The following is a 288,358-nucleotide window of genomic DNA, read 5'->3' as shown; positions in this document are numbered from 1 at the left end:
TGGCCTCCAGCAGGAGTATTGCTCTGGTTTAATTCAGTGCTATCTTCAACCTGATTACTATTTACTATTTGTGCTGTGATAATATTTCCAAGCTGCAGTAGAGGAGAAGGGCTTCATTGTGTTAGGTGCTGTACAAACACACAACTGAAAGATAACTCTTGCCTTCCACCATGCAACAAAGCAGCTCCTAAGCTGAGCGCTGGCACACAGGGAGGAAAACATCAGCAGCAGGCTGGGCTGAGGGCTTGGGTTTGCTTCCCTTTCCCAACTGTGCAATCTCAAGCAATTGGCTCTCCCCCATCTCATTTAACCTGTGCACTGCTGTACACAAAGCCCGGCTGAAAGACAGTGAAGGGTGGTGGGAAGAGCTTCCTATCTCCCACTTATTTCCTCTTGTGGTACCTGGTATTTAAGCAGATCATCTGCATCTGCCTTCTCCATGTGCCAGTGGGCACATGGGAAGAAAATGCTGAAAAACCTGAAAATTGAACAGTGCCCTGCCTGACAGTCACTCTGCAAAATGTTAAGAAGACGTTCCTGTAACCAGAAAAATCCTTTCCCAGAAATCTTACCAGAGTCCTAAGAACATTTTGTTTGGCAACAAAAGAGTAGCCTCCTGCTCCAACAATGTTTTGAGTGCTTTCTTACTGGTTGAGGGCAGCATCCAAAAGGAAGGGTAATGTTTAGTTTAGTCTCATCATTTACCTCATCAAAGCCTGAGGTCTCAGTGGTCTTGCAGGATGGAGCTTTTTGCCAGAAGAGGTTTGGCTGGGTCAATGTCCACCTGTCTGGGTCTGGCAGGAGTGATCCAATTCTTTCCTCCAAGCTGTTGATTGCAAGACCACCCTCAAGAAATGGACTTTGAGTGGGCTGGTAAAAGTGCTACTTTCTTCTGTGCACTGGAATGAGTCACAGCTCCATAAAGACATTCTCACTTTCCAGTGCATGAACTTAAATTCCAGGAGTCTAAAATAAGTGAACAACCATGCTCAATGTCGACTTCAGGCAAGCCAGGAGAGGGCAAAGTAGAAGGAAGAAGAGAGAAATACTCTTTTCCATCACTGGATTAATTTTCCAGATTTTATGTTAACACTCTCCGTCACTCTTTCAGCAATATTTCAACTCTGTCTAGATTCTGATATTCCTCAAGTAGACATTTACTGAGTCATTCCCAGCTGCACAGCAAGGATGTGCATTAGATGGTGGTGCCAAGGAAATAGGAGTGAAAGAGCAGACAAGGGAGAGCACAGTTCTGCAGGCTCTCCAAGTGGAGCCTGAACTCTTCCATTAAAACGCAGCAGCACCTCACACTTCTTGGACAATTTGCCTGTCTTATGTTAAAAACTACTGCAAATATCCTTGCAAACAATCCTGTGGAAGAAAGAGAGTCTGATGTGACTTGGTACCTTTGCTAACAAACTAATAAAAAATCTGTAATGTGGCACATAAAGTCCATCTTCGCAGTGGCCCACATAATCACTGCTTTAAAAACTCAAGAAAGACTCTTTATAGAGTTTCTTTCTCTAGAAATAAATAGAAATAACTATAAAGCTATTTCTGTTGTTTAAGGGAATGTGTCAAAATGACACCAGTTCTGGAAGATGAGGTGGCAAACCAGCAATTAACATTTGCTTTTTCACTTACCTTACTGTCATTTAAGAAGAGAATACATAGAGTAGACAGGATAATTCTATAATTTCTTTATATAGACCCTAATAATTGACTGTGTCAGTGTTCTCTGAAAGCCCCTGCATGTTTCTTCAGTTCCCTGCTGACTTTGGCTCTGGATTGCAAGCTCTTTTGTCACAGGTAGGTATAGCATGGAGAGGCCTTTTTGTTGTACTTCTGAAGTGGATCACATGTTTTTAGCAGTATTCTAATCTTAATATAAGTATAAAATAATGAAAATAATTGTCTCCTAATAGGACTTTCATAAGTGGCTTATGGCACACCACCCTTCATTGTAGAAGTGTACGTCCTTGTAGATAAGAAAATTCAAGTAAAACTTAACCATTGTTGAGGACAGTTTTATATGCAAATTAAAAAAAAAAATCAGTATATTTCTGGGTTTTGTTGTTTGGGTGTGTTTTTACACACAGACATAAGGGGTAAAGGAAAAGTATTGTGCAGGAACTGAAGCAGCATATTGTATCAGCACAGTAAATAACATCATAATGACTATGTTATCTTATCATAATGGTGCATAGTTTTGTATGCAAATGTTACCTCAAATACAGTCAACTATCTGCAATAAAGAGCATTTATTGAACGAAATAAAATAATTTTAAATTCTTTTGTTATTACAATTGATTTTCAAAACAACATCATAGATTTACACAAATCTAAGTTAATAGACACTTGTTTTCACCAGCTTATTGCTTGCTTTATATCAGATGTCACACGAAGCTTTCTAAAATACGACAGGGAATGTGGGCTGAATGAGATGGAGACACAGTTACACACTTCCTCATGCCAATGTCATGGGCCAGTAATAGAGGGCAAGAGGGACCTCATGCAGCTGCCCTGGTGACATACTTCACAGCTGGATAGTTTTACAATAATTTGATTTCTGGGCCAGCCAGGAAAACACCTTTCTAAGATTGCCACTGTCTTGGGCACTCTGAGAAATTAATTTCTGAATCACAGGAGAACAAAACTGAAAATTATTTTCACAGCCCTTACACTCTAAAAGAAGTAGTATTTGCTCTTAATGTAATCTAAAAAAACTCTACAATTGAATAACTTGTGTGGTAACAGCATGATAGTGTGGCTGAAAATGAATCCTATATTTGTATTGGCCATATACAAGTAAAACGCTTAAATCAAGGAAGAGTTTGCTCTTCCCATCACAATTCCATTTGAAAAAATTACTTCTGTAAATGCGTTCATTTAACAGAACTTCTGCCTGAGATGTGCTGCTTTCCCCCTTTCTGAATTCCTGACACAGCATAAATCAAACGTATTCAAGATAGCAAAGCCGGGAAAATCATTATAATCGCAAAACCATCAAAAAGGTCAACAAGAAGGAGAACAACAATAGGGTTCTGGTAACTGTTTGGGAAGAAACTATTCTTGCTGCAGTGAAACTGACTGTTTTCATAACAACAAATTAAATACCAAGGTAATTCCCTGGAGCCTTCAGCAGCGTGGCTGTGTGGCAGCAGCAGCAGCCGCCACTCGAGCACAATGCACGGTGTTGTCAGGAAAACCCGCTGGCTGCTGAGCCACCGCGCAGCTCCGCGGTGTTTGAACATACACTGGAGTCCAGCCTACCTTTTCAAAGCACTGCATTGTTACTCCTCTCTTCCTCCCATTCCTGTCCGCTTCCCCATTCTCCTCCCTTCCTGTCCCCTGTCAGGCAGACATATTTTAGTAACCATTCATAATTTAATGAGTGTTGTTGGCCTGGTGCAGGTGGCTGGAATGCTGGCTTCAACAGTTGGAAATGAGGGAGTTACAGCTGCACCTCTTTTTCAAGATTTTATTTGCTTATTGGTGCCTTATATGCACCCCAAAAGCGTGTAATTGGTCAAGTGTAAGCTGTTCTCTTGCACTCAAATGTCACAGGAGACGGGTCAGTGAGGCGAGCGCGCTGCAACCATCCATTCTGAAAAAGAGTGACATTTGTATTTGCTTTGACTGTTCAACCTTGGAGAATGAAAAATCAAGACTGGAGTTTCTGAGACTCCTGTTACTCATCTACAAAATGTGATGTTCTATATATCAAAGTGTTTCAATGATGGTTGCCAAGGAACTGCAGGTATCAAAGCAACTATCTTAATACTTTGCACTGGGAAAGCTTAGATTTTCCTGAATAGTGTGCAAAAATGAGTATAATTTATCAATTATGGGGTGAATAGAAGTGTTTCCATTACTATGTCTGTCCTTGTCGGAGCAACAGACAGTAGCATAATTTATAAACATCCAGAGTATAACAAAAAGAAAAAACACATTTACTAAAAATTCCCCTCAATTAAATGTCAGATAAAGAATGTGCTGCTGCAATGCAATCATTGGGGTACTTGGTCCCTGACAGGTTTAAAATAACCATTCTTATGCAATGAATGGCTATAGAAGTTTCACTGGGTAATAAATACCCATGTAACAATAATCATCAACTTTATCCTCCAAACCTGTTCTCCATATAGCCTGAGGCTTGGTTTGTAAGGTCTAAAATATGCGTGTTTGCTGTGTTGTTTCATGACAACGTTTTCAGCTAAATTCCTGCTAGCTTACCTTGCAGACCAGGCCCAGTATCTGCAGTCCTTTCAGTGAGGCACCTGGCTGATGTAATGTCATGATTTTATGAGAATCACAGCACAACGAAATGAAGAGTCAGAGAGGTGGTAAGGGCGAAGTTGTTCCTCCTCCTTTTCTGGACTCATCAGTTTTCTTCTTCCTCACTTTTCCATACTGTAATCTCAGGCTGACTGCCTTTGTCCTGGAGTCAGGCACTGCTGGGGCTCTCTGACCTACAGTTAACTCTTCTGCAAATGAAAAGAAATGGAATCAAGGGGCATTTTACAGAAGATTCTTGTCTTCAAAATAAATTGTCCCACCAACATCAAAATTAGAAATCAAGAACCCTAAAAGAAGAAACTATACTGAAAAACTGAACTTAATCTAGATTAAATTTTAAACCCAGATATCTTGTCTGTCTCCTGTGTACTCAAGTTCCTCCCTCAGATGTAGTAGCTTCTGCATCTAGTCCAGAACTTCTGAGTGAATGAAAATTTTAAATTTTTCTCTGAATTTCCCCAGAGATATCAAGTGATGTATCCAATGCATGAATAATTGTCCACTGAATGAACTGTTAATTACACTTTCTACTTCAAACTGTATTTGAAAAGAGGTGGGAAAAAACCAGTATTTAATTTCCTACCAATGCTTTGCCATTGGAGACCATTATCATGGTCCAACCATAATTTTCTGAGACTGCATCTTTTATTCCTTTCAGTAGTAAAAGAAAGTGTTGCAGACTGAAATATGTCAGATTCAAAAAAGCCTGTTCTGGCTAAATATGTGTCCTATTTCATAGTGTAGACGCTAAAATCCATTTTAGAACAATTCCTTTTTTTCTGGTGATACTTTGAGCTACAATTGCAAACACAAATAAGCATGAGGAAAGACTTCACTCAGTTTCAGAAAGAGAGCTGTGAATGACTGAATATCAAGTTCTCCAAACATTTGTATGCTTCGAATGGCACACACTGGATTTTACTTCTCTTGACATGAAATTGTAGGGTGGAAAAGGCTGGTGAGAATATCACGGAGATAGGGAATGCATTCACTGAAGAAACTTAAAAAACTGCTGGGAACCCTTAGTTTCATTTTGGTTGCCTAGAATGCAATATAATGAAAGAAGCATTCCTGTTAATGAAGCAACTTCTGACCCTACTTTTGCTAAATTCCTACCAAGAGTAACTTTTCTTAGAACGGTGGAGAAATAAACAATGAACCAGAGATGGAAACAGTGGGTATTCTTTGATGTCAACAATAATGTGAATGAAAAGAATCCCCAGACCATTATCTTTACATAAATTAGATGTTAGCCTTTTGGTGCAAGGTATCTTATTTTTCCTAAGTTCTGACACATAGAGGTCTGCTTTCCAGTGGCCAGACCAACAGAGTTACGAAATAACAGTTTGATTTAAAAGGAAAAACAAGTTTGTTCTCTCCAGGAAAACATCCTCCTCCACTTCCAGGGATTTACAACACATTAAGGAGACCATAATCACCAGAACTCTGTTAAAAGCATTTGTCTGAAGTTACCAAAGAGTAGGATGCACAACAGGGCAGAGAGAGGCTTCTGTTTCAGGCAGATCCAGATAGGGGTGGCAGAGGAAAGCAAACCAAATCTGTTCCTGTTTTCATTATTGATAAAGTTGTCTGAAACTCACCTCAACACGGCTGTCAAATGAAATCTGTAGAGAGGACCCAGTGTGAAAATGGAGGGTTGGAAGTCTTGCCCTGTTGAATACAACCATGAGATCATAACAGGCTTTTCTTTTGTCCTTTGTCTTTGCATGTTACACGGGACATTATTAATTCATCTTTCAAATGTCCCTTGACTTTACAGAAAACATTTACACCTGATATTAGTTTTGCTTTGTGGAAGTGAAATGCTAAACTTAGAATCACCATTTAATCATATGTTTCCTGTGCATTCCACCTGAGCATTGTTGAGGCAAGCTTTCCTTCTAATTACAGAGGTGAGCTGAAGAACCAGTGATTAAAATAAGATCAGCTTTTCCTTAAATACCGTTGTACTTCAGGAGAGTGATCAAAGTAGCTGCTTTCAGAGATATGCTAATTTACAGTACACAAAGTTCTTAAATTAAGAAGTGACCCTCTTTTTCTTGCTTAGATTTAGAAAAAAAGAAAAACCCAAACCAAATGGTTCAGTCTACTGAGCAATCCTTCTATTAAAAAAACCTCTGTCTTCCTTTCAGGTTAACAGGGGACTCGGCCCAAATTAGGCTAAAGCATTTGCCAAAAAGCCTCAGGGAAGATCGTGTTCTGTCTATAATTTTGTTGCCACAATAACACCCATTGATTTTTTTTTTCCTTTAATTTTTTTTCTTTTTAAATTTGCTTTTCAGTAAGGAGAAGAAGATTTTTGTTGCTCAATTTGTGGCTCCCAATTAGTGCTTGCAAAGCACTTTCAGATCCCTGGTGAAATAATGTGTGGCATACATGTATACACGGTGCATGTGCACAGGTACGTATGAAGTGTTACAAATAATTATTTTTGTTTCCTCCCAGTTTCTGGTGGCTTGTGAAGCCTGATTACAGCATCTGAAACCGAAACCAAGCCCCAAATAACTTGTCAGATTTATAAAGAGTTCTAGTAACTCTCGGGTAAGAGTTATTGCTGCTTAGGAGAAGCCTGAATGAAGCACAAAGTCCAATGGCTCCTCAGGGCACCTGGACAAGCTGCTGCCTGGGAAGGAGAGGAGTGCACAGCCTATCCTGCCGTGGGCTCTGCTCTGTGTGAATTCTGGAACTGGATCAAAAAAGGCTCCCTCTAAGCATGTCTAACACTTGTGGTAACAGCGGGAAATGGCCACTAGTGAGAGATCTTGTTCTTTATCTAGGAACAGGTATATCTCTGTATCCCTGTACAGGCATATCTCTGTAACTTCGGGATCAGTCACACTAACCCACAGTGGAGCTTTGCTGTGTGCCAACATGAGCACATTTTCATGATAATTGCAAGAGAGGGCAGCAAAACCTTCCTCCAAAGCAGAATGCTGACAGAAAAGCAGCTCATGAAAATATCTGTTAAGCTGTGAGGTATTTAGGCTTCTGATTAAATGTAAAAATATTCAGGGCATGTCTGCCCTGTAGGCCACAGAAGCAGAGTGTCACAGGTTGTTTTTCTTTGGTAATAAGTGATCCTATTGATGATTATTTGGAGGTATCCTGTCATTTAAAATTAGAGCGCCCGGCAAGTGTGTTCAGATCTGAAACAGACTGTTTTAGCTATCCAAAACAAATGGTAGGATGGGCTTGAACCATTTCTTGTGGCCAGGACACTCTGAACTCACTTTGACTCAGTACAGGTGTTGAAATCACTACAGGATTATCCCTGGAGGTGGGTAATCCTTTAAAGGTTCAGAGTTTTGGGTTAGATAAAAATCTAAACATTTGGATGTTTATCTGAAAACTTATCTCAGTCATCTAAGCTCCTGGAGGCTGAACACCCATCAGTTGCACATCTACAAGTAAAAAAGTAGTAGGGTCTCTTGTTTCTACAGACTTATAGCCTGATCCTGACATCTCTGAATAAACAAAACCTCACATTGATATTGATTTGCCTTCGGGCTGGGGTATTGGGAACGGGAAGTTCCCTTCAGCTAAAAGTGACCACAAACGTTATTTGATGGGGGTGGAAGAGGAAGTTTTGGTCACAAAATATAGGATTTGTTGGGGTTTTTTTTCTCATGCAAGTAATTCATAGCATTTTTTTTTTTAAACTGCAAATCTGTACACTTGAAAATTGCTAAAAAAGCTTTGACAATTTTTTATTTTCTCACCCACAAAACCCTCCCCCCCTCAAAAAACCCCCCAAACAAACAACCAACCCAAACCAAACCAAACCAAAACCCAACCCCCCCCCCCAAAAAAAAAACCCCACAACAAAACAACAACCACCAAAACCCAAGAAATAAAAAAAAACCTAAAACCCCCAATACCCCCTTCATAATGAAAATAATGAAGTGCTATGATTTTAAGTCCATCCTGGCATTTTGACTCAGGTCACCTTAACTGAGGCTGTGGTACCTCACAAGAAGCATAAGACTGTGAGTGTGAAACGTGGACACTGCAGTTCACAGCATTGGATTATTGTGCAGAGATATTTTAATTTTCTTCTATGGTACCTCAGATTTTTCCATTTTGCACCAAATATTTTGCTCCTCTCTGTAATTTCAATCAACAAAGCAATTTGGCTAGGTGGAGAAAAATTAACTTATGTCTATTAAAAAGCATGAGAGTATAATATTTTTGAAGAGGGAGGAGGGTAAGGGGAGAGTTTGAGTAATTACTCCTATCCTTTGATGACATTTCCAAGTTATTTTGTTGTGGGATGCATCCCAGGCTGTATCAGAGGTATATGTGTGAAAGAACTGGGCACATCCTGGATATTTAGTGTGCCCAGACCCATTTCACAGACCTAGGACTATTGCTTTTTCCTCAAGGCTTGTTGAAACCAGAAGTGCTGCTAGCTCCCTGCTCCCACACCTACATGGAAAGAAAAGCTGCCACAGAGGAAGAAATGGAGAAATTCAACAGGTGAGATAGTGGCTGGAAACATGGTAGACACAGGTTCAGTTTTCGACTCCCACACAACTTCTCCTCTTCACCTTAGAGGACTCCTTTTGTCTGTGTTTTCCCCGTTGACTGTAGAGGCTAACACTTCTATCTTGAGGGGTATTTCATAGATGAACACTAAGAAACCCACAAAAACCCCACAAAATCTCTCAGTTTGTAACAGTAGCGGGAATTACAGATGCTCAGGGAACAGACAAGAGACTGGACTGCACCACTTTTTGACAAACACAAGCACTTTTTCAAGGCCTGGCCCACTTGTCTATACTGCTGTTCTTAAGCTGAGCCTTTTCCATGCTCCTGACACATTACTATAATAGAGAATTAACATTGTTTTCCAGTATTTTAGAGGTTGGGAAGATAATTCAAACACTTCCCTTTTCCTTTTCCTACTGATATGCCAGTTACAGTCCCAAGTTCACAGGGCAATTCTGCTCATTCCTGTACTTTTGGAGCCATGTGTACAGCTCCACATCACTCTTGTAACAACACTCTCGTTTTGGGAATAAAAAAAAATGCATCTCTTTGTTTGTTTTGGGACTACCAGTATGGTCACAAGACTAATGGCCATTAATTAGAAAGGTATTAGTATGACTCTTCTTTGATACAGCAATTTCAAGTTGATATCTGGAGACAAAGTGCTATTCAGAGTTTCACAGAATAATTATTTTCTCATGTCCATGGCACAGTTGTCTCTTTTTGGCAGTAAAAAGAGCTTGTATGAAAAGGGAGGGAATTATTTACTTTTACTCAAGAGAATCATAATTCTACTTTTGTTGAAGAAAACTATTTTCATTCTCGTGGCATTTTTCAAGCATCATTGTTCTTTGATAACTTATTCTCTGTCAAGCTTCCCTATTTAAGCAACGCACTTGTTTTCCCTGGTTTACTACCTTTTATATGTACAGATGTTGTTCCTCATCAATGTTTTATGCTTCAAATAAAACTGCTAATATAGTTCATGCAGAGAGACACTACTTTTTTTTTTTTTTCTGGGCAGCTGGCTGTCACCAAGATGATTTCAAGTAGGTCAGTAAAATATTTTATTTTATAAAAGACATTTCTTTCTCAGTTCTGTTGCTTGTGAGCATTGCCCTGACAATTCTACCCCTCACAGAGGCTACCCAGAAATCAGGGCCCTTCTTTCAGAGTTGCAGAGAAGAGTTTTTTTGCAGGGGGTGGAGAGGGGAAAAGAATGACACCAGAGAAAATGCATCTCAGTGACTCATGAATCCAAGGCAATCTGCCCACCTGCTCCTCAGTGTGCCCTGGGTTCTCCCAGCAGTGCTGGTGTGCATTGCAGGAGTGGGAGAGGGATGGGGAGCGTGCACCACCCCTCAGAGGCACGCATTCCTCAACTGCAAACACATCTGGGCTCCCTCTCTGCTTCGTTCCCTCGCCCACATCGCTCCGGGGGAAATTCTTGCAGGATGCTTCCTGTTTTTCACTTAATCCTCTCCCATCTTTAATTTCTATTAAAACTGGGCACTATGAAACCTTCCAATGATTTATTAATTGAGACTTTTTTTCATGGAACTACTCGATACTTGCAGCAAGCGTTCTCCAGCCTTGTCAACACCTGAATTTTTTGGCTGAGGTTTCTCAGCACGGTGGTAAGAGGTTCTGGGTCTTGCCCACCTTATGCATCACCACAGAAGCGCTGACTCAGTTCCAGGCAGGTTTTAGCCTCCCAGACCTGTAAAAGTCAGTTGCACTTGCCTCAGTGAAGGTGTCATTTGAAGCTTACAGTCGCCTGCCACACAGCAAGGAGCATGTACCTTGTTACTCTGTCCAGCTCTGAGGCCGGCCCCCAGCTCAAGAACGACATGGATCTGCTGGAACAAGCCCACAGGGGGGCTAAAAGATGCTGAGAAGGCTGGAGCATCTCTGCTATGAAGGCAGACTGAGACAGCTGCTGTTGTTCAAGAGGTTCAGTTTAGATGAGGTATACAAAAGAAATTCTTTGCTTGCAGGATGGTGATGCACTGGAATAGGTGGTCCAGGGAAGCTGTGAATTGCCCCATCCCTGGAAGTGTTCAAAGCCAGGTTGGATAAAGCCCTGAGCAACCCAATCTAGTGGAAGGTGTCCCTGCCTGTTGCAGGGGATTTGGAATTTGCAAGCCAGCCCAAACCATTCTATCATTCTACGGGTAAAAACGGGTTACTCTAGAAGAACGATTCACTAGTAGACAGGTCTTGCTCTGAAATTGTGTGCCGAGCCCTGAGGTGAGGATTTGTGCTCATTTAATATTTTTCTAATTTTTTTGCAGGAGATATCTAGAGAGTGAACTGTGTGAAAATCTCTATAAACCCATATGTTCCCAGAAGCCATTAAGGGTAGATACCATTGTGCTTCAATTTGCTATGGGCTCTCGCACATACACCTCTCACATTCCATATACTAGCAATAAAAATGAAAACTGGAAATGCCAAACATTTGTGGTGCTGCCTTCCACAAACAGTACTACCAACTCAGACACTTCCTAGAGATTATTTAACGATGACATATTTTCCAGTTAACTCAAAAAGAAAGCAACAGCAATTAAATGTCCTGGCTGTTGATATTTCCCTGATAAGACTGTGATAAGAATTGCTCAGCTATGTGCCACAGCAACAAACTGCTTTCTAAGCCTGATAGAAATTCAGATGACCCAGGTATTAAGCAGAGTATTTGCCATAATTTCACAAGTTGTTGAAGATGTACTGCACTCCTAACTTTAGCAACAAAGCTGCTTGTGACATTGTTACATTTTAATGGAGCTTGTTTCTGCTGTCCATGAAGGAAAAAACCCGTTTTATCCCATGGTGGTAAATAAAGAGTAAGTAAAAGATGCATTCCCAGGTAGGAAACGCATCAAACAGAAGACACTGCAGAGGAAATTGGAAGTACAGGGGGCAGGTGGAAAGAACAGAGTGTCAGGGCCAGTATCAGGGAGCTGCCAGTTCGTGTATACAGATATACACACACAGAGCCCATTCTAAATACAGATGAGTTTTCTGCCTTGTGCAACTCATATGGACAGGAATCCCAGCTCAGTGGATGTTATTCAAAGTATTCCACCATCCCCTGAGAAAAAACAGTATGTTTTTTTCTGCTGTGTCAAGACAGGCAAACTGGTTCAAAACACTTAAGCCAGCAAACAAGTCTGCAACAGAGCCCAGCCTAAAGGCAGCAACAGAATAATCATTTAATAAGGCTGCCCCATCAGGCTTAATTTCAGCCCTTAAAATATCTTGCGTGATTTGACCTTTGGGTGAGACACATACATTGTAGAAGTACATTATTTCTTAAGTAGTAAATTCTTTGGGGCAGGATTCCTAAGTTCCTACAGGTCTCTATTTGCAGAGGCCTTGTTCAAGGATGCCTCCACTATTACAGCCTCAGAAGGCACAGTGGTCGGAGTGCATTTCAGTTGTTTAAAGTGCTTTGGTCTTTAAAGATGTAATCTTGCATTTCTTTTACTGACATGGTATCACACACATACAGCAAATGGTACCAGCCAGCGAGCAAGCCCCGACTCAGAAGTGTATACTTCAGTGGTGCCAGCAGCAGCTGACAATAACATACTGTCAGAAACCCGGATTAGCCCTCAGACTAGGTGAAAAGAAAGGATTAAATGAAATCCACTTGAGAATGGGAATGTAGAACAAAACATTGTATACTAACCTAAGAAACTTGATGGAAAATATAAGAAAGTGACAAGACATAGCAGCCTGAAGGAGAACTGCCAAGCATTGTACAGCTCCTGACAGGGAGAGTGGAACAAAATACCTCGTGTACTGTAGAAATGTGGCTCTAACATCTCAAACTCTAATTTTTCTGGTCCAAAATTTATACATATAAACCATGAACAGAGCACCTTTGTTCTAACTCGGTAGATAGCCTGAAACTGCCTGAGACATGTGAGTCTCCTAATAGGGGCAACATACTCTGAACCCCTCAAGGACTTGTAGGTGATCAGGTCTATGAATTACTTTGCTGTTGACTGCATTGGTAGAACCATGCAGCTGCTGCCTTTGTCCCCAAAACCCAGACTACAGCACTGCTCTCAGCTACTCCCTGCGCTGCTCCTACAAAAATCTTCATCATCTCAGCCACGGCTGTTTACAAGGCAACCTGTGGGATGCCAGTTGCAGAGATGGAGGTGCTGCTGGGTTTTGCCACATGAGGGAGGAAGACCTTCTTCTTGGCTGATTTTCCTGCCAAGGCAATGAGCAGACAGGCTACTGGGATTGCAACACTACCTGCAGCCAGTCAGATAAAAAATCCCCCTCCTCTGATTGTGTGATATTTTGTCAGAAAAGCAAGGGACCATAAGCTGGAGGAGCCCCTGGGTGAGGCACAGGCAGCTGCTCAGAGCCACTCTTGCCTTTCCTCTGTGAGTGCCTAGGTCACCCTGTGCGGGTGTTGCTACCAGCTGCCAACCATGATCATGAGCTGTTTGTCTCAGAGCTGTTTTGCCAGTTCAAAAGAGAGGACTCCTGCAGTTGTCATCCCTAGGTAGATCCCTCCTGCTGTCTGCATGAGTCCCAGAAAACTCAGGGCTCACTTCACTGTGAATTAGAAGGGCAAAATATTTTATTTTCTTTTGGATTCCTTGCCACCAGCTATAAAAAACAAACTGCCATTCAGCTCTTATCTGCCAAGCTCTGTATATGTGAATTTTGCTTCCTGTTATTGCAGCAACGGTAGGGATGGAGAAATGCTCTTGATTTCCTTTTTGAGAAGAATTTTCTTTTCTAAACAATTGGTATTAGCCAGAACAAAACAACCAAGAAACAGCATGCTCATTTCACAGATTTCCAGTAATGTTAGAGCTCTGTACATTGTTTCAGCTCTTGCTGAGATGAAGCTTGATTACGTTTATGTTAGCCAGCCATTTAATTCCTTTAACTCAGGGACACTTTCACTACAAGCTTCCTGAACCCTGAGAAACCGGCTCTGCTTGCAATAGCAAGGGTGGGCAAAGAATGACGATAGGGTTTTTGCCTGACTTCTAGGAAAATACCTGTGTATGTTCATAACGTGCCTGTTCACGTGCATTTTCATATGGGTGTGTGGCTGCCAGCAGAGAGTTAGGTGTGTCCTCCACAAGTGGCTTCTGACCAATCTCCACCAGCCTGAAGGAAGGTCATAGGTTACAGGACCAACTAAAGTCTTGCAAATCTAACAGTCAAAAAAAAAAAGAGACACTTCAGCAAAGGGCCACTCAAGGATAAAGTGCTGGGTGAACTTCCCAGAGAAGGCACCTACAGTACAACAAAATTTCATTTGGAAACTGATGCAAAGTAGTCACAAACCAAGGAGCTCGCAGGGAGTTCCCAACAATCCCAGCAGGTTTCCCAATGTGAGCATGCTCTGCTGCAGCCCGGTGGAGCTGAGAAAATCGGTGGTACAGTCAGTATCACCTGCTTGCTCACTTGTCCCTGTGGTCAGGACCTGGTTTACCCAGGAGACCACCTAACCATATAGCCCATACAACATCTGATGTAGGTCCGTATGGAATATTGGTCAAAAACTGTAGGTCTGACTGAGAGACTCGCACTAATTCAAAGGTTCTCTATATCAGCCCTTGTGAAGAAGGTCCTTGTCTTAGATGAATCCATCAGTGCAGGGCACTGGGGGACCATGGGCTACTGGGTGAATGCAGTGCACTCGCTTAAACACAAAAGCTTGAGGGCTTTCCTTTGTCTTGTGAGTTTATTTGTGACAAACAATGTAAGTAGAGCTAGTAAAGAAAACACCACTTCCTTGCACAGTAGACACGTTTTGGGCAAGCCCAGTCTTATGTGTCTCCCAAGACCTTGGGAGGGAGGAGTACAACATCCATGTCTTTCCTATGGTATTCTTATTGCAACTCAGCTTCCTGATGCACATACTGTTACAGGAGTGGAGGATGGAGAAGCAGAGATTAGATAGACAGGACCATTGACATTACTCCCGAAAGACCAGATCCACCCCTCTTGTTCCCTAAAGAAAACTGCATCAGGGTACATGAGTCACTTTCTACAACTACAGGTCAATGAGGGACACAGGCTCTAGAGCCAGGCTGCCCGGCAGCTGCCCAGTCTTTACAGCAGGATGATGAATTATTGGAGACCTAAGTACATTGTGATGAGGTGGCATAACCGTTATCTATTCTACAATGAAACAGCTTGCACTTCTCATGGAAAGCTCATCAGAACTGTAACTTTTCAGTTTAAATCTTATCGTATGTATGAGCAGCTGGTTTATGTTTTGCATTGTCCATTTCAAGGAATTATTCTTCTCAGTTTGTTTCTTAAAAATGAATATCTTGCATCTTGCCTGACTTTGATGGTTTGTTTTACGTTTCAGGAATGCAAAACAATTGCACAATAAATCACTGGAAGAATGTACATGGGGGTTATTTGTCATGGTTATAAATAAATGAACTTTAGCAATAGTTGATAAACAGAAGATTATGGACAATTCGGGCAGGCTCTCAAAAGGATCAGAGCATGACTTTAGCCCTTTAATAACAGGCTTTATTTTATTGTCCCATAACCCACTAGAAGCACTGCATGCAGGGTGGCCAGCTGCTTCTCCAACCTGGCAGCTGATTGCCAGGAATAGGCTATAAAGCCCTATTTGTTCTTCTAAAGTGCGCCTGTGCCACACAGCTCTGCCAGGAGCAGACACCCCGCACCTGTGGAGACTTGACTGTCTGTGAAAATTGTGAAGAAAGTTCTTCCCACAGATGTTTAAGTTTTAGGAACTTAGCTTTAACTGTTAAAATTAAATGAGAATCAAATTTGCGACTTAGGCCCCTTGGAATCAAGCATGAACTCAGTTCATTACAGATGAGATTTCAAACTGCAAATCATAATGTTCTCAAACACCTTAGGACCCTTCACAGAGTAAAGTCTTCTTTGATTTGGCACCACTGAAAATAAATCTCCTGCTGAAAAGAAATAAGATTACCCATTTTTTATAATGTTCCCTGAACCAAGGACACACAGAGAGAGAGAGAGAGAGAGAGAGTACATCCAGCCTTGAACTTGCTAACGAAAGTATTGGATGCTCCAATTTTTATGGACTGAAAAAGAGTCACTGCAGTCCACGTATCTTTGTAGGAACTGGCTACTTCTGTGGCAATCTTAGTGCACCCCAAAACCTAGGCAGACTTAGGATCTCTGTTAACCATAATCCCATTTACTGCTACATTCACTTAGAGAAGTTTAGTTGAATTTTGCTTAAACTTGCACCTCTGAAAGATTTGGTCCAGCTCAGTAACGAAGAGAACAAAAGGTTAAGCTGGGTTTTTACTAGGAAAGCTTATTCCTTAAAAATACATCTCTGAGCATATATGCATCTCTCTGAATACAGGGCCAAAGCCCAAGAATACAGCAATTAATCTTATTTCAACCCCCAATTTGAATACATACACATGTATTTTTGAAATGCAATGATGGAAGGAGCAGTAATTGTAACAGATGTGCCAATCTTTCAGAAGCATATTTCAAAAGGGTAATTACCAGCAGTTACGAAGTAACCACCTTTATGATAATAGGATGTAATTAATTCAGACAGTTCCCTATCCATCAAGGTAAAGTGCAACAGCAAGCAAAGGGTGGGGGAAAAAAAGGCACTTAGGTATGCATGCCTCTGTGTCGGTGGCTTTGCAACTGCAGTCAGACCTAGCGCTGCTCTTCAGACACCATATCCGAATTGCTGCTATCTGCCAAAAACGCTTGTGTGCCGTACGCAGCTCTTATTGTCTATTGTTGTTATCTCTCTAGACATCTATCTTGGGAATAGCTGGAGCGTCCTTTGCTTTTCTGTCTGAGGGCGTGGTGAGGTGGCGAAGCTGGGCCGATACCGAGGCTTGCAGACGCCGTGGGAGGGGGGATACACCCCAGCCCACCTCCCCTCCCTGCTAACTCCTGTTGGCACTGGTGTGCAGCTGACGGGCCAACAATCCACTTCAAGCCAGCAAACCAGCAGGAAACGAACCCCAGGAGTGGGGGAAACAACCCACGGCCAGTCTAGCGGGCTGAGTAAGTCCGTGCAGAGACACACGTGCCGAAGTTGGAGCAGAGAAGGAGTGAGATAGCATTGCTGGGGGGGAGAGAGACGGGCACACCCTCTCTGCGCTGATGCTGAGTGATGTTTGCTTTGCCCTGTTGTCTGACCTCACTTTCAGCTTCTAGGAACAGTGACCTACAGTGTCCTAGGCACGACAGTTTCTGCTTCCAGCCTTTGGGAGACAATCATGTATGGATGTCAGTGTGCTGGAATACAGGGGGTGTACTGTGCCTGGGGAAAGCATCATTATATATGAGCAAAGACAAATTCTGTATGGAAATCTGCTAGAAGACAGGACTACTATAGCTGTGCATCAGCTTCTTTCTTATCCATGTCTCAGCACCTTGGGGCAAACAGAGCTGACAGGAAGTTTCTCAGAAGCAGAGACAGAAGGGGGAAAACTCTATGAAAAGTGTCAAAAGTACTTAGAGTCTGGTAGGCAGAAATCGGTGCCAAAACAAAGATACTTTTGTGTAATCAGAAAGATTAATTTTCTGAATGCGAAGGACATTGGGAGACAAAGGCGCTCCTGAACTGGAGCCACGGTCACTCCTAAAGACCAGCTGGCAGCACCAGCAGGAAGGCACTGCTCCAGGCACAACCCAGGAGCCCCCATACAGGCCTGTGTGCCTGCTCCCCTCAGAAGCTCAGCACGCACACTGGCCTCGGAGAAAGAGTCGCCCTTTCTGCGGGAGAGCTTAGACCAGGCCAAGGTACCGCAGGCACACACAGGTCTTTGGGGAGATGGCCCAGATCCGGGTTTGCTGAGTCCTTGGTGCCAGGGAGTGCGGGGTGGGCAGGGGGGACCCCCATACAGATTCCTGCCCATCTGCATCCCTTGCACAGCCCCAGATGTCCGCCAGATCCCGGGTGAAAGCGGCCAGGAGCACTCCCGTGCTTGTAGAAACTGGAAAATATGAGAACTATCCGCCCAAAGGGGTTTCTGGTGCCATGACAACATACTAAGCATGAAATGCTCCCACCTTTCTCAGGGGGAATTTGCAAGGCAGGAGGCAGGTCGGTGGGGAGGAGGGCACCTAGGTGCTACAGAAATAACATAGGCAGGTGCAGACCATACTACTGCAAAACATCTGGCAATTGTCAAAACTGCAGAAACTAGTCAAGTGGTGTTGATACTTCATTACAGAGCATGTTTTCCCATATGATTATTAAATCTTTAATCCTTTACTGGCACATTTTTTTCTCTTCTTGCATAAAAAGCTTTTGGTTTCCTGGAACAGAGCGAGGCTCCTTCACACAGTCAGCCACAGCCCAGAAGAGCCACGGAGAGGAGACTCATCACTGAGGCATCCTCTTTGCTTTGTTGTTCTGATTTCAACTTGATAGACCTTGAGTTTTCATTACAAGGAGGCTCCAACGGCCTCTATGGACAGAAAGGAAAGAGCCCAGGAGGCAGGGGGAATTCTCAGGGTGGGGTATGGGCTACAGACACCTTCACCCTCCAGCCATCATTAGAGACACGTCACGGTGGGTAACCAGGGCATTCCCTAGAGGAGCATTGCTCAGTGCAAACCCAACCTCCTCCTCGCACTGCCCTTCAGCCAGACTGCACAGGGTTGTTGGGCCCTGCGCATTTTCATGCTCTCCACATATTCATCAGCCTTGGAACCTGCTCTCTCATCGTCAGGGCCTGACTTGGGGCCATGGGACAAACTCGAAGCGATGAGGAAGTAACCCTGTACCTAAGCACCACTGAGGTGACTCTTCTGCTGAGGTTTGGTCGTTGCTTCCCCAGCACCTCACACGCTGCTTCCCCAGCCCGCAGTGCCTTCCCAGCTCAGGCACCTGCAACAAGTCACGTGCTGCAGATTCTGTGTTCTGTTGCTGTGCATATTGTTGCAGCGCACAGATAGCATTCGGCTGTACATACCTTAAGAATATCCCTAAAAGTAGAGCTGAAGGCTCAGCCACTCCTGGATCCAGCCATGAAGGGGTACCTGCGCACAACCATCCATTCCCAATGCATCCATACCCTCTGTTTTCCCACAGTATCATTACACATTTAGAGCCGTTCAGGTTGTTCACATCAGAATAACAGAAACTACAGGAGGAAGGCAAATAGTTTGTGCAAGAGGGAACAGTGAGGGTTTTCTGTGGCAGACTTGTATCACTGGATAAGAACAGAGCAACCATTTCTAGTGCAAACTGTGTCAGACTCTCTGGGTGCATATGAGGTACCTGCTTTGTATCATGCTGGAAAAACAGCGGAGCGTCAAAATGAGACTAAATTACGTTGGTCTCCTACTGCTGTGTGTTTCAAAAACACCAGTAAAACCCCATACATAACATTCTTACTCATGCACTCTGTGTTTAAATGGTCTGCAGGACTCTCCACAGCTCTCTCTGGCTGAAGATGCCAGAAACCAACCAGCTCATCAGTGCAGGTTTCTAGCCTCCTACGTTAGTGTATATCCAGTAAACACAGCTATTTCGCTCTGGCCAAGCCCTTGTGGTTTCTCTATGGAGACTTTGTTGCCTGAAGAGCAAAAGACTTGAAATATGTGACTAATTATGATGTTTTACCCTGTTTGCATGTGCAGGACTAGAAATGCTTTGCTGAACAGACAGGCATCCTCTTTTCTAGTCATGCAAAGCACAAAGCAGGATGGGGAGCTGAGGCAACTCACAGGAGCAGTCAGGAAGGTCAACAGCCACAGCCCAACGGTGGGGCAGTCTAACAAATACTGGCAAGCAAAGCTTACCCAGCCTTAATCTAGAAGGGACTCATGGGTTTGTTTCTGACTGGAAAGCTCAGCAGGTAAGTTTAGATACCCTTGCTTGTTAGCTACTTCATCACTGTGTGAAGACCAATCTTCCTTTGCTCTGTCACACTTTGCATGATATTGTTGCTGATTTCTGGCCATGCAACTCAGTCACCTCAGCTACTGGACTTAGAAAGAAAATTCTTGTAGAATTCAGACTCGAAATGTATTCCCTGCAAACTCAGCAGCCAGCAAAAGTTCTGAAAGCAAGCTTGAAAGAAATACAAGTTGGCTAGAACAGCCTGTCTAAAGTCCAAATTCAAATGAGTACTCATAGAAAATATGTTGTAGTATACACCCAGATTTTATGACACAACAATAATAATTGTAATACCACCTAACTTTCATCTGTAGATCTTGAAGGCAGTCCACAAGGTATTAAGCATCCTTAGAGCAGCTACTTTGAATAGGCACTTTTTCAGCTGCTGACAATATTTAAATTACTGAAACAGATTAAATGATATTAACTAATCACCTGCCAAGCCTTTTTACGTCAAGTTGCTACCTGGAGCAAAGTATTATGCTTAATTTTGGAACAACCGACACCTATGGTTTATCAGGGCAACTGTAAGCATAAACAGTAAACCTAACTGCATAAAGGTTCATTTGCATGGCCTAATTTAGTTTTTGCCAGTTGTATACAGCATTGTTTCAGCCATGCAGATGCTATTCTGCTGAAATCAGTTGACGTCTAAGGGAATACAAGTCACTAGGGGAAAACAAAGCCTTAGCTTTCCAGAGATGATGCAAAGCATATCAGAGTGGATTCCTCCAGGAATCACAAGTATAAACCAACAAGAAGTGAACACCTCAAACCTGGCAGAGCCATCAAGGCTTAAGTGGATCTGCCTGACGGAGGGAGGGGAAAGACTTAGGCCTACTCATGAGATGAGAAGTTATTTTTCTCCTTCCAAACTGCTGTTAAATTTTGTTATTGTGCAATATCAGGCTCTACTAAGTGGTAGATAGTGCATTAGATAGGCACAGTGGGTGGTAGATGTGTATTAAGATATTGCATGAAGCAATAACATTTCCTAAACTTTCTCCGTCTTCTACCCAGCACACAATGCAAAAAAGCAGGAAAACTACCCACAGGTTTGTGGTGGGTAGATTTGAAGGGCCCACAGTGCACTTGAAGATATTTTGACTGTGTTACAAGTAGCCAGTTTCACAGGGTGCAATGATCCTATGAAATTACACAATACCCGTGGAGCTATTTTTCATTAAAACTTGGGATCTGTGTTGTTTGGACAATGCTCTCATACACATGGTGCAATACTTGGGGTTGTCCACTGCAGGGCCAGGAGCTGGAATTGATGATGCTGGTTCCCTTCCATCCGAGAATATTCTATGATGCTATTTTCAAAGTGCTAACTGAACTTCAAAATTAAAGTTGAGAATTTTGCCCTCACAGTGAGGCTCAAAGCCTGAAAATGCAGTCAAAGGGTGTTTTAATGCCTGAGATACTACGACACAAATAACATCTCAAGCTGCACTAAAGAGACAAAATATCATTGCAGCGCTTAGTGTTTTCCATGTAACATACCAACATTTTACTTATCACTATTTGGAACATGAGAAAAGAAAGATTTTGGATTTTCTGAGAAACAGGGGAATGCATACTGGGAACTGAGGTTCCAAGTATGATGATGGGTTAGTCAAGATCCTTTTTTTTTTTTTTTTTTTTTTTTTTTGGGCAGCAGGTAACACCTCAAGTATTGAATCTGGAGAAGGGAAAACAGGTATTCACTAGAAGGAAAAGACCCTGAAAAATGGAGCCTCTAGGCTGCCTGTCTGCCACAAAATACACTTGCATTCAAAATGCTACATGAAGTCAAGTTGATTTATCAGTTTTTAAATTAATTTTGAGATGACTTTAGGTGCCCCAAAATGCAAATATAGGTTATTCCTTGTGAGTGGTAAAAGAAACAGACTTTGCAAAATAGTATAGTGGTCTCCCTCTCTCTCTCTGAAATCTTTCCCTGTGTTATTCCAAAAAGGAGGCAAAAGACAAGACTTTCCTACTCAAGCAGGTCATGTTTTGCCAAAGCTTGCAAAAAGGCAGCAGTACCATTTTCATATGAGCCCATTGCAATGGAATTAGGAATTACTGTATTTTGTCTCATACCTCAGCCAGAGGTGGGGCCTTTGTGTCAGTGCCAGGACAAGTCAAGCAACAATTGTCAGGCAACCTCAGACTGCAATTAAAATGAACTCTGAAAGGAAGGGTTTCTGAACAGAAAGTCGTAAAAGAGAGACGAGCAGAGAAAAGATGTCTGAGATGAGAGCCCCTGGTGAGGGCTCGCTTGGGGTACTGTGTCCAGTTCTGGACTCCTCAGTACAAGGGAGACATGGACCTCCTGGAGCAGGTCCAGTGGAGGTCCAATGGAGGGCAACAAAGATGGCTAAGGGACTGGAGCATCTGTCTTATGAGAAAAAGCTGAGGGAACTGGACTTGCTCAACCTCAATAAGAGGCAATCGGGAGTGCACTTTATCAGCGTCTATCAGTATCTGAAGGGAAGGTGCCGAGAGAACAGATCAAGGCTCTCCTCAGTGGTGCCAAGCAATAGCACAAGAGGCATGGACAGCAACTGATGGGCAGGAAAATCCCCCTGAATGCGAGGAAGAACTTCTCTACTGTGCAGGTGAAGGAGCAATGGAACTAGCTGCTCAAAGAGGTTGTGGAGTGTCCCTTACTGGAGAGACTCCAGAACTGTCTGGATGCAACCCTGTGCTAGGTGCTTCAGGATGACCCTGCTTGAGCAGGGAAGTTGGACCAGATGATCCCTCTGAGGACCCTTCCAACCTGGCCCATCCTGAGATTCTGTGAAAAGTTAAATTGATGGTAGGTACTAGCAATGGTATTTTAACATGAGAATCAAAATCTCACCATGATACTCAGTAAGACAATGATATTCTAGAAGGCAAATTTCAGATTAACTCTGTGGTGAAACATTGGGGGGATTCATTTTTTTAAAGTCATAGTTGAACGAAACAATTTCACCTTGCAATATACTTTAGTCAAACACATTAGTGATAGGGATGGGAAAGAAAAAAATTCCTAATGTTGATTTGATTGAACCAGAGGAAATGTCCGTAGAAAGTGGGAAATGATATCTTTTTATATGGTCTCTGTATCTTAGGGTTTTCTCACAGTCTTCATAGTACACAGAAATCACATCTTTGTTCAGGCAAACCCTGCATTTTCAGCTTAGCAAAAGCCAGGTAACTGTATCAGTTCCCTGTAAATCAGAGCTGACTGTGGTCATTAGCTCCAACATGCAGATGCAGGCCTGTAGACATGCAGGTGAAACCACAAATTGAGCCATGCTATGTACCAGGCTTCCAGCCATCACTTCCATTAGTGGAGCACTGGGATGACTCCCACCTTTACAACTCCCATTCTTGGGTACAGGCCTTGTGTTTCCATCCGTAGCAGAACAACCACCATCATCTCCTCCGTCCCAACCTGTGTCAAGTAACACCCTCTGGTCATAGAAATGCACTACCAACCTTTCTGGTTCCTCAGAAAGAGCATTAGATAGGCACAGTGCATTGGGCAAAGTTTTTGTATACCTAAAAGCTGCTGTGCACAGCCCATCATGGTGCTGTGCAGGGCCAGGAGTGGGACTTGATGATCCTTGTGGGTCCCTTCCAACTCAATATATTCTGTGATGAGAGAGCTGAGCCAGCAGGAGTTGCCTCTGACAGGTTCCACTTTTTAGGCAAAGTTACTGTCTACAAACTTGACCGGTTGGTCTCCTACTCGCAGCCACACTTATCTGAAGAATTACTGTGGGATGGCACGATGTGACTCACCTGGTCTGGGTCTGCTCAGGGCCCACACATGGACTATATTTACTGCTCCATTGTCATTATTTTGCATCTGGAGTTAAGCACGTACCTTGTAATTAACAGCCTACTTAATTGATTTTTACCTTGCCTTCTCCAGAATAGTTTGAACAGATTGCTGGACTCTCTAATGTACTCCTTCTTTGAATTTTACTGGGCTTGTTTGCTTTGTAACTTCTCGGATGGCAGCTTGTTTGAAAGTACTTGTGGGCACTTGAAGTATTTGATATTTAACCATCAAAACATTTTGATCTGAAATATGGGACCAGGTCATCAGCTCAAGTCCTGCCCTCAGATTACTGTATAATCATAATGTCCTTTAGCATTTAGATACCGTCCTCCTCAGCAGATTTCCATGCCATTTCCAGAAGGAGACAGTTTTGTTGTATACATTTTTAAAACAGCACCTGTTTGGTACACAGTAGAATGACTCCCCTTTGTGCTAGGCCAAGAGCAGAGGAAAAAGAACTTTGATTTCCTCTTGCCAAGTCAGTATCCCAGTTACAAGTACCATCTGTTTTTTCTACCTTAAAATTTTGTACATAATTACTTTACTGGTTCCACTTTTCCAGCAAAATCAAGATGGATCACTGATGGCTAGTGCATGGTTACTCACTTAGGATCCACTGATTTTGTGACCTCATCTGCCTGTGAGCCCAGTCTCAGGATGATTACACACCCAGTTCAGATGCATGGAAACAACTGGCTTTTGTGGAAATTGTGGCTTTTCTGGATTGATCCACTTTGCTAAGGAGCCAGCAGGGCTGGGAAGTGACCTGTCCTTCAAATTTGAACCATTTGTATGGTATCTGAAAGAAGAAAAAAATTGAACCCTCAGCAAAGCTCTCCAGTGCACATGGCAGATGCTGCACATGCTTTTCCTGCTGAGCTGTTTTTGCCCCACTGGCTCCACAACTGGAGTTCCTGTGTGCAAAACAAGCTAAGGGGAACAACTAGTGTTGATTGTGGCAGAAATTTTGTCATCAGGTCTGGTTCTACTATAAGTCCTTTTTGGGGATTGCTTTAATGCTTCTATTGATATTTCAGTGTTGTCCTTTTCATAAAAATATCTAAGGGTGACCTCCAAGGGCAGAAACTTCACTGAAAATGTGAGAAGGGAAAGAAGGAAACTCTCTGTGAAAGAAAAATCCTCAGAGATTTCACTTTGATCTTACTCTATTGTTTTGGTTTTGCTTCTTTTCACAAAGTTCAAGTATTCTCTCGCCTGTAGCAATGCTAACAAATGTAACATGCTAACACACCCTCCTGCTTATTGCTGATTACTGTATTAAGATAGGTGTCAGATCAAAAAGCAGATGGAACAACAGAGGTCTAGTTTACAAACTCTATTTAAGCCGCTACATTAACTTAGAAATACCTTGCAGTCTTCTATTGCTTATGTTAATTATTAAAATACACAGACTTATTTTGAATCTGCTACTGGGAGGAGTTGATAGGGCCAGCTCTGAAAAGCTTCGAAGGCTATGCCTGTGTATGGTTTCCAGCACATCTTCCCTGGATAGTCTGGTTTCTTTATGCAGTGAAGATGCCCAGCGTGCAGCACCAAGACAGGCTGCGTATGCCTTTGCACACAAGTGCAACTCAGAGAAAAGCAGATTTCACTGAGAATGTTTCTTGCCCCTGAAATGGCAATTTGCTGGCATAGGCTTTAAATTGAAGCTGTACGAAATCCAAGGAGAATCGCCGCAAGGTGAATGACACAAGGGGGTGTAGGAGTAAATACCATGGCTGGACACATCCAAACGCAGCCCACAGCATTTCCCCCTCTTGCCCCTCCTCCTTCCAGTCGGAGAGTTTAGCCCTCCTGTATGACAAATCACATTCCAAAGAGGTTAATGACTGCAAGCATTCAATGAATTATTAAAAACCATTATAAGCCAGCTATAGCTTCTTTAGGCAAGACCGAGCCCCACACTCTCTCGGTGGTGCCTTCAGTGAGACGGGCCGGCACTGCCCCCGACCAGCTCTCCCTCTCTTTGCTCCAGGGGCCTCTGGGACCACGGCGGGTTCCCGAGGATGGGCTCCTGCAGCGGGGAAGGACCAGTAGAGGGCATTCAAAACACAGTTTCCCAAATGGCTGGCGTCCGTAGCACCCAATAAAAACAATTAACTGGTGTTAGGCGGACACAGTAAGTTGGAGAACACCTACACTTCTGGATTCATGTTTGTTCAAGACCTAATGGAGGTAATATTTGTCCTGACGCTACCACAAATGCTGTTCCTATGTAATTACTGCCAGAATTACACCACAGGAGGCTCAAATCCTATAGTAACAGGTTACTTCGGAGTGTGGAGATTCAGATTGGCATCTCTTGTTTGTTTTGCTTTTTGTTCAGGGTTCCAGTAGACATCAAAGTAAATGGCCCTCACCACCGTTCACATTACTCCTCCACATATGTGTGCAAACATGTTCATCCAATTCTCCTAACGCCAATGTAGCCACTCACAGGCCTTCTTTGTTTGACAAGGTATTATTTAGCAGCCACCTTTTCTTCTGCCACCTTTACCCTGTTATCACTTCTCTCTGCAGTTTGATTACTCAGTTAAAGAGAAGGAGGTTTATTTGGCTTGCCTATTTGTTTGGATAAAGGTTTACATGGTCTTTAATTTTCTTGCTCTTGAGCTGCAGCTGGATTGTTGAGCCTAATTCTCCTAAAACACAGCTTTTATATAAAATAGAAGAGTATCTCACTAACTTAACAAATGTAAGGTTCGGTACACTGCCATCTTTAGATGAAAAGTGAGGCTAACTAAGAACTGGCTGGTAACACGGTTCTGTCAGAAGAGCACACAGTATTTAGTGATGGCCCCATTAAATATAGTCCCTGTATTTAGCAAGGTCAGTTGTGGCAGTGCAGTCATCACCAGGACAGTATTTAAAGTCAGAATCAGTGCTGCAATCATTGGTGGGATCTGCAGTGAGTTCTTTCAGCACACGCTGCCTTCGCTGAGGGAAGGTCTGTGACGGAGAGAGGCTGTGCATTTGTGCCTGTGCCTCCTGCTCACAGCAAGCAGTATTTGCCTGAGTCTTTTAATCACGAAACAGTAATGTCCTGCCACAGATTTGTAAGCCAGAGTCTGAAGGGAAATGCACAACCATTATTTGGACAAATACAGTCTATGGTCATATTCATAGATCTTAAACCCATAGCATTATAATCACACTTTTATTGTGGTGGGATTTCAGCCACTCATTTTTGCATTAGTTGCCTTCTTTGTCTGAGATCAATTATTTTTCCTGGATAGGACTGCTCTTCTCCTCATGGATGAAGAGTTTTCTAGACATTGAGTGTGACAGTTCAAGTGGCTTAGTGTAAGTTTTTAAGGCTATCCAGCCCTCAGAATTAAGTTTTCCAGGAACAGCAAGGTATTTTGTACTCCCTTGTTCTTCAGGATCATAGCTCACTTGCATTATAAGTTTTCCACTTATTTGGCATATTTAAATTTAATATGTGGGAGGGAAAACTAAGAGAAGGAGCTCCATTCCCCTGCTTGCTCTTCAAATTGGAAACTCCCTAAATTCTGCAGCCTTCCTCTGAAAAATAACAATTATTTTCCTGTTTCCTCTGTCTAAACATCCCCATCAGCATTAGCTGTGGAGAAGTAGAGCAAAAAGGAGAGGAAGGAGCAGAGGCTAGAGGGAAATGACACCCCATGGAGAACATGGGTACTTGCTGGAACAAGCAATGGAACGCAATTTGACAACCCTCTTTTGAACTCGCAGGTCACCTGCTCTATAGGCCTGCTGAACACCAGAAGCATGATGTTCATACTTTTGTGATGGGATATTTCAAGAGGTATCATCTTGAGGGAAGATCTGTGACTGAGGAGCAACTTTGTCCTGTGTATCACATTCTCTCCAAGATCAGATGCACCTTGAGCTACTCCCAGTGCAAGGCACAGGCCAAAGCTCTAGAGGCTGGGATTTCAGTACACAAAACTTTTTAATTCTTTGATTTTTGTAATCCATCACAAATTGCCCCTCAAGATGCTAACCTCCATGGGTGCCTCATGTCCCCATCTATAAATGCCAACAGGAAGTCCTTTTTTCTGTCTGTTATTTTTCCTGTGGTCACACTATGAACTGTTTGGAGGATGGACTGTGTCCATGATGGATCCACTGGCCTATAGCAGTAACCAATAGTAACATGGCACCAGGAAAAAGTGTGGTTAATCCAGTAAGTGAAGCTCGAGGAATTAATTCTGAGAACATTTTTTTGGGGTCACTTCCACTGACTGATGCAAATGGACACTGATGGAATCTGCATTCCTTTCAGAGCAGCCTGAACAGCTCATCCTAGTTTTTTAAATTTTCTTTCCCCAAGCATTTGAAGATGTAATTGTGAAGGTCAAGGATTGCTCAGGGTGATATGGTTGGAGCTTTTTAAAGTTCCTGACTTGATTCAACAGAACAAGATTATACTGCAGTGAAAAATCTGGTGCGTGTGCCTAGTTATGTCAGGAACATCTGGACTGTGTAGCAAAATCTCTACTCTAGGCCTCCCATAATATTCTCAGTTAAAAAAAAAAAAAACAAAAACAAAAACAAACAAACAAAAAAAACCTGCCAAGGTTTTCCTATTTTAGTTTTGGTTGTGAAGGCTAATTTGAAGAGAATCACATTGCTTTTGTGTCAGGTGTTTAACTTTTAATAGGGAACTGTCAGTATAGGAATTAGAATGAAGTAATGTCCCTTAATCTTTTACCATAATTAAGATCAGTGAACTTTAGACAAAGCACATCTTGCTACTGACATCCTTGCCCAGCCCTGCTTCTTTTAGTCTGCTCTCCTAATTTCCCCCTGCCCCTCACTCAGAATGGCAAGCCAAAAATATTGCCAACTTTAGCAGCAAGAAAGGGGCTAGATAACAGGGGCAAATGAATTTCAACTATGTTGAAAAAAAAGAATCGCTGACTTTGCACAGGCTATTCTACTTCAGTTTCTCTTTTAATTTCTGCACCATTTAAGGCTTCAGATAGAACAGATGACTATTGGATTTATCTGCTTATTTGAATAACAGCTTCAGCAGCTTGAGATAAATTTTATGTAATCTCAGGGACAAAAGTTCTCTGGTCACTGCTGAGTCAAAACTTCACTGAAGATAATGTTCTTGCTGGGAGAGTCTAAGAATACCAGCAAGATTTGCAGGAGAGGATAATATTTTTATCAAACTAGCTGATACATCTGAAAAAGCAAACAAGTGTCTGGGTACAAAAGTCCTTCTTCAAGTCAAAAATAGAAACTGAAAAGATAGATACAAATTTGGAACTATTGTTCTAATTTTAACCTGATTTTTCTCTTCTCTTAGTCTATGAGAAAGAAAAGACTTTCCCAGCTGGTACCGAGCAAAGCAGGGAGATGAAGGTGCACAATTTGCTCTCAGACAATATTGATACTGAAAATGTTAACTTTGAAACTGGGCCTGCTTTGATCAAGGGACAGGGCAGATGACCTTCAGAGGTCCCTTCCAGCCTCAATTTTTCTTTGGGTTCTGTGATTTTATGCCATCTCTGCCCCTAAATCTTGCCTTTTAAATGACAAACTCTGTTGTTTGAGTAAGAGCAGCAGCCACAGAGCGGGGGATTGGCCAACTCCTTTCTCCCCTTGTGGCGCAGGCACATATGGCCATTTTGCAAGTTTTCATTCAGATGTTGGCTGTCGATGATGAATTCCTGTTGCAGGAGAGGCCAGACCCAAAATGGAAGAAGGAAAAAAAGCAGATACAGGGCAGACAGGAGCAGGGGTCAGCAAGCCGCAGCAAGAGGGGTGCGGGAGGGTGTTCTACAAGTACCCACAAGAATGGTCATGCATACATCCACTGACACATTTGACATTGAGGTCAATCATGTCTTTCAGCTATTTGGAGAGTGACATTGCTGCGGGTTTCGAAAGGATGATCTGCAAGTGCAGCCAAAGCCGTCTCATTAGAGCACCTGCCAGTCTTTATCAGTTGTCAAATAAAGCAGATGGATTTGGTCAGCAAACCTGCAGATAAAACATTAAAGGTTTTGTTGTGCTTTTTTTCTTTACTTTGGGCCCCACTTCAAAGCTACTTTCTGCTTTAAAGTTCTTACTCAGTCCGATAAATAAAAGAAGTCTAGGTTTTCAGTTAACAATGTTTATTACAAAAAACCAACACAGCTGACCCTTGCGATTGTTAGCATAGGCAGACTTCATCTCCATTTTTTGTTATAAAAGGAAGGGAAATGGTTTACCAGAAGTTACTGCAAAGTATTCCTATAAATAAAATAACAAGCATTGATAATAATCATTCAGTAACAAGAATTCTTTACCTCTTATCTTAGCAGCTAAAAACAATTATGCCTCACATAACCTAAAACAGGATGATACAAGAAAAAGGGCATAATTCCCACATGACTGTAAAATTAGGCTGCTTCTCTTAGCATGAGCTGTACAAGAATGGACACAGCAGCAGAAACAGGAGGGCTGCATCTCACCTGTAAGGGCAGTTGCCCAAACTGTCCTCTATACTTCCGAGGAGCCTCAAAGACTCCAAGATTATACATAACTCATTGCTGTAACTTTTCCAGAGCTGGCACTTGCCACAAATGTGGCTGGAAACCCAGTGCCCTCCAGCAGTATATATGGCTGAGGGGCAGATACTTTCCCTGTCTCCTCTTAAGCCTCTTGGGACAGGAGGAGCAATGCTGAGGCTGGTACACCAAGCCTTGGCTTGTGTGGGTACAAAAATCTTTACCACTCGGGTCTTTGTGCAACTTAAACATTAGAAAGAAGCACAGACACCTTCAGAGGGAATTCATTAAGAAAATGCAAATTCACCTCCTCAGCAAGCTGCTCATACTTTCCTTTCAACTCTGATTATTGTTACAGAAAGCACCTCTACATATTCGTTACTTTCCAGCAGCTACTTCCTAATTGATTTCACTGCTGATGGGCTTGGATGCTGTGTCAGAAGTGTTTCTCAAACTGAGATTAAGAGGTGAGCATCTTTCTGGGATTATCGCCAAGGATATAAATCTCAGAGGGATGGAGAGGTGTGAGGGAGGCACTTGGGGGGCAGACCTTTTCTCCCACCAATGATTTCAGGGAGGGAGGGGTGAAGAAATTACAAGCACTTGTCAAAGAATATTTTAATAAGAGAATTGACATAATTCAGCAAGTGCTTTCTAGTGACAGATTAGAAAACACTGTTTCCTTTCTGGCAAAGCCCTCATTTATCACCTGGAAGCAAAACTAATTGAGCGATTCAAATGAGAATTATGAAGCAATGCTGTTAATAATCTCTTCTGTGTAATAATTCTTTGTCATGCAGATATGCAAATGATTTGCAACTCCCAAGAGATTGTGTTTATGATTAATGAGAAGAAAACAGGCCAGATTTTACTTTCGGCAACAAAGCCTACATTCACTGTAAAATCATCAAAGATGTTGGAATAACATATGATTTAATGTGTAATTGAGAGTAAGTCTAGCTTCAGAGTGTATTAGTTTATTGCAATGTGCTTTTCCTGATGCCTTGGGAATGATATTTCTTAAATTTCACGGGGAGAGGTTCTCATCCACTGAGGAGCACCTGGAGCTGATAAGAGTGGCAGACTGGCATCGTTTTAATACTCCAAGCAAATCCGTATGGGTAAAAGCAAACCACAAAGCCTGCAATCTCTGCATTTGGCATTTCAGCTGAACTTACCTGGCAGGGAGGGGAAGGAATGGTAGGAGGGAGAGGGAGGAGCGGCCCTGGCTTTCAGGTGGAATTGTAATAATTCCCTTATGGCAGGGCATTAGCATAGAGCCAGTGCCAGTGAAATTAGCCCACCATTGTACTGGATAAACAGGGCCTCAGTTGAGACAACAAACCTGTTGATCTTATCTGTCAACACCTAGATCATCATCTGGCTTTGACTTATCATCTGCTCTGTCAACAGTTCCCCCATGAAGAAAAGAAATGGCAATAGCCAGAGTAAAAGCAGCCTCCAGTGCACAAGAAGCTTTTTGCTTTAGCAACCTGCCAGGCCACAAAAACGCGCCACTTTAAAGGGAAAGGCACATTGTTACTGGAGAAGATAGCCTCTGGGCAATGCTCAGCAATGGGATTACAGTGAATTCCATCTTGGACAGCAGCTTGATGGTACGGATGGGAAAGAGTTCAGTGTTTGCAATCGAACTTTCACACCAGAAACCTCAGAAGTTCAATGAAACTTTTTTTTGTCTTTAATTTTGCTTGGTTTTCCTTTATGCATTTGTGTCCGTATCTAAATTTAATGGAGAAATACAACAAAACAAACAAACAAAACCCAGCTCACAATGCTTGGAATATTTTGCTTGAAAATTCTGTCGGCGAAACCAGGGGACTTAACACTGCATTTCCCTCCCTTGCGGCTCTTTTTTCATCTTGTGTTTCCCTTTCCTTGCCCATCAAGCTGACATGAGAAGATGGTCTTTCATTATGTGAGCAATGGGAAGTAACCCTGGATGAGCATTAGCCAACATAACCTGCCATTGCATAATATTTACTTGGAGAAATTAATGAAGGAAAGATTTATCAGGGTGCCCAGGTACTGATAGAAAGTGACCTTTCCATTTTACTTTCTTCCTCTGTTTGTATTCCAGTTACTGCTGGCCAAGAGGATGCACAGGAAGAGGCAAAGTAATCCCAAAAATGTGAGGAAAGCCATACCTTGGAGAAGGAAGATCCATTCAGGGGTGACTGCCTAAACATACTCTGGTCTCTGAAACATATTGTAAGGGTTTAAACTCCTGTTAAAAGTATCAGCCTGTCCCTCTTTGAAATGATTTGTGCAAGTGTGAAGCCTGTAACATTCTCATGTCTTTAACAAGGAAAAGAAAAAACTACTTAAATTAAATGGCTTTGGTACAAAGAGGATCTGACAGTGGCCAGTTTTATATTATTAACATTTCCCAGGAGTGATGTTCCGCAGTGGCAGGCTGATGTAATTACCAGAAGTGAAGTTGTAAGTACTATTGAAAAGACCAAGAGATTTGCTAGTGACTTCAAAGAGGTAAAGATTTGCGTGGATTTGCACGGGGATAGAAAATGCAATGGGTTAGAAAATCAGGTCCTCCAGTGTCTTTAATCTTTTGTGGGCTTTATCCAGACATTTTGGTCTACAGGGGATTTAAATTAAGTTGCAAAAGAGACTTCCTAAACTTTCTACCTGAATGTTATATTATGTGGGTTTTATGCTCTTAGCTTAAAAACTGACCTTTTCTAAGCTTTTTGGATTAATGGCTTGTGGACAACTAATGCTGGCATTGGCAGAGAATTTACTTTCATTACGTGGAGACAGAAGATGATCTAATAGTGATTTGCCTTTATCCAGGAAATTATATATATATTAAAAGATGAAAGAAAGGTCTTGGAATGAACGAGTAAATTATCAAAAAATGACAAAGCACACTGGATAAAGTACACTGGAAAATGCATTTGAGAGAACTTGCAGTACAAGATGTTCTACAGAGAGACACTGTGAAAGTATACGATCAGACATTTAGACCTTTTTTGGTCCTATTTTTGTTTGAGGAGTAATGGTTTTAGTGTAATTGTGCAGATTTGTTCTGAATTATTTATAACCAACTGTGTGGCATGTTTTGTGGTTTGATTTTTTTTTTTTTTTTTTTAAATTTTTCTTTCCTCAGTGTAGGTCAGTTTAAAAGTGAAAAAGCAGCCAGCTAAGGGGAAAAAAGACCACTTGTGCTTTAACATAGCCTATTGTCCATATGGATATGGACCAAAGGAATACCTTCTCTCAGACTGTGCACTGTGACAAGATGTCCCAGGGGATTCAGTGTTCTAAGGATCCCCCCTGTTGTGTTGTATCAAAGGTGGGAATGTCACTTCTGTAAGGTAGCAAGACATTTCCAAAACTGCTCAGCCTTGTGAAAATGCTATAAATTGTCTGAAACAAATATTGCTGCAAAGATTCCTACAAAAACAAAAAAGCACCTTTTAAAGGATTCCCATCTTCCAATTAGACCTTTCCACTGGTCAGCTTTTTTTCCCCCTCTGGCCTCTAGAATACAGCATCCTTTGAAAACCCACCATTAAAGGATTTTTATGCAGGTCAAACCTGGAATAAGTTAAGGCATGCTTCACTAGGAAAACAGACATCTATTAAAAGGAATGCTTCCACTGCGCCTCGGTTTCCCTCTGTGTTCAATTGGAATAAAGATGCTTATTCCACTGCAACATTGCATGGTTAAAGCATGCTTGCTTTTTAAAACCTCAGTAGAGCAGCTGGTGGTCTGGGGATGGCTGACTACTCGTCCTTGAGCAGTAGTGAAGGAGTTATAGGCACCTCTTTGAGGATGCTTCCTCAAAAAGGCAGGCAGAGGACTCAGTAGGAGCCGAATGAAGTATATGTTAAACACCAGCTACGGGAGGCGATGTCAATACCCTCGCTGTCTGTCTCCAAGCCCTTTGTTGGACTGTCACTGTGGTCTAGCAGTGCTGTAGCCAAGGCTGAAGTTAACAAACAAGGCCTACGGGATAATCTAGATGGACTATGAATGCAGGAAAAAAGGAAATGTGTGTTCTCTTTCTTCACACCCCAAAAAAGTACTACTTGTGACTTTCCCCCAGCTCAGACAGTTTGAAGATAACACTGTAAAATGAAGATTCTCTTTGATTATTCCTAAAAAGAGATGTACCAACTCTATGACTGTGTCTCTCTTCCTCGTAGGTGTCACATTAGTGTAAGGTATTGGCAAAGAAGAGGGCTGCGGTTGGGCACAGAGTGCATCCCATTCCCTAGGTTAACTTACTCATCGGCACTGGCTGGCTGAGAAAAAGACCGAGCACAAATGAGGCAGAGGGCACAGGAGTCGAGGGAATACCTTTCCCATTATTTACTTGTTCCAACGCAAGATTGCCCCTGCAGGTGGGGGGAGCCTTGTAGGAATGCTATTTTAGCCAACATGGGAGAGGTTCCTTGTAAGCTGGAACCAGTCTGATGGAGAAATGCCTCCTGCTGCACGGTGTGCAGGTCCCCAGCTGCTGTTCTGTCCTGAGTATGTGTAGAGAGGCACTGAACCAAGTCCCAACCTTTAGGCAATGCTTTGCTGCAAGTGCCACCAGTTGATCGACACTCCTTTGAGTGTTTTGCACGTTGTTCATGATGTCTGGATTAAGCCAAATACTTTATTGGGGGCCAAGGAAGACCATGCTAGGAGAGAAATGTTACTTTCTTCTGCAGTGTGTAAGCTATGACCTGCTTCCTAGTCTTTCAGACTTTTAAGTTACACTTTCCTACTACATCGTTGTTTCTGGACATGGGCTTCCCATGGGTCTTCTCCCCTTACATTATTTGCACAGGATCTTGGCCTTTACTGTAGGTCTTAGTTTGTCAGAGGGTATTAGGAAATTATTTTGAAGCCTCTAACAGTCAGTGGCATGTGGAGGTGAAGCTCTAGGGGCCCTGTTGAGATTAAACATTTACTGCTTGACTTGTTTGTGATGACAGGGACCTGGCTGGTCTTGTCATCCTGTGCAAACTGGCAAAGCTCTGCACTTCAGCAGCTGGGAAACCAGCCCTGTCGGCATCACTCCTCCTTTGTAGTGAGGAGCAGCTTAGTCTGAGAGCTCAGAGTCTCAAAGCACTGCTCTCTGTCCTCCAGCAAAAAACTCTTTGATGAACTCTGTTACAGGAGATCCTGGAAATACTAGTGAGGGAATTGCTGAGTACATGTGTTGTCTTTATGGGCCGTGGAATTGGCTTTTAATGAATGTGGGCCCTCCTTCCCTCTCTCTGGAGAGGTAAGAGTTGCATGGGCAGCACAAATAAAAGACGTAAATTTAGGCACTCAGAATAATATCTGTCAAGATGGGAACATACAAATCAGTTGTCAGTCACCACTCCTTCCCCAGCCCTGGTGCATGAGGCACTGGCAGTTTTCAAAGTGAGGACAGACACCATACAAGTCACAAGTGCCACTGCATTAATGCTAATGACAATATTTGTCTCCCTGGCTGGGCACAAGGGTCCCTTCCACCTGCTGTGAATATTTTTGCTGTGCTAAGCTTTCACTGGACCCCCAAACCTAGCTATTCAAGTTTCTAATGCATAACAGTTCATGGAGCTGTCTCGGTTGCTTTTGTAACTTTTCTAACCAACTGTGATTAGCTAGTTGCATCTACCTGGTACTTGACAAGCTATCAACCAGTGTGCTTAGTGCCAGTGATGTCTCTGTGCAAGGAATAATGCTTTTCCAGAGCACAGCACTCACTTCAGCAAAGTTGCCTTTGCTCACCTTTCCAAAACCCCTCAGATGTGGACTCTAACCGGTTGTCGGCTGTTCCTAGGAAAAGAAATTCATCTCAACATATCCAGGCTCCAAAGCACGGTGAAAGAGCAGCTCAGAGGAGGAATTCACGTAAGGAATTAGATTGGACAAGGGACTGTCTGTGATCACCTCTGCTTTACACTATGTTTATAATACATAGGGGTTTGCTTGTTCTTTCACCTGTGAGCCCTAGCATGTATAGATGTGTGTGTGCACACTAACAAATTAACTTCAAGCATCCACCATGCACTCTGCTGATGGGGAAACCACACTGGGAATTTGCAGATCTGAGGGTAGAACTTGGAAAAAAAATCTATGATGTTTCAACCACCGTAAAAGCCTTCCTGAAGAGGTTGTATCTGACACACTACCAGATATTACACCGATTTACCAAGCAGAAGTGTTAAGACAAACAAAAGAATGCATTTCTCTTGCACAAGCGTAACCAAGCTCTAGAGCTCTTTACAACTCTAGAATTTGTGACAGACAAAGGGATAAAGTAACACACACACACACACACACAGCAACAACAACAACAACAAATCCTGCTATGTCACTGTAAGCTGAATTGATTGAAAGCAGGGGTATCCCAGCACTCTTGCCTGGTTCTGCACACTTTCCCTGAGCATTTGCTGCTGGGCACATGAGTGATTTAACTAACTGCACAAGACAAGTTCATGTCCTTATTTTATAGCCATCTTTCAGGTAAAATACAACCCAGAATGGATCCTTGCTGCTTCTTGCTGTTGCTGGTATCTCATTACTTGCACTGAGGGTGATCTATGAGTGAAGTCAGCAGCACTGCAGTGCTATTCAAGGATGTCTTAGGACTGTGTTGGAGCTTAAGCTAAATATTGAATCAACTCAAGCCATCATGTTTTGCCCATATATACCAAGTTTCCCCTAGAAAGCTCAGCTGGAAAAAGTCCTTCCCATTACTCTGTTATGCAGTTAGGCAGTTTAGTTACCACGTCCTGTTCAGCATAAGTCACCTTGTGCAATGATACCGTGTCAAGTCACTGTGTGCAATGACAGGCAGTCAGCTTGTACCCACACGTAATCTGTGTCATTTGGGAAGCAGCACAGAAAAACCCAGAAAATCAGAGACTTTTCCTCATGGGTGTAGGCAAAAAGGCTCACCTCAAATTCGGGTTGTCCCAGCTAATAACATTTGTTCCCATTGCTCTGAAGGTACCTGTGTGCCTTCCTGGATTCAGCTTTCCAAGTGGAACTTGATCAGGGTGACAACAGGGAGGTGGAGGCAAGCAGGGTGATTTCTGCTCCTCCTCAAGGCTATTGCATCATGATTTTGAGTCAATACATTTCAGACCTCCCACAGAGAGCAGAGCTGGCTCTTTACCTGTGCAGGACACAGCATAATAACTGCAGGTAGCTCTCCCCAAGGCAATTTGCTGAGGTCACACATGACAGTCATAAATATTTCCCAGATTACAAAATCATGTGTATTGGACAAAGAATTTAGTTTTTATTTTTTATTTAAATTATTGTAAGGCAAATATTAGCTAAAAAACTAATAAACATACAAATAAATATCATACAAGGTAATACAAATAAAGATTATAAATACAAATGAAAAAAACCATACAAAGTGATGTCTGAATCATTGACTGTGACCTCTTGCTTTAAAAACCAGAAACAGAGAAGAAGAGTCTAACCTTTGCTTCTTCCTTTTTTTTTTTTTTTTTTTTTTTTTTTTTTTCACAATAAGGCTCTTCTTATAACACCAGCTAAGAAAACAGTTTTCTGGGAACCTTCTTGAAATGAGGGAATCCCCAGAGGAGGTGGTGGAAGTTTCTATGTTGTGAGCCTTATGTACCACGGGGAAGAAAGGAGGTGTTGTTGGAAGTGTCAAAATACCTGGGAAAGTAGTAGCAGAGGGCTTGGCTAACTGGTATAGTTTAGAATGGGACTGAGGATACTCAGAGGTGAAACAGAGAACTAGAAAACTTTGACTAGTTCCCTGATTGTATGCATAAGCTATCCACAAGGAAATTGAGGCTGACATTTCTTGGGAGGGACTGTTAGCTGGTGAAAAGTGTCAGTTTCTGGCAAAGTAGCAAAAACCCCCTCAACACATGTTCTGCTTTCTTGCAGAAGACCGCATACAGCAGCTGTTTCAGCCACACAGGTACCAACAAGGTAGCTGAGGTACCTATTGACAGATAACAATTTTCTCAGGAGCAACACAACAGACTAGAATGACAGCAAAGCTCTGACAGTGTGCAAGGCTCTCATATTTGCCATTCACACTGGATAACACTCCCACCACCGCTGGTTAAAACTTGTATCCTTGATCAAGAATGACATTTTGTCATATCTGCAAAAGAGCGAAATTCCTCTGGTGAAGTATTTGAAGTTCAAGCAGAGCCAAAATTGCTCAATGTCATTAATAGGGCCCAGACTGAGCTTTTGTGCTGAAATAGAAACAGTTTAAGGGGAAAAAAATTAGGAAGTTAAAGAAGCAGTCATGAGGCCCCAGAAGGGTGCGAACCACGCAAATCCCCATTCTCCCAATTAGCATCCTGTTTCCATTAGTTCCTTCTCTGCCTCTTTTTTCTTGTGCGTATTTTCTGCAAGGATAAACCTAGCTTGGACACAGGAAGGTGAAAGCATTCTTACAGTGTTTGTGGTGCAGAACACAAGCGGCCTCTGTGAGCGTGGGCCAGGTGTGGGCTTAGCTGATGCTGAAATTCTGCCAGGTTTTCTACAGAGCAGAAATATATACACACAGACTCATATATATATATATATATATATGCGCATATATATACACATATGCAAATAAGTATCTATAAATATATGCAAATGTGTTTATCATGTGTTTGTACTTAGGTACGTGCCCTGTATATCTTCTTGACAGTGCTGGTTTCCACTTCACAGCAGCATTTCAAAAAAGTATAATTGTTTTGGTTTTTTTTTTTTAGTGGAGAATCAGGTCACTGTTGCATAATAAAGGAAATAAACCCAAAACCTATACCTCCTCACTTCCCAAACAAGAAGAATTTTCAGTTTGGGACTCCTGATGGGAGGAAGTTGTTTGGAGTTGTGCTCCCAGCACATTCCAGATCTGTGCTTGGCTGTTCTGACAGTAAGCAGCCTTGCAGTTCCCCCGATTTGCACAGTGATTTTGTCAGCTTCACTTCAGGCAGCAAGAGGCAAGGAAATAGCTGGACCTTCAACCAACCCCAGTGTTTCAGTAGAAACACATCTGGGACATGGTCATCAAAAACATTCTGGAGAAACAGTGAAGAGAAACAGGTCTGAGTCTCCCTTGCCAGGGCCCATACATTTTTGCGGTACCAACCATCTGAGCCAGCTGTGTAGGAACTTGAGGCTGTGTAAGTAAAACTTTATTTTTTTCACCCTGCTAGTGCAGAGCTCTGTCAGTACTCAGTGTGTAAAACTGGAGTGGCATGGGTGTCATGGTTCTGGCATATGACCTTGAATCAGGATTTTATCAATGTAAAAAAAAAATGCTGCTAGGAAAAAGCAGTAGACGTCTTGGTTTGTTAAGCTCAGTAACTACAAGGATACTTTTGCCTTGGTAATTCTTTGCAGTCTGACTTTTTTCCTAGCAATTTCAGGTGAATCAAAACAGTGTATTTCATATTAGAAAAAGAGTTTTCATCTTATTTTTAAAGGACTTTGTTTTTTTTCTTGATCAGTGCATGCCTTTCAGAAATGTAGTAAGTGGCATCAATGAATCCCCTTGCCTGTGAAATGATAGCCCTTGTTGAGCTGTAGACTTGCACTGTAAAAAAGTGATTTTAGTTTTTTGTATCCTACAGTTTTGCTTTGTTTCCCTAGATTTAGAGGTTTGTTAAAGAGTCCATGGGCAAGCTCGTAGTCAAAGAATCCCAGAATGGGTAAGGTTGGAAGGCACCACTGGAGGTCACCTAGACCAACCTCCCTGCTTAGGCAGAGTCTCCTAGAGAATGATATTAAGGATTGTGTCCAGATAGCTTTTGACTATGTTCAGGGAAGGAGACTAGAACTTTTCACCAGTGAAGAGTGTGCTGTTTTCATAAAAACTGATGATCCTTACACAGGAATTTCTGCCTGTACATCCAGAAGAGTCTTCGTTTGGCAAGAAAGTACAAGGAAACCCAGAAGTGGTGCCAGAAATAATTTCCTCACATGATACTATGTCAGGTGCCAGCTGAACTGAGAAAGAGTTAAACTGTTGCCCCAAGAGCTCTTTGTCAGACTATGTAGACTGGATTGATGATCTCAGGCAAGACAGATTTCCTACAGATTACAGAGGCATATCTGAACACTGAGTCAGTTCTTGTAAAAAAATTATGAGTAGCCTGAAGATAATGCCCTTCAGTAGCAGGCAACCTGCCACGGGGCTGCCAAAGGCTGGCCAGATTTTGAGCAGCACCCAGCAGGGCCAGCATTATGTGAGTCGCGGCATTTTGCGACTGGTGTCTGTAAGAGATGGCAGTTTTCCTTCCCAGCTCCTGGTCAGCTTTGCATTTGGTGGGAGCCAGGAGCTGCTGCACACAGGCAGATAGAGCACGGTAGCTGCTACACCTCAGCCTGTGCTGTGTTTGGTGGCATTTTTCCTCCGGATAAGATAGAATCTCCAGCAGCAAATGCAGTGTCACTCGGCATGCCGGACTTCCAGCTGGGAAGGAAATCTAAAGCCCTGAGTATCACTTTGCAGAAGCTGCTCATTTGTGTTCTTATCTGTTATCTCTCTTCATCATTTCCAGATAAAGTCTTGCATAGGCAACATGATTTATATAGCTCAGTGGAATGAAACATAGCAATTAAATGCCCTGTTGTCCTTATTTCTTAATCATGTCTCGCCCCGGTCATTCTTTAAAAGAAGAAATCTTCTAATATGTCTTCAATGATAAGAAAAGGCTCCTTGGTTTCTCTTTGTTGCTCACATAGACACAATTATCTGCCTGTTGCACATTTACATGCTCCTCTCCTCTCTGTCTCTCTGTCTCTCTCTGTCTCTCTCTGTCTCATGTTCTTGCATCCTCCTGGAGGTCCTGCTTTCTTATATGTACATTGGTATACAAAACACAACCAGGATAAAGGACTTGCACATCCTAATTAGCCTGGTTGATTTTTGCTTGGTCTGGGGAGCCTTAAAACCTGAAAAGGCATCGAATATCAACAATGTGGCACTTTATCCAACAAGAGAATATTTGTTTTTATAGGTGAGCTACCCAGTACCAGCAGTCCTGACCTGCCGGGCTATGGGGTGAAGAGATGGAAGAAAACACTCTACTTTCACAAGAATAGGCACAGGTTATCTTTTCTTTAACCTTCCAGTTTGTTTCCCCTACTTGTTTGTTTGGGTTGTTTTACCCTCTACCCATTTGAGGTGTGTTTCTGGTTCAATGCCCCTATAAAGGCCAGAGGAATTAGCACTGTTGAAAGAAATCCAGTACTGAATTGCCCTTGTGTTATCTGGACTTTGTTATGGCTTCAGTTCATTAAAACCAAGGGATGGATAGCTGGAAGAGGGACAGACCAGCTAGAGGGGGACACTTGGGGCTGGACTGTGGTAAGTCTCCTTGAGGGGCCAGAAATGTTTTCTTTTGAAAAGAACACTATGAAAAAGTCACAACTGTGAAATGGCAGGCTGAGTAGGAAATTACATATTCCAGGCAAGCCAGAGAAGGATAGATGCTCTGCGCCCTAATTTTCCCAAGTTCCTCATCTCCGGTTCCCGTCAGTGTTGCAGCTCGATGTGCAGATGGGTGTGTTGCATCCCTGCCTCACTTCTCAGTTCTCTGAGCTCTGTCAATTTATTCCTCCGCACACCTCCCATTCCTCTGATGTCTCCCAGCAGTAAGCTGGTGTGGAAGGCTGCCTGCAGCTCTTGCTGATAGTGGCTGTCCCTGAGGACCCAAGGGCAAGGAATTTCCCTCCATGTGGAATCTCGGTGTGGAATCCAGCTGCCATGTATTTGTTGACTCTGTCCCAAAAGGATGGACAAGGCACAGGAGGAAGGATGCAGTAGGGGAGTAATGTGCCTTCCCAAAGGCTGAAAGAGAGATGCAGCTGAGAAAAAGAGAGAAGCCAGACTGAAGCCTTAGTTTTTCTCATTTTCTCTGAAAAATTGAGTTCTTCAGAAACCTAAGTTTTACATAGGTTTTTCAAATGAAGCTTACCTATTTAGGTAAAATTATCAAGGCAGCCTAAAATAGGAGTAGAGTCCTTGAGGCATGGTAGCAATACAGTGACTTTTTCCTATCAGTTCTCTAAAAACTTGCTGTTGCTCCACCAGTAATTGCAACAAGGGAGATGATAATTGTAACAAGCTGTCCTATTTTTAACAACAAACCAGGAATGAAAATTTTCTCCCTTCTCTGTTCTAACTTTTAATTCCTCTTTTCTTCTCTTCTCCCCATATTTAACCATTTAATTACTGGAAACAAAGAGGAAAGTAAAAATGAGAGAATGTACAGGAAATTAATGACATAGGAGGAGTCTAGGTGGAAAAAGGCCTGTTTCTTCCATTTCATGAAAAAAAAAAAAAAAAAAAAACCACAGAAAAGTGTTTTGAAACCCAAATTTTGAGGCTCTTTTTTTTTTTTTTTTTTTTTTTTTTAAATTAATTTCTTAGAGGATCAAATGCCTAATAAAGTATTTTATTTGAAATTATGCACCAGCTTGGTTAAATAAGCTGGTAAAAATGAATTCTATACCTATTAAATATGTCAATATCTGCTAAACAATATACAACACAAATAAATCAATGTGACTGAATGCCCCTGTATTTGGAGAGAAATATGCATCAATACTCTTTTGAAGTTATTTCTGACTGATGTGTCAGAATTTACTAAGCTGTTTCATAGACTCTCCATCAAAGAACAGCAGAAACCATACAAAATATAATTTAAAAATAGCTACTTATTAGGAAGAACAGATGGTGCATTCATATACCACAAAATTGCAAAATTTTAGCAACTTTGAATATCAAGTTCTTGAGTTGTAATCATTTGCACTGGAAACTTAGTTAGCAAGTCAGAAAAAACACACTCAGAATTCTGCAGAGCTGTAAAAAAGCAAGTGTTGACACATTAAATAAAACATGTCTATTTTTATGTCAAGTCCTGATAACAGTACATTTTTTCATTTTCAAACATAAAGAGGAAAAGAATTCACTTCTTTCCAGACTTGGCCAAGGCACCTGGTTCACAATGGAAAATATTTTTATCTCTTATGTCAGCATTCCTTTGTTCCAAATTAAGGGCTGTGGTACCGAAATCTTTCTTTTATGATAGCGTCCATTTCTCACCACTTCTCTCTTTCCCATATCAGCGCTGCATGTTGGAGATGCAACATAGAGGTGTTTCAGTTCACCCAACTCGCACATCAGTTTTCATTTACATCTGAGTGCAAAAGGACATAGTGAAGCACTTCTTTTGTGACACAACACAGGGAAACCACGGAGGAAGAATGAGAACCTGAAGCCAGATTTTTCAAGCAAATTATTCCAAACCAGATTTTTTGACTGAAATACTACCAGGAAACAAAAAAAACAAACCCCGCATCTAAGGTGTCACTGCAAGTACTTAGGAGCCAAGGCTGAAGACTGAAATCTCCCTTTCAATTTAAACGGCTATTCCTGTCAGTTGTTAGTATCTGAATGGCAAACAGAATGTGTTTGCAGAATTAGATTCTTGAAAGATAATTCAATAAACTTGGAAACAGACATGTATCAACACAGAAAAAATGCTGGCATTACTCAGACAAGTACGCAAGGCTTGGTACCAGCATCTGGAAAAAAGTGACATAAATTCTTAGCAATTTTGCATTTCACTGGGAGCTATGAGCGGTGGGACTGGGTATCTCTAGCTCTTCCCACGGCTTTGTAGCCTAGTTCAATCAATTCTTGAAGGCCATATGAAAAGTCATCTGTGATATTATTTTGTACAGGTCTAAGTCCCATTGATGTCAATTGGGCATGAAAAATACAACAGGGGCAGAAGATTTAGTTCCGTCACCTACTGCCAACATGTACCTCAAGTACCTTGGACTTCCCAGAACACATCTGGAATCACAGTCTGCAACTTCCACACCATCCCTGTCTGCTTTTCTTTTCTGCTCTTTCCCATAGTATTAAATATGGCATAAGTTGGGCTGGTTGGATATGAATGCTGACCGTGTCTTTCATCCCTCTAACCACCTTCTGTTGCTTTTGGTGGTAGTGTCACCACTTACCCAGGACGTGCTAGAAGCTGATGACAGACCAGTAAAGTCACTTCTAGCAAGTTCCATCCTTACTGTCACTCTTCATTCAAGTCCACAGATGCTGCCTCAATGTTTTCAGCAAAAACTACCAACAAGGAGTAGCAGAGTTCCCTATACCTCAGCAGAGCTTTTGGTGCCATTGCAATGCCATGAAACACAAACACAAGTGAACCTGAGAGCACCATCTCTACCAGGTAAACTGCTCATTAAACAAAGAGGAGATAAGCTTGCTCCATCTTTGCAGCTGCATACAGGTCTGTAGATTAAGAGACAAGTCAACAAAAGTCTTTGTGCAGTTGTTTGTGAGGCTGCCAAAGAGATTATTTTCCTTTCCCTTGTTTTCATCTGCAACGAAAGGTCAAAATCAATTTCACACATACCTTGATTATCTTGATCCAGGACAAGAGTGATGAGAAAACAAAATTTCAGCTTACCCAAAGGAACATCTCACATATGATTGGCTGTGAATATTAGAGACCCAAGGAGAACACTGGTCTTGCCATTATAATAAGGTTTTTTTGCATCAGGCAGTACCCTCTGCTATCAAACATTTATGAGAAATCCATGCAAGTCAGGGTAGCGCCATCTCACAACTTCGTTCTCTCTCTTCAGCACAGAAAACCTTTTCATTAGGTTTGACTCAGTACCCACCTGGCTCAAAGACAGCATAGCTATCCACTGATGTCACCTATGGATTTCAGGGTAGAGCACTGTGGGCTGGGACCTGTTCCTTTCTATATGTTTGATATAACATAAAGAAACTTCAGCTGACTCCTCTTGACTTTCTCAGCTGTCAAACTCAAATTGAGAAAAGTCTTAAACCAGCTCTGTCAAGGAACACCAGTGCTGTCTAAATGATCTGGCTTTCTGATGGGAGTCACACATGGAATGCATTCACAATGTTTCCTCAAACTGGGAGTGAGTACAGTGAGAACTGATCTACAGTGAGATCCTGGCATGTACTCCAAAGCTATTGAAACCAATAGCCTCAGTGCTGTTTCTACATCCTTTTCAACTACACTAAAATGACTCTTTTCTGATAATTCTATTCTTGAAATTTGTCCTTGAGTTAGTTTACTCTTCCCTCCCTCTCCCCCCCTTTTTTTTTTTTTTTTTTTTCAGAGGAGATTTCCCAATACAAAATTATCCTGGAAGAGATATAAATAACATCTGGGTGTGAAAAGTTCTCTAAACAGCTGACTAAGTCAGAAAAGAGCATGAAGATTTTTTTTTTTCTTTTCTCAGTATGACAGTCGAAACTGGTAATCTCTTCCTCTTGAGTCAGCCCAGCTATGTGAGGGTGGTAGCCTCATTCATGGGAATCAAATTCTCCTCAGCCTAGCTGCCCTCCTGCTTCATTCTTCCCTCTAACTTGCTACCTCCTCAGGATAACCTAGAATTAATTCATGGTAATTAAGCCTGTCCTAGAAACTCATCTTAAGACGATGAGTTTCTCCTCCCAAGAGCTTCCTTTATGCTATTTTCTTTACCACACCTTCCGTATACTGTATAGCTATCATACAGTGCATCTTATTCCTGCTTGCCTTGAGGAACACACCAGAAGTTTGTTATTTATCTATGGGAAAACAATTGGTAAATAGCTGTCCTGCTATTCTTCTGTGAGGATTTCATATTCTCTTGAGCAAATGAGGTACTGAATAAATTTCCTTCTGCTTAGTATGGTTTCATCCCTCAGATGCTACTCCATAAGGATTGCCAGTAGATATTTCCTGCATATTTTCCTTGCCATCCTATTTCTTATGTCTTCATATCAACCTGTTCTCTTAGCTCACGTCCACCTCTTTTATAATTTTTATGTGGCATGGTGTCTTGGGAACAATCTCATTTCCTTTGAGAAGATCCTCTAGACTTTTGCACTTAACCATTTCTCATAAAATAAGGCTGGCTGTACCTCTCCTTTGCTCTGCCTTTGTTGCATGTTAGTGGATGCTAATCTGAGAATACATCTGCTTCTAAACCCTTTACTCAGCTGGGAAGCATAATGGTAATTTATGCGGAATAGCATCCTGTGAATGAATTGTTCACTATTGAATTGCCACTAAATTAATGCCAGGCTGAGAACTTTGAACTGGTCACCCTGCTCTCCTCATCATGGGGCCTTGCTGTGACCCTTCCTGGCTTGGAAGGCAGTTCTTTGCTGGCAGCTTCGTGGGACCTTCAGTGTCAGAAAGGTGCTTGCCCCAAGCGACTGTACAGACTGAGCCTCCTCCATCTTATTTCACTCTTGCACCATTCTCACCTCCGTCTTGTTCCCTCTTCCAGATGCAGCTCCCATGTCACTCTAAGCGCATGGTGATTAGAGATGTCCTCCAGACCAGGTTTCCTAGCCCTGAGGCCTTGTGGCCAGGAGAAAGGAGTCCCTGTGGATCACCTGCCTGTGACTACAGGCTGAAGGTCTGGAGAACTTCCATGGTTGGTAAGACCGTGAAGAATTTTCCTGAACAAGGGCAGGATTTCACTATACAAGCTGTTTCATTCATTCAGTCACAGCTAGTTAAAGCTAATAATGTCTCAGTTATTCCTTTCTGTAACAGATGCTGTGACCCAGTCCAAGTCTTCCTCAGTCTGGAGGACACCAGAGTAGAATTCCACTCTTGGAAGCACCTCTTCTGCCTGTGGTGAGGACAAGCTTTGGTGACCAGGCCACAGATGGCTTTGGAGTAACCACACTGAGCCTCATAACAAAACCTCGTATTTGTGTACAAGCTTCCAGGGAAAAATAGGAAATGAAGCATCAGCCAACATTTCCCATAGATCCAGCCTTGTGCATATGTTTGGGTAGTGGTGTTTCATTTTTCTGGTTCGTGGTTCTCATCAGAAATGAAAAAGAATCTGCCAAATGGTTGCACAAGAGAAATATGACCTGTGGAGCATCCTGACCTCTCTGTAAAGGAGTCTGTTGTAAAAGCATCAGCACCTGCTCTAATAGCCCAAGGATGAGATTTCATAGGATTCTCCATCATGTGGTGGTCATGACATGCTCTCGCAGAAAAGGTCTAGGACCAAATTCTGTACATGAGATCCTGCCTATAGGGACTATATTTGGGTAAATATTGACTTGTTCCTTCAGGTCAGCAGAGCCAGCTTTGCACTGAACACAACCATAAAGTATAATCATTGCTGAGCACGGTGGACTCCAGCCACTTTTGGCCACACACAGCTGAGGCCATAGCAGAATTCTGTACCCCAGCTCTCTGCTGTGCTGTGATCAGATGGCAGCACGTGAAGAACATGTGTGCTGGCAGTGGGGAGCTGGCAGAGGCAGCATATCCTCAGAAACGGACCAGCTGGGCTCCCTGTAGATGTTGGACACTTGGAACCACAAGCATGATTTCTATTCCACTGCCACCTTTAAGATGCTGCCATTTCCTACCATGCTGCTTATCATACAAAAGTTTCCCACCTTGCCTTTCTGCCCTAGGTTTTAACAATTTATTCTTCCTGGAGAGACCATCCCAAGGGGCTGAGAGTAAGATCTGAGGTCTGTCCTGCTTCCTACTCAGTGTTCATCTAGACTGACCTGCTTCTCAGATGCTCTCCATCTCCCCTTCCCAAGCCTCATTTCTACAGCAACGCTTGATTTTCTCTGGGCAGGGTGCTGGGAAGAGACGGAAATGAGCATTTGCAGACACTTTGAACTGTCATCTGAATAAATGGAAGAAAACTAAAGGATAGCCAGACAGCAGGCATTATTGATTTTATAGCTATTTCAACAGCTTCATCAGTGGTGGCATGTAAAAAGAGCTCATCACTTATAAATTGACTCTTCCAGGGATCAAAGGCTTGTCAGGCAACAATTAGTTCTGGTAATTTATCAGTTGTTTGAGCTTGTCAGGTGGAGAGAGAAGGCTAGTTCTGCATCAGCTCCCTTGCAAAGTTGTGGCTGTAGCCAGGGCCAGGTAGGATGTGCAGGTCACTCATTTGCTAAATATTTCATGTCCTCCAGTGTTCCATCAGTCTTTCCGATACCTGATCCAATTTGGTTAGGCTGTCAGCTGAAAAGGAGACATCTCTTAGCACACTAATGTCACCCCAGCCACAGGTTCTTTGTCTCCTTAACAATGTCCCTGTCAAATCCCTGCTGAGCAGCTAAATGAATTGGAATGCAGCAAAAAGAAGGAAAAAGGAAAAAAGAAAAAAAAAAAAAAAAAGAAAAAAAACCTCAACCAACCAAACAAAAAACACCCCCCAAAATGAAAAACCTACCAAAATCTGTGGTCTGTTTTTAATTAGCCCATAAACCATTCAGAACTTCCAACTGTGCTGTCCATCCAGAGAGTGAAAATAGAGGGCAAATATATTCTCTCCTTGTAGACCTCATGGTAAAAAACAAACAAACAAAAAAAAAAAACCCAAAAAAACCCACCAATCCATGTTAACGGCAAGAGCTGATTTGAACAGATGAGAAGCCCGAGCAAAAGCAACCATTCTGTGTAGCAGTGCCTGGTCTGGGTGCTAAGAGCAGCTGCACACTTTGTAAAGCATCTTTTGCAAGGGAAACTACAGATTTTGGCTATACTGACCAGAACTCTGCTAGTTTAAGTGGGAATAAAAAAGACAGATATCAAGGCAGAGAGCCTCTTGATTCTGGACTTTTCTGACAATGGGGAGTAGATCCAAAACCTGTTGTACAACATGGAAAAGACCTTTATTGCAATATACTACATGCTTACAAGTTCTCATGCCAAGTTGGTAAAATGTCTTGAATTTCCCCTGATGTACCTGATTGTGTACACCTGATATCGTATTTAAAGAATAACATTATTTTTAAGGACAGTACCTTTCTCATTTTCTATGTGGTGGGACTCAATCCTGCACTATACTATGCTGACATCTTCAATTTGTAACGCTTTTTTTTCAATCTACTTTCCATGTATAACCACCAGTTTGGTTAATTTATAATGCGGGCCACCAAAGAATTTCCAGTGGAAGTGCAAACTGTTCCAGGAATTTCACATATGCAGGTTGTTTTAAAGCACTTACCAACTTGCGTCCCATAATCACATTTCATGGTTCTTCAGATGTTCATGGAACACAGGCTGAAAAAACAGCTACTGTCAGAGCTTCATGCATAAGCAGCTCACAAAAGTTGTGTTTGGTCACAAGGAGAGAACAGAAATGCTTGTGTGTAAACAAAAATAAAGGAAAGACTGTAGTTGGCTTGGAAAGTTGAACCCTGTGCATGTATAGACATTTATAGAAACATCTTTGGAGAAAAATAATTGCTCAGCAGAAAGTGGTTAGTTCAAAGAATGAATTTTTACTGTATAGTAATATCTAGCCAACTTTCTGACTTGCCTAAAGGGTCAACACCAGAACCAGCAATCTATAATCTATTGCCAATTCAGGGCGAAGGACGGCACTCATGAACAATTTGCTTTTCAGCCAGGTGAAAGACGTCCTTGTGCTCATGGTGAAGCAGACTAAGGGTAAAGTAAAATTAAATTAACAGCTTTAATGCACATTTGGAAGCCACTGGAAAGCACATAGCTGCAAAGTGTCCAGCTGGATGTGTACCGAGAATGACATAATGGTTAGCAGAGACCCAGAAGGAAAAGCAGCAGGCCAAGTCCTCAGGAAAAGCTATAAGATTTTAGAAAGATAGTGGATTAAAATTTCTGGGAAAACTAAGAAAATATTCTTCTTATTAAAACATGGAAGAAATATAGATGTCTGCTGAGGTGTCTGTAGATTTCATACCTGTAGGCTGTCGGTACATGACTGACACAATAAAACCTTTCAGCTGGTGAAATCAGTAGTGTTCCTCCAAACTCTCCTGAATAATGCCAGTTTGGTCCATCCATAGGGAAGCCGGGACGACTGGACAGCACTGCCAGCTGAGATGCTTTCTCAGAAAAATCTGCTGTAAGGTACTGATAAGATGACTGTGGGGTCATTTTGAGATGGTACTGCGGAAAGAGCAGCTGGCCCGGCAGAGCAGCCCCCACGGTGAACCTGCGGCCACGTGGGACGGGAGGTTCACATTGCCAGAGGACCGATCAGGGCTGCTGGTGTGGCTTGTGACTTGCAGCCCCCCTGTCTCCCGTCCCCCAAAAGGCACGCTGGCAGCAGCACTGAGCGTGGCAGGCTCTGATCAGCCCAGCAATGATCCTTCCTTTCAGCAGCATGGGTTCTTTCATTCCTGCTTGCCTTGCTACATAATTAACCCAACTGCCTGAAGGATGTGCTGGGCAGCCCATGTGCCAGGAAAGAGAGTCTCCTTTGAGGTGACATGAGAGGTACCATCATGAGGGAAAAATCCCCAGGGCACTCTCAAGACACCGCTCCAGCATACAGTGTCATGGCTCTCGTTGTGAGATTGTTAATGCTACTCGAGGGAAACCCTCCCACAGGCAAATACACACCTTAAAGGCCTGCGCATTTCTGATACCAATAAGGCATGCACCACTTGTTCAACTTTTCTGTCCACTTTAGTTTGCTATCTAGTTTGTGGATATCACTGCTTTATAGTCCTGTTAGAAATAAGAGAAGATTAAAATAAGAAACATAAGACAATCTCTTGCAACAATAGGATTGAAAGGAAGATAAGATGACATGAGGAGAAGCTCTTGCCTATGAAAACATTCAATACACATGGCTACCTTTGCGCAGGAAGTCCTTAGAGAACTCCTTTTTTTCTTTTTTTTTCCCATAATGGACACTTCATCAAGTCCTGGGTTGAACTGTGTTTCTGAAAGGAGATGGAGAAAGCAGAGAAAAAATGTAAATCAAACCTATATGACCAAAATACAGTGCTGCTTTCTTCTTGCCAGATTAGAAGTTAGATTTGTTTCTGGTGACTGGCACAAATGTACATTTTTCCTTTAGCTAGGAAAAAAGTTAGTTTTAGGGTTGTTTTTTTTTTTTTACTTTCTTTCCTTGGAGGGAAAAACACAACAACAACAGTGTGGGCTTGAATTACAGCTGATGAACTCAATTTCTGTAGCCCCCAAAATAGCTGGAGAGGTCAATGAAACCACAAACTCCATGGGGCTCATCCCTTTCTGAATACAGCTTTTTTGAGCCAGAGGCAAACTGCCCTATTGCTTACCAAAGTGATATTTATCTAATTTATTACTATCAAATGCTCTCATGGAGGAAAAAAACCCAACCAAACAATAAGAAAACTCCTCCAAACCCAGACCAAGAAACCAAAAGGCACTAAGGGCCTGTGCTAGCATCAGCAAACCAGTGTCTGCTTGTCCCCAGCATGGCGATACCAGAAAGAGGGAAGCCTTTCTGGGTCAAATTCTGCTCTCATTTGCGCTGGCAGAAATGCTGCCTCTAAAGCTGAGGGAATTGTTGGCTGGCTGGCTGGCCCAGTGGACTTCAGGCAGGATTCAGGTCTCCTTGACCTGATCAGAGCAGAGGAGCTTGTCCCAAGCACTAAGACATACCAACTGATTGTCTAACCATATTGAGCAAAATAGGCTTCCCCACCATTTTTCACCTAGCTCAGATTTGATCAGAGATATAAAGAAAGACATGAACACTCATTCTGGCTGCGGTTCTGAACTGTCGTTCGCACGATGTTTACCTCAGGAAAAACGATCTTGCCACTATCTTTGTACTTTATCTGCAGCTTTCTGTCTCTCCACATACTTACACTTAGCACCACAGCTTCCAAGCATTCTCCTCTAATTAATCAGAAAGTCGGTCCTTTTGTTTCCTAGGTCACGAAGGAGGAACAGTACATTAAATAAAGATATTGGCTGAGGATGGAAGCTGGATTTCTACCCAAGGAGCCTAATAATAGTGCCTTGATGCAGGCCAAATAAAATTTGATATGGTTTTATATACACAGAGGCAAACAGTTGAGTGTGAAAAGAATAAACACCAGATAGCATTCAAACAGTGGTTTATCCAGCTCATTCTGTGTTTGTAAATAAAGAAATGTGTTGTGGTGGCTAAATTTATCCTAATGTAAGGAAACGTGAACAAAGAGGCTGGTATTTGGTAACTTCTATAGGCAACGTTAGGACATCCTGCAGGAATTATTTGGGGGCAGTTCATGATAATGTGGTACAGATTAGAGTTGCCATTTATGGAAAAATTAGGTCAGAATTATGTAGATAAGATGGAAAGAATTTCAGTAGCATTGTAGTATTTTCCTGACTTGAAGCCTGACTCACACGTCAAAGCTTTGTTTTATTGTATACCTTGTTTTGATCTATAGTCAAAACAGCCCTTATCCAGAGAAAATGAAAATAAACCAGATGAGAAAGAAAGAATTACAGTCAGCATTGAATAAAAATAAGTACAGCAAGCCTAATTTTGGAGAATAGTTGTCTTTTCCTGTGAAATGTTTTCCAATTCCAGAAATGGCCACACTGAACCCAGGAAAAATCAGAGGAGGGAGGTACACTTTGATAACATCTCAGGAATGGAGATTTTCCTTGCTCTTGGTGTGAGATGGAATTTCAGTCATATGTCAGGTGTATTTTGGGCCACACTGGAAAGTGATGTCCCTCTTCCCTATACACTTCCCTTTATGCTTCTCAAATTTCATCCTGGATTAGAAGAACCTCTCACTTAAAAACAACACAGATCATGTTCATGAAAGGTTCCTTTTTTTCAGAGCAGTGAGATTAGTTCTAGTTAGAAGACCGAGAGCCTTGCTTCTGCAGTCAGCACAATGTTTCCTTTGGCTTCAGGTAGAATATTTTTTCACTCAGGTCGTTCATTATAAGTAAGAATGTACTTTTACACTGCTCTGTGTTCAGTGCCATAAATCCCAGCACATATTATGCCTTTCTTTTCTCACCAGGGGCTCTAGCCTAAGATACTGAATCTCTCTCTCCCACAGAGTTTTGAGAAGGAGCAAACCTCGGGGACAGACCCTGGTACTTGTATGTGAGCCAGAGTTAAGATAAAATGCTTCATGTTCCCTTTTGCTTATTCAATGAGGCAAACAGACTGCTGAATTCTGCTTTTTTGGTCTAGCTCATTAATGCAAACCAGGGTAAGCTGCAGATTATGCTCCAATGCTACAAGGCAAATGGGGAGGGGGGGGTGTGGACAGAGGCATGCAGAAGCAGCAGCACATCCCCTTCCACCCTTGCTGCTCACCAGTGGCTCCCTGAAGCCAGCTGGGCAGCATGAAACAGCTTTTGCCACTCCTCCCAAAGCCTGCAAGCCCCTGCCACCAGGGACATCTTACCTACCTTGCGTTCTTTGCATTGAGGCTCAGGCTCTTTGCACGACCCTGGGGACCACGCCGAACCCACGGCATGACAAAAGCCCATCACCACACAAAGCTGCAGCAGGAGCAAGCAGCAGATGCAGTTTACTGGGAAGGAAAGGAGAATGGAAGCCAGCTTTTGACTCCAGGCATGAACAGAGTAAACTTTAGAAGGAACAGGTTTATTTTTAGGATGGTCTCTCAAGAATCTCTTGAGCAGATAGCCAGGAATTTGGGCTACTAAAGCCCACCCACAGCATCATTTAGGCCGGCCACCTACAGAATCCAGATAACTAGCCTTAATAACAGCACAGACACTGCTGCAATGCTCCCCCACTCCCAGAATTGATCCTCTCTTCACACTCTTTCCTAGGAGAGAAAACAGGAGCAACTGGGGTAGGGATGCTGATGCAGGGCCCCTTCGCTGTCAGGGACATCCCACACCAGCTGCTCACCTGCCACTTTGACTGAGTGAGAGGCAAGCCTCTCAACTACTTGCTTGTTTATTTTCCCTGCCAAAGGCAACCACTGGTAGGGTAAGAAATGGAAAACCAGGGAGCATTAGTGAGGTCTCTTCATGCCTGACAGAGGTCACTGATCCAGGAGCATCCCGAGCAGTCAGTGCCGGTGATGCAGAGATCAAAGGACGGCTCCAGGGGCTGCATCCTGCCCTGCAGAAGTACAGGGGCTCCCAGTTCCTTCCCACTGCTTGGACCAGGCACTCCTGTCAGACCAGGATTGCCAGCAATGTCATTTCCCTACTGAATTACTGCTCCAAAACACAGCAGAGCAGTGTGAAGGAAACATGATATGGGCTTGACTGTCAATATTATGAATATTGACAAGAAATCCAGAACAATTTCAGAAAGTATCAGTGGTGACTACTTCAGTGTTTGGATCACACCACTTGCATTGTGTTTCTTTGTTAAGTTCTGTTTAAAAAAAAAAATCCAAACCACTCAGTTTTATTCTCGGATCAATTATTGTGCTTTTTTTTTTTTTTTTTTTTTTTTTTTTTTTTTTTTTTTTTTTTTTTTTCCCTAGGATCAGGGATTATTAAATCTGTTTATTTGCTTTAAGAATCTAGGTATAAACCATTTATAGCCAGTATTTTGGAAACATGTAAAAAAATTAACTATTGATCTAGATCTTTCCTGAGCTTGGGCCCCATTGAGATCTCCATAGAAGGAGATCTCAATGATCTTTGCATAGAAGGGCTGAAATTTTTAGTATAGCATGGTAGTAAGTTACATTGCCTAGTTCAATACAGCCCCCAAGTTTTCTGGTGTGTGCATTTTCCCCTCTAGTTCATCTATACCCAAATCCCTAATGCCCATATTTTAATGCTGTAGTACATCTACATCAGACACGTGAGAAGACTGCTCCAGGATAAATTCATATGTCCAGTTTAGAGTTTGCCATGAAGATTTGATGAGCTATTTCGCAGCTAGAACAAGTGTCATCTGCTGTCTCACGTCTGGTACTAACTTTGATTGCTGTGATCTGGCTTATCTGACAGAAGGGCAATCATGTGCACACGCTTCACCTGGGTGAGCTTTGTATGAGGGGCAATCTCCCTCCACGATCAGGGAGCCACAGACTAAGGAAAAACAAGCCAATACAGTAATTAAAAATATTTATTTCTGAAGATATTTACCTTGACAGGCATAAAGCATTTCCCAATTTCATACAGAAATACATAAAACATGCATAGACCAATATGGCCTACTTCAATGTGTATTCAACATGGTAAATATAATGAAGAACTTGTGTGAATATAAATACAAGACACAAAAATAAGCACATAAGATTCAACTTGTCCGCAAATTCAACAATGTGAACAAATTCACTGCTATAAACATTCACCCAATATTAGCCTTTTGACTTAATTCAAAACAACCCTTTGTCTCAATGCATTTCCACCAAACAAGGCCCTGAATAAATCTTGCAACAGCCCCTGGTACATCCCCACTTCAGTGCATTTTTGGTAGCATGTAAGACACAACAACCTCTATTATTAGAACTTCAGTTGGCCAAATATCCTTGTTACGGGAAACTCAGTAGTCTCCTCTAACTTTTATTTTATGTTGAAGGGTCCTTTGGTATCCAAAGCCACAGGACTTTGACTACGCAAACAATCAGAGTTCCTAACCCACATTCAGATAACTCTGGTTGTACAAGTAAACTAGACTTCTGAAAAAAGGCAAAGGGTTGCAGCTGATTAGTAAAGGCAATAACAAGGTGTAAAAATACTCTAGCAGGAGTGCAACAAACAGTATGCGAGGTAGACATGTATATATGCAGTAAGTCCTGATTAAAGTAGCACTGTGGCTTTCATTTTTGCATTTTAATCAAAGGTAGAGTTCTTTGAAGTTTGTACACTCAGATCTTGCTTTCTGTCCTTGCTAAGCACATCTGTGAGGTCTTCCTTGCAAGATGCTTTTGATGTAGACCCCAAAAGCTACTCAGTCGATGGGTAACATTCCAGAAGCAGTACTCAAATGTTTCTTCAGACAGATGGCTTTTCATGTATCTTACTGCAGATTTCCCTTCAGCCCTTCTGCCCATCCACCTGAATTCCAAAATAGTATAATCCTTCGTCTTATATCTCCAAATACAGGACTTCCTCAGCATTTTGCTCCGCTGTGTGGACACTTGGGCAGAGGGGCCCTTCATCGTCATGGAATGTTGGAGTCAAGACAGACTTTTCACGATGCTTTGTCAGCAAGCGTTATGGAGAAAGATTCAGGTGATCTTCCCACTAGGATGCTTTCAGGCTTTCCCGGACGCTTTGCCTTTTGTTCGCCCTGTTATGTTCGAGCTTCCGCCCTTTCTGGAGCTCAGCCTTCAGCTTTGCGATACTGAAGGAAGCTTTGATACTGTTACCAATGGCTTCCAGCCTGCAAAAACAAGAAATGTACATTTAGCCTTGTGATAATGAAGATTCATCTCCAGTGTGAAAAAACCTTAGCTTTTGCTTAAATAAACCTCAGTCTAGGTTTCTACCATGGGACCCTAATAAACTGCTGTTTGCTATACCTCTCTCAGAACCAGGATAACTTAAGATATTTGAAATGTTGTATTCATAATTTCAATGCAAGCATTAAATTAAAATATTCACTCAAATATAGATGCCCTAGACTTCCTTAAGTAGCCAGTGAGGAGATCTCCAGTGGTGGTTTTTTTTTGGTTTTTTTTTTTTTTTTTTTTGGTGGTTTTTTTTGTTTTTTTTTTTGTTTTGTTTTTTTGTTTCATCTGTGTTGTTCCTTTTAGGTAAACTTGATCCTACTTCCAGTGAATGGGTGCATTTCTCAAGTAAGCAAGCCAGCCCCACTTTCAAAAAATGATTTAAGACTTCCAGGGCCTAAGTCTGATTCAATATCATCAGGTTGCCTGCTCCTTTAAGTCCTGTTCTGCTTGTGAAAATAGCACTAAAGACTCTTCTTCAGTACAGGCAAACTTCTGTATTCCTTAATTTTCCATGGGAACATGGCTGAGCACTGAATGCAAGTGGAGAACAGTGGGCTGAGCTCAGCACCCCTGTCCTCACAAGCTAAAAACTCGGAGCATGAAGAAAAGCCCTTAAAATATCCTCACTGATTCCTCCATAACTCTCAAGCTGAAACCACCAGCTAAGCCCAGGGTGACCCGAAGGCAGGTGAACTGTGCTCTCTATTGCTGCTCCGGGGAACTACAACAGGACGAGAAGAAACTCACCGCTTCATTTTCTTGCTGTCAACAAGCTGTCGGTTCAAGCATTTGGGTCCAATGCAATTGCCGGCTTTGATGCGGTGCTGTGAGGTTTTCTCCACTGTGGACTGAGCCCTGTTAAAAAGGAAAAGGTGCTGCTGTTAAAAAAAAAAAAATAATAAGCCAAGTCTGCAGTCCACAAGGTGAGGCATCTCATCAACCACTTCTCAAGGCATGTAATAAGCAATCTTTCTGGGCCAAGCCATGGTATGCATCATAGCAGTGTGAGCACTCAGGTAGGAGACGAGGCTTTGGGCTCAGCAAGTGCCAAAATTGAGTAAGTGCACCACAATCCATCCCTTTCACATGCATTGCCTTTTAAAGAGTAGCAACAAGAGACGCACCAGAGATCTTTGCCTGCCTGGCAGAAGTTCAGACATTTCTTGTCCTTCTGGTTGACACATCGGCATCTGCTGCTCGGTTCAGCGAGCATCTCCGGCACCATGTCCTTCAATGATCTTCTGGGCCGAGAAGGGCCTCCGAGACCATATGGAACAGTCTTCCTATGATCAAAGAGACAACATGAAAGTCATTCAAATAATTCTGTGGCTTCAAAACACTGTGGGGTATTTTGGGCGCAGTCCTATCAATGGCATTGATTGCACGAGTAAAGGTTGTGGGATTGGGAATGCCTCCTTAGTCACAACTTCCATGTAAATGCTTCTGATGATCCTGCAACATATTCATTAGCATGGCTACTGACAAGGATAATGACCTTTTAATTGTGATTTCACAAGGCTGTTGTGCCTCCCTGTGCAATAGAAAGCAATAAAACCTCATCTCTTTGAACTTTGGCTACTGCCAACATTGAAAGAAGCAGTAAAAGTGAAGAACAGATCCTCACTCAGAGGAAACACAGCAGCAGAAGAAATCACTGGAGTCAGTGTTTGCGGCCTTAGGTGAGGCTCCAGCTCACTACTTTTTGGTGAGGAGAATGTAGAAATGGACACTGTGCATAATCCTATTAACACGTGGGACGCATTAATTTGGAGCAGAGAGCAGTTAAAAGGCACCTAGAGCCACCTGGTGCCAAAGTATTCCTTCCAACCTCCTAACTTGTCAGAAAGGAAACCGCTCAAATTCAGGCTGGCAAAATCATGCCTTTGGCATTTTGTCTGCTTCTGATTCATAGTGAAAAATATCCTGAAGCCTTTGGACCTAAGGACCCTAAGGAAATACTGCTGCCCAGATTTTAGGAAGGCAGGTGTGTTAGGGCTATTAAGAGCTATCTGCCCGATCTAGGTGGCCAAATCCTGCTTGCTTTCTTCTGGTGAACAGTCTCGTTGCTAAATGTGTCAGAAAAGCAAGAGCAGGAAGGTAATGCAGCAGGAGAAACTAGGCAAACAACTATCCTTTCCCATCTCTGCAGGGGGGTCGTGGTTCTTAATTTTCGCCTTCACACCTCCCTCCCTTTCTTCCTAACCAAAAGAGAACCCGGCCCCGGGGAACTGCCGAAACCCCTCCACTCCACTCACTCGGGGGTGTTGATCCAGATGATGTCGAGGTGGCAGAAGTAGACGCACTCCTCGTCCATCAGCGAGGAGCAGGAGCAGCGCCGGGCGCGGCGGTGCGCGGCGGCGGGGGGCGGCGCGGCGTCCACCTCGGCTCCGGGGGCTGCGGAGGGAGAGCAGAGCTCAGCACCCAAGGCAAGGCAAGGCAAGGCAAGGCAAGGCAAGGCAAGGCAAGGCAAGGCAAGGCAAGGCAAGGCAAGGCACCCGCGCATCCCCTCCCGCCGCATCCCTCGGGCAGCCCTCCCCGCAGCCCGGCGCGGAGCCCGGCTGCGACCCCGCAGCTCCCCGCGGGGGCGGCCCCGGGCGGAGGCGAGCGGCGGCGGAGCGGCACCTACCTGCCGGCAGCAGCCCCGGGCAGAGCACGAAGAGCAGCGAGACGATCATGTGGCAATAATCCATAGCAGGCGGCCGAGGGCGGACGGGAGAAGTGAGGGGAAACAGGGTAAAAAAATCAATAAAAGGCGAGGGAAAAGCGGAGAAAGTGTCTCCGGGCGTGGGGACGGAGCGCCGTGGCGGGTGCCCTGCGTGGCGCGGCTCGGTGCGCCCCGGCGCGTCTGGCTGGCGCGGCGGTCCCCGGCGCCCTTTTATAGCGAACCCCCATGGAGCGGGTAAACAGCCCCGGCGCTATTTTATCCCGAGACAATGTTATTCTCCTATTAGTCACCGCGCGGCAACGTGCGGGCCGAGATAAGGCCGGGGCTGGAAAGGAAATCGCCTGCAAACTTCAAGAGCGGGGGGCGGCGGCGGCGGGAGGGGGGGCCGGGGGCGCCGGGGGGCGGGGAGGGGCGCGCCGAGCGCCGCCAGGGGGCGCACTGCCCGCGCGTCCCACCTGAGGGCGGCTCTGGGCCCCGGGATTCAGGAATTCGGGGGTTCGGGGATTCAGGGATTCAGAAGCTTCAGGGATTCAGGGCTGCGGGGGTTCAGGGCTGCAGGGCTTCAGGGCTGCGGGGCTTCAAGGTTCACCCCTTCAAGGCTTTAGGCCTCGTGGCCATGGGCTCCATCTGCTGCTCTTGCTACTGCCTTGAGGAGAATCCAGCAGCGGGACACGGGGGTCCCTTGTGCGGGATGATGGATGCCTGACTGCGCTGGACCCCGCTCCCCTCAGAGCCTGCCAGGTAGGCTCTGGGGTCTCAGGAGGTTTGGGTTTGGCAGCAGCGGTGGAGCATTGGGGTATAATCTCCCTTTTTCCGCCACGGTAAGGCAAAGTGCCAAACACACGGTGTGTTTTAGGTGTGAGCAGGTGTGTAAAGCCAGGTAGGGAGAGAAGGAGGGAAGATCTGTGCCTACCCTTCGCCTTTGGCTCTCACCGCTAGTTCTGGCCAGGTCTTTTTTTCTGGCGTTTTTGTGTTTTCAGCCTTCTGTCAAGGAGCAGTGTGTAAGCTGGACGATTGAGGAGTGGCTGCAGCAGTGCCATCGCAGATATAGACATACATGGAATCCACTGAGCTCCCAACTGAGGGAGCCAGCCCCCGACTATAAACTTAAGTGAACTCAAAATGCCTGTGATCAGCCGTGGAGCCGTCGTGCTGCAAAGCGTGCCAGTTTCACCTATGATAAATAGATAAGACTCCCTTGGTATTTGTGGTATTTCCGTGCACTGTGCTGTAATAATAGAAATGACCTTGGATATCACAAAGAGCGAGACTGTTAAGTGCAAGTTGCATTGTGGTCTGGCAGGTGAATGGCCAGTTTTTTAAAGTATCAAATGATACTGTGCCACTGTATCATAGCGGACAGACTGTCTGCAGCCGTGCTGAGTCAGAATAAAGCTCCATTTAGCTGGTATCCTCTCTGCCACAATGGCTGTTAGCAGATGGCATGAGAAAGAGTACAAGAAAGGAATGCAAGTGGAGACTAATCCTTTCCTCGGTGTAACCTCCCAGCTTCTAACAGGATGAAATGTAGGGGCTTTCCAAGCAATAATGAACATTTAGACCATTATGCTGAATAAACTGCAGTGGCCCCATCCTGAGATGGTTATATCTATTTATCAAACATATTCTAAAAACTGCCCTGTAAAACATCTGTGAGTGGAGAAAGCTGGTTTATACCTTTTTTTTTTTTTTTTTTTTTTTTTTTTTTTTTTTTTTTTTTTTTTTTTTTTTTTTTTTTCCCCACACACCTTTCCAGTGTGGGAGTCTATTCTCCAGAGAAGGGATTTTATCATCTCGTGTATTATGTCTCCTTGTGTATGTAGGGCAGGACTTACCGGAATGCCAATGTATCCGTTCACATGTGTGTGAATTGCTGTAGTCATGATAAGAATCTGCCAGCAGAGGTCACACAGCTACATACAAAAAGTAATCACAGACCTATAAAGTAATGAACTTTATCGGTGTCCGAAAGTTAGGAAAGAAACTAGGTGACTTTTTTTTTCCTTTCTTGGCATTAAAAAAAAAAAAAAAAAAAAACCAAAACAAACAAACAAACAAAAAAAGAAACAAAAAACAAAAAACAAACAAACAAAAAAAACCAAACAAAAAACCATTAAGCATTTGTGGGTTGAAAGATAGCAATCGTTCTGTATTGAGTACAAATACGCATAGCCTTTCCAGGCCTGTCACTTAAAGACTGTCTTTCATGCCAGTGCTTATTTAGATTTTTTTTTTCCTGAGATTCCCTTTTCTAAGATGTGCACTTGGAGCCAAAATGACTCACATTGGTGTGAGATATTTTCAGCTTTGTCAGAATGCCTTGTTAGAAAGTATTTTGTTAGCTGACAAAAACAGCATGCCTGTTTCCTCTGAGTAACAAGGCACAAACATATCGCAGGACCTTCTGAAGGTGGTGTTCTTTTCTACTTTTTTTTTTTTTTTTTAACAAAAACATCTTCAGCAATTTTTCATAAGAATTCATAAATATTATTGTTGTAAGAGATCCATTTCCTCTGATTCAGCGATTTTTGATAGCTCCACTTTCAGATCTTGAGAGTAACCAGAATCAAGCTATTCCTGTTGCTTTGGTAATGCAAAAACAAATTTATGTTCAGTTTGTTACCAGTGGCCTGGGTGGGTCATTTCAGGCCACTGGGTTTGCCAGGCCAGGAGGTGGGTTTCCCCAGGGAAGGGTAATCCTGACCCTTGCTTGGATACTGGGAGGTACCAGAATGAGCTTTGTGCCACGCAGAAATACCCTTTGGGCATCAAAGAAGGAAAATTTGCTCACTTTAAAGCTGTTTAAATGAGGAGTCTAACAATAGGCATCCCAGTAGGGGCCTTATAAAATCCGCTGAAGAGGACTAAACTTTGGCTAGCACTCAGTGTTTCCTGGATAGAAACACAAAGTCAGGTACTCCACGAGTCATCCCAGTGCACGCCCAGGCAGATCACCACAAGAGCTGGGAAGTTTGCACTGTATTTGCACTGCTGCCCATGTGGACAAGGGTGGAAGCAGGAGCTGAAGCTAGCTGCTCCCTGCAGCAGTCTTTGTCCCTTTCTAGCTGGAGCACCTTGGGCACCCACCTCTGAGGCACAGTGTTACGGGGCAAAAACTCAGCTGGCCAGCCAGGCTGTGGTTGTAACGTTCCAGCTGGAAAGGGCCATGGCACTGACTTTTCTAAAGGACATTTTGTTTAGTGTCAGAAATGTGAAATGCCTGCTTATCAGTAAAACAATAAAAGGAGATTGTAGAACTGTGCCTTTCTGTCTAGGGAGCAAGGGGAGCAACATGCTGTTTTCTGCAGATCTGAAACACTATTCTCAATTAAATGAAAGTTGTATAACTTGTCCCTTTACTTCCCTCACCGCCCCTCTTGCACCTGACTTTCCTCTTAGGGGCCTCCCCATCTGCCCCTGCCCCTTTTTATACTAGATGTCAATTTTTTACATAACATGCAAGTCAAAGAGCTAACTATGCCATCCAGAGGGACCTGGACAGGCTTGGGAGGTGGGTCCATGCAACCCTCATGGAGTTCAGAAGGGCCAAGCACAAGATCCTGCACAGGGGTCATGGCAATCCCAAGCCCAAATACAAGCTGAGAGATGAAAGCATTGAGAGCAGCACTGAGGAGAAGGACTTGGAGTTTTTTTCACCCAGAGGGTGGCTGGCCACTGGAACAGGCTCCCCCAGGGAAGTGGTCACAGAGCCAAGTCTGACAGAGTTCAAGGAGTGTTTGGACAGTGCTCTCAGACGCATGGTGTGACTCTTGGGGTGTCCTGTGCAGGGCCAGGAGCTGGACTTGATGATCCTGATACGTCTCTTCCAGCTCAGCATATCCTGTGATTCTGTGATTCTGTGATTCTGTGATTGTGATTCTGTGACTGGGGTTGTTGGTTGATAAGAAGCTTCACGTGATCTGGCAACATACGCTTCCAGCCCTTAAATTCAACCATATTGTGGGCTGCATCAAAAGCAGTGTGGGCAGCTGGTCAAGGGAGCTGATTCTGCCCCTCTGCTCTGGTGAGAGCTCACCTGGAGTGCTGCACCCAGTTCTGGGATCCCCAGCACAGGAAGGACATAGACCTGTTGGAGCAAATACAGAGGAGACCATGAAAATGTTCAGAGGGCTGGAGCACCTCTCCTGCGAAGACAGGCTGAGAGAGCTCTTCAGCCTGGAGAGGAGGTTTCAGGGAGACCTTAGAACAGCCCTTCAGTACCTCAAGGCGGGGCAAGAAAGCTAGAGAGGGACTTTTTTAAAGCGCATGTAGTGATAAAACAAGGGGGAATGGCTGTGCACTGAAAAGAGGGTGGGTTTAGAAGAGGAAGAAATTCTTTACTGTGAGGATGGTAAGGCACTGAAACAGATTACCCAGGGAAGCTGTGGATGCCCAGTCTCTGGAAGTGTTCAAGGCCAGGTTGGATGGGGCTTTGAGCAACCTCGTCTAGTGGAAGGGGGCTTGGAATTGAATGATCTTAAAGGTCTCTTCCAATCCAACCAAACCCATTCAAGGATTCCATTATAATTTGAGATCTTGGAAATTACCTTATTCTCATCTGTCACTATCCAGCCCTATAATGTACTTAATTCTCCTTACAGCTGTGAGAGTCCTTGAGCAGAAGTCTTACTTCTTGCAAACCAACTTTCTTCATTTCTCTCCATCTCCAGTAAGCGAGGTTTAACAAAGGACAAGGGTGTCTGTCTCACAATACACTTGCGGACTTAAACTGCTGAGGAGAGGAGCAACCACAGCCACTGATCCAGCAATCTCAGCCTTACTTGTTTGTAACATGTGGCCAAACCAATCCTGTCCAATATCACCAATGATAATTTTCTTTCCAAAATTCACTCCACATATGAAATTGCATTTAGACTAGGCAGGAAAGTTGCAGTTATATGATCCCTGATGCAGGAAAGCCTCTACCAGAAAGCTCTTCCAGATCATGCACGTCCTGACACCATGTGGCAGTGACTAGATACCATTTAAAATATAAAAATCAAACTCTGCTTAGAGCTGAAATAGATGAGAAAATCAACTTTACTGAGCAAAGTTCACAGTTTCTCCCAAGACTAAAATTATTACTGCTAGAAAAACAAGTAAGATGGTTTGCAGAGGTTCAGATTTCACAGGATGAAACCTGTAGTGAAACCTTCCTCCCACCAATGCTTTCCACAACAAAGAACTGAAAGCAACAGGAAAATATTTCACTGGAAGTAAAGTCATCTTTAAAATGAGAGAAAAGTCAGGTGGCAAAAGGGAAAGGCTTAAATAGCCTGGGAATAAAGAATCCATGTAGCTTTTAGGTGAGAGTTAACAGGAACTCCTCCCTTACTTCAGCTGTCCATTTCTGCCATGATATTGTGCGAGAAAGAGTGTCCACTTCCCACTGGAGTGAACCACAGGGCCACTGGAGGCACTGGGCTGTCCCCTGTCCCAGCAAGCTGTAGCAGTTCCTCGTGTTTCTGTCTTTTACTCTGCATCTGCTCTTGTGCAGGAGCCACAAACAGAATATCAGGAGCAAGGCAAAAGCTTATGCTGTGTGGGTGGAATACAGGCAAGTGGCCTGAGCCCTCCCACCCAGGCCTTGTGAAGGTGACAGAGGTGCCTGGTACTGCCGAGGGTGTGTCCTACGAAGTGCCAGGGTGACACAGGTGGGAGATCATTTCTGCTGTGGTAGCTCAGGATCCTGCACACAGAGGCCCCGAAGGAATTCAACCCGTAGCTCTTTGGCGTTACAAGCAATTTGTACAGTGGTGTTTAAGTTTGACTTAATTTTTCAATTGACCCAATTCTCATGTTAGTGTCAACATTAGTAGAAGTTAAAAGGCAAAGGCATTACTTTTGGCCCAGAAAACCTTCGATTGGGAAATGTTCCAGAGAAGGAACTCTCTATCTCATGCCTGGTCTCTTGCAGACACATCCACCTTCAGCCATGTCAGACACAAAATGCTGGGTTGGTCCCACAGGACTGTGATATATTCTCATAGCTATGCTTGGACTTTTGATTTTGCTTTGGAAAAAAGAAAAAGAAATATATCTGCATGGTCTTCAGCTCCATTCTGTCACTCAAGTTCAAAATATAAGCAGCATGAACTATGTCTTCTAGAAGCGTGAAAAGATGGTAAAAGGTTACATATATAGATAATCAGCCTCTTAAGAATGAGTTATGCAAGTAAGAGTTTATATAAAGATCGACATAAATAAATACAAGAGATTAGTGCAAGGACTGCAACAGAAGGCTTTAGCAAAGAAAAGGGATACAAAAGAGAAAGCGTCACTTGTAGAAAACCAGATCTAATTTCGTATACAACCTCTTCTGTGAATACAGCAGCATATGACAGAACACTTATTTGCAAATAACAGTTAGTGACAAATGTGCTTTGTCAGGTTTGTTTACTTACTTCTTGGCAAGTCTGGCTTGCAAGGAACTGAAACTCAATGCTTCCAATTAGATCTTCTGAAGGAAATCACTGAGAGCAGTTGCTCTGATGCCTTGCTCCTATCCATAGGGCATTGCAGATTTTCATGTTCTTTAATAATAGTGACTTTCCCATGGCCTTGTCAAAAAATCAGTGATGCCGCTCAAGTGTCCAGAGCTGGAAGTTGAAGCATGGAAGACAATACTTGTGCCATCAGACAGCAGATATGGTTTCTAAATCAGATTAACATCTTAGTTTACCTGGTGTCTGAATCTCCCTCTGGAGGATGGAAAAGGGTCTAAGGTGCTGGCTGTCCTAAATTTAGGCACCATCCTCTTCTTAATGTCTAGAAATAGCTGGGGATGAATCCAAGTTAATGACTTGTCCAGGGTCCTCTCAAAAAATGCTGAGGGAGTGGAGAAATGAACTGAGCTCCTCGTACCCATGTCCTGTGTCCTCCCTGCTACATCATCAGCCTTTCCAGTACATCGAGGTTTGTTTATCAAAATTGACTTTTTTTTTTTTTTTCTGTTTTGATTTGTCCATCACTTGGATTTTGTGTTGCTTTGCTCAGAAAAGGTACTTGTGAGGTCTTCCTGCAGTTTGCTCAGAGATGCTTCTTTGAATTAATTAATACAATTGACTTTTGATGCCTAATTTTTCTACCTGTCATGTGGCCTGCTCCACCTTTGAATGAGTCTCCAAAGACTCCAATCAGTAGATTTCTGAGAGCTGTGTGGCTCTACCCTTTCCTGAGTGCATAAAAGCTTTGCTGAAATGAAGGTAATTAGAAAAATGCATTGTTCCAAGAATGGTGTTGAACATTCTTTACAGCACAGTCCCTTGGCCAAGAACATGTACCCCTCTGCGGCTGCTTTGCCCTCTCTGCTTTGAGCCTGGGGTTTGGTGAGTGGGCTTGCCGGATGCAGTCTTTTCTTTCTGAGAGAAATAAGTACGGGCTAGGAAACACCACAGGTTTACATGAGGCCTGAGCCACCGGTGTGGGTTTGTTTCTCTCCTGTTCCAGGTACTTGCTTTGTTCCCAAACCCCTTAGCACTACACTTCTGTGCATGACTGCCTGGAAGATGGACAGGAAAACAGCCTCACTACAAGCCAGTGCTTCTAGCACTAAAGGTTTGCTTGTCCATTTGGGCATATGCTTGTCTTTTTTTTGTTTTGACCAAAGTATATTTTGCGTGTAGACAAAGTGTTGATCATCTCTCTCCACCTGCAGTTCCTAGTCTTCATCTGCCCTTGTTTCTCCCAGGAGAAGGCTGCTTTGTGAGGAAACATTGCACTAAACATGCTCCAGCTGCTTCTCACACCCGGCCCCAGCTTGAACAAATTACACTGAAAGCTGACAGAGAGAAACTAACTGCAGTTATTAAAAATAATAATAAAAAAAGAAATAAAACTCAGAAACTCTCCTTCTTATTTATAAAGGGACAATTAGAGGGACACCCTCTTCTTTTACATGGGACAGATACACATTAAAATATCTACGTCTGAGGCAAAATATGGACCACACAAATCCAGGGTTTGTTATGGCAATTACTCATTGGTGACACCGACAAGGAGATTTTGTGACCTGTCAAGGCCAAGAAAACAGGAATAGCAGCTTGAGGACAGATGATGCCCCAGCACTGAGCTAAGATTACCTTACAGACTCCACCCCCTGCCTTTAGCTGCAGGAGTGAGCCTGTTCTGAAGTGTGCATGTCACCTGGGGCATTGGCACTGCCCCGGCACACCACCAAGTGCCTGGGAAATGTGTGGGGATGAGGCACCACAGCGAGGGAAGGGGCTATAAATGTCTCTGGATTCCCATGAGCAGCTAAAAAACTAAGATGCCTGACACGGCTCTATGTCGATATTTGACATATCTGACAAATAGCATATAGGAATGAGGCCAGAATTTCTGTCTGCTTTCACTAAGTGTCCTTGAGGCATGTTTCTATTAGGAATTTTTCACCAGCCATTTCCATTTTGACTTCTTGTCAGAGTCTGAGCTGGTGCCTCCGGTAACTCCACTGCAGTCTTGATGCCTGCAGCCAGACCTCTCTGTTCTTACTGTTTCAAGCAGGTTTACTTGCTATGACGAAAAAAGGCACTGCAGTTTCCTCAGTTTTCTCTGAGCATTTAATGTTGTAGTTGTAGGCACGCAGCTGAAATGGAGGAAGCCTCTGCAGGAGGGGTATCCCCTGGGACTTTACTCAGATGGTGTAGCATGGTGAAGAGCAAATGCCAGTCCGTGCTCTGACAAAGTTTGTGGATGGTGAAGACTTTTCTGCCATTGCTACCAGCACTGCATATGCAATGTCCTTTAACTAATCCTGTTCCAATTAACTGAGTTGGAGTTACCCTGTTACCATTGGCATAACTGTATGTGAGCCTTAAGGATTGCTTCCTAGTGTCAATTCTCCCCAACATTTACCATCTCTTCACAGTTTTTAGTAAAGTCTTCTTCTTATTAAAGACAAACATATTCCACCTTTCTTAACAGGATGATGATGTAAAACCGTCGCATTGGTTTCAATTTCAACAGGAACAACCAGCTTCTTACAATGGGTCTGGGATGAATCTTTTGAAAATGGGAACTGTATATATCGCACAATATAGGTCAAACCGTCAGCTGACTGAACAGCTCAGCTTTCTTCAAATTCTTGCAGATATATTCCTTTTTCAAGTGAAAAGCATCTTTCTGAAAAGCTAAGCTGGTTTCACACCATCTAAAACAGAGTGAAAGCAGTTTCATTTTAGTTTTAGAGGGCAGAATAGTAAGGAGGGGTCAAACCTGACTGCAGTGATATTTAGTATTGTATTTACAACACATTTCAGTGATTAGCTATCCATATAGTTTCATTCCTAGTTTTTAAAGGGGCTTTTAAGTCACACTATTCTCTAGGACAATGAAACAAAATTGGGAAGCTATCCAGGCCAAATGCAACAAAGAGAAAGGCCTCCTTTCTCAAGAATTTTGATCCTGACACCAAGTTTTTTAACTTCACTTTAGCCACTGGTTACCAGAACTGTCTCTTTTCCCAGAAGAACTGAAGCTGACAGTACATTCGAAAATGTGTTATTTTGTACAATGGAAAAGAGAAACAAACCCCTTGCTTCCTTTGACAATGCAAAGAGTTTCCCTCTTTGAATTGGGCCATGTGACACAGGTCAAAGCTTTGTCTGTTTCTTTGCAGCTTGCTTGTTTCCCTGGCAAAGTGGAAATCAAAATCATCAAGGCAAAGTGATCCTCTCAAAATCCACTTATCTTGACAGGAAAATGGTTAAAGATCAAGCAAAAAAGAAATCCTCACTTCCCTTTTCTAGAGAAATTATGCCATGCTCAGTAGCAGATGTGTTTCATTTCCATCCATTTACCCTTGTTATAAGAATAGGAAGAAGAAAGGCACCTAAGGTCATTTACCCTTTGCTGCCATTAGTATTCACAATTTTTCCACTCTTTAATTTAATAGAAATATCAGTTGTGACACTTGAATGAAATAGCATCCTGTTTTCCTTGAAGTCTGCTAGGGATTGTATAAGATATTCCTTACAATGTGGAGGTGGGATTTCCAACACTGGTAAAAAAGAGAGACTTTTATTGGAAACAATCACCTTTGCATCTCTGGGGAAACCTTACCATGTGTTTTCATATATAACGGGGGCTTTTAGGAAAGATGGAGAGAGGCTTTTTATGAAGATCTGTAGTGACAGGACCAGGGGCAAGAATTATATACTGCAAGGGCAGAATTAGATTGGACATAAGAAAGAAAATATTTATGATAAGGATGGTGAGGTATTGGAATGGGTTGCCTGGAGAAATGTAGGATGTCCCAGACCTGGAAGAAACAGGGAAGCTGGAAATGGACTGTCTTAAGTGTTCCATTAAACCCCAAACATTCGGTGTTTCCTCATGTTTCTGTGGAAGAAAGCTCAGCTGCAGTAAAGAGGCAGGTTCTTGGACCTTGCAAGTGGCTCTGTGATGTAAGAAATGCTGGGAAATCAGCAAGCAGGGCCAGCACCAGCACTGCCCATCGCCAAAGCTGCAGCCAGGAGGGCCGGGGAGTTGGCCCTGTGGCTGGCTGCAGTGGGAGACCTTCCCAGAAGAGAGCAGTTTGCAGGGTCCGTGGAACTGCAGTTCTGCCTCCTCATCCTCCTCCAGAGGAACACTTACAGCAGGTGAACTGCTGCCTTGGAATAGTAAACCTGCCAGGCATTTCCTTGTAGCAAAGTACACTGTAGCAAGAAGAGGCTCTGATTAGTGCAATAGAAACTGTTCTGCCAAAGCCCTTTTTTTTCCCCGCATTCTTCATTTGTTTGATCTTATCAGCAAGGGCATGGTTTTCTCAAAGGTTATTTGACAGCGTAGAGTCATGAAGCAAACACATTGGCCCACAGCATGAGGAATACAGCTAAGTAATGCGGGAATTACAAAGTGCTGCATCCTCTCTGCAATGTAACGTTAACACCTGAATTAGTCCTAGAGCAAAACAAACCATAAAAGTGGTATGAAAAACAAAAAATTCCAGGGAGTCAAGCCCTAGAAGAGGGCACAAGGAAGAAACACACATTCAGGGAGGGCCACTCAAGAGCCAACAGAAGATCCGTGTAGCTGCTGGAATTGCAGGGTCCCTGCTGCGGTGCTCATTTGAACAGGTAACCTGTGCTCAGTGGTGTAACTGCATGACCAGTTCCACGGGCTCTGAGAATGTCTTTGAGCACGTGCTCCAGTGTGTGCAGCATCAGGGTCAGATGCTTGTCCATTTGTGGGGTGCCAGTACATGACAAAATGCAGGTGGCAGAAGGATTTCAAACATCTCTGGAGGTATTGTATTCTGGGGAATACTGAGAAAGGAAATTTATGTTTCTGAGCTCGCAGGTGCGTATGGTCACCCTGCTGAAGCCACTTAGCTTTTGTGGAGTGTGCCGTTGTCATATAAAGTCTAACCTCGGGAGCTTCATTGAGCAGAAGACATTTCTCCTTTTTTAGGTTTGCTCTTAGTCTGATGGGCTTCAGGAAATATTTTTTCTTTTTTCCATTCAAATCTGTTAGAAGTGTGGATCTCTCACTGCAAGGGTTTAGTGATGTGTTTTGCAAGTCTGAGGATGCTAGAAATATTAGACAGGATGCTGGTTTGGATCTTAAAAGTATCCACTGACATTTCCTTGAAAGTTTCTTCCTGGTCAAGGAGACCAAGTGTAGGAAAACAGCAACTTGGAGGTGCAAATAGATCCAAGTCTTTTCTCCAGTTCCTATTATGGGGAGGTACTTCATTATAATAACGACCTTCAGTGATGCAATAAACTTCATTACACATCCTCCATGGCATAAAACAAACAAACCCACCTCTGTCTTTGTAGACTTAGCATTTATTATTTTTTTTTAAGTTCCTACTTGGGAGGGGCCAGCAACAGGTTTACAGTGGAAAAAGAGGTTGCAAAAACAAACAAACAAACAAACAAACAAAAAAAACACCCAAACCACCACACCCAAACAAACAAACAAAAAACCAATCTGGAAAAAAAAGAAGAAAATGAGAAGGTGGTAGGAAGTTAAGACGTGTGAATCTGTTTTCTGAAGGCCCTAGTTCACCAGTTTCTGAAGAGGTAATTGGAATGCAAGGAGAGGTCAGGGGGTTCAGCACAGGGAATCAATATCACAACTCTATATCAAGTTCCCAAAGGGAGTGACTTCAGAGGAAAAAGAGAAATAGATTTTTTTTTCCCCCCATAGTTCTGGCCTGGAGAGGCTGCTTAGCTATTCGAGACTAATAAACTATGATTCTGCGGATGACCACAACAATCAATTACTGAAATCTGCTTCTGTTTAATAGCTAAAAATCGAGGCTGAGACTTTCGCCAAAAAAGTGCCTAAAACAAGTTACTGGTAAACCGAGCTCATCTTGCCTGGATTACGGAGATACCCCCAATTAAACTGTCCCACAGGATTCTTTTCACTGTGGGCTGAATTTCCCCTCCCAGAACTTTTACCCACGGCTCTCTCTCTCTGAGGGCTTCCCGGCTCGCATTTATTGTCCAAACGAATCAACTTGTTTTGATAAAGCAAGGAACGGGAAAGCGGGAAATGCTGCGGCTCTCCGCTCTAGCGACAGGCGCCGTACCTCAGGGCTGTCGCGGCGGAAGAGCGCCGGAGCCCGCCGCGCTCGCCTCCGCAGCCTTGCCACAGCCCGAGTGCCTGCCTCTAGGTGGTGCCTGGATCTGCCGGGAGCCGGGAGCGGCCGCCTCGGGCCGGGCTGTGCCGGCGGCACCGCGCACCAGGGCCCTCCCGGCGCTGCGGGCAGAGGCTGCAGGGCAGGCCGCCGTCCCTCGGAGGGCTGGGACCGGGAGGGTGCCTCCGCGGCGGTGGGCACGTCCGCAGTGCCTCCAGACCTCGGACACGGGCTTCATCCAGACCTGGCCGAGGCGCCTTCTCTCAAAGCTGCGGCCCAAGGAAAGCCGCGAGTTGTTTTGCTTTGAGGATGTTGAAAAGTCCTGTCTTCTGCAGAATTCGTGTCTATACGGAAATGTAACCGTGTTTATAGCCTTCAGACTGAGTGTTAGCAGAGGAAAAATGAAGTGGGCAGGCTCATGGGTCATCAGCAGGAGCAGGTGCCTAATTCTTTTCTGCTCTGCAGCCTATTTTGCTCGCCTGAGCAGTGTGAAAAGTGTGGTGTATTTGGCAGGAACAACTGTTAGAAACATCTGTGGAGCAAAGGACGCCGTGGACAGTATAGAGCTGTCTCCCATCCTTGACTGTGAGGACATGATTAGGGGCAATATTGTGTGAGGGCAGTATTGAGCACTGGAATTGAAAAGCCCCGCTGAATTTGTTCGGTGTGGAGTGAACGGTTCTTGGTATTTCTCTTTGCATCTTTAAGGTGAGGGACATCCACCACGGAGGTTGACAGCCTTGGGATGGTCACACAGTCCTTCAAAATGCACTACGCAGCTATGAAGCTGAACAAATTCTTAATTGGGAAGACAGGAACTGCCTTGGAAGACTTGCTGTTTTCTTCCCTGATACACCAACCTTTTGAGTGGAGTGACAGTGCCAGTATTTAGTATAGGGACAAAGAATTCACCCTTGGGCTCCCTACTTGTCCCTACAGGTTTCCTTTTTCTTGCAAGTAAGGAGTGAGCAAACCTGGAATAAAGGATGAGGCGGTGTCACAGATGGGTGGGCATCTGAGAAGGGTCATCTCATGAGTTCAGCCAGAGGCAGGACACGCCTCGCTGGAGGAGGGGGTGCATCTTTGACATGCACTGCTCTCCTGAGCAGGCTGAGGGATTAGCCCCTGGATTTGTTTTTCAGATGATCGCATACTAACAGCTTTGGGTGGATTTCGTCTGGCCTCTCCACACTGAGTCCTTTGACCTTTTAATCCTCTTGAAATAACTTATTCCTTCCCTGTCTCTGTCAGCTCCCAACCCCACCAGATTTCCTTTTGTTGTTTTTCTCCTTGGACATGTTTTAGGAGCTTGTTGCAGCTTTCTTAGTGGGCTGGGTAATTAGGTGGCAGCTCTGGCTCCTTCCTCCCACTGGACTGTACCTGTGGCTGTGCTTATTAAAGAGTACTGCTGGACAAGGGTGTTAGATTTCCAATTTGAAAGTTTTTCAGGGATAAATCCAAAGTCTGGCTTTTATGATAAATAAAAATTAATATCTCTGACTTATTTTCCCTTATTTTAACCTCTTTGTCTCTCATTGCAACTGGCAGACCCAAAGGCTTATGCAGTTCTAAAAGAGGAATAAAATAAGCCTGTGGAAAAGAAAAGAAAATTACAGCTGGTATGTGAGGCCAGATATAGCTATGGAGAGAGCTCTGAGAGGAGAGGGCTGCAGAGCTGGTCACATAGGTGAGGTGAAATATTTTAAGGGCCTGGAATGTGGGGGAAGTGCAGAACCTTCTAAAGCCACTGCACACATGGTCACTAAAAGCTGTGTGAGAATGTCATTTACAGGCCCAGATTCAGCTCACATTGTTTTGAGGCTCTGAAAGAAGCAACCCAGCTAATTGCACCTCCATAGGGAGGTTCAGTCAGCTTTAGCCAGAGGATGGGTGCATGCTGTGTTTCTTCCCTAAGATGGATAAGACGCTCTGTCTCCGGCCACGTCTTGCTGTCTCCTTGGCTTTCTCTGCCATCAGTGGCTGAAATAAGAGGATCACAAGAGGCTCTTTGAAAGCATTTCACACTGGTGCAGGAGAGGAATAATTAGTCCGTAGCTGTTCTTCTGGGCTTAGGTCTTTAGGCAGACAGGTCAATACACTTCCTTCTGCTGTTCATCTTCAAATTCATGTGTAGAGGAAATGCAGGGGCTGCTCAGAAAACTGTATGGTGCCCTGCAAGGCTTATATGTATCTGAGGCCCTTGGGAATTAACATTGCCTTTAAAATTATCTATATACTCAAGATTTTCTCTCAACAAAGATGGCTTAGGCATGTTGGAATTGGAAAAGTTCTTTTCCCTCATCAATCATGATTGCCTTGTGCAAAACTGAGTGAGTTCATGGTAGGCTTGCTACTAGGTGGCAAAATATACAGGGGTTTCCTTGGCTCTGGACAAGAAAAAGCAACGTTTTGGGGACTCTTGGCTTTCTCCCCTTCTCTTCCAGGGAGGGTTTATTGGAGAATGAATGCACAGAAAGGAAGCTGGAAAGCTGAAGACAGCAGCTGCTGTCAGTGTCTGATGCTGCAAGAGCCGAATGAAGAGGAGAAGGACAGCAATGCCTGATCCAGCCCAATACAGGGACATCCACCCAGGGAGGAACAGAGTTATCTCAGTAGTCAGCCCACACTCCTGTACAAGGACACCACTGCCAGACTTGAAAAGGCGTGGATATTTCCCCACACAACTTGGCAAGTTTGTTCACTTTCCTTCTACAAATAAAACTCTGCCAGGGTCACAGTTTCTGAACAGTTTACACTCACTTTCCATGTGAGCAAAAGAGGTAACTAGTTCTCACACTCCTTAGCACACCTGTGAAGGATGATGGCATAGATCTATAGGCGTTATATGGCAGACCTGCTGTAAGACCAAGGTTTTGGGCTTAATCATGTGTGATACATAGGGAAACAAATTCCATCTGAATGTACAAGATAAAGGAAGCAGCCTTTTCACACCTGTCATGATGTCCAGTGACATGTTTATTTGAAAAACAAAACAAAGTAGAACATGGAAAAATCTTCACAAAAAGGTCCTAAGGCAAGATGCTTTTTGCATTTTCCAGGCAGTAGCATCAATAGTCAGATTCTTAAGGGGCATCTGTGTATGGAAAAAAATCAGAAACTTCTACAGCCTCTGCACCAAATATTGTTAAAGTAAGCATGGTAAATATAACCATGTGCAGTGCTTGTATTAAAAAAAAAAGAAAAAAACCCAAACCCACAACAACAACAACAACAACAACAACAAAACAAACCAAAAAAACCCCACCAAAACAAACAGAAAAAAACCCCAAACAACAACAACAACAACAAAACCAAATCCAAACCACTGAAATTTGCCAAGTCTTTGAAGTCAAAACACAAGAATGGCTGAGCTACCACAAGGGTCTTCCGTGGGATCTTGGAGAGTTTGTGTCAATCAATGGGTGGAAAACCAGAAAGATACATGAGATTTTGGGTCAATTCCTTCTCTTAGGAATTGTCTCACTTGCTCACCCTCATCCAGGGCCCAGGTGCTACACTGCATCCCCTTCAAATCCCTTGTATATCCATTCAAATCCCTTGTGCATTCTGCATGCCTTGTTATGGGAAGGATACCATGCTGCCACAATCTCTTTCCAGATGCATGGACACCTGTGCTGTGTCAGACCAAAAGTTGCCAGCATTAGTCGGAGGCAGATTCCTAGGAAGGAGTAGGAGACTTGAGAAGGAAATAACGTGAGTCCGTGAGTCACAGAAGGCTTCCTGAGTCAGAGGTGGTGCTTCTGAATGTAGCAGCTCTCCATGGATTCCTATTCCACTTTTTACCTAGTTTATTCCACTAGTTACCTAGTTTTCAGAAAACAGATGAGCTTCATTGTTCACAGCGTCTCACAGCCAATTGCTGTGGATCACTTATATTTGGTGTGAAGAAAATACATCCTTTAGTTAATTTTCATTCTGCTTTATGATCCTTAACTCCTGTCATGGAGGATCCTTGCATCCCTCCCTCTGAAACACGCAAGGTTTTACAGATTCCTGGCATCATCCTGCAATCCTTCCTGCCATACTGGGACTGGTATCCCATTCTCCTGTGCTGGTGCAAGTCAGAAGTAGCGCAGTGAAATCTGTACAGGAGGCTGTACAGGAAGCAGGGAAGAGAATATGTGTGTGTGGTTTCTTAATGCAAACTCCTGTGTACCCCTGCAATTTGGTCCTAAATATAACACAAGAGATTTCCTTGTAATACATCTAAAGCTATTTGGTGCCATTAATAACCGAGCAATAAACCAGTGATATTTTCTCTCCTGTCCAAAGGAAAAAGAAAACAGGGTCTTGGATGCTAAATTCAGTTTTCAGCTTCATCAAGATATTGTTTCTGGTTTGAATGTTTTCCGAGCTTTGGTTTTAGAAGCGTTCAAATTTATATCCCATAAGTCCATGCTCACCCAGAAATTCAGTGAATTCAGGGGAAACAACTGGTCTCTGAACAGCTGTTAGTTGGGTTTTGAGTGCTTCAGAGGATCTTATTGAAATAATAAATTTCCATAGGAACTGCTACTGCAGCATTCTTTTTTTTTTCTTCCCCAAGAGGAAAGTTATGCAAGGCCCTGGATGATATCAGCACATCTGGATGGCTCAGAGACTGTGGAGGTTTAGTGGAAAGAGGAGATAAATGATAAACAGCAAAGAAACTCACGGTTTTCTCAGCTTGGGGCAAGTGGTGGGATCCTCTAGAGAGAACTATAAACTCTGCCAACACCAGGAGGGCCCTGCCTGGCTCTTTGCTTTCCAAAAGGGCTCTGTGTTTGGCAGCCATCACAGACAGCAAACAGCTGCTGATTGCTGCAGTGGGAAGTGCGAGGCCAAGCAAATTCGTTCACGACTCCAGCACGAAATGCTTACTCCATAGCTACGGTTTGTATGTTTGCTCCTGGGGATCTGTGCAGGGAGGGTTTGTTCTTCCTCTTGCCTAAGTAAGAAGTATTGCACAACAGGCAGGTGCTGGATGCCTTGGAGCAACTACAGCTCAGTCCTGCCGATGGGAAAACCATGGGATGTGCATGCAAGTGGAGGGAGCCTGCAGCAGCTCTTACCTCTCACAGCTACCACTGTGCAATTACATCCTTTCAGTTCCTTTCAGATGCAAGCCAAGACAGCAGCTACTTGCATTTTAGCTTAGACACTCGCAGCTCATAACCACAACTCCTACATCAGGTTCATAAGCTTTCAGGACACGACTGATGGTACAGGGGGGGCCCTCTGGCCCCCTGGTAAAAAGAGATCTGCTCATTCAAGAGAAAGTGCGGTGCAGTTAAAAAAAAAAAAAAAAAAGAAAATTGCTTTCATTTAAGTTTCTGCACATATCTTCACAATATAACTGTTTTTCAATAGACCCACCTCTTAAAAACATAATTAGAGGTCAAATATTAATGGACAATCCATGTCTTCAAATGTAATTAAAAGCACTGATACAAAACTGCCTCTGTCCAGAAAGTTCCTGTGCTTGGCTAAACTTCCAGGGGCTGGTCATTACTCTCAGGAGTGGAGTTGCTTAAATCACGTTGATTCATAATCCTCAGCAAGAGAAAAATCAATGCTGGAGTGCTTTGCTTGTGTTACAACATGAGCCTGGAGTGTCTCTTCAATGAGATAATACCAGGCAGTTCAAATATGTAGAGAGAGCCTCCTGAATTAATTATGCATTGATTTTTATCCTTTTAATATTCTTGCTTACAAAGGAGTTCCTGTATAACACATTGGCCTTTTTCTCTGGCAGTTCAGCTCTTTCTTGGCCTTTGGTCTTGTTCCTTGGTGCTCTCCCAGAGCGGGCTGGTGGTGGGAATCACAGCAGGATCAGGCTGTAGATGAGCTCTGCATTAACTGAGCCATATAAATTCAACATTAAAGCATTCACAGACAGAGAGAAGAAGAGAGCAGAAGGAAATTGCTAATAGCCTTTGCAATGACAAAAATAAGAACTTGCTATCAGTCTTTCTCTGTGGCTTCAGGTGGGCTGGCCTGAGTGGATGGGAGCTGGCTTCTCCCACGCCTATGGACATGGCTGTTACAGCTCCTCTGTTGTTTTCCAGACAGCTTTCCAGGGATAAAGTGACTTGACAGGATTTGGTAAAATAAATAATTTCATTTACTACCTGGCTAGACATGAAGAGCTTAGGACTGAGTGATGATAAATCTTGATTTCCCTTCAAAGAGTTAACCACTTGACTTGGGCTGTGACAGCATGTGTCAGGTCTCCTCAGTCTGGACTGTCTCTGGAAAAGAGCACAAGTTTTGGGGGTTTTTGTCTTTTCTCAGCAGGGTAACCTGTACCTGTAGGCTGAGCCCACGCTCTACATCTGTGTCTACCCCAGGTGATTTTTCCAGTGTAGTGGCACCATTCACCAGCCACATCTCCTTGCACATTCTATCCTTCACAAATCCATCAGGAAAAAGACTTTTTTCCTAATAATAGGCCTGACCTCCTGTTCTGCTTTTCTCAGGCCACCGTAACTCTACTCTGCCTCAGCCCAATGAACTGACCAGGGCTTAGGAAGCTTATTCTGCTCAGGTTTTTTTTTTGTTGTTGTTGGTTTTTTCTTTTCTCTTTTCTTTTCTTTTCTTTTCTTTTCTTTTCTTTTCTTTTCTTTTCTTTTCTTTTCTTTTCTTTTCTTTTTTCTTGTCTTGTCTTGTCTTGTCTTGTCTTGTCTTGTCTTTTCTTTTCTTTTCTTTTCTTTTCTTTTCTTTTCTTTTCTTTTCTTTTCTTTTCTTTTCTTTTCTTTTCTTTTCTTTTCTTTTCTTTTCTTTTCTTTTCTTTTTTACAAATTGAGTACATGCTGAAAATTAGTACCTCATGTACACATGGCTTGCATGTGTACTATTGGAGTATGTCTTAGTTTGCTTATTTATAGATGATTAAATACAAAAATAGATTAAAGCATTTGTATGCCAGAAAATATGTTTTGGATGGGGCTGATAAGCATCTTTTCATATGTTATTTTAATAGCAGTAAATATCTAGAGATATGCAAAAAAATCAAGTGTTCCAGTGGAAAATGTTTCAACAACAGATGCTGAACCCTGCTAAAGCAAGTTTTATGCTTAAAACCATAATTAAAATTATTTAAAGCAAAGCTCCTAATATACTGATAAAACCATTATTCTTCTCTGAGACTTACTGATGTTTTAGTGTCACTTGAACTGCAAATGTATCTGTTTATTTGATAAATAATTTGTTGTATTCTCTTCTCCCAGCAGCCCCTTTTTTACATCCAGCCACATCCTCCCTCTCCTTGACCTGGGCTATCATCCTGTAACTTTGCATTTGCTGCACAGAAACCCCCCTTGCCCTGAGCTCTCAGTGCAGCTGAGAGTCCTACCAAAGGCTCTGCTTCTGCTCAGGGGGTGAGCTGCCACAGAGATGCGCATCCGTCAGTGTGCTGTCATAAGCAATGGTGTTAGATAAAGTCTCCAGCTGGAAGGGGAGGAATGCTACTTTTCCCATCAGAAAATGCCTACCCACTCCAGGGGATAAATTGTGTCTGAGGTCTGTTTGTGCTGATGTTTTCTATCATAGCAGTGCTCTCACAGGATGCAGGTGGAGGAAGCACTTTGAGGCTTGGGGCTGCCCTGCACTCACAGGCAATTCTCGGAAACCCCAAACCTTGGAAATTATACATGTGCCCCTCAAAACGTGATGTTTGATCTGGGATCCAGTTGCACAGGAAGCAATGTTCTTCTCTGCAGTTACCCCTAAAGTGAAAGTTATTACTCATGCAAACCTGTCCTTTCCTCAGTCAATTTAATGCAGCAGAAGTGATGACAACTTATGTAAGCAGTCTTCCTGGCACATGGAATTTTTTCTGAGTAGGATATAGAGAAGCATCATTTTAGGGCTCCGACCTTTGGAAACTGCTCATGTACTCCATTCTTAATGAGCAGGCTAGGGAGGTTTTCCCACTTCTATCTTAATATAAAGAAAATGTTTAAACAAGCCTTTTTGTTCTCAGCAATCCATAAAGAAGCATATTGTCAAATTTGTGCCCACGTTAGATTATTTATATCTTTACAATTGGTCTCCCTATAGAATTTGTTAACATGTTGTTGGCTATTTTCATCCTCTACATGAAAATGAATCTACAGGGTATCACAGTGCTCAGTTATTATGAGTTTTTTTGATGAAAGGCTTAAATTGCATCTGAGAAATATGAATTACAGGGTCTAATGTCCCCCTCGAGGTTTAATTTAATACACAAAAGGAGCTGATCACTCCCTACTGAGGTCATTACACGGAAATATTTTTTCTAGCGAACAGAGTAATTGGGACCAGTGGAGATTGTTTCCCCTGCCCCTCTCAAGAAAAAAGGATGGGTCAATTTTGGCTGCCTCCGAAGGTTCATAAGTTTTGTGAGTGATCATGCCTGAGATGAATTTTGTTGCTGTTTCTATAAGGAACAAAGAACTCATGAGAGCCCCTATTCATGCACAGGTATTGCTTGATATGGTGGCCTCTCCTTTCACCTTTACAACACAGCACTGCAGGAAAACACTGAGATCCACGTCCCCAGAAACCTGGGTACCCAAACCTGAGTGCCAGCTCCACCTTCTGTCACCATGAAACCCTCTGGAATGCAAAAGCCCCTCACAAAGTGTAGCGGGACAGTGAGAAGGAGGGTGCTCTCCCCAGAAGTTGCCCATGTCCTGGGTGCCTGAAGGAGTTTGTGGCCAGGGTAGCTGGCGGCCGCTGGACAACGTCGTGGGGCCAATCCCACCCCATCTGCTGTCCCCTTGTGACTGCTCTGTGGATATCTGAACTCAAGGGTTGAGCAGTGTAAGGCAGATCCAGTAAAGTCCCCACATAGCCATTTAATTCCAGGATAAACAAACATGTGCTGAGGTCACCCCCAAGTTATGGCAGCGTGGGAGCCAGAGGGATGTCGGCAGGTCAGGCCGCAGGGTCAGGGAAGATGATCCCACCGCAGTCCCTGGTACAGTACCATTAACCTCAGCAGCTTCTGGGCAGTTAAAATTTAAACCCTTGCATAAGTGGTTTGCTGAACTGGTGCCAGAAAGATCAGTGTCTTGCAGGACTGAGCCCATTAATTCTCATTCTCTCAGAAGTAGCGGAGGGAACAGATGAGCCTGAAAACTAAACAGCTTTGGACTGTTTGATCCAACTAGAAGGCTAAATTCCAAAGTGGAGGAAACCTCACAGGCTTTGTAGAAAAAGACAAAGGGACTTCAGGGTTTTCATGCCACAGCCATGCTTGGGGCTGTAGTTACCATAACTCTGCATGGATGCAGGACATTTCTGCACAGCAAAACAAGACAAGACATTATTCTTCATGCCAATTTCTAGGCACAAATTAAGTGTATCACTGGTGTGAAATTCAGCCTCTTATTTCGAACTTGAGAAAAACTTTCCTAACACTCTTTTTTTTCTCAATCTCTTACTGAAGAACAAAGCACTCCGGAGAACAGGCAGCCAGGAGACACACTCATTCCCTGAGTGCCACTAAACTTCTTTAACGGATGCAGATGATAACAAGTATACCGAAAACAAGAATAAAATTATGACTCAAACAGAAGTAATATACTTCCAAAACAAGGCTCTCAACCACATGGGTTTCTCCCACCGGGGGGAGGCTGTGAGAACAAACAGGTGACGCTTTTTAGTCACGTCACTTTAACTGCACGCCTGGAGAGCACTTGGAGCTGCTGGTGGTAGGGATGATGCCGTAAGATCCTCTGCAGAACATCAACACCGCGCTTCAGTAAAGGCTTTCACAATGGTCTAGATGGAACCATTATTTTTCCCCAGGGTTTTAGGCACTGGATTCTTTCAGGAGCCATTTAATTATTTCGTTTTATTTCTACTCAATCTGTATAGGAAAGCTTAGCAAAAGGACTGCTCATTTTGACAAGATTCCTCAGGGAAACCTCAAGACAAAATAGCAGTAATTTCTTCCACATATAACTCACCAAGAAAAATAGCAGTGGAAATAAAGTGGTAATAACAGAAAGGCGAAGATTATCTTTTAAAAGCAACTGCTTAATACCAATGCACAGTGAATATATATAATGTCATAAACATTGGTTTACTTAGGAAAGACATGAGGAAGTGTCAGGGGCAAAGAAACTATTACAGCTAAAATTGAATTAAAACTGGCAAGTGTAAGAGGAGAAAGGAGGGATGGGGAAAGAGAATCCCACTAGTGGGAGTCCCATGGTCCTGATGAAGACTTGATAGCTGTATCCCAGCTGTATGTTTCCTGCTGGTCGGGATGCCAAAGCACCTGCTAACCTGGTGGCCTTACTGGCTTTCTTTCTCCTTAGAGAGAGACAGCTGAGGCAGAGACCTATAGATAAATACACACATCCGTCCCTGGTGTGAACATGCTTGCAGAGAGGAGACAAGTCATAAAGTCCTGCTCCTCTGAACCTGTGAGGGCTTTATTTCCTCTGCTCTGAAATGTTCAGCATTGCTCATTCCCGGGATATTGATGCAAGAAGCCCAGTCTTTCCTCCCATCCTCTGGCTACAATCCTGACTGATGATACCTTCTTTCTTCCAAGCACAAGGACACAGGCGTTTCAGGGCTCTGCCTGCCACTTGCAGTCTCTTCCTTGCAGGACTGTCCCCAAGCCCCAGCCGAGAGCTTGGTGTTGCTGCCTGGGGAACTTGGCCAGGGCTCCTGCCGAGCCTGGGAGATGCTACCTTCCAGAAGGAAGAGAAAACCCCATCCAGCAGTTATCAGCATCTTTTCTGATCATGGATCTTTCCTCATACCTCCACAACTGAGGTAAAATCTATGTTCTTAAACTAACTGAGAGACCACAGTGCCCAGGCCTGCAAAACAGCACAGTTATTTTCTCACCTATACTTGTTCTGAGCCTTCTGGGCCCTGAATCACTCACTCAACTTTGCAGAATTTTAGTTTAGTAGCAATGAGTTTCCCCTTGGACTCGATATATATCTGATTTTATGGTTTGTGATGGATGCGGTAACCATTCCCCCAGTCGATTTCACTGCTTGCAGTGGTTCAAGCACATAAATCATGGCCGGTTTCAGGCTTGGACTTTAGGATAGAAGCTCTCCCCGGTGTTGAAAATACTCAGCTGGGTCCAGCTCTCAGCTGAGGATATGGTGATACTGAGTGCCTGGAGGGCAGGCATGGCTCAGTGTCCAGCACGTATCCCCACAGGTAGATTAGTCCTTCCCTCACACCAGGCGATCAGCCAGACACTAGCTGTTGAAAGCAAACTCCATTCCCATAAATTCATATGTCTATAAATTTTACAGCCATGGGGAGCATTAGGACTCTCTGCTCTATCTTTTGTTTAATTGGAGCCAAAGAGGCTCATTCAATAAATTCTGTGTGAAGCTCAGAAGTTGTGACTGAGCCATGGAGAAAGTTATTCAAATATTGACATAAGACTGAAAGGAATGGGGAACATCCCATATTAATCTCTTCTCGTATTGGCTATGTATCCTCATTTGCCTTCTATCTTTTTAACAACTCACATGTCTAACTTAAGCTTCTAGCTTCAGGTCTTTGCTGCTTCTTTATTCTTTGCCAGATTGGATAATTTTTTCCTCCTCCTTTCCCTGGGGGAAAAAAAAAAGAAAAAAAGAAAAAAAAGAAAAAAGAAAAAGGCACACCTTGTTTGAGATTTAATAGTTTGGTTTTCCAAGCTACCATCACTTACACTTCTCTCTACTGTTCCATGAACAGGATACCATGTTGTTGCTAAAAGCTGATTTATTTTCTGTTACCTACCATTTTATTTTTGTGTGAGAAGCCCTGGCAAGCTTAACAACAGCCTCTTGAAGGAGAGACAGCAGCCATTCAGACTGAATGGGAACTTTTGTGATGTTTGTTCCTATAGGTGACCCTGGCACAACAGATAGACATGTAGATGTTTACCTCAGCTGAGGCTGTGGTGCTTGGCCACCAAGGCCATGTTTTTGCCACAGTAATAGTGCCTTTGAAGAATTAAATTGCAGAGTTACAATGACTTAGAGCAAATGCTGATCCCAGAGTTATACTGCTCTAATTGGGCTGCTAGACCTGTGTTTGGGCATTCAGGCATTGGGTCCTCTGTATTTGATATTAATTCTCTTCACAGGGTTGTTCTCTCTAATTTTTTAGAAGGCAGAACTCTTGGGAAAGGAAAAAAGGAAAGCAATTATGAGAGAAACATATATTATACAGAAAGAAAAGCCTGGGGCATGATTGCTTTTACATCAGACAGCTGCAGGATCCCATACATAACCAGTAGCAATACAAAGCTCCCTTCCTTGTGGTACAGCAGATGTGGTTGGCAAAGACTTTGAGAAAGACTCAGAAATTTGATGGGTATCAAACAGACCTGGGGATGTTCTTTTACAGTTGTTGTGGCTATATCCCTCAGGCTCACACGGGGTCAAATGCACAAATTTCTGCTGGAGAGAAGAGAGAAAATCAGGTGGAAAGAGAGATAACAGTGAGTGCCTTATACAAACACTATGTGAGAAAGATCCACTTCAAAAGTATAGGAAAATTGATGGGAAATGGGAACAAGGAGGTAAGAAATAGTACTGCCTTAGCTGGAGAGACACCTTGACAAAGAAAATTCAAATCCCAGAGCAGCTGCAATCCTAGGCCTGCCCATTATTGCTTTTCCAAAAATCTTCCCCCATGCACAGACAACTTACCTCTCTGTGAACCCAAACTGAACTGCATTGTCCACTTCCAGTGCTCAAATCACTATCACAAGAATGAGAGGTCTGACTTGATGCTTATGACAAATAGATGCTAAACGTGAGACTGAGTGTAAAGCAAGAAGCTAAAGTCAGTCTGAGCACAAGAATAATTCTTTCTACATGTCATGGCAGAAAAATCTGCTCATGTAAGCCTCTGCCCTGCTCCTTCCTCTGAGAGACCACGGTTCTAATGAAAAATTCATCCATCCAGAGCCAGAAGCTTTTTCTGCTGCCCTCTCTCCCTTCCATAGTCTACCTCTCTGATTAAGAGCTCCTCTCACAACCCACACAAATTTCTGGCTGCTAAGCCCAGTTTATATCCCATTTCCAATCTATGAGTGCTTTCACACTGATGGGCACCTGCTTCAGGCCTCTTGTCTTACCCAGACCCTCAACCCATCAACCTTGGGGCAATTGTTCACCATGCTGTTCACATCTTCTATCAGACCAGGTAACAAAGGTGTTCTCCTTCCCTTATTCTTTATCCTCCCCCTCCCTTTGCATCTACCCTGACATAGCTGACTCCACATGATGCTTCTCAAACTGGAAATCTGGTCTCTTCAGTGTCTGGATTATCCCTGAAATGACTGGGGAAGAGGAGGCTCTACAGACTCCTTTTGGCTTGCAAAAAACAAAAGGACAACTTTCTCTTTTTCCTCCTGCCGATCTTTAAAATAGAGCTATTAGTTTTCTGTATTGTTATTCTGCCTGACTTAATGAGCCATTCTCCTCAAACACTTCACATTAACATGTTTATGTATTTGCTTGCCTGGCTGGGTTCTTTAATAGCATGCCTTTTGGTTCAGGTGATCCCAGCAGTGGCTGCTCTGCCAGGCTGCAGGAAGCCCTCCATTCACTGCAGCTGTGGCCCATAATTATGCCCTGTGACTGCCTGCTTTTGGGGCAATTGCTCAACAGTAATAAGAAGGAATTTGATAAATTTGATATTTTTCTACAGGACCCATTCTCATTGTGCTTTGGAGAGACTGGAATCAGTCACATTCTTAACAGCATTTTTTTTTCCTGCAGTGTTAGCTGAAGGTTCTAGCAGGAGGATTATTTAGGAGTAGAGTCTAGATTAAGATATCCCGCTAACCTACAATGTAGCTAGGAAGGCTGATGCAGGGGGTACCAATAGGTTTGGGGAATAACCCTAAAAGTAAATCCATTTTAATTTTAAACAAAATTGGCAAGCCAATGTCATCCTTGCCAGAAAAGGGATGTCTGACCTGGCTTATTGACTCTGGTGAAGCCTGTTTCCAATATCAGGCTCATTTCTTTGACACCTGTTAGAAGATGACACCTGCAGGGCTTTTCTTCTCTCTTTGGCCCTTGACTTGGGTAAATTTGAGTTTTGACTGATGGAGCAGCCGCAAGAAGGCAGGCAGTGAGAGTAAGCCTATCTGCCATAACTACATGGTTGAAAGCTCCCTGTGAAATTGGATTAGCACCTAAATGTTGTGTGACAGAGCTTTATGTTCTAGGTTTTGTACATGTTCTCAAGGAAAAAGGAAAAAAAAAAATCAGTCCTCAGAGTCTGTATCACTTGGGGACAATTATAGTATTGCCAGATTAATTACAAGTTTCTACAATGCTCTCCTCTGATTCTGCCATTAGAACACAGCAGAAATCAGAGTCTGTTTTGACCTTTATTGAGAGCCTCCTGTTAAAGTGACTTTCACAACAGAACTCAATTTGTCACATTTTATTTGTACTTTAATTTTATTATTAACAGATTAATGAAGCTGGTAATGGGTTTCCCGATGCTCCCTTTGGAAATGTGAACTGTGTCCCTTCCTTACATCAATCTGCTGTCAGCAGATGAAGTGCCTTTGCAAAATGCTATTAACTGTTACCAGAAGCAATTAGTCAAAATAGCAAGTCAGCTTCAAAAGGAGAGATTCCAGATTCTCTCAGTGTGTTAGGAAAAGCGCATTAGTAGGATTTAATCTCTCCAGCAGACACAAGCTTTAGGCCCTGCAGTAGGTGTCTGGGTTAATGACACATAGAAATGTGAATGTATCAGACTTTAATTTGTTTCAAGGAGCAATGTTAGGTTAAAAAAAACAAAGAAAAAAAAAATCACTTTCCGATGTCATTAACAGCAATCCCCATAGTGCCAGAAATGCCCATGCTCTGTTGTAAGATCCTGTCTTTGTGCCAGCCTTAAAAATCCATGAGCGAAATCCTGGCCTTCCCAAAGGCAGTAGGAGACTGCTTGTGACAATGCTGAGGCCAGGCTTTGTCTTTTTTGTCTTAATTTTCTGACCCAAACGAATATTTGAAAAGTACTTCACGTCACCTTCCAGAGCATCAAATTCCAACCCCTTCTCTGACAGCTCTCTTTTTTATGCTGTGCCAGGAAGCCACAAGAAAATGGCTAGTGAGACACGGGCAACATCCAGCTCCACTTCCCCCCTGGGAAGTGATGGTTTGGCATCATCATTAAAGCTCTGACAGCTTTACTGTCTGGTCAGTATTCCACAAGGGGGTAAACCCTGCACATGGCGGCGGGGGGATGGAATGAGGTGATTGTTAAAGTCCCTTCCAACCCAAGGCATCGTATGATTTGATGGGCCTGACAAAATTGCGTTACTGGGCACATACAGAACACAAGGTATGCTCAGAAAATGGTTCCTAGTAGGAGGAGGAAAGACCCTGAACCCTTCTGAGGGACAAGGTAGCACCGGGTAAAAAGCCAGTAGTCCCAAGCTCCCTCACCTCTGCCCCAGATGAACCATCAGGGAGGAATCTGGGGGAGGTGAAGCATCTGGTTTTATGTCCTACATGCTTGGCAATGTTTAAAGCATGTGCTGTGGTATTCCCACTGCTTTCCAGATTGGACATACCAACAGTTGCCCTCCTCCTCTTTCAAATGCTGGAAAACTATGTTATCCATCACTATTTCCAGTGCATTTCTAAGTACATGTGTATTGCATACATGGGTCCAATTAAAGGGGGAAGGTCACAAAAACAACAGAAATTCCACTGATACTGAAAACAAAAAAATATATTATCCCTTTGTCCTCAGGAATGGGCAATGAGGTTCCTGTTTCTATGCAGAAGGTTAATATTTTACATGTCATTTGGCCCTTGTTCCTTCAAACCCAGTCCCACCTGCCTTGGGTGGTTGCAGTGGCCCTGGTGGCTGCCTGAGCTGTATCAAGGGGCAAACTCTGGGCTCGGTTCACATGCCTCTCACTACCCTGCCATATGCTGATACGCCCACATTGGGGTTTTTTTGGAGGCAAAGAACAACTTGGCACCAGACCTTGAGGACATTTTTCCTCAAAGAAAACATAAACAGCTGAACCCCACCCAGAGACTTGGACAAACTACAGTCTGGATAAAAACCACCACCCTTTATTTTGCCAAGACCTCATTGATTAAGAATATGCAGATCTAATGATTTTGCTGAGTGTTTGCAGAGTGTATTCCTGCTGGGTATTATTGCCTCCACTGCCTTCAAGGGAGTATTCACAGTGCATAAGGTTAAAAGGGTTTTTTCCCCCCTCCATGTGCAGAAGGATACAAGAGTTAGAAGTCTAGGACTGAAAAAAAAGCCTGGCACAATCTACTCTAAGATGTAAGAGCGGCACATCCTATCTTCCTTTGATATGAACTTAATGACAGCAAAAGACTGTCCTCAGTCAGCTCTTTCCAATGACTGGAGGAAGAGCTTCTGGAAAAAACACAATGCATTGCTCAAACACTTCCATAAAAATGGCCTTCTGACTATCCAAACACATTGTCTGTCGTCTTAGATCAAGCATGACTCTTACACTTAAACATAAGGATTAATAGGCATCCATTAAAAGGAGAGTAAAAAATTCTAATTTAAAAAAAGCTCAGAAGCTTAAAAGACTAATTATTTGTGTAATCTTCAAGATCAAACGTTGCTGAAAAAAAGACTTTTACTCCTTTTATCAGATAAAACCTGTGTGCAAGATTGCAGGGGGAGAAGAGACTATTAAGATAATCTAGTTTGACCTCATGACCTCAGTTTTGGCATTTCACTGGCACAGGACCCTTTCAGTTGTTCATGTAGCTATATGGAAAACTGAATTAAACCACAAAGGATGCAGCAGACTACATAAACTTGAAAAAACAGACCACAGGTGTTCATGTTCCTTTAATTTTTGTGTTTGTAGGCAAGGCTCAGTGCTTAAAAGAATAGTCCCAAGTCCTCTGCTGATGCAGTTGGTGCAGGTCTTGCTGAAGCTCATGGATGTAATTTTCCATCAGATGAGGATTTAGCCTGAGGAGTTCCCAACTGCAAGGGAGAACTAAATAAGTACAAAAGTGCAAATGCCTAGAAAGGGCAATTTGCAGAAGTCTTTGGGTAAGCTACATTCCCAGTCTCTCTCCTTTTTTTTTTTTTTTTGTCTTTCTACTTTTTATGAAAAGTGCTTAGGACTGTGATCACTGGGCCAGTTTTCAGCAGGACAGGAGGGAGAAGCTGGGACACATTTCTTTGTGTGTGTCTTTTCTAATCTGTTCGAGCTGTCTGATGTCTTCATATCTAATACACTCAGGACCTTTGATCTGAGTTGGAGGATGTCTCGAGGAGTGATGATTCACAAGAAAACAGGATATCCACAGGGGAGCCAGTTGCCCAGTCCAGCAGAATTATCAGCATTAGCTGTGTGAGCTCTTGCTCTGAAACACTGTAAATAAGAAAAGCGCCACAGATCATTATAGGTATGGGAATAAACAAAGAGAGAAACACAATTTAAACCTCTAAGTGTCAAAAATGGTTTCTAAACCACCCACTTGATTTTTTGGTGGAGCAAAACTGTCTGGTGTCCAGATGAAAACATGACTTCTGTTTTGCAAAGAGGCACTGTTTCAACATTTGCTTCTGTTCTGGCACCTAGACTGTTTTTGCAAACCAGGGACACACCTAAAGCTGGGTAAAACAGGTCTGAAATACAAGAGCTGCCTTCCTGTGCCCAAACAGCCCAACAGCCTGGTTACAATACCATGCTCTCCCTGGCTTGCTCTGTCTTTTATCTTTCCCTCTTCTCTCCTGGCCTCATTTCTGCCAGCAAGTGCCTGCAGCTGGCCTGGCCAGAGGACAGGAGCTTGGAGCAGCCTCCTGGGAAGGACATGTAACTAATGGGCCTGCCCTTTCCCCCAGGGACCTGAGGGACGTCACCCCCCTTGCTGTGTAGTTCCTGGCTGATGAGGAGGGAGCTGGTGCTGCACTGGAGGATGGCGACTGCATCTTCCCTGGCACCTCTTGGTGGCAGAGACTGCCACCACTGCGGTGCTGGTAGCTGAGCGTCAAAGAAATAGGCAGCACCATCTCCTCCTCTTCATGTTCCTGTGTTCAGGATGAAGCCCTTGTGACTGGGCTGTACAAAGGGTATGATCACTCTCAACGTAAGAGTTCCTGAAGTATAGTACCTTGTTAGATCCTGTGAAGGACAGGTGGGTGCAAGAAGTGCAGCCGCTCAGGCTGGGAGATATTTGAGCATTAGCAGAATCAGGGGATGTAGTAATTTTCTGTTCAAACAGAACTCTGGCTTCTTGTCAAAATTCCTTCTGATTAGTCAAAAAATATCTGTCAAAAGATGCCTTTTAATCCTTCATTTTGACTTGATTTGCCTTGATGATAAGGGATGGGAAGGGTTAAGTCTCAAGATGATGGCTTTCCACTCAAGTGCTTCAGGTCCTGTTCACAGAATCACGTTTGAGTTGGAAGGGACCTTTTAAAGGTCATCTATTCCAGCCTCCCTGCAATGAAGACAAACTCCTTTTTCACAATGTGCACGAGGCCTAGCACTGAGCAAAATCCCTCCTGGTGCCCTTTGTCCTTGTGCTCCTGGGAGTGCCTTCCACAGGCACTCCATGAAAAGCTCCTCATGAAAGAGGGGCTGCAATGGGGATGAGTCCTGTGCCAACAAGCGGGCTCTGAACTCACTTCTGTACCTGGATCTGGAGCAGGAAGATGAAAGGGCCGTGGCAAATGGTTCTCAGTGGTCAGTGGTTTTAATGGAGAGCTTATTATTCATTATACAAGATGGAACCGTCACCTGAGTCACATGCTCTCTTTCTCAGAAGGAGGAATCCAACCTTAAGGTATTTAGGTACCAACGCCAAAACACCTTAGACCTCAATGGCCTGCAAATGGAACTTCTGAAGCCCAAGGGGATATTCCAACTGCCTAAATTCAACAAAAAGAGGAAATGCTGGGGGCATTTGACTTTACAAACAGCCTTCAGTTGGCCCATTTCCAGCACAAATGCCTCATGAATGGTAATGGATTTCAAATACACTAAAGAGCGAAGCCACAAAACCAAACAAGCCTTAACATTTGACCTTATTGGGGAAAACAAGCCTACAATTACCAAAGAAAACTAAGCATGCCTAGCTAATTGACTCATCTTAGAACTCTAAGTTTTGTTTCCATGACTGAACCATAGGAATGTAAAGCCTTGCCATCTTTCAGCTAGCATGATTTCCTTAGATCTCATGGAATATCTGAAAATCACCAGTCACCTCCTAACATTCTGAGTAGTCTGTTCAGTATAAAGGGGAGAAATGTACAGACAAACATAGATGGCAACAACACTTTTTCTTTTTTTTTTTTTTTTTTTTTTTTTTTTTTTTTTGACGTAACATTCCTGGAACAAAACATGAACATCAAATCAATGAATTACAGGCTGTTACACCCTTTTTGCTGTATGCTCATCCACCCACGGACATTCCATATAAAATTACCTAACAATCAATTTGAAGCACTTTAAAGTAGCTTTTTTTTGTCTTAAGTCAGCAACAGAATCAGCAGTCCAGTGTCTAGACCTAAGACAGGGGTCTTATCCTCTAAGATATAAGCCAGAAATGGTGTTAAGCCTTCAGTGTTTTAGGAATCATTTTAAAAGACCATCTGAGACTCCCTACAGGGAACAGAAATTTCCCCTAAGACATGGGTAGACAATTCTAGCCATGTTTTTTTAGTCATTCTTAATGTAACAATCACAATTAATGACTGGCCAGAAGTCATCTAAGACGGGTGTCACTTCCTGCTCGCATGAAAAACCAGGAAAGCAAGGAAAGGATTCCCTGCTATGACATGGTCATCTGGTCTCAGAGGATCTTTCCAAAGCAACTCAAGCAGTGGCCCATCAGATAAGTCAGCAGAAGGGATCTTGAGTGAGCACTCTCACTTGTGGATTGTTTGGTTTCCATGGCTCTTGGCAAGTCACTCATGCTAAAACTGAGGATTTTTTATTTTGTTTTGATGAAACTGTCCCAATGTTAAGCACATGTTTGAAAGGCAGTTTACAAGTTTAAACTGCAGTGTTTATGAAAGCTTAGTGAGGATTATCTTGCAAAAAAATAGGGACTTCTGGGTAAGTTATATAGTGACAAATTAATTTTATATTCTGTTTAAAAACATGTCAGTAAACTCAAGGCAAGACAAATCTGTTAAGCAACCATACAGAATGTTTAGCTAAGTGTAAAGCTTGATATGTCTGTTTCATGGTACATCTCTGGCTTTGAGGTGGGCCATATTGTGTTCAGCCTATGTAGGTTGTCCGAGATGAAATGCATGTGATGGGCAGTTGAATTTGTATGTAAAACACCGCTGTCAGACTTTCTGGCAGGGGACTGGCTGATATGGACCAACTGTGGGCTGCCCTAGCCTCAGGGCATAATTTACAGCAACCTAAAGCTCAGCAAATTACTTGAGAAAGAAAGGGACAAAGGTGTGTACAGCAGCAGTAACCAAAGCAGGGCAGAGCATCCCTGCCCCTACAAAGTTTGCTTTATTTCAGCTGTGGTCCAGGAGTTGGGAGTTGCATCTGGGGATGTAATGCTACAGGTCAAGAGATCTGAGGCCATGTCTGTCCCTGGTTTAGTGCTTGACCTAAGAAGTTACAGGTAGGCCATGCTGTAGCTTATTAAAGCCCCAACAGGAAACACAGACATTTAACAGAGTTCATGTTCCAAACCCATTGTTATTTTAGGGACATGCTGCCTCCAAAATCAGGTACCCACACCACCAGCAAACATCATGACTTGCAGTGAGAAACCAAGTAAGGTCTAAGTTGAAGAGCTACAGGCCACTGGTCATTCTTCTTCTAGTGAGGGCTTTTGGCAGATCACAGGGAAGCATCCACACGGATCCCACGGAAGCTGACTGTGCCATGTCTGTACTCTAGCTGTATTTGTATCCAGCCTTTAGCTGGCACTTGCTTGCACCCTTCTGATGGAAATAGGTTGAGAGAAGATGCCAGAGTGTGCCTGGGTACACTGAGGAGCAACACTTGTTCTGGCCTTTTAATGTTTAAACAGCTGCGCTGGATTTTCCAAAGGGTGTCTGACAGAGTCCTTAAAAACCGATCCCTGAGTAAACAGCCCAGTGTTATTTACTCCAATTCAGCTGTGATAATTCACACCATCTGAAGAGCAGCCTAATCCTGCACTGGCAGGTCTCTGAGATGTTTGCTACTGCTTTAAACAGAAGGATCCTTGTGTCAAGGGGAATGTGATTTCCCCATCACCGATAACTCTGGACAAGACAATAAAAGCTACAACACAATTTAAATCAAAAGGGATTAATTCAGAATGAAAATGTAATTGCTAACACAGTAGTGCTTGTGCTCATCCAGGACACCTGTGTGTGCTGACATATTTATAGATGTTGATTACAGGCATTAACAGAGGAGAGGTACAGAGTTTATTCTTCTCTCAGGTCTGGTCACACTCCTAGTTTTTTCTTCTTGTTGCGCAAGCTGTAGAGGCAACTCAAGGAATATCCATTTGGAAACATCCTAGAGGGAAGGGAAACAGTGTAATATTCAGGACCACAGTCTTCTAGAAAACTGTGATTTCCTCCAACCTTGATGTGAACATTAGATATATCTGCAACTACCTGCTAATAGTAGAGTTCTTGCTTCAAATGCGGCTTATCTGCTTTGCCTGGGTAAGTGATGATTCAGTATTTGCCCTCAAATCTCTTGACCTGCAGCTTTACATCCCCAGAAGCAACTCCCATCTTCTGGGCCTTACAGATGAATCACTGCCCACTCCCTTTGTCCTTTCTCTCTCTCTACTGTCCTGATGTGAACTTACCAAATGACACGTCTTAACATTCCTCTTTATGACATAGCTGTTGTCATGTCATTCTTACTCTTCAAGATATGCTTCCATCTCTTGCCCTTGATGTCTTCAAAACACCTAGGATAGAAAAGACAGATGTAGATCATCCAATTCACCAGGCTGAATTTTCTGTTAAATTGGAGACTTCCTGGAATTAATCCTGAGCAGAATACAAGTGCATCACAAATTGCTCGACAAGTAAGTATTTAAGATGTGTATACAGTGAATCTCTGGAGTTTAGTAAAATCAGGACTTAGGGGCATGTGCAACGGCAATTCCTTACCCACTGCTGCCTTATAAATCTCAGGGAAATGGTAAGAAGTTGTGATGGCATTCAAAATTTTGGAGATAGTTTTACTTTGCTGTAAAGCTATTTGATTCTGTCATCTTTTTTTGGTCATGCTTTAGACAAATATGCTCAAATTAATTATCATAGTTCTAGTTTGCTGGTAGGTGTCCATTTCAAAGGAGCTAAAAGAAATGCAAAATTTCTTGAGTTCATTAACTGCAAACCGTCACCTGATTCTACTAGAAAAAGCTTCAGGCTCTCAAAGCACATGTAACACAGCAATGTTCTGGTTCTAGCTTTGGCTGGTTGAGTTAATTTCACATAGGTATAAATGACGATGGTACAAGACACGTTGACACCACTACTACACTTATAAAAAGAACATACAAATGCACAGTGACACTTCACACAGGGGCTGCACGTAAGACACAAATTTGAAGTCCGGCATAGCGGGGAGCCGAGGGCCCTCAGCAAGGCTCTGCACATTCATGTCGGAGACAGAAGTAATTTCCCCTTTCTAGTGTGTGTGTTTCTAATTGCTAGATTAGTACAATTGCCTGATAATCACGAGTAATAGAAATGGCTTTCTGGTACTGAAGTGCTCTTTCTGGAAGTTAATAAAGCTCATTCAACATCGCCTACAGTTTTACAACACACTGTAATGGAATAATGTAATGAGTACAATGTAAGTACTGTACAAAAGCCAGTGTAAAGTTAAAAATGGATCTAGGATAGTACTGCTTTGGAATGTGAGCAGTGCAAGGTAGGAATTACTTCCTTGAGATGGATACAGGAGTTAATCTGTGAACAATGCAGCCCAGCTCACATTCAAGTTCATTCCCTCATTCCTTTTTTTTTTTTTGCCACATTTGCTTCCCATACTTTTCTTCCACTTCCAGTTGTTTAATATGTGCTCATCCTTGTTAATTCCATAAAGGTGATCACGCTTTTAATTTACACCTTCCCATTTCCTACTGGAATTTGGCTATTAAAGGTGTTATAAAAACTTCCGTAACAATGTGATAAAAGAACACAGCAGGAAACCAACTCTTCTTAAAAATTACAGCATGAACCCCAAGTCAAATTGAAACTTCTAGGAATGTGTAGCCTTGTAACTTGTCAGACATGTTTCCTGCCATAGTTGGAATGCCTCAACAATTCAGTGATAATTTTACATTGTTTTCACTACGTGCAAACAGAGGAGTGTTAAATTCTGTTATTCCGGGATCCATCCATGTTTTGTATGCCCAGCATGAATAAGACAAAGTTGCATTTAGGGAGAAAATGGCTTTGTTTACCGGTGAATGAAGATCTCCTGAAATGCAGTCTCGTAAGAGGTTGATGGTAATCAGTAATGCCAAATCCTCATTACAGCAGCGGCATTTTCACCAACTGTATGGCGGATTTTGCAATTAACACACAAAGAATTACTCCTTTGTTGTGTAACAACACTTTAATGTCAGTAAAAAGTGGTTTTATAGTTCAAGATTACAAGTAAAAAAATAATTAATCTTAACCCTTTTGTCATTTTTCTTCAGGCAAGCCTTCAAATTTTATTTAGGAAAAAACCACGAGGTGGATGGATACTCGCTCTACGGAAAGCTGAGGGACTCCCTCCCCACTCTGCAATGGCTGGATGTTTTGAAATGGAAGATTTTACTCCAAGTAAAGCCTGATGAGTTACTTTCTCTTCCATGGCAGGTGAAACTACAGGGGCTTTTACCACCACCAGATCCTTTCAAGCTGAACCAGCTGGAAGGACACTGAAAGGAACGAGTCAAGCACCTCTCTAGCTACGGGGCTGCATCAAGAAGGCACAACATAAGCAATGGTAAAGTCAGTAAACAAAATTTTACTGTAATATTTTGTAACACAGATACTGTATTTCTCTTTGAAGTGTAAAGCTACCGTCTTACACAAGAAAGATGGACAGACCCTTTTCCAAGACTAATATGGATACAATAAATATGGAGTTTTACATACTAGATCTGTACACAGAAACTTTGTCCCACAGCCATAAAAATTTACATTTAACAGTGCAACATATAATTTAATCTTTTATTTATCTGACATAGGATGTTTACTTACTAAACACAAGCAACTACCAGGTTTTAATATACATATTTTATATATATATATTTTATATATATATATTCAACAATCTGTACAGGTTTCTAAACATAAAACTCCAAAAAGGCACAATCGTCTATACAACATGTACAAAAATGGCTGGAGCTGACAAGAAACAACAATTATTGGTCAAGAGTTCATGATTGCACGAAGATTAGTAATGGGTTTGTGTCAGAAAAATGTGCTTTAAGGAAAGGAAGGTTTGCAAAGAAACCTGCAAGTGTTATAAAAAAAACCCAAAAAACCCTAAAAATAAAAACACAATGAAAAACAAAAACTAGGTTGCTATTACAAGTCTATCCTCATCGTCACTGCTGCCATCGCTAAACTGCACCGTGTTTTGCCGCTGGGGTGGGGCGGCTGGCCTGGGTACCTGTCTGTCGGGGGTGACAGTTCGGTGGACTGGGGACTTGGTTAACGTGTTGGGATTCACCTTGGAGCGGGGCTCTGCCGGGGCAGCCCTCTTCACCTGGAGGGCAGGGAGGTCACGCTTTGGCTTGCTGGGGTTCACGAGGTCAGTCTTTTCAGGACTGGCTTTCCCGGGACCACTGGGGTTGGTCAGCGGGGTGGGCTCGGGATGGCTCTTCCCGCCGTACCGCTGGCCGCCAGCCACCGCCTGAGGAGAAGCATCCCGGCCGACCTGGCCGACCTCGGCCGCGGGGAAGCCGACAGGAGCTGGCTCCAGCTGGACCTCGCCGGCTTTGGAGCCTGTGGTGGGTGCCTCGGAGGCTCCGTGCCCGTCGGCGCTGGCGGGACTGACCGAGGGGATGAGGGTCGGCAGGGCGATGTTCAGGATCTGCAGGCCAGGAAGGTGTCCCTGCGGGCTGGGATTGCCCTGCGGGGCCGCGCCAGCCGTCAGCACCTGGAGGCCCACGGCGTTGAGGGTAATTCCCGGAGGGCGCATCTGCGGGGCGATGTTGGTGTTTGCCAGGCCCAGGATGTTCACGGTCTCCATGCCCAGTGGTGGCAGGGGCTGCAGGCTGGGCGTGCCGAGCCCCTGAATGCCCGGCACGCTCACCTGGCCGATGGGAATGCACGGCACCACGCTGTTCACCTCGGCGACTCCCACGGGATTCGCGGTGGTGCCGGCGGCCGTGCCGCCTGCCTCGCCAAGGGCGCTGGTAGTTCTGTGAATCACGCTCACGGCTGGGATAGTGAGCTGTACTGGCCCCGCCTGGATGGGAACAAAGGTGGAGTAGGTGGCCAGGCCGGCAGGGACCACCTGGATGCCCCCGACCGGCACCATGCCGTAGGGAGCCTTGGCTTGCCGCTGCGAGTGCAGGGGCAGGTGGCTGAAGAGGTGAGTCTGGGGAGCTGTTGGCTCGGCTGCCGGCTTCTCCTCCGGGATCTCGGTGTAGGGTGACGGCGCCGTTGTCGGCATGCTGCGGTCTGCCGGTGAGGACTGGGAGCTGATGGAGGGCGTGCTCTGGGAGAGAACAACACAGTCATGTTAAAGTGGCAGCCACCGCTATCATTCTGTGACATGAAAACACAAGGGAGCTGGGAGTGCTTCCCATGCCCCCTTTTAAGAAAAAACAACAACAAAATGGTTCATAGTATATAGTGCTCAGCTTAAACAATGGACTGATTTCCCTCCTTTCTTTTTCCACCTCCTTCCTCACCCACTAATTGCATTTTCCTCCCCTAATTACTCTTGCTTAATTTCTCTCAAACACTAGTGCTCAAAAACGTTGCTGAATATCTTTTGCACGTGCGTTTTAAGTGGCGAGAAGGCTTTGCAGAACTGTTTCATGTGGAAATCACCCCAGGCAAGAAGGTTAAATAAGCATAAGATGGCATTTTTGATGCACCGGGTTCCTCTCATGAAGGCATTACAGCCTCTGGCAGGCAGAGGCAGCATCACTGCATATTTGTCATAGGTGCTTCTAATGTGGCAGACGGGGTATGAAGTGACAAGAGATGGCTGACAACTACAGCTCCTGCAGAGGTGGAGGTGACGGCGGGATACTGGAGTGAGATGGGGGACCCACATCCCATTGCTGCCTCAGCTCACTGTGATTTATTTGGTGCACACACCTGGATTGATAACGCTACTTCTATCCTCCCTTTTGTTTTCCTGCCGCCTGTTACTGACGAAGGCTTGCAACTCCTTTCCTAGAACCTCCTGAAATGAGTAGCGTGAAAGTGCAATTGCAATCTCATGGTTATCTTTTCGTTTTAGGCACATTCATCACACTCACTCACATTGGTATAACCTTACTTAGTTTTTACAAAAATTCTCTAGAGCAGGCAAAAAACCCCAAAACTAGACAGAAATGCTTTTGAAATCTGCTGGTAGAAAATGTTATTTGCAAAGGGAGAATATGGTTAACTGGCTATGCAATGCCGACCTGTCTAAATGAGAAGATGGGTGTGAAAAAGAATCCAACATATTTCTCAGAACTAACACCTCACAAGAGATCCTGATAAACTGACACGGATGCTTTCGAAGGAAAGTACAACAGCCTTCCTGAGCTGTGTTGCCTCCTTTTCTCAACTGCAAGAACTGGGATCAACAGCCATTCACAACAGGAACAGACTGTAGATTAACCACTGGAAACACAAGGCTGATACTTCGTTTGGTCTGAGAAAGGGAAAGAAAATCTGGAAAGGAATTACTTCTTTGTATTACTTATATGCCTTCTCTTTTTTTTAAAAATATTAATGTAGACAATTATTAGAGCGATATAATTGAACACCGTTTAACATTTTTAATTGCATGAATATTTAGTTGAGGCTTCAGTGGCTCTATTTAATGAGGGAGTAAACTCGGTTAAATGTCCTTCTGGTATCCATTGGCAACAATGGAACCTAAACTGCAAACACTAGGATCCTACCCATTTTATGGCAGGCATGTACAGTAATCAGAGACCACTTCGTTTTATTCTGTCACACTGCAAACTTGCTCCAATTTACATTTGCCACAGGTACTCACAGATCCTACAAGCAGGGATGAACCTGTGTCAAACAATACAATGCAGCAATCATTTTTACTGTTTCTCCATGTCAATAGTCTGCTATATTAAACTGTGTAAAAAAAAAAAATCCAGCAGTGTAAATTTTCAAAGAAAAATCCAAGCCACTAAGTACTTAAAACAGATGAAATTTTTACTTTTTTATGCTTTTGAAAATTTTCTGCTAATTTTTTCTCAGTTACTGCACACAGTTAGGTTTAGGCTCGGACTAAATAAATTTTTTTCCAACCTAAATGACTATATGGTTCTATGCAATGTTTCTATATATTACATTCATTATGGAGAAGGCAGTTCTTTGATTACCCCTTTAATTAAACTGCAGCTCATTTTTCCAAGCGTTACTCTGAAAAGCTCGAATGCCTTCATGGTCTGTAGCAAGAATTCAAAACTTCCAAAAGGTATCTTTAGGGTCAGTCTAGTAAGTGACTTGTAGTGTCCCCATCATAGTCCACTAAAGCCACTGCTGAATTGAAAAAGGCTCAGCACCTGTCACTTCCCTCTGTGATTTCATGGGCACAGTTTTAAAAAAAAAACAGTTGCCAAAATTACTGAACGCTCCCACAGACCTGCACACAGAACTGACCTCATCTTCCTGCACACTGCTTTCAAAAGCTGTGTCTCTAACACATGCATGGGTAAAATTCATCCTTTTCTGATTAAAATCTTTCAGCTTGGAGAAAAGCTGAGAGCACTGGGAACTCAGGTCTTGGTCCTGTGTTCAGCTCTCCTTTTCTTATTGTGCAAGGGCAATCTCCTAGTTTCGTTGAACATCTGATGCTCTTTTGAATTCTACTATTAAGCATGTTTGGAGGACAAATAAACAAATGCACCTTTTTTATAGCAATAAGACAAAAAACTTTGGGACTAGATTAATTTCCCTTAGGAATTACCAATGATTGCATCATCATATTTCAGAGTGAAATGACTGAATTCTATCACCTTCCCCTGAAAACTTCCTAACCACCACCATATGTTCATTCCACATATTTCCTTCTGATTTGCAATACAATCTACCAGCTCCAAACATCAGCTGAAATGACCATATTACCATTAAACCTTTCAGGAAGAATACAGTCAAATTAAAGAATTCGAAAAGCAATGCTCCTAAAACATCCTTGTGTCTAGAGTCTTACTTATTTGTGCTTGGATTAATTTTAACTCTCCTGAAAGACTCATCACCAAGAATTCTAAGAATGAGGGGAAAGGCAAACATTTTGACCTTTGAAAAATCTCCAAAAAGACCTTTTTAGAAGGAGGACTTAAAATCTCACTCTCTCCCTGGTTTTAGACACTCCTACCTTTGTAAGAGCTGCAGTTGATACTAAGGAGCGGCCCAAGGCTGTGTCTGGATCGGGGTAATCCACAGACATCTGGCGACCTGGAGATGCAGGAGCGATGTCCGTCAGTGCTGCACTGGCACCGCAGGGACCCACTCCTCTCTCCTGGGCTTTGTGCTCATGTGCTTCCTGATGAGTGGACTCTGCTGGCGACCTGGAGGTCCGGCAGACCGACTGCACTGTGCTAAGGACAGTCATCTTGGTCAGCAGCGCTTTGGGGAGACCATCCATCGAGTCCGTGTGAGCCCCAGTGAAGCAGTCTGGAAGCCTGATGTCATCGTCGGTGCTGGTGGCATCCTGCAGGCCATGGCGAGAGGGGTGGTGCTGGGGGCTGGCCGTCACCGAGGGTGTTGTGGATAGCACTGACTCAGCCTGGCTGTCTTCATCATCGTCCTCATTGTCATTTTCATCTTCATCGCCACCATCAGACTCCTCCACGTCATATCCTGACCGGTCATAGCCAAATCTTTGCTTCTCACCTGCAAAAGTGGAAGTAGTAGTTAAGACAATGAAGGCCCTGGACTGACTGGGAAGGAAGTAGGAGAGAACAACTAAAAACACCAAAAAAACACATGACACATGTATTTTCCACTCACACTCCACGGCACCAAAGCAGCAGGGAAGACTTAAATTTTTGTTTTTATTTTCCAGCTTACTTTTTAAAATATACAGCTACAGCTAATATAATCTTTCATCTTCTGCTTCTGTGTTGTTTTCAACCTTCTGGATTTGGCCATTTTCCTTCATACCACTTGTAACCATTTGCTCAAAGTCACCTTTCACTCTTCTGCTTGGGGAGCAGGGAGCAGATTCCCGGTTCATTAGGCTCCCAGTGCCGACACGGGGGGTTGGTCTGCCAACTTTAGCAGTGGGATACTCTCTAGAGCTGGTTCTGACGCGTAAGTGGGTGTCCTCGTACCTAATATGAATCATGGCTACAAAGGTTTTTAAAGGATGCAAACAGAAAGCCTGGAGGCTGTTAGTCAAGAATCTGTCTCGTTAACAGGCAAAAGAGACCAAAATTAGATCTTACTAGATTTCTTCACTTCACTAATGTTTTGAAAGGTTTATTAAAAAATTACCCAAGATGTCCTAGGAACCAGTAAAGCATCAGTCATATCAAAACTTACCTATGAATCTTTGTTTGCATAAAGAAGCCCTCCTGACTTCAAGTCTTAAAGCCAAACCTCTGTCTACGGGTAAATTTCTCTACAAAATACAGTTCTACTGCAGCTGTTCACCTTCTTTTGTATCTAACTTGGAAAGAAAGAGTTGTCTTTAGTAAAGCGACAGAAGATCCCATCTGCTCTGTCTGATTCCAAGCCAGACTGTTTGGGATCATATTTTATAAAAGACAAAATGCTTTGAATACATAAATATTTTGTGTTTCATTATATTTGATCACAAAGGTCTGTCTCTTGAGCTGTCCAAAAAACCGTATCAGCATAAAATTCATTTGACTCTGTAAAACCAAAGATGTCTGATTAGACAAAATCTGAGAGATGCTTTTCTCGGGATATCTACACAGCAACTTACCATCAAAATGATCAATCACAATTCTGAAAAAAACCCTTATAAGAATTTGAATATACTGCCTATACTTTAGGCTGCTAAGTTACCCAAACCAAAACAAACATTTTGAACTCCAGATAAAATAAATAGGTTTAATTGAGCTACCTTTCAGTAAGTTACCCACCATTATAAGCCTTTATGGTTTCAAATGAGCAATGTAATTAGGAACTAATAGCTTCTTTGAAAAAATCCATCTGTAATGACTTTCCCCCTCCTTGCCTACACAATAATTTGTATACTAGCTGAATATGGAAACTAGTTTTCCTACACTTGCTACAGCAAATGTGAACATATCAGACATGTTATTAAAAATAGCCCAAATCCTCCAGGTCATTGGAATGATCCTAACAAAAATATTTATCAGAATTTTAAATAGTCTTAATTTATAATTCTCATCCACAGACAAAGCTGTTCAAAATAGAAAATACATTTCAGTGGAAAAATTAATTCATTAACTTCCATTCCAAAATTATAGTAAGTACAATTGTTAAAGATATTATTAACAATAAGATGTGGACTGACTAAATGATTTTGGAATTTTTTTTCTCTATAATTCTGTCATTTCTATTTTTCATATAAACAGTATTTTTTCATTTCACATTTCAAATCATATGTTTGATTTCTGAATGGAAACAACTACTTCTGCCTTCAGTACCAATGACAGGCTAGGAGGGTCCCAGCGCCCTGAGCTGGAAGACCATGGCTGTGAGAACGATGAACTCCCAGTTGTCTCTGAAGCTGTGTGGGAACTGCTGCTCCAGCTGGATGCCTAAAGTCTAAGGGGCCTGATGGGATTCATCTGAAAATACTCATCGAGCTGCTGATGCCATTGCAAGGCCTCTCGATGATTTTTGAGTGGTTTTGGAGAGGTCCTAGCTGACTGGGAGCTGGTAAATGTTGTCCCAGTTTTCAAGAAGGGCAGGAAAGAGGACCCCAGAAACTACAGACCAGTCAGTCTCATTTCTGCCTGGTAAAGTTACGGAGAGGATTATCCTGGAAGGTATTGAAAAACATTTGGAAGACAACACAGTCATCGGTCACAGCCAGCACGGCTTCATGAGGGGAAAGTCCTGCTTATCAAACAAGATTTCCTTGTATGACAAGTTAACCCATGCAGCTGACCAAGGGAAGCCAGCTGATGGGACCTTTCTGAATTTCAGTAAACCTTTGGATACTGTCTCTCACAGGTTCCTCCTGGACAAACACCCATCGTGTGATGGGTGAACAAATGGCTCACGGGTCGGGCACAAAGGGTTACAGTCAATGGGGTGACATCAGACTGGGGATCTGTCACCAGGGGGGTTCCACAGGGCTCCATCCTCAGCCCTGTGCTCTTCAACATCTTCATAAATGACTTGGATGCAGGACTGGAAGGGTCACTGAGCAAATGATACAGATACAAAAATGATACAAAACTGGGAGGAGCTGTTGACGCAGTTGAAGGCAGAGAGGCCCTTGCTGAGAGACTTTGACAAATCAGAGATGGGCAATAACCAACAGGAAATATCAATGAGGGAAAGTGCTGGATTCTGCGCCTGAGATGGGACAGCCCTGGGTAGATGGACAGACTGGGGAATGAGAGGTTGGAAAGCAGCCCCATGGAAAGGGACCTGGGGGTCCTGGTCAGTGGCAAGTTGATCAGAGTCAGCAGTGCCCTGGCAGCCAGGAGGGTCCTGGGGGCATCAGGCACAGCATGGCCAGGAGGGCAAGGCAGGGGATTGTCCCCTCTGCTCTGCACTGGGGCAGCCTGACCTTGAGTGCTGGGGGCAATTTTGGGTGATACAATATAAAAAGATGTCAAGCTGTTAGAAAGCATCCAAAGAAGGATAGCAAAGATGGTGAAGGGCCTTGAGGGGAAGCCTTACAAGGAGATACTGAGGTCACTTGGTTTGTTCAGCCTGGAGAAGAGGAGACTGAGGAGAGACTTCATTGCAGTTACATGTTCCTCGTGAGGGGAAGAAGGGGAGCAGATGCTCATCTCTTCCCTGTGGTGATAGTGACAGGACCCAAGGAAATGGCCTGAAGCCATGTCAGGGGATGTTTAGGTTATATTAGAAAGAGGTTCTTCACCCAGAGGGTGTTTGGGAACTGGAACAGGCTCCCCAGAGAAGTGGTCACGGCACCAAACCTGAAAGAGCTCAAGAAGCATTTGGACAGTGCTCTCAGACACAAGGTGTGACTCTTGGGGATGGTGCTGTGTAGCGCTAAGAGTTGCTACTTTAATGATTCTTGTGGACCACTTCAACTCAGAATATTCTGTGATTCCCTCAATACACCTGTAATAGATACTGAAGACTTCTTCATATGTCACATCTAAAGGGGGACCTACAGGTTTCCTGCAACTCTTTAAATAATGCAGTCTGGACTCCCTCTTAAATTCAGTCTCTGTACCAGTGTCACATAACTATTCTCTATGACATTCTACTGATTCTTGTCTTTTTTCCCCCTCTCTCCACATGAATAACATTTTTTATGAAAGGTGATGTCAATCATGAATGACTGTTTCTACTGGCAGGAGGAAATACTGGAAGTGATTAGACTGACTTGTCGCATTTGCAAAGCAAGGAAAACATATGTGCAAACACTGATTGAGAAGAAACTATCTTCTTTCAAATCAACATTTAAAAATGCTACCGGATTTACCAGCACATGCTGCTTATACAGGAATTTTCTGCATACATCCCAGCTTTCTAGAACAAAGCCATGGAAAGAGAAAGGGAAACTGTGTGGAACACAGATTCCTTACATGCAGGACTCCATGGGATATCATTTCCCTCTATTGTTTCTCTGTGTACCTCCACCCTTTGTGCATTTGCCAGCTTCTATTTGAGTCTGGTTACCTGGAGCCAGAGCCTGCAGTGTAGGCGAGGTGACAGCGATGAATGTGGTTCCCTTACTCCCACACCACTTTGCAATATCAGATGAGAAAAAATAAGATTCCTGACTTGCTTTTCTGGCAATGCACAAAGGAATGCTTTGCTCTGGCCTTTATACTTGTTTGCTGAAACAAAAAAGCCCAAGCTTTTACAATCAGTATTCCCACTAAGCATCACTGTGGAATTACAAGAGGACCCAATGCTGGAGTTTTAAGCAGCAGAAGACCCAGGCAGGGTCTCCTTTGAAGGAGGCATTGGGCTGAGGCTGTGACCACTCCTCGTGGTGGAAGATTCTTTTCCAAGCAGTGTCTTTTTAACTTAGCAGTATTGACACCAATCCATCCTGGTAACTGTATGCTGCCTACTAAAGTTCCCTAGCAGTTTTAATTGGGGAAAAATTAATTCTTCGCTTCCTATCTTGAACTATGCACAATTATAACCACATGCTTATGTAGCTGATATATATATAAATATATAAATATATAAATACATATAACTAGAACTGACTCAATTTCCAGAGGGAACAAAATTACTTCTGTGTTTAACTTTGTATGAGGTTGTAAAATGGTGTACGGTATTTTCAAATGAAGAATGTATCAAAAATTTAAAGGCTCCCAACATAGGGAGAACTGGCTTTTGGCACGAAAGTTCACAGTTTCTTTTTTAAAAAAGAAAACAGGAAAAAAGTTTCACACTTTTAAGTGAAGGTTTATGAAAGCTACTTCTCTTTCAAATTTGTAACTCAGCTCTCACCATTTTAACAGACAAACTGTTCAAGATAACCTCAATTTTTTACAAAGAGTCTTTTAGGAAGAGTAGGTGATGCCTTTCATCCTCTGTCAACTGCTACAATCTTTTCTTTTAAATCCTTAGAAAGACTCTTTCCTGGACTTCACAGGAGTAAGTGAATTTTACAAACCCGAACTCTGCAGAAATTAGGAACAGCTGGAAATAAAGGCTTAATAGAAACATGGAAAAAACTTTTGATTGGGGATTTTGTTCACATGCCAGCTACAATTATTTTGAAGAAAACTGATTTTTTTATCCTATGTATTGAAGCGTATACAAACCATAGGCAATAGTAACTTAGTCCTTCATTTATTTTGCTGTCGGTCCTCAGTTGGTCAGATCTGTACTGTGTTTATGGTGTTGGTATTGAGCTCGTTGGACAAGGCTCTGATATAGTGACATTTTATCCCAAAGCAGAAAAGAAAAAACTCCAAGCTCTTTAGCACAATAGCATTAGATGGAATTATCATCATCCTAATATGTCCATTTGTGAAGTGCCTGGGGCTGGTAAGCCCACATACTGCTATTTCCAGCTGGAATGCTATGAATTAGGCAACTGAAATATGTCTCCTTATATACTTTCAAGTTTTTAATTTTATTTGAAGTTTTTCCCCATAGGAATCCTTACTGTACATGGTTTTAACAACAGCCATCTAATTATGATTATACTGCAAATTACTAAAACAAAGGTTCTTCAGAACCTGAATGTACAGCTTTTAGTTTTAATTGCAGTATCATTGCCACACGACCTGACTTACGATCTGCTACAGATTCAGCAATTTTTGTACCAAATCCAATGATGAAGTTCAAAAGCTAACAACTTAGTCATATTTAGTTATAGATTAATCATATTTAAGTAGATTGTCACATAAGGAGCAAAATGTTCATTTTCATTCTTTCAAGGCAGGAAGGCAAGAATGGTTTGAAAATAGAAGTCTGGACTGTTCAGTTTTACAGATTCCTAAGGAAATGTGCAGTTATGTAGATAAATATATGACTGCCATTAGCACTACTTATGCAGATTTATTAAGTATCTATTCACTATCTTTTAGCATCTAAATCTAAATTTATTACATTTATTGGCTTTTAGCACCTGAGTCATACAAAGCAGCGTTTATTGTCTCAAGTTCTAGAAGTATCTTCAGTTATGGATTGGCATTTACATAAAAGCATTTAAAAATAAAGCATCTGTTCTATATTCTATATATTCTCCATCAAACTCAAGAAAAAATGTAGACTATGACAAGAAAAGCAGAAGTACTTTTCAGCATGTCATTATATGATCATAAATCAGAAGTGAGGTCTGTATGTCATCAATTAATTCCATTCTTCTAAACAATTACAACTTAGATTTGCTTTTGACTTGTTGTATTAGACTTGCAATAGATCTTTCCACAATCATTCACACAAATTTAAAGAGGGGTAAACAAGATACTGTTAAACAATGCCAGCACCTGTACCCACCCCTCCTGTCCTCCTGTCATTCTAAGCCTGTTCATAGGCTTCAGTTATCTGATTTCAGTCCTGCTTCAGCCACTGTCCACTGATCATCACCCTCTAAAAGGACTCACAGTGACATCTACTGGGTTGAATTCAGACCAGGGCTCCTCAGAAACGAGAAGAAGAAAACATGTGGGCTTTTGACTTTCATTCCTAACACCATAGAAAGTAATGAAGTGAAACTATACCAAAAAGTAAGAGCAACTTCTGCTTAAAGAGATTATTTACACCTAAATCTTCTTAAGTAACACATATATTGTAAATCAAACCTAGCACTAGGTAGTCTGATGTCAGGCTGTGGGTGTAGGGTTTCAGTATGCCTAATGCACATCTAGTTGAAGAATAGATACTAATATTAACAAAAAAAAAATTAAAAAATAATTATTGCAAACTACACAGAACCAGCCTTCCATTCTCTTTGTAAAAGGAGTATATTATTGTAAGGATTTTCTTTTATTTTCACTTCTTAAATGCAGATTCAGCTGCATTCAGTGAAAACACAGACTGAGTCTCGATTAAGCTAATTGAATCGAAGAGCTATGGAAACTCACTTAAAATCTACTGTAAGTAACATATAGCTAATTAACTTACAACTGTGGTAATAATAGTGCAGAAAATAAAGTATCTTTTTAATGTGTGTGTACAGATATCTATAAGTACATATCTGAAACGTACAATTAAGTATTTTTACTGGTAAAATAATGTATTTTGGGATATAATTTCTGCACAGAAACCCCTTAAATATTCTGCCCATCTACTGATTTCATTATTAAGGAATTCTCTTGTGCAAGTTTACTCAGAAATACCATCCCATTCATACATTAGCTTATTACAAGTTTAAAGTTTTTAACTGTTTTAATTTGAACACAAATTATTGTTATTTTTAAGACTGGAAGAAAAATGTTGCATGAGCAGGGCCAAAGAGGATATCCCCAGTTGCAGTCTGTCACACTAAACAGTTCACCTCCCCTGACAATTTAATTCAGATATTAACATTCCTCACATTGTAACCCTGTATTTTGGTGACAAGAACATTCCACAGAGCAGAAGATGAAAGATAAATGGATGAGGGAATAGTTTTGAATACCAAAACCCAGGCCAGAAAGTATTTACTAATACCCAAATGATGACAAGCCCAAATACAAAGAATGTTATGTTAAAAGCTCTGATCACATACAGTCTCAGACAGCTAGAAAGCAACTTTCTTTTTTCCCCAAGACACCACAGCACAACAAAATTTCAGCTTCTCAGATTACTGAAGAAACAGACTCTGTGTGTGTGTGTGTGTGTGTGTGTGTGTGTGTGTGTCTGCCTGTGCTCAGGATTGTGCACAAGTTTGCACTCCTGGTTCGGTTTGCATCCATTTTATCTGTACTGCTGTCAGTCACAGCTGGCTTCTTGTATTAATCAAAAAAATTGTATATTCATAAATAAAAGTCGGTGGCTTTCTTAAATTTCTGGGTAAATTCTCTAATTCAAAGTGGAGTTCTAGTGGAAGACATACAGCTTAGTTATTTTAAGCAAAAGTGCAGACATTTCTATTACCATAAGAAAAATCAGTATTCCAAATGTTCAGATAATGAATTAGGTGGAGCCAGACAGACAGACAGACAGACATTCTACAGGTCAGGAAACAGGCCAATTTTACACAGTCTTCAGGAAGGATTTTTTTTTTTCTGAGGTCATAATTATTTCTTATCAGATTTTCTGCACCTTCCTCTACTGCTTCTCATGTTGCCTTCCAGCTGAGGAAAGTGATGGGAGTAGACAGACCACTCTCTAAGAGACAGAACATTTTTAACAACCAAACCCCAAAAATGTAAGCATTTGAAGACATTATTTTTCAAATCATCTGAAGGATATGTGGCACAACTGTGCCAGCAATGCATGCCAGAGGGAGGAGGGGTGGAAGGGCCAAAGGTGTAACACCACAAGTGCAGCTCAATACCCACGGCCCATCACACTCTCCTTTGTGGGTGACGTGCTGCTGCCAGGGCTGTCCCTGGAGCCCAGACCTGGCACGAGGGGTGCTGACCCCAGTGTGAGCTCTGCCGCTCTGCCCTGGGGAAAGGGTAGCCAAAAAGGTAGTTGAAGCTGATTCAAACGCTGCCTAAAATTAGCATGTTCAGGATTTCGGAGAGGGCAACTCAACCACACTTAAAAAAACTTGTATGCGTATACATCACACTTTTCTTCCCTTCATGATTCTGCCTTAAAAAATAGGCTGACAAGACAGATTCTGAAATATCATTAGAACAACCTTCATGGCTGGCCAGATGAGCAGACAGATGAAATCACATTTTTGAAGTGTAGGGTTGTTCACGGAAATTCTGTGGGTAATTGTAAATGCCCCGTGCTCTGCAGCAGCTGGAGAGACCAGACTGGTTTGGCTGCAGCAAATGCACCTTTATCAGGGGTTTAATTATCCTGATTCCTGGTTAGGTCTCTAGTGCTGAACTTTGTGCTGCACTGCTGGTTTTGCTATGGGTACCTAAGCCAGATCCTTTGGAAGAGGCAGGGTTTTATCACCAAGCATTTTTTTTGGTTTGGGGTTCCAGTTAAAGAAAGAAGTGCTACATCCTCTATTTTGGGGGGAAAAAATAGGCATTGTAGCCATAAAATTAAATTCCATGAAGAATTTCAAGAATTATGTAGCAAATCCTGCAGAATGTCTGTGCTATTTTTTCCAAAATAGAGTATTTCATTTATTAAGTGATTACTGTGCTGAGCAAAGAACATATTTCAGGGAATATATAGTATATTTATACTGTGGTCAAACATGCCTGTACATGATAGGTAAAAAGGGAAAGCCTCTCTCTTTCTTGATCAAATAGTCTTGAAGTCAAAGGAAAGCATTCTTTCAACAAATGTTTGAAGTGGCTTCCTTCAGCCCCATGTTACTGAAAATTCAGTTAACATTTGAAACATTTCCCATTGCATTATAACCACAAATGCAACTTTTAACGCATGAAACTGGGAATATCAATTTATCAATCAAAGAAATGTTTTCAGTCCCTAGTAAATGGAAATATCTCTTCACCTGTAGTTTATGAAACTCCCAAAAATGTCAAATGCTACAGAACACTGCTTTAAAAAGTGACCATTTTTCTGTCATGTGAAGATTGAAAATACTAATAAAAATTGCTCCTCTGTAAGAAAAAGACAGTAATTTGTCCTGCTGCTTATCTTCTGTTTATTTATCTGGTACCTCAGATTGTGAGGGGAGACCTATTTTTTGGTGATGAAAAAGGACTATATTGAAGAAGGCCAAAAAAGGGGAAAATGCAGGTTTCTTTCTACCTAGTGCACTACTGAATCACAGCAGCTGAGTCATATTCCCAGCATTATTTAGAATTAGATTCAAGATGATTCGCTTATTCTGCCAGTGGCTGTCATATGGGAGCAAGTGCATCCATCTTTCTTTCCCGTTACAGTTTAAATAAAGACCCCTACTGCTTTCTTTTCTTTGACCCTCATCCACAATCTAATAAACTATTCCACCAGTGAAAGAAAAATATGCCAAGGTAAGGCAACACGACTCATCTCTCCACAGAGGAATGTGAGGAAGGGAAAAATGCCATCACTGCACAGAGACATGCCAAGATCCTAAACAGACCTAATGCACAATCCTGTTCTCCATCTCACAGGCTCTGGTGCAGGCACACCTTTCTTATCATGCTGAGCAAGTCACTCATGAACCTGGTTTGTCCCTCTTTGACTATCCTTGATCTCATCTCCTCTTCAGCAGAATCTTCTTGGGATGTGGGAAGTGCAGAATTCCAGTTTTCAGCAAATGCATTCATTCTCAAAACATTCTCATCACTTATAAAGAAGTAGAACAGGTCAAGATGAATAATGTTTTTAATTTCTGTATGTTCTCTATCTGCAGATTTATCCTAATTATTTGTGAAGGAGGACAGAATTCTAGGCTGGAAGATGATTAACCTCCTTGCAAAGCACTCAGCAACATATTTATGATTTGTGTGGCACATTAGTGATTTAATTTCTATGAAATATGCATCCCAAAACTTGGACCATTTCATGCACAGCTATTTTCAAAGAAGCACTAAACCTGACTGCATTTTTTCTAGGCAAACAGCTGTTTTTCTGGTATTTTCAATCTTGTCATATTTATCTATGTAAGTGATAAAGTTAAACTGCCTAACACTTTGTGAAAAATTCAGCAGCAATTTATCCTTAGCATATGCTTGTCATTTTTTGCAGTGAAAGTTTTTCCAGTGTTACTGGCTCCCTTGGACTAGCTCTTAAGATTTTTTATCTCTGTATCTTTTCCTGGTACAAAAAATAAAAAGCTTTGGAAAAGAAAGGTTAAGAAGCTGAGATGACAAAATAGACACAGTAATTCAGTTAAGAAAGAAGACTTCATTTCTTACCAAATTCTTCTTCTCCATCCTGGTCATCTATTAATCCTACTGAGACTCCCAAATCCATGCACTTCTTGCTATGTGCCTTTGACTTCATATGCTTCGTTAAATTTCCTTAAGAAAAAATAATAAAAATTATCTGCTCTGTGAGTACACAAATGTCTACAAATATATGCTCTAAATGTCCATCTCTTCTTCAGGTACATTTATAACAACCGTACAATTTGATTTCACACTTGCTAGAACCTTGTCCCTCAATGCAAGCTGTCAAGGGCTGCAGCAGATTCACCATCCTGAATGCTACCAGCTTGCTGGCAACATTTCAGAAAGCTTTTTATTGAGATAAAATAGAAGAGGACGGAAATTCTAAATGATCATGTATTTTGTACTGGTGTAAGAGATGCCTCCTTTGTTTTTGGCGAAGTATAAAAAGGAGTGATTCAGTATTCAAAGTCATGTTGACAGAATACTATCCCATGAAACTGAAGTTCATATCTTGCAGCTCTTGTAGTATTTGATGAATTCTATTTTTAGTGTAAACATTTTCAATGCCAACTTAAGCAAACATGTTAATTCTATTCAAAATCATAGCATGAACATATCTGATTTGAATCTCAAAAGTGAATGTGTAGCTGAGAGGCCCCACAGGCTGCCCTCTTCTTCTTTAAAAAGAAAATATAGTAAATATCATCAAGAAATGGCTGAGTGGCTCAGATCTGTAAATGATGGTATTTATGAAATGCATGTTACTAGAAGAAACTGTCCACCTTAAACTTCACAAAAGTATTTATTTGAGGTATTTAAATAGGAAAAATTAAAGTGTAATGCTGATTCTTCTATGGTTATGGAGTACTTTATTTCTGCTTTGAAATGAAGCTGGTAACTCACCCCAAATGTTGAAATAATTGATGTGAATATATTGACTCACAAATAGCAAATTTTCAAGTTTTTGCACACTTCATGAAGCGGCTGGCTACACTGTCCTGTCATGAAGAGTGGCTTACCAAACATCCAACACCCATCTGTGTGACCATCTGTATGTCAGCAGTAATGGCAAGAGCCAGGCAGAGCAAACACAGAAGAGGATGTGAATACAAGTATCTGCTACAACTGAAACCAGGGAGGACTTCACACAGGCAGAACTTAATTACTTGAACTTGGCCAGCCCACCTCCACTGCAAAAACCACAATGAGGATTTACTGGATTTGCACATCAGCATTTCATCGTAAAGGCAATATGATGACCCACCCAAGTGATGAGTTTTGACACATCTGAAGGCTACTTTGTGCAGCACTGACTTACTACTTGTAAGTTTTCCACCCAACTGCTGAGTAGTGTCAAACCCACTAAAAACACAAATGTTCCTGAGGTTACAGCTGGGGGTGGGGATTGTTGCTAAATGATGCTCAAAGCCAAGAAAAATTTTACTGCTTAGAATTGTTTTTTCTGAAATTATTTTGGCTGTGAATTTCTCCTGTCCGTTTCACTTGAGTCCTGTTTAATATACTGCCTGTATAAAATGGGATGCATTTAAGTATCTAAAGGTCAGGCTTTAAACAGTAGACGCCCAATTCTAGAACTTAGAAGGTCAATAGGAAAGCAAACCTTTGTCCTTCAAGGGTAAAAAAAAAAAAAAAGAATTTCAATTTAGTAATTTCATAGAGGACAATTTCTTTCCTAGAGCAACTGGTTGAGTGCCAATTTGAGTACAATATACGTCCATCTCCTACCTCCAAAAGACACTGTAAGGGACTGTAAAGGACTGTGTACCGTCTCTGTCTAGAATGAAGAGCTAACCAATCACTTGTCTTCACCTAACTTTCATCAGACTCTCATGATTTCCCTCTTCCACTCCAATTTCTCATCCACTGTGATATGCCAGGCAGTTCATTCATATGAAGATGCGATCATATGAATAAATATACAGAAGACGAAGGAAAAGCAGGAAATAAGAAATTACAAATATTTGAAGCATTAGACAATAAAACTCCACAGAAAGGGAACCTCTTTAGCTCATGAACAGCCAACTGTGAGAAGAAAAGAATACTACTTTAAAGCAGAAAGAAAAAGAGGGAAAAATATACCCAATAAAGTTAGCCTTACCTTTAGTTTTGAAGGAAAAGTTGCAGTAATTGCAGTGGTAAGGACGGACATCGGTGTGTGTGCGAATGTGCTTCCTCAGCATGCTGGGCTTCTTGCAACGTATTCCACATTCCTCACAGATATACTTCCCTCTCCCCCTCCCTCTCACATACACATAGTCTTCATTTGACTTGTACCTAGTAACAGTACCATAAGAGTAAGGCAATCAGTTCTAATGGAAAAATAGTCCAGCTAGAAACTCTCATCTACCAAAATTTTTAAAATAATACATTAGATGAACATCAATGATTGACAAAACTAATGACACTCTTCTTCTGCTCACTCGTGCATGTATTTGTTATATTCATATCTATATTTATCACTAGCTAGTCATAGACTTGTTTAAGAATAGAAGCTAATCTTTTTTAATAAAGGTACTGTTGATACTTAGCATTTAAAGATTTCAAATTTCCTCCTAGCTGCACAGGAAGATATCTTTTAAAGGTGTCAGTTCTTGGAAGCAGGTTTGAGCACCATGAGGGAGCTTTAAAAGAGCTTCTTTGAGGCTCTGCCTTGTGCAGAAAAGGAGTAACATTAGTTACAATGATGGGAAAGTCTTTAAAATTCCCTGTCAACGTCCCCTGGACTCTACCTATGGGGACTGTCTCTAGATGGAAAAAGTCAATCAGATTCAATTACGCCCTTCATACTTCCACTCAAGGATGCCAAATGTTGTGTTTAGCTTTTTTGCTCTGGTCCTTGAAACATCTGGATCTGAGCAGAGACACAGCAATATTTTACCTGGGCAGCTGGTAATGATTTAACTGCTGGCCTAGACTAGATTCAAATTGGGAATCAGTAACAAAAGCCCTACCCCTGACCATCGAGACTAATCAAATATGCACTATTCGTGCTACAAAATTTTACAGGTGTCACTGGCACTTTTCTATTTAAAAATCTGTTTTGTAAGATGTTTTACCTAGTGCAACACTGCGGCTAAAGCAACTGTTATTTATATCAGGCATCAGATTTAAAGTATTATGGTGTAGGGAGGAAAGCTCTCAGTAAATATTTCTGTGGCACTTTTCAAATCAGAGCTCTCCAGCCTGCGTATGCCACAGCAAGGTGCCAGACAGAGATGGCACCGCAGCCTGCTGCTTAGCCCTGGACTATTTCCTCTCCAGCTACAGTTATACAACCTTGCTGCAGAACAGGTATTATTTATCATGTGAGAGAAACACAGGAAGAGAATTTACATCTCTGGCTGTATCTAGCTGCCTTTAGCACTGATTAATGCTCATTCCCCGGGAAAAAAAATGAATCGCACTGCCTACTGTTCTTTATTTTATTACCCCTTCTCATAACTCTCACAGCTCTATGCTACTGATGACTCTCCATTTTTCTTGGAAACATAAACCAACATCCACAGACCACAATATGGGAACTGCTGTTTAAAATAAATCAATCAGGAAGCAGCATCTCTGCAAAGTCTAGATTCTAGGAAAAAATATCTTTCCAGTGATATCTAGTATACAAGGTACAATACTTGCCCTCCATCAAATATTTTAACTCTTCTTGGTACAGTTTTGATAAAGGAGTTTTCTTTATCATGCTCAGTGCTTGATTCAGAGTTTTCCTTATTGCTGAATTCAGTTGGAGTCAATTTTTTCCTATTTAATGCTCTCTGAAAGAAAAAGATATGCTTATCATTAAAATTAGTGTCTTTCATATGCTATTCAAACATTCAAATTATGGTGAATAAAATCATCATAAAAGCCACAATTCTAATAATTGGTTTTTAAAACTGTTGCAATACATGAAACAAAAAATATCTTTTGCTAAATTTCTCCTCTACTATGCATTGCCTGTTTGTGGACTGCTAAATCTATACAGAGATTATTGCCCAGTAGGAAACCAGGAATGCTTTGAGTCTGAAGTAGGCTATTCCTTTTCCTTGCTCTGGTTAGATGAAGGTGATGTTTTTTAGTTCACAAATAGCCTTCAGATGTGTACAATCAAACTGAAATGCTTCCTGAACAGCAGCAAGTGGACCAACATGTCTGCTGACTCAGGACAAAGCAATGCCTCACGGCTGGCAGGAGCTGCCTGCTCATGGCACAGAAGAGAGGAGAAGCGGGGGAAGGAGGGGCGTACCTAGGGAGGTTATTCTCAGGTAATGTTTCTGAGTGCTAATATTTTTCAAGAACTACAGATCTTTTGGTCTGGAGACTGACTATTTCCCATCAGGTGAGGTTATTAACAGGGGTTCCAGAACCCTTCCAAAGCAAGACTGTCATTTGCCAGACCAAATTACAAGAAAAAGCATACAGTTGTCTAGCAGCACAAGATTATATTTCTTCATTTTCCCTGATTATTAGTCAAGGAACTTTTTTTTTTGTTTGTTTTAAGAAGGATGAGTTCCCCCAACATTTGCCAATTAAAATCTACTCCTTCCAACTCTACGATATTTACAAAATGGGCAACAATGAAGGAACAATCCAATTAGCCAGCAATTATTATTGCCATATTTATAAACTGTTCTACCCACGTAGCTGGCATATTTACCTCATTTGCTCATATTGATAAGTGAATAAAATGATGAGGAAAAAAGAAGTCTGGCCTTATGTTTTTCACTCATTATAAAATTTAATGCTGTAAGCTTGTGAATTCTTGGCAAGAGGAATGACTTCATTGGCGGGCTTGAAATAACTGACCAGTTATGCTGGTTATTACATACATTGAAGGGTGACATCATTCTGGCACCTGGTCCTTGCCCATTGTCCTTCATGACATTGCCTTCACTTCTAAGTCCCACATGATAAGGTCTAAACACAGATCAGAGGAAAAGCATCTTCCTGTTCAATTGAAAGCCCCAGGATGCTGCACATGCACAAGCACTTCCCCAATCCGTACGCCCTCATGCAGCCCTCTGGATTGATTCAGGTTGCATTTTCAAATGTCTGAGCACTTCTACCAAAACACACATGACAACTCTGCCTGTGTGAAGGAAAAAAGGAATTTCACCCTGCATGTTTTAACAGCACTTATACAAGGTGAAAGGAGATGATGCTCTGGATGAGAAATACCAGAAGTGAAGCCTGCTCCAACAATTGCAACTCAGCCATTCAGCAGTTCCTATACACTACCTGGCACATGAACTGCTTTTGTTTCCACTGCAAACAAAGAGTAACAAGGTGACATTTGTAGCTTAACAGGAAGAGAGCTGTGGAAAATACAAAATACACACAATAAACCAACCACATAAATATTCCCAGCAGGTGAAATAATGCAATCTTTAAGGGCCTGATCTTTCAATACTATATACCAATTATTTTTTTCCAGATTTAATTTTAAGTTGTGAAAAGACAAAGGAAAAAGAAAGTTTACAGAAGTCTTACACCCACGTTTTTATCCAAACTATGATGAAAAAGTTGTATATTCACAAAAGCACTAAGAATGCAAAAACTGTCATGAAACCAAGTATGTCTGATGCTCCTAGTAGCCATGCTTTTTTTAAAAACATGTGTCTATGTATAGATATAAGACAGACCAGCTTATGAGTTAAAATTATTTACCTCCCCAATGTACTTTAGTTTACTGGTTATTTGCTACTTGAGGAAATTTTGTCTTGGACATGCAAAATGCTGATATCAGAGTAACAGAAACATTCAGTTTCTGTCACAGAAATCTACAGAAATGCTCATTGACAATGAAAAAAGCAGCCTGTTTAGCTTTTCCTGAAAAATTTGAAATTGATGATGAAAATGACTTGGGCCCTCTGTACATTTTAAGAAGTAACTAGTCTCTAAAGAGTACAGGTTTCTTGTGTGGAAATCATTTAATGCATCTCACCTGACATCCCCCCTAACTGAAACTGGTGGAAAGGGCAGAAAAACAGCAGTGCTGTAAAATGTTTCCCCCTGTAATTACTTCTACCTTCTGGTTCTAACAGAGAAACTTGTCTCTCTACTCCAATACAGAAAAGGACCATGATTCATTTCTACGTTATTCATTTTGCTCCAATTTCACTCCACTGTCCTCAATTACTAGCATAAAACTGAAAATAAAATTGCTCTTAGGGCTGCCTAGAGACCAGAGTTCAACAGATACTCCTGGTACTTTACAACATCTTTTGGAAAAAAAACATGCTCGCAGCCTTAATCATCAAAGTTATAAATTTCAGATTAGAATATTTATTAAACATTTTTCCCACTGGCACATAGCCACTTGGGGAAAATTTTTTTTATATTTTTAACTTTTACTAGTTTACACATGAAAATCTTCTGCATTTAACTACTTTCCAGTGGTGAGCTGGACTGTTGTGGCATATCATCCAAGAAAGGAAAGCCTTCCACAGTTAGAAGAAACTTTCCATTCTTCAGCCTATCCTTGCTCAAAAATCATCACCCTGGAATATTGCACACACTACTAATTCACTTTAGAGAGAAGAACCAAGATCAATGTGGAGGCTTGAGAAAGAACTTCTGATATAACACCAGTGAATTAAAGTGAGGAAAACTGGTGAAAAGTAGTAATAAATGGAACAATAAAATGAGGAAGGGAGATAAAATAAGCCTTTTCCATGCAGGTGAAACCTGTTACATTTTAACATGCTGCGCTCATTCCAGGAGCTTCTTTCACAATAACATTTTGTGGTTTGTTTTCTGAATCACTGGAACGTGGCAACTTCACCTATTGCCTCTGAGCAGTGAATTGTGAAGAGTAAACAAAGTCCCAGGGTTCCTTTTTGTTTGCATTTTGTTCACATTTTGTTCATGTATATCTTCCTTTCCCATGGTATCTATTGTTGAAAGAACTGCCTTTTTCTGTGACAGTGATTAGTAGCGGTTATGCAGCAGCACAAGGTGTCTGTAAACATGGTTTAGTTCTGGGGACAAACCCAGAACAGTTCAGCAAGTTGCTTTATCTCAGTGAGAAGATCAGCAGTTATAGCCCCACGAGCAGAATACGCCAAATTAGTCTGGAAAGGACTACGGTTCTAAGAGAGGAGGTGAGATGTAACAATACTGCATTATTATTATTATTTGTAAATTGGATTGTGGTAGCACCTAAAGCTCTCTGTCAGATCAAGGTTAAAATGTGTAAACCACTTGAGCAAACACAACCTCCAACACCTGCAATCCAAATAATGATTCCCCAAGGAACTCAGAACCCTGCAAAGCAGGAAATCAACCACTTTTTTTTTTTTTTTTTTTTTTTTAAGAATTAGTTTTTTTTTGTTTGTGGGGTTTTTTTTTGTGGGTGGTTTTTTTTTTTTTTTTTATTTTTTTTTTTTTTTTTTGTTTTGTTTTGTTTTGTTTTGTTTTGGTTTGATTGTTTGTTTATTTTTGTTTTTTTTTCTAATGGAATATTAATTTCCAAAACGAACTCCAATATTTTCCATCCTCAGACTCCGACCAAAAAAAAAAGCCCTAGTGGAATTACTGGACCTGAGCTGAGGAATTCCAGTTTTTGCTTTTTTAAAACATGACTTCTGTGAGGAAGTTTCTGAGTTGGCATCAGCTATTCCATTACCAGGTCTAACTGGAGACTGGTAACACAGAGGAATATTGTAATGGCAGCATCATTCTGGAAAACAGCTGAAATCCTGCTGCCTAAATCGTCAGAAAGGAAAGCAAACTCCAGAAGTATTAGAAAAACCTATCAGGCCTTTGAAATTTTTAACTTCTGCCATGGTACACCTTGCTCATATGATCTGAGGTGCCAATTAAACTTTAATTGGTGCCATTTGCTGCACTTTTTTCCTTAGTAATGGCTCTGAGCAATGGTAAATCAGCCCAAGCAGAGATTAAAAACTCTTAATTTCCATCACGCTCATGTGCTTCATTCAAAACGTCAGCAAGAAAGACTGAAGAAAGATTAGTAACTGTGTTTCTTTTGTAGCAGAAGCACTGTAAATGTACCTGACAGCTGCCTATTACAGCATTTAAGCACTCCTGGAGTGTTTTAAAACGGTGCTGTCAAAATATTTTTTCAAAACATTATTATCCATTATTTGTATTCTAAACAGAATTTGTTTGTACAGAAAATCTGTTTTTCAAGAGGCATACCATTGCTTTGCTATCACAGAATTTCTTCTGTGATAGACTATTCTTCAAAAATAAAACAAACATGACTCAATGACACAAGGATGTGAGACTTGCCTTAGAAAGACTTGCTCAACTATATACAATGAAGAAAGCTAAACATTTGTTTCCTTTTTTTTTTTTTTTTTTTTTTAAATTTAGTACTATTTAAGTGCAACATCCCCAAATGTATGAGGGAGCAGACTGAAAAAAAAAAGGTAGTAGGAGTTTAAACCAAGGCAGCACACCACGCTAACATGGAACCAACAATTAGATTCAACTATAGCACTAAAACAAAATCCGCAGCCTGTATGTATTCTATGCAGGAAACATTATGGATAAAGTTTTGAACTCAAATATAAATGTTAGCAACTCTCCCATTGATTTCAGTAGGACCAGGTTTAACTCCACGGCCCTTTTGGCCTTAAAGGTTTCAGCTATATCTCCACAACTCACTCTGTAATTCTGAAACTACTCCTTTCTATCACACAGTTTCTCATCCTATTGCTTTTCTCTCCACCGACAATGTTGTATCTTAGCAAAACATTTTGCAGACACAAGAAACAGCAGCAGTTCCTGTCCCTCAATACAAATAGGGGTCTTTTCCCAAGGCTGTGGAATGTGTCCTCTAGAGTGACTGTTGGCCTATAGACCCCTGAGTCCCAATGTCTGGCACGTTTTGCTGATGGCAGTAGGATGAGTTACAGTCACTTTCACCCCCTTGCCAAACCATTCCCATGCCCTGAAGGACTGTGGAGAAAGGAAGGTCTGTGGCTTCGCTGATGCCCCATTTTTGCCGATGCCCCGTTTTTGCCAGCTCCAATGTGTTGGGCACCAAGGACACGGCGTATGCAGTGCAGAGCAAGGGAAAGCACAAAACCCTGCTGCAACTTCAGTAGATGGGACAATAAAATCCGCTACTGGGTCCATTACAGAGACACAGATATGTGCTGCCACAATGTGGGGCTGAGCCACCTTCACCCACACACAGCAGTGGTTCAATCGCTAAGGAAAACAAAATCCAGTCTAAACCAAACAGCTTTGGTCCTGTCCATAACAAAACTGTCCAGCAAGTAAAATCTTGATCACATCTGTGAAGCCCCAGAACAGGTAAGGATATAACAAGAGACTATTTTGCTCTGTCACTTTGGAGTCTGGAATGATGTGATTTTTTATGTGGGTCACAACCTTTGCCTAGATTACATTCCTCGGCATAAGATTTAATGTTATCTTTGGAGCCATATCAATTCAAGAAGTTATCAGTGGTTTTATGTTAATTTTGTTTAAACCTTGCTACTTCTGTTATTATTTCACGCCACTGATTAATCTAGGTGGGATAAAGGGGAATGGTATACTGTTCCTCTAACAATTAGATAATCAGTGATGGTGAAAACTGTTTGCATGGTGTATCCATGGACACCTGTTCAAGCTGAGCACTCTTCTGAAGCAGAAAATACCCTTATTGTTATTTCCTAAGCTGACTTTTAAGGCAAAATATGCAATTATGGCCTTAAATTAATTTAAGTTAGAAGTGTTTAAAATAATAATTCAATAATAATAACAGACTTACTTTGTTCTACCCTTTGCATGACAGAAAAAATAGCCAAACACATTCCTGCCACAATAAACACTCAATACACGGATTTAAACCCAGGAACTAATTTCCATTAAAAAATGACAAATCCTTGTGAACGGTTTTCTTAATTGAATTACTTAAGATCTTTTTAGCAGTTTGGTCCAGCATAATTAGAATAATAAATAAGCACATATATGGTATGTGTCAGGCATATTACGCATGATTTTCAAAGCAAATCCTCTGTAAATGATCAGTGTACATCAAACATAGCTTAAGTACCTTGGTCAAGCTGTTCTTCCACTTGCTTGAATAGACCAATACATCAGATCTGGGGTGCGTAGTTCTTGCTAGAGTGTACAGTGGTTTTTCAACTTTTTGTTTGGAATTGAGGAGGGAGAGAGCCACCTTTGTCGACAAACCGAGTGGATTTGGATTGTTGGGACTAATGGTCCATGTAGAATAGGCAGAGATTTTTTGATCATTTTGCAGCAGATGCAATGGTTTCCTCTTCATGAGGTAACACCAGGTAAAATTCGTTGTGGTCTTGAGGCTTGGAAATGACAACCTCTGCATTTCTCCTGCATTGATCACAGCCAGTGTTGCTACAGGCTTTGCTTGGCCCGGGCTGCTGATGTGGGTGCTCTCTTCACTGTTACTCGGGGACCTTCTTTCTTGGCTGCTACCTACAGCCTTGAGAATAGAACTCTGGCTATTCACTGGAGACAGTTCAGAAGATTTCCTAACTACAAACACCGGTGATGTGAAAGCTTTAAGGTCTTCGGATTCTGGTGACTTCTTTAGGGTTTCTGAAACCCCAGTGTCAGATGACTGACGGTCAGGCAGGTCTGAAGTACCGGCCTTGATGCCTTTTTCATGCTGTGTAACAACATCAGGATCCAAGAGGTGATTTTCAAGAGGCTCTGTGGTGCAAACCTGTCTTACCAAAACTGGTTTCTTCTGCTTACTAGTGGTGTCATTAGATCTAACATTGACTGAATGCAATGGTCTAGCATCCGTCATACAAGCAGCTCCACTCTCATCTTTAACACGTTTCTGTTGTTTTTCCATGGCAATATCTAAACTGTTTGCTGGGGAAAGCATTCGTTTACTTGAAGCTGTAACTTCTGGTTGAGGGAAGAGTCCGCTAACTGGCACTTTCTGAATGATGTTCAAAGAGCTTGACAAAGGTGAATTTCTGGTTCCACTTTCTGGTGGTGAATTTTCAAATTCAAATGAATTTGGCGAAGTCCTCTGATGATCTTTGTGAGATTTTGGCAGCTCAGTTTTGCCTTCAAGCGTTGGCACTGTCACAACATTTGTTTTGCTGACAGACTGATTTCCCTGATCCTGCGTCACTAAAATGTGAGGCAGGGGTGTCACAGTTGCGAAGCCATAGGATGGCATACTGCTCTGAATACGGACGGGAACCACAAAAGGAGGAATCTGATGTACCTGACTACTGCAGTTATTAGGAACAATTTCCTTTAGAGGAGGCACAGAGTATGGATTAGACATGTGAGAGAGTTTTGTCTGCACTTCAAAGGAAGATGCATTCTGGTCCACCCCAACTTGACTCAGACCAGTCTGAGTTGATAAAGCATTTTTTAGCAATTTAGAAGAGTATGGCTGACCTATATGTAATGTTTTAACTTTAAGTTGATACTTTGGAGCAAAACAGTCCTTTTTTTCATCAGGCTGACAAGAAAGTGAGTTTGTGCTTGCTTGCTCCCCTTGGGCCGATGTTTTAGTAGATGGCTGGGAAGGCTGATGAGTCAAGGATGGCTGGCCTTGATTATTCAACATGGGATCTAGAGGTTGCTGAGCTGAAGAAGACAGGCTAACAGGATTACAATTTTGAATTGCTGAATGAGGCCTGGAATTAGTCTGTGAATGCTGAGTACTTGAAGGAAACTCCACCGAGGATTTGCCAGAGGTCTGCAGCCTGTGCAATGGCACTGTGGGCACATCTGCAGCATGAGCTGCCTGCAATGAAGAAGTTGATTTCACTTGAGGCGGTTGATTTTCTGGAGTAATATTTAAAGATATTTGTCTTACAAATGGCCCCCTCCTCCTTTCTAGCAGAGGCACATGTCCAGCAGCTCCATTTGCAGATGACACTTTTGGAGTGGCTACCTCTACAAGTGGGAGAGGTTTTGATGGAGACATGCTTCCGCAGTCAAAAGACTTACTCCTGTAGTCCACAGCTTCCATCGAGGGCTGCGTGCAGCTGATTTGCTCTGAGGCAGCACGTCTCATTTCCCGGTAATGAGGTCCAGGCACTGCCAGTGCATGTGAGCCAGCAGGAATCATGAGGAATTCTGAAGACTTACTAACAGGCTCTGCTTTGGAAGGGTTCTCAGCCTTTAAAGTTTCATCTTTATCAAGTGAAGTTGAGAAACTGGAGGCATGAGACAAGCTACTCTCCCGACTTAGGCTTCTGGAAAGTGTGGAGTCAACACTTGATTCAGCAGATGAATGTTCTATTTCAGCCAACCGAATTCTCTTCTTCTTCGGTGGAAGCTTTTCTGTTGGCAATTTTGACAGCGTTTCACTGCGTTGTGGCCAGTTAAACCTTTCTGTCTTTTCTGGGTCAATGCATTGGTTTTCTTGCTCTCTGTCTGGTTCTTCTGTGACCAGTATTTCAGGAACCTGGATGTTATGCTGGCGAACGAGTCTTGATGGCTGAAGTGGTGCACTTCTCTCATTAGAAACTAACTGGCTTCCCTGAACTTCCCCTCTAGGCGGTTCTGATGACAAGGGTTGGTGACGCTGGGGACTGCTTAGATGAGGGAGTCTGTCTTCTTGGATTACAACTGTATTCAAAGAGCGGTGCTTTGCTGCCTTGTTGGGTTCTTGAGAAGAAACTGGTGATACTCTTTCAAACGACTCTGATTTCTCAAATGAGCTATTTCTGCTTAGTGAATTTGTGTGCTGTATTACTGAAATGCCAGTGCCTTGTCTTTTCAACTCCGCCTTTTCTTGCACAGCTGAACTTGCCTGCTTTTCAATGAGTGGAGCCATCTTTGGCTCAGTAGTCTGATCTGTACCACGAGCCACAAGCTGAATTTGGGAATTCTGAAGCAGAAGTTTGCTTGGTTGTTGTGGTCCTACCACGGTTGTGGTGCTGTGTTTTGACAGACTGGAAGAATTTGCTGGCTTGCTTTGGCCTTCTGTGTTCTTTGATGGTATGCTTGTATCATTTTGCTGTGGGTCGTCATCATCACCAACACTTTTCATTTTCCTTCTTTTCCTTATCTGGGATGTCTGCTCCCAGACACCAGTTGAAGTTGTGACTCTGTAGTGTAGAATTTGAGGCTGTGTACTGTTTGGAGCAGTTTTGTGCTCAGGCTCTCGAACTGCTGCTTTAGTTTTAGGTCCATGCAACTCTGAACAATAAAATTTCTTGTGGTTTTCAAAATTTTCCAGTTTTCTATATCTGTTCCTGCAGGTTTCACATTCAAACATTGTTCCTCGCACCTGAGGGGACTTCTTTGCTTTTTCTAAATTTGATCCCTGTGCCAGGGATTTGCTCCTTTGTAATAAGGATTCATTTGACAAATTGCAACCCAGATAACTTTCTTCTACAGATCGCACTGGTCCAAGACCTTGGCTTTCACCAGTAGAAGAATCTTCTATCGCTGCCTGTCGAACCAGGGTCCGAGGATGTCCAGCTTGGTTCAGTGGAATAGCAGGTCCCGATACAAAAACGTCATCGTATAAAGAGCCAATTTTATCATCAAATGACTGGCTTCCTCGAAGAGGATGAGAGGGAGGTATAACATTAGGAGGTACTGCTGAGTAACTGGTTGTAGGCATGGAATTACTTCGTGTTATAGGTAAACAGTCAAGGGATGGTACAGAAAGAAGAAAAACTTGCTTGGATTTCTCAGTGGGTGTGAAAGGAGACTTTGGTATATCGGAACTTGAGCTAGTTCTTCTTCCCATGGGCTTTAAATCAAACTGGAAAGAATCCTTAAATATGTAGGATTTTGGTGAATCTATGCTTCCTCTTCTCGAAAGAGATGTTCTTCTTGGTTTCACACTATCTAACTGTTTGTCATCCACAACAGCTTCATTATCAGAAATCAACTTTGAGATACGCTCCTCAAGAGTTTTCGTTGCCAAGGGAGGTCGCATTTGGCCAGAGAGAATCAGATTTTTTTCGGCACAAACAGTTTGTACCACTGATGCTACCACGCCACTTGCTCGTGGCACACATGGCAGATTTTTATTTGGATCTTTCTCAGAGCTCAACAACCCCCTTACAAAAGGAGCTGGAGGGCTCATTGTTTGATCGGCACTTTCGGAACGAGAGAAATAACCGGAATCAGTACTACCCAAACTTCTAGGGCTCAAAAGACATTTTCCTTGCTGATCTTGAGAACCATCAGTTGCCTGTTGTCTCTGGAGTTGAGCATGCACTGGTCCTCCTGTAGATCCCGGCTGTTCCTCTAACAGGCCTGCTTCTACTTTCTGATGCTGCTTTATGTCATTCTCCTTGAATGAGGCTGTATGTGCTAAATTTGACTGAAGAGTTGTGACTTTAGAATCTCCTTTCTTCTGTGCTGCAGCAAGCTCAGGTGCTGGCTCTGTCACTTTTGGGCTATCAGCCCTCAATGGAGAAACATTTACAGGATGAACTACTACTTTTGGTAAAGCTGCCCTTGCTTGAGGTTCTGCATCATGTAATGAAGTGTCACCTGGTATACAGTCGGGGTTGCTTAATGGAATAGGGCTTCCTTTCTGCAGTGTTTCTGCATTTGAAATGACTTTCACTAACTGTGCAGGTTCCAGTTCTTGATCATCTTGTCTTTCATCTGCAGTGCCTTCATCTTCACTTTCACCGCTTTCTTCCACGTCTGAATGAATACTAAGTGCTTTGTCCGAGTCATGAGATAAGAAGAGGCCACCTGAATCTGGCTGTAAGACAAGTCCAAGTTTGATAGCATGTGCATGAGATTTTTTGTGCTTGTAGAGATTGCTTTTGGTTTTAAATGAAAACCCACATGTCACACAAGGATATGGTCGCTCTCCAGTATGGGATCGGATGTGCTTTTGGAGAACACTGGGCTTGGCACAGGCCCGATTGCAATACTCACACACATATTTCCCTAGCTTTTTAGGCTTCTGGTCTTTCAAGAGGTTACATATTTGTTCTACACCATGGTTTACAACTGATGCTATCTGGGCTGAGTTATACACTGGACCAATAGACAAGTGTGTTGAACTCGATGTGTTAATTGACAACGGTGAAGATGAACTAGCTACTAGTGGGTTTTGAGAAAAAACCTGAGTTACAGTGGAAGATGAGGTGTGAACGACAGACGAAGTTACTGCTATGCTGTAGATCTGCTGGAGCTTGGGGTTTTCTTGACTCTGCTGTTGCACCAGCGACCTAGTTAAACTTGGACACATAACAATCTGGTGATTTTGCTGACTGGTTTTAGTAATAAGGTCTTGTGAATGAGAAACTGATTGGCCTTGTGCTTGTCCAATCTTGGCTGTTGTTGCTACATGCACATTGTTCAACGTACACGGGTAATAGGGAGGTCCAGCTGCAAACTCCTGTTGTGACAAAGCAGACTGATTTTGGACACTTATTGTATTGGATGTGAGACTAGAAGAGGTGCTTACAGTTTTATTTGGTCTCAGTTTCTCTATCTGCATCCCGTAAGGGGGGCACTCTTGTGCTAATGTGTTCAGTTCAGGCTCCATAGCTTTTAGTAAGACATCGAATGCAGTACGCGTACATGGGGATGATGTACTGCAATCAACAAAATTAATACATTCATTACTGTCAGTCTTTGTATTACTTGATGAAGAATTTGAGGGAGGCTTCCTCTCTGCTGAGTTCAGTTGGTTTGCATCAGTATCCCCCACTGCCTGTTTACACAAATCTAAGGACTGATGCGTCAGTGAAAGCTTTGTCTGTATTGATGCCTCAGGTTTGGTTGTTTCAACACTTATCTCACTGCTAAATGCTCCCCCATTTTGTTTGGTACACTGATTTCCATTTTGCACGGGCAGGTGATCCTGTGCTGTGGCATGTTTGGAGGCATCTGGAAGAGCTTTTAGTGGTGAAGAGTCTACATTTTGCTTAACCTTGGCTTCAGCAGGGCTCCTCAAAGGCGATTTTGGTATTTTTTTAAGATGGTTTTCAGACACAATCTTTTTTCTTTTCACACCCTTAATTGCATCTTGGGTTCCTCTAGTACCAGCATCAGTGATTTCTGTTAAAACACAAAGAGAATAAAAAATATTCAGACTGGATTATGCAGTATAGTATTTATACTATTTTACCACCTCTAAGTTTCAACAGTAAGCCCTGGGGCAATAGGACTGTCTGTCTCTGCAGCCTCCAAATACTTTCAGATAAAAGTAAATGTATTTTAGTGAAGATCTACTTTGTTTTCATCTAAAATGAGCAATGCTTTCTAACTGATTCTCGAAGACATTACAAAAGTAATTCACTATAGGAAAAGCTTCAAAGGAAATGTAAGAAAAGGAAGGCTACTGAAGGAATATTTTAGCAATTCCTTTCCAGACAAGTAAAAGAAGCCTCTCTCTTGCACTAATTTAAGAATTCAAATCATTATAGGAGGAAAATGATGAACCAAGACACATATGTCATGTTTGTCACTTTTTCCATCTATATGTTCCTATAGTCAAGGAATAAACACAACTTCCTCATGGTTATATTTGAAAGAAGATTTATCATGGAAATGGCACAACCACCCACACCATCTTTCAAATACTGTATTTCAAAGCTCCAATTTACAATTTCAATAGCATTTCAGATGAGCAACTACTGTGGATGAATAAAATCAGTCACACTTAAATGACTTCCTATTTGTGTATCATGAAACAAAATAAACTAAATTTGAATTATTTAATTACTAGCTACACTTGTTGGTGATTTTAAGAAGATATGCATGCAGAGTTTCAGGGGGTTAGGGAACAGCAAATGAACTGGAGCATTATTCAGCAGAATAATTTTGTAGGAAGCACTTGTATTTGTAGACAGTCCAATTCCCTCTATAATGAAAATCACAAATAGACTGAATTTCAGTGTTGATACATAGAAACCTTTTTTTTAGTGGAAACCCAAGTTACACACCTTTGTCAGCCTCAAATGTATGATAATGTAACAGCTTTTTTTTTTTTTTTTTTTTTTTTTTTTTTTTTTTACTTTTATCCTAATGTAGACTCAGTCACAGCCACTGCCTCCCCTAGCACCACTGGTAGGACAGAAGAAGCTAAATATTAAATGGACGTAAATTAATTTTTTTAGCCTTTAACAACTCCTTCATCATGTTGTTAGTAAAACCCCTACTCGTCTGACTGCCAATATTAAAAGCAAAGAAGGAATCTGACGTGAATGTAGGGCTGATGGCTCTGGGGAGGTTCAGACATACACATTTTGGGAAGCAGCGCCGAGTAACCCCATGCAGTTTTTCCTGCATAAGTAACTCAGGAACAGAGGTTTATGTGCACTTCTAGCTGAAGAACATCCTTATGACAACGTATAAAGGGATGAAATTCTCACAGTCAACTTCACAAGGAGGCAAGTGGAGGCATCTCAGACTTCCCAGTACCCATCAACCCTATGGCCCCTTGGACTGACACAAGGAGTGTCCTCTTGCAGAAACACCAGCTGGATTTCATACTGTGGTGGGAGGAAAGCCAATGCATTGTGTGCATCTGACAAGAGATACTGTATCTGATGAATCCCAAGTGAAATTCCTGTTCTGTGTAGAGGAAATCCAGGCAATGCCTACAGCTTGTCGAGCAGAAGAGAATGCAAAGTGACCAGTAGGGGGAAAAAAGCAAAGAAGTTATATTTTCTCCATGCCAGAGCACAACCCAGCTGGGATGTGTGTCAATGCCAGACACTTAGAATTTCAAAACCTAATTTCTGCTTCTATGCCAACTTAATTATACACATATATTCAGTTAGGGTGAATGGATATTCAGATTACTCTGCAAACTGAAAGATTAAAGATTACATATCACACAATGTGCTGGTTTTGGCTGGGGTAGAGTTAACTTTCTTTACAGTGGGTAGAATGGGAATTATGGAGTCTTGGCTGCTGGCTGGGGTGAAACCACAGCACACATAATTCATTGCAAATGTGGAAGCTCTGCAGAACCTGACCCATTCCTCTCCCAGCCCTACTAAAGAAAGTTTTCCTATGAAGAGTTAGAGTCTCTTCTGCCACATTCAGCAGTCCCATGAAAGAGATGCTTGAATCCCTTTCCAGAACTACTGGCTCCAAATCCTAGTTCTGGTAACTCTCTGCTCCTCTTGGGCATCCAGAAAGAAATTTCTGCAGTAGTTGTTCATTTAACCTTTAAACAAACTTTGGATTTGTTGCTGTATCATCAAAACCTATTCCTATTAGGCTGGATGTAACATATTCAAAGCCAAGCAGTCTTCCATCACAATGTTTTGTACATTCCATTGCTTCACAATTTAGTAGTGACTTACACTAATAAGTTATCATTCATATTATTAAGGGTGAATTCTTTACAATTCATCATCTACTGCAATTGTTTTTTCTTCAATAACAAGAAAAAACACCTTTATACGAATCAAAGAGAAAATAACAAGGTAATTATATAAAAGTGTGCTTTTAGCCATGGTTTGGTGATCTCTCTGAAACATGGCCACGTTAATTGCGCATAAGTGATTTGGTTCCTTTTATGCACACACTGTAGCTTTTGTGCTGTCACAATCACGCCTCCACACCGATCACACTGCCGATGTTTGTACCAGAGCGCTAAGGGAAGAGCTGGGCAGATTACACTGCTAGGAAAGTAAGAGTGCCCTGAATTGCAAGCATCCAAGCAAATGTACACAAAAAAGACTAAATTGTTTCATAGTTCAGCAGTTGAGCAATCAAATGATGTGGTGCTTCCTGATATATTGGAATATTCAAAGCTACTCTTTCTGGGTTTCGACCATACAGTGCCAAAGAACAAGAATACTCAGCCTGCACAATGTACCAGTGAACACAGCTGAAAGATATAATGTGGCTCACAAAAGCCTTAAAAGAAGTAAATATGTAACTCTATCAATCAAGCAATTAAAAAGATTGAATCACTTTGAATAACAAGATCAGAATTTTCCATAATCTCACTGCTTTACTTTTAAAAATGCTGTTCAACACATGCCGAAGTATAAAAATTGTTTGAGAAGTTGAAAAGAAAAGAAAAAAGAATAAAGGCAAGTAATGCATTGCATTACATATAGAAAAAGGGTTTTTTTCAGTCTTCACTATAATTGTGCTGCTTCTATACCAATAAAATTCCAGTCTAAAGAAATCTTGAGAACTAAGATGGAGTCACAGAATTGCTTCAGTGTATCCGTCTATGGAATCTTGTCAATGTACTTACTTGACAATGACTTCACATGGCTTAAAAATTGTTTAAATCCTGTCTTCTACCCTACTCCTGGGTAATTTAGAAATCTTTATTATTATTCTTAATGGAAATATTCACCTTATGTTTGCTAACAACCAAATTTCTGGCATATCTAGAGAAAACAAAAGGGTGTACCAACAACTTTGTTTCATCTATTTTCAGGCTGTCATTCTTTTTGCATAAGTCTTTGCTCCATATTCCCTGTTTATGTTGCAGATATTCCACTGCACGTTTCTTAATCTACAGCTACATGATTGCACAAAGGTCAACTGCACCAATATTTCCAGAGAATCAACAAAACTGGCAGAAAGCATCAGTCCCCAAATGCTAGACTCCTCTGCCTTGCAATTTTCAGGAGTGTGATGACTTGCCAGGGCCATCTGAGTACCCACATCCACAAACTGACACTGAACAAAAAGAATGTAAAAACATCCTCATGTGGAAAAAAATAATTAAGTTGATCTGCTTTTCTTTCTCTCCCTGCCATGCCATGTGTTCTGCTCACCCCCTCGGCAGTCACCCAGCTATTCTCATCATTCAGTGGTAATTCCCCTTTTCCTCTGGTGGTGAAGTGGTATTTTTGAGAACTGCTGTCACCTCAATCAGATGTCTAAAAAGAATTTTTCTCATAAGCTGAATTACATCAAATAGGATTAAGTTACTGTCCTGGTTTAGGGCAAATTTGGGAGAAAACCCCTGAATGGGATCCCTCCTGGGAGCAAACCCAAATGGCCCCACCCTCAAACCGGTCCAGTAAAGAACTTCCTCAGAGAAAATTGGAAAAAACCTATTTTACTTAACAAACAAAGTGCCCACAAGTACCAAGAATGAATAACATGAAACAATAAAAGCTTTTGCTCTGGAGTGAGATGGTAAATTGAGAAAGTTCTTGCCATGGATGTAGCTTGGCTCTCTCAGTCTCTCATCAGTCCCAGTCTCTCAGACGCTGCTGGAAAATGCCGAGGTCCAGACCCCAGTGGGCCACAGGTGCAGCCCCCAGTGCTCCCCTGGCTTTTCAGTCCAGAGCAGGTTTAAACAGTTCCAAGAAAAAAGGGGAAAAAAAACAGTCCAGGGAACTTCTCTGCCCTAACGAGCTGAAATGAACTAAAAGCAAAAAGATCTCTGTCCTGCAGTCTCTCCAAGCCTCTGCCGAACACCCTGTCTGGAGAAGAAGAACGTGAAGGAGTCAGGCAGTTTGTTCTCAAAACAAACTCCGCGCTTCTTCTTGCTCCTTCTTTGCTTCCAGAACCAGTCTTAAAGGCACAGAACTCAATATACAGCACAAACAGAACAGACGACTGGGGATACAAGTATCATAAAGTCACCCTAGGACAGTTACCCCAGCCAGGAGAAGAGGGGACAATGCCACTGTGCTCAGCACCTCACTTTTCACATTCCAGGGACACCAGAGCATCTCTTTTGTGCTTTGCCTGGTTGGCTTTGCTCTGCCTGCTCTCAAGATTCTCCACTAATTCCTTTGCTTCAGCATGAATTCTGCACTCAAAACATGACAAGAAAAAACTGATGTTTCTAAACATGATTATGTTCACCTACAATTTTTCTGATGCACTTCGCTCTATGCACAGGAAATAGAACAAAAGAACAGATGTGATGGTGCAGATAGCAATCTGCAGAGCAACTCACACAGCAAACAAGGGAAGTTATAAGTGATCTGATTTTTTCTTCCAAAGCATTTACTGGTGAACCAGACAGTGTCTTGACAAAATGATCTCAACAGCTTTGTTTAAGTAACTCCCAGAACTGCCTTTCTCAAAGCCTACATGTTATTATAACACCCACTCTCTTTCTCTCCCTTCTAATAGAGCTTTAGGCTTGTACTTAAAGATTAAGAGGGAACCAAGGAAGGGAACCACTCCCTTCTCCCTTACTGCCATCCTGTGAACATAGAGCAAGCAACCACTATCTATCCCTACAGTCCAATGAGCACCATAATTTTCATCTCATGCACTCACTTCACATTTCAGAATTTAAAAAATCTCTATTGGCTCCCATACATATGTCCCATACTTTCAAATTCAAGTGCCTGATCTTTAGTCCCTACTCTGTACTTTGGCTCTCAGGGCACTGCAAGTAAGATAAAGTCTCTTCTGAAAGTCTTCAACTACTAATTATGTCTTAAATGAACAGCTAAGAGGTTACTCTGACACCCAACAATGCTTGTGATCCAAAGATGGAAGGGTTCCCAAAAGAGAGAGACGGTTACTAAGCATCTTATTCTGATTTAAGCGAAGCTTTACATACTCTTTAATTTTGATTTCACCAAATCAAAAGCACCCATGAATGACCTCACTAGATCTGCTTCCATGAATAAGTAAAGAACATGATTACAAAATAAAGAAATAAGTCTTGCTGGCAAATATAAGGCCACCAGAACTTACATTAAATGCAGCAAGGAATAACTAAATGTTCATTTTTAAATAAATTACCTTTTTAGCTTCATACTACTTCCCACATGCTAAGTACAGCCATAAATATTTTTCCCTAAAATTACATTTTTTCCAAACAACAAAACCTTGTTTACATAAACAACCCCCACAACTATGAAAATGTTCACAGCCAAACAAGTCAACACAAAGATTTGAACATGATTAACACAAGTGCCATGCTTAATTTTAAGTACAAATAGAATAGGATTTTAAAGTTAATCACCAACAATTTTAACAGTCTTATTTCAGGTGCCTAATTTCAGAAATTATGAAGTTGCCAGAGGGTGGTTGCTCCCTATCTCAGAGGTCAGGAGGCAAGTGACAGAACTTGGGGCACTTCAAGTCAGCAGTGGTATTTGAAAACCCCAGTCAGCAGGATTAATGTATGTTTACGTACTTTTATTACTGAGAATACCAGTCCAAGCATATCTAGAGCAGACCCTTAAAAACACTGGATTTGTATGCAAAGCACATTTTAACATGGAATAGTTGAAAAGAAAAGTAGAGAAGAACTTTGACATTCAAAGGCTAAAGAAGTATGACAGGGATTGGACCAACAACAGCAGATGATTCCATGGGGCATGGATAAAGTGAATATGGCTTCAGGATTTCACAATGTCTGTAAGCATATGATTATTTTTCTTGGTGTTTTTAACAGACAATGTTGGTATGTGACCCATCCAAGGTATTTTACTGGCTGTCAGGTAGAGGTTCCCCAATCCTCTTTCAAGGGTCATTTCACACCAAATTTTTGTACAGGAATGACTATTTTATCATCATAATTTCTCATTATTAACAAAAAAAACCCAAATATCCTATTAAAACAAGCTCCAGGGAAGGTACACCTTGTAGTATGTAGTACCTGCACCCATTTGAGTAGTGCCACTAACTCTGATGACAGCACACATTTTTGTAAAGTCAAATTAAATTTTAATGCCCCCTACCATCACACCCTGGCAAACCCACAAAATCAGTGTTTCTCAAATTCATATATTAAAAGTAATTGTGGAGAAAAATATATATTGATCTATAGACACCAAGAAATCACATCCGGTACCTCTCCCCTGAGCAAATTTTCCAAACTGAAAATTGGTATTTCATACCATCATGAAACAATTCAAGTGGGAAGGGACTTCATAAAATCTCTAGTCCGGCCTCCTGCTCAAATCAGGGTCAGCTACAGGATCAGACCTGAGTCCTTAGGGCTTTGAACTGTAAAGTATTGGAAACCTCCAAGGAGAGAGTCTACACAGGTTCTGTGAGCAACATCTTCCACTGCTTGACTGTCCTCGTGGGGAACAAGCCAGCCTGCAACACTCTTGTTTCAACTTGTTCCTATTTGCCTCTCATCCTCTCACCGTTCTCTACCATGAAGAATCTTACTCCATGATAACCACCTTTTCTCAAGCCTGAATGAGCCCTGGTCCCTCAGCTTTTCTTCAGAGGGCAAATGCTCCAGCCCTGATGGTTGTGGTGACTCAACACTGAACTCACTCCACGTTTCTGATGTTCCTCCTGCACTGCGGGGAGTGGGGTGCTGCTGGAATAACTGGAGTATCTAAAAGTGGTCTAAGGATAGCTGAGTAGAGGCAGATAATTCCTTCCCCTGATCTGGTAATGCTTTCATCCACACAGCCTAGGATACTATGGTCTCCTCTGCAGCCAGGTGTGCTGCTGCTGGGTGCTCTGCTTGCTGCCCACCACACCCCCAGGGCTCTTTCACAGAGCTGCTGTAGGCCAGTCAGTCCCCAGCCTGGGGCTTCTCCTGCCTGGGTGCAGAGCTTTGCATCTGTACCTGTTGAACTACTCCTCTGGTTGTCCACCTAGCCAGACCTTACCAACCTCACCTGGATATACCAATACTGTGGGAAACAGTGTCCCCTTGTCCCCAACTCTAAAATAGAAGCCATTTCATCATAGTTATCAGAGCTTGCATCAACTTCCATTGTTATGAGACTGGAATAGATAAAGCTGAATATCTGCCAAGTACTTTTGCTCACATTTAGATCCAAGATGCTGTTTGCATGCTTCCACAGGTCTTCATCTTGTTAAGTCATCACGATCAGAATACACACCAATGATACATTCTCTTGCTACACCAGGAACAGCATCCCCAGGAATCCTGTTTTTCTATTTTCCTTTTTGTTTAATTCCTTTCCCCATTTGCAACTTCCATTGTGAAACAAACCCCACCACTAAATTCTGTTCACATTTCATCTTACTAATGGCAAAACTAATGGGCCACCTCAACAAAACCAATGCAATATAAAAACATTCTGCTCATATGGAATTTTGGGGTTTTCAACTACAGACATTCCAAGAAATACCCATATTTCTGACTACCAAAAATAAGCAATTGCTAAGAACTGGCAAATATTTAATAATGTTTAGGATAAATAGTAGAGTTTACACTGCACAATCTACTGTTTCCACTAATTCCATATTTACAGAACACTCCTGTAATTGTGAAGGTATGTTACCTATGAATGAAACATCGAGGAAAGGACGAAGTATTTTTTGCCTTTAATTAATGTTTCCCTGAAATAATAGGCCTGCCTATACTTCTCCTGTGAGGGAGGGAGAAGCTGGTGTGGGAGTGAGCAAGGGGCTCCCAGGTTTCAGGACCACCCTCACCAGTGTTAAAGTTGCAAAGTTACACTGAAGCTGAAAGGGGGTAATAATGTTCTGGACTGATTGAAGCTATGGTGAAGAGATACAGATATGATCCATAAATGGTTCCTCCCCAAGAAACAGGAACACAGATAACCTCCTAAGTGAAACACAGCACCTGACAGGTTTAAAGGTTACAGCCACAAAGGAGTCCTCTGGGCTAGTCCTCGAATATGGTGAAATACCATTTCGAGGGCAGAGGGCAGAGTGGATTAGCTTTATAAATTGTGCAATAGCATTTTAGCATAAGGAAAGGGAGACACCTTCACCCCCAGGCACAAGGCTTGGACTTATCAGGAATCTCTCCCATGATACAGTTTCACCTCAGATGTGAGAGCCTGCCAACCCTTGTTTGGCCTTGGGATAGGTAAAGAGTAAATGATAAGCTGCAGTCTGGGGCTGTCTTCCGGGCAGCACCTTCTCAAGTCATGGCTATTCACATTAAGACAAATTTGCCTTCTGATAAGGTATAAAGGACATAACCGCTACAAGACAAAGAAATACCTTCTTTAGAACAGTTTGGTCTCATTTAGTGCATCTTGCATCTCAAGTGAAGAAAGTAACAACCAGCAGATTTTTAACCATAAAATCAGCATGCTTGATGAGGAAGACCCTGAAGATCAAGCAGCAATAAACATCTGACAACTGAGGTAACACGAGAGCCTCATCTGAGAAATTCCAACGTACACATGCAAATAGGAATCAAATGCAACACTTCAACACATCTGAAAATCTCTGACCAAAGGGAAATAGGATTTTTTTTATCCCCCAAAAGAAGTAATTTCCTGCCCAGCACGACACACATTAAATGAAACATGACATTTGATACTGACCGAGATTTCCCACCATTATGGTGTAAGAAACCAGCAGAGGCTGAACCACTGTGAAACGTCATAGGACTTGGCATTGAAAGAGAGGAAAAGCAACACAAAACCAGCAGACACGGACCGCACAGGCTACAGTTAATGCCTAACTACACACACAAAATGGCAATGTATGAACATTCAGCAAGGGCTGAATAAACATCCTGAATAAAAAATTAAAGTATTTACCATATTAAGTAGCCCTATGGTATTCATGTACTGGCTCTGCATCATAGCCCTTTAACACCTCTATATTCCTAGTCTACACAGAACCCTTCATACTAATCTAGCAAAAGTAATCACATCTTAAGTGCTGTTAAGATAAAGCACATTGACTATGAGTAAGTGGTGAGACAATGCTATGATAACTCACATCACTAGCAATCACAGCCTGAGAAGTTCTCCCTTGCTGGGCACTCCAAAGACAAGCAAAAAGACAGGATGCCTCCCAAAAGGCATATTAATGAGCTCCCAGTCAAAGCCAAAGCAGAAACCAGTTCTACCTAATTATCCATGTAAAAATAAAAGCTGCTTAAATATAAATAGTTAAAGAAAATACACTGCCAGAAATTAACTAAAATAGCTCGGGGACATCCGGAAATTTTCCTTGAGTGTCAGGCAATGTTGTCAACAGTTTCACAACTGAAGTACCTGTTTGTAACTTAAGAATGTCCAGTTGTTACTGGAAAGCTAGGATTTGGCTAGCAAAACGTTCGAACAACTTCCCCCTCTAACACTGCGGAAGAAGAAAGGCCATGAAAACAGAATGATAGACAGGCTCATGACACAGCAGCCAGTTCAAGGGTTTTCAGCAGAGAGCAACTGCTTACGTGGTCAGATGAGACACTGAATACAAAATATCCAAACATGAGTCTGGGGATCAAAAACAGAAATGAAAGGAACAAGATGTTAACTAAACCATCCTTGCACATAATCATGTTCAAACAGAACAAGCTCCTTAGTCACATTCTCTGCATTTCTTTAACATAATCTTCCATTTGAAAAGCAGGGATCAAATGGAGCAATTTCCATACTGCTGTAGCAACTCACTGGAAATGAAGAGTAGGAAAAAGCTCATACCTAACAACCTTATTTAAAGACAGAGAAAGGAATAGGAGGTTTGGCAAAGAAAGTAAGAAAAGCCCCAGCAGGTCTTTCTTTTGGGACTAAATGGTGCTGTGAACACAACAAAAGTAGAGTAAAAGTCCATTTGACTGAAATCTAGATGCAAGGGATGTCCTAACCAAGGAATATCCAGACTGTGCAAACTAGTTTTGTCAAGCTGCAGGTGGGAATGGTGATCTCCAGGGGTAGGTTTGCTTCAGCATCAGTGGGAAGCCCCCAATTCTGAAACCTCCGAGCTACTCAGAGTCCTTCCCCCAGCCTCACCCGCCCTTTATCCACAAATGTACACAGTCTCTCTTTTTGCCCTCTCACACATCCATACATTTGAGGAGATTCCTAGGAAAGGCTCCATCCAGGTCAGCCCATAAGCATACAGTTACCAGAGAGGGGTACATTTTATCCAACTCATCACTCATCATCCATTTATATATTGTATTGTCCCTTCTGAAGCAGACCAAAGGAAACTAACAACTCTCTGAGCTAAAGGAGTATCGGGAAAGTATGAAAAAACCCACTCATTACTCATATGCAAGGCAGACTACAAGGAAGCTAACAAGTAAAAACCTTGCATTTCCACAACTGGCTTGCTCCCAGCTCACATCAGCTAAAATTAGCACCCTATTGAATTTACTACACGCGTGTGCGTAGGTACACTCTCAAATTAGCCAGTTTGTTAGCTCGGCATCCTCCCACCACAAAAATGAGCTTGTTCTGCCCTCAGATTCTATAAAATTGAAAGAAACCCTTCTATTCATTAAAGTAGGACTAAGCTCAAAATGTTGCTGTGTCTGAAAACATAGCCACTGGTTTAACAATGTACTGTACAGTGGATGTGGAATGGATAATTCACATTTACTATCAGAAGGAAGCTTTTCCAATGATTGTTTTGTAACATTAATTTGTAAAATGTCCCTTTGAAAATTATACTTGCAGGTTGGAATCTCTTTTGCTGAACTGTCACTCAGAAAATTTGCCATACTTGTCAGGAGAAGTCAAAATACTATTACTTTAATATCCCATTAATGTTTTAACCAAGTTCTCATAATAGCTCCAAAGGATGAGATTTTCAATTTAAAACTGTAAATCTGTTTGTCTGCCTGTCAAAACAACACCAGCTCTTGCTATGTCTAGCACCAGCAGTGGATATAACAAGCAGATTTCATCTGCTAGTAGTCTAAACTAAATGTACTAACCGACGAAAATTAAAATAGAAATAACAGATACAGAGATTGACTCACAATGCGGGAGGTTTACAGGAGCCAGAAAACTTCCCTGGGTTAAGCCCATATTCTAACATTGTCTCTCTGAGCATAGAACATGAAAACATCTCCATTTTTATTTTTATCAGTTTGCCTCCACTGGCTAGGTGGGAACATTAAAATGTACTTAACCATTGAAGACGAGAAAGAAAAATGAGGTTAAATGATATCAGAGACTATTTCTGTTCCCACACAAGTCAGGAGAGTTTTCTCACTGTTCTTTGTGGGCACAAACCCCTGCATTGAGTGCGCCTGAAGACAGAAAAGACCTTTCAAGTTGTCACTGCTGTTATTAGCAGCACACAATGTTCCTTCAATGGGAAAACATCAGAGATTTTAAGAATAGATGTGACTTTATGAAAACGTGAGATCTTGTATGACATGAGCTATAGACACGAACAGTTCCTGCATTAAGCCAATCACTGATGTTTGAGATGATGTAAATATTTTAGGAAGACATTTCAGTCTTGAATTAAAGCCTTACAGATTGACACATAATTTAAATAAACTACCTCTCAGAGAGATGTATTGACATATTTAAATGCAGATACAAATACTTGATGAAATCAGGTATCAGGAAAATGCACAAGTGAATTGCTTGAAATCTCACCGCTAAGTGGTAGTTTTGAACACTTGGAAAGGAAATGCTAGGTAGTTCTGGTGTATGCAAAAATAAATTAAAAAAGCTAATCCTCTCACCAGCTCTAAGTAACAAACACAACATTACTGTAACTTGCAATTTTTGAAGATTATATACTTCCATTTCGAATGACTGTATTTCTAGCCCATAGGGTTGCTGAAGATAAGGATGAAAAGATAAAAAGAATCAAATGAAACTTTGGATCTTTGTTATGTACCTTGCCCACAAAGTAAGGCAGTTTCCTACAAATACAAAATGGAAAGAAAATATTTTGGACTAATGATAGTACATTGGTACCACACAGCAGCGAAGAATCCAGAGAGCTCCTGTGCCTTCGAACCTCCTGGAAAAATTCAGGGAAACATCTGTGGAGGATGACATCACACTAAGCTAGTAAATCAAAACATTTAAATTGTCTAGCATCACATTTCCAGATTTTTGTTTGCTATCTCCCCTTCTCCTTCCAGTTCCTATTTCCCCCAAGTGAAAGAATACAGTATTGACTGCAGCAGTGGCTGTGTTCAGCACCAGGTTTGATGAGCCTTTGAGCAACCTAGTCTAGTGAAAGGTGGTCCTGCCTATGGCAGGAGGTTTAGAAGAGGCTACAACTAGGTGATCTCTAAGGTCTCTTCCAACCCAAACCATTCTATGATTCTATGGCCTAAGGAGCAGGGTACCTCACCAGCACAGCAGTGCTCCCACCTCCTTTTTTGGAGAGGTGTAGTGGCAGAAGGCAGGAATGCGAGTGCCTGTAAGGAGGGGAGAAGAGGGAAGGGACCTGGCTGCTCCTTTGGGGCCAGATGGTGGGGTCTGTAAGCTGGGACATGACAACATGAAAACAGCAGCCATCTTTAAGGTAAGACATATGCAATGCCTTGTTTATCTAAGCAGAATGCCAGTATATTTATAATAATTTATTTCAAACTCTCTCTGTAATTTTGCCAACAGCATGCCGTAATTTAACAAGAGGGATAAAAAAGTGGGAAGGGTTTGGAAGAACTCTGAAGAGACAAAATATGTCTACCATAAATCTGCAGCAGAACATATATCTGTGAACTAAAGTCTCATGCTCACATTTATAAAGACAAACCTTCTCACTCAAATCTCAGTGCTGTTCAGTTTACGAGAAAAATAACATTCTAGTTAAAAAAACAGCAGATGGGCAAACAAGGTAAAGGGCAGTTAATTTTGGTTTCCTCTCTTCCATGCCAACACACTACTTTGAAGGGACTGCAAGTGTGGGAGGGGAACATATGTGCATGTGGATTGTGCATCTCAGAGAGTATCTGGTGGTGGTGAACTCAGTTTCTCCTTTCTTTTCTCTTTCTTTGCACAAAGGTCTGCTCACTCCATGGGTGGTTCCACACAGCTATACTGGGACTGCAAGAAGCAAATGGAGAGTCATGTTCTGCACATAAGCAATGACTACAGAGCCACTCCACCAAACACTGCTTCAACCTTTCAGCTTCAGAGACAGATCAGCATCCACTGAAAAAGATGATGGAGGTTTCAGGCAGCTCCATGAAGAGGCTGGAAATAAAGGTGTACTTTAAGAGCATCCCAGAAGTTGCTTGGACCTTGCTGGAGTCCAGACCAGGGCTTTGAATGGTTCTGTTGAGGTGGTATCTCAGTGAGCACTGACAGAACCTCCAGCCATTTGAACAATCACTGATCAAGTCAAGCAAAACTCTTGAATGTTCCTCTATCTCAAGATAAATGCGAAGAGGCTCTACTAATATCAAAGCATAAGACCTTGGAAAGGGAACTGATCTGGGCCAAATTCTGATACTGTCTTAGGGACAAACCTGTGGTACCCCTGAAAGGGAATGCTATCATCAAGACACAATTGGCTACAACTGGCCTCTAGAATAAGTGAGAGCAACTTAGAAATTCATCTTCACAGACTAGAAAGTGAACAGCTATGCTGAGGATCTAAAACTGATGAACAGAAGAACGAACAGCTTAGTATTTAAATTTCTGCATCTCCAGCTGAAGGCAAGAAACTGAAAAAGCTCTTTAAGGAATGTGGAAAGGATAAACTACTGCAACTTGACTGATAGGCAAATGACAGACCCAAATAGATGCTAAATAGACTGTAACACAGACCCTTTAACTCAAGTGGGTACTCCAAAATGAGTACTCACTATCAGAACCCTTGCAAACTGCAAGGGACCAACATAACTGATCTAATCTGAACTGATCTGAAACTTAAGTAACAGTTTATTCCTTTCTGCTATTCATGGCGTTGCCTTTTCTGGGAGTGAGACTAGGTATGCTGCAACCAACTGAGCCACCAGAACATGGATCCTCCTCGTTCATGCTATGGAGCACAGATCTTGAAGGAAATGTGATATTCAAGATGTAACTATTCCCATGCTTTGTCTGAATAAAGTCAGCTGCAATTGTTGAGGTGGCATGCAATACAAATCTTCAAATCCATTAGAAAAAAAGAAAAAAAAAAAAAAAAAGGCTTTTCCTTGAAGCTAGACAGAGAGATACCTTTCTGGGAAGAAATCAGGAGAAGAGACTGACAGATGCCTGCATACCCTTAAGAAGGTCTGGAAGTATGAGCTCAGGATGAATTTGTTACACCATGTACAGCCTGCAGAGACAATCAGTAACCTGTTTAAAATTTTACTTGTTGAATAGGTACAGACAGTATACACATCTCCCCCTTTCCTGCATGTGCTCACTATGGCTGGGATGGAGCTCATTTTCACAGAGGCTCATATGAAGCTATGTTTTGGATTTGTGCTGAACACAGGGTTGACAACACAGGGATGTTTTCATTACTCCTGACCAGGGCTTGCACTGTGTCAGGGCCTTTTCTGCTCCTCACATCATACCACTAGCAAGTGGGCTGGGGGTGCTCAAGGAGTTGGGAGGTGACACAGCCAGGACAGCCAACCCCAGCTGACCCAAGGGATATTCCAGACCATATGCCATCATGCTCAGCATAGAAAGCTGGGGGAAGAAGGAAGAAAGGAGGTGGACAGGATGAACTATGTCATTTGTCACTGGACAAATGCCAGTGGACCTCTACTTTCCTGGAGATGGAAGAACACCTGCCTGCTGATAGGAAATGGTAAATGAGTTATTAGTTTTGCTTTGCTTGAGTGCCTTTTGCTTTACCTATTAAATTGTATTTATTTCCATCCAGTTTTCTCACTTTTACTACAGTGATTCTCTCCCCATCCCACTGTGGGGGAATGAGCGAGTGGCTGTGTGGGGTTTAGTTGCCAGCTGGGGTTAAACCTTGATACTGCAGAAAGTCAAAACTTTGTGCCCAAACGAGGGCAGCAGTTTATTCAGAGGGATGAATTCACACCTGACAAACAACCAGGGTAGTCTTCCAGTCTAAACTCCAATGAGGCTGATGAACACACGCATGTCTCCAGCCCATCCCAGACCACCCTACAGTCTGAAGACACAGCAACAGCCATGAATGAGAAGGAGAATGAAGAAATCGATCTTCCATCTTACCCAGAAATTTATCATTGATCCTTCTGGCTGTGATATGGCAAGAAGCAGTTACCTGAAATGATGGAGTCCTAACAGCCCAAGAGACCCCAGGACTGGTAGACAATACAGAGTATACATCAGGCCACGAGGTGGCCCTTTTGGAAATCTTTCACCCACTTTCTGGCAAATCTTGGAACTGCTAGTTTGTCACCAACTTGACTTCCCTGAACATTTTCGAAAGCAGAGAGAGATTTAGGTGGCAGTCACCATTGCTGACACCAAGTATGGAGACAGCCAAGTTAGTTCCACTAGTCCTAAGGAACACAATGATGGTGTTGGTGGTGCTGATGTACTTAGCACCTACAGTGCTGTGACAGGCAAAGAACTGCTGCAATGAAAAAAGCACAAAACAAAAATGCTTTCAGCACTTCAAAGGCTGGACTGTTTCTGAGGATGACCAAATCAGATGCCTCTGTGGTGAACACAATCTGAAAGAAATTGCCTTAGCTTGTCTGGAAGGAAGAAGACAGAGAGACATCCTTGGAATGGCTTTCTTAGGAGGATGGCCATGGGCAGATCAAAGATAAAGCAGTAGCATTCACCTGAAAGCTTTCCAGACCACAATATCCACTGAGTCCTGCACCACAGAAAACTTTCACTGCATTCTCCAGGAGAGACTTTGTGTAGTTCAAGCTCATCATCCCTTCCAGATTTTCAAGAACACCATGTGGAGCAAGACCTTCTCTCTCACGCCAATTAAATCCTGTATATGCGTCAGAGGTTGAAATTCAGCCCCAAAGTAGGGAAACACTCGGTGTAAAAGAGCATTGGGAGATAGCAGCAAAAATAAGGAGAAGCACAGTTTCTCCTCCTGAAAATTCAGAGTAGCAATTGGGCAGCAGAGAGAAAATGAAAAGACATGAGAATTAGCCACCTCACACACTTGCTGAGGAAGCAGCCGAGCACAGCCCCTAATGAACATGCTTCTGTTCTCAAGTGATTATCTGAATCAAGGCCATTTGAATAATTTGTGGACCATCACTTCAAAGAATGAAAAAGCAGCTGCAACTTTACACTAAATAACAAAAGTGCAAACTTGAAAACTATGTTTGCCCATTTGCTGTCTCATCTGTGCTTGAGTCCTACTCCAATTTATTGGATTACTACAGCCAATGGCAAAGTGAGGTGTTAAATACACGTTATTTCTGCAGTAAATTAAATTCAACTTAAATCCCACACATGTATAAAGTTATGACTGATCAGTGCACAATGCTACTCAGCAGAAACTCATCATGGATAGTTATGAAAAACTCCTCCCCACAAATACATTGTGCCACTGACAGCTCCTCTGACAGAGAAGCAGTTAACTTATGATAAACTCCACAAAATGACATTTCTTAATCAATTCAGATAGGAAATAAACAAATCTAAAGTGATCTAGATGAACTGAAAACCAAAATAAATGAGGCAAGAGGAAAAATATACAATCATACTTCACACAAATCTGTATACACTGGATTGTGATTTACAATAACTTATGTGAATATGTGCATTTTTTTGTTTACTTGTTTAGCTCTAAACATATATTCTCTTTTTTCCATCAGCCTTCAGAGTCTAAACCTTCAAATAAATAATTTTGTTTACTGCATATTACCAAGAATGTGATCTATTCAGAAATTTAAGAAACTTAAAAAACCCCACAGTGGCAGAGGACAGTTTTAATTTGAAAAGAGTAACTTTATTACCTCAGTTATTTCTGTATCAGTTTTCAATGTAGAAATTTATTTTTCAATTTCCAGCCTTAAGAATTTAGGCTAGATGGCAAAAATTAAGTCAAATCTCTCTTTGATTCTAATATGCCTGAAAGCTGAGTGCTACCACCACATAAACCTTTGTAACCCCATCCCTTTCAGAGTACATTGCTAAATTTACCCTAGAGAATTTATACTCCTCTATGCAAAGAGGTTACTGGGCCACATGTGAGAACAAACACCTGAAAGAAGAGGTTAGCTTGTCTTTAGCTTGAACAGATCCATCAAAAACAGGTCCAAAAAATCATCCAGAGCATTATTACTTCGGTGAGACCAACAGCAGCAAGAACAGACAGCTATACTTTACGTGCCAAGTTTTCATGTTTGGATGACAATACTGCTTATCTATGATACACTAAATAGAAATACGTAAGAAAGATTTAATAGAAGGTCTAGTTTGTTTAAAAGTCTCTGCAAACATTTGAAGGTCTGCTATCTAGCCACTTATGTTTTATCTCTTCTACCTTTTACAAATACATAGAGAAACATCACAGTCCCGGTACTCATATGAGACAGTTTATATTAAACATCTTGAAATAGGAAACCAGCTACAAGTTTGGAGAGAAGAAAGCTGACCAAAATATAGACAAGATTTATAAAATCATGAAGGCAGAAGGATAAGGTGAGTGTATAACTACTATTTAAGGATTCACAGTGCTTGAGCTAGGACACACCTGTTGAAAATAGAAGAAAAATTAGAAATTGAGGAGAAAAGATAAAATCATGTCTTTTTAATGTCATTGCAAGTGAACTACTGCAGTTTGCTGCCAGAAAATGTTGGGTGCAAACAGCATTTAATCAGCTGTACTCGTAGATAACAGCTCCATGAATGTCTAGATAATAAAGGGAAGAGGAAGACATCCTTAAATTCAATGTGTGTGGACTTCATAAGGGGAGGAGGCTAAAGACAGTGGCCAGGGTTATGTGGTGTCCTTAAACAGTATGTCTGACTCCGTCCATTGGAGGCCAAATGCTGGGCTGGAGAGACTCTGCTGAGACCCACTCAGGTATGTCTTCTGCTCTCTACTCTTAAAAAAGTTTTGAAGTTCATTGTTTTGAAAGATAATAAATGTTCCAGGACAGGGCATCAGCAATTTACAGCACTGTTCACAGATGCGTCACAGGCCAGATGGGCAGCTTACTACCACTGAAAGGTGAATGCCAACCCAGAAAAAGCCAAAGCACTGACACCAGATACTAGAAAATATCTCGTCTGCCAAATCTAGCAGCCCAAGAGAAGTGAGGCTGCTGCTGCTCCAGGCCCCTAGCTCCGACCAGTAGCAAGGCTGAAAATGTTCTCCCAAGAAGGACATATACACAGATCAAACACACACACCCCATACATACGTACATATATATGGCTGGACACATAGATCCTGGACAGACACCCTGAGCACTCTTACCTCATCCTGCTCATTGATCTGCTAAGCAGGGCAAAGGTCCACTAATGGAAATGTATCTATGAATCCAAGGTGGATCTCACCAGCAGCTTAGCTCCCAGTAGCCACCCCTGGATCCCAGATTCCTCAGTTGCTGCACCCGGATATATCAGCCCTCAGAGTTGCAGCCCCATGACCAGTTGCTGGTATACAGTATTACACAATTCCCAAAAGCTTCTCCTCTGCATCCTCCAATGCATCCCACACTTCCAGCTAGCAACACTGTTAGTCCAAAACGTGAGCTGCAGAGCTGTTCCCTGACTGTGCATAGTGATAGTTTCACTCCTGGACACGGGCTGGTGCTCGGCAGGCACAGGCCTGAGAGGAGACTGGGCAGGATCACTCTTTCTCTGAGTTCTTAATTTGGGTTTCTTCCTGCCCCTGTGCTCCTCTAAGCTGTAGAGATGACCTCTCATGCCTCTCCCATGATGGGCCCAGTAGTAACCTGGTAAAGTTCCATTTGGGCTCCCCTCTCTGTGTGTGGGCATCCCCACAGTATGCAGATGAGATTTATCACACAGCCAAACACGTAGCACTGCAGTCAGCTATTCTTGAAATGCAACGACTTTGCACCAGCTTTCTAAGCTCTAACACAAAGATTAAATCTGCCACAGGTTGTCTGTTTCTTAAAATAAGCTGTGATGATCAATCCCCTTCCTCAGCATATGTTGGAAATCATCACATATTGCTAACCATAAACTGAGTACGATTATTAATGATTAAGTAAATCACATAATGAACGAAGGGTTAGCCCAGGCTGTGGTCAGCAATGTGCATGTCCCTGATGCTACAGGGTCAGCGATCTCATCAAGGTCAAGGCAGCCACTTGAGTGGTTAAAACAAAGCCTTGGTGTCTCAGCTGAAGTGGGACATTACAAACATAGCCCCTGATCTGCAGACAGACAGGCCTGGGGCCTCATCCAGTGCCCAGCTCAGCCATGTCTTTTCACTGACACAGGGAGGCTTTGGACCAGCCCCTAGCATCACAATACTTTATTTATTTTCTATTTTATTTGGGGGGAGGTGGTTATTACCTCTCTGTTGGTCTTCTGTTCCATTAAGTTGTTTTTGTGCTTCTTCAATTTTGTCTGCAAGAAAGAGAGGTCACTATTAAAATACATACATAAAAAGGGCAAGATTGTAGTAAGTTACCCAAATCAGTCTTGAAATATCTGTTTCTTTTTAGCAGTGATATCATTCATGTGTAACTATGTGGGACATTATGAGTTATACAACCACATAAAATTTTATCATGTTTTACCAGGGAGGCTATTGACATGTTAAATTACACGGAACCACAGAAAGAAAAGCACTGGCATCAGATCTGCAGTCAACAGCTAATCCCACTGTAGCTTCCTACCATCTATAATAATGTGTGCAGTCAGGGGACTCTTTGGAATAGGTATTATGGTGCATTACAGAGTATTTTAATACATTCTTGAAAAATGCTGTCAGAGCAAGTCAATGTTGCATTAAACACAGCGAGAAGAACAGCAAATGGGATTTGCTAAGTGAAGCAATGGAGCCAATAGTCTCACATGGGAGCAGCAGGGGGTAAGTGGTAGCCCCCACCTTATTCCTCTGTGAAATGACAAGAAATTCCCACAGACACAGAGCAGAAGCAAAAGGAGGCCGAGTCTTCACTCCCAGTCTGTCTTTGCAGTTCACCTGCTGCCCTCAGACACACTGGTGTTACAACAAGGGTTGTGCTCTGCCTGCTGTTGCACAGAAGGTCCAGTGGAAAGGGGGTTCCTTGTTCTGCATGTTTGCACGTGCAGAGCAAGAAGCAAGAAAAAGTGGAACTGGAGTGAATAAAAATTCGAGACCGATTTTCTTTAGCTAGCAAACAGTCCTCTGAGTGCGTTCAGGACAAAAGGTTGTGTTGGTAAGAAGTAGCAGCACTGGCTGAGCTCTCTTGATGTTCTGAGCATCAAAACATGTCCTGACTAAGATCTGAGCTTGGAGCGTGGCTTTCAGATGCAAACGATGATTTTCTAAAATACCTGTGAAAACTTTTTTTCCTTATTTTTTTGTTCTTTTCCCCGGCTTTGGTCAGTTTTTATCAAATTAAATTGAAAGAACAGAATGTAACTGGATTCATCCTAAATCTCTCAGACTCTATTGGTACAACTCAAGAAATGCCAGACTTATGGCTACCATACACAAAATGAGGACAACAGCTCTGCAAAGTCCTCACCTCTTTCTTTACAAGCACGGAGGCTTTACTCAGTCTGAATTTTACTCAGCCTTGCTATACAACACAAGGTTTCAAAAAATGGCTCTTTCTTCAACACAATTCTTAATAAGTGGGTTTAAATGACTTCTCTATTATTTATCAGCTGAATCACTCAAGCATGCTGGAAACATTTGTTCACCGTTGAAGTCTGATATTGTTTCTCAATTATCTCCTCAGTAGAACTAAATAATTATAACCGAATCAAACCCCTCTTGCAGCTTTTAAGACTGAGTTTTGTCGAGTTCACTCTGGTTCTGCATTTCTGTTTTTCAGAACAAGTACCAGGTTTCCTTTCTCATTAAAGTTCAGTAATTTCTCCGTTGTAAATTGTCCCAGAGAATGAACCAGGACATCTCACAAGGGTGCTAACTGAGCAGACTCCCAGAGCTTCTCACGAGAAAGACTACCACTGCAACTTTAAAAGCCAAACCTCTTCCTGCTTCCCCTGGGGTTACTGAGACATTCATACATATTTAAAGGAAAGTTTTATCACATTTCCTTTTGTATTGCCTTACTGGATGCTGAAGACAGACACAACTCAAAAAGAGCACAATCTTTCACCATCTCTTTACTAAGGCAGTTATGCAGGCTTACTTTAAACACAGAAGACTCGGTATTTAATACTTTCCTGGATTAAATACTACAGCTTAAACACTAAATGTGTTAATACATTTTTTTAGTATAGAGAGGGATATAAATAACCATTTCCAACAAAAATAAGAGAAAATGTAAACAAAGCATCTTTTATATACATGTGCTACTAGTACTGTCAGAGGAAAATGTATCTAGCAATCTTACAGGTTTTTCCGCAGACTGTTGCTTTACAGAAAGGTGACAGAATAAGCAACTTGCAAAGTTGCAGGACAGCCGATAAAATATATATGAGCACACAAGGAAAAAAAAAAAAATCAACAAATCACCTATGTAAATGGAGCTGTAAGTTTTACCAAAAGACAACATGAAATCAAACCTATAGTTTGACTATCAAACTCACTTCCCCTATGCTTAGAGATATATTTAATGCACAATATATGGTGTTTCTGCTCTCAGAGTAAATATTTTGTCAACAAAACTTACACCTAAGTACACAGACAACTGTAGTTTTATTACTAAAATAATTATCCGCATAATTCACATAAATGCTACAAGAAATATATGCATTTAAATTCACAACCATCCTACTTTTTAGAGAAAAATTACTTAAGTATTTTGGAATCACGCTACATGAGATTGCCAGATAGATTAAAGGCTTTGATCTCCTGAACTGAATACTCTGTCTCTCTCATTGGAAAAAAAAAAAAAAAATCAGTTCCTATCAGTAATACCCAACCATTTCTTTGTCATCTTTGTTCTTTGTAATCCCAAACAAAGAACCACAGATAACAGAAATAATAGCTAGGTAAACAGGTGCTTGGTACACAGCCAGAAAGTCTCCTACACTTCCTGCCCCTCCTGATACATTTTCCCCAAGGAGTTACATTTGCTGTGTATATTTCTTCATACCTGTGGCGGTATCTCTGTGCATAACAGTTTTGAACATTGTGAACACTGAAAAATCTTGGTGTTGGCGCTGGAAACCAAAAGCAGTGATCTGGACTGTAAATGAGGCACGGGTATTAACAACAGTTCAAGGTTAAATGTTTTGTTAGGGCCTATATCCTCCTAATGTCAAGCATCACACGCTACCTGCCCTGGCTATTGCACCAGGGCGCGTCCAAACCATTGCACAAAATCTGCGGCAGCTGCCTCCCACCCTGCCACATTTTACAGCTACAGATCCTGCACAGGCAACTGCCTGACAAACCGCTGTGGTTCAGGCTGGAGGGAAGAACTGGGTTATCCCTAAGGGCCGTGGAGCAGGTGGCAAGAGTAGGCTTAGAGCCAAGTACCCCAGCAACGCCAAAAGGCAGCCTCCCCAGGTCTTCCGCCAACTCGCACGTACGCCAGCAATAACTTGCTAACTACATCAAATTTATAATATCCTTCTCTTGTGTGCCATTAAATTAGCTGTATGTCAAACATCTTAAAGAAAATTGTTTCAGACAACATACCACATTCTGTCATGATTATATTATAGATGCTCTAACGGTACACACCTTTGAAAATGCTTTATAAGCAAAAATACACCACACAAAAAATCATCGATAAAGCCCAGGTGGAACTGAAAAACAAGAAGTCCTCTATTAATTGCAAATAATATTATCCAATCCAAGAATTGTTTAGTTTAATATTATTTCAGAATTAAACCCGTGATACTGTCTAACCCAAACATTTTACAAAGGAAACATTTCCTTATCACTGGAATATTATCTACTTCTATTAGGATAAGAGAAAGCCATTTAACTAAAGGAAATTTCTAATACATGGTAGATATGGCACACTCTTCATTTCCCCTAAGTGCCACAATAGTACATATCTTGACCACTTTACTCTCGACCACTTTACTCTAAGACCTATCCTAATGGCCCTAACCTTCAGCAGACAGCCTCCTGGAGTAGTACACATCTAGAAGCAAACGACATCGACAGACACACTCTCACTAAAGATGGGACACTTCTCACTAAGCACTTACTAGAGGGGAAAAGGTGGAGGTGCAATGAAAAAGGAAATTATCATATGCATTGCTGTAGAGAATGGAGATTCCATGTGACAGCAGTGCAACAAGCCACAGAGGCAGCTCTTGGTTATCCCAGGCAGGTGCATGCCACAAAAATACAAATCACAAGTACCATCATGTAATAGTTTTATTTATGTATTATATATATAAATTATATATACACACATATATCTACATATGTGTAAAAGAAAATTAAACATGTGCACAATGGCTTTTCTTACTCCAGCACGAAATCTTTTCACATTATTCTCCAACGCAGCCCTCCCAGCAGGTATCTGCTATGTGGAAATACCATCAAATTCCTTGAGGCTTTAAATATACAATGTAACTGTGCTTTTTAGGAATGCAAGGAAGGAGACTGGCATGCAGCAAAAAATATGCTTCTTGTTTTACACACCTCCTGCTGTGGTAGATCATTACAAGGATACCAGCAGTCTGAATGTGGTCTATGGTGGTGCTATGGTGGGGTTTTAAATGAAAAAACAAACCAGACTTTTCAACAGCTTTACAGTCTCTATTTTTAGTCTTCACTGAAAGATATAAGCTCACAGATTTTAATTAATTCACGAATAAAATGTAATTTACTGGTTTTTTTCCAAAGAGATGATTCCATTAATGTGTAAAACCTTGAATATGTCTAGTATTCTATGTATTAGATTTGCACTACAAATTTTCAGAAAGATTTTAAAGGTCTTATTTATACAGTGAGTTAAGGAAAATAAAGGTTTAGGAACTTCAGCGGAGAAAGCAGAAACACTGAAAAGTTTGAGGTTGGCAAAATATAAAACCAGTAACTTCTGACAGCAATTTAAACTGGAGCACAATCTATTTTCTAGTTGAGTGTTTGTGGGTTTTGGTTTGTTTTTTGTTTTTTTTTTCATCTATTTGTCACAAGTGTCCCCAGAGAAGCACAATGAGATGACTTTGTCCTGTTGAACAGGTCACCCCGCCTCATGCAATGACAACACATAGGAATGAAGCCACCGAGGAAGACCTACTTTTAAGCCTCCAGGAAAGCTTACAGGGAAGTGGTCAGTGTGAAAAGTTCATTAAGCTTTTGCAAAACACCTAAACACTGAGTATTTTTCATTACACACATCTGCTTGTGTCTATATCACTGTAAATAGGGGGATTTTTATGGTTTCTTGTTTAAGATGTAGAATTGCTGCTCTAAAACAATAAAAAGTGTTTTGTTGCATTTGGTTTTTTAATCACAAATACTCTGTTTATGTGTAAGTGGAAAATTAGCAGATTTAGACAATTTTGGATGCTGAGAGCAGGCTATGACATCAAAACTTTTAAAAATACAAGCTTATATCTTGCCTGAAAGGCTAAAATTATATATTCAAATATTTAACCAAAAATGATAGGGAGAGAAATATCAGTTTATTTTTCCCCTTCAGTTAAAGACAAGAATAATTCTCAGGCCTTAGGCCTGAGTCATCCTAAAAATACCTCCTACAAAACAGCTTCAGATGGCAGCAGATTTTCTTCTTGCTTTCTCATAAATTGCACTCTCTCTTACCTTACTGCATCAGAAGACATTTGAAAAGTAATTTAGAAAATCACTTTGCATTGGTTTTAAGATGGACGCAAAGAAAAATGTCACTTCAATTATTTTCTCTTGCATTGATCATCTAGATCAGGTGCAGAAAAGAAAATCAAAGTGACAAAATATTCTTCAGCTGAAGTACATTAATGCAATCAGTCTTTATGCACTGTGCAGTAGTACTGAAAACAATTGTCAGTGGGTTTTTATCTAGAGGGGAGAGGGTGTGCACAGCTTAAGAAAACCCCGATGAAACTACAAAATGTTGCATTTTCCACCACTACTTAAATTCAGAGGGCAAATGAAAAGAGGCCGAGTCCCTGCATGGAAATCTCCACCTTCAGACTACTGAAACCTGCTAATGTGCAAGTAACAAAGTGCTTCGCATTTCATTGGATGAGAAGTGTGCCTGAAAGCATTTATTGTTAAATAAATTAAGCAAACAAATTAAAAAAATACCCTGAGCAACAGAGGGGTGGTGCAGAGTGGCACATCTTACGAATCATAAAATAGTTAGGGTTGAAAAGAGCCCTTTGAGATCATTTAACTCCAGCCCCCCAGCCACCGGCAAGGACACTTTTCACTAGACCACTTAAAGCCCCATCCAGCCTGGCCTTGAACATCTCCAGGGCTCAGACTGGACACTCAGAGGACCTGAGCCCAGCCCCACATCCCATGAGAGCCATTTCACACCACCCCCAGAGGGAAGACCCACGCTCCAAGCAGCAGTGCCCATGCAGCGCAAGCAGGGCAGCCGCACGAAGCCAACAAACGACGCAAAGATGATGCAAGCTTGGAGCATTTCCCAGATGGCAGGTTCCCTTGGCACGGGAGGCAGTGTTTAATCCCAAGGCACTCTGCCTGCAGCTGTGGGTACCCACCTGGGACTGAGGAGCATGCAGAAGCGCCCACGCTCCACTGCAAGGGGGCTGTGATGCTTGTCTTTCCCTTTCGCTAGGAGGAGGAAAGGCTCTTTACAACCTGCTAAAACAAGAACGCTGTAGTCCTAATGTGTTTTGGTTAACTGAGATGAATCCCAAGACTTCCTTTACCAACTAATTAAGGGGAAAAAAAGAAGAAAAAAACCCTAACCCAAAACCCCAGAGTCTTGTCTGTACAAGGAGCCCATTAGGTTAATTGGGAGGCGGTGCAGCTGGTGGGATGCTGCCTCTTGCCGTTCCGTTCCTCGGGGAGTGGGGAGGCTCGGCAGGCCCCTGCACGTCCCTACACCTCAGGAGAGCCTCCAAACCTGAAAGCCAACCAGCCAAGCCGGGGTTCCAACTACACCCTGGGCACGGCAGCACTGTCCCTCTATGCTGAAGGAGGGGACCCTGCACCCGGGGTGCAAGGGCTGGCAGACACATGCAGCTGAGAATGCCCTTGACGGCCCCAGTTTCCACCACCGCCCTCCTGCCACAAAGCCAACAGCTTCAGAGCTGGCAGACAGCAGCAAGAAGGCATTTCACAAAACCCACTGGACGAGGCACTCTTCTCACTCAGATTTAAATCTACTTCTAATTAGAAACCACTCTTCTGTCCCCATACAGTTCCTTTTTCCAGTTTAATGAGGAATACTCAAGATTAAAAGGAGGAGATCAGATGAGTAAAGACAGTCTCTCCATCTTTGTAATTTCATACTGTGGGAACTTGACACTTTTCGGCATATGATTTGTTTTGTGGTTTCTCCTTTCCAGCTGGGGCTTAGAGAATCACAGCACCACAGCTTAGTGAGTTGCCTGTGCCTGGTAACTGATAGCGCGGATGTCCCCAGCCTATAAAAAATGCAAGATAAAACAGATTAAATCTCAAGTTTGTCCAGGACTACTGGGTCTGAAGACTGTTTGTACAGCTGTAAGAGAGGGGGTAAAAAAGACCTCTTAAAAATTACGTGAATTCAAAACTCTAAACAACTAGTAGGGTGACACAGCAGCAGTCATCTGTGGGCCTGGTATTTCTGGTCTGGGGGGGTTTGGCCTGCTGGCAGCTGATAATTGTTTCCCAAGGGAAAAGTTCTCAAGAAAGCCTCTTCTCAAAACAATCTTGGCAAAACTATCCTTTCTCAAAACAATCTTTCTCGAGGTGGTGTTTTGCTGTTTCTTTAGTTTCACCAATGGGATTAGAGAGGTGTTGTTACAGACTTAACATGATTGATGAATAGTATTGGAACACCTTATAAAAGGTACTAAGAATTAAACAATAAAGCCTTCTATACTCTTTGCCTTCTGAAATATTTGGAGTCTTTCATCTTTCTTTCGTGTCCTACAGCAAATCATCCTATTAAAAACTATAAACTACTCATTTAAACTTCTAAAATGATATTTTAAACAACTCAAAATGTTCTGCTAGTCATTATAACCTTGACTAATGACCTGTTTGATCAGTTTTTGATCAAAACTTTGATGCATTTTTATTTTAACGTCAACTTTGAATGCTCACCATACTGCCTGCCATATATAGTTATTTGCATTCAAAATTAGAACTCATGACAGATACTTTATATAACCCTGCTGAAAACAGAAAATGAAAATTCTCCTTTTATTATTCATTTTAAGAAAAAAAAAAAGGCTTGTATTTGAAAATACAATCTATAATCTCCAGTTTAAATTCGGATCAGCGATGATCTGCTGTACTGTATATACAATAAAACAGTCAATACAAAGGCTGTATATAAATTAAATATATAATGGCTTTATCCTTGCCATCACATATATTACTCAAATATGGTAAGGGCTCCTGATGAGGTTGGTAAGGTGTATGTGCATAAATTACATAAGCACTTTACATACGAACCCAAACTCTGTCCCTGTGTCATTTATTTGTGATTGGGGAGCTTTCAATCTTGTGTTTATTTATTTGTTTACAGGGTTTGAATTTTTATTATGAGGCTTGTAAACTCATTAAAAACTGAGCACAGGAGGGGGTGGGGAGGAAGAGAATTTCTGGATGACTCTAGCCTTACAGAAGGATATAGCAAACAGCGAGGCTCCTGTGGGGAGAGGCACAGTAGCTGCCAAGAATAAAATTTCAGAAGTGTAGGTGAAGTATCTTCAGAAATACCTCCTGCCTGGCATCTTCTCACCCTGCATAAGCCAACACGCAAGGGTGGCACTTGCCAGGGCTGGTTCCTTTTTCACCTACCCCACAAAGCCAGGTGATCCTGCATCCTGTGTGTGCTTCTGAGAGCACCCAGCTGAGTCGCCAGAGATAATTCCTTTACACATTGTCTCCCTCCGGTACAGAATTACAAACACAGGTACTGATTGCATTCCATTTGCATAGCTCCTAATTAGCCATCTAGCACAATAATTACCCCATCGCTATGCTGATCCTACGGCATTGTTCTGCCCCACTGCCAAATTTCAGCTGCCTACCTAGGACACGGTGATTATTATCACTAAAATCTGCATAATAATTACTTTACAGCCTCTAGGGTATTCACTGTTCTAAGGCTTGGTTTTGGCTTTATGGGTTTTTTCTATACCTAACCCAGTATCAGTGTTGGAAGTTAAAATATTAAAGCCATAAGTTGCTCTAGTTCACCACCTTTTCCAAGCTGCAGCTAGGAGCACTTCATACCTTCTGCACTAAGACAGGTTCCCTCCCTTGGCAGGTTTGCTGGCTTATGATCTGTTGTCCCCAAATTGGAAAAAGGTGTGGCTTTCAATTATTTATATATATATATATGTATGTATGTATGTATGTATGTATTTTTAAGTCTAACATAGAAATTAAATAAATGCCAGTGAAATAACTGAAACCATTAAAAAAAAAAAAAAAAAAAAAAAAAAAGGCAACAAACCAAATTGACAGCTTTTATACTCACTGGAAACATGTCAACATAGTAACATGTGTAGCCCAAAAGATTTCGTTGAATTACGTATTTTCTCAAATACAGATCCTAGACCAAAGCAACAAACAGTGGAGCCAGCCACTCCCCAGCCAAACAGGGGAAAAAGTTTCCATGCATCTTTCTGGTACTCCAAAAGCACTTGCTCTCAGCTGCATGGCTGATGAAGGAGGGCTTGCCCAAGATGAAAAGACACAAAACTGGTTCAACAGGTAAAACAACACCAAGAGTTGGTATTTCATCACCTGAGACAACAGTGCAGAGGCTTTCTGCAAGTTCTCTGAGGGGTCAAACTTCCCTGTAATTTTTTCTTTTATTTCTGGACTCCCTCAAACTATTGAGTTTACATGGCAAACATCAGGTAAGTTGATGCATTCAGCAAGAGGAACCTACAGTGCCTTAAACCTTGTTTAAGCAGAGAATAATTTTCTTAAGCTTAGCATATACCCTAAAAATTATCTTTTTACTGAGATTCTTAAGTGCCTATAGAAATGGTTTAAAATATGACATCTTTAGTAGGACTTTGGATACTGTAGTTCTTATAATAACCTGATATTAATATGGACAATAAATAGTATTGCTAGCTAAGGAAAAAAGGAAGTTTCTGATGACTGACAAAAAACCAAAACAAATTGAAAGTCCACAAGTCAAGCCAAAAGTCCAACCCAACATCTTGCCTCCAACAACAGCTAATACCGTAAGTTGAAGGAACAGCAGAAGAGTAAGCTGCAGATTCTGAAACCAGACAGCTCTGTGATCCTCAGGAGCTGTTCTTGAACTTCACGGGTTCCACATATCATCCCTACATTAGCTTCTCCAAGTATCATTTGAATCCATGAGGGCTTTTCATACTGAATCCATATAAGCTTTTCACATCTTACTTCAAACTTCAAATGGCCTCATCTACTTAAGTCTTTCCTTACACAAAAGCTGTTCAATAGACTTATGACCTCTGCAGCTTTTGCAGCGCTATTTTATCCTCTTTGGAGGTGGAAGTGAAGAAGGGAAAGACAATTAGAAGGAAGACATCAGAATCAATCCCACTGTTAGAGATGAAGGCACAACACAGATGCTACTGTGACGGGTAGGTGTTTCTGTACTAGTGCCATAAATATTCCTAATGCTTTATTTGCTTTTTGACAGCTAGTGAGTATATAGTTGACTTTGCCACATGACCCCCAGATCTCATGCCCAAGTGTTAACAAGCAACTCAATTTAAATGAAAAGTCTGAATAATTTTCCTGTGGACATCACTTCACATTTATCTGCACTGAATTTCATCTGTCATTTTTGCAATTTGGTTGCACGGCAACCTAATGTCATTTTTAAATCCTTTGCAATTTCATTTGCATCTTCATCTTCACCTCCCTTGATAACTTCCATCAAATCAGAAACACTGTCACTCTGCTACTCCTGCTCTATTCCCAGATCACTCAAGTGAATGGGAATCGACAGTGGCACATTTCTATTAAGTGTAAAACAGCAGGCAATGTTTGTCTGCTAAGGAGCAGGTATTGACTGCAAAATGTGTAAATATCAGCCTCTCAGTAAATTTACACACAAGAGATTTTTCTGCTGGGGTATGTTAGGGGGGTTCACTTGATACTGTGTTGCCTTTAAGCCCTTCCCCTTATTTCCAGCCCGTCTCTAAAATCCAGTCTGCCAAAACGCTGTCATCCCTTCATCATGTATAGCCCAAAGTGCCTCTGGGTCACCACCTCCAGCCACTCTGCCCACTCCTTCCTCACCAGCTCATGCCTGTGCTGGAGCATCTTCACGTAATACTGCAATAACTGGACTGACTCTAACACACAGTTTGGTGCTTTTCCACACTGAAGGGCAGCCGCCTTTTTATGCTGTTCGGTAAATCCGCTTCCAACAGGGCTGCAAAATCACACCTTCAAATTCAAAATCACTATTTTGGCATGACTAAACATTAAATGCAAAGTCAAAGTTTTTCATTAACTTGACTAAGGTATCTCATTTTTTGCTTACTTGTTTTTCCAAGAACTTCGTAAGTCTTAATGTCAGTCTAATGTATGAACCATCATAATGGCATCAGTGAGTCTTAGTTCTAAAAACCAAAAAACCCAACAACCTAAAAATCCACAATACACTTACTATACTAGACCTTGCTCTACAGACTTTGTAAGCTTATTTTTCCATAGTGATTTTCTATTTTTGTCCTGACTTTTACATGCCAAATTAAATGTTACTAGCTGCAGCTTTAAAGTGAAAAAACTAGATCAGAAACTGGATTCATAAAATGAAAAACACCTTTGAAAAGCTAGTCACTACAAGCTGATATAGAACTAGGTGTACCTGAAACAGAAAACTTTAACAAAGCCACAAAGATATGACATTTTTCATGTTAACAGTGTGCTGCAGCCACAAACAGGGTCTTAGCCGCTTTAAGAGGCTTACAAACCAAACAGCCCTAGGGAGTTCATGTTCTTTTCTTTGGGCAAATTAGAAACTGGTGGTGATAAATATACATATTAAACCAATACCTCATTTCAGTGATTCATTTTACTGTTTTCCTCTACCTGCTCCCATCCTCCTTCGAGACCTGAGTCAAAAACTAGGTCTAGAGTATCCCAGTGAGCACTTGGGTACTTTCCTGCTGATGTGCTATTCATGACAAAGATGGCAGCAATGAGGATAAACCATCTCTCCAGAAACTGATCATGCTCTACCGGGTTTAGGCAGACCCCAAGCAGAGCAAATTAGCTGTGCAATGATTACCCTACATCTCCAAATTTTCCCAGACACACCCCATGGAATGACTTCAGGAAGGAGGGGACCCATCAGCAGGCTTTCAGTGAGGAAATCAGGCATGCCAGGGAGATGTTCAGTACTGAAAGGACAGTTCACATGATTATGAAGGGATAATTTCTGGTCACAACCACACACCAGCCTGCTGAGGCTGCGCTCAGCTTTAAGTGCCAACCTGGTCACCCTACAAACCATACGAACCATTTTCAAGCTCCCCTCTGCTTCTCAAAGACGAATTTTGCTTGGAGCAGGATTGTGCTGGGTCCCAAAATACTTGTTAAAACCTGTCTCCAGCACAGCCAGCTCTATCTCTCTCTTCTTTCATGCCTGCTCTAGCTGGTCCCAGGAGCCAAGAGGGGAGGTTGGCCCCAGGGCCACCACTGCTGCAGCCTCCCACCTCCTGGTCCCACCCATAGGCACCCTGCCCACCCTGGCTCACCCATATGGACAGCACTGCCCCAGTCCCTGACCACTACAAGAAGTCAAAATTGCTCAGATCATAGAAATCCAGTAAAAGGGAGCAGAGACAAAGAACTGAATTTATACAGAAAGGGAATAGTGAAATCTGTAATCAGTCCTCCAAAGCAGAGTCTCAACCAAAATTGTTTTTCTTTCTCTCACTTCAAGGAGGGCTGGGTGGTTTTAAAATATTTCCTCTAGATGGTAATCAGCATCAAATCTGAAGAAAAACCCTGAAATGCTCTTTCTCTCCCCCTCCAAGAAAGAAAATATATTCTCTCCCAGGAAATAAAAGAAAAGAGGCTGAAGTATCTGGCACTCCTTTTTTTATTACCTCAAAGATACTCTTGGATAACAAATCAGCTCTTGAAAAAAAAATCCTGGAATACTGACACTGCAAATTTAGCTCATTGACTTTTATACAAAAAACCCCTAGTTATTACAAGCAGCTGAGACAGTTTTGTTCAGTAAATAAAGAATAGAAAACAAATATGGCAGTATGCAGATAGTTAAGTGTATTATTAATATGCTATGAAGTGTTTTGAAAGATGAAGAAAAAATTTTATATATCGATTCACATTCACCCCATCGCACAAGGAGTACAGTTTCTATTGCTGTGGAACAGCAAACTACTATGAATTCTTAAAAAAAACCAAAACCAAACCAATAAGTAAAATCTACACTAATCCAAAATCCAGCCCTCTTCCCCCTTCTTTTGCTAGGATCAGTGGTGAAATTTTCTTTCTGTACTTGCAAGCTTAGGAAGATAATTAATGAGCTACTTCTTAAACACCTACAAAGGGATGGCACTCTGCAATGTGAACATCACCCAAGTGTTTTTTCTCTGTTTTATTTAGAATTCACACTCAATTTTGTGCTGTCTGATTGAAGATGAGGGGGCGGTGAGGAACGTGGGGGAGAAAGCCACAGCAAGCTGCCGCACACACCATCCTTATCCTGCATTTGGAAGTGAACAATTCAACCTGGAGGGAGCTTCCTTCAACAATCACGTGCCAAAGTGAGCAGCCAAGGATTTCAAGTCCTCAAAGAAATTTATTTTTTGACCTTTAACATAAAAATTTTACATTAGTCAATTCCATGCCACAACAGAGTAGAAAAAAATTACATCCAACTTTATTAACTAATTTACAGTAAGATTTTTCTTTTATTTTGTTGAAACAATGAGTTCTGGAAAATATGGTGGGTGGGAGAAGAGATGATCAGAATGTGACACTTGACTAAATAAAAATGAAAAGCCAATAGAATGTCCTGAAACTGCTTTTTTTGGTTTTGTTTTTAATAAGTTTGTTCGGACATTTTCTTGGTAGCACTAAAATTAATGATTTAAGAAACAGCTCCAAATTTCCTGAACTATTCAGATTTTAAAGGGCATGTCCTCCCTACCCCTATATTTACTCTAATCTGTTTATTTCAGTTTTAAATGTCATACCTACTTACAGAATTATTTTTTTTTCAACAGCTCAGCTAAAATAAATTCTTGTTTGAAGTTTCCATGTTTCCTGGCAGAGAAAGGCTAACTGAGACCAAAATTGTGCATGGCTAATAGGAAGAAAAGTAACCTTGGAAACTTCACATGCACAAAGAAGGGAAGGAGGACAGAGAACAAGGACAACTGGATGACCTCCCTTTGCTGTCTGATTTCTCTTCTCTGTCTCCTTCTCTTCTCACAGTGCCTAGTAAACCACTGAGTCTCCCAGGCCTAAGCACCTGGAGTTGTGTTGAGGGAAAAGGCTTGGCCAACTTCTCACTAAAGCTTACACCTCGAACATTTCAACCAAGCTAAGAAATCATAGTGATGGCTTGCCAAGGAACAAATGTTGCTTCCCTAAGACTTACTCTTCTCCACTTACACCTTCTCCATATTGACTTTGTTTATTATCACAAATCATCACATGAAACTGCTGGAATGACTGGATTTTCTAGCACAGAAGAAAGAGGAGAAAGGCTGGGCTTGGTGCTCCTCAGCCTCTCTCAGGTTTTTCTCTTGCCAACCCCTCCTCAGCCAAGAATCACATCAGCAAGACCAAGTTCCTCCCGTCTACTGCCACCAGATTCACCTGGTGCTGGTATTTAGGGCTGTGAGTCGTGGGCATCCACCAAATGAACAGATCTGTTATTGCCCAAGGGAACTGCATCAGGTCAAAGGCTCCTGATGGCTCTGACTTGCGGGAGAACTCATTTTCTTCTCTTTCTTTATGATTCTCAAAAGTAGAAATAGTTTGCTCCACATGGAAACTGATGAGAGAAGAAAAGGACACAGGAGAAAAAGGCAACATAAAAGATAGTACAGGGAAAAAAAAAGAAGAAAATGACGAAGTACAATACAAGGCATATAAAAAGTGGCTACACTGTAGAAACGATGCATTGAAATGATTTGCTCCTTTTGGCTTCCTTTTTCCTGAGAAAATGACCGATCAGTTCATATGCTGAGGAATCTACTTAGGAGAAATCACAGCAAGTAGGAAAATACTAAACATATGATTTCCCATTTCTTTTCCCTTTTAAAAAACACTGGACAACATTCTATCAATGACTAAATTTAATTAAAATAAATACTCTTACAGCAGATGAGCTGATGCTTACATATCTTTGGCAGTCTTTCTGCGCAACTTCCTATTTTCTGTAGCTACAATTCATAAATACAAACTAAATAATCTCGGGTTAATCCTGAGACAAGACTAACCAATTTCTCATAGATTGTCAAGTATTTGGCTTTTGGTTTCATGCTGTAGAATAAATTTTAAGCATAAATACTTTCAGAGAAAGAAATAAAAGAATAAATCAACCAACCACATCCAGAAGTCAACAACACACCCCACACCCTTTCTGTTCACATCAAGTTTATGGTTTACGTGTTTAAATACTTCAGTCTTCATTTAACCATTTTAGCAATTACTTCCAACCATATTAAACAGAGACAGTTTTATTTTTAAGAACTTCCAGAAGTTATGCTTTATTCAAATTGAATACTCAACCAGTATTCATTAACATCTCAAGCCAGGATTCAGTAACAGAATCTGACCTTAATTACCAATTATCAACTAGATAACATTTCAAAACTCCTAGTACATGATCTTTAAGATTTTGGTAGCCCTAATTTCATTACCTCATGTGCTACAGCAAACAAAAGATTTGGAAATTATCACTCCAAATTTAGCAGAAAATTAAGAACAAACCCAGTGGAACTCATTAAATACCCCTTGAAAAATAAGGATTTAAATATGGAAAAGCAGACAGAGTTTTAAAATTATTACCAGGATATAGTTCTAAGCATGCAAATAGTTTCATTTCCTGGATTAATTCCCAGCTGAACTACAGGCTGTCATACAGTACCTTGCGAGTAACCTCCTTATAGGACAGCTGGAACAACGCAACATAACCAGCACATCAGCAGCCTAAACTCTGGACAATGGGAAAGTGTTTGTATCTAAAATGCTGTGTTACAACGAGAATGCTAAGGTAAAAAGCCACAATCAAAGCACTGAAATACATAAAGAAAGAAATAGGTCAAATTCCTGTATCTTTTAAACTACTCATAACATTCAATTTATAACCTTTTGGTCTGTGGCGCTGAAGAAGTGACCTGCAGGTCTTGATGACTCTCTGAAAACAACCACACAGCACATAAAGTTCATTCCTGAGCACTTTGCTGGTTTATTTTTTTAATTCTTTGTAGGAAGGGTCAGTCTTTGCAGATAAAATATTAGGCTGCTTCAAGAAAAATACAGACAATACAACTATATCAGACATAAAAAAAGTTCAAAGAGCAAGACAAATACGAGCCTGCAGATGTTTCCCAGTGAGAAGAAAGTCCAAAAGTTTATAGCAGTTTAATTTATAGAGAGGTGAGAAATATTTGAAATAAGAGTATCTTAAACAATAAATGATACAGGGAAGGCCAAACAGCATTAGTGGACTAGAAGTTCAAGCTAGAGCTTTGTAACTCTTCTTACATTATAGGTCTTAGGAGTTGAACTTCTCAACAATTCTGTGTTATCAATTTATCTCAGCTCCCATTTCCTCCCTGCTTTCAGGCAGATATTTAAAATATATGTATTTGAGATTTAGCTTTCCCACTGCAAATGAATTAATTGATCAATTCCGTTTGAGAAATGTTTTTAAACACAATGATGTATGAGTTCCTGGGCTTCTGTCCTGAAGCTGTGTGCTGGGGAATCTCAGTGCTGTCTTTACTAAGAAGGACACACCTTTGTAAAGGGCAAACAGGTAACACTCTCCATGAAGATCAAATGTGACTCTCGGAAGGAACATCACCCAGCTACTAATTGCACTGCCTAAAGATTAAAAAATCCACTAAATGAAACACCATGGTCCACAGCTGGTTTTTGCAAAATTGCCCACTGAACTCCTTGTTACCCTCCCTCAGAAACACTTTGCAGGAGCCACTCTGAGACAGGATCCTGATGAATCACTCCAAATTTGTTTGAAAGAACTGAGGAAAGAGTTAAAAATAATTCTGGTTGCTTTAGAAACTGACATCCTTTGTTTTGCTTGAGATTAAATACCATTACATGCATGCAATACCCTTTAAACTTGCCACTGTTCCAACAATAACTAAAGCTATTCTAAGAAACTACCACCCAAAAGGAGATCCCACAGAACTACAGTAAGTCTGCCACTGCAAAGCTGGAGTATACTCACAACATTACCAAAAATGCTCAGCCAAGCCTAGCTAGGAGTGAACTCAGTGTAACCGCCAAAACACGACAGTGACTGCTGCTCACCAACTTCATCATAACCACAGTGATCAAAAAGCAAAAGGAGCATTTCTATTTTCAACAGCAGCTTGCAGCGAAAGGTATTTTCTGCAAACTTTGAAACTCAACCCAAATAACTAAGATGACATTTCTACACAAGAAAATTAAAATACTGCTAAAATTTAATTACTAAGGTAAACCCATGTGGTTTTACTATGCCTTTTTATGGTTTCATCTCACACAAACTGCAAACTTTCAGACTGATGAATTCACATTCTCTTGTTTGCTGATACAAACACTTCAGTTCTAGTCAGAAACACACCTGATCACTGATCCTTCAGTATTTCTTTTAAACAATACAGACTTTTAAACTTGTAAGCTGTTTCAAGTTGGCACCACTTTATTTTGAACCATCTCAATTAGTATAATTCAAGCATGGAAAGGAATTTTTGTTTTGCCATATTTCAGCTTTCACAATCCTGTTGCCAGTCCCATCCATGCTGTCATCTTCCACATGCTCCCCTCCACCTGACAGCTGCCCATGACCCAGAAGAACACAAACCTCCTGTTCTGACCTCTGTCCCTCCCCAAATGAACCTCAAAGGACCACTCTGAACCAACCCAGCAAAAACCTTTTAAATGATGTTCCACTAATAGCTATGCTTATACAATTTACAATGCTACATGTGACAATATATGTGACATGACTTCTAAGTCTTGATCTGTCTTAACATTTTGGAGATTGTTCTGACTAAAAGTAAAAACATTGACAGGCAAAATGAAGCTCAATATTTTGCAAACTAAGCTGCCATCTCTCCCTGTACATATGCCTATGAATGTACACATTTTTAAGAATGCATAATTAACTGTAAGAAAATAGTTCTCAGAAACCAGAAAGCTAAAGTATTTATATCAAAAGCTGAATCTTTCTCACTCTATCTGCACAAATAAACCCACTGAAGTTGCCAGCTTTGTCAAAGTGAGCAAGATTAGGTTCTAAACATAAATCAATTTAAGCAGTCAGAAACCTGCAAGTACTAAAATTGCTTTCAAATTCCTTGCAGTTTTTTGCAAAATAAACGTCATTGACACAGTCTCTGGAAACAAAGTTAGTATTTTCTAAGACAGCATTGCTACCACATTTCTATTAGGGAGATTTAAAAACTGACTACAAAGCTGGTATTTCCAAACAGTATTGCAAGGGTGGTTTATGGATGGAGAGCGGGGAGGTGGTGGTGGCAAAAGGGGATAGTGATCCCAAGCAGCCATCCACACTGGTCAGTCAGATTTGCAATGTTCTGATTTGGTTTAATTTTGTTGGGTTTGTTTTGGTGGGGTTTTTGTTTGTTTGTTTTTGATTGTTTTTTGGGTTTTTCTCCCTGGTTGCTCTTTTTTGCTTCCAAATTTTGCTATTTATAACCATATAATTTTCCATATTTATAACCACAGGAGTCAGTAAAGTGACTTGATTTGTGAGAGGCACTACAATCAGACAGACCTAAGATAAAAATAAAACTCATTATCTATAAGGTTGCTCTCAAAAGTCAACTATTTCACAAGAATTTCACAAGAAATTAATTCAGAAGTATATTTTTGACAAGCACAGGTTTTTTCTCAGAAAGGTCATTTTTCTAAATTAAGCTAAATATTAAATATCTTTGCTGTTCTGTCACATATCTCAAACTTAACTCCTGAAATGTTTTCACAGTAAAATCAAAATACATTTGAAATAAACATATGAAATAAAGTTTCACATGCATTTAAATTTGACATTTGTACCATATGCAATGTAAGCAAACACTAAGTCCTGTTTGTACATTTTATAAACTACATTAATGGAAGATGTGCTAACTTGGTAAATACAGTATAGCCTAGTTTTGCCCAGAAGTGTCCTTGTTTCAGAACTCCCCTAAACACACACTGTTAAGCATGAGAGGTAGACCTGGAAATCACTTCTGTTCATATCACAGTCTGCTAGTGAAGGATTAGGACGATATTTACTGAGCATGTACCAGAATCATAAAATAGTTTGGGTTGGAAGGGACCTTCAAAGGTCATCTATCCAATCCCCTGCAATGAGCAGGGACATCTTAACAAGACCAGCTTGCTCAGAGCCCCATCCAACCCGATCTTGACTGTTTCCAGGGATGAGGCACCTAACACCTCTCTGGGTAACCTGTTTCAGTGTCTCACCATCCCCACAGTAAAGATTTTCTTCCCTATATCTAATCTAAACTCACTCTCTTTTGGTTTAAAGTCATTACCCCTTGTCCTATCTCTAATGCCCTTGTATAAAGTCCCTCCCCATCTGTGTGGGCTTTCCTTACTGAACAGGAAACCCAGACCGATACCTTGCACACCGTGTGCTGCTGCATACCACCTCTACATCCTCCCGTATCTTTTCCCTCTCTCATCAAACAATGCTGGAATGGAATCCACCAGAGCTGCTGCCCAGGACTTTGCTTCTGACTCCCACCCCATCTCCAGAAGGTGCTTGGCTGGGCTCTTTCAACCAGCAGGGGCGAAGCCCTGTGATGAACTATGGAAAATACCCATCCCTCCCCTTCCGCATTAGGAAAGAAAACCTACCCGCAGCACTGACAAGAAAAAGCAGCTCCACAGGATAAAAAACGGGAATCCTCTGGTGCCAAGCACACATGCCAAAGACAACTTCTCTGTGAATAAATACAGCACAAAGAACAAAGGTTCTCCTCCCCTTTTGCACCTACTGGAGTTCCTCTGCGATGAGTGGATTTTCTGCAGCGCCTGCCTTCCTGGCAGGCGAGGGTTACAGGAGTGTCTTCACTTATGTAAGTGCGTTTCTTGAGTACACAATTACCCAACACACCCAAGGCACTCCAAGGCGCTTTTTTTTTTTTTTTAATTCAGTTCCTTTCCAGCTGGAACATTTTTTTTTTCCAAACCCAGGTCTGTAAGCAAAGCCACAGAAGCGCTCTGAATGTGGTGCACCAAGACCCTCAGTATCCCAGTAAAGGAGACATTAATTTCTTGGCAGTGCAACTCTCTCCCTATGTACTGGAACGTAGGCTGAGTTCCAGACTTGCAAGAGACCTCGACATTCACAAGAACCTCCTCCATTTTCACCTGTGCACCTTTTTTCCTCCTACAGAAGGTCATCAAGTATCTGCTGAACATTCCTTCCAAAGCCACAGAAGACACCCACACCAGCAAGCCCCACCACCAGGAACAAACAGCCCTTCTGCCATCTCACAGCACAAAATATTTGACTGTGTTCTTCCTAAATGAAACACTTCAACTCATTTTGAAAGAGAAAGAGAAAGAGCAGGGTATGAACAAATAAGGGAGTATTTGCTCAGGAAAAGGCAATGAGGCCTTCCGTGGGGGGATACCTGCAATTGTTCAGCCACAGTAACATGTAGAAAAATTAACCCTGCATTTGAAAGGCCATCAGTGAAATCAAAAACAGATCTGTCAGGCAGCACTGCATAGAACACAAGAGCCTTATTACGAGGATTCGTATCTACCACAGTTTCCTTAAAATACCTTCTCCCTCCTGAACAAGTCTTCAGCTAAAAGGCCATTCAAAAACCGTGGAAAGCTTCCCTTTGGGCACATATTCAGGAAAAGACATAGCAGGAACATTCTGTGTAGGTACCAGTCACATCCATCATCACTATGTTTGTGCCAGGAAGAGTGCGACCGAAATTTCTTATCACATGTTGGTAGGCGTTTTTTACTGACAACCTGAATACTTGAAAGCTGAAGGAATCTAAATCATTCCAGTGTTGATAAAAGATTTTAATCACACACGTAAGGTTTTTAATCACACAGGTCTGAAGGAGACATGGGGAAATCACTGGTGTTCATATCACAGTCTGCTAGTGAAGGATTAGGACCATATTTACTGAGCAGTGCGCCCAACACATATAAAAGGAAAAAAATACTTAGTCCCTTTCTCCCAAGAAGTTTAACTTATCCATACTCTTGAAAAGTACCGTTCCTATTTCACAAGCATTACATATTCCCAAAACCTGTATCTCTGCTCAAGGCACTACACATCCTGGCAAAGTCGCTGTGTCTGTTCAGGTGACGCTCATTCTTTCCCGCAAACACTATTTTTCATCATTTTATCCAAAGCAAAATGCTGGAACTCCACAACTATACCAGGTTTGGAAGTACTTTAGAATTTGCATGCTTCGTTCCTATTGTTACACCTGATGGCAGTTCAGAGGTCTGGAACAATAGAAAGGAAGATGTGAAACATACCCAACCTGCAGCCTGCACTTTGCCACGCTCCCACAGTGAGCCAGGGCTTTGGGAGAGTGCATTAGTAAGGTGAGCTCCCCAGGTGGCCCTCCGGGTTGGGGGTGATGCCCAGGCAGCTGCATATCACCACCAGAACTGCTGCAGAGATGGGCATTCCCACATCTGTCCACCATCTTGGCTACAGGAAGGGCCAGAAACATTTTTCCAGACCCCCGAGATACTGATGGAGCCGTGAATCCACCAAGCTGAAAGGATGTTGACAAATATTTGTCCTTGCCATTATCTAAGCAGAAGAAAAAGGTTAAGCTGTTCGAGAGAAATTAAATGTTTTAATAAAGATAAGGACAAATATGAAGTTGTCAGGACGTAAAAAGGCAACCTCCATAAAACTGTTCATGTTTTAATCTATGCAACCAATAAAGATACAGTAAAAATAACCATGCTACACTCTGCTTGAATGCTGTTGACATAAGATCTATGGGAGAGAAAATAAGAAGTAAATAACCAATCAGTCTGCTGTTACACTGCTGATTGCTTAAGATACACAGCAGGAAATTATACCTTCTGTCTCATACAGTTCAACAAGACATAGAGCAAACCAAAATTTTATTTGTAGTATTTCATTTCTAGCTCAGATTTGAGATGGCTGGCCATGTTAATTTCCAAATTTTTGCTTTATATCACATCTAATTTATATTTAAGAAGTAAAATTTGAAAACAAACAATGCAACAGTAAAGCTTCCTCAACGCATAATGCCAAGGAAAACCTGAAAGCTGCATTTAACCACACTAGCAAACTGTCCTGGTTTAGGGCAAATTTGGGAGAAAACCCTTGAATAGGGTCCCTCCGGGGAGCAAACCCAAATGGCCCCTCCCTTGAACCGATCCAGTAAAGAACTTCCTCAGAGAAAAGTGGAAAAAAACTATTTTACTTAACAAACAAAGTGCCCACAAGTACCAAGAATGAATAACATGAAACAATAAAAGCTTTCGCTCTGGAGTGAGATGGCAAATTGAGAAAGTCCTTGCCGTGGGTGGAGCTCGGCTCTCTCTCAGTCTCTCATCAGTCCCAGTCTCTCCGGCGCTGCTGGAAAATGCCGAGGTCCAGACCCCGGTGGGCCGCAGGTGCAGCCCCCAGAGCTCCCCTGGGTTTTCAGTCCAGAGCAGGTTTAAACAGTTCCAAGAAAAAGGGAAAAAAACAGTCCAGGGAACTTCTCTGCCCTTAGCTAGCTGAAACGAACTAAAAGGAAAAAGATCTCTGTCCTGCAGTCTCTCCAAGCCTCTGCTGAACACCCAGTCTGGAGAAAAAGAAGAACGTGGAGGAGTCAGGCAGTTTTCTCAAAACAAACTCTGCGCTTCTTCTTGCTCCTCCTTTGCTTCCAGAACCAGTCTTAAAGGCACAGAACTCAATATACAGCACAAACACAACAGATGACTGGGGATACAAGTATCATAAAGTCACCCTAGGACACAAACACATTTTGGGAATACCTTGTACAGGCCAATAAGAAACTCTGTGCTGTATTATCAAAGGGGCTTTATTAAGTAATATACTGGAAATCCTGTGTAACAAGAAGCAGATCAAATATATCAATCCATACACTCTCATCTAAAATTCCCCCTATAAAAACTAGGTTTTAAGAAAACAGCTTGACAATAAATGTCAACTGGAGACTAAAATGCATTATATGGTACATTATCCTCACATTTATCTCCAAACCAAGTAATGTATATCCATAAAATCAGAGCAAAATAAATTGAAACACCTCATGGTTGGAAATGCACTGTTAAGGCAGTTGGAGACTTCCTAAATCCAGAGTCAATACTGGGACTCTTATTAAGATATTCCAGCATTCTGAAATCCTAAATTCAATTTTCTTTAGTGATTTACTGGCCATTTCTCGTGTTCTAATACTACCACAGGACATATTGTTTGGCTATAGTATACGGTGGTTGGCACCTATCTTTCCCTAAAACTGTAAGCTTGCATGGAGATGACAAAAAAGGTGCTGCCAGAGAGTATATGACCAAAAAAAAAAAAAAAAAAAAAATCTGACACAAAATTCACTATCAAAATCTAAGGTATTTGTGGAAAAGATGAGCTTCAGAAAGTTTTACACTACAAAATATTTTCTGGAATGAACGGTTTCATCTTTCCTAAACAAACACAACAAAAACAACTTCAAAATACATTTGTCCAAGCTTTCTTTCAAGTTTTTTATTAATTTAAACTAGGAGCCATGCAGACATTGAAAATTCAAATTCAGTACAGAGTCTTTAAAATTTGTAACAATGAATCCCTCACTTAATGCACAAAATTTCAGAATAACCGAAAAACTCTAGAAATATGGTAAGTTTTGAGTTTTCTAACATTTTAGGTTTTGTTGGTTTTCTCCCATTAAAGACAAGTTATAAAGGAAAACAAAGTCCACTTCTAAAAATAATGTCAACACTCTCCTGTGAATCTAATTTCAATAAGCCTTAATTGTAGATGTTTGAGTATAGAAAAAATCTGGTCTCAAGGTCATCTGACAAACCCACAAGGAATGGCTTGGCACACACTTATTACCAGTGGATTTAAAATCTATTGCTTATTCCAATCTGTGAACAAATTTACTACTGTTCAGGGGACTCCTTCTGAAAATACACCTGGTTTTAAGCAATTTCAATAGGGATATGTTTTGTTTTTTGCCCTAACAACATCGCAGCCATTGTGAAGCGACATTTATGGATGTCGAAATGCAGGGCTTTTACATTGTTATGTATCCATCTGTCCCTTGCAGCAGTATGCAGGCACACACACAGGAGAGTACCTCACACGGAATAATTAGATGAAGCTGAAATGCCTTCCCCAACCCCATGCTCGGGGCTCAGGTGAGCATTTGACTCTTCACCAAAATTCAGACAGTGCTCAGGCTGACTATAAAGTTCCCAAGGACTTTAAGAGAAGCTGAAATTCATCTTCCAATTTTATTAGGAAACCAAAACTTCCTGGCACAACCCCACAACATCCACCTATCTGTGGGAACTCCCTTGTTATTACTTCCATTCCCCTGTGGCAAGAGACTGCAAACCAGCCAAATCTCACACAAAGGTTCACTTCTCCATCGCACCTGTGGAATCCCAGGGCGCAGATGAAAGTGAGGACTGACTGTCTTGGAAAATGTCCAAGCACAGAGCAGTAAAACCAGCAGGCAGCAAGCCACCTACCAGAAGCTCAAAATTCCCTCCTTTAAGGCCAGAGTGAAAAGAGAAGGGGATTCTTGTTTTTGACCACATAGTTCAGTGATGGGAAAGAAGAAGAGAATGTATGGGACAATGATGGAGAGGTGAGAGAATTTCTTAGTGAAGGGAAGTCTGGTCCCTGGGTTTATGAACTTGTCATGGGATATGTGAGTTTGGTACTAATGCCCAACACAACCTTACTGTGTACTTTATAGCTCCAGTCCATTTTCCATGCTCCAAGAATTTATTGGAAAGATAATTATAACCCTAAGTGCCTACACACATGAAGTCTTATAGAGATATTTAGATATTTTACTGCCAACCACTTACATAGAGATACTCCAGAGTTAACCCCTTGCCTGCTCTCCTGGGAATATTATTCTCATTTACCAGTGCTCTTTCCAATGACACACAAAAATTTAATGGCAGCTTTTTTTGCTATTTCATAGAATCAGGAAATGTTCTAGGCTGGAAGGGACCTCAAAAATCATTTAATTCCAATGCCCCTGCAATGGGCAGGGACACCTTTCACTAGACTAGGCTGCTCAAAGCCTCATCCAACCTCATCTTGAACACTTCCAGAGACGGGGCATCCACAGCTTCTCCAGGAAACCTGTGCCAGAGTCTCATCACATACTATTATTGCATCCAAGGGTGGCCAAAAATTCCTCCTGCCCTTACACATTCTAACAGATAATACTAACTAGTGAGACCAGAGACTCCCAAAAGAGCTAAAGAGTCAAAGTGCCGAACCACAGTTCTCTTAAACCAGCCTGGTTTTCAGCAAGGGGTTTTCTGAAAATCAGACCCTATTAGATTGGCTCAGAGTGAGCCCACACAAAGCTATTCCTAAAACCCTTTTGCAAAAACACAACTGGCTTTTGTATGTGTCTCCTAAATACAGTGTAAACTAATTACTGTACAGACAATGCAAAATTGGGGTGCTTAGAAAGTAGCCTCTTCTTCCAACTTGTAGTACTTAATTTCAAAATCAACAATCTTCATAATACAGTTTAGAATTTTCGAAAGGCCTTCATGGTGGGTTTTAATCAATTCATTTTCCCACAGAAACTGGTAATCTCCTGCCAATTAAAATAGCATTAATCTAACTCAACTCTCAGGTGCTCCCAACAATCACACTCATAACTCCTAGGTGAGGTAACAACCCATTTCAATCTTTTAGAAAATGATCTTTAAAGATAAAACTTATTATTAAGTCATAAAGTCCTGATATTTATCTTGCAATGATGATAAAGACTTATAATAAAGCACGGATGTTCAACCAGAATGAATACTGTGTTCAGTATGAAGTGGTTTACAACCATATATTTTGTAATATACAAAACCCAAACAAATAAAGACCAAAAAAGTACGTTAAACTGTAGAGGGTCTCAAATGGACACTTAGACCACACCAAAAGAAACCCACGTGGTTCTTTAAAGACAGCTCTGCTTCCCACCTGACACTTCCCCTCTGGCTGAGCTAGCTTCATTAAGATTCAAAAGCCTTATCTCTGCTTCTCAATCTTTCTGTACTACCCATTTTTCTGAATGAAAGAAAACTTGCAAATGTTTAGGATCACTTCTGGTAACACAAACTACAAAACCGTGCACCATCAGGTTTAATACCACAAAAAAACTTGCAAATATGGGAAGATTTATGCTTGGTGTTCTTCTGGAATCTCCCTCTAAATAAATTCCATGGTTGAGCTACACGCACATTCTAAATGTCTTTTCATAACATAAGTAGGACTGGATGAACGAACATTAACACCGATCCTCCAGTATGTGCCGTGTCCTGTCATCCATCATCTCCAGAGCCATCAGCACTGCGGGGGTTTGTAATCAAATCATTGTCCATAACAGACAAACGAGCAAAAATTCTTCTTAATTTAAAATGTCATTAATTCCATTAAAACTATATTGACTGTAGTAAGGGTCTGCCATTTTTTAACAGTGTACAAACATGTAATTCCCTGTGACAAGCACACATATACCAAAATAAAGATACAGAGATGGACTAGGTCCATGTCAGGGAAGTGAAAATACCTGAAAGACTTACCTACACAACATTGATTAACACAAGTCATAAATCCAGGGAATTTCATAAAGGCTGCATAAGTGAAACAGATGACATGGCACGTCTCACTTCCTTCAAGGAGGAATTACTTACTGAAACCCTACACTGTCAAAGGCAGCAGCAAAAGCAGCACCAATTAACGCTCTCGGCTGCATTTGCCCAGCCTATCCGAAATAATTTTATGGCTAGGCTTCATCCATCTTAATTTGTTTATAATTTTGCCAAGGTAACTGCGATTAACTTATCAAGTTTCAGCCTGAACTACTTTGGGGTCAGGGGAGATGGGAGGAAAAGAAAGGCTAATGCCAAGTCATGTGTTTCCCTCAGACACCTAAATAAACAACTGCTGGTGATGCAGAACAACACTGCATTTAAAATAATCAGGAGTCAAATCCTATAGCTGAAACAACCAAAACACAAAGTTACTTTATCTTTTGGAAAGTAGCTGCCAGTATGAACAGTCATACGCAAAAAACCAGCTGAATTACACATAAAACCTTTTCCTGTACTCTTTTACTTCTAGAAATGCAGCAGAAGCAGTATTTCCAGTTCCTGAAAAGTCAAGGTATAAGCTAGTTTGGGGGCAACCGATGATGTCTAAATGCAAGCAAAGTTCTCATATCCAAACACTTCCAGTTCTCTGAGCAAACAACAATTGTTCATGCCCAGAGAGCACAGAGACAATTCTGCAGGCTGCTCCAACAGGTACCAGGCCTGCTTTCCTAAATAAACACTCCAGCAACAAAACTATCTAGCAAATTCCCCACGGGAAGTTTCAAAACCAGAAGGCACCAGAAATGGCTGCAGGCGCACCTTCCGCCCTCCAGGCACCCCTGCTTCCCAGCCAGGGAGCTCAGAAATTGCTTCTCAGCTCCTTCCTGCACCACCTGGAGTGAGCTGAACTGCTGCATAACCCTGCTGCAATAGATCCCAGCTTCTGGCTCCCCATGCCGCCCCTGTGCTCCCACAATTCAGTACAGCTTTAAGATTTGGCTTTTTGTGATGGCAGCTCTGACTTCTACTTTTTTAGAATATCAGCATGCGTGCACACAGGTAGCAGGCAGGCTTTGCTTACTAAAGCAATGATGCTCTACTCAAATGTCTTCATGTAATAAATGCTTAGCTTCAGGAAAACTGGTTTGGTTGAGATTTTGTTGGTTTCCAAGTACAACTGGGTGGTAAAGGCCTTATTAGAGTTGTAAAACCCAGTGGTAAAGCTTTGCCTATTTATACAGCAACGTCCTCACTTCAATGATGCAGAGTTCTCATAGTCCATTTCTGTTTTTTTCATAGAAATAATATCTGCAAAAGTGAAACGCCTTTTTCTCTATAATGGCCTTGAAGCTAATAACTGTTTTGAGCAATTCCAGTACAGTCGGAAGCTGTTATTGGCTGTTTATGTAACAGTGAATTAACCCCCACCGACACCTTTCAGGAATTCAGAGCCAAAGCGCACAAAATGTACTTTGCGAGAGCTCGTTAATATATGGTAAGTGCAAAAGCCATCTCAATTCAGAAGACTTGCTTTCAAAGCAAACATGCTTAACCTGCAGTTTCAGTCATGGAAGAAATTACTCAATTAATTGCAGGCAACAAAAACAACAGGGTTTTAACTAATGTACAGTATATGCTCTGTGGGTGTAACGCAAGCTCATTTCCCAGTAGTATTCTCGCTTACATTTCTTACCCCACTGCTGTAAAACTGTTTAAGAATTTTAAATTCACTTAGACTTTTTCCCTGCACACATCTGTTTTCTGGCAATGAATATTATTATTAACACAGGTAGGGGCTGCTCTCTTAAGAAACACGTTTACAACACAGTAAATTTGGAGACCGGATTCTAGACCAGACATCATCTTCTCCAAACTTAAAATCCGACATCAGAATTTATAAAGTTTTTGTCTGCGCTAATGACATCCTTGCAGTGACAAAGAAGAGACCACTGCAAAAAGTTTCAATAAATTCTCACCTGCTTCTAGGAATTCTAGCAGGCAAAGAGCAGTGAGAAGATCAAAAGCGCAAGAAGACCCCACCAGAGTTGACTGCTCCCATTCTTACACTGAGGAAGAGATGGTGTAAAATACTAATAATGATTAAAGATAACGGAAACTTACCCAAGCAGACACTGATGCCTTCTCCGGTCATTCCTTCCGTTCATGTAAAAGACATCTGTCAATCATTTGATCTAGGCTCGGTATCAGCATAAGGCTGGTACTTGGACTCGCTGCTTAGAGATTCTCAGGGTGTGTTTATGTGCGTATCTTACGATTTAAACGCTGACAACTAAATGTGATAATAAAATATGCAGGTGAAGATTAAAAGAATCCCCTTCCAACACCTGCCAGGCAGTTCTCAGCAGGCACTAAGAATGTTCACAAAGGATAACTCCCGTTTCCATCGAGGCCAGTTCCTCAAGCCCACCTCCCTCAAGCCTTGCAGTATTTTCTCATCCCGGCCCCCATGCGAACGCATCTAATCCTCTTACCCCGAGAGCCACCCTTCCTCCCTCCCAGCTTTATTTTATTTAAAACGATGCCTGCAACAGCCCGGAGCCGCCCGCCGGGTCAACCCGCCGGGACACCTGGGCGACCCTGCCACATCACGTTAGGCGCCGCGGAGTGACGGGTTAAGACGTAATCTGTCCCTCTCCCCCGGCTTACGGATCCCAGGAATCCTCCCCCGCTATCTCGCCATGGCAACGGCACCACCGGCAGGGCGGCGGGGCCGCCGCTTACGCAAGAGGCGCGCGCCGGGCCGCGCGCAAGGCCGGGCCCCGCCGCCGGACTCGGGGCGGCCCGGCCGGGGCTCCGGGCCGGGGGCTCCGGCGTGCTCGGCTGGGGTTCCCCTCCCCGCCCCCCCTTTTTTTCTATTTTTTTTCCTCTTCTTTTTTCTCCCATTTCCCCGTGATATTTTTCTTTCTCCCCTTTTCTCCTTCTTGCCCATTTTCTCTTTTTTCCCCCCATTTTTTCGTTTTACTTCCCCCATTTTTATTTTCTTTTTTCCCCTTTTTCTTGTTTACTTTTTTTTAATCCTTCTACACCCCTATTTACTCTTTTCCTTCCTCCTTTTTTTCTTTCCGTTTTCCGCCTTTATTTTGTTTTCCCCTCTTCTTGTTTCCTCCTTCCCACCCACTTTTTTTTTTTTTTTTTTTTTTTTTTCCCCTCCCTCCCTCTCCTGTTTTGGTTTTCTTTTCCTTGCATTTCCGACAGCCAGCCAAGAACCAGCTGGTACAGATTTAACCCACTCCAATCCCATCTCCCAGCATGGAAAACTGACCACAGCCAAGCCGTTGGACAACCCGCCAATTCCCATTCCTACTTCCCCGGGAACAGGCGCAGCAGAAAGGGGTTGCGCCTTTGAGTTCTTCAAATTAATAACCCTGGGAAGGGCAGAGAGCCGGCAGATGAAAGGCAAGGTACGGACTTTGATCGTGCAATCGGAGCCATGCGGGCAGGCTCCCGAACCATGTGGAGCACCCCTGAAGGTCAGCCTGGGCTGATCAGATTGCAGCAAGAGAGCCACAGAAAGCAGGGCAAACGGAGGTGGAAAAATCTATACCCCCAGATATCTGCCAAGAGATGAAAGAAAAGTTTGCCTCTGATGCTGGGATTTATGAATAAGGTAAATGAAGCCGTAATCTAACACTTGAGAAGATGCTAAGGTCTTCCTTCAGGAAAACACTTAAGCATGTGCTTAAACCCATTACTATTCAGGGCAGCCCATAAGCGTTTGCTGAAGGTTAAGCACAACCTTCTTACAGGGAGCCCTTAAGTACTGTGCGATTAAGGTGAGTTTTTTTCCCTTCTAAATCTGAGCCACTGTGAACCACAAAATTAATTGCCCTTATTATATTTTAATATTGTCTCTGTCTTCTTTCAAATTAAACTAGGGAATGCAAACAGAAGGTAAGTCTTATTTTACATTAAGAGGATAAAGCCCAACATTACATTCTGTCGTGTTGTTTTTTTTTTGTTTTTTTTTTTTTTAAGATCAGCTGGCTGCACAACACCATGCATCCCTATGAATGAATGCCTTTCATGAAGAAGAAAGAACACATGCAAAAGTGATTGCTCTGCTACTCCTAAACTCTGGAATTCTCTTGATGTGCTGTTACAAGCCAGAAAAGATCACACAGAGCACTGCATACAAATATTCCTATGCTTTATTCCAGTGATCTCTTTTGAAGCAAACCTGAAAAGGGCTGTAGATGGTGTGTGTACACATTTCAGCTATTAAAGGTCATGGATAAGACAGCTATTTATCAGTTCAAGTAAGGTCAGTGTTACATCCACAGGCAGAGAGCTCTGCCTGTTGCACAAATTATGCTGCCTGCCCGTAATGCCCCGAGAAACTTTTGACAAGCTAAGCATATGTAACAAGCCACAAACCTTACATACAACTGCTGCAGTTCATTAATGTTCAACAGGAACGTATCATATCTGCAACAGGTTCCATTTCTGTATGACAGTGCATTTCCTCTCCTCCAAGCTCTCCCCTGGTGATTTCTGACAAAGAAATTGTATCAATAATATTGATGGAGAAGGAAAGCTCACTAACTAGTGAATTGGTGGTTGTGGCTCTTCCCAAGAACCATTCACCTTTGCTGCTATTGAGGAATATTCTACCCCACATGCTAAACTATTGGTTCATTTATTGTCTTTATACACACAGAAAAAAGAAAGGACCTTGGAAAACAATTTGTGTCAGTTTTAGACTTCTGCTGGAGCTAAAATCAGGGTCTTGGCTGAATTCCATAACGTGCAGTTTTGGAGGAAAACACTGTTATATAACTTTTCTTTTTCCCTTTCTGGGGGACAACGTTGGTAGAAGAGCTTGTGAGAAGCAGTCAAATCTTTTGCAGGTCTTGAGACAGATGGCAAAGTAGGAGGGCAGAAGGTTACTTTAAGGTCAGGGTGTTTCCCATCCTTATTAGGTATATCCAAGTGCTACAGGCAGGCAGGAACACTTCTGCTACATTCACCTCCAAGAAACTTACCACAGGAAGTAATTTGCCCTGCTAAATCCTGAGCTAAAGGCAGTATGTTCTTCCTGGACACCTTGTTATTATAAACAAATACGGATAAAGAAATTAAGAATAATCTCAAATGTCTGTCCCTAAATAACCAATCTACCTTACAAGAACTAAAGGTCTCACCATGCTCCTATACTTGGCATGGAAGCTAGACAAAAGAGATGAAGTTTGAAACCCGGATACCGCAACTGTCCTGACGTCCCTCACTCGGCCCTTCAAACAGGAAAGCAAACTCAAGAAGTAGTAGGTTGGATCTTAGAACCATTTAGTCATTTAGGTTAGAAATACCTCTAAGATCATCGAGTCCAACGGCTAACACGGTGCTGACAAGTCCACCACCAAACTATGTCACTAAGTGCCATGTATAACACATCTTTTAAATACCTCCAGGGATGGTGACTCAACCACTTCCCTAGGCAGCCTGTTTGAATGCTGAAGAATCCTTTTGTTTTTTCATTCTAAACCCAAGTGAATATAAAATTGTCATAGAAACAATTAAGAGAAGGCCACAATCATGCTGCAAAAAACCCCCAAAAGTGCATTCAGCTGTCCATGTCCATTGTGAAATTACCCATGAACTTTACAAAGTGACTCCCTGGGTGAATGCTGTAGGATTTCTGTTTGATTATAAGAACAAAAAGGGTAAAAATTAGATGTTAAAGTCTTTCTCACGGTTCTCACAGCTTAAATAACTAAGGGCAATAAATCAAAACAAGTATGATGATGAAATTAGTAAGTAAACATCTACAACCTTCACTGTTGCACAAAGAAGCTTGAAACCAAAGAAAGATCAATATGAATGATCCCAACTCCAAATCTGTAAAGCAAATTAAAAGAAAATGTCTCCTTATATGAGATCATAGCGGGGCCCAAATGGCTTCAAGACAAAGCCTACTTGAACCACTCTCCTCTGTGAAGGCTCAAAACTGGATGCTCAAGTTAACCACCCGTGAGTTTTCCCACAGAAGCAGGACCTTGAAGAGAGTTACAGCTGGCACCAGATTCCCTGCAATGACCTGGCAGCATGCGATAAGCTTCCCTCTCCTCCCCCAAAAGCAAGCACAAAACGAAGGATGCTGTCAGTGTCATTAGACAGTGGAGAGCATTGCACCTGTAACTCCCTACATTTACTTCCCTCTTGGAGGAGTATTGTAACAATCTGTTAAATAAAGTTAACTCGCAATGAAACAAGAACAGATTACGAACTGAGGATCTCAATTTTCCAAAGCTGAACTCCCTGTCTCTATCACTGGAGTAAAAGTCGAAGTGATGAAATAAGCCTTGAACTTTGTTGCTTTACTCATCATTTTTGGAAACGAGCACCTTGTCCCAGACACTGTAATTTAGCAACTTCATCTGTATACGTGTCAGAAAGAGGGAGCAGAAAGCTCCAGCCAGTCAGTATCCAAACAAGAGCATTCCCCTGATCAACATCACTGACTGGAATCGCACTTGGAAGGGACACACACCAGTGCAGTTACTGTCACACCACCGCGACCCAGTTCCAGGCAGGAAGCTGTGCTCCCAACCCAGTGGTCTCAAAAAGTGGGCCACATGAGCAGCAACCGATCATCTAGGTACAAAATGAGTGGGAGAATGAAAAGAAGGAGCTATTTACCACCAACGGGTTCAGCAGAACTCAGCCTGCGTCATCCTGTTAGCTCTCCCAGAAGCAAGTGAGCAGGAAAGATGACAGAGAAGAGCTTTGAACTGGAACTCACTGTCAGAGGAAAGGGTGGGGGGGTCGCAGCCGTCTCAGCCTCCAAAGTCCCCAAAGGAATGATGGGTACCTTGTGCATGTGTACTGGTTCTTTCTCTAATCTTAGCCACCTCAATTGTTCCTGAACGTGAAATTCAGTTTCATTGAGGGATAACAGAATCTGTGTATTGTAGAACATCCAGCTGCCACAGAAGACAACACTGCAGATAACAGGAAAAGAGAACTATTAAAGTATTTTTCCCATTTATTGTCCAAGGTAATTCCAAATAATGAGCAGGGGGAGGGAAGTTCACTATGTTATCCAGGTTCATCCTAAATTGGATTGCAAGATATATTCGAAAAAGATAGCATTTCATTTTACATATGACTGAATAAAAAATTCCTACCTGGGCTTGAAATTCTCTTAACTAGACCTTCCAATGGCTTTGTCCTGTTACACTCTGATTTAAACTAGGTATAATGCAATTTTGAATCATATTCAAGCAAGGTACCTCAACCAACTTAAACTATATTTAGCCCACAGTATTTTTACTACTAAAGAAACCTAACAGAGGAACAACATGCTTGGAACATCTGTCGCAGTGATTGAAAGACGTCTATGACAGGAATAGCAAACAGTTATTTTCTTTCCTGAGATGATGTCAATCTGTTGAAGCAAAGTATCAGTGAAGTAGATTGTTTCAAGGAGGTACCTCGCTCTGGCCTGTATTCTCCAAAACAGAGATGATTACAATACCGCCTTGTCTGCTTGCTTATTATCTGACATCTCTGTATCTGGGGAAACACTCATTGTCAAACCTAGTAAGCATGTTACAGCATTACATGAAAAAAATAATTCATTTGTTCAAGTCTAAAAACCTCCACCTAATGAAATTCAAATTTTAACATGCATCAATTATTATTTACATTTAGATTATCACCTGTATGACTTAACACAATCCCTAAAATGGAGACCTCTAAGCAAGGCTGTCTGTCACACAGCATGTTCTGCAGTGACGATCAGAACGGCAAGTTCTTTATGACACAACTTTGCAGTTACTTCATGGCAGATCATGACAGAATGGCTCTCACTCTATGCTATGGATTCTCACTCCAGCATGGATTTCAGTGTGGTGGTCCAAATCAAGGTGCTTTCCTACAACAAGTGTCTGCCTGCCCAGACAACACAGAGGTGGAAAACGAAGAAGGAAGGAGTCGCTGGGGGTAGTGACTGGGCTCCCTCTCAGCACTAAGGTATAGGAAATGGAGATGTCAAGCAGCACGGGAATGACTCACAGGAGTCATTACAAGTTCTTGGTGTAGCACCATGATGGGTCCAACTGTGGGGACCCAGCAAACAGTACCTCTTCTGATTGAGGTTTCAACCCCATTGCCCAGTGGCAGCCACACGCATTGCTCCTCTGAGCTAGGATCTACTGGGGCCCTTAAATCAGGCACAAAATACATGATCAAGAGTGGCCAGTTACCCCACATCACCTATCTGACTAACACCATCAGCATACAGCTAGGGCACGCACGTCTCTCCTGAGCTCTGACACAATAGGCCTTGAGGCTCAGCTGGAAGAAGATGGATCTGGTAGGTTGCCAACATGAGAGCATGGATGTCTTTAATAAACAACAAGAGCGTGGCATGGCAGGAGGCAATGCAGCCTGTGATGGACCCAAGGCGGCTGCGTTCATGTGGCCTGGGTGTTTCCCTTGTGCTTGCTGCTGAACTTGGTTCAGGAGAGGCAACCATTACTGGTGTTCTCAGACCAGCCTGGGAAAGAGATTCTCATCAGGTGACAACCCTGCCATGAGGCTGCTGGATATGGCAGCACAGCCACAGCTGAGAACACCAGAGGTTTTCTATTAAAAAAAAAAAAAAGTGACATAGTTTAGGAAATGTTGTGATAGGAATTAAAATAGGGGCTTCAAAAAAGCATCCAAACAGTTTCTGACAAGTGAATATGGATGTAAAAGCTTTCTGAGAAACTTAAATATCAGCACTCAGGAAGAAATTACTGAAAATTACTGTATAAGAAGGGTGTGAAATGCCAAAGGCTGCTGATTATTTGAAGGAAAAAAAAATCAAGCAAGGACAGAGATACTTACATATTCAATGGAGTAGTTTAAAATCTTATTTCCTTTACTTATGTAAATATTCCTGTTAACGTATATTGTTTAAAAATATTCATAAGACATTTATATAATACAGGCTTGAAAGCAGAATTTATCCCTCTGCATTGTGTTTTCTTGTAGCTATAGCATGGTCTACTTCGAAAGGGAGTACTACAAAGGAATGATTGTTAACTTTCAACTTAACTTTCAGCATCAAAAGTATTTTGTGTACCAATCAAAAAAAATAATAAAAATAATAATAAAATATATATATATATATCTCTCACAATTCAGCCACACTTGGGAGTTCATGTTGGGTTCTTCTACAAAGAAATCCAGGAAAAGTTGGTGGCTTACTCGCTGGGGTGACCTCAAGACTTGCCTTATTGCACCCAGATCAACCCATGGCTCAAACCCTACTGTACCTTTATGAAAACCAATGGACACAGATCCCACCTTCCTGAGAGCAGAGATTTGATTTCACTTTGCGTCCACTGCTCCTTCCTTTGAGCTCTCTAGGGGCATGTTAGCTCTACAATTCTACATGTCAATTCTACAGATTGTCCCATTTGTAGCAGTGCACATGCTCAAAGACAGAAGCAAAGCAGGATTATTAAGTGCACTACTTAGTGGATTCAGGTGGTTAGCTACTTAAAAGCACAAAACAAAAAAGCCACCCCAACCCCCTACCCCAGGCCACATAATGGGTGGAAGATACACTAAATTGAACAAAATTCAATTCAATTTTTGCCGTTCTGGTTCGAAGTAGCCCAAGGTGAAAGACCTAAAGGGATATAAAGTTCCCAGAGTCCCATATTATTTCAAGTAATAGTTAGATTAGAAATTACAAAAGAATATAGCTGATATTTGACAACATGGTTTTGCAGCCACCATGGAGTGCCCTTCCCTCCTGGCTCCCAAACCCACCCCAGCCTCTGGTCCTTGCACAGGACTCTGAAACCATCCCCTTTCTTGCCAAGGATGGAAGCAGCATGGGGTAGCAGGTTTTAGAGAGTTTCCTTCAGGCTAAGGAGGAAATGTCGAAACCAATCAGGGTGCAGTCAAAGCTGTGTGACTCTCCGAAAGAAAGCATTTAAAAACAGATTCATAAACAAGGGGATTGTGGCTGTCAGTAGGGGCTTAAGACCCATAATCGGGATCAGGCAACACAACGCGAAGCGCGGCATTCACCACAGCAGTTACTACACTTCTGTCCTGTTTCCAGCGACTTCTGCTGACTCAGGAGCACAGATTGCTGACATCCCTCCCAGGAGTGCCTCTCACATGCTCCTTTACACACACACACACACACACACACAATGTGAATGTGGAAAGGAGTATGAAAGAACAAGTATATGTCAAAGAACTTTAAAAAAAAAAAAAAAAAAAAAAAAAAGAAAGTTCCGTGCTCTAACCACCTCTCTTTAAAAAAAATACTCTCATTAAGTGCTACACTGAATGAAAGCAGCTGAATAAACAATCTTGGGATTACTGGGGAAAAATACAGTGCTGAAATTTTGCAGGATTTTAGCCCACTACAAAAACCCATGTTTTTTTTGTCCAATCTGGAAGACAAATTGTTTCAATGAGTGAGGATTTCCCCTCTTTTCAGAAAGAAAGAACTCACTGTGCATGTATAGAAGATTCTAAATAACCAAAACCTTCATGGGACTTGCTCTGCATAGGACCCCACTCCAGACACTGCAAGACAACACTGCTCCTCCATATGTGGGATAAAAAATCACCCAAAAATCTAAAGTACCACTTCTTGAAACATACAAAATTATGACTGTTACAAGAAAATGCATACACACAAACCCAACTGAATTTATCTAATAGAGAAATCACTTGAGCTGACTTTTTTTCCACAAGGAAGATGAAAAGGTAACACAGAAAAGCAGCTTGGGGCTGCAAAGTGACAGACTTCAGCAGGCACCAGAGCAAACAGGCAAATGTTAGTGTTAATACTATTAAGAACACTGTCTTGCATATACAAGCAAAACATTTCTTTGGCAATCTCCTAGCCTCAAACACTTTATAACCTTGATACCCAAACTGAACTTCAGCATATTTTATGCCAAAATCTCTTTGGCATCTGCTTTAGTAACTGTCAGAAAAATACTCCATGTTTTGTCCTTTTTTTCAGTGAAATGTTTACTCAGGTATTTAATCAGGTGGTTTTCCTCTAAGCCATTGTTACCCCTTTTTCTATTTCACTATGCCAGGCCAGCCTCACAGCCAGGTTTCTATCTTTCATTGACCACTCAACTTGCACTCCCCCAGTTAGGCAAGAGTTCTGTGGAAGAGAGCTAGAGGTTACAGCACACAACAAGCCAGATAAGCATCAACAATATCACACCATTGCAAAAAACCAAATGTGCTGGAACAGACAGCAAGGGAGGTCTGTAAGGAAAGCCTTCTGCTGTACTTACCATTACTAGATGTCAACAGGAAGATTTTGGTCAAGTTTCACTGCTGCTCTCCATGAGATATGTGGACAAGTTGGAAGATATTCAGAGAAGAGCAGAAAGGATAAATTAAGTATCTAATCTGAACAAAAGGAAACTGAAGGCAGAGAAGGTAACAGTCTTCAATTGTTCAGAAGGAAGATGCAAAGAGGAAATGAATGTACTTTCAAACTTAAAGAGGAAAGACTTTACCAAGGTAAGTCAGTGAGAAAAGCTTTCTGACAGAAGGAAAAGCACATGTATAGATTTTATACATATATATGTTTATATATACACACACACATCATATACGATACATATTGTATATTTTTATTAGGATGAGAACATATAGATATATGTTCTGTAGAGAGATGCTAGTTGCTGTCAGAAATTACTTTGCCTACCCTGCCTTAGTGTAAGCAGGTTAGATCATTCCTTGGGCACACAGTTCAGCCCTGTGGTTCTGCATGCAGGCAAACTGCCTTGCCCTTTGCCCAGCATTAAGTGCCCACTGAGGCCTATGCGAGGAGCAGTCCCTTTATTTTAAAATACAGAAACAAGAGAGACTTCAGTCTTGCTGTCCCTGGTAGTCCTGGGTGAAGGTCAAGTACAGCCCGCCCATCAACAGCAAGTCTAAGGCAGAATGATGAAAGATGATGTAGCCACGTGGACTACTTACTGCAAGTCGTCTGAACTGCACAAAAACCCCAGCGTCCTTCCAATCAGCTACAGAGAAAATAAAATCAGGGGTTTGTGGTTAGCTGCTAAGAGGTCTAAAAACAAGAAAGAGAAAAAGTCTACTGCAACACTACTTCTTTATACTTTACCAGCACGATACATACTATTTGAGGACATCAGCCTTTCCTGCACCCTGCCTCCATATAAAGTACATAGCTTTTTCCCTCTTATGTGTATTTTGTCTGCACAGATTACTAGTAGTTTGGGGCTAAAATCTTTTTTACCTCATCCCTTAAAAAAAATAGGAATCTTGCTCATTTGACTATAAACACTGACCAGCCATTAGCTGTCCAAACAAGTTGCATCTCCTACCTCACTGTGATCTAGCTACAGCTGCAAGTTTGGTTTTGGTCAAAAAAGTTCAGTTTCCCTGCTAATATGAATCTAAACTCACCCTCTGTCAGTTTAAAGTGATTACCCTTTGCAAAGATCCCATTAAAAACATTCTAGATTGGGGCTTTTTGGTGAAAATCAACAGGACTACAGTCTGGATGAAGACCTCAGCCACGACACACATACGTTTCCCTTTGGCTTTTCCTTCTACCACAACACAGAAATTTGCAGTGTTTTAAAAACTGAAGGTTTCTGAGAAAACAATCCAGGCAGAGCAGAACACCTTGGTAACAACGTTATTAATATACTAACACATGCTTGCCTTAGCACAGCCTTGTCCACAGCACATGCATAACCAAGTTTCAGCAACTTGCTTTGGAGTCACATCTCCTGCAAAGCAACTGTTGAGTTTAACTACAGCGGTTTTTAACAAACAATTTATCAGAACCACTACTGGGCAGACACTTACGTGGTACAGCAAGGACCAAGGGTGCTTATCTGAGAAGTGTATTTCTCTCTCCAGCACATGCATTAGGACTGTTGGAATACTGGGCTTTGTTTCTCTGTTTATATATATATACATATTTCAAACACACGCATGCTCTCTGAACTTCAACGAAAATAAAAAGAAAGTTTATTTTATACTTCTATTCGTCCTCCTTTTTTTCTGAAGAAGCCAAAGCCTCATGCAAGGGCATGGCAGATCTGACTTCACTGACAGGGTAGCAACAGCTGGCCTGAGTGAGGTTTGTGTGGGCCACAGATGTCACACTGCACTCATTTGGAAAGTACCCAGCAGCCACTCCTCAACTCATTTTGAAATCACAGAATGGTTGGGGTTGGAAGGGACTAGTCCAACATCCCTGCTACAGCAGGTTCACCTACAGCAAATGAGAAATGTCACTTCTTGGTTTGTATAAAGTTCATCAGAAAACCACTGTTTCCCACAGCAGTTAACTAAAAAAAAAAAAAACAACAACTTAAGATGGTCATGCATGTGCAAGGCTGTTTTCTTAAGCACTTCACGGACTAAACCCTGGAAAAAGGGTGGACATTCTGCAACATATGAAGTTACCTCCTTTTTCCTAAATACCAAGTGCACTAGTATCAGCAAACTATTTGGAAACTAAGGACCAAAATTAAGGAAAAAGAACAAAACAAAGCTGCGGTTCACATCAGAGAAAGCGCTGCCCATTTAACAACTTCCACTGATTTCACCAGAACTTATTGCATTTATATAAGCATCTGAAAGGAAATTTAAAAAAAAAAAAAAAAAAGGGCTTTAAATTCGCTTTCTAAAGACCAGTGTGCTTGGTTACACAACATGTTATAACCAAGTTTCTTCTTCTACTTGGAGCATTAGGCAGTTATAAAAGGCTCTAATGACATCATAAACCTCGCCAGTGTTTGATAATTTCTTAAGGGATTTGATAGAGGAAGCAGAAAGTTACAGAAATTTCAGTTTTACTTCTTAGGTTCCTAACCTTCTCAGCAGAGCAGTCATGTGGAAGAAATGTGAGTCACCAGATGAAAGAAGGCAAGTAAATACACTTTAAGTTACTTTTAAATTTAAAAAAAAAATCAAATAGAATAAGCAAGCTTCAGGAAGCTCTGGCTGAAGACTGAGCATCCAAGGTTAAGAACACTATTAAGCTTTAGTGTTTTGTAATAAAACCTCTAACTTCATGCTGTGTTCAAGCCAGCAGTTACCACCTGAATGAACTTCCAAATTCAGTGCTACCTGGATTGGGCAGCAAGGGCTCCATGCACCTGTGACAATCTGCTGTTGAAAAATGCAGAAAAATCTGCCCTACCCCAGCCATGGGCCATTCCCTGCCTGCCCCCAAGGTCACCCCGCAGCTGGGGGTGATGCAGTGCCTGCAAGGAGGGGGTTTCCCCACGCCTCTCCAGCATCACGTACATCCTGTTGCTTGCACACAAGACACATCATAGACGGCTTGAAAATTCTGCATGGCCTCTTTTCCTTTAGGAACAACAGAGACACTGTTTGCTACAGAATGACTTAACCGTGCTGCTTTAGGGGGATGCTGCTGGTTTTATTTCCTTAGGATGTAAAGGATGATTTCTTCCTTAGGTGCTAAGAAGGACGGAGCTATTACTCATGTAATGACAGTAACTAGTTGTTTCTGCCATATAGCATGTCCTGCCCTACCAGGGAAAACTTAAATATGTATGGAAAAACCAAGTTCTGCCCCCAGAGTTACAGTAACTCAACTCCAGTGGGAAGAAGCATGCCCAAGAAAAACTCAGAAGGGGATTTTTCCCTTCAACTTTTCTCATACATGAAATATATGCATGTATAGCAATATCCCTGGTTTAGTCGTTCTGGTATTTGTTTTCCATTAAGCAGTATGAAACTTGCTTTAGGAAATATGTTTTGTGGGTTGTCATCCATAGCTTGTTAACCACTATATTCATTTAGGGACTACACATATGCTTTTTCAAATATAGACATAAGGGGAAGTGAAAATCATGCCAGAGAGCATTGGTTAGTTCCCAGGAAAGACAGCATCTAGAATTTGGCAGCCTTTAGACATGAGAAAAGTACAAACACAGTCAGACACAAAATTTTAAGTCATTTGTGTGGATCATTTTTTTTATCTCAGTGATCCCAACTTCTACAATTATTTGTAGCTTAAATTGTTCTTATTTCTAAACGAGAAATACAAAATGCAAAAATGGTTTCCTCCTGTTGTATTGTACTAGAAAATGACATCTGCAAAACACCTTCCCACAATTCTGAGTCCTTCCAGAAACTTATTTTTGCTGGACATTTGACAAAAATACTGTTGAAATTTACTATATTGCTAGCAAGCCTCTTACAGAAGGACTGTAGGGGTGTTAAACAGAAAATATTGAGTTTTCACTGGCTCGCCAATAAAGTAGAGAAGGAAAGTAGTCACACCAAATCACCAGAACACACTGAGACCTGGTCACTACCACCCAGCAGAAAGCGGCACAGCGATCCCCAAGGTCAGGCTGAAACTATTTAAATTACCTTCACACATGAAGCAACAGAGGTCTTGGATCCTCCCAAGAGTCACAGTCAGCAAAGCCTTCTGCACTTCATGAAGCCTGGCTCCCTGCTTGGACAGGGATCAGCCTCCCTGCATGGCACTTGGCTTAGGTGCAAGCCCAGAATAAGTCCTTGCTCCCCAGCACTGGTGTCCTTGGGTGACAGCTACCATCACTGAGCAAGGCATCTGTTCCTCACATTCACGTACAGCAAGTAATAACCTCTACAAAACCACCATGCTAGCAATGAGGCTCGCTAGTTGGGAAAAACACACCCCTTCCAAGCTGTCTGGCTGTTTTGTTATAGCCAAGATGAAATAATCTTATCTTAAGCTTACAGAATTTTTCTTTTAAACAAAAAATATACTGTTGGTTCTGTGAAATAAGCCAAAACAAAAGAAATAAAAACAAACAAAAAAAAACCACACCAAAAAAAACGAACAACCAAAGAATACCCTCAAAAAGCCCCCAAATCCCCACCATCAGCAGAAGTATCTGTCTAAATGCAGATAACATGAGGAAGCTCATGTCAAACATCCCCTGCAAACACTCCGTCCAGAGGGCTGTTCCCCGTGCAGGACTCAATTCCAGCCTGTCCTAGGAGCTGTCTGGCTCCCCTCCTCACCAGGCTTCTCTCCACCTCACAAGCAGATCTGTGTTGAAGAACATCACGGGGCTGGGGAGACAGGCACTGGAGTGAGGCTAAAGCCAGAGCCTCTCCTCAACCACAGGTGTTCTGTGCAGATGCTCCTCTCACTATGAAGAAGAGATGGCCATCATTTGGTGGTCATCCATGCACTGCCCTCTCTTTTTTTCTCAGGGAATGGCCCTGTGCCCACTCTGTGCCCACTTGTTTGTCAGTCCACTTGGTAAGAGACAATGTTTAAAGACAAGTCTGGGTGCTGGAACATAACACTGTTGAGGGCACAGGTTTGGTAGCCATCACCAAAGGTAAATTCATTCTCTGCTGATGCATCTACTTCTTAACACTTGCATTCTGGGATGGCTCTAAGCAGTGAACTCTAAATTTTAACAGGGCTTCTACACATGTGGTTGAGCCCAAGGTATTTAATACATTGCAGTTGTAAAAGGTATCTGTAGAAAGAACATATTTTTTATCACCATTTAAGAAGAAAAAACTATTTATCCTGACATTAAAAGGAGGCCTTTTTGGGTTACAAAGCAAAAAACCAAGCAAGCCCTTCAATTATGTTCAATGTTTTAAATTCAAAATTAGGCGTTTATTGTACAAACTGTGATTGCACTGTGAAAGGGGAATAAAACCATTCCGTGTGGTTCCTTGAGGTTTAAGAAAATAATTAAATACTGCACATTTATAATATTTTATTTGCCTCAGCTCCTGAAAAATATTTAGACACACAGGGGGCCCATCCAAAATTTTCATCTGGTTTACTTGAAAACTATTTAAAGGAAATATTAACTGATATATACATTACTGAATCCCTCTGCCAATACTTGCTGATTATCCCAGCAGTTTTCCCTGCTACTGCTGTATGAAAGAAACAGCCAACTAATTCATTAACCAGGAGGTGCTGATTACATACATATTGTTATCAAAAGCACAAACTACACTTTTTCCCCTTCTCTCAGTTACAGTAATGTTAGGTGCTTGCAAAACACACAGAGAGAAACATTCAGCATGAAACCCAATACTTAAATAATACTTGGGCATTGCCTCCTTAGGAACTCAAATAAGACACAGAGAGCATTTGTACACTCAAAGCCTAGCTAAGCACAGCTAGGAGCTATTCTTGATTAAGTATTCTATTTTAAAAAATAGGTTAATTTGAACAGACACAGAGCACTTGGTTTTGTTCCAGAACTGGAACATTTATACATTTTTACATTTATACATCCTTCAAATTCAATTTAATTTCAAACGCAAAAAAAAAAACCCAAACAAAAGTTTGTTGTTGTTTTTTTGTTTGTTTTTTTTTTTTTTTTTTTTTTTTGTTTTTTTTGGTTGTGGTTGTTGTTTTTTGTGTTTTTTTTTTGTTTTGTTTTGTTTTGTTTTTGTTTTTTTTTGCATGGCCCAACTACAGATGTGGTTATACATGTAAGGAATGGATGCTGCCTTCTAATAAAATTATTTAACTGGTTATTTTCAATTTTACAGTCAAGTGAAAGAAGACTCCAAAACCATGAAAAATTACCTAAAATTTTTATCAGCACTTCCTGCCCATATATATTTAGGAATACCAAAATTTGTAGTTACAATAGACTCTCCAATTATTTTCAGTAATTCATCACTGTGATGACCAGAACCCCCAAAAATTACTAACTGTAGAACAGGCTAGCATCCAAAGACTTATTTAGAAGAATCACCCTGCAAGCCTAATTCTGTCACTGATTTAATACATCAGGTTTGGTCCCCAAGTAAAAGTAATAGTTCATGTTAATGTCATACATAATCACAATAAAGTGTTATTGCTCTAGAAGACAAAGTGCTACATGATTTGATAAAGTGCTTCTAATGCATGATGTAAGTTAATTATTATAAGGTAAAAGACAGGAATTTTAAGGATGCTCTTCAGCATCAAGACCTGTTCCCAAATAAGATTTAAGGAAATGATGGGATCAGCATCTTGGTTGCCCACATAACTGAAGACAAACAGGAAAAAAGGAGCTTTAAAAAAACCCAAAACCCAGCAGAAACATAATCTGAAATTTTCATTCTTTAATTCTAGGAAACATTTCCCCTTAGAAAGGGACATTAAAAAGGCAAAAGACACCTATGCAGAGCTGGATTCTCAGACTTTTGTAGCCATAAAACACCTTGGCCAAAATCGTAGAGAAATAGGTTGAACAGAATATATAGCAACATTCTTTGTGTAACTTGGTTTGTGCTTTACATTTTTTGTTTGTGCTAACTCAGTAATCAAGGACTTAAACCACCACCTGGCTGAAACAAAACTTGTTTTTGCCTGAAGTTTCTCCAGCATCTCTAGTCACTTTGCAAGGTCACACTGAGGAGTAGTGCTATCAAACGCCAGGAAAAGCAAGACGTTTTGCCAAGGAGACAATGTCCAGTGCCTCCCTGGCACAGGGCAGACAAAACAAAGGCAAAGGCAAAGAAAAGCCGTGAGTCTGGGAAACATCTGATTTCACCTATTTAGCCCTCCAAAAGAAAACACTGATACCCATCACTTTAATTGAAGAGAATTTTATACAGCATCTAACTTCATCAGATAATATTAGGGATGGCAAGACAGTATTTACACCATCGCCAGCTTCTGATGTATTTCAGCAGCTCTTTTCTTTCTTTCCATGATAAGGCAAAACATTCTACTTAATATTAGTATTATTTTGCATGATCCTGGGCAGAATACTAACTACAAAAGGCAGGTGGATTAAGGAAGCCGAATAGCTAATGGCAGTAACTTTTCAGAGCTCAATGATATATAAATATTATATTTTATATAATAAAATATAATAAAATATTATATTTTATAGCTCCTACAGCCCTGCATCACCCTTACAGCACAAAGTTGGTAACTCATATTTTCGGAAAAAGCTTTCCCTTACCAGTCTGGTCACAAAATCACATGGATTTGCACCAGGTTCATAAAGGGTAAAACTGAGTATTTTTTGTGCAAGAAGTATGTCTAGTGCAGTAGCTCAATACTGCTTCTAGCATTTGTCATGTGATGGTTGCTGAGGGAATGGGTCGCAATACTTCAATTCAATGAGCTTCTGAAGGTGTGCCCCAGCCCCTGACTGCAATAAGGTACCTTTATTCCCTGCTCAATATCCCGCACAACAGCTGGATATCCATGCCCAGTATTATCCTGTGCAACGTCCTGAGTTATCCCACAAAGGGCTTACGTAACACAGCTAAACCAAACTGCCCTGATGGCAGCGATGAATGGGGACTCTGTTGTTGCAGCCCTTGCCAACCGCGTGCATCGCTCTCGGTTCCGCTAGCGCCCGGCGGGGACAAAGGCTATGTTCTCTCCTTTATGGCAGCACAGCACAGTGATGATGCTGTAAATTAAAGAAAGCACAACATGCTGACAACAGACTCATTACTACCTTCTTACTCTCAGTTCCAATACATAAATACAGCATAGAGCTCCTCACATTGTGCTGAAAATAATAGGAAAGGGGAATAAATGTGGGACAGCCTTTGCACAGCTCAAGAACATAGATCCCACTTCCTCCATCTGGATCTAATTTTGTTGGGTGTTTTTTGCACCAACCATCTATTCTCATTCTTACCTTTTCTTCTACATATTTTCAGCGCTTATCAGTAATTTCAAAAACAATCTTCTCTGGAACAGGAAAATCTATACTCCTATGAGAATCTCCACCACAGCCTGTTATAATGCCATACCTCTCTCCAATATCTCTACTTCAGGTAAATAGAAAAATATAAGTCTGAGGAAACATCTAAGAAAGTTTCTTTCATAACTAGACATAGACTTTCCCCATAGAGGTATGTAAATTATAGTTCTGATTCCTCCATAACCCCTTGTTCTGCTCCAGTTTCCTGTCCACTTCTCCTCTCCCCCACATATGGATATATATGAGCTGGGCTGTCTGGCTGCTAGGTGTGAGCTCAGTATCATCAGGACTGTGAAGGAAACCTAAATGGAGACTTCAGAAAACGTATATCTAATAATACAGCTGTTTGTAGAAAACTGTGGGAATTCCAGAGAATATTACAAGCCTAGAAGGATTACATATGCATACAGAAAAAACAGACCCAATTCTGAAGTCCCGAGAGAAAATACTTCTGTATCAATACTGTGCTTGCCTTAGGAACAAAGAAATGCCCATCAGCATCCTTATTATCTCTACAAAAAACAAACAAACAAAACAAAACAAACAAACAAAACCAAACCAAACCAAAACAAAACAAAAAAAACCCACAAAAAACAAACCAGCCAAACAAAACCCATGCACAAACATTTGGCTATTTTTAGGAAGTTTTATCGGAATACAGCCAGTACCATTAACAACTATAGTGATCAAAGACTAAACGGTACCTGACCATGCCTAACACAGCCACCAGTGCCTCTGGCTAAACAGGCCAGCTCATACCCAACCTGGACAAGCCACTGGTTTAAAAAAAAAACCCAAAAAACCTGGAAGTGTTCACAATATGACATTTCATGGAGATGACTACATTACAATTCCCATAATGTTTAGAAATTCGATTAAAATTTGGAGAAACAGTGAACATAATCCTACTACCAGGAACAGAAAACAGAAATAATTCCCTACAAGTTCTCAGATTAACAGCACCCTGAAACAAATCCCTCTCTGTACATTTCGGATATATTCTCATGCAAACAGAAATACAAATTAAAACAGTCATTAACAGGAAACATGTTTTCCTTTTTCTGTGTTTCCAAAGGAAATATTGCAAATGTTACCCTTTTCTCAAAGGTGGATTTCTACAGAAGTTAAGGCAGGCAAAAAGTCACTATGTGAAAGCTTCACAACACAGAGGAAACATGTAGCCCATCCCAGTCTATGACAATAATTAAAATACTCTGCCAAAAAAAAACCCTGAAAATAAGCTTAGGAAGAGTTCAACCATTATTAACAGCTTAGACTTTAAATACACAGAGTGAAAAATACAGCTACTCATGAGCACATGTTGGGCTAAAACAGCTGCTGGTGTAAGTGGTGCCCAATGATAGTTTTAAACCGGATTTGTTGGGAGTGGAAATTACAGTCCTGAGCAGACTCTGTGACACAGTGACTGACATGAATGCCAAAGGGCAGTGCTGACAGGTCTACAAGGATCTTTTGTTCACTTTCAGGGGTGAAACTGTATCAACCGTCGCAAAAATCAAGACAAAACTTCACAAGGGCTGCTGACCTCTCCCACATTGCTTCCAGTTACATATTGTACTTTAAACCGTTCTTACAGAGATACTGATGAAACCAATCCAGTGACAGCCTGACCCTAATCAACTTCTTTGCCAAATAAATGAGTAACTGGTCCCTGTGTGTAAACTCTGAACAACAAGAAAACTTGTATCTGCAGGATGCGGTCACAACAAACAGGTTCCCTGTGCCACTCACCTGCTTCTGCAGGGATTTAATCTGGAGAGAGCATACTTTGACATGAAACTCCACAATCACTGAACCAAGATTTTCCCCGAGGAACATACAGTATGGCAGGAGCAGGAAAAAGAAAAATCAAGGGTTCTGATGGTGCACAAACATGCCTATTTATCTACTGGACATGAGCACTGAGAAATACGCAGATCCGTAAGCTTACTAACTTCCATGCAGAACTTAACATTTCAAATTAGCAACCACTCAAAAATGTACCACGTAGAACATTCCAAAACCAAAGCATTTTGGGTTCCCTTATAAAAGATTTTCTACTATTTTAGAAGACACATTGCCTGCCCTGTAAAGTTCCTCTATTCCCTTTGGCTTTTCCCTTTAGAATTTCCCTTTTACTTACTGAGAATGTTTTGAAGTGGGTTTTTTTTGGGGAGGGTTTCTTTTTAAAATATTTATTTATTGAAACACTCCATTAAAAAGGGGCAGCACTGATACAAAATTATTTCTTTAAATCAAGTTGCACATTTCAATACTATGTAATTACCTTGATAAGAAGTCTGGCAACTTCTGTTTACGTGCCTTAACTTGCTCCTTTGCATTCTGTAAGATATTTTAAGTCATTAACTGAAAGTTACAGTATCCTCTCTGGTACACAAAAGGAGCCTTCATCCTGCACCCACAGTCATTTTTTGTCATTAATCTGCTGCATGATTTAAGCACATCTGGATTTCTGGTAAGAGCTTATGACCAGTAATAAAAACTATATATAACCTAACTCACTTTGGACTCCTGCACTCATTTGGGAAACTGTCAGCAGAAACTCTCCCCTTGGTTGTAGCTGTATTACTCAACATGCAGTGTGCAGGAATTGTTTGTGGAAAGATTTGGTATTTTTAGGCATGGCCTCTCAATGGGAATTCCACACTGAAAATAAAGGTATCATTTATACACTCAAGCTCCTTATTGAATCCTCTGTAACAAATTTACATACAGGGGGTGGAGGGTGAATTGCTCAGTTATAAGCTGGAATTACCAAATGTTTTTAAGCACCTGCTGAAAATAACTATGAATTATGCTCCTGACATGAGTACATGCTTCTCATTTTCTGCAGAGAAAAAGACTTGGCCCGATACAGGACAGGAGTACATGTAAAATGAATCAATATTGAATGAAAACCCACAAATCTGCTTTTCTGATTTTTAGTTCTTGTCTTAGTTACTCAGATATGTTTTTTTTAATCTAATTTTTAAGGTAAGACATTCTCTCTATATTTTTTACCGAGAAAATGGAAAAGAACAAATAAAATAATGTCTAAAAATACTTCCATGGGCATTAATCATGAATAGAAAGGTGTAATCAGGAAGAAGCAAAGATGACTCAGCTGGAATACTGGAACTCTTAACCCCGGTCTTTCTCTCAGCTGCATACTCCAACATTAGTGTCAGATAAGGACAGTTGTGGATAAAGCTTTTCTTTGAAAATATATTTATCCACTTAACTGCAAACTAGATTCTCTGGTGACTGTATAGACGATTTTGACACTGAGCCTGGAAGCATTTCTGTACTTCATCACCACAGGAGTGCAGTTACTAGGAAGGGGATGAAGCAAGCGCCACAACTTGGAAGAGCATTCCTGTAGCAATTCCTCAGTTCCAGTTTCTGAAGAAAATGGGTGGGGTGATTGGATTTGCTTCTGGAAAAAGCTCATCTTTTTTTTCCAGTGGGCTTTTTACTTAGAAAGCTGCATTGTTATTGTAATGAACATCTAGAATAGCTAGGAAGAGCACCAAAAGTAGAGGAGCAATGTGTGGATCCAGCAGTTTTACCAAAGGAGCAAAGAAGCACTTACCAGGAGTAAGACATCCGTTTCTCCACGTGTTGGCAGACTCCTGGATGATTAGCACACGAAAAAAACGATACAAAAACCAGCAGTGTGATGGCTTCACAAACCCACGCTTCCAGCATCATTAGCCCTCTATAACTTCTAAACACTAAGTAAGCAGATCTGCAGTGCTCACATTGGAATTTACATATGAAGCAAAAGGAACAAACCAGGCTTTTTAAAATTCGTTTACCAAACACATTTTTCTCACACGCACACACATAAAGGATAAACCCATGTCGATTTTCACCAATGCAGCATTGCACCAAGGTCCTCAGCACTCCTGAGCACACAGACGGCAACAGTGGTGGAGAATAAGTTTTCCCCTTCTGGGCAGCCAAAAGTCTATTCCCTCTATCTTCCCATTCCCGTGATTCATGGTTTATGGTTCCTAGGCTAGCGCAGTTCCACAGGCATGAAGTCAGCTGCTTCACAGAGGTTGCATACAGATGAGAATTCTACAGCCTGTACACGACTGGGGCCAGGCTCCACTGAACCTGCTGGTGATCCAAAATTAAGAGTTATGTGCCCTAGTCCACTGCACAGGCTCGCTCTACACACAGCTCTTCACGTTCAGCAGCATACCTGCCATACTCATCGCAACAGCCCAGCCAAACAGAATTCACAAACACAGTTGCAGGGACACAGAGAAGGACTTGGCCACTACTGAAGGAAATTAATTCTCAGCAGCAAGATATCCAGATGTTAATTACTTCTCAGGAAGAATGAAAGTCTAACTGTATCTTCAGGCGCTTCATTTCAGTAATTCATTCACCACAGAGAGCTTCCCTCAGATAAAACTCATAAGCGAAAAGTGCAGACTGGGCAGCTGGTGATGCTGTTCAGTCATGTCCCACTGGCAGTGTAAGGCATGGGCCCCTGGACAAACACATCTATGTTTCATTAATCTACACCCTGTAGCAGTAGGCACAAATACATGAGCGGGTGGCTCTTGTAAAGAGAACCACAGAGCTCAAACATTTTAGGGAAGGGTTCTGCTGGAAAGCACTGGGTCAGCAGTAACTACCACTACCCAGGCCAACCAGGAAAGACACAGCTTCATTTCTCAGCATGAACCTTACTGACCATTCCAAGGCATGATCCAGCAAGGACTTCGGACACAACAGCTTCTCAGGCTTTAGTACACAGTGGTGCCCACACACCTTGGTTAAGCTGTCTCTTAATCCTCCTGTGCCTCCGCTTCTTTACTCTGTGGTAGTTGCAACAGCAATATCTAATTTTTCAAAGGTCTGTTGAAAGAAGTGCAGCTAAAAATATGGAAAACCCAATGACAGTTGGTGAAAAATGTGAAAAGCAGAAGGGGAGGGAAAAAAAAAGAAAATTACGAAAAAATAAGCCAGTAATATCAGTTATAGACTTGCTCACTATGAGAGGAGGGTGATTGTTCCATTTGTTGCTTGCATATGTTTACTTTCTATCCCTTCCCAGTCCTCAAAACCTCTGCCAGAGCTCAACAACAACAGAAGTCCTTCTGTGTAAACAGAAGTCTTGGCTCTACAAGCTCAGGTAGAAGATTAATAAGAAACCTTGTAGAGGACATCAAACCTAATGAACAGAAGTACATCAGGGGGAGGGGAGAAAAGGTTTGTGTCATCAGAAGGCACGGAAAGGGCATTGAGTTTGCTTTGGAAGAAGGAAGAGACAAGTCATCCTGTGCAGGAATTCCCTGTCCAACTCATGAGCACAGTACTTTGTCTTTCCTTTCAGGCAGTCACATTAAGGGGAAGATGAGCCATGGCTTTTCAGAACTGTTCCACCTTCCTGATGTTATCCCTGTGTGAATATTGCCCTGGAAAAGTTAAATCACTCTACTTAAAAATTCTTGAGAACAGCTCAATCCTTTTTAAAGAGGCATCATTTAAAAGGCAAAGGGTAAGAAGCAAACAACATAAAAACAGAGAGTCATGAGAATGCAAAGGAGGGGAGGAAGGGAGGGAAAAGATTCCGTTTTGCCTCTCTACAGAAATTGTTTTGATACAGTGTCCCTGTTGCATGAATTTTCCATATGCCTGTGTCAGATTCACTATTTCAAGCCACAGAGCTGTCAGATGCTTGTTTTTTATGGCATGCTTACGTGGCAGGCCAACCTTTCTGTTGAATCAGTCAGTTTTTCACAAATTTGGGATCTGCAACCCAGAAAGATGTGCATGCTCCTTGGGCCATGAAGTATCAACTTTGCTGCCGAAGTGAGTTGGCAAAGCAAATCACTATGTCTGGTACCTAACAACTGTCATCAGAATCAGTGCTTTTGCATTGAAAAAATCCCACAATATGAGCAACATAAGGAATAGTAACTATTTCTCCACACATATATGAAGCAATCGAAATGCAGATTTAAATTATCAGATGCTATCATTGATTGGCAATTCTTAAAATAATCGAGAAGAAACTCACAAATTTTGTACCTGCTCAACTTGCTTTGTCTTTAACAGAAAGAGGAGCAGGAGACATTTAGTTCATGAACGAAAGTCTTAATACTTAAATTAAAACTTAGTTTTGTAACTTCAGTGACACAAACACTTTTTCCTTTAGTCATACCTGATTACGAAACTCCACAATCCCACAACTGAAGTGAAAATATCAGTCACATCAGTATCACTTTATAAGGCTGAGAGAGGTGGGTGCACATTTTTTACCTTACATCTCCAGCATTTAGCATCTGAAAGATTATCTTCATTCTCCATGCCTCATATTTTGCTAAAATAAAATTGCATATTTAAATAGAGCCTAAATGCTAATCAGGATATAAACATTTAAAAACAGAATGCAGATCCCATAATCAAAACTGATTACCAGCTTGCTTGCCATTTACCGGGGGCTCTTCTGTAAAATACCGCCTTAGTTACTGTTGCCAAAATTGTGTTTTTAAAGCCTCTTGGAGAAAAAGCCGATTACTTACAACATTGGCTCAAGAGACATATTTTAGGACAGTGTTTCCTAGAAATGTGAGACTGCCATTTACTTGCAGGTAACCACTACATAAACATGCATCTGCATTAACCCTTTTCTCCTCTCTCCCTTTTCCTTGTAACAGTAGATTTAAAAAGATTTCATTTTTCTGAATGTCCTTACAGAACCACGTGGTTAGCCAGAAGCTTTCAGCTCTGGAAAACACTGACCACTACATCCTTTTCAGGCCAATATTTCCCACTTGTAATAAATTAATGTTCAGATTCTCACCTGTTTCCAAGTATTTTTAAAACAGTTTTTATAAATTAATACATCCAACTACGGAAGGCCAATGCTGGTGAGCTAGGACTGTCACTGGTCATGCTGTGCAAATCGTGGTTTAGCAGTCAAATTGAAAATCAGAAATTCACAAGCAGCCATTTGTAAGATTTTACCACTTGACTGCAGGCAATACTAAGGTCCACAGGAAAATATATTCTAATGGCTTCAATCTATCTTTTACCCTTGAGGCTACAAAGTGACGCAAGAAAGGAGGCTGTGAGGCATGTGGGGCACATCAGCCCCACTTATCACACACAAGTTTCCTTTCACTAAAGAGATCTACTGGAAAATCTCTTCAGCGTTTTGCTAATGCATGGATGTTGAACATTCAAAAGCTAAGCTGCTAGAATGTGAATCTCCTACAAATGGGAAAACTGAGGACTGCGCTTACCCATCTCCCTCTCCTCCCCCTTCCCCAAAAAATAACAAAAGTGCTAAAATTACGGTAAAAGTTGGGGAAATATTCCAGTACTAATTTTTTTTTTTTTTTTTCACTTTCAAGCAGTCCTAAATGTGTTTATACAGATCAATAAGAAATGCAGCCATATGCACACTTTCTCTTTTATATTGAAGACACTGTTTGTAGAAACACTGCCCCAAATAATGGGGTCAGTTTTCAAATAGATTGAAAATCCATTACTTTTCCTTGCTTCCTGAGCACATAACATACAGGTATACCATCCTTCAGACCTGTCTTCTCAACAGCCAACTTCTTGTTCTGCTTTCTCAAAGCACTATACAGACATTATTCCTGAAGAACACACTTTAAATGCATTTTTTTGTATCTACAACTTTGTTCAAGGAGCAAACTGAAATGTATGAGATGTTCTCAATAGCAAAGGTTTGTCAGGTTTAAAAACAGGAGGAAAACCAGGCAGGAATAAGATGACACTATGAATGTTTCTGTTTCCTAGATGCCCACTAGACTGTTTGTCATACTTGCATTAGCAGGCAGAATGGTAGAAAAGAAAAAAAGCACAGATGGGAAAAAAAAAAAAATTGTTAAAAAATAAAGTCTTGAAGAAGAATATGTGGTGTGGTTTTTTGTGGCGGTTGTTGTTGTTGTTGTTGTTTTGTTTTGGTTTGGTTTTTTGAAAAGGCATGATGTAAGTCAGTCATAAGATACTGGGGAAACATTAATAATTAAAATGGTTTTTTTGCCAAGCCCATATCCCACCTGGGCGCCTATGAAAATGTCCCACAAGATCTGGGATGTGCCCCCCATCTGTGTATGATGCTCTCCCACTCTAGGATAGGATTCTAGCCTAATTAATGAGTCTAAGAGAGGGAAGATTGACCCTTCCAAAAGAGAAGCAGACCCACATTTTAGCAGCCAAACAAGACAAACTGGCTTGCTTTCTTCCACTGCAGCAATGGATTTCATGTACATGAACAGGGATGGCAGCCAGGTTCTGCAGCAATTCTGGTACCAGACCTTGCTGAAAGGGCACTAAGGACCAATTGCATTTCTTAAGTCTGACAAAAGGAAAACCATCTGGTATGAAAGCAGCAATTTCTCCTGGTATCTCCAAAAGTTACATCACCATTTCAGAATTTTGAGAAAGAAAAGGAAAAAAGCATGTAAGGAAAACACTATTCTGAACATACTAAGGGATACGTGTATCTGGATATAGCACACATAGGCAGTGTTCTAAAATAAATATAATATTTTATTGTCACAGAAATCTATGTTGTTTAAAACAAATCAAAAAAACCCCAGGGGAACACAAAATTAAATGTTCCATAAACTGTTAACACAAAATAGGGTACTATTACCCCTCCTAAGAGATACATGCAATACTTGAGACAAATGCAGCAAGTCCTCATTGTAAACTACATAAAGATTGAAAATTATTAAATCATTCCTGCAATAAAGTTTAGTATTCTCACAGTTCCTAATCTGCCTCTTGGCCACAAAAGCACTGTCCTTACACTGAACAATGCAGTTCTCTTTTACAATTCAAGGCATTAGACTATGCAATGTACAGTTGCCTCTTGACAGTGGACAATTGCAGGAACACTTGGGCATATTAGGTGTTCTGCTAATAAAAATTATAGAATACAGTATTTTAAACACTATTAATATATACACTATTGTGTTTTCTTCACGGTCCCATGACAGAAATACTCCTCTCTGTAAGAAATCCTAAAGCAGGGAGAAAGGTAAAATCCATACATCTACTGAGTATGAGACACGCACTTCTCTTCAAAAAGCACAGTGGCTAGAGATTCCTTACAGGTAATGGAACAGCAAAACCACCACAGCAATTATATTTTAAGTACCACTTCCATACACTTTTTTCCTTTTTCCTGGCTCTGTATTCTGGCTGCATTGCAACCTTTAGGGTAAGAACAAGCCTGCAATCTCCCATCTGACTTAACAGAGCTGAGTAGTTAAAAACAATGCCATTTAATATTAACTTACCCTACTTCTCAGCCCCCAAAATTAGGCCAAAAATCAGAGGAAATCATGCGGTGTGCTCTGGATATTCCATGACTACCACTGCTGGCAGGGAGTAAGCCACATATTTCATAGGTAACTAGGAACACACACACAGTTGTTTTGTAGCGACACTACACCATGGGTTCCTGCTGAACCGCTGCTTTTCCTCCCTGCAGCTCATTCCAAACCTATCCCAGTTTCAGCTCAGGAGGTCTGTCCTGGGATTTACAAAGGGCACTTGCTGGGAACTTATCTTTTAAACACACAAGAATTCAGGGGGAAGAAAGTTCACGGGATATTTAGAATATGAACATGCATTCTCTACTTACTGTTTCTGTTGGTAAGCAAAGACGTTAAATCCAGTTTACTGAATCGGCCATACGCATATGACAAAGATTATATTTTGGAGTCAGAGACTTTCAACTTTGCCTTAGCAAAAATCCTCCTTCTGCTTTTCACAACCTGTGGATCCTTACAAAGACATTTCTTCTTCAGCCTGTCACCAAAGGTCATACAGGAATTGCTAAGCCAGCACAGTCTCTGAGCAGCCTCTTTCTGAGAGAAGCTTTAAATGCATTTTAAAAGCTTTTATCTAAAAACAAACAGCACTGCCTCACCTACTGAACTAGAGCTTCCCTGCTTCCCCCATAAATGTTTCAGTGAAGGCTCCAAAAATCTGCCGTGGTGTTTTATTTCGCCCCTCTTTCCTCTTAATGTAAACATTACAAATTATGATACATTTAAACGAATGGTGGGAAAGACTGCACTTTGCACAATACATATGATTTGGAAACTCCAGTTTATTCATCTGTTTTAACATAGCAAGGAAAATCTTACTTTTCCAACTAAGAGCCCCAGTTTCTCTCTCCATAATCTCATAAGCCGTTACTGAACTAAAATGCTTAACACACAAGTCCAACATACCAAAGAATGAACCAGCCTTGGAACTTCGTAGTGCTATAACCAGCTCTCTGAAAATGTGTGGCTCTAGGAAATCTCCTTTATGTTTTCCAGCATAAATATTTACAGCAGTTTGTAATTTGAAATCAAAATATCTGATTGTAAGAACAAACTCAGAATACACACCATGAAAGGGAACAACTCCTGGATTAAAAACTGAAACAGAACATAACTCTCAAAACAGAGTCTTTTGCAAAGTTTCCTGACTACATTAAGGTGGGCTATGAGTGACAGTTTTGAAGGCAGCAACTAAATGTGATTAGAAAAAAAGCAGTTCTCATCTTTTTAACAGTTTTGCAAAGGGATAGGTAAAACAGATGCTCCCACTTAACATACAGACAACTGTACTGTTACTGAGCTCCCTGCCCAAGGTCCTACATGCCTGTCCAACCAGCTAAGGACTGGGAATTCCTTCCACAGACGGGAATCCTCACCTGGAGTAGCAGGCAACTGTTTGGGACACAAGCCCTTTCAAGCATGGTAACACTGGCAGATGCAAGTTCGAAGGAAAGAGCTACTGAGCTTGCAAATTCCTCTGGTATCTTTTTTACTACGGAGTATTGATTGGAATGGGGTATTTTTAAATGGTAACAATGTTCTTGGACAGTTTATTGGCAGTTACTCATAGTAACACTATCACAACTGCAAAGCTCAGTGGACCGAAAACTTCCAAGTTTGAAAATACTGACAGGAGTCAACAGACAAACTTGAATAGTTCTGAAGCCCTAAAAAGTCAATTGTGAAAACACAAGACCACAAGCCTTTGCCTTTTTCAAAGCAGCCATTTAAGATATAGCTGACCATAAATCTGCAAGAAGGCTCGCTTAACAAGGTTCTCTGGAATTTTGCTATTTACATGTTTATTTCAGATGGTTACATATTAGTGCTGGCTGTTAGGTTTTTCAATAGTTGCTTTGGTTTTTTATAAACATTTGAAGTTATATTACATACACACTCACAGCAACCAAATATCGATTCTGAGGTGCAAGGATTTAAAAAAAAAAAACCAGAAAACTAAACAAAAAGCCATATTCTTCTAAATGCTCATAAGAAAGCTTGGTTCTTAGAAAATGTAATTGTTCTTGGCCTCAAAAGACTGGTCTTAGTTTCATCCCAAAGTCATGTAATAGAAATACTGCTGTAATAGAAATACTTGAAAGAACAACTGCCGAAATCTTACTTTTCGTTTCTCTTTTCACAACTACCATTTTCTTCATGACCTTCCTAACACGCTGGAGTTCATGCTTCAGCAAATGTCAAATTCTGTAGTGTTTCTTACTCCACGCTCAATTAGCAATAAACAAGATACATATGTAAAGGTGAGGCAGAATTAAAGATGTGCATTGTTTCCACTTCACTGTATTCTGAAAGAAATCTAAACTGGCTTACACATAGCTTTCAAGTCCCAGTTCACTGCTACTTTTTTTGTTTCCATAGGAATAAAATTTTTTTTGACATTACCCTTGACCACTCCTTTCCAGCTCGAGCCTTATATCTAACTGCAATTATAATGGTATTCTATTCCACAGAAATACAATTTGTTTTTTCCTGAAATCAAAAGAGCAGAACTAAGCTCTTTCCTCCATTCTTTTATTTTCATCAACATACTTGCACGTACTTCTTTGCAATCCTGTTAGCTGGAATACAATTCTTACACCTTTTTCCTTCATGTTATTTTAACTCTCTCTGAAAGCACCTATTTTCACCACGATCTATATCCAGCAGATTCTCTTTGTACTATCCTGATTTTCTTTTCCCAATACTTAGCATGCATATACAAAAATCTATAAATACACATTCAGAGTTGTCAGTGCCAGCTACAATCAAGTTTAGTTCTTAAATCTTAACCATTTTTTTTCCCTGAATGAAAGGTCTACGCCAAATTTTAGAGGGAGTGTTTTATTTTATTTTTTCATTAAGATGTCAGCTGAGACCAGTTCAGTTTCCTGATGGCTTACCAGTACCATAAAAATCCTGAAGTCATCCATTAAGAACCTTCATCACTTGTGAGGTTTGGAAATTTGTCAGGAGAAGGAGGGTTCTGGAAAGCAAAGCAAGGAAAGCAGAAACATAGAACACACCTTTTGTTATCCTTATGAAAATCTAGACCTGCTTTTGGGCAATTAAAGAAACTCAAAAAAGCCTGCTGCTCACAGATGGCTAATAGAGGCTTACAACATAGTTTCACCAGGAGTTCAAGCAAGAGGCTCAAGGCAACCACTGCCTCTGCACTGTCTCTTCCTGTCTGCCATGCCACCAGCTCCAGCAAGGGTGTACAGCAACAGGGAACAACCAACCCAGAGCAAAAAGCCAACCCAGATGATGCTGGTATAACTTGCTCTGGGTGCCACTACTTCTTCCATGATGAGGTCAGCAAACAGGCAAGTGAGAAGGGCAACGTGCATGGGGAATGAGCATCTGTGGTGGACAGGAGGCAGGACCACTACACCTCCTCCCCTTCCAGCAGCAATGGCTTAAAACAGTCTCAAAAACAACTGGGAAATGACAGTAAAGGCATTCCTCTTTAGAGACCTTTCCTACCAGCGAGTATTCCCTCCTGGCTTCAGGGGCTTTCTCAGAAACAGCACGAAACTCTGACACGTGATGATGAACACTCATTGATGGGAGGGATTCCTTTCTCCAGAGCCCTGTGCCAGGTCCAGGCAGGGCACACCAGCACTCGCTGCTCAGCTCACACAACAGAAACCTGCGCTAAAACTTAAGGTCCCAACACGTTGATGACTCACAGGAGAAGTTTGTGGTTTGATTTGGTGGAATTTCTTGGGTTTTTAGTTTGGTATTTTAGAAGCTAGGAAGTTAGCTTAAAAGGTATTTAAGAATACCCTTTAAATGTTAAGATTGTGAGGTGAAGCAGCAAGAAGTCAGAGGATGCCAAAAGCAAGGCTGTTAATGCAAACAAAGCACAAACTGAGCTGTGCTCACTGCTTGGCTCTGTTTACTACCAGTTTCTTCATCATCTTTTCCGTTGTTTAGCCACTGAGTGTCTGCTTCACAACTAACAACTTCATTTTCTGAGTCATTAAAAGCTGATGTGGTACTGGTATCTTCAGTTTACTTCTTCAGCAGAAAACAGAGGCATAGAGATTAAGAGACAGAGAGAGATTAAAAGATGTGCCGAAAGTGTTGGCTAATTTCGGATCTTCAGCTTACATCACCTAAACCTTGGTATTTTTTTTAATGTACCTTGTATTTTTGCAGTATTTTGCACCAAACTGTCACCACAGTAAAACAACTGTGGTTGCATAAACTCAGAACTTGTGCCTGGGTATCTCAGGTCAGGCAAAGTGCAGCACTCACCATTAGTGGGTGGCTGGAAAGGTTTGGTGTAACAGAACCTCTCAGTCTCAACACAAGTAACTCAGTGGTAGAGGCAGAAATTCAACACAGATGAATGACTCAAGGCAACACTGACCAGTGCTATCCACCCTACTGATCCTTCCCCTCTTGCAATCCACTCTCAACAGACTTTTGTCCATCAACTGTGGCTACTGACACAAGACCCCAACCATCCTATGCAGTGAATAGGTCTACATGCTGCTGAAAACACAGGATCAGATTTAGGAACATGGCACAATGAGACAAGAGCAATAGAGGTGATTGGAAAAGGTGGCAAAGTGCAGCTTTAAACATAGCCTTTCATACACCATGGAGTATGTGGGACAGTTTTTTGCGTTTAAACATCATTCACATTACAATAAAATTTAAGGTCTGCAGGCACATTGATATCTAATTTGTGAGATGCTGGACCATACACACTGTAACACAAAGCCTAAAGATCTTACACCTTTAATCACTAAAGCAAAAAAAGCAAAAAAAGAAACATTATCCTTCCTCATCCCATATGAGTAGCTCAAGAAACACAGGAAGAGAGAACTTCTGTGGTCAACAAGAAATCTCTCTGAAGATCAGGTGGATCTGCTGCTACTCCAGCTGGTGATGGATCATCAGAGCCATGCATTCTCTCTGCCTTCATGAGAGATGTTGTGTTCAGATTTGGTTTGTAGAAGAAATTATACAAAACTATTTGACATACAAAACCAAAAACTGCTGCCTAATCACGGGATATTTCTGAGCAAAGCCACCAAGTCATAACCCTGACTTCTTGTTCCACCTGTGTCTAACTCTTGCTCCAGAAACTTAAGCAGGACACATATGCAACATCTTTACATATGCGACATCTTCACAGATGCCCACAAGAAAGCCAGAGAGTGCAGACCACCAGCACTTCTGATCTACTAATACTGCAACAGCAGCCCTTCTGGAATATCCCAAATAAGAGCATCATTTTTGTCTCAGAAACAATACCAAGACCCAAGTCACTTTTTACACTTCTTTTGACTCAAGCAAGCATGAATTCTAGAAGCAAACCTTGAGAAAGCTCAGTGTTTTTATTAGGTCATTTGATGAAAATCATGAATAAAGCACAGCACATCAATCTATTCATAACTTATACAGACTACACAACCAACACTAATAAGGAATATTAGACAGACCTATTTCAGCACTAAAAGCACATTAAAATCTTAAAACAACGCTAAGATACTTTGCTAACTCACACTTGAGAAGCAGAAGATGCCCAGCTCTTCTGGACTTTTTAAGGCCATAATGTACACAGCTTTCCAGCAAACTTAAGTATGCTTTTCAGATTACTGCAAAGCTATCAACCTATTCAGCAAATTACTCATATTAAACTTGCATTTCCTTATCAAATACAAAACGCTAGAAGATTTGGAAGTGGCCGTTGAACATTATGGGCCTGTCTGCCATTGTTTCCAAAGAAAAATACTTGTTTGAGAAGGAAAAACAGCAACAACTTGTCTTCTGAAAAATACCAGAAAGCTTATCTAGAAAGAGACAAAATTCAAAATATTTGTTACAGTTTTGTCTTGGTGAATCACAGCACTGTGCTAAACAGTGTACATATAACAAAAGTTTTAATTTTAAACTCTGCAATTGGGTACTTCTACGTAAACAAAAACATGAGTCGGTTTTTCCTTCTAAATCCTCACAACCATCTGACAACAAACCAAGCCCACTCAGCCCTGCTAAAAGCATGATTCTCTAATGTAACTGTACTTCTGGGAATACATTACAGGTTCTGTGAAATGTTTTGTTACACGTGTGGATCAATTTGCCTTGTAAATACAGAGTGCAGCCACATGCAAAGGAGTCTTTTAAGTTTTAGTGAGCTAAAATGGTAAAGAAAAATAAGAAAATGAGACCTCTGGGTGTCTGAGCAAGACGAGTATTTTCCCCTTTTGCAAATATTTTCCTCTTTGTTTTCTGAAGGAGGAATGATGATTAGCAAGACAATACACACCCTTAATACTTAAAAGACTAAGACAACATCAGGAACACCTGCTTATGAACTCAGCTCCAGTCACATCACTGAGGGACAACCCACACCAGGCTTCTCCCAGGTATACCTTTGGCCTGCACCTCTGACACTACTAAACACTCCCCAGAACTTCCATGCATCCAATCCATGTTTCTCTGAGACCTGGAAAACTGTAATTTCTCTCAAATTTTAGCCACTCAGCCCCACTGCTGGGGATGACAACAACTGTTACATTGGTCAGGAGACTAAGCCTGCCACAGTGCATGACTCCTCTCACCAAAGCAGCCCACTGGTGATGGCAACATGTTTCATGTCAGGGAGGGATTTGCAGTGAGAAGCAGTGATGTGACACAAAACAACCTGATGAAACAAGGGCAGCACAGCACATACCTTATTGGTACCTTCAGATTAAACGTGCTCATTCACATGCAAACAGGCATCAAAGCCATGTCACTAAGACATTCATGAAAATAAATGGCCAACTAATTAGGTTAGTTTTTATGTGCAAAATAATGTTTCCCATACCCTACCTTACTTATATAGGTTTCTTTGCCTGCCATAAAATCAGGTCAGTATAGCACTATATTGGCTCATCTATAAACAGACAGCAAAATCTTCAGGATAAAAGACAGTGAAATCTTCAGAATATTAGGATCTTCACTAATCCTAATACTTTAGGGCCGCTGCTTTTCTGCCAAAGGCTGTCAGATCCCACAGAATACACAAAATGAGCAAAATCAAGCCATGACACAAAACAAAGAGCCTTAAGGTTTCCTGACAAAAACTTAAATTTAGCTCTCTATATTAAACATTACTTCATTTTCCCCAGACAATAAGGTTGCTTACAGTAAACACAGCCAACATTAAAACCTTCAAAACTTATTCCTACACTGTAGCAAACCTCAAATTAACTAATGGGAGCGTGGGGGGGATGTCTAAGGTGGTTTTTCTGCTATGTGTTTTCTTGGCATAAAGGGAGAGAGGGATGGTGTTCGGGTTGTTTTAAGGGAAAATACTTCAGGTTCTTGGACTTGGTTATTTATTCTCCAGGCTGATTTGGACTGCAAGTGCAACCCAAATAACTCATCTAATGCACAACAGCATGGAGAGTCTCAAGGGTTGTTCAACAGTGATCTCCAAAAAAAGTTAAACATTGACGGGCTCTGAGCAAGTCTAGTTAAAGCTGTTGGCAATTGGATTGCTATGGGGCAATGAGAGGAGCTGGCAGCAGGGAAGGAGAAGCCAGGTAAGGCCATGGAGTGTTCTTTGTACATAGTACAAAAGGTGACAATCAGGTTTAGACAACTTAAAAATAGCTTTTAACCTAAAAACCTGTAAAAACACAGGTTACTTAATCCTATAGCTTCATCTTTCAAACGTTACTGAACATATTTTTTTGGTTGCCGAGTTTGCTGGGTTTCACCTTTGACCATATACATTTATGCTTTTTTGCATACTTAGCTGTCATCAATACTAATTACCATGGATTAAACCATGTGCTAAACCACCCATTTTTTAACGTTTCAATAGTTAATTAATTATATCAATTTAAGATGTGTCTAACTTTGCATACCCACAGACCTGTGAAACCTTTCAGTTTCCCCAAGTTCCAGCAAAAACTGAGGGTTCAAGCAAATATCTTCTGCAATGCTCTCAGGGAATGATAAGATGACTAAAGAAAGTGAAATCCAGTTTTCTTCATTATCTAGACTAAAAAGGGAAATAGTGTACAACTAATGAGAAGTAAACTGATTTTTCAAATCACTTCAACTCTAACAACCCATGACAGCAGCAATATCTGCTCACAAGGTCTTGAAGTTTGCAGCAACCTGTATAGTTTTGACAATCACTGAGTTGTTCCAACATAATTTCAAACTATGGGTTTGCTGTATACTGCTATTTCCCTTCTCAACATTTAAACCATCTCAATTCATTCAAGAGCTCCATTAGTTGTAGAAAAATAGGAACTGATGAAAACTGCTGTAACGGGGTTGATAAAAGCTAAATGACTGGAGAAATTATGCAAGGCAAAAAAGGCAATTTCTTACACAATTAGAAGTTTAATTAGATTATTTATTTAAGTGAATAGAGAGCTTTACAATAGATTTAACTCCTAATAAGTTTCAAGCAATACAAGTGTAGGTATCAGTCAGAGTACTAAAATTAGATCATTCTCATATTTGATCAGAAAACATAAGCTCAGTTATGTCAGCAACTTAGTAAGCAGCAATATTAAAAACTCAGCTCTGATTTATTACTTCACGTCCAGTAAGGAGAAATGTAAAATTCCTGATCTGTGAGAGAGGTTTATCCATCACACCAAAATGCTACTCAGCACTTCCTGAATAAAGACACTGCAAAAATGTCCTCTCCAGCAGAGACTGTTAGTGGTAGCAGTGACAACAGTCTGCAAGCACGAGGTCTCAGAAACAGCTGTATGCACAAGCCCTTGAGAGACTCTCAGCTGCAAACTGAGACACATGAGGATGTTTGCTGTGTTTTGACATAAAAAAGTCAAAACCAGAATCAAATGCTGTTCCTGCCCCTAAAGCCTTATGTTGATGTTTGTGGTTTTGTAATGGCTTTTTTCCTCTGAAGGGATGCTTCCATACTGCAATTGTAAAATTAACCTGAAAAAAGCTGATGACAGCTACATGCGCAGGTGGAAGCACGTTCTCCCGAAAGGTGGGTAAAAGGGTGGGGATGGAAGCATGTTCTCCCTCAACATGGATGGCTGCTCGTCAACTGACCTGCATTTTTCCTCTCATTTAATTCCTCTAGGGCCACTTCTACCAAGGCAGCCACAAATATCCATAGGATCAGATTCCTCACGTTCGTACGGGCTTGGTAAAGTGCACTGGGATTTTGTTCAGGGAAATGCCAGGACATGTAAGCTTGCCAGTTTGCAGAGCAGGTTTCTCACCTGCTTGCCCCTTATAGCCTAGCTACCATGTGGCTGTGCAAAGGCAGAGGAGCAAGGAGACCAAGGTCAAACCTAGCAATGCTCAAGGTAGCATGGGTGACAGGTGATAGATAAATAGTGAGAAGCCATGCATGGGAGGAGATTTTGATCCCCTCAAAAGCAAGCCAAACCGACAAGTATTAAAGAAAAACAACTACCGGCTGCCAGATGTCACGTTCTGCCACGTCACACCCATTTCCCACCTCCCCCTGTATTTCAACTGTAAATTCTCTGATAAGCAAACTGCTTCTTCCTTTGCATTTCTGAAGTTCATGCTGGCTATTGCTGTAAGCTGGAGAATATCAATAATGCTGTCAAGTACACAGACTGCAAGAATAAGGACATATTCCAGTTATTTCTCAGTGAAAATTAGGGCGGTCTCACGGACAACTCCTAAAACTTGCTTACAAACTACTTTTGGAACAAAATCAACTTCTTAAATACATATTCCTTTAACCTCATCATTGAAACTACAACTGAATATCCCAAGAGCTTTTTCTTCTCAGCTGAGAGCTACATACCTCTCAGATTTCTGGGATGTATCTGCTTTGTCCGAGGCATTTTCCTCTAATCTCATGCACCACTTTCTCCTCTCAGAAACGGAAAGTACAGCAAGCAGAGAGATGGCAGCTCCATAAACTTGTCAAAGGGCTCAGTTAATCCGTATGCTAAAAAAACAGAGAGAGAAAGTTATGAGATGTAGGCATCAATAAGAAAAACAAAGATACCTATCTGATCCCTTTCATCCTCAAATGACTATGGAAATTAGCAAGAAATATTTCTGCACCTATGATCTGCTAAGGAACCTTTCCTGTCTAACAGCCCAGGAGCCACCCTGGCAGTCACACTCCAACCACCAGAGTTACACTGCTGGGACCAAAGTCTCTTCACAGCAGGCTTGACTCCCTCCACTCTCCCACAGTCAGACAAGATTTCCTTTCCGGCTTGACCCAGGTTTCCCACAGCAGTCTCAGACCTCTGGTCCCTTTAATTTTTTCATGGTGCAACAACAGAGTAACAGCCCAAGCTGGTGCCTCTGAGGAGGGATCCTCAAGGACCCCCCGGGCTTTTACTCCCTCCCAGTGTTATGCGTGCCATATGCGTGCCATAGTCTGGGGTCTTGCAGCTGAGCCCTGGGTTCCTGCAGTGTCCCTGGTCCCCTGGAAGGGCCACAGATCCTTGTGCCCTTTGTTGTGCAAAGGGTCGGCACCGCTTCCCGGCCTCTTGCCCCGGGCTCCCGCCACCCGGAGCTCAACCTGCAGCTCCCACTGCGGCTGCACAACCTGCACTCAATGGATTCCTCAACAAGTTTTAGGGAGTCAAGCGTTCCAGCACCTTAAGAAAACCACGTCAGGCTGAAAGTCTTTTTAAGATTACTCAGGAAGCATGAGAAAACTAAAACACTTTTCCACATTTGTCAGCAGTTTTCTGGCCAGAAAACATCTTCCAAAAGCCCTTGTCTCATGCAAATAAATCCAAAAAATTAAACAAAATTTGGCACCAGGCTTATAGATACAGATCTTCAGCTTCGGGTGGGGGAAGTACAGAAGGGAGGGCAAACACACAGAGCATCATCCTATTTTTAACATTATGTACAGAATCCTTACTTGGAGCATGTAAGTTTGGAAGAATTCCCCATGGGATATTTCTGCCAAAATATCAGTGTGCAGCAGAGGATCACACTAGCTCTTGACCTAGCTGCACTTTCTTACTTTTCGAACGTTCTTAGGAATTGCTAACAGTTCAATGAGCGTTTTGTTCAGTTTCTGATACAGGATGCGAAATCTCTCAAATATCTATGGAAAACTACTTATGCACAAGAACTTAAAGAAGAAAATGACTGGTGTAATTACACCCTTCCATCTAAACAAAATTTAAAAATAACAAGTTCCTGCTTCTTTTTATAGTAATACCATTTCTTGTTAAGAGATTCTTCTTTTTAGTAAACACTAAGAAGATTTTTTTTTTTTAAACTATATGAACTTTGGAATGGCCCCTAATGTAGGCAAATTGATTAAGGACAGCTACTTGAAAGAGCAAGGATGTAGAATTTTTAGCATTTGTTGAAAGTATTAATTTAGGGGCACTTATATTGTTTTTCAAGGCAACCATGTTTTTGTGAACATTTAATTCAAACCAAATTAAAATAGACTACTTGCAACCTCCCCTTCAGTCTACATACTGTTGAGGAATATAATCGTTAATTTTTAATGTTTCTTTTGTCTGTTGCTGCATAAAAAGATCCAAACAGGAGAAAAAAATTACTGCAACTCACACAAAGGAAAGCTGGAAAATGTTTTTCTGACTAAAATGATTCTTCACTGAGGTATTACTGCACGTTGAAGGAAAAAGACAGAAAAAATCCGAAACAGAGCACAGTGCCTGTCAAGCTGTTAACTCAGACCACTTTATCTGCAAGCATAATCGAAATATTTAGAAATTAAATAAAACCTTATGCTAACAGGTCCATTTTCCAGGTCTTAGGCACGAAGTGGAAATGGAAAAAAGTGGCTGGATTGCTTGAAAAGACCAGCACTCCCTGAGCCTCAGCCCCCCTTTCCTGGGAAAGTCCCTGGGGCTGGGCTGAGGTTTTTAAAGACGCTAATAAACACCGTCACTTCTTTACACAAGTTATTTGGAGCGAGAGTTTGAAATCCCCCGGGGTCTCCGTAAATCGGGAGCCCATCCCGACGCTTCCCTGCAGCACAAATGACATCCTACTGACGCTTTAATGCCACCAAGCTTCCCTGCTCGCCAGCAGGACCCTCTCCGGGGAAGAGACGGCCGTGTGAGAGAGCCACGGCGGAAACACCGGGCAGGACCCATGCCAAAAGTCATTCCCTCCCTCGTTTGACTAAGGAGAAAAAAAAAAAAAAAAAAAAAAGAAAAAAAAAAAAAAAGGGGGGGGGGGGGGGGGAGTTGGTGCGGCGCAGAGGGAGAAACGGGCCTTTGCGATCGCTGCGGTCACATCCCCCCGTATCCACCCAAAAATGGGGGAGCAGGGCGGGAGGCAGCCCGCTCCGGGGCCCGGGGAGCCGCCGGTATGTGCGAGCGGGACCGCGAGGGAAAGGGAAGGGAGGGAGGCAGGCAAAAAAAAAAAAAAAAAATCCATGAATGAATAAAGAGGGAGGAGCCTGGGAAAACCCCTCTGCAACGCCGCACCGAACAAAGCGCTGCACACATGCCGCGGGGGGGTGGGGGGGGGAAGTGGGGGAGAGGGACGGGGGGTGGCCGCGGCCCGGCACCCTGCGGGGACGGCGGCGGGGCCGAGAGGAGCCGGGCCGGGGCTCCGCGCCTCCCGGCGCCCCCGAAACCCCGGCTGCAGACCCGGGGCGGAGAGGAGGGGCGCCCGGACAAACCTACCCGGAGCCGGGGCGCACCGGCACCCCCGGGGGCAGCGCGGGCGGGCGGGCGCAGCCGGAGCGCGGAGTCCCCGCGCGTCCCGGAGGGGCCGCGGCGGAGCGCGGTGGGTCGAGGGGGGGATCGGGGCCTGCGGTCCTCCCCGCCCGCCCGTTCCTCCCCGCCGCCGGCGGAGGACACATTGTGTTGTGGCTGCCGCAGCTCCACGCCGAGGGGGGCGGCGGGGGGGCGGCCGTCCCGCCCCGCAACCCCGTCCCCGCAGCGCCTCCCGAGCCCCCTCCCGCCCCCCGCGGGGCCCGCTGCAAACCTGGCGGAGGGGCCGGCGCGGCGGCGGCGGCTGATGGCGGCGGCAGCGGCGGGGAGCGCGGCGACCCCTGCGCGGCGGCGGCGGCGGGAGGGAGAGGGAGGGAGAGGGAGGGAGGGAGAAAGAGCGGGGGGAGCGGGGGGGGGGGGCCGGGAGCCTCCTTCACTTGACAACCTCAAACACAAACATGACCCAGCGCCGCCGCCACAGCCGCCACCGCGCCCGCACACACAGGCACACGCACACGCACACGCGGAGCCCGGCAGCGGCACCCACCCCTCCTCCATGCACCGTCCCCCCGGGCCGGCCAAGGCGCCGCCCCCCGGCACGGCCCCGCTCCGCAGCCCCCCGGCCCCTGGCCGCGCCCGCCCCCCGCGGCAGCAGACCCCTCCTCCGGGAGCCCCATCCCCCACGTCCCACTCGGGAGCCCCCATGGCGGCCCTGCCCCTCGGCCGCGGGGAGGTGGACGGGGGGGGGGGGGGGGGACACAATGCGGGGGAACGGGGGGCGGGGGAGCGGGAGCCTCCCCCGGCAGGCGGGAGAGGCGGGGCGGGCCCGGCGGGGGAGGGAGGGAGGGAGGGAGGACGGGCGGGCTCGGCGCATCCGCCGGGGTCCCCTCGGGGAGAGCCGCGCTCCCCGCCGGGCCCGCCCCGCCCCTCCCCCCGGCGCCCCGGTCACCGTCGGGGGGAGGGAGCGCGGGGGGGCGGGGGGTGTTTTACCTTCTCTCACTTTCTATTGCAGGAAGCGCGGCCGGAGCAGTGACGTCACCGGGTCTCCCGGTCCCGCCCCCTCCCCGGGTCGGGGGAGGGGTCACCGAGGGGGTTTCCTCGCGGCCCGGTGGGGGAGGCCCGGCCGGCGCGCCGGGGGGCCGCCGCTGCCCCGTCGCCTCCTCCCTCTTCTTTCTCTTTCTCCTCCTTCTCACCGGTGGGACCCCCCCGCCGGGCGCCGCCGCCCCGGCCCCTGCTCCTGTCCCGAGGCGGGGGGGGGGGGGGGGCGCACCGCGTCGCCGCCGCTCCCGGGGGTCTCCTCAAGGGGGGGTCCCCGCTCGGCGCGGCACGAGGCAGCGCCTCCCCCCGACGGCCGGAGCCGCCGCCGCCGCTCGGGGCGCTGCGCCGTGCGCGTCGCGCTCCCCCCTGGCGGGGCCCGGCCCCCGGGGCACCGGCACGGCCGGGCGCGCACACACACACACACACACACACACACACACGGACACGCAGAGCGACGGGGCTGACGCGGAGATCCCGGAGGTTCCTCCCTGCCGCCCGCCCGGACGGGCTTCCCCGCGCCCCCGCCCGCCCGGCCCGCCGCGCCCCGGCGCCGCCGGGGAAACTCACCGCCGCGCCGCGCATCCCGCCGCGGCTACAACTTTCCATCCCGGGCGGCAGCCGGCGGCGGCAGCGAGCCCCTCCGCCGCTGGAAGTGGGCGGGGGAGGAAATACGAGGAGGAGGCGCGTCGTGCACTCCGCCGCGGCGCCCCTTTTTTGGCCCGGGATGCGGGTTTTGCCGGTGGGGGCTGTGCCTCCGCGGTTGGTTTCCTGCATCAGCTGCGGGGTAGTGTGTGCGCAGCCCACACGTGTCTCTGTCTGTATGTGTGTGTGTGTGTGCGCGCTCTCCGTGCAGGGTCACCCTGCCCGGCCGAGGGCTGCCCTCCCTTCTCCCCCGCCGCGGGCAAGGGAGCGCTGGGCCGCCCTCCAGAAGGCGAGGGGGGCCCGTGCTGGGCTTTGGGTATTGAGGAGGGGGGATTTGGCGTTTCTCTCTCTCTCTTTTTTTCTTTTTTCTTTTTTTTTTTTTTTTTGTCACCCAAACTCCCCGACAAAACAGTGTTGGCAGCTTTTCAGTGCCACTCGGGTTTTCCATCGGGTTTTCTTTTGAAGCCAGCACGTGATGTCTTTAGCAAATAAACCCAATTAAATATTTCTCACATCACCTCCCTGGTCTCCCTCCTCCCGTGCCTGCGCTCCCCTGGCAGCCTGTGTGTTCAGCTGTGAGCACCTTGGCCCTACATCCTTCTCTTTGGAGTTCAGTGTCCAGACCAGATCCTACCTTTAGCGAACAGGACCACAACTCTCAGAGTTTTCAAGGTTTTTACTGAGCCTCCTTTCAACCTACATTTAATCATGTTTGTAAGATGAGTATTTTAATCCCCATCTCACAGGGGAGAAACCAAGGCAGGAAGATGTAGGGTAGCTCGCTGCATAGCTGTGGACTGACATGACACTACTTCTGCCTGAGCTTTTGGCCACAGGCACTGTCTCTGGGCTATTTTTTCCTCTTGAGTTCATTTAAATTATACCTTGAGAACACTTACAGTGGTGGCAGGTTCTCTGCTCTGGGTAACCTGTCCTATGTCCTGCCCAGAGGCAACACGGAAGGCAAATGTAAGTGAAATCCCTGGCTGGTTTGCAACTGGTGGTTAGGACAAGAGATAGTATTTATCGCTGGATGGAAAAATTAATGAAAAAATCAGACCTTCAAAGAGTATCTTCAGGATGTGTTCTGCTACTCCTACTGGACAAGAAAATGATGATTCTGTATTGTTAGAGAGAGTGCTTGTCTGCCCTTTCTCTTTCTCATCCTCCTCCTTCTCACCAGTGGGACAACCCGCCCGGGCGCTGCCGCCACGGCCCCTGGCCCTGCTACATCCTCCTCTTTGGAGTTCAATGTCCAGACCAGATCCTGCCTTGAGCGAACAGGACTCTTTATCGTTAGAGACTGCTTGTCTGCCTGCCCCTTCCCCCCCCCACCCCATTCCCCCTTATTCTTCCTTTGTCTGGCATTTAGACTTGGGGCTTTGACTTGCTAAAGAACAGAGTTGCTGTTATCCTAAACACATCAGCATGAACGTGATCCTTTAGGTACCATAAGCCTAAATTAGTGTGCTGAGTCTGACCAGTCACAAACCCAGGACCAAGTGACCTCTGAAGCTAGGTCTGAACCTCTACTTACTCTGCTCACCTGTCCCTTAAAGGCTGTCCTGCAGGCCTCTGGGACACACAACATCTAGCTCCTTCTTTGCTACTCATTGTCTCAAAGCCTCAGATTGTGATCACCAGAGTCATCAGGGAGAAAGCATCAGATACTGGCCCTTCCTCACAAGATGCCTTAGGAAAAAGGAGCCATCACAGCTGCTGCTGGTGGCAAACGGAGTTCTAGGTCACTCATCTCTTCACAAGGACCCAAGTAAGTTTAAAATAGATGATCCATAGACCATAGCAAACCCCCTGTAGCCAGCAGGAAAAATTTCTTCTACTAGAAGTAGTCAAACTTCCTCTCACCCATCAGTGAGAAAATCTAGCCCTGTCACCACACCTATGTGCACAGGAATATAATAGGTGCCCTTCCTCTGCAAACAAGCACAGCTGTCCTAACAAGAAAGACACCATGAGGTGTCAGAGGAGACAGGTCCCCAGGGATACGTATCAGATGGTGGCAGATGAACCACCCTTGAACACAAAACCAGGCATCTCAAAGTCAGTTTGGGTCAGAGGACAATAGGAAGAAAAGTCTTGCCCCCTGCGGTTATTTTCATGGCGATCTGAAAAAGCGGCCAAAGAGGCAGCTGTGAGCTGGGGACTCTCCTCAGCCTGTTTCTCTCGAGCAAGCAGAACTGAGGGCTGAAGAGCTGCCTTGAGCCCAGTTGAATGCTGCTTCAGCAGGCTGCCCCCTGGCCAGGTAAAAAAATGCAATCCTAAGGGCTTTGAAAAGGCAGCATACCAAGCTGCTTATCCCGGGCAGACTACTTCATCTTTTTCTTTCTGTTTTTCCATCAGTAAAAAGGAAGTGCATACCCACTCAGTAAAGTACTTTGGGAAAAGTAGGGTGGATGATTGCTAGTAGGAGGCACAGAGTAATCTTCTCAAACCTGCAAATGAGGGAAATTCTTTGAATTTTTTCAGTGAGATCTAAAATGCCACATCAATATTCACATAGGAAAAAAAAAAAAAACCCACCAAAAAAACCCACAACAATACCAACCAACAACACCTTAATTGCAGAATTTAGATACTTTTAAAATTTCACCTAAAAGGATTCCTATGGGATGTAGATCCTCCTTAAACAACAGTGTGTATAGATGAACAGGGAAGATTACTGAGGTTTTCTTCTCTCTAAAACTGCTGTATTTTCAGGAGTACACCTATTTTTAAACATCCTCTGGTTTTACTCTTGAAACCTTGCTCAGAAACTGGTTTTCTGTAATGGCTCACAGGTATTTTATGTATAAATATATACACATACACACATTAGGCTCTCAAGAAACCACGATACATTAGGTAGTCTTGAATAATTCATTGTTAAGCACCCCATGATAAATCTCTAGATGAACAGTATGTGATTTTGCTAGAATTCTTGGGATAAATTGAATGTGAAGCACTGTGGTAAATTTAACTATGCTGAGCGTCAAATGTGAAAACTTTACATTGTACATTACATCCTGACATGCGACTGAAAATCATTATTATTAAGGCTTCGGGGAATTTTTGAGGGAACTTCTGAAGTTCTGAAAAGAAAAAGAACAAGACTGAGTGCTGTTCTCTATAGAAGTTGAGATTTTCTCAGAGAAGGGAAATTCCATAAGTAGTCTATTGTATTAACATAAAGGTTTCACTAAAAGAACTGCTGTCTATTAGCTTATGCTCTGAGGCTTCTCATTGAGCACTACTCACATAAAAATCAAAGGATCTTGCCTTACCTGGCACCAGTGAGTGCTTAGAGCTTTTCTAGGGCTTGCCACTCCTGCAGTGGGGCTGGAGAGATAGGGCAGCAACTGCTGATGTGGGGGGAGGCCAATTTCCACTTTTCTGTAGCAGTAGCTGTCACCCCAGATACTCACAACTCTCCCTTGTCAGCAGCAGCCAGATGCTTTCCCGGAGGTAGGCAAATGCAACAGCAGGGACCTGGTCCTGCACCACTCCTCACAGCCTGCAGCTCCAAACAAGAAGCTGGTCTTCATCGGGACATTTTGCATGGCAACATCCTTCATCTCCACCCTTTTCAGAATGTCCTGAAGGTGGGTTGCTCTTCGTTGTCCCATAAGTTGTCTCAGTTCTTTCTGATTTGGAGAAACTGGCATTAAATAATGCAGATTGTTCCATTGAAGAATTTGGGCACAACCTTCCTTTTTATTTACATGTGTACACTGCAGCTGTGTGGTGGTACCTGGTATGAATTCCTTTGGCCAAGAAAGGGTACAAATCTGTCCAGCTTCAGGTTATTCACATGATATAAGGCACAGTTCGCTGACAGAGCTTCACCTGTTTTCCAGGTATTATTAACCAAACATTTCAATGAACTTCAACATCACTGATATTGTATCTACTTATTTACATCATGTTCATCTTAATATTAGAGCATCTCAGGCAAGAATACCTGTGTTTAAGAGGCGATGCTGAAATCCCTTTTGGTGAGTTTTTGTCCTTCTCCCTCTTGGGAAGAGTCCCAACCGCTGGGGTGCTTCCCCAAGGGTAATCACAGGACAGCTCATGGAGGCAGGGGAAGAAATTCTACTTCAACCCTGCTTTAACCACCACCACCACAGCCCGACATCAGCCTTCCTTCCTCCCAGCACATGCAGCCTCATGTGGCTGGTCACAGGACAGAGATCAGAGAAGAGACCAGGCACAGAGCAGAGCAGCCAATAAGAATACCTTCCAACAGAGTCCCTGGGAGGTGTCCCTTGGTACTGCAAGCCCTGTGCCGAGGCCACACCTCATGCAGCATCCTCCCTGCAGAGACACCTGACGAGGCCAAGAGACAGGGAGTCACCCTCAGCATTTTCCAGGCTGGCCCCACTCCCTGTCTGGCCAAACCATTTATGATGGCATGCCAAAGTCTAAGGAGAAAAACAAAAAATAATTAAAATTTTACTGGCTAAAACACTGTTGTGTTTTTATCCAAGAGGAAGCCCCGGCAGTGGGCTGATGGTGCAGCCCTGCTGCTGCTGACCCGCCCTTAGCAGGATAAGGAGCAGGCTGGACCACTGGCATGCTGTGAATGCCTCGTACTCAGCACACCGCACATCCAGCAGGGTTTTGTTGGATGTGACATTAAGCACTTCTGGGAGGGAGATAATTGCCACACAGAATTCTGAGATCTGGAGTGGAGGATTTGGGAGAAGGCAAAGGCTCATCTGAAGCGCATGGTATGATACCATTTGGGTTATATTAAAGGGCTGAGCCAGCAGAGTCTCCCCTCCTCCTCCCAGAGATGGAGCTCACCCAAGGCCCTGAGCAGTCTTGTGTCCAAACATGAGGCAAGTTTGAGCTTGGGCCGGTGCTCTGAAGTTAGTGTAGATGTACCCGTGAAAAGCAAGTCCCAGAGCTTTTGGCTTTCCACTGAAAATTGCTTCTCTGTCTTTTCTGAAAGCTCTGCTTCTCTGCAGGTCATCAGGCTCTGCATTTTCACAGCCCTTTTACTCCTTTCCACCCTGGTATTTTTACTTCTGAGTTAGACAGGTTTCTGAACTTTTTCATGAAGTTGCTCATAATTTCCACTGCGTCTCCTTTTTACTTCACCCCACCAGTTCACTCTGATCTTTCTTTCTCAGTAGCTCTAGGTTCTGAACTGTTCATTTAAATGTGGTGTGGTTTGCCAGCATTTTTTTCCTAAGCCTTTTATTTTATCAGTTAAAGAAACAGGAGACACATGAGGCACTTAAGACAAGTACACCTTTGCCAAGATGCCTTCAGTGGTATGCTTTTTCTTTAGGTTCGACCGCAAACATTTTAACATATCTGAATGATTAAAAAGCATTCCAACCCATGCTTGCTCCCCCAAGTATGTTTGCCATTCAGTGGCCCTCTAGTATTGTCTGCCACAGCCATGTGTGGGAGAGATCTTCTAAATATCACTTTTTGAGCAAGGTAAGTTAGCTTAGCAGCTCAAAGATTGCAGGGTTAAAAGGACATAAGCAAAACAGTTATTTTCTGTGGAAATGTTTTCCCTTGCCTCCTTCCCAGTACATATATGAATAGAAGAAATCCACAAAGGGGAAAATAACCCCCATTCTATTGAAAATTCTCAAATACGTTACAATTTATTTGATTACTGGAATGTTTACTTTGTAGGTATATTGCAGATCACTAGGCACAGATCAACAACAAAACTTCAAGTTGCTTTAACCTTTATTCCTCAGAACTATGAAGTGGCACTCAAATAGTACACATAATATTTGCAGTGGGGCATCGCAAACTACACAGCTCACCTTTCGTAAGCTATGCTCTATCATTTAAAGATATTCAGTCATCCTTAAATCCAAATGGCTACAGCAATAATTAAACACATGGCTTTGCTTTGAATTATTGTGGTTCTGTGTAATTTCCATGTTTATGGGGTCTCCTGAAAACCCATTTTCTCTAGTTGTGGTCAATGGTTTTATAACTCTTTTTAGCTTAAGACTAAAAAGGTCAAGCTCCAATGCTTAGGAGTGTAGAAAATTTTAAAAACACACTGCAGGAAACAAATGCAAGTTGAAAACACAGCACCTGCAGTCTTGCAGTTGTCCCAAAATTTCACAAGGCCTACACTGTAAAAGCCATGGGTCTCATTTTCCAGAAATCCTATCACAGCAGTATGACTGCACCCTTTACCCATTTTCACACATTGATAAGCAATTACCCACGTAGTGTACAAGACAGGGGAAAAACAGACAAAGGAGAACTGTGGTGATATGAATAAGAAACATGGGTCAAAGCTGGTTTCTTTCTCACTGCAGTAAGGAGAGAAATAATTGGGGTTTGGTTTTTCATGGATCAGCCGACGGCTGCTGCAACATCCAGCCCTGTTTCCTCCTGACCTAAGCTGTTGCTCCAGTCTGGCTTGGCAGCTTTCTGCTCCAGCTGCACGTTGCACCCTTTCCAGAAAGTTGTGCCATGGCTTCGTCACATTCCAGGTGAAGCTCCTTTTCATCAAAAAGGAGTAAGACATTTCATAACTGACTCTATCTTCTGTTTAAACACTTGAAAGGCAACATCAAAACATGTTCTAGGGCGCAGCAGCAGGTCTCAAAGCTATTTTTCTGTTGGCTTAAGAAGTGGTACAACAGAAACAGCATACTATTTCCTTCAGAGGTGAATCATTCCCCAGCCTTGTCTTTAAAGAAAATGTTAAGGCGTTTTTTAAGTTGCAAAAATGTGGTTTATATATTATTTTGACCAAACTGTGGAACAGCCATTCTGATGAATTAAATGTGTGTACATTTGCGATAAATAGAATCTGACACTGATGCACTGTTAAGTTTGCAGATAAGCTCACGGAAACACAAGAAAAAGCAGAAGTTAAGGCATTGAATCCTCCACTGGCTTAAATCGCCAAAGCTCCTTCAAGATACTTAGGTTATATTATTGCCATAAAAATACTGCAGGAGGAGCACAAAAACTCAAAACCAGCATGCACTCACTTCTTAAAAGTACTGGGTTTGTCTGCTTGACCAGAAGAAATCCAGCATGGAGACCAGGCCAGCTGAGATAAAGAGAACCAAGCCACATGAGGCAGATGCTGGACACAGATAGGAGACAAGCCTGTGAAGAACAGCTCAGCTTCCCAGAGGCTTCAGGCACCAGAGAACAGCGAGGGGGAAGAGTACATAGCACAGCTGTGAATCCCTCTATGGAGAGGCATTTCCTTTGTGGAGTAATTTTTCCCATGTCTATCTTCAGGAAAGAATTTGTGTGTCTGTTAAGTCCCACTAATGCACTCAGAAAACCAGAGCATGTGCTTAAGGGGTTCTTGTAACAAATTTTACAGACATCATTTGAGCACGTGAGTTATCCCCTTGGCTTAGTGGGACCATACATTCCTGGAGTCCCTGATGATCGTACTGTGGCCTCCATGGTAAACTCCAAATGAAAAAGGAAAGTAAATCAAGAAAGTTGAAACACTGCTGAACACCTCCTCCCCCATCTAAGGCTCCATTTTGGGGTATCTGATCCTGTGAAGAGCTTGCACAACAAAGCACTGAGGTCAGCGGGGCTAACAAACCACAGGTTGTGCTTTCTGTTGAGTCAGAGGCTTTGCTGACAGACATTCAGAGCCGATTCTGCAATGATCCATCATCCATGTTCTTATTATCAAGACAGTAGTGCCGTTCTGGTGTAATGTTTTAGAGATCTTTTTCTGGTAATAAAACATAACCGTGCATTACTTTTTGTTGTCTCTTAAACAGAAATACACAAAGCTGTAAAAACACTTCTAATTATGTTTAAAAACCAATCACATTTAAACCAAAGCTGATGCCAAGAACATATTATTCACACAAGCCAAGAGAGGCAGAAACACTTCACTCCACTGCTGTGGACTGCGGGATAGAGTAAGCAGGATAACTCCGTCTGGTTTATGGAAGCTAAACTCATGGAACTTAGCTTTGCATGTCCCCTTTTTGCCCCACTGGCTGCATATAAGCTTTCTTTTTAGTATACCCTTCGCACTTACACATTCTTTTCAACTACTTCTTCATTCCCTGCTCCCATTCCCAGGGTCTGTATTCCTGCTGTGTTTTGTCTCTTTATCCAGTTGTTGTCCACACTACTTCTCTCCCAATTTCAAAGCACTTTTTCCCTACCCAGCCTGCATGAGGAGACACTGTGTTCCATCTTATTTTTCCCAATCTCGATGTATCTTGAGAAGTTGCAGGTTAGGAGAGAAAGGATTGAAGCTTTCTTCACTCATTTCTCTATCATCCTCCCTCTGCCCTAACCATTTGGTGGGTACCTCTTAAACAGCTCCCAGTGGAAGCACAGAGAAGACATGGAAATACAAATAGCTGCTTCTTGTTTTCAAATTTGGGACCTGCTGCCCAGCCCTGTTACTAACAAGGCTAAAAACATTCCTTGATATTGTGGAGTTGGTTGGATGCAGTGACAAAAAGTGATCAAAAGGTGATTTCTGGAAGCTTACCGCAGAATCCCAGTCCCCTTGATCTATAAAACACAAGCGGATCACTCTGACTGATAACAACTAATGAGTGTGACCTAAACACTGAGCTCTGGAGACACATGAGGCATGTCAGAGCGCATTTCTTACCTAGACAAGCAAGGCATCGCAGTGAAGTGAAACACTGAATAGAGGATTATCTATATTTGTGGGCAAAGTCCTCCAGCTAAATCTGAACCACAGATCTTCACATCTGAAAATAAAACCATTATCTTGATTTTCTTCCTGTGGTGCAGATAATATAGCAATGCTGCCAGAGATTTCTCTATTCCTTATTGCTGTCTTCTGCTGCTGCTTTCCTGCTTCCAGGGGAAGAGCAGAGAGTTAACAACAGCTCCTTCCTCCTTAGGCAAAGAGATGACTTCAGTTACAGTGCTTCTGTAAAATGGGTAGGAGCCACCACCTTCTGTCACTGTGGTAGCACAGTACCTCACCTCTGTGCACTCACACACACACTTGAAGAGAGGGGAGAGCAGCAAAAGCAGGTCTTTTCTCCAAGGGATGGCAAGCCAGGAACCGAGGTGACCCTAGAGCCTGCCCTGCAGCATCAAGTGAGCCGGGAAGGATGGGGTCAGAGGTAGCAACCAAGAGTCCAGATCATAAGGCAAAAGCACCCTGACAGGGAAGATCCAAGATCAAACCAGGAAGGCAGAACCAGGAAGCCAGTTCATAAGCCAGGTACAGTCCAAGTAGGGCCATGATGATAAGACAGTGCCCAGTTTAGGCTGGGAAGCCAGTCCATACAGTGAGCTCCAGAGAAAAGGTCTTCATGGCAAGCCCTAGCCAGGCTGAGCTGGAGACCAAAATGCTCCACAACAGCTCAAGAAGAAGCTGACAGTCCCCAGCTGAATGAAAAAGGGGCTCTGCTCCCTTTTAAGGTGGTTGGGTGGAGCTCCCATATGGTGCTGGCCAGATTTATTGAGAGCTGTTAAGTGTTCTCAGGACCCTGATGGAGAGAATGAGCAAAAGAAACTGCAAAACATACATATATACACACACACACACACACACGTATATATATATATATATATATATATGCACACAGCCTATACGTCACTATGTTAATTCTGTTTCTTAAGCTCCCTTCTCCATTTCCAAACATCTGGCTTATGACTTTATGATTTTAGACCTCTAAGGCTTGGAATAGACCTTAACTCTAAAAATCTATCTGGTGTCACACAGCAAGAAAAGATTAGGAAGTTAAAGAAAGACACAGCTGCAATTAAAGGAATTCAAGTACTTTTAGGCAAAAGTTTCAAGCTGAAAATAATATGGCCTGCATTCCAATTTGCATTCAGGCTGCTTTAAGATCTATTCAAGAACTTTCTAGTTTGCTTGTCTACAAATCATTATAAATCTGGAAAGAATCTGCACTTCCAACATCCTTCCACATCCTCCACAGCCTTTTTTTTTTTTTTTTTTTAAATTTGCATTACTGCTTTGTACTTCTACTACTACTACCACTTGTGCTTACTTTTAGGCTGTTTTCCCCAAATTGATTTTCCCTTTGATCTTTCCATTCCACAAGGATAAGTTTTCCAAGATGCTCTCTATTTTTTATGGTCCTTAGTGGCACCTGTATACCTTCCTAAGTTAAAAAGCAACAGAAAAATTTATGCTGTTTGCCTTCTCCTTGCTCTCTAATAGATACTAGTCAGTATCTGGCACATCAGTCAGGTTATTCTAAGCAGTGTGCAGACAGACTTGAATGCAAACACACACAGGGCTGGGCTTGCAAGTGCTGGATTTCCTGGAACTAGATTATATTCTAATTGTCCTGCAGTAAGATATTTCAGGGCTGTTGAAAAAAGTATACAAAATATGAAACAATGATTCTTATTAATAACTTACTTTACCTCCTGCCTCAGCTTACTTTTGTTTACCTTGTGTTTGCAGTCTGATTTTATGTGATAATTATTCCTTGCCAAATTATCTGCGACAATTTTTAAAGCATTTAGTTTTGCACACATTCCCATACAAACGCAAATCCCTTAATAGAGTTCGGTTGTTATGTTTATTCTTCCCTCTCCATTGCAAGTTTGCGTAATTAGTTTTTAATTTAGCTTATGTTGGAATCTTTTAATATTTAAAATCCTGTCCATGGGCTACCGTTACCTCAAATGGACCAGGCTGAAGTCAGATGGATTTCCAGACTGTGGATAAATCTTTTCTACTCACGTTCCTTTTTCAGCCGTGATTGTGTTTCTGAGTCCCACCTGAAGTTCACGGCTCCTTCTTTGCCAGCAGAAGGGGTTGTGTGGACACTCCTTGAGCTTCTCCACTGCACGTGGGCTAGTTCAGACTGCCTTCTTCAGTGGTTTGAAATAACTGAGCTCATTCTGTAAAGTAGCAAATGGTGTACGTAAACACATTTCCACCTGCTGGCTGATCAGTGGGAATGGAGACCTCTGCGTTTGAACAGTCACCAGTACCTCGCAGAGGTATTATCTTCAACCAGCAGAGACGGCCTCACAGTAAACATGTGCTTATGACCAGGCTTAGCTAAAACCTGGACAGCAAGAATGCTGCAAAAGCTACATTACCTTCGGAAAGAGATGACCAAGGAAGGGTGACCGAGAATGGTGCATGGTACTGCGTGCAGGACACCGCAAGTGACTGCTCGGGGCATTTCCCACTGGGCTGCTCTGGAAAAGGCAGGTGTGGAGCCAGCTTACGACAAACCCTCCGAGACTGCACAGATGACTCAACAGAATGTCTAAACCATCTCTATGGAAGAGTTATTCCAGGATGATTCATGATCACTGTCAGGAGGAGATTATCCAGGGAGAGGACAAGGACAGTTTCAGCTTCTCAAATTGATTCAGAGAAAATGAATCTGATTCACACTAAACTCTGGCCACCACAAGTGCCCTGATCTTTAGGGACTGGCAACTGCTTATCACGTCTTAATGGAGGAGGGCTGAAATATTTTAGAAACTACAGAGCAACCCATAAGGCTCAAACCAACAATTTCACACAGGGAAGATGTGGGCAGGGACTGCAGCTACCTGCACCCAGAAACACTCTCACATGCTGGAGAGATGCAGCAAGGGCTCCTCTTCTCACTTAATGAGCATGTTTGTATCAGAAGAGAAGCTTCACGTCTAAGAAACCAAAGATGAGGACAGTGAAAAGAGAAAACCAAACTTGATAGAAAGCGCATCACACGTGCACTTTTGAGTCCAGGCAGCCTCTTCCACCCTTTTCCATCTCTGTAATTATGGAGGGGCTGCCAGGATCCAGCCTTCAATAAAAGGCATCTGTTCCTGAAGTGAACACCAGCACTTAGTTGCTAACAGCACACAGTAACTCTACACATCAGTGCAGAGCAGGAAATGAAAAATGCCTTTTCTAACTATGTTATAATGGCAATTTTAGGTAGATGGAACATTAGCAGCAGATGCCAATCTGGAAGCTGGCCACACCATTGGCTTTTCAGGAGCAGCTTTGGTCTTTGGAAGCTTTTCATGGGCTGACAATACTTCAGAAGAGTCTACTTTTGTCTGGGATTACAAAAATCAATTGCAGCACTTGTACCTAGTATGAATGGTTACCATGCGGACAGCCTCTTCAACCAACTGGCATTTATTCTAGGTTATCACATCAAGAGTGCTACAGGAAGCTTTCTCCACCTTTGTGGTGCAGTTTGTCAGAAGATGATTTCCATTTTTAAATTCAGTTTTTCTCATTCAAAGAAAAATAGATTATTTTTCACCCAACAGGCAAAATTAGTTCCCTCAGGGAAGGTTTGTGTGGTAAAGAGGTAAAGTCTTGTAAGGCATTTCAAGGTTTGTGCACAACACCCATGTCACTGTACTGGTGCACCTCTTGTCTTTCAGATTTCTATAAAATGTGTCTTGAGCTCTAACTACTTTTCAATCGTTCTTTCAGTGCAGAAAACTGTACCAGGTGGTGGGAATGATAGTTCTGCCAATGTCAAGCCTCCTTGCCATTAGTAAATCCTTCTCAATCTAAACAGATGCATTTCATACATGAATATACAAGGTACACCAGAGCAGAGGGGCAGGTTTCCCAGCTCAGCCCACGTATATTCACTACAGTCTTTTGGAATAGCAGAGACAAACCAAAATGTCCTGGAAGCCATCTGGCTTCACTCTGGGGGAGTTGCCTGACTTGCTATATCTGAACTTAGCTGAGCACCTTATATGTCCTTTTATCTCCTCTGAGGATGGCATAAGGACTAAGACCAGGGTATTCTCACAACTAGTCGATGCTTGGTTGCTGCCTTCAGCCTATTTGCTTCTACTTTTAAACTGCTCTTGGGACCACCAGTTGGCACAAATCAAAGAAGCTTTCAGACTCCACCTTCAGGTGGGAAACTTGTTTTGCCCACTTCTGGCCTAAGATTCAAGTTATGGGAGTGGTTTAAAAAATGTTTCCCTTTTTTACTGCACCCACCACCAACCCCCACCCCAGTTATGCCTTGTATCTGCTGCAGAGACTTGGGACACACTATTTAGCAGCTCCGGGGTGAATCAAACGTGTTACACGATGATTTGATTAAAGGAATCATTCCTCTTCAACTCAGACACCGTTATGTCATGGATCTGTACAAAACACTTTCCAAATGATCTTTTGTCCAACAGCCCAGAGCAGCTGTTAATATTTAAGGAGCACCAGAAGTTAGTAAGCATCTCTGAAATGCCTATGGGATTTAAATGTTCTCTGTGAGGTCTCCTTGATAGACTCATTGTAATTTTGACTGGGCCAGAGGACTAATTCATCTGCCCCTTGAGTATTTCCTAGTGCATAGCAAAGAAAAGGTAGCAAAAATATATTTCCATACAGATGCATGACATATGTATACCTTAGGTAACATGTATTTCCATGTGTACTGACATATAAAAATGTGCTCAGAATACATTTCACACTGTAAAATTCACCATTTAGCAGTTGGGAAACACCACAAGAAATGTCACCTGTGGCAGCATAGCTTAGTCCTGTGTAGTGAGTACTGGAGCCCGACATTGTGTTGTGCTCCTTTGTTGTGTGTGAAGGCCAACCCATGCTCTGTGTGCTGCTGAGGGTGGGACCCCAGTGAAACAGGATCAGATGTGTTTTGATCACAGGTCATCCCAAGAAAGAGTCACTGCCCTGGTGCTACCACCAGCTGCTCATCACCCTTTCTCTAACAGGGACATAATCACACTTTCTGATCTGCCAGCACAGCTCCATCTGTAGTCATTTCCTAGCTCAAATTCTGTCAAATGATGCAGTTTTCTTGGGGGGGCAGCACGGGGGTGTGTGTGTGCTTTTAAATGGCAGTCAAAGCAGTGCCCACGCTAAGGCAGATTGTTTTTGCAAAGCCGAGGAACAAAGTGAGATGTGCTCTTCTACCAGCAGACCTGAGAGGTCAGCAACCCGTGAGACAGGATCTGCTGCAGCCAGAAAATTGTGTGTGATTGCACCATTAATGAGCTCCTGTTCAATATTCCTTTTTGCCATATTGCTCAAGGCATGGTACCAAAGCCTTAGTAATGGTGCCACTCAAACCCTGTGGTGGAGACAGAATTACTAATATCCGTAACACCCGCCACAGTAGTATCACAAATACCCATTTGTTCATTAATTTTAAATGCCCGGGTTGATTTTTTTTTTTTTTTTAAAGAAGCTTTAGCATTATACAGCACTTTACTTGACAAGGGAACAACTTAACGTTGACTTTCGCTGCAAACATAAGCATCAGCACCTGAAATCTGGGAATACAGTATGTAAGAAACACACTTGCTTAAATGAGCTGTCAAACTGTCAAAGCTTGATTAACATCATATAGGAGTTAGAGCAGAACCAAGATACAACTCTGACAATCTCTAGTCTCTATCCTCAGTTCTTTGTCTCATGCAATACCCATTTGCCAATTTCTATGTAGAACAAGGAAGGGGACCCTGGATATGTCCCAGAGCAGATCCATCCTGTGTCTTCAGCAAAGAAGTGTCCTGAGGGAAAAAAGTATATATGATGATGCAGTTAAAATTATAGGTCTCAGGGCTGAGAGCGTTTTGCAACCTTAATTCTAACATTGCCCAAAAAGTAAGGACTTGATATTTTTAAACATTGACAAGGAGGGAAAAAAAAAAAAAAAAAAAAAAAGCCCATAATTTCCTAAGTTTATAAAAACACACTGAAAGCCCAGAAATGTGCTTCTGTTTTCTCTCAGTAATCCAGCACACAGCAGCCTGTATACTGTTCTTGAAGACATCACCTACTTTAAGCAAAGGACAATTTTCATTAGCGTTTGACCATTGCCTGATGTATTTGACAGGCTCTCACCTTCTATGCACATTTGTGTTTGTGTATGTGAGTGTGTATACCACAAACACACACACACAGACACACACACACACTTTGCCAGTGGGTTTCAGTGCTATTTGCTGACACTGTATGAACCAAAGCTATATATGCTGCAAGAGGCACACAGAGTCATAGAATCATAGAATTGTTTGAGAGCTTACAGATGATCTGGTTCCAACACCATTGGCTAAGGGCAAGGACACCTTTCACTGGACCAGGTTGATCAGAGCCCCATCCAGCCTGGCCTTGAACACTTGCAAGGGATGGGGCAGCCACAGCTTCTCTGGAAAACCTGTTCCAGTGTCTCACCACACTCATAGTCAGGAATTTTACCCTAATATCAGACCTAAGTCTATCCTCTTTCAATCTGAATCCATTCTCCCCTGTCCTGTCACTACATGCCCTTGTAAAAAATCCCTCTCCATCTTTCTTGTGCATCCTCTTCAAGTACTGGAAGGCCATGATGAGGTCATCCTGAACCCTTCTCTTTTCCAGGCTGAGTAAACATAATTCTCTCAGCTTTTCCTCATAGCAGAGGTACTCCAAACTTCTAATCATCCTGGTGGCCTCCTCTGGACTCGCTCCAGCAGGTCCATGTCCTTTCTATGCTGGGGACCCCAGAGCTGGATTCAGTGTTCCTGGTGGGGTCTGAGCAGAGCAGAGGGGCAGAATCCCTCACCCTGCTGGCTACTCTGCCTTTGATGCAGCCCAGGACGCGTTTGGCTTTCTGGGTTGGAAGTGCACATTGCTGGCTCATGTCCAGCCTCTCATCTACCTGCACCCCCAAGTACTTCTCAGCAGGGCTGCTCTTGACCTGCTCATCCCCCAGCCTCTCAAGGGTTGTCCCACCCCATGTGCAGGACTTTGCTCTTTATCTTGTTAAGCCTCATGAGATTCCAATGGGTCACATCTCAAGCATGTCCAGGTCCCTCTGAATTGTCCAGGTGCGTCAACATCCAGGTGTGTCAACTGCACCACTCAGCTTGGTGTCATCTTCAAATTTGCTGAGTATGCCCTCAATCCCATTTATCACTGATGTCCATTGGGACACATGTTCTTCTGCTTTTCCTTCCTGTGCTTGGCTGGCTCAGTCCCACCTCACTGTGATGTTTCTGCTTTGATTCTTTTCCTTTGGCACTCTTCAGCCCTATCCATTTCTCCTTGTCAGCTGAATCCCTCCCTCCCTCCCTCCCCTCCTCCTTTCCTCCTTTGGGTTGTGAATCCCCATCTGCGGCTCTTTGCCCGACCACACTTTCCCCTACCTGAGTCTCTTCCTCCCATCAGTCCTTCTGCTTCACAAGTATCCCCTTGCTGTACAGTCTTCCTGTCCCTGATGAATGCTCTGCCTTTGCTTCCTTGCGCAGACAAGTCCCAGCTCTACCCCAAAGCTTCCTCCTAAAAAGCCTCTCAGCCCACCAGGGTACCTCCGTAGACCCTTCACGCAGTCCCAGTCTTCTGTCTTTCTTTACCTTGACTACTTTCCCCTGTCCCATCATCATTCTGATTTTCCAAACAGTCTCGCATTTTTGAACCACTTCTGACTCTACTCTCCCAGTTCCCATAGTCATCCTCCTTTTCCATTTCCTTATCAAGCTTGTCATCTTCCTTTTAGCTTCCTCTGTCTCAGTTATCCTTCCAGCCCTGGTTCCCAGACTCCTGTTCCACAGCTTCTCCTCTCTCTTGAAACTACCAGCTGTTTGGCTGGTAGCATGTGGATGGATTATCAAAGATGGAAAGAAAGGGACTCCGTCTAGTTTTGTCCCTTCAACCCAAGGCCTGAGTTGGAGCTGCTGCTGGCTCTGTCCTTACTGACACCTTGACCTGATCTCAGACACCTTAAGTACCTTAGCATGTCAGCTGCACAAATAAAGGCTCTTGATTGCTTACAACTTGAGAGCTTAAGCTCCGGTCCTCAGGGAATGGCAGACCAGACCTTGGGGTCAGAGACCTGGCACTTACACCACTATAAAAATAGACAGGACTATCTTTATCCTTCTAATACATTACTGTAAAACCTGCACTGAGTACCAGGATGAGTTACCTGCCTGTACTTATATTAGACATTACAAAATATGCTTCAAAGGATGTACAGTCTAATTAGACCAAAAAACCCACCCCGAGAAACTCACCAGAAAAAAAACCTCCAAGCACAGATGGAAGTGCTATTGCCTTTGTATAATTTACTAGCTCTGGACATACTCTGGGAATGCTGATAGCTGGCTCTGCAAGGCCATTTACACAATGCTGTGAGAACCCCCTGAGGTTCCCTCCTGAGCAAGTGCCGAGGACCTCGAAGCACGCAATAATGAGCTCCTACCAGAGAGCTCTCAGACACTTCCATAATTTGTGCTGGAAAACACGCCACATTGATCCTCTGCATACACATTCCCTTCACCACTCCTGAGCTAGCAGAACAATTCAGGTAACTTAGGACTTCCCTTCCCAACCAGTGAGGTATGTCCACGTTGAAGGTGAGGCTCTGTACAGTGCAAGGGGCCAAGTGAATAAGTTCTGCTGGGATCTGTGGCCTTGTTCTTGGGAGCTGCCAGTAAGAAAAAGCAGCAGGAGCATGGGGAGCTGGGACACAGGAGAGCAGCAAAGACTCTGTCTGGCAAGATGAAATGGGAAATTTCAGCTGATATGGGCAAAAGTCCCTGCTGGGGACAAGGGCCGGGAGGAAAAGTGCTAAGAGGCTGGCTCCAAAAACATTGGTAACCACTGGCCTAGAGACACTGGCAGCTTGCAGTAATTAATGTATTCCATTACCTCATGGTTTTATGCTTCAGATGCAGATTAATAGCACTCATTCAAAGAAAGAATGACATCATCTGCATAAAATCCTTTCCAGTGTCATACAGTATTCTCTTGCTCTCCGATTATTGCTGGTCTACTGGGTTAGTGATGGTGTTTCAGGTTTTGTTTTACAATTTAGTAAATGTAAGTCCTGCAATTCTTCATTCAAGCCTGTTTTGTAAGAATCCTCTTAATGGACAAAGGGACTTTATACGCAAACATTTCTTCTGTCTCCTACACCTCCTCATTCCTACAGCAATCTTTCTGCAGAGGTTTTGTGTGTCTTCACAACCTGAAAGGAGGTTGTAGTGAGTGGGAGTCAGTTGTGTTGCAAGTACCAAGCAATGGGACAATAGGAAATGGCCCCAAGTTGTGTCAGAGGAGGTTTAGATTGGACATTAGGATGTTGCCCAGGGAAGTGGTTGAGTCACCATCCCTGGAGATATTTAAAGGGAGTGTAGATGTGGCACCTGAGGACATGGTTTAGTGCTGGACTCACTACTGATGGGTAAATGGTTGAGCTCAAAGACCTTAATAACTTAAAGGATTCTATGATTCAGCCTTCATCCTAGCAGGGTCATCTGGGGGCAGTTTGCATACTTGTGGAACTTTTTTTTTCTTTTGAGGAAAAACAGTCATTAAACTCCTACACACCATTCTGCGTAGGCAGCACAATCTAGCTCTGCAATTTTTTGATGCCATTGCCTTATTAAAAATAAATAATCTCCAAAGATAACAGGGCAAAGGAAATAAGACAGACAATATTGCTTTGGACAGAAAGTCTCTCATATGCTCATATGATACAACCTGATATCAAAGTACTACTTGAATTTCAGAGAATTATGGTTTTTCCTCAGCATTTTCACAAAGCTTCCATTAAGCACCAATTGAGTTCTCATGCATGTGGCAGAATAAGAATATAACCAAGACTACATATAAAAATGAATGAGTGAAACAAATTCTAAATACTTCACTGCTTTAGTTGCCTATTCATTTTTCAATAAATTTCTAATCTGAAACCTGCAATTAAGATGTTGTGCTATCTGAAACAATAGGCTGGGTTTACATATAGCTGCCAATTACCACAGAAGGTGCTGGGAAACATTCTGTAAAACTCTGTCTACACTATGCAAAAAGGAAATCACAGCTGCAGCTAAGCAAGCAACATAATAATAATTTCCCTGAAGTCATCTGCTTGAATTTTTTTTAATGAATTCACCATGAGCAGGCTTACTTTCAAATAACATTCCTTTTCCAGCAGCTTTCTCTAAGTTGAATCGCCCAGACCCTTGTGGAAAGGATACTTCCAGGATCTTAGAGATGGGAAGATTTTCAGTTTGTCTGATTATTGTTCCCTGCTGCGGCTTGCAGACTCACTGCATCTGAATTAATGTAAATGACAAAGCCCTGTCTCTAAAAGGAAGGGCCAAGTAAGGAAGGGGTAAGGCAATTCTTTCTATTATTTCCTCTAAAAAGATACTGTCTGTTCAGAAACACCTTGTTTCCCGCTTGAACTTTTCTTAATTAACCTAGTCTTTTCATGTCAGTAATCTTTGCACTATTTACCCAGCATTTATACACCACTCCCATAATATCTTCCAGCATTGGTTTTGACAAGGTAAACAAGCTAAGCTCTCCTGGTATCCTCCAGAAAGTTTCTAGATAGTCCAACTCAGAAAATTTCTAGCTGGTCCAACAAACAAACAAAAACCCAAATACATAAACAAACAAATACCCCCAACCTGAACAAAACCAAAACAAAAACAAAAAAATCAACTAAACAAACAAACAAAAAAATCACAAAAGCAGACTTGTATCCAGACCTACATATGGAGGTTTCCATCAAACATCTGTCACCTTGCAAATAATATATAAATCCTTAGTACTGTTCTCTGTTGTTTCAAGAAAACAGACTGGCTCAGTGCTCCAGAGGGAGCGAAAGGACTGTATTGTTTAAGCCCCTGGCTGAACATCAACATAACCCAGTGCATGTTAGGCCTGTTTTTCAGAAATGTTAAACAACCTCGACCCTCCTTGACTTCAGGTGGAGTTGAAGATGCTCAGACAAGGCCCTTAAAAGCAGGGTTTGGCTCTTGTGGTAGGTGTAGAATGAGTCTGTGCACAATAGTCTGATGCAGCATCTCAGTGTCCTCAGGTACATTTATAGTTGAGAATGGTGGCAAGCTCTCACATCCTTAGAAACCCTTTTTGCTCTTCCAGTAGCTTCAACTTGGCACTCTCGTTCTCTGAGTGAATCACAAGTGGTCAGAATCTGTCTGAAGGAAGAGTTTTCTGTCCATTGGAGAAAGCTGACTCATCCACACTAAATCTCTGAAGAGACTGACTACAAAAAATATCCAATTGTTGATGCTACATGACCCTCTTGCTTTCAGAGATCTTTCTGGGACTTGTGCTTGGGTAATGGATGGACAGATGAAATCTGCATGCTCTAGGTGAAAGAGGTGAAGCTCTGTCTTTGGTAAGGAATTAGATGGGTCACTGGCACTTTCAACAGATTTAGACAGTGCAATAGATATGATAAAGATATGCAATAAATATAATAAAGAAAACACTGCAAAGAGGCATCATTTTGACTGCTTGTTATTAATGTTGGAAGAAAAGAGAGGTTAGGGCTCACAAAAGGGAGAGGAAAACTGTTGGTCCATGTTGTAGGGTCAGGTCCAGAGATAAGAGGCTCTGCATTTCTGAGAGCAAGACCCCAGAAAGCTCTCAAAAATGTTCAGCATGATGAGAAAACTGAGGCATGGTATGGCACACAGACATGTTATTGTTTTGCCTAGATCTGTATTTCTCTTGTGCTGCCTAAAATAGTGTTGAGGGAGCTGTAAGGGGGAGGATTGGGATGCGGTTGGAAACCTCATGCAAAGGCTGCAGTATTCACTTCAGCTATCATATGTCCCCGAGGAAGCAGCCTGCCAGAATATCCAGAGCTGGTGCTCTGGGAAGGAGTTTGATTAAGCCATCAGGGAGTCTCTGAGACCTGAGACCAGTCTCAGGATCTACATCAGTGGGAGCAAACCATTACACAGAGGTCAAGTTCACTCTGACTAAAGATCTGAGTTGGGACCAAAGGCAAATCAGCCACAAAGCTTTTGCTCATAAACTTGGCACTCAGCTCCAAAACTCCTACTGAATACCAAGGCTGACTGAATACCAAGGTCCCAGTTCTCAAAAGGGGATGCTCAGAGAGGGTCCACACTTTGGGAATGCATCAAGAAATCCAAAGACATGAAGCAAAGAGGTGCAGCAGACTGGACCAAGACACAGGAGGAGGAGGGAGAGAAGGGCTACAACACCAAACTCTCCAGAGATCACCTTTTGGACTTCTGGGGAATGATGAATTGAATCATCAATTTGCAGCCTTGCAGCTGCCTGGGAAAACAGGAGACCCTGTGGTTTTCAGGCTCACTGGTCCCCGTCCTGCTAGTCACATGGAAAGACCTGGGATGAGAAATTGAGGGTTTCCAGCACCCTCCCTTGTTCAGCAGCCTGCCAGAAATGCAGTGACCCAAGGGTTTTCCCTTTCATGGAAAAATGCTGAAATTTATGTTTCATTCCAATTTGAAATTAAACCAGATTTTGCAATATCAAAATCCTCCACAAAACAAAATGACTTTTCATAGCACAGCTTTACTGATTGATGCAGACTGCATGTAACTGAGAAGAGCCTGCTAAGTGGGTGTTTCAATCAGAATTTCCTGGTCTGTCACTTCCAAGAAGACAATTCACGGCAAAACCAATGGCTGCAGTTTTGCAGGAGGACGGCGGGAAAGCAGACCGGGCACAGCATCGGTGCGACGCCACACGGTGCCTGGGTGCGGCTGCTGACGAGAGAGCTTCTCGGAAGAGGTCCATTCACCTGCTGCACCTTCCCTGTTTTGGTGCTGACTTGCCTAGGACAGTGGTGAGAGTCTTTTCCTCGTGGACACAGGCACAGCTACCCCACCTCTCTTAGAGGTGTTTGTGCTGCAGGTAGCAAAGCTACAGCAGTTGGGGTTAGCTGAGCTGACCAGTGAAAGAATCTGATTTAAGGTGGACAGGAAAATAAAATGAGGATGGAGGAGCTTTGTAGATGAAGGAATGTTGCATTAAATGCTTTTGCACAGAAATTACTTCTGTTTATCACCATTCAGCACATGCACATGGCTTCGGTTTTTACAGCAGTTTCCCAACTTACCTGCTGTGTATGGATGATAAGATACTCGACTGTGAGGAAGATTCAGTTAATTCTACTCTGCAGTTAGTTTGGTAAATTCGTTTGATAGTCTGGTCTGAGCAACACAGTGTTATTAATATCTGCAGGAGGCACAAGAGAATGCTGCAGAGTAATATTCCTGAAGCAAAGGCTCTAAGACATGACAGAGACAATAAAACTTCTTTGTACAAGATGATTACTTTAAACTCACTTCTCTTTAAATACCAAAAAAGCTGATGGCACAAAGATGGGTTAAAATACTTATTTGCACTATTTATTTTACTGGAAGATTAAAACAGAATAAGCATAGGCTTTAAATGATGCTTATCATAAAATACAGCTTACAAAAGAAAGAAACAGACTTGCATGGCTTTTTTCATCCCTTCACCTCTGGAGCAAATCCTGAGTTCAACTGCATGTATATGTTGTCCTTTCTATTGTAGGTGTTGTTTTCTTACTGGCTTTTTTCATGTTATTAATTCATTTACCCCCAGCAGTTACAACAAAGTGGACAGTCTTCTTCCACCAAAGAAGAACAGAAATGGGTCCCACTTGAAGGAATTCCCCACCTAAGGAAACTGAGGCACAACCTGAGACAATCTTCTCTCAATCCTTCAAGCTACCCAAACACAGGGAGCACAGATTTCCGATGGGTTTTATTTAAACCATTTAAATCGTTTAAACAATAAAGTGAAATAATAATATTATTCTTGAGACACCCAATGACAGGGTGTTCCAGCTGGTCTAAAATCTGTCAGTCTGTAGGTGTTCATAAGTATGGTGGCCCCTTTCTCCATTCCCCTCCAAATTCTGATTTTCTGGATGCAGTTTTACAGTGAGAGCCCCAGCTCTGCAGCCCACGCTTAGAGCAAGCACTTGCATTAGACATGGACCTCTCTACTGTGGCACCCAGCTTGCATCTGTACAGAAAAGGCAGGTGAAAATATGCTCCCAGCAAGGTTTTCTGCAGACAGAAAAGGAGAAATCTGTATTGAAAAAAGTAAGCAAGAAAGTATTTTCACTCCTTAAAAATCAATACTCTCAGGGAACTTGACCTCATCCTTAAGGTATCTAATTACTTGTGAACTTCCATTCACAGTGACATGTAGTGTTGAAGGGATGAAAGCTAATGGGAACTGTTTGTCCTCCTTTATCCTGCAGAAATGTCAGGTTTAAGAGTTGTATTTGTTACAAGCGCACTCTTTCCTTCAGGAAACATTACATATTTAATCCACTTAGTACCTTGCTACCAAGACAGGCACTGTTTGGAGCAATACATATCTTCTCAATGCAGTCCAGGATCTCAGTTTACCAGTTAATAAACCACAAAAAAATTCAAGGTAATGTTTCTCTTTGGCCAGGATTGTAAGGCACACAGAATCTAGGCCTGGTTGTAGCACATTCCTCTTCTACTCTACCAGAATACACAACCATTACAATTAAAAAAAAAAAAAAAAAAAAAAAAAAGCACAGTGATTAACACACTGAGCTCATTTGATAAACATCTGAAAAGTTTCTAGAAGCATTTCCACTGACCTGTTCTTTCATACCAGACATCTTTTGTTCCCCTCCCCTTTAGGCTGCAAGCTGTCTGTGAGTACTTACATGTGAGTAGGGGACTCTTAGGTGTATGCACAAGGTGTGGAGGTCTTTGGTTTGTCCAAAGAGGAGCTCCTCCAGGACAGACCAATTAGTTCTTTAATCAAGGAGAAGGAAATGCAGCTACCCATTCTCTCTCTCTCTTTTTTTTTTTTTTTTCTTTTTTTTCCCCTTTTCTATTATTTTGTTTCAAATTAACTTTACACCAAGTGCTACGCAAAACATCTCCCATGGAATTTTAATGAATGAGAGAGTAAATTCCAAAACTTTACAAAATAGGTAAATAAACTGAGAATTCTCTCAGCTGGAAATGTGAAGTAGCCCAGATGAAATTATTGAAGTAATTCCACACAAAGGAGTAAATAAGAATTAGAAACTCATTCACGGTGCTAGAAAGTATCAAAGAAGAGGAATGATCAGGTGGGAGTAAGGATGATGGTACTTTGTCATAGCAGCACAAGAATGAAGCACAGACAAAGGGAATGAGCCACCCTCACTCACACACAGGGCTGCTGCAACACTGGAGAGTATGTTGTTACTCGGGTGAAATACTCGGCATTGCCTTATGGGGTGTGCATGCCTGCAAAGTTCAAATATTTTATGTGAGACCTATCTGGCCTGGAGGGAAATTCCTGCTGCTCCTATATTTAACTTGCATTACAGAAGGCCAATAAAATTCCCCTTGGATTTAACTGTGTCAGTAACAACTGCCCAAAATTAGCAGGCAGGTTGTTTTTTTTGGTTTTTTTTTTTTTTTTTTTTAAAGAGGCTAAAGCAATCCAAAGGTATTTTACTAGATTAAATAATATCTACCCTACGCTAAAGTGGGATGCCTCTTGAGAGGAGCCTGGACTGTGGCAGGGAAGGGGGTGTGAAGGGCATCTGGACCCTCACAAATGACCTCCCCCTTCGGATCAAGCGGTGTGGCCATGCAAGGGAGCTGCCACGCTGGAAACGGACTGGAAAAGTCTGCGTCGCTTCCTGCAAAGTGGGGAAGGTGTTCCTGTGTCTTATTTCTGTAGCAGCATCCCTGGACACCCTAACCCATCCAAGGACGGGCTGAATGAGGCTCTGAGCAGCCTTATCTAGTGGATGGTGTCCCTACCCATGGCAGGGGGTTTGAACTAGATGGTTTTTAATGTTCCCTCCTGCCCAAAGACTCTGTGGTTCCGTGAAGAGGCTTCGCACCAGGCACGTGCCAAGAGGCAGGGTGAGGAGCAGAGCTGGGCAGCAGCAGGAAGGTGTCGACAGCATTTGCAGGGCAACTTCAGCCTTGGGAGCACAGCTGAAGCTTCCCCACTGCCATTTATGAGGGACAGACTGCAGCTCTTCCTTGTCACGTCTTTTGCTCCCTCCTTCAGAGGCAAGCGATGTGCTCACCGATTCCTTTGGCAGTTGCGGAGCTGTTGGAGGTGACAGCACAGGAGAGGATGTCTTGTGCTCCCAGCTTTCGCTGGGCTGCACCTCAGCTACCCTGATGCCATTGAACTAAAAAACTGATGAAGTGGGCAGGGACTTCTGGAGATCATCCAGTCCAACCTCCTTCTCAAAGTAGGGACAACTATGAGCAGTTTTTGAGAGCCATTTTTAGCTGAGTTTTGAAGGGTGGAGATTTCACAACTTCCCTGGACATCTATCCCAGTGTTCCACTTTCAGAGTGAAGGCTTAAATGTGTATTTTCTGTATTTCAGTGTGTGCCTATTCTCTCTTGTCCTGTCACTGGGCACCACTGAAAAGAGCCTGTCACTTTACACCTTTTCCCTTCAGATATTTTTACACACAAGGCCCATCTTGAGCCTTCTCTTCTCTGCATGAAACAGTCTCAGCTCCTTCAGGACAGAATGTAGCTGCAGGGCACATCCATACGTCCATACTGACCAGTCAAACAGCTTATGGACAACCACCCCTTTTTATACCTTTGTCCTGCTATTTCCCCACTTTTGTTCCTGCTAAAAATCATCGAACCCCCTCCCTTGTACTGCCTGTCACATAACCTAACACACTAATATCATTGTAGAAGGCTATCAGATTGACGGAGCACAGTTTGCTCTTCTGAAGTCCATGCTGACTCCTAGTCACCTACTTCTTCTTCATATGTTTGGAAACTATCTCCTGGATGAATTTTTCCATCATCTTCCTGGGGTTCTAAGTGAGGCTGACTGGCCTGTAGCTCCCTAGATCCTCCTTCCTGAAGACAGGGAGTGACTTCTTTTTCTTTCTTTCTTTCTTTCTTTCTTTCTTTTTTTTTTTTTTTTTTTTTTTTTTTTTTTTTTTCTTTTTCTTTTTCTTCTTCTTCTTCTTCTTTTTTTTTTTCTTTACTCCTAAGGTACCTGTCCCAAACACCAGGACCTTTTAAAGGTTATCAGAAGCAGTCTCACAATTTATCAGCCAGCTCCCTCAGTGCCTGTGAGTGCACCCTGCCAGCTCCCATGGGCTCAAGTGTGTCCAGTTTGTTTAAATTCTCCCTAACCCAGTCTTCTTGCACCAAGAGCATGTTCTACCTTGCTCTGGGCTTTCCCTCCGGTCTCAGGGCCCTTGGATTCCTGAAGTCCAATCTTACAGTAAAATCCAGTGGGAAGAAGACACTGACCTTTTCTGTGGCCTTTGCCACCAAGTCTCCTGCCCTTCTGCCCCATATAGCACCAAGCCCAGATTTTCCCTCGTTTTCCTTTTCCTATGAATGTTACCCTTTACCTGACTTTTCTTACCCCAGTCATGAACTGTCAGTGTCTCTGTATTACTCCTGGATCACCTGCACCTGCTTCCACTTTTTCCCTACTTCCTTTTTACATTTTAATTTAGTAGGGAGCTCCTTGTTCATCCATGCAGACCTCCTGCTACCTTTGCTTGATATCCTGCTCATTGGGATGGACCATTCTGGTGCTGGGAACAGATGACCTTTGAAAATCAATCAGCTCTCCTGGACCACTCTTCTCTCCAGGGATGTTTCCTGTAGGATTCTTCCAAGCAAATCCAAGTCCAAAGCCTGCTCTCCTGAAGACCAGGGTTTTAAAGTTGCTTTGAGCCTTGTTCCCTCCCCTCAGGATCCTCAACTCCAGCATACCAAATGCTGAAGAGCAGACAAGCACCTTGTTCCCAGCTTGGGCTCTGGCATTAGATGCGTATGAAAAGCCAATTCTTCGTGTGCTTGAACGAGGAAAAAGATTGATACTAAAAATAATAATAATAAAAATGATAGATCTTCCTTTGGAAATGTTGGCTGAAACATTTGTTTTTGTCTCTTTATTTTGTTCCCAAATGGCTTTTATGAGAATATTTCTTAGTGCTTTTACATAACATTTTATATTGTGCTAAATCACTGATCAGATTTCTTTGAAGAGAATCCTTGTGGGGCTTTTGCAATGCTAGGAAAAGAAGAACAAAAGGAAAGCATATTCTTCTCTTTCTTTCCAACTGGAAAAAGTCAACCCAAATCAACAGGGAAATGGTTTAATTTCAGGCTCCTAGAGAGATACTAGAAACACTGGCAAGGAGGAGAGAAATAATTTTAAAAGGTACAGCTGTTACTTCATGATCATTCTGAATGTTTTGCATTGTTTTCCTTGTCTACTAAAAGGGTGTCAACAGCTTTTTTTTTCTTTTTTAAAGATGCAGATTTAAAATATCCAGCTCAATCAGACACATAGTCTTTGTTTGCTAAGAAGAAAAGGCCGGTGTTCCTGAGAAGCGACACAGCATGATGAATTCAGACTGCTACCACTGCCCTGCTTTTTGACAGACACAGCTGAACCAGGGAATTTTTTATTTCTTTTGATGAGTGTAAAAATCCTCTCATTAAGGTTTTTCTGCTCACTGTTTATGGTTTTTAAACTACATATGTCTAATTGCAAGCTATTTAAATTAGACTTCATGTAAAATTCGTGCAGAATAATTTGATATTAGATAAAGAATGTACATCATAAATATGGTCACAAAAGTCTGTAAAAGTACATGAAGCAGTGTGGCTAAAAGGTTTCCAGAGGTTGCTGGCAAACGTGGCAAGTTTTAGAATCTGTAAACACACAAACATTGGTTGAAGGAGATTTCATCTCAAATGGTAAAACTTGCATGTTAACTATCACCAGGCAGATTTTCCATTCTGTTTTGTGGCCTTTGGGAACAACAGTGTAGAAGATGGAAGAATACTACTGCTCTTTCCATGGGCATGGGGGTGATGGACATCAAATCACCAACTTGTGTGTGGTGCTCATTTTGGCACCCCCAGGAAAACCATCTCTGTCTGCTCTGGCCCCTGACTAAACACTGTCCATTTTTATTTCCTGCTTTCTAAGACTCCTGTGCAAATAATTTTCATTTTAAGACCAGAATGAAAATAATTTAAGAAAGACTCAGATCCTTCCTGAAATAAATAGGGGTTTTTGTTGTTTGTTTGTTTGTTTGCTCCCCCCCCCGCCCCCCCCTCGCCAAGAAAACTCAACAGCTTCTCTATGGGGGAATTACTGAGTGCCAAGCTTTCTTCTGATCATTGCCTCGGTTTGGCATCTTCATATGAATGTCTCACAAGCTGAGTACTGGTTCATAACAAACACTCTTGACCGGATTTCTAATTGAAACCATTAACATTTTTTGAGTTCTGTAATAAAAAATAAATATAATACAAATCAAGCTGAAAATCTGTGTGATTTTTGGTATGTAAAAGTAACTCTTAAACTTGAGAGAAAGATTTGTTGTTATTCACTGTATAAGCCACTGGAACACATTCCAGCACAGATAAATGAAATCTCTCCTGCATTAAACATAGATAGCAAAACAAAAAGAAGTCTGCTTACAAATCCAGGGAGATTTTCTTGCATAAAAGCAAAGCTGCTGAAGTTCTAATAGGATTAAAAATTGGAAAAATATGCAATTACAACCTAGTATTTTATAAAAAACAATTTTAAATTATTCCACCCTTTTAAAATACTGCTGCCTATTAAAACACAGACATTTTCATGTGGCTTTCAAATGCATTCCAGTAGAGTGTAAACTGACAAGTCACTGCATTTCATCATACAATAGTCAGAAGCAAAAAATGATGTCGTATTCTAAGCACTCATTAAATGCAGAAATATGCACTGAGGATGTAAATGTTGTATAGATTCTCAGGGAACTTTATAATTTATATTCAAAACTAAGATTCATATTAAATACCCAGCTTCAAATCTCCTTGGACAGCATCTCTCCATAGATTTCTAAAAGTGTACATTTATGGAGTAAACAGAATATTTAATGGCTGCTAGCAGTAGATCAGTTTTGTTATGCTTATGGCAGCTGTGGTCATCAAATATTCATGCCGATGCTTCTTATGCAATGCTGACAGCTTTCTAACTTGTGAAATAAGTAATGGGTGAGTGGGAATTGATGAGATAAGTAGACTGCTTTATCTAAGAAGAGTGACCAAGCTTTTCTGTGGCAGCAAGAGGATTAAGAGCTGCATTCTCAGAGCAAGAGGGAAAATCTGAAGGTGTATTTCTTCAGATTACAAACCAGACACATCTCTTGATCTTGCCATATGTTTTCTTATTCTTCTCACTCTAACTGTCCTTTCCAGACCCTGGGATTTATTTGTTGGTGTCAGGGTCAAGTAGTGGAAAAATGGCTCGTGAGTTTCTGCTACCAGACAGGCTGGGCTGAGATACTGGGTCGTTTCAGTGAAGCTGGGGATAGAATGATAACACATACATAAACCAGTCCCATATTTCTTACTTAGGCAGTTTGCCCTTGCTCCAGTGAGGACAAATAAAGGATTTTACCTCTTTAAGGTAAAATTTACATCTTTAAGGAACATAGGGGCTGGGCCATTTGTTTTTGTTGTTTTAATGGACTAAAGTCCTCAGTGTTAGCACATCTTTAGTACATTGTCTCACTACTACTACTAAACAGTGTCCTTTGGTTTGATAATTTGGCATAATTGCCTTGGAAATAAACTTCAGGTTAACCAGTTATCCTGCAGTTAACCAGTACCATAAGCCAAGATCAGATCATAGGAAATTTCAAGCATGGATGTTCTTCACTCTCTTAATAAATTTTTATTTTATATGACAGCCATTACTGTGCAGTAGTTACACATCCTTCATATTATCTGATCTCAGCATCCAGTCTCCAGGCTTCCAGTTCCTGGGATATCTCTATTACAAGTCAAAGAAAGAAAAAGTACCTCCACAACAGTCTGGAGAAATAATTTAAATCCAGTACATTTTATGATCAATGACAGTGATGTAATTGCTAGTTATGGTTTTCTAGAATTAAATCATTAATATCACCTTTAGTTCTTTCAGTATGAGTTTCCTTACCTGCAAGACAACACTTGAAATAATTTTGGTTCTCATGTATCAACCTTGTTACATGTTTCAAGTGGTAAGTTATAGAATTGCCATAAAAATACTTCAGAAAGTCCATGTACAGTGTGATGTGAGTTTAAGCAAAACTATGTATGCAACTCAAAAGTCCTGTTTTCAACCACAAGATAAAATGTTTCAGAACATAAGCCAAATCCAATGTTCTTTCCAATAAAAACAAGAAAAAACCCCTCATACTAAAATCAAGCAGAATTGTATCCGCACTCCCAAAACCAACTTTCCTCAAACACAGATAGTGATGCAAAGGAACCTGAGTAAGTCCCACACTTTATAGCAGACCTTGAAAGATAAGAACATTACTGAAAGGATAAAAGCATTAAACCTTGGTGCTACTCTCAGATTTATCATGAAGTGTGAGTAACTTGAAACTGTGTCTTGCAAACTTGACTTGGGAGGTGCCTCAGAACAGACTGAGCAATAAAAATAAGAGGTATAGTCAGAATGTCTACTTTTTGTCTCACAGAGTTTTCTTTGAAGCATAAACTACGGTTTAGTGAGAATGTGCAGCATTAAAAGTTCGCACCAAAATTCCTACGCTGGAAGCAGTACTGCCACCATACTAGTAGTGTTACAGGACACATGAGAATTTTTGTAGTAGATAACTAAGGGATGTCTTGCTGCTAGAGGAATTTCTTTCTAGTGCTCCAGCAGTCCAATGTTCCCTCACTTCCTGAAGGAGGAGAATCTGCGCTCTTGCCCAAACCAAGCTGTTTTCTTCTCTCCCAGAAATCTATGCACTGTATATTTTTAAACAAGAGACAGCTCCAATTCAATTTGATATCGCAGGTGAAGTCATATTTGTCACTCACACTGTTCTAACATGACTTTAATTTTTAAAATTATTCACTGTTTACAAAAAGCTGTTACAAACATGTAAGACACGTGTCTTACAAACATGTAAGGGAAAATGAAAACCACATTCATATACTTCTCTGTGTTCTCTTCCAAGTACAGAGTTGTTAAAAAAAAGATATTCAATCCGTCTTTTGACATACTCTAGGTTTCTCTTGGGCTTCCTTCCACTAAGCGCCAAACCCAGAGGAAGCTGCTGCCTCAACTCTGTTCTAATTTTCTGCAACCTTTCTGCAAACATTCTCTCACTACAGTTCCATATTCCCCTTTTTGCCTTTTCTGCCCCTGACCAGTTGAGGTTGGAAAGTGTGGATCAACAAAGGTTCAAAGACAGGGGGCCAAAGAAAATTACTCTGAAAAGTTTTGTTTTCAGGCTTTTCAGGCCAGTGAGGTTTTTCCATGTTTGTTGGGTTTTTTTTGTTTGTTTTTTTGTTTGTTTTTTGTTTGTTTGTTTTTTTCCTCCGTAGGATCTAAAATTTTTGACTATTTCTTTGCTTTTTAAATCTTATATTTTAAAATCATTCTTCTAAAATAATGTGTTATTAGACTATGCCAGGATACATTTCCTTGCCCAAAGAGGAGGAACACAATTAGTTTAATGGTTGGCAGTTCTGTTTGAAACCAGATTTATACTTTATCAGTGTAATATAACGTATTTGAACAGACTATAACTACTATTTTTATTCTTTGAGACATCTAAGCACCCTCCACAAGCTCCTGTCTTCCACAGGGTTGACTAAGTCCACCTGCTGAACTGTATGCCCTTTCCTCTCATCTTCTATTTGCAAAATCTGCACAGATGGAAAGTTCAGCAGCTTCCAAATTAGCTTTTACAGTGGGAACTCATACTGATAAAATTGTTTCCGGGTGGAACAACAGCTGGTCAACACACATGCATCTTTTTCCAGCGAGGTTTCTGCTTTCTCCTTCAGGTGGTTTATGGGTTTTATATAATAACTCATGTGTGAAAATACTTGACCGGCAGTAAAACGTGACAGAGAATTTATCAGTCCTATTCCTGCATCTATTTCACTGGTCTGTAATTAGGGTTGTGAAAATGAGCAAAATCTTCCCACATGAGACTTTGCTTTTTCTTCCTGTGCTTAGCCTAAAGGTATGGAAAAATCCTTTGCTTTGTCCTACACAATATTTTTATTTCTTTTGCTAGAAAGGCTGAGCAAATCTACACAAAATATACAGTTGTTTAACCAAGGTCTTCTGGGAATTCTGAAAACTCTTATTAAGTCTGGAAAGCTGTGTAATAATTGAGACAGAAAAATACACATGATATAAATTAATGCTAAAAAGCTACAGCAACTCTTGCAATATTGAAATTGATTCACTTCTCACCAAATCAGCATCAATTAACTTATTCAGCAGGTGGTGCTATCAAGAGGAGGATTCCAAAGGCAACTCTTTCTTTAGTTTTTCACAATGGAGTGAATCAGTGGAGAACCCCACTGGAGCCAGAAGAGCGAAACTAGAGGGGAGAAGCTGTCCCATTAGAAGCAGAAAAGAGCATGTGCATGGTCTCTAAGGCAATGACCACCTCCTCTTCTCCACAAACATAGCGCCTTCTACATAGCATCCCTCATGAAGAGTTGCAGGGCTGATAGAACAGATGGGAACAGCAACCAGAAAGTGACAGCAGCCTTTGGTACATGTTCCTGTGCAGAGCCATATAAGCCCCTAGTAGTCAATGTTTAGCTGGGTACCAACAATTTGCTGGCTCAGATCCTTAGCACAAAGCAGCTGGCAACCTTTGAGGCTTGAAGGAAGCAAGCACAGCCAAACTAAAATAGCTTGGATACTCAGTGATGTGCAGTAATGCTTCTCAATAAACAACCCCCTTTGGCTAAGAGGAAAATGAATACTAACAAACCGGCTGAAGCACAATAATATAAATTATTTCTAAGATGCTGAAGAAAATCCAGAAGTGTTTTAACAGAAGAGACAGACCATGTGGATGGAAGGACTGTATTGCATGCAGTGGCTTTCCTCTTCTGATGATGAACTATATCCACCCCATTCTTTCCTTTTCTTCCTCTCTAACTCTGTTAGAACAATGATACGTCAGCACAAAGAAATAAACCTTTAATTAATAATCTATGAGGGAATTAACTTATCTGTAGCACACTCACTCTCAGTACGATTTCTCAGTGTGATCATTCCCTACTCTCCTCTCTTCTACTTCTATATTCCTGTCTTCACTATTCTTCATTTTCAACATTTGTAACTCAACTAATTTTTATACATGACATGAAATAAACACTACTACAATACGTCTGAGTGACAATTACTTCTTACTAGGTCAAGCCATTGTGGATGCTGAGTGCATTCTCTGTGTGAACACACCACAATTGTATTTCAGAGGTACTGATCGTATTTTACCTTTCTTCCTTCTTCTGCCCTCCTATGGTTAGCTGGGGTTTTTTGTTTGTTTTTGTTTGTTTGGGTTTTTTTTGCGGGGAAGGGATGGTTTCCTTTTTGCTGTTTTATATCCTGGTTGAGTATATTTTTTAGAAGATTTCTCTAAAAGGTAATTATTGGAAAGCCGGTTCCACACATGCCAGTTTGTAGACCAAGAATACAAGATGGATAACAACCATTATATCACACATATTACCTCTGTTTTCAAATGACTTTTAATAGATTAAGAAAATAGAAGGCAAATCTTGGATTTTCACTTGTGACAGCTCTCTTTCGTAGAAACAGATCAAAATGGAGGGAATAAATTATTGCAATCCATTGAGATAAAAGTATGTACCCACTGTAGTTAAAAGAAATATTTTGTACTTCTATATACTGTTCTGCAAAGCGCTGAGCATAAGGCCTCTGTAATCCCAAATTCGTGCAGATGCTCAATTGCGAACCTGGAGCTGGTTCTGTGGCAGTCACAGACTGAAATAGCCAGAGGAGAGCGACCAGGGGTACAACCCGAGTCCTCCAGTTCCTTCCTGGAGTTGGGCGGGTGGAGAGACATCACCAGGCACACACAGCAGTGACCAGTTTCCTACCTGTTCTGCAAATTGGGAACCAACCCTCTTCTGGATAAGAGCAGGGAAGGTGGCCACTTTTCCCACCCTTAGCACAAAACTGCCTCCCTGAAATAACTGACAACCTGCCATCCCAGGGAAAAGAGTGAGACATCTGCCTGTAGTAATATCATCTTGAATTGTGAATTAATCAAGTCTCAGAAGTTGAGCTTAGGTGTTACAAGCTTCTCTGGGGAGCTCAAATTTACCTGAAAGAATTCAAAGAGTTTTAAACAAAATTATAGCTACAATTTAGCAAAGGAAATGTGTATAGTTATGTTTCTTATCGGTGGAGTGCTGTAAAATTGAAGTGAATTTTCAATGTAATTCATTCAGAATGATTCCTGTTGAGTAATTATCTTCAATAAAGATCTGTCAATACAGTTTCAAGCTATTGTCATTTTATATCAAATATAAATTATACAGCATAATGAATTCTGGCACACCTAAACTCAATGTCAGATGAAATTCTTCTATGATAATCAAGTGAAATAATTGCTCTAAGAAGATAAAAACAAAACCATTTAATACAATAACAGTAAAACTCCTTCTTTCTGCATTAACATAGCATAGGTGATTCTGCAAAATCATCTGGGGTGCACACATCTCCAGTAAATTCTATCTAATAAAGCTTTCAGAATTGTTTTTTGGAAAGAAAGAGCCATTATGCTGGCTGGTGTAAAACAGCACAGCTTTAAAATAGATAAAATCATGCCTATTTAAATTTGGTGAAGATTTGCCATAGAAACACTGATTTCAGCTTGTCAAGGTGTTTGGATAAAGGCTGTGTAGCCAGAATCACTGACGGGTGTGCTGCCCAAGAGGCTAATTTAGCAATATTAATATTTTCTATGACACAGAGACAATTGCTTAAATAGTTTTTGGTTAGGGCATCACCAGCAGATGCCTGGCCTGACACATCTGAGCAAGAAAGAGCTCCAGTTCAGCAGCTATTATGACTGGACCTTAGAAAACAAGGCTGTGTTGAATCAGAGGCTAGGTCACAGCTCCCATCAAGACTAAGGGCAGCTGAGTATCTTTTTCCAGCAGAAACATTTTTCTGACCTACTCAGTGGTTTATAGCGAGTGGACACAAAGCAGCAGAAGCTCATTGTCCTCCATCCTGTCCTCTGAGGCCGGTGGTGGCACATCCATCAGGCTGTTATTTTAACAACCTTTAAAGTGCTACTACTAGTTAAAAGTAGTGAATATTTTTTTAAGAAGACAGAATCTGTGCTTTTAAGTCCACGCATTGTTATTCTGCTGTCTTTATTCTATCTCTGACTCTGAATGTTTCATCAAACCAGGCTGCCACAGATACTGTTTAAATTTGTCCTGCATAACCACAATTCAACACTTTTTGTATCTGAATACCAAATTAAGCTAAACCCCACTACTTTTATACATCTATAGTTAATAAACAGAGAAAACGCAAAGAGAGTTGGAGAAAAGGGGACATGTTTAAAGGCTCTTTCTTTACAAGCACAGTGGCAAATTGAAACGTGCATGATCCAAAGCCGAAAATCCAGCAGCATCAAGCAGTGCCATACCAGAGATCTGAAACCAGCATTCGGCTCTCGTAAAAAAGAATAGAAGCTACTCAGAGAGTCCTCTCCTGACTCTTAGTAACAGGGAGTGGTGACAATGGGGTCACCACTGAAAGAGAAATGGCTGTTGAAATGGTTGTTCTTCAAGTTACTAATAACTTTTCTAAAATCCTTCACAAAATGTGGTCTTCTCTAGTGTCAGTACAGCTTATGTGCATAAAATAAGATAATGCATATGACGAGAAGAGTGTCTGTCTGGTAAATACAGCTCACCTCTCCAAATGGATTTAACAACAAAGAGTTTTTAACAGAACTTTGAGTAGTCAAATCAATCCTAAATGGGAGACTGGTGCTGCAGTGTGCTGAGAGCTCTCAACCTCCAGCTGCATCCTTGGGGATGTCCAGAGCCTTGTTGGGTCAGGTCTCTGCTTCACCTGCATTTGGGGATCATTGAGGTGGGTGCCAACAAAACCTTTAAGACACAGCAAGCATTTTGTGTGAGTCTGCACAGGCACATGCTGTTAGGCTAGCTCCTTAATGCTTTGCACCTGACATTAAGATTAAATTATGCTGCAATTAGCAATTATTTCTCTTCCTGACTGTTTAAATCCGTGCTTTCTGGTTGCTGTAAATCCCTGCTTTGCTTTGCAGTGCTCCTTGGCTTCAGTCGCTCTATTATTAGTGATAGACTTTCTTGTGCAGTAAATCAGCTCAGACAGAAGGACTGCAGAGTTACTCTCACATTTACCCTCTGCCTGACCAGGGGCCAGCAGGAGTCACATGCATCCAAGTACCCAGTAAAGCTGGTTACCCACAGTTCAAAGTAAGGAATGACCTGTGGTGCACAATTTACTTGCACTTGTGCCATGATAAACAATGGAGGAAAAAAGGAATCCTATTTTGAGACACACTGGAGCAAATACTGATCAAACCCTGCTTTCTTGCCCACATTTGATCTTTTAGAGTAGGGTAATTAAAATTGCCGTTTTGCTGCTTCTTTTACTTGCATTATTCATTACATTTTTCCTCTACCCTGACAGAGCAACCTGGAAAGATTTGTTTCTCTGAAACAGTTAAGTGACCCTCTACATATCTAAAAACACAAATTTATTTGTGCTTTTGCAGACTGCAATATAAGACAGAATTTTTATAATCACGGGAGAGTGAAACAATGGACTTCCATTAATTTTCAGCTCGGCGTAAAGGAGGTTACACTACACATTGCCTTTAATCTGTTTTTATGAAACAGAAATCTGCAGTTGTATTGGCATTCGATAGCACAAAGGTAGGTAGAATAAAAGCTCTTGAAATTATTTTCCACAATGTAAATTTTGGATTTACTCTTTGCTGTTCTGGTTGAACCAAAAAAAAAAAAAAAAAGTTAAAAAAAAAAATGTAACAAAAGCTAGAGTGTTTGCCCACTAATGTATAATACAGTTAAAATGTTCTCACCTTTTGTGAAAGCAGAAGTGATCTAGTGAAAGAAATTATTACATAAACAGAACTAGAGCAATTTGAGGTTAACTTGGGTGAAATCAGTGCCACGACCTGGGAGCAGTGCGTACATTTACAAAAGCACGTGCCACACGTGCTGGACTCACAAATGGGCATCCGTCACTTCGGGTGCCCAGCCACAGGGCTGAGCTTTGCCGCTCATGACATCTGTTCATCAGCAGACATCAGTCCCTCCCAGCAAACACCATCCTCTCTCCCACTCCTTCCCATCCCCCAAATGCTGCACAGGGGGCAGGAGCACTGTTGCTCCCTATTTCATGGGGACTTGGAGCATTTGGCCACTTTCTAGGCCACCTGCACTGTCCTTGGGGACCTGAGGAAGCATCACTAAGGGGCCACAGCCACCAGCCTAGGGGGGTGACCATATGACCACTGGACTCTTTCTGCCTTCCCCTCAAAAGCCTGGATACTGGGACATTACCTGAAATACTGACTACAAGTCCATTTTTCTCCACAGAACCCGAATACACTTGCATAGCTACTCCTAGGCCAGCAAATAACTATCCGATGTAGTATGATGACTGCTCTGGCAGCTTGATAGGCAGAACATGTTCTCTTTCTGATCATAATCCACCTCCATTTCTCCTGCTAAGCTGGAGAGTGGGGAAGGCATGTGAGCAGCTTGTATTTGGGTTGTTTTCTGATCGCAGATAGGTTATTTAAGGGTTACATAGCCCTCCTTGGGCAGAGCTGGTGTCAGGGGCAGGCAGCCCTCAAGTCAGAAATCACAGTCTTGCACTACAGTTCTTGACTACTTGTAGGGTGCTGCCCTGACCTAAGAAATCTTGAAAGCAGAGAGGAGAAGGCAAATTTTATTGCCATTTGTAACAGCTTCTCTGGAAAGAAACTGCCAAGGTGGCAACAAGGTTATTTTCTGAAGTTTGAGCAAAACTGGCACATTCAGAGAATGAGCACATGAGGCTCTTACACAGCACTCTCTGGCAATCCCCCAGCAATGATTTCACCTATCCTGCCTCTTGAGGACACATGCCTTTTACCCTCAAACACAGGGTCAGACCCATGGAGAGGCTGGAGGATTGTGATCAATAACTGGCAGAGATGCATATCCCCTTCAGGACCCTTCAGAACATCTAAGAACACAAGGAGTGCAGAGGCCACTGGTCACCTATCTGAAATCCCCCAGCACTGGGTTTTACCCCCAGAGTTACTGCCACACACCTTGCAGCTTGTGCTTGAACCTGGCAGAGAAGCCAAGAGCTTTAAATGGCAGCTGTTTTTTCTCCACTGAGCCCCTTCCTGTGGGGCAACCTGCTGGTTCAGGGGTCACCAGCTCAGGTGCACCTTGTTAGGAACCTCTCATGAGGCGGAGGACCCCAGAACTGAACTACAGTAAGAGCAAAATTAAAAACGCTGATTTTTCAATAGAGAGTAGATTCCACTTTCCTACCCCTACAGCTTCTTTCACTTCTCATGTCTGTAGAAAGCTCTGTCCTGTCAGGTTGTACAAGCCCTTGACTTGTATTTTTCTGAAGAGTGGCCACAGCCACTAGATCATGTTCTCTGCAGGAGGAAATAAAATGTGCCACAGTAGCAGTGGTGTATGCTGGGCAGAGCAGGTAAGAGCTCACACACGTGCACAGACCTGCCAATGTGCTTTAGAACGAGGCAAACACAACGGGAAGCCTCTGTGCCACGATCACCAGATGGTCTCACACCTGCCAGTATCTTCTGCTGGGTTCACTGGGGTAGCCACAAAGCTTTCTTTTCCTCCCCCATCCCATTGCATCTGTGGAAAAACAGCTGCCACCTTACAAGATGTCCCCAGAACTCAGCCTCCTGCAAGGCTGCGGGCCACAGTGTAAGCAGGGCAGGATGTCCCAATAGGCATGGCAGTGTGTGTTTGCACAGATGTTCCCATGCAGGGCATGATCCTCCACTCCTTGCTGCTGGAGGAGTGCAACAGGTCGGAGTTGGCCTCTCTGACTTCCCACGCTGACACACGTGTTAAGTTCATTATCCTGTTTGCAGCACTTCTTCAGGATAACTGAGATGTGAATGTTTGAGCTGTGTCAACAGCACACGCTGCTAGACCTCCGAGGAAATTAAGGCTCCAAAACGATTGCAAATGGGAAGCCTTTTTCTTTTTTTGCCTTTTAAATTAGTAATCCAACCAACCATTTGATAGAGAGCAAAATAATCACAGAGGGGTGAAGGCAAGGTATGTAAACTAGATTTCTGCTTGACTGGATGTGCTGTCTCAGGCTGCAATTGGTAACACTTGTCTGCATTAATAAATCTGTGCCTACCTGAAACACATGGGAAAAGCTGGGGGAAATGCCATTGTTGGCTTCTACAAAGATGTTTCTAATACTCCTATATGCTTCCAATTGTTCCTCAAAGGCCAACTTCAATCCCAATAAAAAGTTAGGATTTCTACATTATTTTGAGAAAATGAAGAATACATTTTCCAATGGATATTTCCATTCCTATTACTGAGGTTTGAGATCTTCATTAAACTCCATTAAATCTTGAGGAATAATTAGACTGTTTCTTGTTATATGAGGTCTGCGCCAGTAGGGCTTCTTAGCTACATTTATTTACCAAAAAAAAAAAAAAAAAAGTAAGCTTTTACAAAATATCCAATCCTGAAAGACACTCTTACATCTGCCTATCTGAGTTATTTTCCACATTATATTTCAGCCCATACATAGCACTCTTGAGCCCTCCTTATTTTAAGAAACAGGCTTTTGAAATTCACGCATCCGTATCTAAAAATCTGCACTCTTCCTTTGCACTGAATTTTTGTTCCGTGCTTTTTTTTTTTTTTTTTTTCTTTTTTTTCTTTTTTTTTTTTTTTTTTTTTTTCCCTCCCCGAGCTAACTCAGCAGGAGGTATTCTTGCTGAATATTTTACCTAATGCCGAGATTTAATCTGCGCCAGCTCCTCTGCAATGGGTTTTGTGGGCTTTTTTTTTTCCTATTTTACTTGTCAAGAGAGCTCATTGTTAGAAGGGACGTATCGGGCATTAGCTGCGCCTGGAGGGAGAGAGCTGGCACGTCCCTGGTGCTTTAGCTCCTCAGAGTGAGCCGTGCGCTGGTGTCGCCTGCGGCCAGACCCAGCCTCCCCAGGCACGCCGGGCTGCGCAGGAGGAATCCCGGCCTCCGCCGCCTCATCCTCCGCCGCCCCTCACGCCGCGGCCGCGCACACCATTGCACGGAGGTCTCCCAGCCACGGGCAGCGGCATCTGCGGAAGGCATCAGCCCCGCCAGCTGTGGAAACACGAGGCAGCTTCGCTACACCCGGGCTGGGCTCAGACCTTCCCCTGGCCACACGCAGCAGAGCAGGCACCGTCTGCTTTAACTTCGGCCCTTCTTCCTACAGCCTCCGGCAGAGGCTTGCTCGCCTTTGTCTTCCCTCTTTCCCAACGCTTAGGAAGGGGGAGACTTACCCTGTCAGAGATGACACGTGGGAGGGCGAGATTCACAGCGAGTTGGCGGAGAATTACCGCTCAGGCTAGTCTGGTGAAAGGCATATTTTAAAGCAACCAAGAAAAAAGGAGGTGGACGCGTCATTTTATATTGTGGGGAGACTTTGGACAGAGATCTTTAAAGAGTCCCAACGTAGGGGATTGCTCCAGTTCACAAAACGGGAAAGCAAAGCTTCTCCCTTCCAGATTCATCATGAACTCCAGCAAGGGAAGATTATAAATGCTGGACAAACGCTGGAAATAAAAACATGAATCTACCGCCGAGAGCGCGCTGTTCAAACAGTGTTAGTCACAGCCCTGCACCCCTCGATAGCCCTACCACTGCTAATTTTAACACCACAAGCACCCTTGGAGCTATGGAAAGTCCAAACACTACTGGGACAAGTATTTTCCCACCCGTGAGAACAGAGAACCTGTTTGTGCCACGGCAGTGACTCAGAAGCGGCTGGGGCTGCTCCTTGGCCCCTCTGCAGGGCGGTGGTGGGAGGCAGCCCCTGTGTGCACCAAGCTGCGGCTTTGCGAAGCCCAGCGTGTCGTACACAGACCTGCAGAGCAGCTATAGGCTAAACACTAGAAAGTAACAATTTTTTATCTTTTTTTTCAGGAGATATCCAATTAAAATGTGTGTGTATATATATATCATGAGAGGATTTGTGAATAGAAACATGTCCAGAAAACTCTTTCTGCTGTTTGAGGCTCAGACATCTGCTGTTGTATTTGTAACAGGAGCTTTTAGAGGTTTGTCCCTTTCCCTAAGAAAAATTCCCTGAGGTCACATGTCCTTGAATTTTCCCAAGCAAAGTAATGTCCTGTGGCTGTGCTAAGAATTTTTTCTGGCCATTTCAAATTCACCATTTCACTTGCTCTAGTCAAATGGTTTATATGCAAACTCTCATTCAAGTCTTTTCCTTTAATAACCCTTGGCACTGGAAGTATTTAATAAGGAAGCTTCCTTTGGTGTGAAGGGATAAACTTCACACAATGATGTGTGAAATTTAGCCCTTCCAAAAAAGCCTTCTCATTCTCTTCCTCTGAATTCTAGAATATGCCATTCATCTGAACATGTCTAGAAGATATCTGATGCTTGGGGATGAGAGAGTTTATGTGCCTCAGTACCTTGACTGCTGTCTCTTGGAAAGTTACAGCTATTGCAGAAAATGAAGTACGACTATATAGTACGACTATAACTTTTTTTTTTTCCCTTTCTGGGACCCAAAGCCAGGATTTTGTTTGGTACATGGATATTTTGTTTTAAACAGGGATTGCATCTATGGGGAAATGAAATTCCTGCTCCAACCTTAATGTCAAATTAAAACATTTAATGTTTATTCCTTGAGAGCACCTTGACAGCGTAGAACTTCCACCATCACGTTCCAGAATAAATATGTAGATGTGCCTATCTGCTAGGGACAGTGACTTAGAAAACTAATCTTCAACTCCAGAAACCACAGCCTCCGGCTCTTGCCCCTTGCCCAAATCCAGTAAAGAGAAAAAGGCAAAAGTCACATTTCCCTGCCAGCAAAGTTCCTGACCACCCAGAAGGCTATTCAGCCCAGAGAGAAGCAAGCAGTTTTTTATGCAGCTTCTATAATATCTCTTTCCAACCCTATTTAGACACAAACCAGGCCTTTACAGGCAACAAACAGACTCTACAGGGGCTGTTATTCTGCATTTTAGAATCATGGTAAGAGGTCTCACAACATTGCCCATGGTGACAAGCCTTACAGAAACCCATCATAAGAGGCAGTACTTGTCCTGAGGAGCACCAGAGCCTAGAGAGAGGAGAAGAGAAGCTGATCTCAGTGGGGAAATATGCCTGTGATGTCTCAGCCCAGCAGTCAAAGAGCTAAAGAGCAGACAGATCAGAGAGAATCATAGAATAATTTAGTTTCACAAGCACCTTTAAGATCATAGAGTCCAACCATAAGCCTAACACTGACAAGTCCATTGTTAAACTTTCTCTCATTACAGTGATCGTGTGCTTTTTACATTTTATCCTGGATCTAATTGTCTGTGACCATCCACAAACAGCACTGAGATGGACAGGGTAGGGGCAAGGTAAAGTGAAACTCTGTTTTCTCTTGTTTTCTTTAGCAGGCTTCTTCTCCTTCACATTATGTGGGTGTTCATCAGATTTTCTAATCCAGACCTGGTTTAAAGATTATCATCCTCAACACAAAGGACAGCAGCTCTCACTCTGGCAGAAAGGGGCACTCCAGCAGTCAGGCTTGCTTCAACTTCCTTCTCCAGATCACCAAGACTGGGGATTTTACCATGGGCCTTCCCCAGTGATTCGTGAAGCACAAGGCTGCTGCCTACTCAGCTTAAAGATTCAGCATTTCCTGCTGGAGCTGCTCCACTCTGTGCCAAATAATTAAGTGTGAACAAATCTGGTTTGGGCACTCTTGTAAAGCTTAAAGGGGAATAGGACTAGTGAAGGGTTTTCATAAAGACAGCCATGATCTAGATCACATCATGTCATGTCAGGAGGGGAAGTTGCAAATTTCCTCCACACAGAAGAAGGAACTGAAGTGGAAAGTGCAAACCCCGGACAACCCCTGTTGGTCCAACCGCAGAGTGAAACAGAAACAAACGCAACGGGAGGAGGAAGCGATGTGACCAGCAGCGCGTCACACCAGTACTGCTCCTCTGGAAACCTCCTCACCCAGGTCTGCCTGCCTGTGTGTGGGAGAAGACTGAATGAGGCAATGAAGACAGAAAACGTCTCTTCACTCTGCTTGACCTCAGCTCAGCAGGGTTTCTGAAAAATTCCTCGCATGCTCTGGATGTGCACATCTGTTGGCATCCATTACCTTGCTCAGGGAAAAGTCCCTAAGATGTTTGAGATCTGAGCAAATTTCTCAGGGATGCAGAGCAAATGAAACAATACAGGGATGGCCTTGGCAAGGGGAAAATGCAGACATTTGAGAGCTACTCCCTCACACACCCCAGTTTAACATAATCTGGCTTCTTCAAGATCTGTGTCTTGTGGTTGACTTCAAATTCCCAGGGAAGCTTTTCCTGTGGTTGGGACATTCATAAAGTCTCTCTCTCTCTCATGTGGGTGTTCCGGCATTTAACACCATCTGCAATCATGTTGCCAACATTGCCTGCGCTGGAGCACACATTTTGCCTTTTTTTTAGTATATTTTATGGAGACTCTAATTTTCACATGACTGATGGAATTTAATGACATCTCAGACATTTCTCCCTCTGAAAAACGTGCCTAAAAATGACCAAAGGATTCAAACATTGAGAGGTTCAAACCAGGTAGCCAACATGATTGCTGGAGACTTGCTTCCTTAGAGAAGCCATGCTAGAAAACAATGAAATTCAAAGTAGCTGCTTTTCTGTTCTCTTAATTCTCTAACTCTAACAAACTAGTCTGCCAGTAGGACTGGAAAATTTTGCACTCACAGAAGTCACACAGTCTGTATCTGTAAGGTCCTAGAGATTTGCCTAAATTTGTTGGTGCCCAATCCTCTACAGAGGTGTGGAAATCAAACCTGTGTTTGTGTTTAGCAAAATATTCCCTTGTTTGCCAGTGTCTTTTGATGATAATAAGTAATGAAAATTCTGTTGACTACTTTCACAGCCCAGTTGAAAAACAGATACAAATCTGTCCAAACTGAGCAGACTTCTCTTCAAAATACTCTCTTCTCAAGGAAAAAAAAAAAAAAAAAAAAAAAAAAAAAAAAAAAAAAGCATGAAAAATGGTGATTGGTGGTGTTCATCAGCCTGTATAGCTGAGAGGTGAGTGAAACCACCTCACTTACAGGCTGGCACTGTGAAAAAGAGGAAGATGACAAGGCAAGGGGAAGGACATGTTCCACACCCACTGTATAAAATCCAGGGCAGGTGGACCTGCTTCCTCTGAAGAAGCTCAGACAAATGTCACCAAAGCACCTGGGAGAGTGGGACTGCGTTGATTTCTCAGTGGATCAGCACTCCAGGGCTGGACAGCCTGGCTGGGGATTTCCCACACCTACTACAGCCTTATTACCCTCAGGGTCACCCCTCTGAGTCAGGTGAGATGCACATGTGCTGCTGGCACAAAGGACGTGGCTGCAACTCCAGAACAGCCCAAGCTGGCAGATATTGCCAGCCTCTCTCCCTGTGGGCTGGGAACATAGACATTTGGGAGGAGGAGGAAGAAGAGGAGGAGGGAGTTGGTGTCAGTGACATATCTCACATGTGTGGCAGCAACCACAGCAGCTGAGAAGGCTCCTGAGCCAGGAAAGTGGATTGCAGATAGCTGAGAGAGGTTTCTCTTGTGCTCTCTGGGTCCATAAGCCTGCATGTGGGTGAATTATCTGCCTGGGAGCATGCCTTGGCCCTTGACCAAACCTGGGCCAACGGCCCATCATTTCCTACAGTACCCAGCTTTGTGTTAAGGAGCAACTTGTGGCTTGAAAAGTGCCTCTGTCATCCTATACATAAATAACAGACACAGCACAAGCTGCATCATGTCTAACTGGAAGACAATCATCGTTTCTCTGGATTTATTGTTGACTGTGAACACACTAACGTGAAAATACTTTTTAAAAAGTCTGAATGCAGTACATGTTTTCTCCGTCTGTGTTCTTAAATTGATAAAATACATCTGCTCTGAAGAGCTATTACAGCTTATCACAGAAACTTGGGTCTAATTTATTGCCAGCAAAAAGCTTTCTTCAAGCCTCTTTCTTTTTCAGATGCTCCACCATAAAACATGATAATTCACATTAAGAATGCATTTAAACACTGCTGAAAAGACAACTTGTCCTGAATAAAAGGTAGCATTCAGGATGATGGCTAGGATAAAATGTAGCCAAGATTGGAAATACAAGCTTTAGTGATTCGGAATGCATCAAGTCTTGCCTAATGACCCTTATATAGTCAAAGTGGCCTACAGCCTGCTGAAAATCATCTCTCCTAAAATCAGCTTCCTTTTGAGTCCTCAAAACCGCCCACCAGATGCTTGAGAAATCCAGATCCATTGCCTTCACCCATGACACTCTCTTTACCCTTTTTTGTGGCTTTGGGAGTGCACATATCAAGCAAAACTTGTTGCTCCTCAGAGGTTTTAAAATCAAATTAAATCAAATCAGAGGGGTGTGCAATACCAAATATAATTGCTGGCTGTGGCCATAAGCTGAGGACAGGCACACTAATGGACAATCTGAGCCCTCCTCTTCTGCAGGGTCGAGCAGATACCACAGTACCTTCAGGGGTTAAGGGGAAGAGCTTACAGAAGGAGCTTGAAGGGTCAGTAGGGTCTGCATGAAGCAGTCCTGCTTGTGAGAGGCCCCTATACAGAAGAGGATGCCACCACAGCCCATGGATGTTCCATAATTATCACCCAAATCCCCAGATTTTCATACCTTTGTCACGCATTCCATACCCATCCCTTGGCTCTTGTGCTCTCCTTCCCCCTCTGGGTGACCACAGACCAGGTGCTGGGGAAAGGTGATGTAAACACACCCCTGGCATTCCCAAGCAGCACACATTTCCTTAAGCAGATTGTGTCCCAGAAAGCCGTGCTCCTCTTGCTCCTGCACCAAGGATGCTCTCCAGATCCAGCATGTTTCTGTAGTGGCTCTGCTGGATTTGGACAGGGAGACCTGCAGTTGCCTGCTACAGTTGGTGCTTGTTCACCTGTTCAGGTCTTCTCCTCGGGTCATATCTCAGTGCTCATGCCATGACACAGCCCCTGGCACTCTGGGGTAGAAATTCCCTTCTCCCAAAGAGAAAGGCTGAGAGCAAACAGTATAATGGCCAGACTTTATCTTGCGGCACCAGGACAGATCCAGCCTTCTTGATGATCTCAGGGAATTCCAGGCACCTGGCAGATTTTTTGCATCCTTGTCTTAGATAGTGTTCCCTGCTTGCACATGGAAATGAACCTCTTTTCCCAGGAAACAAGTGGTGCTGAGGTGTTGCCCCTGTTCCTGTCCAAAGCTCCCCTATTGAAGGCCTGGTGGGGCAGGGGGACCCATTGTGCATGAGACCACTGGGACTCACCTGGTGGCCGAGGAGATGCTGGGCAGAGTCACATCCCTCTTCCAAGATCTACTCCCCGAGCATTCAGCCACCTCCCTCCCTAGCCCTCATCAGCTTGGCAAAGCAACCACCCTCTCTGGCCACCCTAAGTTCTGGTAGGGCAGGAATATTGGGCTTGGCCACACTTTTAAGTTTGTTTCCACCACTGTGTTAGTCCCCTGACAGCTGCTGTTTTGAGCACTGCTTTCTTAACTCGCTGGAAACACCGAGTCACTCCAATGACCCTACTCAGTGCCACTGGCAGATGCACTTGTGTGCAAGACTATTCTGCTGACATTGGTGCTTTCCTGAGCACCACCAGCAAAGCACAGCTGCACACAAGACAGGAGGTGCAGAAGGCAAATGAATATTCAGTTTAAAAGTGCAATGTCATAGATTAGTAGAAAGAAGGGAAAAGACCCCAAACCACCACATAGGTAACTCCACTCCCTCAAAAGGATCAAGTTCACTGGCAGATTTAGAAGCTTGAAAGCTAACAATACTCTTGTATTATTGCTTAAACAACTTGGCCAGATCTTCCTCCCTCTAAGCAGAACTCAGACTTTCCTGGAGACATCTCTGCAGCCTGGGTAAATCCTATTTTTTTGGCAGTACTTAAGCATTACTGAGGATCTTTCTTCATGCACTCAGCTATCCATGTAAAAACACCATCAAAGTCTCCAGTGCCAAGCACGTAGCAAAGCTGTGGACATCTATGTCTGATGCTCTGGAAATGCCACCATGGAGCATGCTCCTCCAGATACTGACTCCAGCTGTTTGCTTGCCATTAGAAAAGGGCCTGCTCAATCCAACATCCACAAATCAAGAGTGCTGTGCAGTAATACAACATTGTTCACTTTCTTTTCTCAAAGAAAAAAAAAGAAAGCAGATTTCATCGCTTCTTTGTGTGCTACAGTTGTTTAAATGAAAGACTTTGCTTCAAATTTTCCTATGGTCATTTTCTGTCTTATTTTTGTTATGCTTCCAAATAACAGGCATTCACTTGGGAAACACAAGAAAAGGAAAATATTGAAAAGCTATTGATCTGCCAGGTGGAAAACTCTACATTTCATTTTCATTTCCAGGATTTGGGGTTTTATTCTGCTTGAGAAACAACATATTATCCGTTCAGTAAAATTCTGGAATCATAAAATTGTTTTATAACAAGAACAATCACAAAGACAATTTGTTCTTTGAATTTATTTTGAAGCCTGCACATCTATTGTATGCCATGCTTATACGTATAAGTCAGTTGTGAATACAGTTTTGGGTCTTGTTCACAAAGCTGATTACAACCAGAAAAGAAAAAAACTGCTAGCAATGCTGACATTTGTCCATATGGAAAAAAGCATCTCTAAAATGACTGCTCATGTGCCATGGAAGATGCCAAATTACAGAACTTCCCTTTTCATTAGTCATTCCACACAACACTGTTCCCAGTTGCCACATCTTGCACTTCCCCAGCAAGAAAGCAAAGAGGGCCATCAGACTCCCTGCTATCCTTAAGTGATAGATTGAAAACAGTTCCTTTTTTTTTTTTTTTTTTTTTTTTTTTTTTTGTCTTTTAGTAGGAGGGGAGATGGATCATGCATTTAGAGAAGAGTTTGAGATGCTGCAGTTCTAAATTTCCACAAAAATACTCATTGACAGAATGTGAGAACCAAGAAGGCTCTGCTTAGTGGGGTTTCAAAACCCTGTGCTTCATATAGTTTCTCCAACTAGTTCTCAGCTTATCATGTCACTTCTCTCCAAAATAAAGTACCTGTCCTGCACTAACTTTGGCCTAAGCCTCTAATGTCCCCTGGGCTTTCAGCAAACACAGAAGCAGCAGCAGGTACTCATTAATTGCCTACCTCAGCCATTGATATTGTCAGACCTAAGGGGGGGTGACATCACAGGTTTCTGTAACTTAATGAGCGCTGTCTGCACTGCAAGGGTCAGAGAAACCCTAGACAAACGTCACCTGGTGTTGAAAAAGAGATTTTTAAAACAACAACAAAAAAGTCAGAATCCTGTTCTTCCTGTATTTGCCGCAGAGCGGGTGAAGTTGTAGAGAAGGAACAGCTTTTAAAGGCACAAAGTGGATTCTGGCATGTTTCCCCTTTTGTATTCCAAGCTTTGGGTTGGAAAAGGCTGCATTGAGGGTGGGATTTTTTTGTTAGTTTACTTGTGCTGCTAGACATACATTTAATCTTTTTCCCTGATATTCCTGTTATGAGAAGTTGCAGCCAGAGTTAGGGAGACATTTATCAATAGAGAAAGCGTACACACAATTACTACAGCACAGTTTAAAACAAAGGGAGTTCACTTTTCATTTCCGTGAGGCTTTGAAAAGGCTCTGCCATTCTTAGTATTCCCCCTCTCTTTCCAATATTAAGTTATTGGGAACTGGCACCCATCCTTCCCCATGAAGACATGGGAAGTTTGCAAGCTTTAAGTGAAAATTCTGGAGGTGGATCACATCAGCCTGGTTGGGGTGAGAAGAGACCTGTGGGGATCATCTGGTCAAACTCCCCTGCTCAAGTGAGGTCACCCATGTGGTTGCTCAGAACCATGTCCAGGAGACTTTTGAGTATCTCTGGAGATGGATATCTGTGCACTTAGAAGCATTTATTTATCTCATGTAAATGCACAAAAGTGCAAACCTTCCTTCCACTAGCAATAAATCCCATAGCTCATGGATAGGTTCCCACAAAAGAGAAAATAAAGCAAGCCTGAAGATACTGCATGGTCAGAGTGGGTAGTAATTTCTCCATTACACCAATTAATCCTTTCACTTCTTATGAGAGAAACAGACCCACTTTCTCTTTTCTCTGCATTTTATTTTTTTTGCCTCTCCAAACATCCACACTTTGCCCGTGGCACTGGGCCACCAAAGGGAACTGCCGAGATGGAGGGAGCCCTTTCCCAATAACCACACAGAAAACTTCCTAATCATCTTGTCCCATCACGAGGGGCAGTAGGGGTGACAGGCCTGGAAATTTTAAATGGGCCAGCTGGGTGGTTTTGGACAAAGAAGCCACTAAGCAAGTTTCAGTCCAGCCACCTTCCTGCTCTTCCCCTGGGGAAATACAAGCCCACGTAAGAATGAAGAAGTGGTTAAACATGGGGTTACCTGACCAGATCTCACACCAAACTTCTACACTTGGGGATTCCTTCAGCCACCAGTACATACATTTCTGAATTTTGATAACATATGCTAGTGCAGTTCTGCATATTCTTGTTATCATTGGGACTGTTTGTTTGGGAGTGGGGGTGGGGGTTTTGGTTGGGTTTTATTGTTCTTGGGGGGTTTTTCTTTGTGTTTTTCTGTGCTTGATTTTTTGTTTGAGTTTGGGATTTTATTGTTGCTTTTTGTTTGTTTGTTTGTTTTGTTTTGTTTTTAATTGCAGCTTGCTAACTTGTGGACTTTACTGACTTGTGGTGGTAACAAGCTTTAAAACAATTGTCCCTTATTTAGGAAACTTTTTTCACAATATGCTCAACAAAGTGCTCTTTGGAGGCTGGCATGGATTTGTCAGAACTTTCCAGTTTTCATGTTAGGTGTAATAATATCCCTGATCCGGCATGAGTGGAAATAATTAGGAGCCATGTCTCTGGGCCTCAGCAGCCTGAGAATGAAGCCTCCAATTTGCTCTCTGAGACTTTTCTGTAAAAGCATATCACAATGAGTTGCCCTGAGGTGTGAGTCTTACTCAAGAAGGGGTCTGGGGCAGCTGAGTACTGAAATTATGAGCTTTTCTTGAAAGACTGAGGCCTCCTTCCCTTACCACTAGCTGGGAGATCCATAGTATTGTTTCACTGTAGAGAATGCACTTTTAAAACAATCTTGTCTTATATTACAAGTTTGCTTATCCCAATTGCTGTCCTACTTAATTCTTCATTAAAGGGATGGTGTGGCTTTAACAGCCCAAGTAAATGGGCTAATAATTAATGTTCTTGCCTAGGCTGAGAACTGAAAACACCCTATTAATGAAAAAAAAAAAAAAAAAAAAAAATCAGCGTGATCCATTTGGCTTGTGTCAGCTTATATTTTTCATTTGCCTCGTATCTCAGTTTTGGTAATCAAGTTAATTTCATTTTTATTTACACTTAAGTGTCACTGGCTGATTCAATTGCAAAGGCTGAAATAGGGAGGAGACAGTATCCTGTATGAAAACCAGCTGTTGACATTGGAATTTAGGAAAAAAAGGGAGAGAGAGAGAAACATCTGCATTTCTTTGCCTATCATTGCCTAACTTGTGGCAAATCACAGACACATTCCTAAGGATGCAGATGATGACAGCATCAGAAGACTCATTGTTCCAGAGGCCACAGGAAGTCAGTGGCAATCAGGGGACCCAGGGTTCCCCTACAGAGATACTTCTAATGTTTTTTTGTATTTGTACATAACAAGGTGAAATTTAAGTTGACAAAACTGCTTCAAAATCAATGCTTTGAAAAAGATACCGCATATGTTTTCATTTCTACCATTTGATTGTTTTGTCAGGGTTTTTTTCAGACTTTTTCCACAAACACAAAATGTGCCAAAACATGAGCTTCTCAATTAACTGTCTATCCTGTAAGCAGAGTCCAAATCACAGCATCACACGTGCCCTTAACCCTATAAAATGCATTAGATAATCTGAATCAGGCTGTTTCCAAAAGCTCATACCCTAGAGATGGGCTTCAGCGGTGACACATGGATATCACATATGAAATGTTGCTCCTGCATGATGCTACCCAGCCTAGGGAGTACGAGACTACAGCTGAGACAACAGATGCCCAGTAAAGCCAGGAGGGAATCACAGTAAGGCACAGAATTTGCCTGCCTCTACTGGTAACAAATACTATCTACACAAAAACCGCAGCGGGGCTAAAATGCTTCACTCCAAGGAAAGGCCCAGACATCCCAGAGAAGCAGTCAGCCAGACCCTGATAAATCATCCCACTTACACAAGGAAGTGGGAGCACCTCAGCAATACTTTAAAGAACACGCCTTTTTACCCAGCTCACAGCCCTGGGGCAGCATTGTACTGTTTGCATCTTTTCCCTGAAGTCAACAAAGAAGCTGTGGATACCCCATGCACAGTTGCATCCTTCGCTTACCCCCAAGTATTCAAGTCCAGATTGTATAGGTTTTGGAGCAATCTGTCTCATGGAAGGTGTCCCCGACTATGACAGGGGAGTGAAATTAGGTTATCTTTAAGGTCCCTGTCCAACATAAACAATTCTGTTATTCTATGTCTTACACAGTGTTTTCATATTCCTTCTTGCTCCGTCATTCACTGCTTGATTTGGTTTCACACACTGATGAACTTCTGCATTTTACTGTCTCTCACCTACCAACTCGCTTTAGTTTCTTTAATCAGGCCATTGCTTCTCTCTGATTCAGCAAGCCAGTTACTAATTCCTAGTTCCACTTGACTAACCATCAGCTTCATATACCAAAGGCTGTTTGTTTTATTCCTGCAATTTCAATTTTCTCTAGCTCTGCCTATTTTATTCCTGCAATTTCAATTTTCTCTAGCTCTGCCTACCTCCCCGGGCTGTAGTTGGCAGCAGCAGGAGGAGGAGATGCAGGACACAAGCAGACCAAACAGTCTGTGGCTACACAGCTCTGAGGAAGCAGCTCTCCAGTGTAGCAGCAGGCAGCAGCTCCCAATACCCTCACTCTGAAGAGAGACAACTTCCCCATAAAATGTTACCCAGCAGAAACTCAGTCGCACTCATCAATTGCTATTCATGAAAAATTAAGACCTGAAGATCTTGGAATCAAACTCAGAAATTAATAAACTATTCATATGAAATTACCTCTCTCTTCCTCTGTGTGCATTTTGTTCACCAGCATTTCCTAACTTTTAGACATGTCTGACATAATTCATCAAATAACTTAATCTACATGACAAAAATTATGCACATAATTTGTGAGCAGACTCCACAAACATTTAATATTCAAAATTCAAGCTGCGGTGATTAGTCTTGATTGAACACAAAAATCAGCCAGTGTCTTACTGTATTTGAATGATTAACTCCATAGTTTTTTGAAAAAAACCCTCCGAATTTATGATTATGATGAATTCAGAGTCTGCTTTTTTGGGACTACTCTGATATTTGCTTGCAATTTTGCCACCCCTCCCTTTTTGGGGGCTTTAATTCTGTAACTCTCTCACCATTAAATCCATTTGCAGACAGTAAACAGAAAAGGAGGATGTATTCCAGAAATGTATTCCAGGATGCATTCTGGTAGAAATTTGGAATTGACTTGTCATAAAAGCTTTCTGCAACACTTGCTCCGACCTCTGATTTTTCAGGCAAATAATGAATTCATGCTGATGAACAGAGTGTAATTTGAAGATGTGTCATGGGCTGGCACAGGTTTTTAGCTAAGGAGGAATGTCACGTGTTTTTTTCACAGTCAGGACCTTGGAACTGCTTTAGAAAGTGCAGGGACCTGTCAGAGGGCTAGGTTGGGATATTGACATCTGTTTTGACCACCGAGAATGTCAAATGCGACTTTGGGAAGTACCCATATAAACCCTGATTCCCTGCAGGTCGCTCTCTTGCTTTTGGGTCAGTCACCAGGTAACATGGTGGGTGGCAGAGGAGAGCCCGGCTCAGGCCCCGTTGTTCTTGGGCGGCCGAGCCAGGCCCGACCGGGCCTCCGGGAGCTGCTGCCCACAAGGGGAGCGGCCCGAGCCGGCTGAGCCCCTTTCCCACGGCTCAGCCCCCTTTCCCCTGGCTCAGCCCCTTTCCCCCGGCTCAGCCCCCTTCCCCCGGCTGAGCCCCCTTTCCCCCGGCTGAGCCCCCTTTCCCCCGGCTGAGCCCCCTTTCCCCCGACTGATCCCCTTTCCCCCCGGCTCAGCCCCTTTCCCCCGGCTGAGCCCCCTTTCCTCCGGCTGAGCCCCCTTTCCCCCAGCTGAGCCCCCTTTCCCCCAGCTCAGCCCCTTTCCCCCGGCTCAGCCCCCCTTCCCCCGGCAGTGCTGGCCACGTGCCTGGGGCCACAGCAAAGGGAACCAAGCCATGGCCCGGCTTAATAGCCATTGGCAGCAGAGAAAGAAAGCCTGCAGCTCTGTAACAACTTTGAGCTGAGCCACCCTAAATGAGACCAAGGGGTGGAAAGGAGGACATCTACCAGCCTCCCTCATCAGCACGGCTTTGCATCTCTGCAGCCTGGGGCAAGAGAGCACATGGCCACTGCAGGCCTGGGCAGATTTAACATGAAGCTTCCAAGGCCTAACCCTTCCCTGAGAGAGAGAGAAGAAAGAGACAGAGTGGACATAGAAAAGACACCACATAAAATCAGTGGATCAAGAGTGAAAGAACTGACAGTATTATTGGACAGAGGGATTGAGGAAGTGGACATTTTTAACCAGACTTCTCTGGGGTAAACTATGGAGAAATAGACTGTTTCTTGTAACGTCTTAATGATGTTTGGGGGAATGCTGGTTCTAGTCAAAGTTGGGGACTGATACGATTGAGATTTAAGTGAGAATCTCAAAGCCCTCACTCCTGGGGTAAAAGGAGGTCTTTATTTCTTTTGAAATAGAGACAATTTTAGAGATAGAAGAAGAGAATCCTTGTTTTGTACTAGAAGAAGCATTCTTAAACAGTACCCAGATACACTGAGAGGCCCAGGAGTAGCCAGGGGAAGGCTGCTAATGGGTGGGACTACACAATCTGCAAAAACTCCAGGCAGTTGCAGATTTGTGACATTGGGAGCCACTAGACTGTTGTAGCCTTGTGGCAAATGTCTCCATGGTACTCTAAGAGACTCCTCTCCCAAAGTGACGAAAGGTTATGCTTAAATGGTGAAACTGACTGAAAATCACAGGTTGCGTCTATGTTGTTTTGTAAGAAGGTTAACAGTTTGCAGGGGGAGGGAAGAGTGTTTTGGAGTTTCATTCTGTTTTGTTTTAGTTTTTTCCAAAATTTCTTTTTTCCATCCTTTTAGTGTGGGTTAATAAAACTATTTGTTTATTTTTAAGCTTGAGCCTCCTTTGCTTTTTCTCCTCATCTTTCTCCACCCCTCCCCCCCCCCCAAAAAAAAAAACCCAAAAAACAAACCCTAAGACCACTACACTAAATTTGGCAACCAAAATATAGCGAACATGAAACCACTACACAATACCAAGTCAAAAGAGCTTTAGAATTATTTGTCCTCTCCCTGGTCCATCATTCTTTCCTCTGATCAGATCAGTGGATGTGAAAGAGCACAGTCTGGATATCTTCCATTTAACTATTTTCAGAAGAACATCTTGAAAGTTTTGTTTCTCCTTCTTAAGATGAAAAGTTCTTTTGAACTCCATTGGCACTTCAGTGCCAGCAATGAGATCAAAATGAAAGGTTTCTTATTTCTCCCCCTCAATGAACACCTGGAAGAACACCAGAGGCTATCTGATATTCTGAATATCTCCTGGTAGGAGATGTTATCTTCATCCTTGGACACTACTGTCCTGTACTACACTTAGAAGTCCAGAGTCAAGGAAGAATGCTCTAGAGAAAAAAAAGAAAAAAGAAAAAAAAAAAATCAATTACTGGAATGTAAACACCGCTATAAATACCCTATGATCAGTTTCATTTGTAATCAGTTTCATTTTTTTTTACAGCAAAATGCACATTTCACCCCCACGTGGGAGATGACTGAAGCAGTAAGTATACAGCAAAGCAAAACCACCATTGGAAGAGCACAACTTCCCTTGGAAAACAGCCTCAGAGCAAAATCAGAGGAGCACAAAATCCTGCCAAGACGTCAAGTTTTGCTGACATTTTGTTTTGGAAATAACATCAAAAAGTAAATGTTGTCAATACTGAAAAGGAATCTGATAGCAGTATTTACAGTTTCAGTGTGCTAAAATAAAGTTGTTTAACTTAATTCCAATGCCAGCTTTGCTTCAGATTTCAGTCAGTCATGGTACCTGACTTAATACCAAAACCCTCAAAAAAAAAAAAAAAAAAAAAAAAAAAAAAAAAAAAAAAAAAAAAAAAAAAAAAGTGGGATGGAAATGCTTCAGTTACACTGAAGCATGCTGAGAGTTTTATTATTGTAAATACTTTGGGCAAGAATAGTGCAATTTGGGAATGTGTTAGTTTGAATTAACATAAAATCACCACTGGGAAAAAAAAAAAAAATTCAGAAGGGATAGTTACAGAGAACCTCAATCCTGCACCCAGCTCCTGGTGTGGCAGCAAGGGGAAAGTTGTCCAGCTGCTGCACATGTTCAACCTCCTTCCTTTGCCTGGCAGGGAAGATCTAAGGATCTTTTGGGGTTTGCACTCTGTATTCAAGGGGGAAGGGGATGCTCAACATCCTACTGCCAGTGACAGAGCAACCACAGGCTAAAGACTTCCGCAACAGAAACCTCAAGAGGGCAGAAAGGCTAGCAAAAGATTTGGTGGGTACGTGGGAAAGAGAAGAGCAAACAAGGAAGCTGCTTCTGGGTATGGGGAAAAGGTGTTTTCCTGAGGTTTGTGCAGGAGGGAATTCCCCAGCAGCTATTTATTGCCATTTCTGACTTTAAAAGACAGGACTTGGGGAAATACAGCACTGGGGTAGATGGGACTGAGAAATATCCATCTCCCATTTCTTCTTTAGATGAGGAAACCAACTGAAGCCTGCTTCTGCTCCTCTGTGCAGCTGCATCACACACATGCACAGGCTTTATATGCATATTTCTTTTTATGCATCTTTTCACATGCCCAGGAGGAGGACAGGACACGGGGAATGATTACATTTACAGAGGTAGAAAGCCTAGATTTGTTTCCTGGGAAGAGCGAGGTGAGGTCAGACAAGGTGCAAATTGGCAGAGCTATGTCTGTTTATGCTACGGGGTATTTTTGGCAGAAGGGGAATCCCAGTTTCAAAATGAGCCTTATCCTACAAATAGGAGCTGTCTCATGAGGAGGAGCCCATCTCACAGGTGCTTACAGGGAAGTGAGAGTCACAGCACCCCCCAAGAAAGAGATGCCTCCAAAGCCCAGAGAGGTGTGAGGAGGAGTCCTGCTGCATCTTGAGGGTTCCTACTAAACACAGCATGGATGAGACCCTGTGCTGCCACCATCCCCACTGAATTGAAGGATGATACCCAGCAGTGCTGCTGCAACATCCTTTCAGGATGCTAAATCCCACACCAGCAACTTTTCACCTCCTTCAGGGAGACAGTGCTATGCTGCGGCCAAAGAGGTGCTCTTTCCCACGCCAAAGCCAGACCCTTTCTCCCAGAACAGAGTAATTTCATACACCAAGCGACCGGATGGCAAAGCTAAAATGCCATATTAGCCTGTTTCTGAAAAAAAACCCACAGCCCAGGACAAGACTGGCAGAGCAGAGGGAGCACAGCACATGAGCACACACCCCCACTCACCAAAACACAGCTGGCTGGGGTTATTTTTAGACCCGATTTGACAGGGTCCCTTTAAATTTCGCTGGCTTTTGTCAGTTTGTATCACAGAGCGAGCGTTGTTTGAACAGAACACATTATTTTTGGCCCGTGAATCACAGGACCCGCTCAGCAGCCTTTTCATGCAAACCACTGAGAGGCCTCTGTTTTCCTCTGCACCGGATTATTGCAAAAAAACCCCTTAATCACCAGGTACGATTGGCCTCAAGGATTTGCAAATTAGGAGTAAGCTATCAAATAGCTTCCTAGCGGCTGTAAACCACACAAATCCCATTGCCATTAATGAGGGCTTATGCCACTAAATAATATCTTTCTGTACATGCACACACACACGCATATATAGATATATATTCACGCACGGAGTGCATAGCACGCCTGGCTGGTTTACTCCTGCAGGAGGCACATGGGATTTCCCCGATATAACATCCTTGGTAAATCTAACAGGCAGGCAAGCGGGGGGAATCTCCTGGGGACCCCTCACTCATCCCTCTGGGAGCCAGCACCCTGGGAGCAGCGGCGGTAATTGCTCAGCTGCGGTGTTAAGGGAGATGCTGGCAGAGGAGCTGTGGGAATGTTACAGTGTGGGAGTGTTTTGGGGGGAGGGGGGGGTGGGGTGAAGCACCAGGGGACTTTTAAGTACGGCAGGGACGAAAGAAAAGGGGGGGGGGGGAAAGAAAAAGAAAGCAAAAAAAGGGAAACGTTTGTTTTTCAGCTGCACTCCCAAAGACCTTTGTAAATGCGTGCCTAACCGCTGTCAGCGGTGACAGGGATCTTCCGGGCTCCTCTGTGGCGGGACGAGGAACATCCCCATCCCTGAGCTCAGCGCCTACGTAGGGTCGTGGTTCCCCAGCCAGGCTGGGCTGCGGGCAGCCCTCCTCCAGCCCTGGAGCACCACCAGCGCCCTGAGTCACAAGCGGCTGGGGCCGGGCGCCCGGGCCGGCACACCGCAGCCTGCGCAGTGCTCGGGGAAAGCAAAACAAAAACAAGCCACGGGCTCCCCGGGCCCGCTCCCGCCCCAGAACGGGTTGGAAACGATTCGCAGCTGCTGTGCACAGAACCGGCAGCTTTCGGCCGCGTCAGCCCCTTCTCAGCGCCGAGGGGACGGGAGGGCAAGGGAAAAGCAAAGCCCCGCGGGGGGCACAGCTCCGGGAAACCCAGTCCCCACGCTGGGCCATCCCAGTGGCGACTGGCTTTCCTCAGCTTGAGCGCGTTCAAACACAGCCCTTTAGAACGGCAGGATTATCCGAATCATGGCTTATGTGTGAAAGTGAAGGGAATGCAAGCGTTCAGGTCTTTCCAACTCAGATCTGCAGATCCTCTTCTGTTCTTAAAAAAGGAAGGAAAAGGAAAAAAAAAAAAATCCAAAAAACCCACAACCCACATAGCTTCCATGTCCCAGGCTGAAATAAAATAATGCAGCGATCGCTCTTTTGCGCTGGGGATTTCGTGGACCGGCCCCTGGTCTGCCCAGCACAGCTGGAGCCTGTGTCAGGGCCCCGGGCAAAGGGCGGGGCACCCGTGGGCGGTCTCCAAAATAAACTCAGCTGCGGCCACATTTCCTCCTCTCCGCCCTTTCTGTGAAAAGTCAGGAGCCTTGCCCATCCCTGTCTAGCCCCATTTTTCTCAACCGAGGCAAACGCTGCTGCAGTTTGTCCAAAAGGGGTAAAGAGAAGGCTGTGGGGAGGGATGGAGCAGAGCCCAAAAAAGCAGCGAGGCTGTGAGGGACAAAGAGGCAGGATTAAAACAACAACAATCACTTCCAGGAAAAAAATGGTCACTCCTGAGAAAAGGTGGCTTAGAAAGTCTCCAGGCAGACGGAGAGTCTCCAAACTTTCTATTTCTTTTTATATATATTAAAAAAAAAAAAAAACAAAAAAACCCAAAACAACAACAAAAAAACCCCAACCAAACAACCTCCCCCCCAAAAAAACCCAACAAAAAAATACGCAAAAAACCCCACAAACCACCACCAAAAAACCAAAATAAACAAACAACACTCCCCCGCAAAAAAAACCTCCAAAAAACAAAACACCAAAAACGAAAGACAGAAGGAGAAGCCCCACCTCACGCTCTCTGTTTTAAAGACCACTTTCCCAGTGTGGCAGCAGCAGTTGTTGCCTTCACTGGCTGCACAGCCCTATAGAGCAGGCACTTAACATCACACCCCAGTAACATGCCTGAGCAAAGCTCATCCTTTTTAACTTACACCGTCATTCGAGCATCCCAAATTCCACCATTCCAGAAGGGCCCACCTGTGGTGGGAAGCTCAGGACAGGAGGGGCCTGAGGTTGCAGGTCAGGCACTGGCCCTACCACATACAGGTCACATCACCTTTCCTCACTGCACCCACAACAAACAGTGAGCAAAACAAATGCATTCAAGTCTCGGGGAAAGTCTGGGGCAGGTGCTGGACGAGGGCTCAAAGCAACAGTGAAAAGAGGCCTGCAAACACAAGGTTGGATGGTTGGTTCTTTTCCCCTAGCAAACATTTCCATTTTGTCCACCCTCTGACTCTGTCTCCTTTGTACAGCACTCTTGGAATCTTGGCCCTCTTCGGCATCTCCTTTGAAAGACATATCATCATCTGGGATTTGTGGATAACTTATCCACTTAAAAAAAATACACATTACATACAATTACCGCTGTAGCTTAATAGGAATTGTATTCTCTCCAAAATAAACACTCTGGGCCAGTGAGCTTCAAGTGACTTTCAAACAAGGTTTACCAAAACAGAAACAAAAGTGAAAAATGACACCTTCTTTCTGTATCCCTACCTCCCAAACAAAACAGTTTTGTCCTGGAAGGTTCCACCAGAAACAGAGGAAAAATAGAATTACATGGAGTGTCCCACATTTGGGAGGGGTGGGGGGCTATTGAGGGAGAGGAAAAGACTGATTACTATCTGCTGTTTCTTCTCAACAGTTGAGAAACAAGGGAAATGGGTTAGTTTTGACACTGGGGACACACAGACCCCAGCAGGTTCCAGGGAGTAGCATCAAGAGAGCTTTTCCTGAGGTTCTTGGGGCAAGAAAAAAAGCAAGTGGGGGCAAAGGAATTAACACTTTAGTGCAGAGCAAGCATCCATACAGGCAGCTGCTAGGATCACCTAATTTTGGGGGCAGGTCAGGTCCTGGGTTTGGGGACAAGGCTGATATGTGCATGCTTTGTCATTTTCATTAATGCCTAATTCCAGCTATAGCTCCAGATCCTTAGCAGCACACTGGAAATGTACTGGATTTACTCAAGCTTTCAGTTCACCCTCCTTTGTGTAGGGGTTTAGCCAAAGAAAAAGCAACCTACAGGCGATATCTGAGTCCTGACTGGAGGGTGGTTATCAATCACCAGGGCCTCATATAGAAGTCCAATACAGACAGACTCTTCCTTCCATCATGGCATTCTGATAGAAACGGAGCAGCACATGTAAGGCCATTCAGCACCTCATCCACACATGGACAATATATATTAAAATACATACAGCGACTCCAGAAGACAGAATCCCCATCTCTGCTTCACCAAGCCTTAGCAGTACATCTTCCTTTAAGGAATCAATATCCAAAGGTAACAAGGCCGTTCTGAACTGCTGTTCCTGATCTAACTACCTACTTGCACAGGCAATCTTCTACATTTGAAAAGCAAAATATTTTGGAAAAAGTTGTGATCCACCTTCCCAGAGACTGCTTGCTGTTTCCTCTTTCCATCCCTTTAGGCTGCTTTCTCCCTTGCCCTCCTATTTTCTTCCTGTAGTTCTCATTATATTTTTGAATCCTTGACTTCACCTTTTCTTGCCAGCCAAATTTCCCTCAGTGGCCTAAATTCAAATCTAAACATTGAGGCTCATTGAAAGAGAAGGTGCACACAGTAAAATCAATTACACAGGACAGACAGCCTATTTCTCCACTGCAAAAAGACACTTCAAGTAAATTTTCAAGAGACCATGCATGTTCCAGAGAATTACATGGCTAACTTCAGATTTGCAACCACAGTCCTCAAACTCATCATTTAAAGATGCTCAGACCACTGCACTGCTGAGTCAGTTCAGAGCCCACTTAAATCTACGTTTTCCTACATGTTTCCCTATGTATTTCTGGCAATATTTCATATTTTCTTCTATATATTTAGGAAAAAAAAAATCAAAGAGTAAACAAGATATTAATTTGCTGTTGACTGCATGTATTCAAAGTCCCAACATTGAAATGCAAGGCTCCTGTTGTAGATTGAAAGAAGGGTTTCTGTTCTCAAATCTTGTCTGCTTCTCCCCACTGTACAAGGCTTTCTAGCAAAATCCATTCTCTTCTCTCTCCTGTAAGCTGGAGCCACTACTGGAGTGGCTTCTGCAAGTCTTGCATAGCCATGAATTTTATGGAGTCACTTGGAAGTCACAAAAATTAGTTTTGTGGAAAAATCAGCTTTGGGGCAGCTTAGCTTTCTTTTTATTTATTGCTTTTTAAAATATCTGGTTACTCCCCATAGATGACACTAGTCTGTAGCAAAGCCTTCACGTTCCCCGACTTTTGTGTTGTTGGGAAACAAGCTTCTGTTCCGTGAGTGCGCAAGCCATCTTTGGTGCGGCTCAGATCAATACTTCCTGCTTCAATTTCACTCTGCTCAAGATCCCCTCTGGAGCTGGCTTCCAGCAGAGCAAAGCAAAATTGCACCAGCAAATCCCTCTGCCAATTGTTTGTCCCAAACCTGCAAAAGCTGTCCTGGGAAGGAGCCCCTCCAGTCCTTTTGCAGGACCTCTCCCAACTGACTTTCACCGTGCTCACAGAAACCACATCCATCACAATCCAGCCGCCACTACCTCCATGAACGATGCCCTGTTTTGCCTGTGAGCACAGACCTCATCAAGTTGTGTTTCAGGGCTCCACTGGAAGGACACTCAGGCATGTGGCAGGAGGGAAGTTTGACAGAAGTCCTCATCTGGATAGCCAGGGGAACAGGGCTGCAGAGTGCACCAGTTTCTACCTCCCACAAAGTACAGATGCAGCCCAGGTGGCTCAGAGTTTTTATTACTGCACTGATGGAGAAGCTTGAAGGAATGTGGATTTGGACAGTCTGGAAGTCATTATCCCATGGTGCTGTCTTTCGAGTAGCTATTCTGCCTTGGACAAGCTCCCTGAAAATGTACACAGGCTAACTCTTATGCAATAATTAATAAAATAGAGCTTTACGTAAAAATAGCAATTGCCAGGATGTGGATTTGTCTTTGAGGAAAATATGCATTTGCTGAATTACAAGAACTGTTGTGGAAAAGCAAAGATGCTCTGCTCACGGTTGTTACTGAATATCTGCAAAGAACCAGAGGCCCAGCTTCATTCAGCGCAGACCTTCACTGTACTGTGCAGTCAGCAATATTCACATGTGATACTTGACCTTCCTGAACTGCATACTTTACAGCTTGATTTTTTTTTTTTAAAGGCAAAAATAAAAGCAAAAAAGACACTTCAAAGCATCCTCAGCATATGCTGCAGTCATGTGCCACATCCTAGATGCAGCTAGTGGGATTGAACTAGACATTGTCAGCAGACAGTAGTTTGATCCAGTCACTGGGGTCTCAGCAAAGCCTTTCTTCTAGAAGAGAACCAGTTTGCCTCAGCTCTCACACCAAGCTGGCTAGCAGATTACAAAGCTTATGACCTTGTTCATGTTAAGAGTGTGTTTTTTCCATTTTCCAGTCACATACAGAGTAAAAGTTCTTTCCCCTTTGACTGTCCTAAAACACATTAGATTTTGAGTTTGAAAATTTAAGTCCCAATGAAGAGGAGAAAAAGGCAAAGAAAATGGTAAAAGAGCAAAGTATGTGAAACTGGGAAGGCTCATGCTTTTAATATGGCAGCCTCTGCTCCTCCCATTGTGTGAACTGCAAGTCCTTTCCTTTAACCAACTAGATTTGCTATTTGGTTATTCCTCAGTTGTCATTCTCCTCTGTTTTGCTCCTGGTTTCATCATGAAGCAATACTGCCCAGTTTCCCAGCACTGAGCCCACTCAGCTGACAACACCACCTTTGCTTTCAGCCAGCGTAGCCTGAACCAGGTTCTCTTACCCCACGATGGCTACAGCATTTAGTGAGAAGAGCAGTGGCATCTGGATTCATGCTTGTTGTATGAGTGCACCAGCAGGCATGAGGAAAGAAGCACAGACTGTGCTGACATACATGGGTGTGGGACCACATCCGTGGCACAACACCGAGGTAAAACTGAGGGCACAGGCAAGCTCTGGGCTCTCAGCATCAGCACAGCATCACCTACTTTTCCCCCTGTGCCTTCTGCATACGCACTGGGCGAAACTCCAGGGATTAATTTGCCACCCACTGTGCAGTTTTGCAGAGGAGGAAGGGATCAAAGACTAGTTCAACAACATGAAGTTGTCACTAATGACGCAGAGGCCGATAATTCCCCTTGGCAGCCAGGAGTGCAGAGAGGGCTGGCTCTGGCACCTCCCTAGGTGACACCAGCACTGCTCCCTATGCCGGAGGAGCACCACTGGAAGGCAGCACTGCCCAGAACCACAGACATTTGGCTGCAAGAAAAGCTCCAGGCGTGGTATCCTAAGAAATTACCAGCTCACCTTGCATGAGGCTGGTGCTGATGGTACTCGGGGAAAGCCTCATCCAGATCTGGGGTACTTTTTGTTATTTTTACACTCTTACCCTTTTTTTTGCCTCCCATATATTTTCCTGCCTTGATCACCAACACTGAAAGGAGTCATCACAAGTCTGACTGCTGCTCTCAGACACCTGCAGCAGCACCACTTAGCATCTGTCCATGTTAGCATGGGGCAAAATTTAGGAAGAAAAAAACCTCTCAGAACTCCTAACAGTTCTTTGTCTTTTTACTGGCTTCCATCTAATGTATTGGAACCAGCACACCTGCACTGCTTGTCTAGTACCTCAGGTTTCCTTTTTCAAAGCAAGGGAGATGACACCCTCCTTCCTTAAAGGGTCTTGGAATGCACACAGAGAAGGCAGTACAGCGTATCGCCACTGAGTGCTACAACTGAACACCAGCAGAAAGCTCCTGAAGAAAACAAGCAGGCAGCTCTGTCCTGCACTCTGCAGATGAACTCAAGCTCCCTGCCAAACACAAGCAGTTCTCTCACTGTGTGAACAGTAAACAGTAGAATTAGCTGATAACCAGCATCTTGAATTTGGCAAGGGTCCCGCTTTTTTTCCATCCCTGATTTTAGGAAGCAAGAATGCATGAAAACTCCAAGGCTTTGAGATGGGAAGTGAGCAGCAAACACTGCCTCCCTTCACCAGCTGATCCCAGAAACATAAAGGTGCCCAAACTACTTATGTTTTCACCAAGCAGCCAAAGCACATGACCGAGAAGGTTCGGATCCTGCAAACACATTTAGTGTTAATGAAGCACAGCATGATTTCAGAGGGCAGGGAAAAGGAGGCAGCAACAAGAGTTTCATAGCAATTGGCCTCACTCCAACCTCAAATTCCTCACAAATACATCTGATTATCTGACCAGTAATCAAATGAAGTGCTCCAAAAACTGGAGGCACTTCTCCTCATCACTGAAAATAGCTGTAAGGAGAGGAAATGTGCCAATGTACATTGTGTAATGGAACTGACAGTGGCAGAAGAAAACTTCAGGTAGATGAAAAAGTGGATTTTGTGAGGAATATTTTTGCCTTTTTTTTTTTTTTTCTCCCTCTTCCCCTCACTGAAGTTCATTTCTATACAGGATAACTCCTGACAGATAACATTTTGTTATGGAAGACAGCCATTCTTATGAACAGCTATGGCAAAATGCTCTGTGAGAAGCCACCACTAAATCAACCCAGTTCATGAAATTGTGACATGCTAAATCAAGTAAGGAGGCCCTGGCTGCGGATGCAAAGGTAAGCCACAGCTGCTACAGGAACCACAGGCTCCCCATCACCTCTCACTGCCCTGCAGAGGGCAAGCTCAAGCTGTGCCCCAAGCACTGCCTGCAAAGCAGGAGACGGCTCAGAGGCAGAAAGTGCTTGAACTGCCACCTCCCTCACATGCAGCACTGCAAGAGCACAGGTATACTGCAGGTAGGGCCACAGCTTGGTCATGCCTGGCACAGCTCTTTGGGCAATACACATCACCGCTGAGCTTTGAGGAGGTAGGAAAAGCCACCCAGGGAGGAAGACCTGAGAAAATTAGGAACTACAGTGAGTGTGGATACATGTGACAACAAAGAGGAGGCTGGAGGGAGTGGATTGACATCCTCAGAAAGGTGATGGTGGTAAGAAACATCTTTGTGAGGGGAGGTTGGTCCTGGTGACTGGGATAAGAAGAAATGAAGAGGAGTCAGTAGGTCACTTTAGCTTGGGGAAGCAGGGCAGGGCTTGCCCCTTCCGCATCCCATCTTCACCAAAGAGGCAAGAAAATGCAGAGAATTTCCCAGGGTAAAGGGTCTGAATAATAGGGGGTAATTTGCCAGCTCTTCACGTTGCAGGAGCATTCATACATTTCCAGTGAAGAACAGCCAAGACACTGAGATATCATTGGTATCACACACAGCTTTGGCTGCAGGATTTGCCTTTTTTGTTTGAGAAGGGGCGAGATGAAGAGCATCATTGACTCGGTAAACCCAACATTTGCCTGCTGACAGTGCCCAGCTAGAGTCTGATTGCCATGGCCGTGCCTCCCTGGAGAGCTGAGCAGGGGCTTTAGGCTGTGCCTGAGCCGGAATAGCTCTCTGAGTAACCCCTGCTCCAGCAAGGGCCTACGAGCAGCTGACTGCTCAGTACATAAGCAGGGTTCAGAGCCACAGGCTGTGTCAGACACTGGTGATATTTTTTGTGAAAACCACAGCAGTGGCTCTTGCGTAGGATACCCACCCTCTGTACCCATTGCTGGAACAGCAGTCAGACCAACCCACTGCTTCACACTTCATTATTCTGTTAACAGGTTGTTAGCATCATTAAAACATTGCAACCTTTGTTTTTTCCTATCTTTGACAGACTGAAAAAATTACTTTGTTCTTCAGTGTCCAGTAGTGAGCAGGAACTGGGCATGGATTTGGTGTACAAAGGATACAAAGTGTTCCCAGGGAGAGGAGATCCTTGTGCTTGCCACTCAGGCCAGCTTGCAAGGTCCGCCAGCACCTAGCAGGGTTTAGGAAATTCTTGGCATTTACCCGTGTTTTATAACCCACTGAGCCATCCATCAAGATGATACCAGTGGTGGGAGGCAAACCAGTACCTCTTCAACATCTCTTGCAGAATTATGTCCTATCCCCCAACATGCTTCAGAGGTTATCAGGACTTAATGGGAAAAAATCATTAATTTACATTTCAGCAGAAGATTTCCAAAGGGAACATAATTTCACTGCTCTGGATTGCACTTCTTCATGCACATGGCAGGGATAAGCAGCTCCATGCTCTGCTCTGCATTTGTTACAATCTAAGTACTAAAGGTTGTGACAACAGATTTAGGTACTATACTAATACACACTATAGATAGAACTTTATCTTATTATCTAATACATAATCTAATATTATCTAAGATAGAATTGCACATAAATGACACCAATTCAGCAAGCACTTAGTGGAGTCAGTGCTGGATCTCTATTGCCTTCTATGTGGAATAATTACTTATGATTATAAATAGACTATATTAAGAGTAATTTGTGCTAGATCTGCTATCTTCTGAAAAGGAAGTGGAAAAAATGCTGCTAATGATGTCTTCTTAGTCATGAAAAAGTGACTTGTGTAGTTTTTCTATCCTGCCACCTGCAATTCTTATCCCTCCAGCCCAGCAAGGTGCTCCCTGTGTGACAAATCTTTATGAAACTCTTCTGTCAGTGTTCTATTGTGTTGCCCTAGAAGTTCTTGACTTTCAGTGGTAGATGAAGAATCCCCATACAAATTCAAAAATTTTGATAAGCAGTATGTTATCAAACTTACTTCTATTTACAAGACAAGTTCTTGACCACCCTCTAGAAAGCGCAAAAAAAAAAAAAAAAGCCAAACACACCAAACCTCCCCCCCCCCGCCCATATCTTAATATCTTAGTTTGCTCAATGCAATTGTCTAGAAGGGCAGAGTCTGAGAACCAGTTATACTTTGTGTATTCAGGATAAATACCCTGGCATTTTTTCCCTAGTGCACTGTGGTATCTTTCTTTCACTCTGAACTTTGGGTTGTTTGTGCACAATATTTCTAAATAGTCAAGTATTAATTTTGCCTCTCTGACACAAAAGGGAAAAGGTAGAGTTAGGAAGCAACCTATATATCTCTCTTTCAAAGAAAGTACATAAGTTCTTGGAAGCTGTTGGAAATAAGTGAAAAACATGCCTTTTATTTCTAAACAATATTAACCTTGCCAAGAAAGAATGCACTCTTGGAGTCTGGTGATAAGGTAAACAATTACTAATTTCCCCATATGAGTAGGAGATAATGAGATAGGCAAGCTTTTTTTCTGATAAAATGTTTCTTAATTCAACATACCTACTTTTAGAAACCAAGTTGTTAGCTGAAAAGGTTTTGTTTTGATTAATGTCATAATTTTCATTCATTTAAAAGAGTCAGAAATGTCAAATCATTGTTACACAGGAAGTTTTGGGCTTGGATCAAAGTGACATTTCATTTAGCAGTCTGAATAAACACACAGTTTAAAATCTAACTCAGTGAGAAGGAGAAGCTCTGAAATCTAAGCAGATACTTCCAACTACTGAATCCAATTTCTGCTTGTACATAAGTCATCCCTTTGGGACTCAGAAATCCCTCTGAATTTTCGCTTTTTGGAACAACCTTTTAATTCAATTCTGAACAAAGATATTGAGATAAGGTAAGCCACTTCCTGCCTTCTCCTTAAAAATATGTATTAAAAATATTAATCTTATACAAGAGAGAGGAGAGGCATGTACAGGAGGATGCATAAGCTGTCTAAGAACTGTAAAATTTTCCTGCTTGCCACACACTTTAGGTAGATGTTGCAGCATTGCTTGTTCTCAGATTTGTAGTGAAATCTTTCAGGATATTTTAATCAATCTTCATTACTTGTTGCTATCACTGCTGCATCGCTGGGCAAAGCCCTCAGCTTTTATCAGAGGTTAAAACATTTTTACACTTGTTACTCTCACAGCTGCAAAGAAAAGTTAACTCAAACCTCCAGGAACTACCAAAGCCCAAGACAAATAAAACCAGAGATAATTAAGTCTTGTGAATTACACCAAACACATGACTTTGCCTCAGGATTTGATGCTGCCTGGAGCAGACTATGCCAAGCTTGCAATTTTGTGAATTATGTTTCATTTCCTACATTGGGGCTGTCATAGAACGAATTGTTATCGTAGAAGTCCCTAGGGATATAGAGCTCAGGCAGCCTCACACTACATGCTAAAAGCTTTCTCAGACAGAGCTTGTCAGAAAACACATCTTCCACACAGACCCCTGCACTACCTGCCACTGAGCCAGAACGAGGGAAGCAGAACCCCTGGACACATTCACATTTTGCACAGAGGACGCTGCACAAGAACAGCCCCGAGCCCCCTTTTCAAGGGATGCTGCCCCTAATGCAAGCCGGCTGAAAACAGCAGTAAATTAAAAACAACCAAACTAGGAAATCTACACGTGAAAAAACAGAACAGCACCAACAAGAGAAAGACGCATCAAAAAAACTAGAAGAAAAATGTACTTGCCCAACTCCTTGTGGTTTATTCACCTTATAAAATCACTCTGGGCAGAAGCAAGACCCCCTTCTGCACCAGTCTCTTATTCTTAGATGGTGCCTAGAAAGGAGACCTAAGCACAAAGATGGGGTTTTTTAAGTTCCCAAACCATTCCTAGGCTTTTGCATGGCTTTGGATCTGTTCTTATCACCTGATCCTAACAGCTGTCACCTGCCAGTAATTTCCTCCCTTGCTCTCACTTGTTTTGCCATCACTGGATGCTGCTCTGGCAGAGGGGGAACCTTGCTGGTGCAAAAATATTGAAGAATATTTGAAAGGCACCTATCTGGTCTCTGAATTGTCAGAAGTGAGAAAGCAAGAATGTTTGTTTCTATCAGCCGCTTCATTAGCAACAGATGGAGGTGGTAATTAAACACTATGTGGTAATGATGGACTTAACTAGGGACTGCTTGAAGGCCTGGAAATACCATGCCCATCAGTGAAGGCAACAATCATCTAAGATATTGCCACTTCACACTGTTTGCTGTCACCTCTGTATCTGAACCATATTAATAGCATGAGTGAGTCAAACGCATTTCGCTGCAGCCAAGCAAACTGGCCTGAGTCACTCTCATAGAATTGGGCATGAGCAGAGGACATTTTGTGGACACAAGGTGATTTACAGCTCCAGTTACTTGTTCTATCCTTCAGCTGAACCACGTTAATGAATTAACTGGGGGCTCCCAGTTTGCTTCAGCACAAAGTTAGCTATCACTGCACAAATCAGATGAGCCCCTGAAGTGGATTGGGAGCATTGTCAGAGTGTATGAATGTGGCTCAACTCCAGGGGAGAAGCAGATGCAAGCTGGGGTGTGGTACCAAGCAGATGGAAAATGGTGTTTCCCTAAACAGTCCCACTAGATCTGCAGCAGCACATCTGCTGCATCCCAATGTGTTCCTTCTTCCTTTTTCCACTCACTGCAAAAAATTTGGGCTGAATCTCCTATTCTGCTGAACCTCCAGTCAGTGTTCATACCCATAGAGAGATGACATATGATATGACCTTTCCTGTGTATTTGCTTGCTACATCACACTGGCTGTGAAATAAAAAAGATTCCACGAAGTGTGGAGTGTTGGATTTCAGATCCTATTTGGTGCTCTTGCTTTCTTTGCGATGTTTCTGTATCCAAATTTTATCCCTTAGCTAGGCTTAAGGGAATGCATCTTCCTTCTTGTATAGGGGAAAACAAAGCAGATGGTCTCAGTCTGAGGGACAGATGTCCACATCAGAAAACTGTCACTGCACTTGACGCCTTCCCAGCCATACTGGCCAAAATCCTCCAGAAAAGAAAAAACACACCTTGCCATTTTGCATACATTTACATTCATTTGCATGCATTCAGGCACCTACTAAGCGGAATGCTCAGCCTTCCCATTTTTTCAAGCTGCACTCAACCTCAGACTGGTGTGAAGATTACTTGTAAAAGAGCTGACTGCCTGGTGACTTTGGTATGCAAACTATTAATAAAAAGGACCCTTCCATGCCATAGTCCTATTCTCTTCCTGCCTTTTGTCTTTGAGTCTAGACAAGGAAGAGCAGCTTATAACAGCACTGCCCCTACCCAGAAATTCTGTACAGGCAAATGAAACTCCTTTTCTGCTGGATTTTCTGGGACGTGAGCAAAGCATTTGACACTGTCCCACATGACATCATCCTTGTCGCTAAACTGAAGAGACACAAATTTGACAGATGCACCACTCAGTGGATAAGGAATTGACTGAATAGCTGCACTGAAAGAGCTGTGGTCAGCAGCTCAATATTCAAGTGGAAAGCAGTGAAAGTGGCATTCCTAAAGTGTTGGTATCAAGACCAGTGCTACTTAACATCTCTGCCAGTGACACGGGCAGTGGGATTGAGGACACCCTCAGCACGTTTGCTGGTGACGCCAAGCTGGGTGCTGCAGTCAGCACGCTGGAGGGAAGGGAATGGCATCCAGGGGGACCTGGAGAGGCTGGAGGGACAGCACTGTGCACACCTCATGGAGTTCAACAAGGCCAGATGCAAGGTCTTGCCTGTTGGTCAGGGCAATCCCAAGCACAAATACAGGCTGGGGGAGAATGGATTGAGAGCAGCTCTGAATGAAGGTCTGGGGGCTGTTAACAAGAAGCTCATCATGGCCTGGATTCATTTGTAGCCCAGAAAGCCAAATATATCCTGGGCTGCATGAAAAGTATTGTGGCCATCAGGTCAAAGGAAGTGATTCTGCTCCCCTATGCCACCCTCATGAGACCCCACCTGTAGTAATTTCATTCAGCTCTCTTCATAAGAAGAACAAGTTGTAGCAAGTCCAGAGAAAGCCACAAAGATGCTGAGAGGGCTGGAGCACCTCTCCTATGAAGACAGGCTGAGAGAGCTGGAGCTGTTCAGCCGGGAGAAGAGAAGGCTCCATGGAGACCTTAGAGCAGCCTTACAGTGCCTAAAGGGGGGCCAGCAAGAGAGCTGGAGAGGGACTTCTTACAAGGGCATGTAGTGACAGGACAAGGGAGAATGGCTTTAAACTGACAGAGAATGGGTTTAACTTAGATATTAGGAAGAAATTCTTCACTGGTGAGGCACTGGAACAGGCTGCCCAAGAAGCTGTAGATGCCCCACCTCTTCAAGTGTTCAGGGCCAGGTTGGAGGTTGGACAAGGCTTTGAGCAACCTGGTCTAGTGGAAGATGTCCCTTCCCATGGCAGAGAAGCTGGAACAAGATGATCTTTAAGGCCCCTTCCTACCCAAATAATTCTATGATTCTGTGATTCTATGAAAAGACTGGTGACATTGTCAGAGTACAAAAAACATAATCCCATCTTGTTTTCCGTTTTGTTTTGTTTTTTGTTTTCCTGGCAGGGAGTTTTCCCTTCTAACCTCAAACAACCACGGGAGGCTCTACATCTTTACTTTT

At 42.4% G+C, this 288,358-nt stretch overlaps 2 protein-coding genes across 10 annotated transcripts; both read right to left on the bottom strand.

Annotated features, from left to right (window-relative positions):
• Nucleotides 1-54,921: 54,921 nt before the first annotated feature.
• EDN1 (endothelin 1) lies at nucleotides 54,922-59,071 on the bottom strand. Its single transcript, XM_040065783.2, has 5 exons — nucleotides 58,862-59,071; nucleotides 58,491-58,629; nucleotides 57,360-57,518; nucleotides 56,983-57,090; nucleotides 54,922-56,165 (listed from the first exon to the last, which is right to left on the bottom strand). The coding sequence occupies exons 1-5, from the start codon at nucleotides 58,923-58,925 to the stop codon at nucleotides 56,027-56,029; spliced, it is 609 nt and encodes a 202-aa protein (XP_039921717.1). The 5' UTR covers nucleotides 58,926-59,071; the 3' UTR covers nucleotides 54,922-56,026.
• Nucleotides 59,072-88,337: 29,266 nt separating this feature from the next.
• HIVEP1 (HIVEP zinc finger 1) lies at nucleotides 88,338-217,199 on the bottom strand. Of its 9 annotated transcripts, XR_009207712.1 has the most exons (10): nucleotides 212,668-213,826; nucleotides 147,094-147,147; nucleotides 121,200-127,150; nucleotides 114,809-114,942; nucleotides 113,280-113,455; nucleotides 111,185-111,289; nucleotides 100,015-100,532; nucleotides 96,175-97,167; nucleotides 93,296-93,400; nucleotides 88,338-88,878 (listed from the first exon to the last, which is right to left on the bottom strand). XR_009207712.1 is itself a non-coding variant. In XM_040058898.2 (9 exons), exons 2-9 carry the CDS (start codon nucleotides 212,705-212,707, stop codon nucleotides 96,019-96,021), a joined length of 8,127 nt encoding a protein of 2,708 aa, XP_039914832.1. In that variant the 5' UTR covers nucleotides 212,708-212,814; nucleotides 217,145-217,199; the 3' UTR covers nucleotides 95,156-96,018. The 9 variants fall into 9 exon arrangements, 8 of the variants coding, with proteins under 8 accessions (XP_039914832.1, XP_039914840.1, XP_039914849.1 ...); XM_040058898.2 differs by lacking the exons at nucleotides 88,338-88,878; nucleotides 93,296-93,400 and adding an exon at nucleotides 217,145-217,199 and having other exon boundaries at nucleotides 95,156-97,167; nucleotides 212,668-212,814; XM_040058906.2 differs by lacking the exons at nucleotides 88,338-88,878; nucleotides 93,296-93,400 and adding an exon at nucleotides 216,530-216,667 and having other exon boundaries at nucleotides 95,156-97,167; nucleotides 212,668-212,814.
• Between the last annotated feature and the right edge of the window lie 71,159 nt (nucleotides 217,200-288,358).

Source organism: Hirundo rustica, chromosome 1, assembly GCF_015227805.2.
Source record: "Hirundo rustica isolate bHirRus1 chromosome 1, bHirRus1.pri.v3, whole genome shotgun sequence".
In the NCBI taxonomy this organism is placed as follows: Eukaryota; Metazoa; Chordata; class Aves; order Passeriformes; family Hirundinidae; genus Hirundo; species Hirundo rustica.
Note: the sequence above shows the minus strand (reverse complement) of the source record. Positions and strands in the feature narration are given on the sequence as shown.

Bases quoted from the DNA above. Each gene is read 5' to 3' on its own strand.
- EDN1 (XM_040065783.2), bottom strand. From the start codon at position 58,925: ATGGATTATTGCCACATGATCGTCTCGCTGCTCTTCGTGCTCTGCCCG. The intron at 57,091-57,359 runs GTGCGTCTCTTG...CCTTTTTAACAG, and splicing joins CAGGCAGGCAAAGATCTCTG to GGCTCAGTCCACAGTGGAGA. The intron at 56,166-56,982 runs GTGAGTTTCTTC...TTGTTTTTGCAG, and splicing joins GACAGCAAGAAAATGAAGCG to GCTGGAAGCCATTGGTAACA.
- HIVEP1 (XM_040058898.2), bottom strand. From the start codon at position 212,707: ATGCCTCGGACAAAGCAGATACATCCCAGAAATCTGAGAG. The intron at 114,943-121,199 runs GTACTTAAGCTA...TTTTTCTTTCAG, and splicing joins GGAAGAACAGCTTGACCAAG to AGAGCATTAAATAGGAAAAA. The intron at 113,456-114,808 runs GCAAGTATTGTA...TACTGTTACTAG, and splicing joins GTTAAAATATTTGATGGAGG to GTACAAGTCAAATGAAGACT.